The sequence below is a fragment of the Eschscholzia californica genome, unplaced genomic scaffold, assembly GCF_041429995.1.
Source record: "Eschscholzia californica isolate CP2 unplaced genomic scaffold, dmEscCali1.0.p SCAF_1, whole genome shotgun sequence".
NCBI lineage: Eukaryota > Viridiplantae > Streptophyta > Magnoliopsida > Ranunculales > Papaveraceae > Eschscholzia > Eschscholzia californica.
In genome coordinates, this window is record NW_028238198.1 from 85467901 (window position 1) to 85745410 (window position 277510).

Here is a 277510-nt window from a genome sequence, read left to right on the forward strand (position 1 = left end):
GGTGGAAGGGGCAAGTTCATTAAAAACTAGTTAAAGTGGAAAATAAAACTTCATGGAAGAGAAGCAAATGAAACGCTTTCATAAAAAAATCTAGAAGAATCAAGAATGGAATTTTCATTCTATATGTCACATCATGAATTAGTAACTGCATCGGATCTCCAAAAAAGTTTCAATAGTTTCAAATCTCCAATTAGCCCTTACCTACAGAGTTCAAGTTAGGGTAAGGAAATATTAAGTATTTGAAAAGCGCCTCATTTAAGTCCTACTGGCACCCCTTTCCCTCGCATTAGCTGACTACTTTCTAAAGTTTGCCTTTAGGGAGGCACCATTAACACTTTGAGAGGTGGCCTTTAAGGTCGCTCTTTTAGTTTACCCCTCTCCACCACTCTCCCACCCTACAGTCCTACTAAAGTGGTGGTTGGAGTTAGTGGTCGGCAGTGAGGAACAAGTCGTTTCCCTACAAAAATTTGTTTCTCACAAAAATCTTTCAAAATCTCACAATTTCCTTTAAAGGTTTTCTACCCCGAAAAAACTTCTTGTTTGGAGCCAAAAGAAAAAGAAAAGAAATTACCCATAAGGCCATAATCCAAATTCGACCAAAATACCCCCTCCTTGTCAAACTTGAGATATTCACGTTACTTGTAGGGATGAAAAAGTAGTAATTTGTTTCTTACCTTAGACTAGCAGAGCCCCTCAGTAGTGAGACCTTGTATTGAAGGACAAAACTTTTCCTATAAATAATCTCTTCTTGAGTTCCTCTCTTATTCAGAGGGGGGTTTTGTTAAGATGGCAAACAACAACATAGCATTACCCGTTTACATGAAAAGCATACCAGACGATGATTGTGTATATATGTCATATTGGGAGTCACCTTCCCATGAGGGGTGGCTGGTTGTACTCTGTCAAGACGATGAAGATATTACCGAGTTAAATTTAAACTCACGTACGTGGACAGAAGGTGATTGCTTTCTTTGGAATCCTGCAACGTTTCAGACAATTGTGTTGCCTTCTCTTTCCTATTGGGTTAAAGAATTACAATACACTGTTTTTGGAGACAGTTGTGTTTTATCGTCCCCTCCAACCAAACCTAATTCTATGGTTTTTTTCTTCATGTGGGGTTCGCAAATAGAAACTCCTTATATCGTATTTTGCAGTCCCGGAGAGAAACAATGGAGATCACAAGAAGTGTCACCAAATGCTTATTATCTTTTTTGGTTAAAAGTAAGTAATAAGTTATATATAGCTAATACATACCAAGATGAGATCCATGAAATCCAAAGACTGGAACCTAAGCTATCTATAAAGTCATTCACCATTACTAACAATAATCACCATCCAATTCAAGGAGAATTAACTTATCCTAAAATGCATTATGTTGAATGTGGTAATGAACTCTTTAAGGTTGTTAGAGAGTACCATTTTAATGCTCGTCACGACAGAATGCTTTATATAAAAGTTTCTAAACTTAGTTTAGCTTCAACTGCTTCATGGGAAGAAGTGAAAAGTATGGATGATAGTGTGCTCTTCATAGGGTATGGCACTATTGCTTCTTCCTCAGCAACCAAGTTAGGTCTAGAAAAGGGTTGTGTCTATTACACTCAGCCTGACGACGAAGGCCTCTACAAATTCGACCTTGAGGACAATTCTATTTCTGTTTCTTTGGCTCTAACTTCCAGTCCACTAATGCAATCTAGTAGTGTATGGCTTGATATGGTTAGGGTAGCCAACGGAAGAAGAGAACATAAATGTAGTAGAAACATAGAGGAAAAGTTTATGCTCAAAGTTATGGAAGAAAAAACTAGTAGTATCGTACAACCAACACTTGTATCTCCATGTTTTATTTTCTTAAGAAAAGAGGACCCTGCCTGGAATTTCGTAGATGTAATGCATAATAACGACAAGTATCACATGAAACTTTCCGAGTTTTTATCAGATGCTGAAATTCGGTTCTCAAAGAGTGGTTGGTTACTAATGTCAAAAGGCAAGAACACAGTATTCTTTTTCAACCCCTTCACGGAAGCAGTGATTCAACTTCCGGACTTGCATGATATATTTAAGATATCCACTTTCTCTTTCTCATCTTTACCTACTTCTTCAGACTGTGTGCTTATTGCTATTGAAGAACAGTATCGACATTTATGTATCTACTACATCTCACAAGGAGATAAGAAGTGGAGCTTTGATTCGTTCAACAACACCATAATAGATTCTGACAAAAGCCGCAGGGAGTTCATCCCATGGCTTAATAATCCAGTTTTCTTCAACGGAGTTTTCTATTGCTTAGATCGTCACGGGACTTTGGGTGTATTTGACAAAAACAAAGAGTGCAAGTGGGAAGTTCTTGTGAAGCCTGAAAAACCCACTGATAGTTCTGTTCGGACAAGTTTTTTGGTGGAGTGTGAAGGAGATTTGATATCGGTGTTTTTAGGGCATCAAGGTAAAAATCTTCAGATATTTAGACTAGACTCCTCTAAGAATTGGGTTAGGGTTGAAAGTCTTCAAAAGCATATGTTATTCATCAGTGAAACCTCCAGTATGTCGGCAATTGCTCCAAATAGTCTGATGGAGAATAAAATCTACTTCGATAGATTTCATGGTCACGAGATATTATATTATTGTCTTGATAGACGTCAATATTACTCTCCTGAGAGTCAACATTCTGCTGGGGATTTCTATGGTACAAAGAAACACTTAAATTGCACCTGGATTGAACCTAATTGGTCACATAACACAGATAAAGAGCTTGACTGGCGTAGATCTTAGAATTAGTTATTTTCTGAAATGTCTATTTGACCTTCTATGTTTTGACCAATATATACACATAATATGAACTTTGTGTTTCATTTATTCTCTTTTTTTTTAACGATATATCATTTATTCTCTAGTTACTATTTTTGGTAAAATTCCTCTATACCACCCATTAAAGAGTGAAAAATAAGAAAGGAGCGAACTACAAAAGAGCTATTGTATAAGGAGGCCAGACAAGCCGTAAAGATAAAGGCGCTACTAGTACTAGCTAGATAAATATATGAAAAGCATAAAAAGTTATGTAGCATAAGATATTACTTTGGAGTTGAATGGCATATTAGTGTCACAACAGCTTCCCGTTGTCTATATCCTCCATCACTTCGATGTCCTTGCGTGCTGTGATCTTGTGAACATACCCTGGAATGAAGAAATCAAGTACTTGATCAGATGCCAATTTCCTGTAATAACTAAGAGGTGAAATTGTGAAAGCAGGGGCCTTGAACATACAAGCAAATTTAACAGCTAGGAAGAAAGAAAAGTGTACTGTCCTGGTCGACTTCCGTATGGATTCTAGTTCCTAAGGCAGTTTGCCTAGTATCAATTAAGAATATTTGCTTTTTGTCGAAATCAATGTCTAACCTTCTTTGGTTTCTTTGAGAGAAATATTATTCTACAAATACTATATGAATCTCATATGTTGAGTTTGTTAACTTAAGAAATGAAAATTGACAACTACCTAGAAGGAAATTGCATCTTTGCTTTCTTATTGGCTAGCCCCCTGATCCCGATCCCCTTGAAGAGTCTGGCTCAGGATCAACAACCTCTGCATGTGATCAACCTCTCTCTCTTCTCTTTCTTGAGATATTTCTACACTAAGTGGGAAATCATTGACTCGGGGGATCAGCAAATGATCAGCTCGGTCTACCCCTATTACAATCCGATCCACAGGTTACTCAGGTGGATCAGCTGATCCCAATTACTTAGCTTAGACATTTCGATGCATGGATGCTCTTGTTGGACATGCAGCAGTCAAGTCAATGTGTACTGAAATTTTGCTTCCACATTTTTTATATGCTTTTTATAATCATGAAATAACCAAATTCGCAAGACCAAATTTCACTTTTTTGCATGTGTTCAACAAGATCTGGGAAATGTCAAAATTCATTTGGCCAAAATTCAACATTTCAAGAGTAGAAAGCTATAACCAACATGGGTATACAACAAAAGTTCAACATTACAGTATGAACATCTTGCATTAGAAAATGGGAGCTAATGTGCGGAGAACTAAAAACTGCCGAGAGAAAGGTCATCCTACAAATTCTGATCACTATATGAATCTGTTATGTTAAGCTTGTTATAACTTATTCTTTTTGGAAACTTTAAATGAATATATTAGATGAAAAGGATCACCACAAAGGAGATTGATTCTAGCACAGCCTAGAGTCGTCAAAAGTAGAAGAAAATTTGATCAACACGAAAGATAACAGAAGAAAAAACTCTATGACAACAAATCTAAGAGTACATGGTATCTATAGAAGCCTCCAAAGAAGTTGCCCACTTTTTCATAGTAAAATGCTTTGGACATTCCACATATCATGACCAAGCAAAAATTAATATTTGCACCAAATGGATTATATTCTCCTTAACTTTTCTTTAACAAATATTCTCCTTAGATTCTTTCAACATTAGAAATGACAAAACCCTAGAACCAAATTGCAACTTTGCTTAGTTATATATTCTCCTAAGCATTTCGGTGCACGTTTCGGATACTCTTGTAAGATGTGTAGTAGTCAAGCTAACGGATACAATATGAGATTTTTCATCTGCATTTAATATTTAATTAAACACAATAATGTAAGGACCCAATTCGCGAGACCAATTCCTTTCTTCTTATTTATGTGTTCGATAAGGTCTTAGAAATATCGAAATCCCTTCAAATATAAGTTCAACATTTCTATAGGTGAAAGCAACAATATCAACATGGGTATCTAAGAAAACTAATTATCCGATAAATTTAACAGAATCAGAAGTCAGAACAATAACTTGAAGATGAAGAGAGGAAGAAGATTACCAATTCCTTGACAAGGGATACATTTACAGATAGTCTCCTTCCCCTTTTTGCTATAATAGCTAACCAATCCAGAACCTTGGCAACTCCTACATTTCCCAGTCCATTCATAAACAACCTCCTTACAATCCTAAACAGATACCCACAAAATCAACAACCCAAAAGAAATAAAAATTGAAACTTTATTCAATAAAATCAAAAAATAAAGTGTGGGGGTAAAAGAAAGGGTTTACCTCAGTAATGGGATCACACTGTAATCTCTGATCGATAACATCAGGAGAAACAGGAGAACAATCAGGGTAAGTCATAGGAAGAGGAAGGGCATCTTCATCATCTTTCAAATAACTTTCTCTATTACGTGACCATCTTTCTTTAGCATTTGCCCTAGTTTTTCTAATAGTAACTCCATCGACATTGGTAGTTGTTGTTCCGTCTGAGGAGGAGGAGTCTTGTGAGGAGGATAGTGGGATACGAACAGTAGTAGTACTAGTGGCTTGGAATAGTGTTGGAAAATGAAACAAGCGAGGAATAGTGAGTCTAATTGGAAGTTCAGAAGCTTGGCAAGTAATGAAAGAAGAGGACGATGATAGTTTGATAGGAGAAGAAGAAGGGGGTTGTGGTTGTGGTGATTTAGAAGGGAAGGGGAAGATGAAGAATTTAGGGTTTGTTGTTAGCAACATTTAGTTAAAGAATTTTTTTTTTATGAGTATTGAGAAATGAAGTGAATGAACATCGTCTTCTTCTTCTCTCTCTCTATCTCGTTTGCTGTTCAATCAAATGAACATATCGTCTGGTTTGATTTTCAACCAAAAAAGCAGATAAAATTGGGGGGGGGGAGAGAGAGAGTGGTGGGAAAATTATATTAGTATATAAAGAAAAAAAAAAGATGGAGCGCGCCAGGTAGGGGTCGAACCTACGACTTTCTGCTTAGGAAACAGACGCTCTATCCACTGAGCTACAGGCGCTTCTTGAATTTCTCAGTCATAAGTTAAATAAATTTCTTTGACCTCAAGTTTAACAACCGGTAGCCCATTAGGTTGGACATCTAGGTGTAATATGTAGGTCTCAGTTTCGATTCCATAGAAGTGTAAATCCAGAATTTATTAAATTTGGATATAAATAAAGTAGTTAGATAGGTTTTAGGTCAGTAGTTAAGGTTTGATTTTAAGTACGTTTCTGTAATAGTTTAAGTATTTCTAGTGATGGGGTTTAAGTATGTGTACATGAACTAAATTTGAGTAGTTTTTTATATCTCTCTTTTGTATCACATGTGATTTCTAACTTATCTTTACAAAACACTAAAATATCTAACAAACAACTCTTTTTTAAGCAAACAAAAAAGAAGTAGTTAAGAGACAAAAATCGTACTTTCTTTTTTTGCTACAACATATACACACACTTGGTCTCTCATGGTCCATAAGAAGTTTAGGGACTTGTCCTTGAGGGATTCACACATCTCTGTCTGTACATCTACCATTTTAGTTGCAGCCATATATATTATGAGAATTGAGAAGGAAGGGCCTATATTTTTTTTTTAAGATAAAATATGAGAAGGGCATTGTAGTAATTGTACACACATCAATAGGGCTGGGAAAACGGTCCGAAAATCCGAAATCCGGCCTTAACCGCCCGATCCGAGGCAGCCCGCAGTCCGAAGAGAGCCCGACTCGGGCTTACCCGACCCGAAATTTCGGGCGGACGCGGGCGGGACTCGGGCATAGCTCTTTGCCCGATAAGCCCGCCCGAGAGACCGCCCGATAAGCCCGCCCGAGAGACCGCCCGATAAGCCCGCCCGATAATTTCTATGTTTATGTATATTTTTTGTGTAAATCTAATTTGATGTATTTTTTGTCTTATGTAAATGAACTTTAGGAAATTTAGAATGATATTTTTAATTGGATATAAGTTATTGAGTCGTGAATGAATTGCAAACAATAATGATATTTTTAATTAAGTTTTTTTATATTATTTTTTCTTGAAAAAACCCGTAACCCGCCCGCCCGAGCCCGTTAGAGCCCGATCGGGCACTCGGGCATAGTCGGGCCGCGGGCTTCAAAGAGGCTCATGTTTACCCGCCCGAACCCGCCCGATATCCCGATTGGGTAGCTTACTACCCCGCCCGAACCCGCCCGTGCCCGACATTTATGAGCCCGAACCCGCCCGAACCCGCCCGATTCCCACCCCCAGACATCAAACTAGGCAAACCGTTGGGAGTTTGGGCGGTTATCTTTGCCTCTTTAAAGAGAGGTTGGGAAAAAAAGCTGAGGGTTTATGATGAGGTGGCTCATTCTCATCTTCTCCCTCTAAATTCTCTATTTTTCTCTCTAAAACTAGGAATGACAGGAGGGTTTTAGTCTGTCATGAGATGGACGCTCCCACATTTCTTCCTTATAATCAAACCCCCTCTCTCTCTCTCTTTCCCCTCTTCCTTTTCGTACTATCTTTTCACATTTTTCCAATTCATCCATTATTTTCTGGGGAAGCTCCATAATCAATTATTTGACCTAGTTTGTTCAGTAAGTTCTTCTTTCTTTCTCTCTTTATCTTTCAATTTCAAGAATGGGTAGTTCCCAAATTCTGCTTACATTGTTTGTCTTAATGTTCTCCTGAAAAAAATGAACTTGAATGAGTCCAAAATGAAGTATTTAATAGTTCAATTGATATTTTGGTTACCCATGCCTCCAAAATTTCCTGATTTTATTCTAAGATTGCAGACATTGTTGTTTAGCCCCTAATTTTCAGTGTAATTAGCTTGTAAGTTAGGGAATAGTAATGGGTTGGCTTGAATGATTCAATCCCACCTCTAGATATAGAAATAGGGTTTCACATTCACACATGGAGGAAGAAAAGTTATTCCAGCAAATATTTTTGAAGTTCATTGTTATTTATGTTCACGGCACTTCTTATATAGACCTAAATTAGTCAAAACTATCGTAGAAATCAAGTCGATGATGTAAATATGGGCATCAAACTTCATAGAGCTAGTGGGTTTTCTTCCTCTGAATGTCAATGATCATATTTCTTACTATATGTTTTGATTTTATACAGCATTTGATACACCACTGAGCATATATTTGCGGCCGAGTGGGACAGATGAATACTCTTGATGTACATTCTCCTTCTGAATCCTTCTCTCCATCTGCTCCATTAGAAGTTTCTACAAATGGCGCTCACTCTAATCTAGAATCATCAGCTGTTACAGCTGATAGTTCTGGTACCATGAAGATGACCCAGCATGAGCTTCTTCCAACTATAGAAGCCGCAAAGTTGACACCCAAGGTCAATGGATTTGTAACCGAGTCCTCAGAAGCTCATGCTATCCTATCACCTCATTCATTGGAAACTGCAGAAAAACTGGAGTCATCGAATCATTCTAAACATGGAAGTCAGGTTAACGTGCACAAAGGACTGATTGATACGGCAGCACCATTCGAGTCTGTTAAAGAATTTGTTACGAAGTTTGGCGGAATCACTAGTTGGAAAGCTCATAAAATTCAGATGGAAGAGGTAAAATTCTGTTTACCGGTTTGTAACCTAATGTCTATCATGATAAACATATTACCATTTCCTGTGTTGTTTATCAAATACTGTTATTAAACTCAATTGAAAAGAACCCAACTTTGCTATGATCTTGATGTTCATCTTCATTTTTTGGCGTGAATGCAGAGACGTAAGTTTATTGAACAAGAGCTAGAGAATGCTCAAGAAGAAATTCCCAAATATAAGAAACAATTCGAGGTTGCAAAGGACTCCAAGGAACAAGTGATAAGAAATCTAGATAACACAAAGAGACTCATAGAAGAACTAAAACTGAACTTAGAGAGGGCACAGTTAGAAGAGCAGCAGGCGAAACAGGATGCCGAGTTTGCCATACTAAGGGTGGAAGTGATAGAAAATGGCATCGCTTCCGATGAGGTTAGTGCTGCAGCAAGGGCACAGCTTGAGGTTACGCAAATGAGGCATGCTTCTGTACTCAAAGAACTGGAAGCTACAAAAGACGAGTTGGAGAAATTGCGGGCCGAATATGAGTTACTAGTTGCAGAGAAAGATATGGCCGCGAAGAGGGCAGAGGAAGTTGCAGCTGCATCGATAGAAGTAGATAATACAGTTGAGGAACTGACACTCGAGCTCATCGAAACAAGGCAATCCCTTGAGGTTGCACAAGTAGCACATCTCGAAGCCGAGGAGAAAACAATCAGAGAAGTTGTTGCTAAAGAACAAGATTCTTTCAATTGGGAGAATGAGCTTGAGCAATCAGAAGTCGCGTTAGATACTCTGAACCAGCAACGCCTATCAGAAAAGGATCTCAAATTGAAACTAGATTCTGCGTCAGCGTTGCTACTCAATCTAAAAGCTGAAGTAGCAACATATATGGAAGCCAAATTGGATCGCAGAAGTGTCGATGAAGTGATCCTAAAGTCTCCTCAAGACGTATCAACGGAGAAAACCGATATAGATTTACAAGCAATAGTTGCTTCCAGCAGAAAAGAGCTTGAAAATGTAAGGGTGAGTTCCGAGAAAGCAACAGAAGAAGCAAATTGTTTAAAAATGGCAGCATTGTCACTTAACTCGGAGCTTGACACTAAAAGAACCGAACTTGCCACAGTGAGCCAAAGAGATGAAATTGTGACTATAGCGGTTGCATCTCTTGAAACTGATCTGAATCGGATTAGTACAGAGTTAGGGTTAGTCCAGATGAAGGAGAAGGAAGTGAGAGAAAATATGGTGGATCTACCGAAGAAACTACAGGAACTGTCTCGAAAAGCAGATAAGGCAAAATCACTTGCTCAGCTTGCTCATGAAGAGCTAAAGAAGACCCAGAAAGAAGCGGAAGAAGTGAGAGCTCGTGCAAATACCATGAGTAAAAAATTATATGCAGTTCAGAAGGAGATAGAGGCAGCTAGGGAATCAGAGAGGTTAGCTCTAGATGCATTCAGGGCATTGCAGGAAAGTGCATTGATAACAATCTCCGGCGACGATGATTCCAATACCCGTGTGACACTTTCTATGGACGAGTATAACGAACTAAGCCAGCAGAGTTTCAAGGCTGAGGAACGAGCAAGGGTGAAGGTCGAAGCTGCCATCTCCAAAATAAAAGTAGCTAAGGAGTCTGAGCTCAAAAGCTTGGAAAAATTAGACGAGACATATCGGGAGATTACTGCAAAGAAGGAAGAACTGACAATGGCGATAGAGAAGGCTGAAGTAGCTGAGGGAGGGAAGCTGGGTATGGAGCAAGAGTTGACAAAGTTGAAGGCTAAACATGAGCGGGAAGGAAGTAACAGCGACACTGAAGAACAAGAAGAAGTGAACTTCATGACTAGTCTCAAGAAGAAAGAAGAAAATGATACAGACACAGGTTCTTCCCCAGAAGTGAAAGATGGAAAGAAGAAAAAGGCGAAACTGTTCCCACGAGTTATCATGTTTTTCGCCAAAAAGAACAAGCAAACGTCAAAGTGACCATAACAATCATGTATCTTTGTCGTTTTTTTATCTCTTCTTCGGCATTCTTAAAAAGAAGAATGACGAACCAGAAGTCGTCTCAATTCTTTCATGTGAGCATGTTAATTAGAGCTCACTGTGTAAATCATGTTATGTTTCTTTCAAAATATACACACTTGAAAGAATGTGAAAGTTGTAAAGGTTTAGTTGGGATAATTAGTTGATATGAAATTGATTATTCCTGCTAGCTTTCATGTCTGACATTGATTTGATCTCATGGACAACTAGTGTGTTCCTCCAGACCTTAAAAATGTGAGACAGAATTCATTGATCCGAGATTGTTAATCCACGTTGAGTTAAGTTCCATCAGCAACCCATACGGAAAATAGAGACGAATAATAGGAGAATATAAAGAACCAAAAAGACAATGTAAGTGTTAGCTTGGCCTCACGACTTTAAAACACATCACTAGGAAAGAGTATTTAATCTCTCCTTCCAGGCGTCACATTTGTTCTCCAACCCATGCGAAAATAACTTGTTATAAAATTTTATGGATCAGGTTTTGAACTGCTAGAGATATTGTCTACTGTGGCACGTTAAGGTCAGGACTTTAAAACAAATCAGTAGAAAATGATAATTATAACCCTTTATAAGAGGTCTTCATCCTTCCTTAATGTGGGATTGGCTTAAAACATCAACAATCCAGGAAGAAATTGTCAATTCAAGTATTAACCTATTTTTCTTCAACAACAAAAAAAAAAAAAAGTAGTAACCTATTTACCTCCCTCCAGCATTGATAATAAGATTACTTGAAATATTTTGACAAAGCAAATAACACAAACCGACTTTAGCTCAGTTGGTAGAGCGGAGGACTGTAGTAGTTGCTGAAATCCTTAGGTCGCTGGTTCGAATCCGGCAAGTCGGATTTTTATTTTTCTTCCTTCCAGCACCAGATGGAATTTTTTTAACAAGCATCCTCTCAGAATGAAGAAGATTATTAGTATTTGTTTATTCTTATCAAATCTCACTCTTTTGAGTTTTAATCGACTAAGCTTATTTCAACAACAACAAAAAAATCGACTAGCTTACTTTACTCAAAATTCAGTCATTCAGATGACCCCAACGGTCGAGAGAGGACGTAAACAAATACATCTGAAATCTGACTCAAGTTAATTCGAACCTCGGGACAGATTAATTTAGAAGAAAATACACACTACCGAAGTATAGTTGTCCCACGATTCTAGTTGGATTGAAAAACAAACAACTTGTAGAAGTCCTATGTTTATGAAAGATGAAACAAACATAAAATAACTTACATAAATATATGTTTATAACTGTAAAATCCATCAGAACTCGAAACTCCACAACTACAATAGGAATGATCTTTCGAAAACGACCAACACACAACTACAATAGGAACGATCTTTCGAAAAAAGACCAACTTAAATTAACCTCCAAGTCTGATACCAGATTCTATTACATGGTAAGGAACTAACAGGACAAAAGACTTCTCACGAAGCTCCGGTGTCCTTCATGACTGAAAATCTAGCAGAGAGCTAATGCCCATAAGTTGTTTTCCTCATTGTCCTGACAAACTCATCGAAGTTAACTTCTCCATCATCTGCACATTTAAAACATACCAGACCCATATCATTGTACTGAGAAAACCCGAGAATTGCTAGTTGTGAAACGAAGATAAAACCTATCATTGATGCTAAAAATTGATTCGATATATATCGAAGGGTGGGTATGAGGTTGTGTTTTTTTTTGTACGAAAGTAAAACGAAAATTCGCAAGGGCTTTTTAAAGCAGATTCTAGGGAGCGGATCAGTAACGCTCTTAAAAGCTGTTCTCTTCCCGAAGGCGATTGCCAGAAAAGCAAAGTTAGAAGTAATTCATACAAAAAAAAAATCACGGCAGTACCAAAACGATGGCCAAATAAATGAATTATGTCAAATAGTGGAATTGAAATGGCTTACTATCACGGTCTGCTTCCTCGACCATCTCCTGAATCTCACGGTCGGTAAAGTTAACCCCTAAATCCTTTGCAATTTTCTGAATGTCCGAAGCAGATATCTTTCCCTGCAGTAAGGGGAAAAAAGAGTTAGTGACAAAGAAAAACTAGATAAGATCAAGATGAAGGAAGATGTACATTATTATCTTGGTCAATGATGTGAAAAGCTTTCGTGAGCTCTTCTTTTGAATCTCTTTCACCAATCTTGGCAGTCATCATATGCACAAATTCATCAAAATCAATGGCACCACTCCCATCCTTGTCTACGTCTGCAATCATTTGAGTGATTTGCTGGAAGAAAAAAATTTGAACATATCAGTGTGACAATCAATACAAATTAGCATAAAGAAGGATAATCTGTTAAATGAGTAACAAGAAGGAGGTGAATCAGCACTCGGATCTATCCGTCTCATAAGTCTTTGCTCATATTGGCAAAATATATATTTGTTTAGATCAGATGAATACATTGAAGATAGAAAAAGGATGTATATGCAGAATACACTTCATCAACTTCTTATGAAAAACCGACTACATCAAGGCACGGAGAAAAAACTTACGAATATAGAACCATTGCTCCAATCCAATCTTGGCAAAATATCACTCTTTATTCGATATTTCTATGTGCTATCATCGTTCTGTGTCTTTCTTTAATATTGTATTGTTTTTTATTCCTATACTACCCATTATCAACTATTACATTTTAACTATTATTAAAATAAATTTTATCTTAACCACCAGAACTTAAGCACACTAACTAAAACAGGACACCAAAGAAATACCTCTTCTGTCATTTCGAAACCCAATGCCCTGCAGAAAAATTATTGTAGTATTCACAGATTAGCAAGACTTATTGAGTTCAGAGGTGTTTACTTTATAGTATGAGAGGGAAAGACTAGCTTACCTCATGGCAACATTTAGCTCTTTAGCATCAATTGTACCTTCAGAAAGTGGGACAAACAATTACAATAACGTGTAAAATATTATCTACTAAACGGACGGCGGAAGAGAAATCTTATACATACCTGATCCATCTGTATCAAATAGCTCAAATGCTTCCTTAATCTCCTGCCTCTTTTGCTGAGATAACCCATGATGCCGTCCTCTAGGTTTTTCCTTCCTTGATGGTGCTCTATAAAGGGTTGACTGCTTAGCAAGAAAAACAAAGAATCGTGAACAACCTTTTAGAGCACCTTCAACCAGAATACGTTACAGCACTGTTTTTGATTTCTAACGTTATGCATAAAAAAAAAAGTACAACCTTGATATGTCAAGCAGATGTATGTGTACCAAGTTAGTAACAACAACCATCAATTTTCACTTAAAATAAAAGTATCCAACCCTGATACTATCCACGATTCACGAACAAAATGAGGTATTCAAGCATTGTGGTTTACGAAGCGAATGGTGAAACAAGAGGCAAAACATTTTCGTGTTGTAACTAAGGACCACCTCATGAAGTATGAAAAATCTTATAGTACTAGTATATAAACTGAACCAACCCATGATTTCCAGTTTATTAACCAAAAATGTCTTGAAAGTTTCAATTTTTTACAACATTAACAAGTTAAACTTGTTGTTCATGAATCTCATATTGTCAAGTAAACCCTAGAAAGGCCAATTTTTTTTGAAGGAGATACAAGGAATGAACTAGGGCAAGTTTGTTTCATCACCGTTTCAAATTGCAACAACATAAAAGAAAAAAATCTAATCGCAATTAACAGAATCAACTTGGGAATTTATAAATGTACCACATGAGATTCACAAGATTGAAAACAAGTTATAATACTCAATTGAATCGACCATATATATATATTTCAAAATAAAATTCAATTTCAATCGGAATAATTTAGTTGGTAAACGGGAATAGTGTTAGATCGAGACGCACCATGAGTTTTAGGTTGAAATTGCCTCCTCCTCGACGGCCACCGGTTTCACGCTGTTTCTCTCTCTCTCTCAGTGGGTTTCCTGAATTCTGACCGTTTTCTGAGTGGGCACCCCAATCGGAGTATTAACAAGTTAGAGTAAGTCGAGTGATGGCCTCAGCCCCACCCTCCAACCACAGTCCTAGGGGTGGCAATTTGGTCCGAACCGGTGGGTTTTTTCCCGAACCCGCCCCTAATGGAACGGGTTTTACCGCCCCGTTTATTAAATGGGACGGTAATAGTATGAAGATAAAATTATTTATCGGGGTCGGAGCGGGTTTGGGATTAGGTAGTAAAACCCGCCCCGCCCCGATTAAATATTATGTGTTATATATACAATAGGTTTCTAAAACTTTTTATCATATATCATCAATTTAACTATTTTATATTTTATATTATGTAATAAGTTGTAGTGTTTATAGTTGATAAAACCAAAATGTTATAAAATTTTGTTTATAATATTTATATTAATTTGATTAATCTAACTTATTTGAAATAAAAATATGAAATTTATGTTTAAATCCGACCCGCCCCACACCGTTTCATGTTATACGGGGCGGGGCGGGTCGGTAATGGTTAAGTAATTTCTAATCGGAACGGGTATGGTAATTAAATACCTACCCCGATTAACTATTGGGGCGGGAATGGTAAAACCCGTTTACTAACGGGGCGGACTTGGGAAAGAGGTAACCCGTCCCAAACCCGCCCCGTTGACATCCCTACACAGTCCCCAGCCGACTGCTTCAGTCGCTTAGGGGCGACTAAAGGTACCCAACATAACCGTTGGGGACTCCCAACGTTCATGTTGGGGATGATCTTGGCCATTGGAAAAAATCTAACAGCCAAAATCTTCTCTTATTTCTTTTTTTTTCGTTTTTTTAATGTAATTAGTTTTAACTTTTTTGAACTCTAAAAAAAACTTTCACATTAATAATTAAAATACATTGAACGAAAGTGTAGGTCCCCGAATAATTTTTCAAACACGTGTTTTGTATATACACAAAACCACACACGTTTCTCGCACACCAACAAAAACGCCACACGCGCATTTCCCACATAAACAAATTTTCGGTCTCAAGAGAGGCTGGGGTTGGAGCTGAATTTTTGAGGCTGAGCTGAGGCCAAAAATTTTGGGTGAAAAAACGGTTTTTTCGGCCTAAGACAGACTGCCATTGGACTTGCTCTTAGAAATAAGATAGTGATATGTCCACCAAGAATCTTGATTGTTTGTGACTTGCTGACTCACTTCCGTAATTCCAAAACAATTTTTTTGCCTTCTAAAGTGGAAGACTCTTAGCCCCAATAGACTTTGACGGTTGAATGAGATTTAGAAGTGAATTAAAACAGTTTTAGGTTTTTCACGTATATAATCTAGCAAACGTAATAAGAAATGGTTAATGAAATAATTGAAATGGTTTGTCCAAATTACCTTTTATCTTATTGGCATGTTGCACGATAATCTCGATCATTAACGAACCAATCGCCACCATTGTCTCCTACCACGTCCCTCTCTCCTTCTACTCAAATCTCTCTTCCTTCCGCTTTTTTGTCAATGACAGACAGACAAAAAGGTGGGTTAAGAAAAGAGAAACGGTTGTGGTAGAAAAACTACTCTAGTACCAATTTATCTTATTGGCATGTTGCACGATAATCTTGATCATCAACGAACCAATCGCCACCATTGTCTCCTACCACGTCCCTCTCTCCTTCTACTCAAATCTATCTTCCTTCCGCTTTTTTGTCAATGACAGACAGACAAAAGGTGGGTTAAGAAAAGAGAAACGGTTGTGGTAGAAAAACTACTCTAGTACCAATTTATCTTATTGGCATGTTGCACGATAATCTCGATCATCAACGAACCAATCGCCACCATTGTCTCCTACCACGTCCCTCTCTCCTTCTACTCAGATCTCTCTTCCTTCCGCTTTTTTGTCAATGACAGACAGACAAAAAGGTGGGTTGAGAAAAGAGAAACAGTTGTGGTAGAAAAACTACTCTAGTACCAAACGTGGTAACAAAAGAGAGATAAGCAGTGATAGAGGGTAGCAATTAACGTGATGCAATTTTATACTTAAATTTAAAATATTTTCATTTTCAGAAATCAGTTGATAAAAGTATATGACCACTAAAATTGAGTAGAGTGCAAGTGGCATTTCCCTTTTCTGGATCCTTTGTTGTTTAACATTTCATTTGGTCCATTTACATGGACAAAGTCAAGGAGTAATATAGGGTGTGGGCATGGTAGAAACGATGTGTGCTTATATAACTTCCCCACCCACAAGACAACTCAAGGCAGCAAACTGAGTGATAGATTACAGAGACCGTTAAACCATTGATTTTCATTTCTTCATCACTCTACTCTACTACAGGAACAAAAAAAAAAAAAGACAAGGGGAAAAGATTGAAAAGTCGAACTCAGAGCAAAAAAAAAAACACTGAAATTTGATGATTTGATATGAAGCAAAAGAGCTTAAATCATCGCTAGTTGAACAAAAGAAGAAAAACCCTTTCTTCCATGGCTTCCATTATCATATCTAATTACAATTCACCTCAATTTCTCTTCCAAACAAACCCTAATTCTCCTCTTTCTTCTTCCTCTTCTTCTGTACTTCACTACCCTCCTTACAGAACTTATCTTAATTTACAGCATCGTACCCATTTAAGAACTGGTTATGCTGGAGGTAAGATTGGATGCGAGGATGAAACATATGGACCTGAAACCCTTAGAAAACCAATTATTTCTCCTGTTGAAGAAGTTGTAAAAAAGGGTTCTTTTGAACTACCATCAGATGGTAAGAATGAAGATAGGAGAGTGGGGAAGAGAGATGAAGATGAATGGGTTGATTGGGAGGATCAGATTTTGGAAGATACTGTTCCACTTGTTGGATTTGTTAGGATGATTCTTCATTCTGGGAAGTAAGAGTTTCTTATCTTAATACTCAAACTGTTAGTAATACTATTTGAATTTTAGCTAATCATATAATCTAACTTAGAGCTATACTCACTACATCGTATCGAAGATGAAGCCTTTACATGTATGGGGTAGAGAAGGAGTTAGTGATAGAACAAATTTTCATTTCAGAGTTGTTCACTTTCATGAATTGGTCATGAGCTTGTTGCTAGCTTAACCTCTTGACTTAAAATGGTTAATGTACCATATTGCACTTACATGACTACTAGTTGTTTAACCTTCTTTCAATGGACAAATGTTACGTCTTTCAACAACGGAAAGACTCTGAAACTTTTGATTACTGTGGGTACTGATATTGGGGAGAATTTGTGAACTATTTTGACCACCCTTTGTCTTCATATTTGTTATACATGGCTCATTTGAGAAAAGTCTCTTGAAGATGTATTCTAGTGAGAGTTCCCATCCTGAAATAACTTGTTTAGTTGAACCGATAGTCATATACTTCCTATAGGCATGTCAATACTAATTGTTCTCTGTACTAGTGTGCTTATAATTCAGGAACATTACCATCTTTCTATTTTTTAACCTCACCTCATAAGCCAACTCTAAGGGCAAGGGAGGCCCAAGACCACTTGGGGGTAAGGAGGACCCAAGACCACACCCACAAATGGTATCGGAGCCCAGGTTTACCAAAATCTAAGTCTGTTGTAGAGGGGACTGACAGTCTTCCAAGCCCAACATCTGAAGGGAAAAATTGTTGGAGTCCAGATTGGTTGTGGGAGGCGCTGGTGGTCAGTTTATAGTGAGGGAAAGCCTAACCTCCTGAGCTAGCTTTTGGGGTGAGAGAGGCCAGGACGGCAAGACCACTTGGGGGCAAGGAAGGCCGAAGACTGCACCCACAAATAGTTCTTACCAGTGTAAAAATTGATTTTGGGAACCTCAATCCGTGTCTTTCGATTTTTTGTACTTACCGATTGGCATCCTATATCTAACTTAAGGCATCAGAACCTTGGTATTCTGACAGTGACTTTCAAGTAATTCGTTGATCTAACACACCTGTGTGCTTGAGTGAATGGACATGTAATAACTTATCTTGGGACTGTGATGCTCTTAGTTTCTCGTATCCTTTCTCAGAATAGGAAGTATCTGATTTTCTGTGGCATTTCTCTCCTTCTATCAGCTAATATAATACGTTAGCATCGCTCTCTAGTTTTTTATTACCAATAGCATTACTCTCAATCTGATTTTCTCATTGAAGGTACCAAGGTGGTGATAGACTGACCACCGAGCACGAAAAAGCAATCGTGGAGAGATTACTTCCATATCATCCGGAGTGCGAGAAGAAAATTGGATCTGGAATTGACTATATCAAGGTAGGCTATCTATTGGGTTCCAACCTGTATTTATCAAATTAGCTTCATATTCCTGGACTTGTGTTTAGCAATAAGCAGTATAATTTGCTGTTTGCTTATGCTGATAACCTTGTATTATGCTAAGAGTCTCTTAGCTTCTATTCTTACCTAATAATATAAATTGATAAAGCAGCTCGTGCCTCACCAAACAATACCTAGATGACTAAATCCCTAGGCATCTGATATGCGGACCCCAGCTGTAGGATTCAGAGTCTCACCCATACACGAATATACACAAATACTCATGAAAACACGAGTGTCTTCATACATTGAGTGATTAACTTTAGAAACTTACTTCAAGTAATCTGCTTATTGGAAATTCGCCTTTTAATTTCGGGTTGCTATTATCTGAACCCACTAAAAGCTTTGCCAAAACTTTAAGAAACAAGGGTTAATATAAATTTCTCCAGTCTGTCCTCCTCTAGCGTTTAGCTAGATTTTGAAAATGTCTTCATTAAATTCTTGAGGTATCATAAGATCAGATGGATAGGGAGAAGTTGTAACTAGGACGAGATAAAATGGGAACTGAATATATATGAAGGTTCATGGTCATTCACATACCCATGGTTGTCCAACATCTAAAGAGTCATTTTCACAGTTTTTTACTCGCTGCACATCCACCATTTAATTGTTGAACTTTCATGCTTGTTAATTAAAATTGATTTATTTGACTGCAATATCTCGAAATATCCTTGGTACTTATAAGATCAGTGCGATATCCTTGACTGAAATGTGGCTCAAAATCGACTTGAATAGCGAAATAGGATCCATATTGATGACCCGATAACAGGAATAGATGATAAATATCGGTATAGGTTTGCTCATAGTTTTTAATAAGCTTTTTGTTCTTTTGTTTATAGTTTTATTTGGATTACCTAGAGAATGAACTTTGTTTATATGGACAGGTTGGGTATCATCAAGAGTTCGAGAGCTCTCGTTGCTTGTTCATAGTCCGGAAGGATGGGGAATCAGTTGATTTTTCATATTGGAAATGCGTAAAAGGTTTGATACGAAAGAATTATCCTTTATATGCAGATACCTTCATTCATAGACATATTCGACGACCTAAACGTAGGGAATAAGAAAAAGGAATTGAATATCCGGCTAGCATTTTTACCATTGTATTATAGAGAATGGGAAACCTTCAAATTTCTTCGAATTGAATGAGTATAATTATATATTGTAATGAGTTAGACGTAGAAATTTAACATCATTGAACAAGCAAGACTATAGTTGGAGAAATGGAAAAGTTTAAAAGTCAGTTCGATCTTATTTTCAGCATTTGCTTAATGTTTATAACAATTCAATAACTTCTGCTTTTTTTGTTATATCTGGAATGATCAAAATATATCCATTTTCATGCCAGGCTGAAATTTGGACCTAAACAAAAATTAAATGAGTTTTTTTTTTCTTTTATTAGCATAATGAATCATTTTGCAAGCACTATTTGTCATTTTTTTGTACAAATTATTAAAATAAAAAGTGCAATATAATAATTATTCACTAGAAATAAAATCTCAAACCAACCAACCAACTCATGTTAATGTCTTATTAGTGCATCAAATCATACCCCACAACTAACATGTAAAATTAGTTCTTTTTTTTTGCTTTCTATTTGAATTTTCTTTCAATTATTTCACTTTTATCTGTATAAGCTTTTAAAGATAGAATGAATACATTAACTTATCCCATCTCATATGGATAGATAGATTTTTGTCAGAACATACACTGAACTTTGGGTGGGGGGAAAGCACTAAATTGGGTGCTCAAATCCTTTTTTTTTATATTTCTCTAAGGCCCCCACCTATATGGGATGTTGGGATCTAAGTGGGTTCTCCCACATGGGGTTTGGGACATTTTTCCTTTGACCATTTTCCTTTCTAGGTCATTTTATTAGATTTGGATCTAAAATTTATGAATAAATTTTATTTGAAGAACCATCCTATCATTAAATTCGTGTCTCGTTTTTATTATTTCTAAATCTAATTCGCCTGAGTCTAATTCAATTTTTAGTCTGAACTCCGAAGCGTAATTGTCAAATTATTTCAGGTAATATTGTCGTTTTCTTTTTGTTGAAATAGATGCGACTATCTTATTCGACATAAAAAACAACATGAGCTTAACAAGTTGCCAATTTGGGACAAAAAAGTGGTGTAATCTTAGAATACTAGATCTATATTCTTGGTAAGCAACACACATGACACATCTTCCTTTTTTAAGGAACATTTGATTAATCTTGAAAACAAGATTTAGATTCTTTAATGACAATAGGAATTCATCATTTTAAACTAAGGGCCCAAACCCTAGCTCAATTGGATTGGTGTCTCAAATTGCTACTACTGTCGGTTTGATCCCAGCTTACCAACTTTGAAATTTTATGGTATAAAACAATCATGTTATCTCAACCATATAAAATAAAGAAAACAAAGAAGAAATATATTAGACAAATATAAATTATATGTCATATCATGATTGAAATTCACAAAACTGAGATAGGAAAAGAAATATTAGCCCTACTAAAACCACCGAAAAACTATTAAGAGATTCACGTGGAGGTTCAGATGGACGTACATTCCCTATAGAAACATAATCACCTCGTGTGCAATGGCCCGACAATGACCTAATATGTCAAATTTTGGAAAGTTAGATTTGATTGAGTTGATGCATTTTACAACAACTATCATTAACCTATTATAAATAGGTTTTATTTAATTCGATAACACATATAGACTTTTTATTGTCTAAATGACAATAATATTCGTCTTCTTACTACCGTACTACTATTTGACTTCAATGATTTTTCATGCCAGAGTATACACGGGCGCTTATTTTCATTTTTTTTTTTGTTGGGTTTCCTCTGGTTATGGGTTCGAAAAAAAGTTATTATAACCATAATCTTTCTGTAATTTAAACATTCCTTAATAGTAGATTCATAGAAATAATATTTCTTTTGTTGAAACAACTTAAAGAAATAGCATCGATAAACAAAACCTCCAAATGGGAATAACTTGAAATTACATGTTAAGAAAATCAAACTCCACTCTCCCTTTAATTACAAACCCTAGAATTTATTAAAACACAATAACATGCATGCAAATACATAAATATATAGGGTTCTTGATTAACTTCCTTAATTATTCACTTTGTACTTCATTGAAGTAACTAATTAAGCATCTGGGTAGGGCTAAATAGTTGATGATGAACAGGTAAGTATTGGTAAGTTCTTGGTAAAGAAGAATGATTAGCATTAGATATTATCCCATTAAACCCGACCGCAGAAGATCCAGAAGGACTAGTCGATGCAGCTCGTTCCAAAGATTGAACTTGATTTTTCAAGAACTTCACATAATGAATAGCTTCATCTAACATAGAAGCTGTATCCATTTTAGTACCTCCTGGAACTAGTCTTTGAAGAATTCTTATTCTTTCACTTATCCTTTCTCTTCTATGTCTTGCTGCTATACTTTGTGGGTCTTTCGATATCTTCACATTTCGCCTTTTGGGTGGTTTTACTGATTCAGGATCGATATGAATAGGTTGCATCGACGCTATTCGAAAGATCATTTCTCTCATTGCTGCCATTGAGTTTTGCTTGTTTTGATAAGATGGAGAAGAAAGTTCATCTCCATTAGAATTGTTATGAGTTAACCTAGTCATGGCTGCAATATTGGATAATGCAGATGGTAGAACTTGTTGTTCTTGATGATGAAATGATAATGGAGGAGATGGGTTAAGTAATGAAGATGAAGATGAGAGATTTGGGTTGTCAAAATTGTGTTGGGTGGTTAATGAGTTAGTAGTTCCATGATCAGAGAATTGAAGAGATTGTGATTCAGTAAGTTCAGATGGGAGTTTATCCATTTGCATCATCATTATCATCATCTCCATTTGTTCTTCTGTTGCAGACTTTAGAATGTCTACATCCATTAGAGACTTTCTCTCTCTCTTTATCTCTATCTCTCTGTAGAAAGTTGCAGGGGAGAAAAGGAAGGGCAAGTAATGTGGTGACAGAGGGATGGGAAAGGGGGGTAAGGAAAAGAGAGAAGTAGTGGAGCTGTGAGTTTTATCAGACAATGAAACAGAGATGAGAAGAGATGGGAGAAGAAATAGAGTAAGAAGAATAGGAGAAAAGAATAAAGTACATATAGAAGAGATAATCAACTAGCAAATCTAGTAGGAGACCATATATATATATATATATATATATATAATGCATTTGATGTAATATTATTGTATTTCTTTCTTTACATTTTCATCTATTTTATTGCTATAAAGTTGCTGGTCTTTTGTTTTTTTTTTCCCAATTTTACGGTGACAATATTTTCTCTTATTTATTAGTTAATATAGAGGAAGAAAATCCAATACAAAAAGACGGTTAATTACCGTCTAAACACCGCTTACTTTATAAGTTCGAATCTATAGGCCTATTACTCCTCTTATATTTCTTTCACATATAACATGTAGGTATCATTTTCCTCTTCCTATTAGATAAATTATGAGTACAGGCTCTGTGCCGAGAATTCAACTTGTCTTTTCATCATATGTCTACTAATTCCGAGTAGTACTAAGTTGATCGAAATAACAGTTTTAGGTAGCCAATTTTCCTTAATGTGTGGGCTTTCTAGACGAGTATCATGCTCTCGGGCTAACTTTTAAACTCTAATATACAGTGGAGTAAATGAACAAGAAGAATCATAACTTTGCAAGTAGGTTACTATGATATTAATTTTTAAATTAAAAAAAAAATGAAATCTGATACTCACATGCCATGTGTCAGAAGATAACCCTAATTCAGAAGCTTCACCAGACCCCTTTAAATGAGTATTCTTCCCCAACCTGATCTGACTGTATCTGGCTCATCCAATGATAGGAGTAATGACACGTGTACGGAGATTAGATGAGCAGAGGGGGTGGTGGGGGCTACACTATGCATTATTCTAGCTCTCTCTCCCCCGGTGATCATGGTGTACCCTGCAACTTTGGTCTCCTCATCTCTGTAAAGAAAAAACGCATTTCGAGATGAATTTAGATCTCATCGGACTTGCTATTTTCGGGAAGATTCGAAATTTAATCTCTGCACTAGAAAGAGATACATGTCACTATCCAACTATAAGACCCTTATACAATCGAAAGTATAAGTACGGGAATGTAAAAGAACAAGACAAGGAAAGGCAAATTTTGAATCCCAACCTTGATCTTGTGAGATATGAGACATACAAAATTCAGCCAACTACCTGCCTGTTAAATCATACAAGTAAATCTGCAATTTGTCTAACTGATTGTACTGATTTTAATGTTTCGCAGTTAAAAGTAGAATTTTTTAACGAATTAGTAATATAAGGGCACTTGTCGAAAGAAATAAAGACCACATTATGGCTCATAAATCTATAAAACTTATTAGGCTACAAGTACCCAAGTACAATGACATATTTGTGTCTTAGACTCTTCTTGCATACCTGCAGACTTATAGTTCAGGAATGTCCAATGCTTACAAACTTCACTCTGACCAAAGATGGTGTTCCAAAAACAGGAAATTGTGTAAAAATTTATTGTCTGTTTGATTTTTCATCAACATATAACAAATGACAGTCCAAGATCCTTTTTTTACTGCAACAGAGTGAGAATTACAGAGATTAAAAGAGAGAGTTATGATTAGCTAGGTGAGGGTAGGTCTTATGAGTGCAACTATCAGGGGGATCAAGTAACCACCCTATCTTCTCTCTTACTTCCTCTGTCTGCCCATAATGAAAGATTATAAACCATCCTTGCCAACATTAACCCCCTCAACCTTCTTGGGAAGTTTCTCTCCATGGGGACCCTTCTCCAACCAGGCCCTCCCATTTCTATGTCAACTCACTGTTCCTAACTATTAACTGGCAGTTGGCATCTTTACTTTTCACTTTTCAGAAAAGCTCTATTTCATATTTCAATAAATTATCTTTCTAATTTAGCACCAGAGTGGCGATAATGCCATATAAACTTTAGTCTGTAAAAAGATTTCAATTTTGAGATGATGTTATACGCTTACAGCTATATCTTTATCGTATATAACGAAAACCCTAATTTTTTTCTCAAGCAGAATAACCAATGGTGAAACTTAACGCTACCAAAGAGATTATACATACACAATCTTTTTCAGCCGTTCTTGTTGCGGAAGTGTCTGGGCTAGCATTTTCACCGTGTACTAGCTCGTTTATGCAGAAGAGATGTAGATCGGCTTTCATCTTCTTCCATTCCTTAGCCACCTGCAAAGATCTTTTGCTCTCTACCCTTACTAGTTACAATTCTAGTTCTGAAGCAGCAGAAGAACCTCTTGATGAAATACAAGGGCAAAAGAAAAGTTTGAGAAGAAGTACAAAGAAACAAAGATGAACTGCAGTTCACTAAGAAGTTCAAAGAAATGCAAGAGAAAATTTAGTTTGTAAAACATAAACGTAGGCAAACTTAGTTCATATCTACCAATTTTTTGTGTTTCGTTATGTTAATATTTTAAACTAATTAAATTCGATTCTTAAATTGTTTTATCAAATAGTCCTTTGCGTCGACACTCTGAATTAGATCATTTTAGTGGTTAAACTAACGCACTTGGGCTGTTCTCTTGAAAGTTAGTATTACACAGCACTAGACTTCTGTTAACTATTATTAAGGGTGGGCATCCTAAAATGAGGTGAGACGAGTCAAAACCAAGCGCTTCAGATTTGCTCTTGGTATTCTGACATTAAACGACACATTCAAAAGATATCAAAATATCCACCTAAATGTGGGACCGGAGGAAAAGGGCATTAAAAATCTAAAACATGTCAATATATATATATCGATGGTGAAGTAGAAATGTGTAGGGGACCAGGGCTACCACAAAGAATATAGCAAAAGCATGAACGATAAAATCAGTTGGCAAGGAAATACCTAAAGTTTTTTATTTGATTTTCCGTCACATGATTACTGCAGGAGAAAGCATCAAACATTCCAATGATAGGAACCGGGAACCCTGAGAGCAGTAACAGCCGCTCTTGAGGTCATATGATTCGAACGCGACAGAACAGCTCTGAAAGGCTTTAGTTATATTATGGCACCTCGTTTCTTTGATTCAACGCCTTTTTGACGAATGTAGAATGTTGGTGTTTGGCGATTCAAAATACCAATTTCAATAATATAATGAGATGTAATACAACCGTCGTTATTTTGAAATTGTGGGTTTTCCTACTTCTACCGCAGCCGTACTACTAGTTGTAGACGTCTATCCCCAGCCCCATTTTGACAGTTTAAATATCTCAAAACCTTACTACTAGGTGCAAAAAGTAAATAATGAAATTGATCAATCTAAGTAAGATCAAACCTGAAATCAACATGGATATATGAATACGTTTAGGAGTATATATAAGAAAAAAATTAGGGCAAAGTGAAGAGAAGGGGAAAAATTAACCTTGACCAAATAGAGAAGGGAACACCTTGGAGAGGATTTGATGCAGTTGGTTGGAGTATCTCCTCCATTAATTCAAACTTAAAAAACATCGTCGAGAGAGAAAGATTGTATCGGAGACGACAGAGTTCGATAAAAGAAAGTTAAACATTCAGAATTCGATAGAACAGAATATTGTTTTGTAAAACCCTAATAACTCGCCTTTCTAATCAAAACGCCGGGAGACAGAAATGGCGGGAAAAGGAATTAAATATTAATAAATATGGCTAGTATTAAACAGGTAAACAAAAGAGCACCCGTGGCCTAATGGATAAGGCGTCTGACTTCTAATCAGGCGATTGTGGGTTCGATTCCCACCAGGTGTGTTTCTTGTTTATAATTTTTTTATTCACTCATATATGGTTTTTTTTTTTTTTTTCTGCGATTTCATTTTCGAACCAGTGCTACAGTTGTTTACTGTTTTACTTAAAGAGTAGTATTCAAAACTTTTTCTTTTTTTTGTTAAGGAGTTCAAAACTTTGATTCCTTTTCTTTCTTGTTGATTTGATTCTTTGGATTCCTTTTCTAAGAATGATAGAAGAAAAAAATAATCTAAGGGTCTGATTGCCTCAACACACTCCCCCAGTCTCATCACTTCATGTCTCCATAAGAAACGGGAAACAGAAAGCATCTGCACTTTTCTTTAAGACACATCTCTGATCTATCTTCTTGCTTCTTCTTGGCTAAACACTACTTCTTACTAGCAATGGTATCATCACTAAAGCTTATCTTTATCCTTCTCCCCCTCCTTTGTTTCTTCTTCTTCTCTCTTCGTGCCAACGATACAGATGATAAACAGAAGCTACTCACGAGCGAGACTATGATGTGGTCAATGCCGAAGACTTCATCTCTTCTTGTAGACGATGGAGAAGAGTTCATTGGCAGTGGGGATGGTGGTGGTGGTGGTGGAAGGAGGTCACTAGTAGCGTGGAATACAATGCATTACTACATATCATATGGAGTACTATCAGCAAACAGAGTACCATGTCCACCTCGATCGGGAAGATCTTATTACACCAACAACTGTTACACTTCGGCTACACCTGCTCAACCTTACTCCAGAGATTGCTCCAGAATCACTCTTTGCAGAAGATAATAGCAATACAAACTCCCATGGTTCATGCTGATTTAGACCTTTTTTTTTCGTTCTTTTTGGGTACTTTTACAAACATTAGTATTCAACACCATTAAGATCTATTTTATATGACTAATGCAGATGCTAGAATAGAGTAAGGACATCAATCATAAATATAGAGCTCTAAAAGGTCACTCATATTTCTTAAAAACATTTCGTACTCGTTTTCCTTTTCTCATTCCATTGACATCCACCAAGAAAATTACATAATGAAACTAGGAAAACAACTACAAAGTACAAAGTAAGTAGTTGTCACAGCTCGCGTGCTAAAAGCAAAGAAATTAGAAAAAAAAAAAACTCGAGAAAACAATGCAGATAAAATTATCGTGGAAGGGAATAGCGAATTTCCTTTGAATGCAAAATAGCTTAACGATCTCCTCTGTCATTAAGGAAATAGACCGAGGAAGTTCCCATACAACCAAGGTCTGAAGCGATGTAGTTAAAGACGAAATGTCTTTACAAAATTGAGTTTCAGTCTTATCTGTCGTTGAATCTTATCACCGACCTACTGCAGCCACATTCGTGCCTGTTAAATTGGACAAACCAATATAAATTTTAACAACTCGATCATACTTAACGAGAAATTTCTCAGGAATCCCGAAAATTGATTGACTTGAAATAGAGTAAGTAGTTACCTTTTTAATGTGCACAGTCTTGCCATTTCTTCATTGTCCAGAGAGAATTGGATATTGGAAGTAGATTCTTCGTAAGTTCTTATTTTCTTCACTTAACTTAGTTACTATCCTTGATTGGTATTATCATCCACTCTTTATCTCTCTAATGAGAGGTTATAAGTAATAACTTTAGCCAAATCATGAAATTCAGGATCTCAGTTTGTTGCTTCATAGAAGTTGTTGATGTTCTGTTTTAACCTGAAGAATCGATGCCCACAAGAGGCAAAAGCAAATCATCTAACTCTATGAAATCACCTTCTAGAATAGTTGAATTTGTTAGTAGATCATCATCCATGATAAGTCCATCGGATAAATTAACCTGCACATCATTCATCATCAGATTATGAGACAAATGAAATATTTAATCTGGTTTGTATGGAATTTAACGGAAAATTGGGAGAAATCTTACCACTTGATCTGATTGTAGAAAACCCATGGATGACAATAAACCGCCGTCGGAAACTTGCTGGCTTATAGCAACATCATCTGCCTCATGAGTCCCTTTTGATGGAAGTTTCTCAACTTCATTTTCTTTGTCGACCAATATATCTTCATGTGCAATAACTTCGCCAATTCCTAATATCGAAGGTGCATCAAGCTGTTGATAACTGGCGTTAATAGAAGTTTTGTGCAATTTGGCGATGCTTTCTTTTTCATAAGAATGTGAGTCGTTGTCTTCCATTCTTTTTTTGTCAGATTTCAGAAAAACTCGACATACAACATAGGAATCCTGCACATAAAGGACAATCTAAGCTCGAAAGACACCATAAGAGAAATCTTAATATACACTCTGTAGATGGAAACAAGGAGGGAAAAGATGTCAACAAGGTTAGTATGTGGTTAATGGCCAAACCTAGTTAGACCATGATGACATAGTCAACAACTATCATATGCCCCAGAAGCGTTGGCATATCCCATGAATGAAAATGGCGTTTATCGAAAAAGAATTACCAAACAGAAAAAGCCAAATCGTAATAAACAAATTAAGAAATGATTCATCTCCTTCGACATACTTCCTCGACCAAGTAACTTGTTATGAGAGTATCGAAACGGAATTTGGAATTCAAACAAATACTAACTCCATTCCACATTATCAAATCTTTGACCTATTGATACTAAAGTAAGCACTAAGCATAACAAATAGGACTGCTACAAACTAGTAAATTTCTACTCGATTCAGTATTATAACCTAGGGAAACATCTTATGGAAAGAGATCACATTAGCCGGTTGATCCGACAAACTCCCCACCCCAAGACATGAACAAGAAAAATTACAGGTTTACTTGATTATGGTTCCAAACAGATCATGATTAGAACCGACCCTCGAATTCGGTGTGATGAAGATGAACTAAAAGCAACCTAACTAATCCATATGAACTAGTACTAAACCTGCTAACAACTACAGGGAGCTTTGAGCAATCTTGAGTGATAACCAATGTGTTTAACAATGATCAATTACTTAATTAGTCACAAACTACTAATACTACCAATGTGATTACCAAAATTAACAAACTACTACATTCTCGTTCAAATATTCAATACTTCAAAGTGAAATCAAAATTAGTTTCAATCAAAATAAACCCAAAATTTCTTGTTCTTACCTTTTGATGGTCAACTAGGGCATACTCATTCATCATCCAATCAGTCTTATCTGATGAATGTGAAGAATTTCTTTTGTAAAAAACAAAATTCCGTTTAATACCCAGAATTGCTGCTCCTGTTTCAGTTTCATCCATCACATTTCGATTTCTACCCTTCAATTTCCAAAACCCACCTTCAGTTTTCCTTTTGGAATTCTTACTACTACTCATTCCATTCAAAGTGAAAAAATACCAGTGTTTTTTACTCCCGCCATGACCGAATGAAAAAGAAGAAATAATCTCAGATAAATCGTAAGGGTTGTGGTTATATGAATCAATTTCTTGAATCAAATCAAAATCTGAAAGTGGGTTTAAAGATGAAGAAGGGAGGGAAAGATAATTAGGGTTTTTTGATTGTTTGGTCTTGTTGAATAGATAGAAAGATAAGAGTTGTTGTTCTGTTGGGTGGAATAGAATGCCGGGTGCGAATGAAAGTTGGGTTTTCTTCTTCTTCTTCAGATCCTCCATGAATCGAAGAAGAGAGAAATAGAAGAGAGAGAGAAAGAGTAGGGAGAGAGAGAAAATTATTGACTGTATTTATAAGTCTCCCAAGGACAGAAGTTTGAAACGTCAAATAGAAGCTAACTCTGTTTAGTGGTTTGATGATGAAAATCTTGACCTTTTTTTTCTACTTTTATTTCTTTCTCCCAGCCTTAAATTTCTAGGTTTTCTGTTAGAGAAATGGACTAGGATCTAGAAATCGACTACAATCTACGTTAGTCATTATTATATTTCTATATTGAATTTTTGGATGTATGGCCCAAAAAATAGGCCCTAATAGGATTTTTAGTCCTCTCTAATCCCATAAAGGGTATAAAAACCAAAATAATATTACAAATAGATATCTGGTCCATTTGGTTCAATCTAGAGAGAAAACACAAATCTCGAGAATAACTATTAAATATTAATACCTATACTAACCTTTCTTAAATATAAAAACAGTTATAAGATCAAAATCACCAAATATATTTTCCATTTTTATCTCCCTGTTTCTCTCTCCAATCACGTTTTTATATTAAGAAACCGTGATCTTCTCATAATCAGTAAGTTTTCTAACCGAAACCTTATTGTCTCTGCACTCTCTCTTCATCTGATTCGAAAGTAAATCCTCCATTAAATCAGACACCTTGATTCATATTCTTTTGATTTGGTGAAATCAAATCACCATTGTTAATCAGGTAAAACATTAATCAAGTTATTAGTTTTTGTGATTTTGTTTTATTTTATAATAATTGATTATCTCTCTACACCTTAATCTACTGAAAATCTTCCATTAAAGCAAAGAAATTTGTGTTTAATATTCATTAGAGATATTCAAAAACAGTTTCTTAATATTGTTAAACAGGTTAACAATCATCTTCTTAAATGATTCTGTTTCAAATGAATATGAAATTCTTGTCTTTCTCTCTCTAAAAATTTATTGAATGATATATATTTTGATGAGACAATCCTTCATGATTGATTCTTACAAATTCAGTATCGAATTTCTCTCTGTATCATCTAATCAAATCTTCATCATTATTCAGGATTTTCTCTCTCTAAGATTCATAACCGATTTTATTATGTTAATGTTAAATCCGTCTTTACTGAAAATAATGCGATTAAGAAGTGTTTGTATCTATGTATTTTGTTACTTTTTAGTAGTTTTAGGTTACAGATTTTTAGATCATTTCTTCAAATCTTCATCAAGGTTTCCGTACAATTTTTGATGCAGAGAAGATCTCGTAAGATTTGTTATAACTGAATGCAAACGATATATAATTTAACATAAATTACGGATCGTTTACAATAAATTACATATCATTTTTTATCCAGAGTAGATCTAGTACGATTTGGTTGTAACAGAATGTAAACGATATATAATTTACACGACATTACATGATGTTTACTGAACATAACACATACATAACGCAGACGTCTTTTGTACAATGTTTTTATAACAGAATGTAAAATATATGTATTTTGTTACAAATTATACATACTTTATAAATAATATCAAAAACATCTTATAAATCTGCATAAATTAAATATAATTTATTCAACATTACGCGTACTTTTTTCACAAAACAGTTGCCGTTTATAGTACAATAAATGTTCCAAAAATTATATGTAATTTATTGCACATTATACATATTTTTTCACATAACAGTGACCTTGTGATTCGAACTAACGTTATGTTTGTCTCCTAACACATTATGAAGTTTAACAAACAGTATGCATAATTTATTCCATTATACATGTCGTTTCTAGTAAATTGTTTGTTTTGTTAACAAATGTATATGTTTTCTTTTTGCAGTTTTGTTGTTACTTATGGAATTTGCTACTGAAGTTGGTCATTTGTTTCCTGGTGGTGCAAAATCATTTGGATATGCTCTTCGACAATATAGTGTAAATGTTGTTTGTCCTGCTCAAGACTACATATGCTCTTCGACAATATAGTGTAAACGATTTTTTGGTAACAGAATGTAAACGATGTGTAATGTAAAAGAAATTATGTGTTATGTAATAGAAATTATGTGTAATTTACTGAACAAGACCCAAATACATTTGATAAATTACGTTGTATACTTGACTAATGATGGTTTATTCGTCATAAATAATACATAATTTACGTATTTGTTTCATAATTTGTATTCGATTCGATTTGAATTTATGTATGAGTAAAAACGAAAACAAATGCTACTTTAATGTTCCCAGAAAAATATACTATTTCCAAAACTGAAAGTTAAATGAGAGAAAGTGATATATATGTTTTGTATATTAACCCCCAAATCATGCTAAATTGATCCTAGATTGATTCAGATAATAGAAAAGAGAAAATTTGATTTCCAAATCTGTTTAGAGGAGAGAGAAATTATGATTTGTTTCTATCTTTTTTTTTTCTAATAAATCTCCATATTTTTGGCTAATAAATCTCCATATTAAATCTGTAAAGAAGAGAGAGAAAATTGATTTGGGAAAGTTTAGATTTTGTTTCTAAACAGATTATAGAAGAGAGAGAAATTTTCGTGAGAATCTAACCGTTTTTTCCTAAATTTATCCTAAAATCAAGGTACATTAAACCGCTTAAAATTTTTGTGCGGCCCCACACATTAAAATCCCGTGAAAAACGACTGAGACATGGAAGGAATTATGTAATATATATTAAGGGTTTTTAGTCCCAAGAGCAAAAGGACTAAAAATCCATTTTTGGGGAAGATTGGACCCTAAACCCTTTTTGAACATTATTTTGGGCCATATACCCACGGACCCGGATTATAACCTAATAAAACAACAATGATGATAGGGGGACTCCCTGGACATACTCTCCCCTCACAATGACAAGGTCATTTTGGTCTTTTCACAATTTTATCAGATTGAAAAGACTAAAACGACCTTGTCTTGTTAGCGGGAGTACATTTGGGAGTATGTTTGAGGGAGTCCTCCATTCATTTTCCATAAAACATTTTGGTTTTGAAAATTTATTTCTTCTATGAACAAAAGATGATTGTTTACCTGATCACAAGTTTGATATTATGTTACTAGTCAGACTTAGACAATCTCGAATTAGAGAGATGTAAACTAAATTTATGTTATACCTGTAGTCAAACATAAACAGTAGAAATTTAGAGAAAGACGTACTTATTTGTAGCTCAAAATGGTGTTTGTATACGCATAGTTGTAGTCTTGTAGATGCAAAGACGGATATGGCACCATGGTAATGCTGAATCCAAATTAGAGATACAAAATACAATTTGAGGAGAAGCTTCAAAGGCGTCCTTTTATAGCACCAAACTTTGGCAGTCCTCAATAGTCTGTTCGATCTTTGTTGAAATACGATACTTGAAAAATTATTAGGCTAAATGTATTGTTGTTCAAAGTGTCAGAAAAAAAAAAAGTGTTTAGTGAAGCAGAAAACCGTTACCATAAATCTATATTGTTTAAGGGATTGAACCCAAAGAAATATGTCTAAGGTGCCCTCACATCTTTCAGCAAAATATGACTTTTACGGTGGAATTAATAACCTCTTTTGAAATTAATACAAAAGGGACGTAAAATATGTATTTTACACATTTATTCTGCAAATGAATTAGGGATACAGGAAATGGGAAGTTATCGAGCTTCGTTTTTATGTAGCTTGATGTCTATTGAAATCACGAAACAAATGCATCTTCAAGTATGTTATACCAAACTTTTGTCTAATTAATATTAAAGGAAGCTATTACGTTACAAAAGGAGTACTCAGGTTATCTCCTGTATACTTAACACACAACCTTCGAAGCAATGAGTCATAGCTTCTATTGGTTTCCACATGGAGAAATAGAATTTAAGCCAAATTGCCATGCAGTGTTTGCTGTTGGAAGGGTGTCGGCAGCAGTGTGCCAGAATGCGAAAGGGAAATTCGTTACAGTTTTTGTCAGAAATGCTCCCTCTCGGCAACAGTTGAAACGTAAGCTCAAGCAGTTAAGTTAGCCAGTGATAGGATACCAGAATATGTGTATACAATTGAAGGAGATTCACAAACGGTCATAAGTGCTTGTTTGAAGAATTTAGCAAAAATTCCTTGGCGAATTCGAACTACCACATAAGAGAAAGGAAAAACTTCGGGATATCAAGTTCAATCATTGTGATAGGAGTGCAACCTCTGTAGCCAACTTATTGGCGAATTAATTCAAATTTAGAGAAGACTTTGGAGATCTATGAATCTCCTCATTGTCTTGTAAGCCAGTTAGCGGCAGTTGTAGCTAACATGTTTTCTTGTTCAAGTAGCTAATAAATTTAGACATCTGTCTCGTTTCATCAAAAATAAATTCCTACCTGAGACTGTCAAATAAAAGTGAAATACACAACCTGCAACTCAAATATTCGGACAAATTTCTATAAACATTGCACCAACATGTACCACTTCTAAACTACATAAAGGTTATATTGACTTGATTGCTTATACGAGACCGATAGGCTTGAGCACCACCTTCCTCCCCACCAGCACCACCTTAACACCAGCAATGCCTTCATCACCACCTGCACCAACATTGTCTCTACAGATATTATACTGTGGAGGTAATTGAGGTAGTGCTGGTGGTAATGAATGTAATGTTGGTGGTTATGAAGGTGGTGCTGGTGGTGAGAGTGGCACTGAAGGTGGTGCTGATGGTAAGTGAAGGTAGTGTTGGTGGTGATGAAAGAATCACCTTTCCCACCTTAATCAATAGGTAAGACACCCACTAGCCCGCAAAATAAAGCTTATCCTACTTCTTACTTCTCTTTTCCTTCTAGAAGTACAAATTAACAGACAACGCGAACAAACTTGTCTGAGAAAACAATATTTAGATTATTCAAAACATTCCTGAAAGACTTGGCCAGTTCAACTCTCTTTGCCCTTTTGTAGTTTTATTTGATCAAGGAAAAGAATTTACAAAATAAGATTTTCGAAGAGCAAATGAACTTTCTAACACCATGGTCACAAACAAATTATAAAATCATTGTGTTATTCTCTTTCACGAAAGCATGTTTTAATTCAACTTGAATTGTTGTGATTGTTGTTTTTTTTCTTTAAAAATCTCAGTGAATCAAAATAATGAAAACATATTTGTAATTGTGACGCAGCGAAAATTCCGAAAAAGAATTAGATCTTCGTCTAAAACTTATAAACCAAAAAATTAAAAAACTTTTAGATCTCCGTCTTAAGACTTATAAAACCTGAAACTAACAAGATTTTACTAAATACTAACTGAATTTTTATTGATTAAACTGGATGAATAAAACAACTCCTAACCCCCCCCCCCTACATAACCTTTAGGGTTTCCTTAACCTTGTCAAACTCATAACAACTTCTAAAAAATAAAATACTAGTTTCCTGAAAATTATAGAACTACTAAAATAACTAGATTATTAAGATATCTAAGATTCTCGAGTTTTTTTCCTGAAAATCTCCCTGCATCAAATTGTTATAGCTCAAGGTCCATTTTATTTTAATTATTCATACCAAAGAAAGATCTTCGATCCTCCAAGAGATTGGAGATACTGAAAACACAAAAAGATAGAGAATGCTAATCTACCAAAGGTGAAACTGTGACAAACTCCATGAACTCAACATCATTCTCCATTGCCTTCAGTATCTCTAAAAGATAGCAAACTTCGATATCAATACTTTCATCAACTGCGCCAGGAGACAATGTAGTCGTCCCATTGTACTTGTCCGACATCCCCGTTTTCACCGCTACAGGCCGTCCCCAACCGAAATCATTCCCATACATGTTGAACCTGGGAGAAACCCTAGCAGTCAATGAGTTACCTATCTCATTATCACCAGGATTTATCAAATGAGGGTTCCCCATAAACCATTCTAAAAAAACTCTAATTGATGCATCATTATGGGACATAACCAATTTGTTCAATAATAATGATCCACAACCAAGTCCATTTTCTAGCAACTCACCCACCTTAGCCCTTGCAAACTCGAAACCAATCGAGTTGCCAAAGTACTCTTCGGGCAATGTCGGATTCAGCCTTGACCTATCCCCCATTAGTAACATACAGTGAGTTTCTTCATCTGTCTCAGAATAATGGGTGGTGATAAGCCCAAAATGGGTGTATACCCCGCCAGTATAGGGAGTCAAGTGTAACATCTAGATGTTTGAGTTATAAATTTGCGAAATAACCCAACCCAAATTCAATCGACCAAACAAAAACACAACAAAGCAAGCAACAAAATTTATATCCAATACAGATTAAATTGATATTGAATTGAAGCCCCAAAATGAAAGATGACTCAAATTCTATTTAATTTAAAAGTAACTTAATAGGATTTCCACATAAAAGGAATCAACTTTCCCCCAAAATCCCACAAAATGATAATCAAAATCTCCCAAAAACATTCATACCTAACAGATAAACTATTCGAAAGGTAAAGAAATAACAGTAATCCATAAAAACAAAAGAAACAAAAAAGACCTCTTTTGATTTCGTCTTCTTTTAACGGTAAGATTTCTGGAAACGAGAACGAGCTCCACGACCACCAAACTTCTTTGGTTCACATCGTCTAGGATCAGCAACAAGTAAAGTTCGATCATACCTAACAAGAATATCTTTGATTTCCTTCTTTGATTGTTCATCAACGTATTTCTGATAGTAAGCAACTAAAGCTTTAGCTATGCTTTGACGAATAGCATAGATCTGAGAAGTGTGACCACCACCTTTAACCCTAATTCTCATGTCTACACCAGCAAAACGATGACGACCTAGAAGAAGAATCGGTTCGTATGCTTTGAATCGGAGGATCTCTGGTTCGATAAGTTCGATTGGACATCCATTGATCTTGATTAAACCTCTACCTCTCTTGCAGTGAGTTACAGCTACTGCTGTTTTTTTACGTCCGAAACATTGAACCGATTCAACGCCCGCCATGATTTCTCTCTACTCCCCTCCTTCCTTCCTTCAAACCCCTGATTCTAGACAGAGAAACAAATTATGCGAAAATGGAATCAAAAGAGTTCTGCATTTTTTAGTTGGATATATATATATAAGTCCATCTAGGGTTTTGGTGGAGAACAATACAGGGAGCGCTTGAATCTGATTTTTCTCTGGTTAAACGCACACCTTGCCCGATATGGTTTACTGGGCCAAACTCTGCTTATAAATGCACTTAGAATTTCTTGGGCACCCTCAATCTTCTCATTTTTCATTGGTTAATTTCAATTGGGCCCTCAATTTGTGAAAACTTTCGAACTCCACCTCATATTTGCCAGACCATTACCCCATCAGTCAATAATTTTTTTCATTTTTTTTTTCCGGTTATTTCCAAGGGTCTCTTTTTGTCCTTTCTCTTTCTTATCACCGGAAAGGGTGTCCGAAAATATCTCCCACAACAAATCTCAACACAACTTAAAAATAAAATCGTCTCTATCTCTAAGTTTCTCTAACACCACCATTATCATCTCTCACTCTCTCCTTATCTCAAACGTAAAGTGGGCGGACTTCACAATATAAATGTCTTAGAAGTTAATAAAAGTTACATTTGTACTTATAATTACATCAGACAATACAAAATAGTAATTATCGTCAGGAACCGGCTACGCTATATCTCGGATTTGTTCTTTTCAGAAGAAAAAAATGATGATGTATGGACCGATAAGTTGAGGTGACGCTAAAATAACGATTTTCATGATCAGTCTAATAATACATGTAGGTATGATGTGTCTGATCACACCTCAACACAACTTGACACGACATTGCCAACAACCCTTGGTTGGAGTGGTAAGAGGTATAATCTTCCTCCTAGAGTTCAAGGGTTCGAGGCAAACGCTGAACAATTCAAAAAAAAAAAAAAAATCTTGACACGACATAACGTTTAGTATACCAATGGTCGACATCACACCTTAGCCACCACAAACACAAACTTGAGGGTAATGATAGAAATTGGAGTTTTCATGATACAAGTCAATCGTGACGTCCCATTTGGTTACACCAATACACCATCAATGTTTGACTACCTACACGAAAATAATAGATGGCGTGCTTTAAATTTCTTTCTTTATTCTCATCAACGTTTCCCTATTTTAACCCATTCATTTCTTTTTCTACAGAATATTTTCTCATCATTCCCTTTCTTCCCCAAACTCTCTCTCTCTCTCTCTCTCTCTCTCTCTCTCTCTCTCTCTCTCTCTCTTTCATTCACAGAAGATATGGAAGAAGAAGAACCAGTTACACCAGCAGGAAGATTATTCCTCCGAGAAGATTCATATCAAGTGATAAACTGTGCAGTGGGTCTTAAAAACAGAATCAACATCGACTCCATTAAAGATGAAATCAACAACTCAATCATTCTTCAACACCCAAGATTTCAAAGTATATTAGTCAAAGACAATCAAGGAAAAGAACACTGGAAAAAAACCCAAGTTAACTTAGACAACCACATCATAATCATAAAACCCAATTCCTCTGCTGATTTCAGTTTGAATAATTATTTAGCAGATCTTTCAGTTTCATCACCACTTAGTATTGATAAACCTTTATGGGAATTTCATTTACTAATGGATTATAATTATGTAGTATTAAGAGTTCATCATGCTTTGGGTGATGGGATTTCTTTGATGTCATTGATTCTTGCTGTTTGTAGGAAAGTTGATTATCCTAATCAATTACCCATTATTCCTTCTTCAACTTCGTCATCGTCTACCAACAACATCATCGAAAATAAGTGGCTTAAATTAGTGATGGTAATTTGGTATAGTTTGATTTTTGGGATAGAATTGTTGGTTAGAATTTTGTGGTTGAAAGATTCAAAAACAGAGATAAGTGGTGGTGAAGGAGTTGAGAATTGGCCTAGAAAATTAGCTACTGCAAAATTTAACTTGGATCATATGAAGTTGGTTAAGAAGGCTATACCTCATGGGGTACATTTTTCTCTTCTTTTTCTACTCAACTTTTTTTTTTTGTTACTCCTAATTTTAATGCCCGAAAACAGGGGCGAACTCTAAGGTAGACGGCTTGAATTCAACCCTTTATCTGTCTCTAGGAAACAGTGTAAAATTCGGCCGTCTAAATCGGTTCTGCCTTTTTCTCAAACATTATACTGTAAATTTATTATAGTAGCGAATACTTTTTACATGAATGTCTGTATGATTTTTACCATTATTCAAAAATTATTTTTATCGTTTGTATTTTAGTTTTGTGGACTGAATTTTATAAAAATAAGTTTATTTGTGGCTCATTAATTATTGAGGTAGAAGAAAACAAAAGGTCTATTAAGAAGTAATAGAATAGGTTTGTACCGATATGTTTTGTACCACTCCTTAAGGAAAGAATCTAATGCTTTCCCTTTCAATCCTTCACCCTAGTTGAGTGTTGTCTAGTTACTTCAAGAAAATGATAAGGCTTTAGTCATTTGTTAGTCTGCAACGTTAGAGTCGTTGTGTACACTTACACCTTCAAAAAACAATGTGGGTTCGAGTATTGGAACGGGTCAGGTTCAGCCAACAACCCCCGAACCCAAAACCTCAAGTAAGGGTGTAGCTTTGTAAGATTATACCCAAGTAAAGTTGCTTTGCTAATGAAACATGCCTACAAATGTAACATATATATCACATGGTTTTTATCAACTAATGAATGTTTTCGAAATGCAGACTATCAATGATGTTCTATTTGGAGTGATTTCGTGTGGACTATCACGATACTTAGATCATCGCTCAAGTTCAAGTACTTTTACTTACACTATAATTAACATTTCAATTATATATCATATCTAATAATCTTAATGTGATTAGTTTTCAATCATATTTGCTAGAACAACAAGAGGGTCTTCGAATAACAGGATTAGCAATGGTTAACACAAGGAAACAACCTGGATTACAGGTTCAATTTCTAACTTTTCAAACTCAGCCTTTTCTTGGGTATGTTATGACTAATGGGTTATATTGTTCTATTCATGGAGCAGGACCTGTCGAAATTGATGAAGAACAAGTCCATGTCAAGTTGGTGGGGAAACAAATTTGGGTTCATGTTATTTCCTATTTATCATCGTAAAAAAGTCGATAATCCACTACAATACGTGAAGAGTGCTAAAGCTATGCTTGATAAGAAAAAGCTTTCGTTAGAAGCTCATATTTCTTACAGGATTGGAGCTATAGTAATGTCGATTTTAGGTCCAAGGGTAAAGACTGAATCAAATCTGTCAAAATTTAACCTAACAAATGAAACATATCTTTGTGTTAACCATTATTTTCGGGTTTTTGTTTTCGTGTAGTTTGCAGCACTACTCAATTACAGAATTATTTGTAATTCAACATTCACGATATCAAACGTAGTTGGTCCACAAGAAGAGATTATGTTTGCAGGAAATCCAATAACTTCACTTAGAGTGACTTCAACTAGCTTAGCTCACGTAAGTTTCTTTTCATTGATCTTGTTTTTTTTTTCGGTGTTCAAGATGCGTTCATGCTGATTTTCTTTTTTGTTTTTCTCTTTGTGTTGCGATTTTGTTATTAGCACAGGCATTGACGATGCATATGGTGAGTTACGCTGGAAAAGCAGAAATGCAAATTCTTGTGGCAAAAGATGTAATACCCGATCCTGAATTCCTCGCTAAGTGTTTTGAAGATGCACTGCTTGAAATGAAGGATGTTGCTACGAACTAAGAGCTAAGTTGCCTGTAATAATTCATGCCGATAAAATGAGATTAGATTCATATAAAACAGTATGGAAAATAAACAAAAATCGCCTAAAATAGGATAGCAATATTTTGTCAATGTGTTTACATGTTTAAATACATAAGAAGTTTTGTTGCTTACAAGTTATAGACTCAGTAAATTCTTGCAGCACTTCCAATTTGAAAGGCACGGTTATTGCTTAACGCATGAACTGCCAAGGCCCAAAGCAGCTAAAGCTGTTGGTTTAGAAAATTAGAATTCCGGCTAATGCAAAAGACATTTCTCAGGCCAAAAAATGGGTCTAAAGTGCTAATTGAGATACTTTTTCCTAACGACACTATTGAGATCCTTCCAATAGGCGTTTAATGCAAGAATCTGAAAACTTAAAGTGTCATTTTCTAGATGGGTGGTTTTACTTTTGTTATTGAGTGGGCAATTAAGATCTTTAAAAGAAATATTAAATATTGAGTTTTTTTCTAGAATTATATGTTGTCACATCATCGCACAGACCGAATTTTGCATAAATCACAACCACTGGGAATTTTTTAACTTGAGTCCTGCACTGGAGATGCTCTTAGTCATGCAACTCATAGAAGCTCCATTAATTGACAAGATGACTTTTTTGTTAATAGAGCTCTTAAACTTCAAAAAGATGACAAAGAAGCAAGAGGTGAGCAAAACATTTTCCAATCAAACAAACAATTCTTAACCCCAAACTAGTCATAAATCTATTATCCATATATAATCTTAACCATCTACCAAAAATGAAGATGCATCATCCCAACTCAATCATCAGTTGCAATATCTAAAATATTTCTCTTCAAAATATAGTTTTAAAAAAGGAATAGAGCTTCATTGTTAACTGGATGACTCTGAAGAGACTTAAGAAGAGAGAGAATCATTCAGCGAGAGTGAAGCTAGTTGATCGGTTGGGCTACCGTCTCCTTGTTGATGAGTAACACTTCTCAAAACTTCCATGGCTTCCGCCACTTTCGCTTTTAAAGCTTCAGGAGATTCCAGCAAGTGCAGAACTTCAGTTTGATCCATCTCAAGTAGCATGCCTGTGACCTTAGCTGCCATTTCGTGCTCCAATTGATCAACCAGTGGGTACAGATTTTCACCCAACATCTGTCCAAACAAACAAAAACAAGAAACACAGCATCAGCAAATTTTTCCTTTTTCAATTCAGCAACATCTAACTCAATATATGAATTGAGTCAGTCAAATTTCCAAATGTTTGATCTTTGTCCAACTCTTGTTGCCAACTCGTCGTGTGGAATGTAGATGGTGGACTCAGACTGAATTTAGGTCATAAAATGACTAGTTTTGAGTTAACACCACAAGTAACTAAAGTGACTATTACACCTCCAACCAAAACAAGATAAGACTCTCACGACTGAGATTCACATTAACACCTCAACATAAAGCTCGAGTTTATTCTTATACCGTTCTCTGCTCATCAGGTGTTGCATTTGCAAGAGAAGTAGCCAAGGCTCCCATTGGGATAGACTGAGAAGCAGCACTAGAGTCTCCTCCCACTGGCAACACGTCATATGGATCAGAAAGCACGCCTCCAGGTCCAGGCATTGGAACATCGGGCATGTTGCGGCCAAGAGGGTAGCGATACATACGCCCCCTTGGAATCATCTGCAATTTGAAGAATCAGAAAAGAACCCCACTAGTTTATCAAACAATTGGAAATTTAGCTGCAAAATATAACGATCATATACCTGCTGTTGCATTAGCGGAAGTGGCTGCTGGGGTTGTTGACCGGGTGCTTGCCCACCACGTCTACCGCCTGGACGTTGACCTTGTTGGCCCCCCTGTTGAACCATTGGTACAAAGAAGTTGGGAATTGCACCTCCACCGGGTCTCATCCCTGGGACCAATTGTTGCTGGTATCCAAATCCTGGCTGGAAATCATATCATAAATGAATAAAAGTAGGATGCATGACAACTTTCCAAAGGTAAACCGATATTTTTACCTATGTATATTGATACGAATGGGTCTCCGTATCCGACACCATAGCGAGGTGTCTATTGTTATAATCATAAAATATGTCTTAAAGAACTTCAGAAATTGATTTGTTCGAAATCATGAGTTAATAGATTGCCTTATTGAACGCATTAGTAAAGGTGCCAGAGGCACAGTCCTGAGCCACATTAGGTTCCAAATCTTTCAGCTAAGCTACGGTTCGTAAAACCAAGTGGAGGAGAACAAATATATCTTGTGCAAAAGCTATAGAGAGCATGATAGACTAGATCGCACCACTGACAAGCCATAAACTTCCAACAACCCATCAGGAACTCATCTTGAGGTGATAAAGTGAGCAAGTGAATACCAAGTAGGACCCTACAAATTCTGAAATTAAGACCTACCCAAACTTTTCATAACAACCTATTTTCACAATTTATTTTAAGCTATAACTGTGAATATTACGGAAGTCTCTACAATATAGATATTCACAGTTACAGAATTTTTCAACAGAAAGATGACAAAGTCTAATAGGAAACCAGATAATACCTGGGGAATAATCGCTGGGGGGCCTTGACCATAAAATATTTGTTGACCCAGACCTGGACCAGCAGGTGGATACATTGGCATCCGAGAACCAACAGAAGGTGCCATTGCTATTGGGCGCATTTGTGAAAATTGCGCCTATGTAAGCAATTGAAGAAGCATAAATATACAGTTGAGACTACCTAGAATAAAGCACGAAAAACTAGAATAAAAGTTATATGCGGGAATAAGGTTATCATTTTAGAAGCTTTACCTGCAACCTTGCTTTTCTGTCCTCTTTCCGTTGTGCAACTGCAACATATAGAGGTTTACCGCCAATCATTTTTCCATTCAATTGCGCGAGCTACAAGGGAAGAAGTATTTTTTGTTTTAGAATTAAGTACTAATAACACCGAGCTACAGGAAACTTTGAATTTTACAGAAGCAAATAATACTTACAGCTCGAGATGCTTCTTCAGGTGTCGAAAAGGCAACAAATCCTGAGCCTCTACTAATTCCATTAGGGTCTTGCATAACCTAGAAAATTTCAAAACTAGATAAATATTAGTGAACAAATGAAAATAAAGAAAATTACATTAGTTGCACTGTCTACAAACCTTGCATGAAGTAATTGTTCCAAACTCGGAGAACAAATCCCTCAGCTTCTCATCATCTACACTATCATCCAAATTCTTCACATATAAGTTCAATCCTTGAAATATATCTACTGTTTCCTTCGTACTGTCAAATCGTTCTTTCAGTTCATTCTCCCTTTCAGTTTTTTTCTGTGCTTTTCCTACATACCACTCCTTCTCATCAATGGTCTTCCCATTAAGGGCCTCAACAGCTTGAGCAGCATCATCTGGACTCTCAAAATTAACAAATCCAAAACATTTGGATTTTCCATCGTCGTCCCTCATTACTACAACACTAGTAATAGTACCATATTCGCCAAAAGTTTCCTTTAGATCTTCATCGGTTATCGATTCAGAGAGATTTTTTACAAATACATTATTGAACTTCACCTTGTCTGTACCACTGTCTCTTTCCTGCTTACGAAGGAAAGGTCCAACAAAAACTGGCTTGTCGTTCAGTAGCATGCCGTTTAGATTATCAATTGCAGTTTGGGCAGATTCCTCGTTATCATACTGAACAAATCCATAACCTTTTGACTGGCCAGAAGCATCTATAGCTATTTTGCAAGAAAGAATGTTTCCAAATGCGGAAAATGTTTCATGTAGTCCTTTGTTGTCAATTGCTTTGTCCAAATTCTGGGGAAAAAACATTATTAAATTAATAAAACATATTCCCTAAGAATGAAAAATTCAGAATTAATTTGTGGATGTGTGGAACCTGTAAGAGTACCTTGATAAATATATTAGCATTCCCACTTCTACGAACACTAGGGTCGCGATTAGAATACATTATCCTAATAGGCTTGCCATTCAATACGTTAAAGTTCAACATGTCCAGTGCCCTTGCCGCTGATATGAGAAGACATACAGATTCAGAATAGAAAAGGTACAAAATAAGCAAGTATGTGTATGTTATATCTTTTGCCCAATGAAAATCGGATCTCAAATATCTTTTTGTACCACGATAAACGTGTTAGTTACGGAGTTGGTCTCCGTATAGCAAAAACTGTGGTACATTGACATACAACGTAACAAACATATCAGTATTCAATGGTCTATATATTAACAACAGAAAGTCCATTTGGTAGAGTAATAAATGAACCAAATTATAGGAACGACACATTGAGAACCGGGGAAGATCCTAAGTACTAGAGTTCAAGCCACACTAAGAGCATCTCCGATGCAACACTCAAGAAAAACTCTAAGAATTCAAGGTGTCAAGTGTGAAAAATGGATCTCGAAAATTTTATCTTTCCTACTTGGTCATTTAGAGTTACTCTTCAGAAAGGCTTTCTCCAAAAAAAACTCTAAAACCTATATTTTGACTATGAAATTAATTGAACTACTTAGGTGGCACTTAGAGATCGTTAAGTTGAGTTTTGCATTGGAGATGGTTTCTAAAGATAAATTTCAAAAAAATTCTTATGTGTCACTCTAAGTTTTAGAGTTTGAGTATTCCATTAAAGATTCTCTAAGACTCGCAAAAAGTCTCTTGATATGGTGGAGTTCAGAAAGGGCATTCCACTTTCAGCCGTAACTTTTTTACCTTTTCCATTCATCAAATACTCGAACCATATAGGATACGGTTGAAATCAATTACAACGTTTGAATCTTCTAAGGTCAAAAGAATCCATAATGCATTTATTATGACCCAATACTAAGAAATTATTTTCGTACAAAAACCATGAAAGTTCATAAATAAATCTAATACTAATCATGAAAGTGTTTTCTTTTCAACTCAAAATCTATGATTCGACGATAATAATACAACGCAAACCATTCCAGCAATTTAAAAATGACAATTTTGGAGGAAAGATGAAAAGAAAACAGATAGTTTAGACAAATTACCATCTTGGGGATTAGTATAGTTGACATAACCATAACCAAGGGATTTTCGAGTGGTCAAATCCCTACAAACCCTAACTGATACAAGTGCTCCAAGTTGGCTGAACATATCGTAAAGTTGAGCATCAGTTACATTCAATTCAAGATCACCCACATACAAAGATGTAGCCTGAAACTGGTTTCCTCCATTATTTGCCACTCCATTTGAACCAGTAACTGGTGGTTGAGGTTGAACTTGAACTTGGGCCATCTCAAAAATACCTAAAAATCGATCTAAAAAGATACCCTCAATTCAATTTTCTCTTCTAATCCTCCTGCCCTTTCTTTTTTTTTTGGATTTTTGGCTTCCCTCTCCTCTTCTTATTGTGTAATTAAACCCTAATAAGAACAGAAAATAAAACCCAAATCTTATTTGTAATAACACAACAACTGAAGCTGATAAATAAGAACAGAATCCAATCAAGATATTATTTTATTTTTTTGGTAGGAGGAGAGGGAAGGATGGAAAGGTAAGAAATGGGATAACCGAAAGCAAGATGAACAGGCGAGGTAGAGAGAGAAAGAGATGAATAACGGTTAGCAGACCAACTCAACCGTTCTGTCTACGATTGAACTGTGAGGATTATATACAGGGGTAGAGTGACTGAAACCCTAATCTACAAATACGGATTCTTTGGAATCCTCAATTTTTAGACATAAAACAGTAATATCCGTTGGATCATTTGGCTTCTTTAACTGGCCGGGCTATTTGATAAGGAATCAACGGTTGGCCATTTCAGATAAGGTTTTTGCAATTTATCGCCTTCATCTCTTTTTTTTTTTTTTTTTTTGTTTTTTTTCGATGACTAGATGAGATGCCTTCTTCTCCTTGACAATGGTACATTTTCTGTTTTTTTTCGCCTTCTTCTCTTTTTTCTCTTTTTTCTGTTTTTTTACTTTTTATTACTGTTTTTTACTGTTTTTTACTTTTGTAATTGTAATTATTTCTGCTATTATATTTCATTTTATTTTTCAGTGATTAGTTTATCATATAAGATGAGTTTATCATATAAGATGGTGCGTTTGGATCAATCTTCCAGACAGCTAGCGATATTGTCCGCTTTATAGCTCGCGACTTTAAAATAAGTCTAATGTGTTTGCTCTCTTAAAAGGGTGCACATTTCGTCTCCCTCTAACATAAGATTGCCATACAGTATATCTTCTCGAGATCACATTATATTGTAATAACGTGTTATATTTATTTTTATTTTATTTTTTGAAAACCTATTCAATAAAATGTAAAATTACAGTTTGTCCCAATAAAGTAAGCTTCAGTTACAAGGAGGACTAAATTGTAACAAAAGTTACAAGAATAGTAGTTTCAGGATAATTTGAAACTCTCAAGAAGCTAACGCTGAGAAGCCAAAGTACGAGCAGCTAAATTGCAATGTCGTCAGCAATATTGAACTGTGACGTGGCGAGCTTGCACGGTTTCACGCATCGTTAACGTCTCCGTATATAGACGTCAAGCAATCGGTTGAGATGGATAGAGGAGATATCAAACGATTGACAATGAGTCTCCTTCTATTATACTAGGTTTCCGCCGCGTCCTACGGACGCGTCAGATCCCTCTTGGCTAACGCCTTTAAGGAGGAGAAAAATAAATTTAAACTACAATTTAAAATGAAGTACTTACCTCTAACATTCTCAAATTCTTCCATGTAAATTACATTTCAAAATTAATAGAGAAGAGAGAGAGAGAGTTGCAGAGGAGGGAGAGAGATTAGAGAGATATAACCTTATGTTTATGGATAGAACATAGGAGTGAGATTTCTAAACTAAATTAGAAGTAACCGAGTTACTAATAGAGAAGATTTGAGGGAAGATTTGTTGGAGAAACCATGAGAAAAGTAGAATGAGAAGAAAGTGGGAAAAGTAGTTACAATAACTAATTTCAGGGAAATGTAGAATGACACTATTACCTTTCCATTTTAAGTCGATTTACACGAAAATGATTTTACATCATCCGTCGGATGTGATCTCTGTCAAAATCCCAACAAAAATGAACGGTCAGACTTATACCTCACGTAACCGACTGAGTTGTTTTTATATGTAGGATATTGGCCTAATGCTATAGAAGACGCCAATACTATTCTCAACTAGAAACCGACAACTTCACTTTTGAGATGAGATTTTGGGCGAAAACTTCTTTGTGGGGTTGGGTTCCAATCGGGTTATAAGATTGTGCAAACCAGCCTTATGGCCTACTAGCAATACTGTAAAGTCTTCGTAGTTTTAAAACGTGTCACAAAACCTACAGAAGATGCTTAGTTCGTTATAAGGGACACTACAATCTTCTTTCATCGATGTAGGATTATATTTCAAAGTGGCTCCTCTTTCCTCATATCTGTTTTGTCTATTTTTTTTTTTAGCCTTCCAGGTCATCGAAAACGGAAAAGAAGACAATAAAGGAAAAAAGTAGAATAAGGGTAGTTTTGGAAATCGAATTTAGTAATAATTAACCCTCAATGGATGGACAGTTACAAAATGTGATCAAATTTTCAATTTAGAGAAACCAAAGGACCAAAAATGTCAACTAACCGTAAACTAAGGATCAAATATTTGTCTTCTTTCACTACCGTCACTTTGTGCTGACATTTCTTCTCTTCCTCTGTTTCTTGAACAAGTCTCAAGTCCACTCCTTCCCTTTGCCGGCTCCTGTATATTATTTGATTCTGCTTCAAACCCACGTTTTCTTCTCACAAATTGATCAAAAAGTTGTATCCTTTTTTTGATTCCAGTGAGATAAAGGGAGAAATCAAAATACCCATAACAGAAAATAAAAACCAGAAAAAGGGGATGCAGAAATGGAAGAAAGTTGTCTCAGCAGGATTGCCAGGATTATTTCTTCTAATACTTCTTATTGTATTTCTCAGAAGATGTTATTTATCGAGAAAAGGTAGAAATTTTAAAGAAACAACTAAAAGACACACAGAGGGTTTACAATCTGGGATTTTGAAGCTTCATCTTCAATATGATAATAAGAAATTTTCAAGTTTTCATCAAATTCAAGACTTTGACAAGAAGAGAAGATCAAATTATTATGGTTTTAGACTTGGGTTATCTTCAAAATCATTGTTTAATTGGTCTAATAATCCATTACTTATTTCAGAAGCAGTCGAAAATGGTTGGTCTGGATTTGGTTTTACAAGTCAAGGAAGAGAAAGTGAAGTTGAAATTAGCTGGGTAGTTCATCAAGGATCATCAGATTTCATGCAGAAAATCAAATTCAAATCAGGATTGAAGAAAGGCATTGTGGGTAGTAGTAATTCTTCTTCTTTCAATGGTTCTTCTGTAATTAAGACTGATCTTCCATTACCAGGTCCTTACTTGGGGAATTACTCTTTCCCTCAAGAAGCTTATTTTGAAATCACAATCTTATCATTTCAAGATGATGATGATGATGATTATGGTGATGGGGTTGAATCTGTTCGACCAAATGCCAAACAAGGTAATAAGAAGAAGGAAGGTGGAAAAAGTAAGCTCATAGAAGGACCCCAAGATGTCGAATCTCCATCGGATTCATTAGCACATATTGCTAGTAGCAAAAAAGGTCATAGGTTTGAAGAAGTAAAAGTGGTGAACAAGGAAGAAGGTAAGGATGAAGGAATGATGATGTCTTTAGGGCTTACACTTGGAGGTATTTTTCCTAATAAACTACCTGGAAGCTATCCTGGTTCAATTGGATTCAATTCTAAGGGTTCTGTTTATCTTGAGGGTAACTTCTCTTCTCATTTATCTATTCAATATCAAACTATGGTTTCTATAAATCCATCTCCTAAACCGAATAATTCGATTACTTGACGATATTAATCATCGCTATAATTGATTGACTATATTATCGAGTGAATGATCTTCCAAAGGTTTATGTCATATGAACATTTGAGTATTGCGAGATCTCCCCTTTAGGGTTTATTTTTTTGCTTGTCTCTATATTACATTTTCAACCATCATTCCTTTAGATCATCATAAGACTCAGTTTGATTGTCATGAACGTAATCTGACCTTGAATATATCCCGACGAGCCAACTCTTAGTCGCTACCAATAGTGTCCATTCTTTTGCTGCACAGACCCTAGCCTAAGGACCAGGTGTTTTTGTTTCTAATGAAGGCTCCATGAGCCGCACAAATGGTCACCCGACTCACTAAGCTTGAGCTTGCACCAGTCCTCAGACGCTCTAGGACTATCTCGTTGTTAATGAAATCTCTCTCGGGTTTACTTTGAATACTAAATTCGTAATCTTCAGTAATCAGTTCTGGTTTCTTCGTAAAGGTTCGAATTATAGTTCTGATGACCTTGTTTCTTCGTAATCTTGGCAATAACACTTTTTTGTCTCCTTCCTTTGTTAGGTAAGGATCTTATGTTTGAAGCTGTAAAAGCAAAATGGGAAATGAAAAATAAGGTAATTGGTTGTGGGTTTGATCCAAATAAGAAGAAAGTATACTTCACAGTGGATTCAGAGTTGGTTCATGTAGTAAATTGCACATCCGAAGAGTTCACAACTCCGCTTTACCCGACTTTAGCTGCGAACACCGAAGCTACTATTTTGGTTAATTTGGGACAAAATTCATTCAATTATGCACCAGCAAATGTTCAAAGAACTCCGAACCCATGCTTCCTTGGGTCTCTCTCTCTTGGATTTGAAGACAGTAGAGAACTCTTTTCAATAGGAATGGCTGATTCTCAATCGAGCAATCGAAGTACAACCATTTATAGCAGCAACCAAAATAACAACAATGGTGGTAGAGTATTAGCCTTCGACGTCGATGGTGATTCTGAAACAGATTTTTATGATATAATCTTGGATAATCGGAACAGACATCCTAACACATTTAAAAGTGAAGTTTAATAGACTTCTTATTCAGAAACGTTTGGGGAATCAGTTGTAAGTATTACTACTAATACCATACATAGAAAATACAGCCTTCTAAGGCATACTTGTCTATAGGTTGAAATGTATAAATAAAAATGTGACAGATCCACAATCGTTCGTCCTCCCCGGAGTACAGAGGAAAAGGGGGTAACATAGGAAACATACTTGCATAAATTTGTGTATTACTTTGACACAACGAATAGCACTTCTCTTTTGTGTCATTTTCTTCTTGCACAGGTAACTTCTTTGGTTTTGTGTATATTTTGCAGTTTAACTTCTTCGAACAGTTTATCTTCGGCTAGTATTTACATTTTTTCCCTTTACCTAGGGACTAACAAAGCTAATAGCGTGGTGTTTGTTTTTTGAAATTTAGACCCGACTCGTTTTGAATTGTCTGAATCAGATTGAGTTCAGAATTCTTAGATTACGTTGTTGTTTGTTTTCTAAAGGTCTAAAATCTGAATCAAATATGTGTGTTAACTTTTTAGTTTCTATTCTAGTATACAATAGCTCCTCTGATGATGTTTCATCGTCAAGTCCGATCTGCAGGGTTTGAAATCTGACTCAGGACTTAACCCAGTCAGAGTTTAAATCTGATAGATATTTTGAAAGAAGAAAGAATCATCCAACTGTAAGGTAGGCATTAGGGCTTTCAACAACAAAAAAAAAAGTAGGCATTAGGGAAAGACGGTGATGATGGATAACAAGGAATGGATTGGAAAGCAAGAGATTCAATTTGTTGCACTGATAGGGTAATCTTGTAGCATCTTAACAAAAACTAAGCTATGGGTAAACTAAAAAGATAATAGTTGTTTCAGAATAGAATAGAGCTATGCGAACAAGAAACAAATTAAGCATCAGGCTATTGACGATATATGAAAACATTGTCAAGCTCTAAGTATTAGCTAATGTATCTAACATATAAGTTTTTCGATAAATAATACGTACTTAAAGAGATGTTGAAGAGAGTCATCCACCATAAAGAGTTCTCTTTTCACCTTCGACAGGCAACTTTCTTGTTTTATAGTCCTCAGACAGTGTACTTCCTTCATCGAACGCCTCCGTCGACATGTAAGTACCAGAATTAAGAGAAACTGTGCTTCTCGCGTAAGTCCCTTCAGGATATATTTTATGAATAATAGGAACCTTCAGTAACCAAAGTCTTTCTTGGTCAGAGTCATAAACTAAACTGTTAATCTCACCGTCTAGAATAATGAGTACGGTTCGCATACCCCTAGAAAATTGAATCGGAATTGGGCGATGAATGCCTATTCCTGGCATATATTCAAGGGTCAGTTCAATCCAAGACTCGACCACTCCACACTTCTTTATCAATAAAAAACTAATCGTATCGTTTATCATGGTACGACTTAGGCAAGGGCATTCTCCAATTACACCCAAGACGCAACCACTCCATTCAGGAGGTAATGGTAGTTTATTGAATTTCTCATTAGAAACGTTGAAAGAGTATACAAATTCTTCAGTAATCCAATACAAATTTCCATAAACAAACACCCCACGGAATCGGTACCACTCCAAAATAAGATTAGACAAAATATCGAATTTTATGGTTCGCCATGAATTTGATCCCAAGGTATAGACTTGTACTTTAGAATCATAGAGTGAAGGAAACCTTACTACACTTACCAATAAGTAGTCATCCGTGAGAGGATCATAACTAAACCAAGATTCTTGGGGAAATTGTTCTTCATCTTGAAATTTTGTACGTGAAGGAATTTCTTTGAATTCAGTTGTAGATGGATTCAAAATCACAAAATCATGGAAATAAGTTTCTATGCAAAGCAAACCATTACAAGAACCAATAATATCAAATCTATTATCAAGGGTTTGGGAAGAAAATTTAATAGGCTTATCATATGAAGATGGTAATGAAGATGGATTATAAGCAATTGAGAAAATGTGTGTATTATTGCTAAGGATAAAATTTAAGTTGTTGTGTTGGAAAGAGTATTGCATTCTAAGAAAATTAGGGTTTGTTATTAGATTGGACCAGGAATTGCTTACACACCTAAATCGGATTAGAGATTTCAAAGGAACCTTCAAAAGGATGTTGAAGATGATATCATCTTTAATACCATCTGGAAGTAAGATCTCCATAGCTCCAGGGTTTATCCTCCCCCAAGCAGGAAGGGAAGATGGGAAAAAAAACTAGGGTTTGTTAAAGCCGAATCTTTTATAGCCGTGTGTAGATAGATATATTATTACCCTACTATCATCATATCTAATAAGTAGTCTATAATAAAATAGAAGATAAAATGTTGATTAGGACAAACACCCTTGTTATAAAAGATATTGTGTGGAAGCCCTCCATTATTTACAATGGAGTCCATTTCTATTTCAAAGATTCACACTTAAATGCAAACGTAATATCATTAACACAAAAAAGTGAGGAAGGAATAAGAACATGTAAAATCATTAACCTTGTACGAAGAATTTTAAAATCAAATACTAGTATACTACTTGGAAAGAATTCTAAACAAATGGGATAATTTTGCAGAATGTTATTAGAACACAAGATTCATACAGTCCTATCTATAATGCATCTATTACGATCTCCTACGCATTCCCATTCGTGATTTTGCATATCTGTGTGGTGTTAAGTGAAATCAGTATTGAAATTCCGCTCAGATCGGAATACCCTATAAAAAACTCTTTAACATATGAAAAATATTAACTAAATTCAAAAGGATACTCTAAACGCATTCCCTCGCCGATGGATGAGTGTAGAATAGTATCCTGTAAATTGTTTAGGGCCGCTGTTGAAGAGGCGATATCCTGCATATTTCACCGCTCATTTATTTGACAGTGACTCAGTGAGCATAGAAAATATGATGACTAGACAAACTAACTAATAAAGATCACGAATCTTGGTTTAGGTTTTACTGTTAAGAGTTCTTTTTGGCTTTATACACCAATGCTCAAGAAGTTTCATATCTTAGCACTAACCAGGAACATGCTAAGTACCTGAAAGTCTATGAAAGCGACTGGGGCTCCATTTTTATTTTGCACCTTCAACTTCAAAAATCCTGGGCACCTGTCCATAATAGTGTCAAGTCAAACTTTTGTTTCACTAAGAACAAGAATTAACGATAATATGAAATAAATTAATATTTCCAAACCTTGAAAACACTTGATTTAGCTCTTGCTCTGAACAAGTTGGGCCCAAGTTAGCCACAAAAAGTGTTGGACAAGGAGTAGTATTTGGTGGACCACGAAACCCCCCTGAGTTCTGCAAACGCAAGAAACCATAAACTGAATATGTATTCTATGTGCTTTTATAGTCCGTAATCTATGAAAAAATATCACCACCAAACAACCCTTCAAATGTTTGTTTTGGTTATGTTATTAGAGCTGATTCACATCTACGATAGGAATGACTTTGGTGGTTAGGAGTTTATCTCAAAGAGAGAGTTAGAGGTTAGAGACTATAAGTAAATTAATTAATCCCTTGAAAAATGTAACAACTGTATGTTTTAGTTTGATGAGGGTAAGATTATCAACGTGCAATGTGGGCATTGATTCAGATCCTCTCATAAACCCATGAGGTGTAGGTTTTCAGAACGGGGAGGCCAATTTCGGGTTTGATGTGGAAGACAATTGGAGACATTAACATAAAAAAGGAGGATAAGATGACCTTAGTAGAGTATCACACCCATATCAATTTTTATGTCATGCAGAGCCTTTTAAACTACTAAAGAAAAAAAATTACTTAATATCCAATATTTTGCATCGAGGATGAATAAATTGGCTCACCAATCTCTTATCATCAGCATTGTTGCCTGCCCAAATATCAAATGCGTGACTGGAAACATAATCAGAAGAAATATGAAATTAGATAAAAGGAAGAGATCTGATTATTGAAAAATTTAAGGGTAGTGTAAAATCCAACTCCATTTTTAGTGTTTCTACAAGACCCTGGACCTGTGAGCTAGAAATCTTCAGCAACATTAGGCAACGATTAGACTGTCAATTCATAAATTAAGATTAAGAAAGTTGTGCATAGATAGTGCAAAAAGACCTTTGTGTAGTTGGATAACTGGTGGTGTCGAGAGCAGAATTACCCATTCCAGGCATGTGATTATTGCTGCCAAAACCTGTTAGTGCCCAAGCGTGCGAAAAATGTGTAATGTGAGCTTTTAGAAGGAAGTGTTCTCCTTGTGACTAAATTACCTAAATTGTATTCCTCATGAACTAAGATCAGTAAAACAACTTCGATTTTAAGAAGTTAATAAAATGGAATCGAGATTATCTAACAGTGTAGATGTACGAGACCCAAGATAAACTATAGAGGAAGTGCTTATTTGATATCGAATAGGTTTCCAACAAACACTAATTCCATGACTGAACTATCTTACCACCATCAGGAGGGCCTCTAGGAAATGATGTAGATCCTCTAACCTTCTTGTCAACAAACCCAAACCTCTCATCATCTGATTCACGAAATTACCAACTTCAATTGTATTTTTAAGAGATCAAAAGTCTATTCTAGCCTACAAGAAGGTAAAGCAGACAGCTATCACAAACCTGTTCGTGAGCGCTTGGACCTAGAGTTTGATTTTGCGAAATCAATATATAAAGTCGACTGCTTCTCAAGGTCAAACACCATTCCCTGTAAAAACGGTGTACATTAAAGGTATACAAATACACGAATAACAACATAACCCTTTCAAATGATCAAAATCAGCAACAAAAAAAGAGATTTGTTTCTTCCCGTTAGAGTCTTAATGAAAACTCGACTTTGAAGTTGATCTGACATCTTCCTGGCGGCATACTTTCATCGGCCGTTTGTTTTAAATGTCGATGATTTAAAATTACAGGTGCACATTATGCCATCAAGTATGACTCCGAGTAGAACTCGTAAGTGATTGTAGCAGTTAGTCCCCATAAGCAAAAGACGAAGACTCGATTAAGAAATGATAATTAGTCGAGTAATGAACCAGCAAATTAAATCAACCCGTATCACTATCATATGGTTTTACAACTATGCTGTTAAAGGCGTGCTTAGGCGACCAAAGTGCAGGGTTCCTAGACCAATCGACTCGCTTCAAATTCATTTCCCTTTGTTTCCCATTGGCCCCTTGCTTCGCCTCTCGCGTAATACAATAGTTTTACAGTAATCAATATGTTCAAGTTCCAACAATTTACATGTGTAATAGTAAGTTCTTACATTCAATGCCTGGAGAGCAACAAGTGCTGATTGTTTATCTGCAAATACTGCAAACCCGAACGGCTATTACAACAATCAAGTAAAACAAATCAGCAATTTAGTAACCCTAATTCAAAAACAGTTTGTTTGATTGTGAAACAGATAAAAAAAAAAACAAATCTTTTGCCATAAGAATAAACTCATGGCACTTGAGGAGGAGAAAATGATTAGTAACTCAAAACAAGAAAGCAGTTATAATTGGGATAAAGAAGAAGTAATTGAGTTTTGAATATTAGGGTTTTGAAAGAGGGGAAGGGGAATTAGAAGAGAAAATTAAAAAAAGAAATGGAAACCTGAGATTTTTGGGAAGCATTTCGGAGCTTGGAAGATTGGTAACCAGGGAATTCACGGAAGAGATTGTAAATCTCGCGAGACTTGACGTCTTCAGGAAGACCAGCAATGAATAAGGTTCTAACATCTTCTTCTGAACCGTAATAATAGTCAGAAGGAGGAGCACCACCACCAACGTGTGGAGGGTAGGATGAAAATGGTGGTGGTTGGTGGTGGGGGTGATGGTAATCTTGGTGGTGCCATTGAGGGATATGAGGTTGATGAAGTGACTGATGAGGTGGTGGAAGAGGGTAAGGAGGAGGGTGGTGGTGGTGGTAGGGAGGAGGAGGAGGGTTTTGGTGGAGGTAGAGATCAGAAGAAGATGGAGGAGGAGGAGGAGGGTAATACCCGGCCATATCATCCATGAAATTGCTGATATCTAGGCTTAGTGTTTAGGAGAAAGAACTGCAAATTAGTAGCCTTTAACCGGACACTTCTGGATCGAAGATAAATTAATAGTCGGCAATAAGAAAAACTAAACAGATTCTAAACAAAATTTATAGTACGTGACATGACTTGTTTAGCAGTTTAGTTTTTACTCCTTTCTAGAATTTTTCCTCAAATATTTGTATCTCGAAATTAACTTCTTGAGAAATAATGTATCACTACTCCCATATTTAGTATTCAACTCAATGGCAGATTATATGGAAGTTTTAGGGGCACTAGGGGACTTCGACAAGGATGCCCATTGTCCCCTTACCTTTTTATACTAACATCTCAGGCCCTCTCCCTGCTTATCTATTATTATGAGTCACATTGTTTGTTCACAGGATATAAGATAAATTCTTCCTGTCCATCAATCTCACACCTTTTGTTTGCAGATGATTTAATTATATTTGGTAAGGCAACATCTACTAACCTCATTGCTATAATAGAATTTATGGAAATATATTCAAGTTTTTCAGGTCAAGCAGTGAATTATGATAAATCATCCATCTATTTTAGCTCTGGAGTCACCCCTGATATTAAACAACAGTTTGTCAATACATTAAAGGCACCCATTATGACAGACCAAGCAAAGTATCTTGGAGCTCTAATCCTAAAACCAGGTAATAGAATAAAGAGTTTTGATTGGCTACAGGATAAATTCAAGAAAACTCTAGCAGGATGGAAACAAAAATTGGTATCACAGGCAGGTAGGACAGTGCTCATAAAATCAGTATTAAGTCCTTTATGTGTGTACCCATTTAGCTATCAACTATTACCACAAGGTGTACTTAACAAATTAGAGAGAGAAGAAAGAGCATTTTGGTGGGGACATGGTATACAGGAAAGGAAGATGCATTTTATCAATTGGGACATAATAACAAGCTCTAAAAAGCATGGTGGCCTAGGCATAAGGTCTTTAAAAGAGGTCAATGAATCTCTTATAGCCAAAATGGCTTGGAGATTTCTTACTAACAAACAGGCAATATGGGTTAAATTACTTAGAGCTAAATATCTCCAGAAGGAAGACTATTGGAGTGTAGAAATGAATTCACCTGCATCACCATTTTGGAAATCACTACTCCAAGTTCGAACTACTCTACAACACAATACCATATGGATGATTGGAGATGGGTCGGATACAAGAATATTGGAGGATAGATGGATCCCTGAAATGAGAGATCATATTCCAACATTAATTCAGCAATTACCACAGAACATAACATGGGTTGCAGACTTGATAGATTCAAACTCAAAAACATGGAAAATTCATCTACTCCAACAATTTTTCACCACAGAATCAATCATTGCAATAACCAACATAACAATCTCAATAACAGGTGAAAGGGACACACTAATTTGGAAGAATACAGAGCAAGGGCGATTCACAACTAAATCATATTATTCAACCATCAAAATTAACCCAACATTACCAATGGAAATAGGTGATTTCCCCTGGTCGAAATTTTGGAAAAAGAAAGAGATGGATCCGAAAGTCCAACTGTTTATATGGAGGTTAATCCATAATGGGATTGCAACAATATCAAATATGAATCATAGACCCCAACAGACAAACCAAAATTGCAAGATGTGTTCCGAGGATGCGATTGAATCACATACCCACCTATTTGGGACATGCAAGACATTCAAAACTTTTATTATTTCCTTGCAGGATGTCGATTTCCAGAATCTAACAGAGGATCCGATACAAAATCTAAAAGACATTCTTAACAAAGGGAAGGATTTGAATGAGTTTTGGTACAAATATACTTATCTGTTGTGGCATTGGTGGAAAGCCAGGAACGAGAAGTACTTTCAAAACCAAGATTTTGATTTGAACCGAACTTGGCATAATATCTCTCTTGATCTCAAAAGATTTCCTTCTTTATCTGTTTTCCCTTCTTTTTCGAACATTTTACAGGACAAAGCATGGAATCCACCACCACAAGGACGAATCAAGATCAATGTCGATGGAGCATTCAGGAGGGATAAAGCAGCAGCAGCAGCAATTGCAAAAGATTGGAGAGGGGAGACGATAGATTCAGAAGTGCATAACTTCCCACCAATTTCATCTCTCCACAGTGAACTAAGGGGAATGGAGCTAGGTTTCCAAGTAGCTGAGAGATTAGGGCTTAATAGTTTCGAGATGGAGACGGACTCTTTAGTTCTGGTAAACCTAATAACGGATGGACGAGATGCATCCCCGTGGAGATTGATAAACGATCTGGACCGTCTACGTGGCTATCTAACGGGTAGAGATGTGGTAATCAGGCACTGTCCGAGAGAAGCCAACTTAGCCCCACATGAACTGGCGAAATCTCTTATGAATCCATAACTTTGTCTGTATGTTCTGTTTGACCCTTTTTGGGACTTATAAGCTTGTACTCATTGTATCCTTTGGATATTATCTATGAAATTAGCTTTTCCGTCAAAAAAAAAAAGAGAAATAATAAATTGGTCAAAACACAATTCGCACATGCGAAGAAGATTGACTAAGGGTCAATCTCTTTTTATCCCACCTTCAAACTTGTCCCAGGGCCCACCAGTCGCAAGGTATTTTAAAGGTGGTTTAGAATTTTCAATTGGGAGAAGAGAAACAAGATTATGGTCTGGAATCAAAGATTCTTTCTCTTTCTAACTCCTCGTCGTGATCAAAGTTATGATTTTACTCTCTTTCTCACTCTAAAACAAAGTTATTTCTCTCTCAAAGTTATGATTTTGCTTTCTTTCTCACTTTAAAACAAAGTCATGAAATCAAGGTTGTTTTCATGATGGCGTGATGGTGATGATACAAAGGAGGAGTGATACAAAGGAGGAGGAGAAGAGACTAAGAAGAAGAAGAATTAGGGCAGTCAATGCCCATCTTACTTCTTTTCGGGCAACAACTTAACATTTACTTTAGTGTTTAGATCGGTAAATTTAAGGACTGTATACGCCAATTTCTAATTTGTAACTTCTAAAAGAAATTGGGAGATGAGATAAGGGTTTGGATACATAAATTTTGGATCCTCACAACTAGCAACTACAAACAGAAATATTTAAGAAGGGTAATGTTGGACCACGATTACCCCTCAGGTCAGTTTACTCCACCATCTCATCATTTACTTCCACCATGAAAAGCAAATGTATACAAACGGAAACATTTAGTCATAATTCAAAGCTTTCAAAAAAAAGTTGGAACTCTTACAGAATTAATTTCATGACTAAAGTATTTGATCTCCCATAATGGTACTCAGGATCAATATATAACTAAAATCTTTTTCATTCTCACACTTTATTAATCACTTGCCATAAAATAAATGTGACAAAGATGAGTTAGACCTTCCTACGTTAAAAGTGATTGTTTTATTTTATTTTTGTCCGATATTTCAAATTGGATGGAATTTGTACGATATAAATTCTGAAAAGAGCTATTTATCTAAAATGGTGTATGGGAATGTAATTAGCTCCATTGATGAAGTAATTGTTGAGGTTGTGGTGGTAGAGAGTTTGAGAATAATATACAAACATTTCGTCAATATATTTGCTAACTGAACAATGAACTGCCCTTCCAGCAGTTACCATTTATTCATTTGCTACCAGATGTTACCATTTATTCATTTTGAGATCGATGCCTATATAGGCACAATTTGTATGCGCTTACCATTTCTACTTGTCACAATCATATCTCATTTGACTCCAATAAAAAATACCTACTCATCTCTCATTTGACTCCCATAAGAAATATTTTAGATGTGAGTGTATATAAAGAAAATGGTGAGTGCATTTAAATTTTTTTGGATTTTGTAACTAGGTATGAGTCCTTTGTTGGAGGCACGCATAATTCAATTCTTTCTTTCTTTTAATAATTCGACCACTATCTACCTTAGTCGTTACAAGGAATTACTCTCTTGGTCATAGGCCGATTCCGGTCCACCCAAGATAGTTTAAAGTTTTCTTAACATAAAAGTGTGACAACGAGTGTATATGTGTGGTTTTAATATATTATGGTTTTAATATATTATGGTTTTAATATATTTTCGTAGAGTGGTGGTCTTTCATGCCTCAACAGTTCTACGATCAAATTATAATAGATTGTATAATGTTACACCAGTTAAAGATTTCTAACAAAGCAAACACTTGGCAAACGAAATTGTTTATCAGAATCTCTAAATCCAATTCCAGAGTTACTTATAAACTATATATTGTAAAGCGAACCTGACACCGCAAGAGTAAGTTGTAGTCATACAACCGACCTTGATAAGCTCATGTCAAATTAGTAAAGCTGGTTATTGTTCACCCTTTTTTCTACTCATTATATCGATACCACCATCTATAATTTGGTTCGTAAAATAATACCGGCCTCGTAAACAAAAACTAAATTCCAAACCTCTCTTGATTAGGGAGACACTATTGATTCTTCGAAGTGATATGATATTAAGGTTCTTGCATCTTCTTCTGAACCATAATATTTAGATATGAAAATTGCATCTTCTTCTGAACCATAATATTTAGATATGAAAATTAACTTTTTCACATCATAATAGAAAAAAAATTCCAATGTGAAAATTAAGTGTAAGTGATAGGGAGAGATACAAGATGTTAGAGAGTTAAATGTTTGTTCTTTGTTTGAAATACTTCAAACCAGGGCTCATGTTATTTTATAGATATTTCAATCATCAAACCAAAAATTCAAAAATAGTTCTTTTTACGAAGAACGAGATTTTAGTAAAGGTTTAAAAACTTTAATTAATTAGATTGGTCACAAAGTCCCCTAAAGAGAATTACCCCTTTTAGAGGTTTTCTAGTGGGATGTGATAAATGTATTCAAGCACTTGGAGTTCTATGTGTGACCATTACCCCTCAATTCAATTTACTCCACCATCTCAAACATTTGCTCACACAATCACAAACCATGGAAACAAAGCTAAATATTGAAATTGGCTCAAAAAGAGAGAGCTTTATAATGACTAAAATATTTGGTCACTCTTCACTTGATATTGGTACTGGGAGTGGGAGTCAGTAAAGTTGGTTTTTATTCTCACACTATATTAAGGGGTTGTCATGAAATAAATGTGAGAATGGTGAGATGGCGAGTTTGGACCTTCGCACATTAAATGTAACTATTCTTTAATTTTAGGGCAATCTCGAAAAGTTAAAATCTGAGGAAAATACAAAAGGAGACCCTCTCAGCATTTCTCATAAGTCAGGGGGTCATGCAGACATCTGGTCACACAAGAATCTCGGTTATTTCCCGATTGACCCCCTAAAGTGTGACCGGATTCCTGCGTGGCTCCCTAAAGTAGGAGAAATATCGAGATGGTCCAATTGTATTTTTCAAAACATTGACTAAAAAATTCAAATTTTCCGATTTTGCACTTCTTAAAGTGTGAACGGATTCCTGCGTGGCTCCCTAAAGTAGGAGAAATATCGAGATGGCCTAATTGTATTTTTCAAAACATTGACTAAAAAATCCGAATTTTCCGATTTTGCACTTCCTTTCTTTTATTTTTGGGTTCATTATTTTTGTTTATCCCTTTTTGCCTTCCTTTTCATCTTGGTTAGTTCCATCAAACATGGTATTTTAGATGGTTCCTCACTTTTGCTTATATAGATCTTGGACGAGGGAAGATGAGGCAAAAAGATCATTAGTTCCATCACATTTCAGATGGTAGGCAAGGACCTTATAAAGTTATAATCTCAACCCCAGAATAACCAAGCTAGATCAAAGCTCAGATAACATAATAGAGCCTGAACCTCGGGATTTCGCCAAGAGAGCTATACTTAATAGAGCCTGAACCTAATGTGTGCAAATCAAATCTCACTATAAAGTAATAGAATCAATCTTAGCATCTGAAGCTGAAGATGACAATCAAGATCTTTTAAAGGACAATCAAACTGAAAAGACTCATGGTAATTAAGTCAAGGTGACCTCTTCATTCTTATATAAATATATTTTGAAATGAACAGTAGTATAGGATTCAATATTAAATCTAAGGATCTCCTTGAATGTTGCTTCCTAGAAGTGCAAGAATTAGATGGATTTTCTAAGCTAGTCATTTAGGTGAAGTTGACTCTTGATCCTTGGTGAAGAAGCAGGAATCATGTTAACGACTGAAATCGCTCATTACTTGCAGTTCAAATACAGGAAATCTGATTTATAAATAATAATTATTATTTTTTTGAAATTTTTATTTGAGAACTTTTTGTTTTGATTTCTTTTAGAGACAGAGGAGGCTTAGAATTTATCTTATTATTTAAAAAAGATTTAGAAAACATCCATTAATGAAGCTATTTTTTTAAGAGAGAGAAATAGAAGAAGAAGAATATGAAAAGTTACAAAGAAAAAAAAAAAAAGGAGTAAATCAGGAATAAAAAGACACAAAAGGGCAGAATTATAAGTTTAGATCTGTCACACTTTAGGGGGTCAATCGAAAAAAAAAAGGATTTTTGAGGGAGAGGACCAAAAAAAGGGGTGCTTATGTGGGTAAGATCCAGGGTTATCCGGATATAAGGTTTAGGTCCAAATATTAATGGTTTTGGTGGGCCCGAGATAAAGGTACAGCAGGGAATTGTGCCTAACTAGTTTAATACCCCTAATACCCTTTTTATCTTTATCTTCTTTACATCTCTCTTTCTCCAAAAAATTTATACAGCTCTAATTTATTTTAAAAGATCTCTCTCTCTCTCTAAAAATCTCCTTTTCTCTCTATCTCTCTCTCTCTCTCGAAATTTATACATCTCTCTCTCTAAAACATTTCTACACACTTTTTTTTTGGATCTTTCCTATCTCGGTAGAAACCCTAAATCCAGCAGAGATCTGGAAGCAACAAATCTGGATTTAGGGTTTAAAATACAAAATGTTGGCTCTCTTTTCTACAAGGATATAGTGAAGAATGATGTTTTTGAAAGAAAAAATTAACGGTGAAGAAATCAGACCTAAGGTTATTGTTTCTGGAATACTTTGATTTTTTGGACAGGTTTTGGTGAAAGCTTAATGGTGAAGAAATATTGAAAAAAATCTGACGGTGAATTTTTTTGGAAAAGTCAGATTCAGTGAAAATTTAATGAGGAATAAATCATTTTCTTGAACAGGGATTCATGGGTTTGGGAGAAATTCATCTTTGGGTTCAGAAACAAAGCTTCTAGTGAATATAGTGAACAATGAAGATTTGATTTACATTTAATGGTGAAGAAATCAGATCTGGAGTTATCCTTAACTTGATCTGCTTTAACTATATTTGCTTTTTTACTTCACATATTTGTTCTAGGAATATTAAAATGTTGAGTGCATAAAATGGTGCACTGAACATCTCCAGGTTCTCTTAGATATTGTCCCAATTTTTGTTATATTTAACGTCATAGATATACGTTTACGTGTTGGAATGTATTGTAAATTCCTCAGTTCCCGTCACATTTTACCGTTCGTAATCCGTTCCCACGATTCGTTGTTATGTGGAAGTTCACTGTACTTTTTTTAGTTTCATTCGTCTTATATTTCTATCTTTTTCCTTATTTTGTGAAGGTTGCAACGTGAAATATTTTTCTTGAACAGAGATTCATGGGTTTTAGCGAAATTTCAAATTTAGGTTTAGAAACATAGCTTATAGTGAAGAATGAAGATTTGATAAACATTTAATAGTGAAGAAATCAGATCTGGAGTTATCCTTAACTTGATCTGCTTTGACTATTTTATTTTTCTAGTGTCTAGTACATAACCAAATATCCCGTACTTTCGAACATGTCCCGTACATTCACAAATGTCCTGTACATTTAAAAATTCCTGGTTCATGTTAAGAAGGCAGAGTACATAAAAAGTTATACTATGCCCAGTACATAAAAATCAGATTCAGTGAAAATTTAATGTACAGTACAAAGAAAAATGTCCCATAAATTTCCTTTGAAAGTAATTTACGTTTTGGAAGGAATGTCTTATAAACTCTTCATCATATAAGGAGAAAATGTTTGAGAGAAGGAAAGAAGTTAAGATTGGAGAGAGAAAATATATTTAAAAAAAAATATAGAGATAGAATCAAATCAATGGGAAACTACCAAAAAATATATGGAAACAAACTAATGAAAAACTACCAAGAATGAGAAAAAATTCTCTTTGTACAGTTTGTTATCAAGACGTAATTGTTACTAAACCAGAAAAAAAATTTAGAAGTAATATCTATTACATATTTCCAAAAAAGAAAAGAACTTTTAGATTTTAAGAAAAAACTATCCTTAAAGTTTCCCGGTGGACAAGAAAATTTTCGGTACACAAGAAAATTCCCGGTATCTAACATCTTAAAGTTTCCTTCGAATATTTTTCTAGTGTCTAGTACATAACCAAATGTCCCGTACATTCGAACATGTCTAGTACATTCACAAATGTCCTGTACATTTAAAAATTCCTGGTTCATGTTAAGAAGGCAGAGTACATAAAAAGTTATACTATGCCCAGTACATAAAATAATTTCCGGTACACAAGAAAATTTCTAGTACAAAAAGTGTCTAATACATAACTAAATGAGTGGTACATAAAACAATTCCTGGAGCACAAAAATATTCCAAGAACAAAAGTTTCTCGTACATAACCATATGCCTAGTACAGGAAAAAAATTCCTAGTACACAAGAAAAATCCCAATACAAAGTGTCTAGTACATAACCAGATGGTCATTACATAAAATAATTCCCGCTAAACAAGAAAATTCCGTTACAAAAGACAATTCCTGGTACAAAAGTGTCCAGTAAATAAAAAAATGTATAGTACAAAGAAAAATGTCCCATAAATTTTCTTTGAAAGTAATTTACGTTTTGGAAGGAATGTCCTATAAACTCTCCATCATATAAGGATAAAATGTTTGAAAGAAGGAAAGAAGTTAAGATTGGAGAGAGAAAATATATTTTTAAAAAATATAGAGATAGAATCAAATCAATGGGAAACTACCAAAAATATATGAAAACAAACTAATGAAAAACTACCAAGAATGAGAAAAATTTCTCTTTGTACAGTTTGTTATCAAAACGTAATTGTTACTAAACCAGAAAAAAATTTAGAAGTAATATCTATTACATATTTCCAAAAAAGAAAAGAACTTTCAGATTTTAAGAAAAAACTATACTTAAAACAAAAGAAAAAAAATCACAAAGATATAAAGTATTTGAAGAGGAAGAGAAAATATTTGTAGAAAGAGAAAAAAATTAGTTTAGATTTGTGAGAGAGAGAGATGGAGAGGACGGCATTAATGTAGAGAGAGAAAGTGGAGGACATAGTGTAGAGAGAGAAACGTGAAACACGGGATTTATTAATGGCATTTCTGTAATTTCGGGTGGCAATCTATGTAAATAAGAATAAAATTTTGGTTATTGTTGTAATTTCCTCCAATGGTGTGACTAGTGGACCTGCCCCTCATTCTTTGTGGGCAGTGGGCCTGCTTCTTGTTTGGGAGAAACAAACGGACCTTTTGCCCAACCCCTCAAAAAAAAAACTCAAATTAATTTATTATTTTTATTCTTCATTTGAAATACATCCAACTAAGGTTAGAGCATGTTATTGTATTTATTTGCTTTATTTTTTTTATTTTTACTTTTTCTGTTCAAAGCATGTTGAAGGCATGTTATTGTCTTGATATTCCAATTTAGAAGTTTGAATACGTCATTTTAAATGGGTTATTTCGCGATTGGCCCCTAAAATATGAACACCTTTTCGCTTGATCATCTAAGTTGTTTAAATGTTGAGATTTCCTCTATTGTATTTTTCTATGCACTTACTTATTCGTCAAACTTACACTTTCTGAAATTATCCTTCTTTATTTTTTTTAGTATGTAGGTTTTTATATGTTTCTCTCTCTTTACCTTTACTCCATTGTCTTCATATTCACCATCTTCCATTATTTATCTTTACCATTGAAGAAATATAAAAGAATTAACTAAATCCACCATATACAAAATGATGATAAATAACATTTTCGTTTATATCACTACAACCTCTTCTTCAGGTAGCATTCTCTGTGATGTTACACGACCATTACCCTTAATTCAATTCACTCCACCATCTCAGCATGAATCACTAACCATGCAAATAAAGGAAATATGAAATCCCCCGACGACAAGCTTCATAATGACTAAAATATTTGATCTCTCTTTATTTCATAATATTGATACTTTGGAGTTAATATATAAGCAAATTAATTTTCATTATCACACTTTATTAATCAGTTGCCATAAAATAAACGTGAGAAAGATGAATTGGACCTTCACGAATTAAAAGTGACCTTTTTTATTTTATTATTTGTGATTTTTTAAGTTGAATGGAATTTGTATATACGGTGACGGTGACTTCTCAAATGAGGCATGTAAATCACGTTATATGAATTGGGGATGTAACAAGACCGGATGTGATTGTTAAGCTTGTTGTGGTGGTGGTGGTGGTGGTTGTGGTGGCGGCAGAGTAAGATATGTGGTTTGGAGGAGGCTTGTGTGGTTGTAATTTGTAAAGACAGAAGATGAAAGAGGAGGTGGAAGAGGATAATATACAACCATTAATGAAGGAAATTGAACAATGAGCTCACCTTAGTCCTTAATGAAGGGATCAATCATCTACATACTCAATTGTAATTCCATAGCTTTTCAAATTTCAATAGTATGAAACACCTAAACAATAACAGTCCAAGCATTCAATAAGAAAACTATTCTAGCCATGACAAATATTTATGTAGATCGAGCGAAGCCACAATTTTTAGAACACCAGTAGAAACAATATTTTGATAAACGAATTCAAATATTTTTAAGCAACAGTCAACAAAACCTAGAGATATTTATACAATTCTAGGATCAAATCATAATAGATGATATAAGATTACATTAGTTAAAAATTTCCACAATATGAACACTTTACCAAACAGAATTCTCTATCCGAATCTTTAAATCCAATTTCGGAGTTACTTCCAAACTATCTATTGGTAATGCTAAGTTGCTAACCTGACACGGCAAGAGTGAGTGATAGTCATACCACCCCAATGAGACAAAAGCTCGTGTCACATTAGTAAAGTTGTGTATTGCTTAGCTTGCTGCTTCACCCTTTTTTTTTATTCTGTTAGGTACTAGACATATCAAAATTAAGTAAGAGAAAGTTATAATGATGCTACCAACAATAATTCAATCTTGGTTCCTAAAATTGTGCCCAATAAACGAAAACTAAGTTGCAAAACTCCAACGATTAGGGAGGCACAATTGGTTGTGCATTGGCCAAACCTAGATTTGGTTCACCAGATCTTCTAGATTTGGGGAACCAGACCTCCGGCGAAGGGGTGTTTAGAGAGAGAGAGATGAAATAATTTTTTTTACATTTGAAGGTAGTCGGTTGGCAACATTCCTCGGAGAAGAGAGACGTAAAGTGGAGAGAGAGATTTTTTTTAAGTATTAAGGTCGCCGGAGATTTTGACTGGCCGACGACCTTATCAGAGAAGATGATGAGGTGGCGAGAGAGATGACGTGACAGAGAGAGGTTATGAGATGGAGGAGAGAAAATTAAGTGCTATCTGGAGATTTTTTAATGTTGGTAGCTACGCGAAAAACTGATCACAAAGTATGGAGCCTTTTGGGAAATAAATCTATTTTAAAATAGGATACGTCAAGCTAAGTTAGTGATACATCAAGTTAGAGTTTTTTTTTTTTTGAAAGACATCAAGTTAGAGTTGTTCAACAAAAAAAAAAAAGTTGGAGTGTAGATAATAAATACTATAAAGTTTCTATACATCAGTTTCTAGTTTAAAGCTTCTCAAAATTTGAGGGTTGGGGTATGGTATTTAAAATCATAGTTTGGATTCTCATAGTTACACATGTCTAAATTGAAAAATATATTTCATATGGGTGATGTTGCACCATGATTAGGCCTCAGTTCAATTTATTCACCATCTCATTTTTTTTTTTTTTTTGAAATCAAGGAAACAAATTCCATTAATAAGTGATTGAATCACAATGTTTACACGGATGAATTCTTATTTCTCTCCTCTGAAAACTTCACGAGAGTTACATACCTTTAAATGCAAAGTGCCTCGTAAAGAGAAAGAAATTGGACTAGACACAGACACTGTTGGGATCCTAAAGATCCGAGAAAAAAGACCCTAAAGGTCTGACAAAAGGATCCTAAAGATCCGTGAAAGGAGACCCTAAAGGTCTGACTAAAAGCAAATTACAACAATAATAATTGAAAATACAAATTAAGAAAATACTAAATTTACATCCCCTTCGTTTTCGCCGGAAAACTGCCATTGTCGCCGGAAAACCGCCGCCGGAAAACCACCGTAGGAAAACCGCCGTCATCACCGGAAATAATCAACTCAGTTCCCTGTGATTCTGTTAAGATCTTCTCCATAAAATCTTCATTTTTTCTTTGCTAGAGAGAGAAATTAACAACTTCGGCCACATCCTTTACCGACTCCAACAAATCTATTATTATTTCCTCCATCAGTTAAGATCTTCCCATCAGACATGGAAACCCTAACACAAACAGTATCATTGATGGAAGGCAAAGACTATTTCACTTCAATTGATACCTAGGAAACCATAATGCAGAGAATATAACTAATGGGAGAGTTGTTGCTAAGCAAATCAATAACGATTTCACTTTAATTCATACCCTGAAAACTCTAACACGAAGAGTATAACTGATCGGAAGGTTGTTTCTAAGCAAATGAAAACCGATTTCACTCCAATTCCTACCTTGGCACCCCTCTCTTCACTGCTATTAAAGTTATTTTTTTTTTTGAGAAGAAGTGATTTCTGCTTGATTGCCTTGGATTACAAAAAGAGAAATTGATGGAGAAAGTAGTGGTGATGGTGTTGGAGGAAATAGGAATAATGCTTACAGTGAAGAGAGTAAACAATAAACAAATTAAAAAGAGGAAAATCCTTCCTTATTCACCATCTCATTGTTTACCCAAATGTTGGAAGTCTTAGGGAAAAGTATATGGTTTCACGTAATGGTACTCATCATCAATATATAACCAAATTCTTTTCCATTCTCACACTTTATTAATTAGTTGTCCTAGAATAAATGTGACAAGGATGAGTTGGACCTTCATTTGTTAAAAATTACTATTTTTATTTTATTTTATTTTTAGATTTTCAAATTGGCTGCAATTTTATACACGTTAATGTGACTTCTCAAATGAGCCATGTGTTGGAAAAATTGGCATTTAAGTTGAAATGGATGGTGGAGAAAACTAATCGATGAATAAAATCACGTTGATCACTAGACTTCAAAGCTCGATAAATCAATTCTTTTAGACAGTAATTCGCCCCCTTCTGGTATGAAACCACGAGTACACAACGGGTCAGGAATTATGCCTTCAGGATACGATGAAGCCCTTCAACAACTGCTTGGTTCAAAGTATGTACGCTTTGACCAAGACCAAGAACACTCTGTATTAATAAACTGATAATGCCAAAAATCGACTCTGAAGATTGCCAAATGACTTTATAGATAAACCCAAAATAAAACTTCACATTTAATACAAAGTAAAAGACGAGAGCAAGACAGAGAGAGAATTCCTTTGGATGTTCTGTGTGTATCAAGTGGAGAGGGTGTTGCTTATTTATAACCAACCAATAGGTGCTATATGGATCGGTTCATCCATACCATGGGATGTGCCCATTAAATTAAGTGCATGGCTACTGGTGGTGAGGGGTTATACCCATTCACATTTCAATTACAATTTGAAAATCTCCAACATTCCCCCACTATTTTCAAAATTTAAAAGCGCAACGAAAACAAGACATTAAAGACAAAATAAAAACAAAACAAACAACTTTGGAATAAAAGACGATTTTGGCATTATCGTAGAAACTTGTACATAAATGATAGGTATCTTATGGATTTGAACCTTCACTTAGTGCAAACAACTCAAAGCTTTATCAGAATGCTATGGTGAACATATCTTGACCCAAGAATCCTTAAATGATAAAACCGGAATCATCGCACATACTCGTTTCAGAGGACAGGGTGTTCATACTCCGCACATTGATGGCCATGTGCAATATCCTTTTCATGAGTCTTCTTCAGAAAACGGTCTTATTTTCTTAGGAAACGGCCTGATCTCTACACTCATTTAGGTAAGTCCACTTGAGGTGTTTCAGCGACACACCAATTTAAAATTAGGACTTATTAAGGATTTATCATCCATCCTTTGTCTTGCAGAAAACCAATACTAGCTTAGAAATGGGAAATATAAAATACTAGTATTCCATAATCGCGAAAGCTTTAACTTGTTGGTACCCGTTGAACTTTGCCTATCTATTTCAAGACATAAGTTGGGTTTCCGTTAAAGGCGATCAACCTTCATTCACAGACCTGATCCCATTTCTTTTTCTTTAGAGGTAAGTTCTCTAGATAATTCTGAAATCATTAGAGAATATTTGTCTAGATAACAACATTAGAAAATATTTCTCTAGAAACAAAATTGACTTAATACATCCAATCATAACTTTACATGAACGACAATTGACGGCACCGGTTTTGGCCAAAACATTTTATGAGCAATAGTTTCTCAACCGTCTACTATTTGTCTCATGTAGCTTACCCAAAATATTCATCACTGAGCTTCTTTCTAGCGCACATGACTAGAGAAATCAAATAAGTCAATTTAGTGAAATTATATCACCACTTGTTTCTCGGATGCCCAAGACAACAACATCTCACAACATGAGGATTTATGTATGGACCCCAAAATGAATCCACCAACTTGTGTAATTGTCTACTCTTAATACAATGGGATATTTTTTTGAACCAAAAAATATCATGTCACTTGAAAGTAAATATTCCAAAGGAACTATATTGTACTCTTACGCAATACAATTTCCATTCATTATATTCTTCACTCAAGAATATGATTATTCATTTCTTAGAGTTTTAATTCTAAGATCACCATTAACTTTTTCATCATGTCAAAGACTCAAAGTTAGAAGTTACCATTCATTTCTTCCACGAAAATGAATTATAGTTTGACGAACATTGTTAACCACTTGTTAAATATCTTATGCTACAAAATAATATCCGTTATTTCGTAAACATGAATTTCTCAAATTCATATCATCTTCTAAATCTTAATTAGAAGGTTTCACATGTTCATAGATAACAAAATGATGTACCCATAACATGAAGTAAAATACTTTTGTCTTCCGAAATTGAGCAACTATACCTCACACATGAAATATATCTCGTGTACCAAAAAATCATATTTCACTCTCTCGTAAATGGCTAAAGTGCACTTTCACCAAACACAAAGAATAGTGTGACCAGAATCACTATTTTCTTAGGCTCATAAATACCTCCTCAAGTGGGTAACCACTTGGATTCCGCAACAAAATAACTTTCACGAACTATATAATAGACCAACACTAATGTTAAGGGTCTCATGGTAACAAAAAAAATCACAACCAACCTTAACAATGTATTATGGTCAAAAGATATTTTAACATAGAATGATTAATAAAAGATATCAAATCTACTTCATTTTATCACATAAAATCATGCATCAAATTTAACTGAAATACTTACAGGTGTTGTGCTTATTTTCTCACTCGGTTCGCGTGATCATATGGATAGATGTTACTGAAATAACTTCCATTTCAACTACAGAAATTACTGTCTAAAAATTGTTGGAAAAATTGGCATTTAAGTTGAAATGGATGGTGGAGAAAACTAATCGATGAATAAAATCACGTTGATCACTAGACTTCAAAGCTCGATAAATCGATTCTTTTAGACAGTAATTCGCCCCCTTCTGGAATGAAACCACGAGTACACAACGGGTCAAGAATTATGCCTTCAGGATACGATGAAGCCCTTCAACAACTGCTTGGTTCAAAGTATGTACGCTTTGACCAAGACCAAGAACACTCTGTATTAATAAACTGATAATGCCAAAAATCGACTCCGAAGATTGCCAAATGACTTTATAGATAAACCCAAAATAAAACTTCACATTTAATACAAAGTAAAAGACGAGAGCAAGACAGAGAGAGAATTCCTTTGGATGTTCTGTGTGTATCAAGTGGAGAGGGTGTTGCTTATTTATAACCAACCAATAGGTGCTATATGGATCGGTTCATCCATACCATGGGATGTGCCCATTAAATTAAGTGCATGGCTACTGGTGGTGAGGGGTTATACCCATTCACATTTCAATTACAATTTGAAAATCTCCAACACCATGTAAATCACTTTATTATCTGAATGGGGTATGGTTATGTGAAAAGAAGAGGCTTATGTGGTGTAGAGACTAAAAAAAGATGGAGCTAGAACATAATATACAAATTTTTGGTCAAAATATTTGCTAACAACCAAGGAGACTGAACAATGAACTGGGTCTCTCGCGCCCAAGGGCGGATCTAGGTAGGGACTGCCCTTGGCTGCAGCCAGGGTCCATAAAAAAATCCAATAAGGCGCTGTAATTCCAACATATTCCATTTGTAGCCAGGGTGGTATGCTTCACTGACTAACGCACTCTACATTGAGGGTTCGACTCCCTTCTCACACAAATCTGAGTTTTTTTTCCCTCTTTTGAATTAATTCTGTATTGGACCTTTACATTATGCATTTTTCACTCCTGGTCCCATTTTTATGCCCCTATTTCTGACCCACATTCTATGTTAACTCTTTTTTTTTTTTTTGTAACCAAGTCAAAATTTACCCCTTCTTTTTAGGTCCCATCCAATAATCTAATGTGAAATTTTGGAACCACTTCTTTTGAATTCTACAAATTCTTTACTTTTGAAATACTACTTACGAGTACATATATATCGGAAATGAAAATTTTGCTCTTTAGTATTTTTAGGCTAGTACAGGCTAACTTAAATCCTAGCTCCGCCCTTGCTCGAGGCTGCCATTTATTTATTCACATATTCTATATTCACAATATTCTTATGCAAATTATTATTCTCTTAAAAAAAGGTTTGTTAAACGTTTGTAACTAGCTAGCCATTTCTTGAAGGCACACAATATTTAATTCTAAATATATTACAAAATGATCATAGTTTCTCATGATACGAAGGCAGCCAAGCTGTTCCTCTTACCATAAACTCAGTAACTAATCACTCTCTTGGTCATGGACGGATTCAGATCCACCCAAGATAATCAAAAGTTTTCTGGTTAACCTAAAAGTGTGACAAAGAGTGTGGTTTATTATATTGTTGTAGATTGGCGTTCTCGTCATGACAACTTTTTTTTTAAGTTTGTGGTCATCCAACTCTAAATCAATTGACACTGAATGGAGTGGACCTGGATATTATATTTTAGGTTGTTAGATAGCTCTTCTCCCATGTGGGACTATTCTCACACGCCTCCTCACGGGTGGCGTGGTTAGTCTAACACGTGTTCTTTTTTCGGGTGGCGTGGAGCACATGTGACTTTTTAGGCTATCACGTGTGGTCCTAGCTCTGATACCATGTTAAGTTTGTGGTCATCCAACTCAAAACCAATTGACATTGAGTGGAGAGGACCTATACATTACATTCTTGGTTGTTAGATAGCCCTTCTACTACTATTCTCACACTTTTACATAGAAAGTTATTTCAAAAGATCAATCTCTCGATCATCTTTCACAGAGCCATACCCTCAAATGCATTTATGTGGTTTGTGTAAAATCACAATTTTCAGAATACCAGTGGAACCAATATTTGAGACATGAATTGGAACATTTTTAACCAACCATCAGCAAAACCCATAGATATTTATATAGTTTACGGTCAAGTCATAATAGATGATATACACAAGTTAAAAATTTCCAAAAAATGAACATTTTTTTTGTTGAGAAGGCAAGAGTGAGTAATGCTAACTATAATTCACTCTTGGTTGGAGGAGGAGAAAGTAGAGGGGGAAAAAGATCAATGGTTGTCGATTGAACTTTCCGAAAATTAAAATCCATTGTTGTTGTTTTTAAACATTTAGATTTAGGTAGATTAATTTAAATTTAGAGAAAAAAGAGGAGGAAAAAAGATCGATGGTTGTGCATTACCGATGCCACCAACTTTTCATCAACTTAACTTTTGGATACATAAATTTAAATTTAGAGTTTAGGTAGATTAATTTAAGTTCCTTATACATCAATTTCTAAGTTAAACCTTCTCAAAATGGGGTTAGGGCCTTAGGGGTATTTTTGTAATAGAAATAGACGGTTCATGCATTTTTTTTTGTTGACAGGGACAAGCCAAAAGACAAATCCGGTCGTTGGTTGTGAATTTGATACGATTCACACCCTAATTTTTACAAATTTATTGACCCACTAAATTCTAGGAAGTAAACAAAGCCCTTAATCTGGTTCGTATGAGAAAAATTTGGACATGCTTTGTCATCTCCACCATTAGATTTGTTTGTTTTCACATGTTACAATCTTTTCAACTCCCTTACAATCTTCATTTACATAATGTTGCTCTCTTAAATGGTGAATTGATTGTTGGACTTTAAATTTTTTGTCAGCTCTGATTCTCATTGTTAATGCAAAACGCCTAATTGAATTAACCCTCCATAGCTCATTCTCTCCCCCACATTCTCTTGATCTTGTGTTGGTCTCTCTCCCTTCATTAAAGGCAGAGAATATTTAGCCATGGTGATGTCTGAAGGTAACAATTCCTTCTGTTTTCATTTTATAATTAGGATTCATCCTCTTCCTTTGATAATAATTTGGATTCTTTTATTTTACGATTTAGGGTTTATGATTTAGGATTTTATTTGGATGGGTTGTCAGCATTTGGATTTCTTTGATGGATGTTTTTGAAACTTCACCTGCTCTTTTCTCATGCTTTAGAATTAGCAAAGAAAGGTTGCAATTTTATTTGTTGATTATTAGTCTATTTTAGTTTAAATTTATGTGATCATCTAAGTACCTCTCTCTTAAATTTCTTATGCAATCAAATAATGGAATCAAAAACAATTTCTTTAGCATGGGTGTCACATATCCGGTAGCATACTTGGTTTTTTTTTTTTTTTTTTTTTTTTTTTTTTTTTTTTTTTTTTTGTTGAACTAGCTTTCATAGATTAAATAACAGCAATAATAACAGTAATCACAACCCTAACAACCAGAACTGGAATTTCATCTGGTCTCTCCCGTCTGTTCCGCGCATCAAAATGTTCATCTGGAAAATCTGCAACAAAGCTCTCCCCGTTAGGGAAAGAATCGGTAATAAACTTTTTATTTTGGTTTCCTTTTTAGTTCCTATTCATATTATTATCCTACTTGGGGTATTGGTAATAAACTTTTTTAGGGAAGAATTCAATTCAAAATTATGATTTCATGTTAGGTCTTTTCTATTTCATGTTCATTTTGCTATCTTCTTGGGGTATTGGTGATCTATTGTTTTTAGGTTATTTTCGGGTGACTTTGATACAAAGAAAAAGTGTATTTAGAGTATAACGCCTTGAATTACATTCTGGTTTCTTTTTTAGTTCCGATTAAATTCAAGATACTTTAGTTCTTCATTCAGAATTCATTTTTGTTTCAGCTTGTACGTGTTTTTGTTAATCTTTGAAGTTTATTACTTTATTTTATTATTCAATAGAAAATTATCTTCAGTTTCATGAATTTGATTAAAATTTTATGGAATTTATTTTTACAGGTGATGATTGCGATAGCTCATTGAATTCAAAGGGTTTCCAAATTATTGACTTCGACTCATTTTATTGTAGTATCACATTAGTTTCTTTACCTTGAAGAAATGAAACTAAGTATTTCTCCCGTAGAATTTTTACGGTAATAGGTTTTGGGATGCACAATTTTACATTCTTCAAATCTTATATTTTTAACGGATTTTTATGTAAATTTTATATTATTTTTCTCAATATCGGAACACCGGATTTATTAATTGTTATTGATGTAATACAGAATATAGCGACTCCAGCTTCACCATGAGTGAGCAGAATGCTGACGAGAAGCTCCACAACGCTTTGTTCAAGCTCCATGAAGGTTCAGGGCTCTTAAGGGATTCGGACTGAAGGATCTCTTCTATCGACCTGCCTTCATTGTCAATCTGAACATGTTCATGCTCGTGTTCCCTTGTTCTTAGGTCTCCTTTCTGTTGGTATTCGATGAATGATGAGTCATTCACCTTTTGAATTTCGTAACGATATTTTAGTTTTTCAGGTAATTTGTGATGGGAAAACGGATAACAACATTGGGAATAGGAAGAAAGATGTTGATGCTGGAGAGAATCAACAATTTACGGTGAGATATAATGGTTTACTGCAATAATACAGACTGAAGAATCCTAATTTCTGTCTTTCACTTCGTCACAATTTTTTACCCTTCAGATAGAACTGATAAAATGTTTACTTTTATGTATTGAGTTTCTTCTTTTGAACAGTTTCGCTTCTTAATGGGTTGGTGAAAGTTTTAAAATTCACTAATATATTATTTTGTACTCATCATCTCTGCCCCCTGCCCAACCTCAAGAATGTTGTACAATGGAGATTTGTCGAATTGACCTAAATTATTTTGGAGACGATATATGGTTTGAATTATTATGCATTATATCTTATGGAAGAAAGACGAGGGGACATCAATGTTTGCGTCGTAGGAGATCTATATCTTGTGGACAGATTTTTGTATCTAAATATCATTTAGATTTATTATATGCCAATGAATAAAAAATATATCGAACTTCAAGATTTCATATTTTAAAATCTTTAATGCATAGTTTTAATTTTTCACTTATGGTACAAGAGTAATAATTCGGCTATACACAACATTATATTATGTTTGTGATTGATACACATGGGGGTTTGGTTCATTTTTACCATGTATTTTATTACTCGAGCCTTGCCAAAATTTCGAAAATAAGTATTGGTTATTCCTTTTGTAATTTTTTTTCCTGATCTTTTGTTAATCCTAAACACGAAGTGAGATTCTTATCTTTCGTTTTCTTTCTCATCTTTGAATGTTTTTTTAACTTTACCACTTATTTACACACGTAATTTACTTATGTATAGTGCATAAGTCGAATAATCTAGACCGTTTCATCCCTTTTCATCTATTACCCACGGTTGTGGATGATTCAAAGAGCAGATTAATGAGAATGGGTGGGATAGCCCAAACACCATTTATACAGTTATGGATGATTCAAAGGCCAGATTAATGAGAATGGGTGGGGCAGCCCACATCACTTAATACCTACATAACTTCCTTCTAAGAATAACGCCTATTGGAATTGGTGGGCAGCCCCATTTCTTCCTCTTTCACGTTACAAACTTTTCACCACTAATGAGAATCGTTTTCTTCCCCCTAATATCAATTTTCTTCACCAGAGATAGGCCAATAGAAGCACCTTACAATTTTCGTCAATCTTCTTCTTCAAACTCTATTCGACGGAGAACCAATTGGACTACTTCTCTCGCTTCATCGTTTAACTCGACCAAAGTACTCTCCAGTAAGAAGAAATTATGGTTTCTGATTTTCTTTTACAATTTTGCTATCTTCCTATTAGTATTATCTCACTAATTTGGTGGGTTGTTCATAATCATTTTGCATAAATTAGTGTTGATATTCATATGTTGTGAATTTTGTCATGTTAGAAAGTATGTTAATGTCAATCTCCTAACATTAAGTCCAACAGGAAATACTATTGGGGAGTTTAATGGAATATTGATCTAACATATATTTTCTTTGTGTTGGGATAGTATTTACAGAATCTCTGGTTCACATATATGGCCATGAAACACTTAACAATCTTTGGCCAAATTTAGAGTTCTGGCATGTTATTTTTATCTTTTAATAGCTATCTAAAAATTGAAACTTTAGTTTGAAGAGAGTGTTGTTCTTTTTCATTAATGTTCTCATATATGTTCTAATGGATATAATTTATCATTTTGAAGCATTACTCTCCACATTAGTAACTTGTGGAGATGATAAACTGATAAAGGTGAAAGGAACAAAAGTAGAGTCTTTTCTGTTTAAATATGGCAAGACTTTCCTCTTAATCCTCTTCCCTGTATGTTAAAGGCATATGTATACACAAAGTGTGGTACTTCGGTGGAATCAACAACTGCACCTTTAAAGGTCATTAAGTACATGTTTATTCCAAAAACTCCCCTTACAAAAAGAATATTGACTTCATCAATTTTACACCACTGATGGTCTCTGTGTTTGTGTATAAGATGCAGTAAATTTTCTCAGTTGGTGTTGATGAGAGAATTAATCCCTGGAAGCATATCAAAGTGTCTGTTTTACTTGATGGCGATGGTCCGGACACAGGGGAAACTTTGATTCTTTGTAGTGCTCATGCGAGCAGGTAAAAGATGATATAGGTAAGTGGGTTGCGGTCAATTTTACTATCATTTTCGAAAGAAATACATTGTTTCTGGTGATGCTTATTAGAGCTCTGAGGTTGTTCTCCTGTGGGACAGATAATGAGGGAGAGAGTTCATAGGTGAATGGAATGAGAGAAGGATCATGAGGTATTGTGGTCTTACAAAGAAATTAGTGGGGTTTAATTTGTTAGAGCAGGGAATGGTTTTCGGGTTACTGGTGAAGATAGAGTATAAATTTTGGTACATGTACCATATAATATTATTGCCAACAGATGGTGACACTATATTTTCATTGAGATTTCCTTCCTTTCCTTGATTCATATGAACACATATATTTTTTGGAGTGGCTTATATATTCCCTGATTTCCTTGAGAATTCACTAATGTTATTGCAGTGGCTTAGGCATTCCTTGAACTATTCTAGCTAGGCGGGTCCAAAGCAATCAATTGTACTTTTTATCTTAAGGATAGCCACAATGACACCCTCATGCCTCATCTATCAATGTCCTTTTAGTAAGTGAAAATTTTGTTCTTCAAATGTCTTTTTATTTTAGATGGTTTGCAGAATAAAATAAATTAGTTGTGTCCACAGTGTTGAATGAACATTTTAATATAACATTAGGTTAAAATTAAATTTCTATTGATATTGTTGATTTCGACATTATGGCCTATATACATAGGGTTAGGTAAATGAACTATCTAGCATGAAACAAATATTTTTTCACATATTAAAATGATTCCATTATTTATGTACCATAGCTTCCCCATACCGACTTATGCAATAATAATTATTATTTTTTAGAGTTAATTCCTATATGGCCCCCTACTTTGTGACCAGCTTCCTTTATGGCCCACTTTTTTTCGTTAATTCAAATATGACCCCCTATTTTCATGGAAATGTCCTAACTACCCTTCCTTTAAATCTTTTTTCAAAATAAAATAAAAAAAACAAACATAATTCCACCTCACTTCCCTCTCCACCACTTATCTCTCTCCACCTCACCTCTCTTCCCAAATCATCTTTCTCTCTCTCCAACTCACCCCTCTCTCTCTCCACCTCATCTCTCCCTACACCTCTCCGCTCTCTCTCTCTCCAATTCACCTCTCTCTCTCTCTAACTCCTCTCTCTCTCCAACTCACCCCTTTCTTCTCCGGCAAGGTGGCCGGCCAGAAAATTTTCATGAATGCTCAACAAGAGTGCCCGTGCCAGAGGCACGGGTTATACCTAGTTTATCTATAAGATACAATCAAATCAATGAAGGCTCTCCTTAAGGAATAGAAGTTTATAATAACTCCATACTTGTTTGAAGATTACAACGGTTTCTTTAGACCTACCAAAACATCATTCATGTTACCTGCATAAATGACTCGATCACAAGGCAAACATTCCACAAACAAAAGAGTGCAAATGAAAATGTGTATAAATCTATTTCATCCCTGTCTTCTATGTTTGGCACCCTTCCATGTACTTTTTCCCTTGTTCTTCCATTTGTCTCTCCCACCAACATTCCTCTTCTCCTCCTCAATTTCTCGTACCTTGCGCTTCCTGCAGAAATATAAGAGTCAAATCAAAGTGAGGCCCCCAAAATGTATTACTACAAAATCGGAAAATAGAACAAACTTAATCCACTAATGGATCTATTATCGTAATGTGAGCCAATACGATCTAAAGCTCTCAACCACATGTGCGTATAAGTTCCGAGTTAGACACCGCAGACGAGCCAATACGATCCAAAGCAAAAATCAGTTTTTGAGAGAGTTGGGGAGAGTTGTCTAGGCCTCTAGGGTTTGAGGATATGAGGTATCCCTTGATCTCTCAGGTACCAACAAGTCTCTGCGAATGGGGTTCAACTACTTGATTAGACAACTACATTTATGTGTTCATCTCTTTTTTCTTACCTGTATCTCACGAGAGTGACATCTGCAAGTATTTCCTCTGTCAATGTTCGCCTCTTCTCCTTCCTGGTTAGATTGCTTGAGTAGTGATCTGCTGGAGAAACGACAACTTCACCAACCTGATTGATTAAATTACTCACGCTAATCAGACAAATAGGAAGACGAAACATTGATACAATACATAATTGAAAGGGATTTATTAGATTCATTGGAAATGGCGAATCGACTATTAGAATAAGAATTGACTTGCCTGGAAATGTTTGGGTTCCTCCTTTGACTTCCGGTCACCTTTCTTGTAGTGCCTTTTTGGATCAAGCACTGCCCTCAACTGCAACCAACCCACATTCAAATGTTAATAACCATAGAATCCCCTCTGTCAAAAACTCAAAATATAAGGAAAAAACCCGAAAGTGGTTTCTTCTTTACCTTCCCATCTTAACCCTCAAAGAAAAACAAGAGACCAAAATCCATGAATATAAGGAGAGCTCTAGTACAACCAACACATTATGAGTAGTATTGACACCAATAAGTCTTAAAAGCCATGAGGAGCTAGAGGAGCCTTGCAATCTTTATAGAAATTAACTTTGAACGAAACCGAAATCGAACATATTTAGTGACACAAGGTTATTCGAAGGCAAAAAATAACTTCTCAAGTATACCCAAGTTAGTCGCGAATTCAATCTCACAAACATGTTATTACATCTTTCATAGAAGTGAACTCAAAGACATAGTAAAGGAAATCGCATAATGGGTACCTTTAACATTTGTAAGTCTTTCTTTATCTCTGGTGTGATGGTTTTAGCCGGCATATCAAACCTATAAACAAACATATATAGATATTCAAAACGAACCCGCATTATGAGAAATTAGACACTAACCCTAGAACTAGAAATCAAAAATCAACAAGTGATCTTACCATTTTTTACCAGCAGTATCTTTGAGGTTTTTCCTTGCTAACTTGTTTAGCTTCCTTGGGTCAGCAGGTGGAACAAAGAGTCCATCAACAAGTTCATATTGTGGTTTCCATATTGTATTTTGAGGCAAATTATCAACTGGTTTATTAGATGAAGTTGTTTTGGTTATTGAGGATATGAAATTAGGCAACTTGGGTTCCCATTTAAGACCAATTATTGGCTTGATTTCTGCCATTATCAACTGAAAAAACAACAATAAAGAGAAGAACCAAAAAAAAAAAAAAAAAAGAACAGAGTTAGAAAGAGAAAACCCTCGACTATGGAGTGAAAAGAAAAAACAAACAGAAAGAGAGAGAGAGAGAGAGCTCGAAACAGAAAGAGAGGAAGACAGAAGAAAACAGAGAGAAAGTTTGTAACTTCAAAGAGCTTCAATGGTGATTGGTGGATGAGGAAGAGAGAGAGATGGTCTTCTTCAGTTGAGAGTCGATAGAAGGAACGCCCCTTCCCTAAATTTGGTTCCAAAATGTTGCCCTAAATTTGGTCCTAAATCTAAGATTTAGTAGTTTGGGTTGTACCGGACCCATACCTGAGTACCCGAATAATACATCTGCTGGAGGTAGGGGTGGGAATCGGGCGGGCTCGGTCGGGCTCGGGCTACCAAGTGCCGGGCTCGGGCGGATCGGGCTCGGGCGGATCGGGCTCGGATAAGTCGAGCCCGAGGTAATGAGCCGGGCGGATCGGGCCGGGCGAATCAAAGACTTGAAGTGCCCGTAGCCCGTCCGAGCCCGACTACCCGAACGGGTTCCAACGGGCTCGGGTCGGGCGGGCTCGGGTTTATTGAATTATTAAATTTCCGGCAACAAGATCCCAACTTTTTACCATTTCCGGCGGCCATTGAACATCAACTGTTTCGATAAAATGACCAAAATTGATCAATCTAGACCATTTCGGAGCAAAATCTCTATCCTCTTGAAGAACAGGATGAACCATAGCAATGGCTTTCATGAAAGCATAAACAAACCTAAGTTCTTGAAGTGTTGGATTCCTAAATTGAAGTTCACCAATTGGAGTACAACGAGCAACATCAATTACAGGAAATTGATCAGTACCTGAAACTTCTAATGATAAACTTCTAATCATTCTTCGATTAGAAGGAAACGTTAATGATTCTTTCTCAAAAGTAACTCTTAAAAGTTCAGTATTAGGAACCCTAATTGTTTCTCTAGAACTAGTCATTTTGTGTGCATCATTTTCAGATCTAAACATTTGAAACCCTAAATCACCACCTTCACCACCAATGAATTGTGCACAAGGAAAAGGTTGTTTCTTGTTTGTCCAATCAGAGTCTTTACCAACCCTAATTCCAAATAAATGATCAGATCTTAATCTCTTCCATGGATCTGTTCTATATAAAGATGCTGAAGCTTTATAAAGAGAACTAATAAAAACTGGAGAAATTCCATCTACTTTCATTAAACAAGTTCCTGATCCAGGTCCAAGTCCTGGACCAGTTCCAAATTGTTCATTGAATTTTTTGAACAAATCCTTTAAATGTAAATCCATATCTCTCTAAATTTTCAAGCTTTAAACTGTTTAAAGTTCTCTCTTTTCCTGAAGATATATGTAAACCCTAAATTTCTCAAACAAAATGCTAAAAGAATTGGATTGTTAAGAGAGAGAGAGAGTGAGATTTTGTGCTAGTGGGTTTCAGAACTTACAGTGAACAGTTGAAGTAGTTGATCTGGATCGATTTTTGCTGTAATTGCTATAGATTTGTAGAGATATTGAGAACTAATTGCTATAGATTTGTAGAGAGAGTGGGATTTTGTGCTAGTTGATCGGGCTTCGGTCGTCGGGCTCGGTCGTCGGGCTATGCATCGGGCCGGGACTCGGACGGGCTTAACGGGCCGGGACTCGGAATTGAGAACCTGTCCGAGCCCGGCCCTATTAGCCCGTTATATCGGGCCGGGCTAGCCCGGCTCGGGGCTGCTTCGGTCATCGGTCTCTCACGGTTCGGGCCGAACGGGCCGGATCGTGGGTTTCCGGACCGTTTTCCCAGCCCTAGCTGGAGGGCGGGCTTTGGACAAGTGACTTTAGATTTTGCCCAACCAGGGCGTGGCTGAGATTTGGAGGGACCTGTGCCAAATTTCAAAGAAGTCTCTTATACGATAAATAATACTAAGAAAATCTTATTAAATAAGCAAAAATGATATTAAATTGATGATCCGTCCAAATCAAATATATATTGAACTAAAAAAATAAAAATTAATAGAAAATAAATAAAATTGGGAATCCAAATGAGCAGAAAACATTACCGAGAGGTTGAAAATTTGGGAAATGATGTTGTCTTCCTTTAATTTCTCTCAGAATTTTGCAAGCTTAGATTTGGTAAAAATTGTAACCAGTACTACTAAAGATAAAAACTAAAAAAAAAAAAGAAAAAAAAAAGAAGTCCTGATATTTGAAATGGAAGTTTTTTTTAATTAAAAGTTTGAAATGGAAGTTAGAAGATAGTGTTTATTTATAAAGTGAATTTAGATTGGATAGGGAGTTAGAGAGAGTAAGTAAAAAAAGAACCTTTAAACCTATTAGGGCAAGTCCAATGTGGGGCTCGGGCTCCCAATTTTGGAAGCCCTTGATTTTTAGGAGCCCTGGAGCTTTTTTCAATTCCAACGTCGGGCTCCTAACAGGGGCTCCCAAATCAAAATTATGCACGTGTGTAATGTACGTGTGCGGACTTTTAATTTCAATTTTCAACTATAAATTATTAATTTTAAATATAAAATTGAAATTTAATATTATGTTAGAGAGAGAGAAGGAATTTTGAAAATATAAAAAAATTCAAAAAAGAAAAAATTAGAGAAATGATTGGAAAAACAAATTTAAAACAATTTATATTTTTTGAAAAAAAAAATTAGTTTAAAAAAAAAAATTAAAAAGAAGTGGGGTGGATCCCCTTTTTAGGGGATCCACCAAGGGCCGGCCCTGAACTTTTGGTGGCCCGAAGCGAGGTTACAAAATGAGGCCCCTTCAATTATAGCGAATTGTACATTTTCATAGAAAAAACTTATAAGTATCGTAAATATTTCCATTATATTTATGTAACAAAAAGTGTTGATAATTACAATAACTTGAACAGTGTTCTTCTTAAATTGTCGAATGTAAAATCGCTAATTTGTTGAATAATCAAGTGTGTCGGCTATATCTTTTTCAACAGACAATCTAGCCAATTCATTAAACCTTTCTAGTGATATTGTAGACTGAATATAAGATTTAATCAACTTCAACTTTGATAAACTTCTTGCGAAAGCAACGTGACAGGTATGGTTAACAAAATTCTGTAAGCAACACATCCATTTGGGTAACACCCCTTTACATCCTTCAAATAATTTAGCGCTTCAATTGGTTTCTAACCTCCTTTGGTATAAGACGCCTCAACAATTTCAATTCCGAAAATAAGTTTATTCCATCAATATCATACGACTCATCTTGTTTTAGAAAACTTTCAAGACAAGCACATGAGCCTCTCAAATGACCATCATCCTTGGTATTTTCGATAAACTAGAGGGTTACGTTAGAAGCTGGTCATAAAATACTGGATCATTTCGAAAATAACCCATAAAGTTATGAAGATAAAGATTCTGACAATGTTTATTACTTGATTGGTTGTTGTTGTTGCTGCTTAAGGTTGAGTAAGAAAATGGACTTTAATTGTAGTAATTTGGATATAAAAATCATACTCTGGAATATAAAATTTGGATAAGATTCAAGATTAATTTAACATTTGAAATTATACTTATGTCTTTTTGTCTTGTTGAATCTTAGGATGGAAGAAAGAACAAAACAGAAATTCGAAAATTAGGACTTCTTTTGTGGAAATGTAGAACTCACAAGTAATTTGGGTGAAAGGGTATTAGGTTAATTAAATTATTTAGATTTAGAGAAACAATTTTGAGTTGAAGGGTGTTAGGTTAATTGAATTATTTAGATTTAGAGTGGGAGTTGTACTAGTGTACTTTGTAGGAAAGAATAAAAAGTAAAATTTCATTAATTAACTTTTTCTTTGTTTTTAAAAGTCAAACTTACGTGGGAATTTGAGAAAGTGGAGACTGGAGTCCCGTGTGGACCGTTTTGGTGCTGGGCGTTGGAATTTCCTTGTTGGGTTTGATGGCCGCCCATTTTCTTGTTTCTACAGGTGCCTCTAAATTTTCTCTTTAAACAAAGTTTAACAATTTGGTGGCCCCCAAAAATTGGTGGCCCAAAGCGAGGCTTTGCTCGCTTTGGGTCAGGGCCGGGCCTGGATCCACCCCAAATATGGCCGTTGGGAGACCCCCAACGGCCATATTTGGGGCTGGGAGCCCCCAGTCCGGGCTCCCATTTGGGAGCCAGGGAGCATGGGGCTCCCAGCCCCACCGGGAGCCCAGCCCCGGGGCTCCCGGGTTGGAGCATGTGGGCTGGGGTTGGGGCTCCCAAATTCCCCAACATTGGAGTTGCTCTTAATAGGCTTGTCATTACCTAAGTTTGATATTTCAATTGTCTTTTCATGTCTCCAGTAGAGAGATATGAAAAAGTAACTTTCAAGTCTTCAACAATAGCTTGTCATTTCCAAAGCTTAAAATATCTTATTCCTTCCATTACCTAGGGTCCCACCGTACAAAACAACTGTTTTCTTTGTTTGAGAAAGTGTAAAGCTTGTTGGGTGGGTCAGTCGATAGTAGTTACTAATTTAGTTATTTTTTTCTTTTGACTGTTGGATCAAGGAATGGGCCCCTGGGTAAAGGTGGGTCCTGTGCCACCGCACCGATGGGTCCTGTGCCACCGTACCGGTGGCACCCCTTTACCTACGGCTCTGGCCCAACCCGTACCGGATCGGAAAACCAATCGGACATCATGATGTTGAGCCCGGACCGCCCGAGTCCGACGATATATATCTACGAGTAAGTCCGACCGGACCGATTCCCATCCCTAGTTAGAATTAAAAGTTGACTGCGCTAACAAGTGGGAGACTTGATTTGCTCCACAAATTCATGTTGGTACAAAAAGGAAGGATATAAGATTAGTAAGGTTGCACCATGATTACACTTCAATTCAATTTACTCCACCATCTCATCATTTACTCCCACCCTCAAACCAAATAAAGCAAATGCAGGAAAACTTACCTAATTAGTTTTATGAATTTATGACTAAAGTATTTGAGCTTGGATCAATATATAACCATTCTTTGTCACATTTTATTAATCAGTTGTCATTAAAGAATGTGACAAGAATAAGTTGAATGTTCATGTATTAACTTTGGTGGTTTTTTGAGGGGTTTCAAGCCTCTTTCCTGTTGTTGGGCTTTAGGAATTTTTCATTAATAGTTTAACTTAAGCGGTTATCGTGCTTATCATGAAGATATGATGTATCAATGTCTTGTAGCGACTAACGTAAATCGTAGTCGATTTCTAAAAAAAAATGACTTTTCAAATGGGCCAAGTAAATCACTTTATTTCTCAAAAAAAAAAAAGTAAATCACTTTATTATCTTAAATGTGTATGAGTATGCAACAAGACCTGTTAATGACGTGATTGTTGAAGTTGTGGTGGTAGAGCAAGAAGCTTGGTACAGAGGGAGAGGTTTATATGATGTAGAGACCAGAAGAAGCTCGAGTTTGAAGATAGTACACAAATACTTCATCAAAATATTTGATGACCAGAGACGAGGCTGAATAATGAACTGGCCCTCCCACCTGTTACCATTTATTCATTCACATATTCATTTTGGAGTTAATTCATATATGGCCCCCTACTTTGTGACCAGCTTTCTTTTCGGCCCCTTTTTTTTCATAAATTCAAATATAACCCCCTATTTTCAAGTAAATGTCCTAATTGTCCTTCCTATTCATAATTTTTCAAAATAAAATTAAATACATTCCACCTCACCTCTATCTCCACCTTTCTTTCTCTCTCTCTCCACTTTTCTTTCTCTCTCTCTCTCTCTCTTTCCACCTCTCTCTCTCCACCTTTCTTTCTCTCTCTCTCTCTTTCTAGTTTCCACCTCTCCCTCTTTGTCTTCTCCGGCAAGGTCGCCGGAGAAGACAAAGAGGGATGAGATTTTTTTTCTTAAGGTCGCGGCCGGAAAATTTTCCGGCCGGCGAACTTAATCGGAGAAGATAGAGTGAGGTGGAGAGAGGGGTGAGATGGAGAGAGATAGAGAGAGGTGAGGTGGAGAGAGAGAGGGGTGAGGTGAGGTGGAGAGAGAGAGGTGAGGTGAGGTGGAGAGAGAGAGAGAGGTGAGGTGGAAATAATTATGCTTTTAATATTTTATTTAGAAATTAGGAAGGGTATTTACGTCATTTACATAAAAAATAAGGGGCCATATTTGAATTTACGAAAAAAAGAGGGCCAAAAAGGAAGTTGGTCACAAAGTAGGGGGCCATATCGAAATTAACTCTTCATTTTGAAATCCCTATATCTGCACTATTTCTATGCACTTGCCATTTCTTGGATTTTGTCATTTTGTAATTAGGTATGTGCCGTTTCTCCAAGGCACGCAAAATTACAAAATGATGGAAGGCAGACAAGTTGTTCCCTTTACCATAAACTGAGTAAACACTTTCAACAAAAAAAAAACTCAGTAAACAAGGAATCACTCTCTTGGTCATATTCGGATCCACCCAAGATAATCTAGAGTTTTCCCGTTAACTCATTTTTAATGGAATTTGTTCCTTTGGTTTCAAAAAATAAATAAATAATATTAACTAGAAAGATCATTACAAAAGCATTTATTTATACCTTTAATAAATACGATAACTGTCGAATTACTACAGACATAAAGTCCGACCAAATTAATGACCCAAAGTCCATCTAAATAGATTATTTATATCTTTAATAAACCAAGTCCAATAAACCATGGATTCGTCACCACTTGGTTGCTCAAGTGGTTTAAAGTGTTGACATATACTCCAAAAGTCCCTGAAAGTTCCGGATTCGATCCTCAGAAGGTAGAATCTTTAAGTTATTATTAGGTTATAAATAATATAGTTGGACTTTATGCATTAGTTTAGTTGGGCTTTAGGCGGAACCCTCCAAAGTTTTAGAGTTCATACCATCACAAGAATTACAACTTGTTCCTCCTACCATAGACTCACCCGTGACTGTCAAGGAAACACTCCCTTGGGCAACTTCCATGGTCACGAGCAGATACAGGTCCACCGGCTTTTTCACGACCCACAAGGGCCTGCAACCCCAACCTTTTCCATTATACCAAACCACTTGAGCGGGTAAATTGTTTTTTTTTTTTTTTTTTTTTTTTTTTTTTTTAATCCAAGGGAAACATATCCATTAATAGTGATAAAATCACAATGATACAAGGATAATAATTGTTATTTCTCTCTGTCGGATACGTCATGCTATTTACATACCTGTAAATGCAAATGCCTCCTAAAGGGGGAGAAATTGGACTAGACACAGACACTATTGGGATCCTAAAGATCCGAGAAAAGAGACCCTAAAGATCTGACAAAAGGATCCTAAAGATCCGACAAAATAACTGAAAAAAACTAAAATAACCATCGCCGGTAAAAGCCTTCAATGCCGCCGGAAAACCGCCACCGACATCGAAAAACCGCCGCTCCCTGGTCTTCACCGTTGTTGTCGAAAGATCATCAATGTCGCCTCCATTGTCGCCGGAAACTGTCTATGTCGCCACCATCACACCACCACCACGCCACCAACACGAAACACCACCAGATCTTGCCGTAAAAACGAATCTCTCCACCACCACCACCTACCATCTTCATTAAAACACCACCACAAAACAAACCCACAACCCTCTTCTCCACCACCACCCACCCCCACCATAAAAAACACCACCACCACCCACCATCTTCATTAAAACACCACCACAAAACTTACCCGCAACCCTCTTCTCAACCACCGCCCACCCCATAAAAACACTCCCACCATTTCTTCACCACCATCCCACCATTAAACCAATCGCTCCACCAACAGATCCGAAACTGACGCCACCATTAACCTAACCTACACAACCAGATTTTGGCAAGAACCTCTCACCACTGCAAAGATTTACAGTAAAAGAGAGAAAGAGAGAGAGGAAAACATAAATTAGGGTTTTTTATGGTCCCTAAATACCATTAAAGGAGGGAAAACAAAACTACATAGAAAGGAAAACGGATTCCGGCAAAGGGATGACCCTTTGCCGGAAGGAAAAAACTAAGAACACAACCGGTTGAAGAGAGAGAGAAGAGGGAGAGAGAAGTTCCAAAGCCGTTGTTGATTTCCTTCAAGTTAGTTCTAATGGAATTGAATGTGGAATGGAGCGGGTAAATTGTTGTTGTAAAATTTGGTGACATAATTGATAATATCAGAGAAATTCTTCGGTATCCTCCAAGCAGACAATTTAACCGAAAATAATCTAATTCTTGTAGTAATTTTTAGCATTAACATAAAAACAAAAAGTGTGGTTTTCATATACTTATATAGATTGTAGTTTTAGTACACTCAAGGGATCCATGGAAAGGATAGAAATAAATTTCCATAAAATTTTTTTACTTATCAAACACACCTACAAGATAAACAATTCATGCATTCAATAAGAAAATTATTATAGCCATGAGTCCATGACAAACATTTATGTAGATCGAGCGAAGCAACGATTTCCAGAACACCAGTACAACCAATATTTTAGAAATGAATTCAAACATTTCTAAGCGACAATCAGCAAAACCCAAGGACATTTATACAGTTTTATGGTCAAATCATAATAGATGATATAAGATTACAAAAGTTAAAATTTCCACAAACGAAACACTTAGCAAACGGAATTGTTTATCTGAATCTCTCAATCCAATTTCAGAGTTACTTCCAAACTATCTATGGTAATGCGAACATGACACGGCAAGAGTGAATGGTAGTCATACCACCCACCCTGATAAAAGCTCGTGTCACATAAGTAAAGCTGGGTATTGCTTAGCTTGCTGCTTCACCCTTTTTTTGTACTCCGTCGGGTCCTAAAAATATCAAAATCAAGTTAGAAAAATTATATTGCCGCCACCATTTCTGATTTAATCTTGGTTCGTAAAATAGTGGCCTGTAAACAAAAACCAAGTTCCAAAACTCGCAAGAATAGGGAGGCACAATTGATTCCTTGAGAGTGATAAATATGAACAACACCTTATCGAATTATGAGAACTTTCAGCATTTTCAGATAAAGATACAGCTAAAGGTGTAGTACAGAAATGAGAAGAACTAAAGAATGTTGGAAATTATGAGCCAATTACCTGGATGAAGAGATGATATCCATCGGTTTGAGCAGGATCAGCAGGATTTGGCTGGTCCAATAAATCCTGTATGCCAACGAGAATTTGCTTCACAGTAATGGCTGGTCTCCACCCCTAGAAAGAAAATTTTGTGGGGTTCACTTGATTACTGTGTACCTCAAATCACTGGTTTATATGTGCAGTTGCAAGAGTTTGATACTTACACTGTCCTCGTTGAGTATTGATAAGCAAACAGTTCCAGAAGGGTAAACGTTTGGGTGGAAAAAACCAGGAGGAAACTTGCATTTTGGTGGTTTGCTAGGGTAGTCTTCACTGAAGAGGAGAGTAAGTGGAAAGAAGCCACCTTCCCAGTCGGTCTGCAAACTTATAAATTAATTGCTGAATGATAATCTTCAAGAAAGCCAAATACTTCTATGCACTTTAGTATTCAGAGAATTTTTATGATCATAGTTAACGAGCGAATAGACAATCACTACTACTACCATACTACTTGTTCCTGTACACAATATGAATGGACTCGTATCCAATTCCCCAAGAATTTAGAAAGAAACTCGGTCACAGCTTTAGCCATACAGATAATAGGTCAAGGACAACACTGCATTGTATTGGTTCTGAACTACCTCAAACAACTAATGAATGAAGGGCAGTGAATAATTCTCACAGATCAATACGTTGCGTAAAAACTAAAGGGCATGCAAGTAAATATAAAAAAGAAAAAATTTATAAGCTAAGGATATTTTACCATATAAACTGTAGGGCAGTAAGCAATGTCATTAATAGGTTAAATTTGATAAATACCGGGGAGAAGATAGGCAAAGCAAAGAAGATACAGCTGATATTGTCGACACAATGCCAATATCGACGATATATGACGATCAGATGATATACAGATATCATTATTTCGTCATATGAGCGTTAGACTATAGGAAATATTGGGGTCATGTTTGCTGAGTTCCATCAAAGAACTCATACACAGTATTCGTGTTTGTATGATATCTGTCCTTGTACAAAGGAATTTCAACTAATTTACCACAACAAAAGCCCTCTGTAGTTCCTTTTCTCCTTCGCAAGGTTGTTTTGTGCATGATATTCTTACATGAACACCAAATGAATCCAGTGTTGCGTGATCATGTCTGATATCTTTTACATATGACTTGTGAGAGGGCTAAACCAAGTAAATGACAGAAAATTCACAAAAGGGCAATCCTAACCAGAGCAATTAACAGTTACAAGAACTCATCACAATTTTATACTAATCCAAGTTAAACTCTAAACAACAAGCTTTTACCACAAACACATTAATGATTCCAACATCTATTGTATCAGAATTCAACACATAAATAACTTCATACAACAAAAACCCTAAAATTTAAACTTGAAATTTGCAATTGTAAAGTTAGACCATCAGCAAGGCAAACACATAATCCAAAATTAAAATCTCACAAAAAAAAAAAAAAGATGAACCCTAACTACCAACTTCTAAAAAACAAGACAAAAGAAATCAAAAAATAAGAATGCAAGATTAACCAATGGAATATATTAGGAAGAAGAAGAAGACTTACCGCAGGCTTACCAGGGATAGTGCACTGCCATATCATTAAATTGACAGAACCATCAGGAGCAGTCTCTGGTTTAGCAACAAAACCCTAAAAAACGGAAAATGGAACAAGAATTGTAACTACTACATTTTTTTCATCAATAACAAAAAAAAAAAACAGAAAGATTGTTAAGAAGAAAAGTACGGACATGAGGATGATTCTTACGCCAGGCTTTCCGTTCCTCTGCTAATCGACCTCGCGCTATACCTCCAGACATATTCTTCTTCTCTTCCTTCTCCTTAGTTTCTCTCTCTACTCTACTCTCTTCCTCAGAGCTCGCGCTAAACCCTCAACAAGTTCCCTTCTGATGAAAGTCCGTCCCTAGAAATAACAACAACTAGTAGTAGTAAAAGGGAAACGGAAGAAAAGTCAGAAGAATCCCAACGTTACGCGTGAGAATCACGCTACGCTCCAATGCTGTCCCCACTACTACTACTACTACCGTAACCCCACCCGCAGCCCCCGTCGCTTACCTCTTTATAAAGCCTGGCTTTCGGTCATAAAGATTTTGGTAAAGACTTAAGTCAGCATCTTTGGGTGTTTCCTTCGTTTGCAGCCGTCTTCGTGAAGGGTTTCTTGGTCGTTCAAGTACGAGATTTATTGTTTACATGTCATGGTCATTCCGCCACGAAGTTTGAAACCCTCTTCGAAGTCTTCTGATGAGGGTTTTTGACAGAGAGATTTAAAGAAAAAGAAACACAATGTGAGATAGAGAGAATATACAACGAAAGAAATAACGAGAGAGAGAGAGATAATGAAAGAGAGACGATCAGTGAGAGAGAAAGAGACAGTGAACAGTGGTAGACCCAAAAAATGTATTTTGTGGGGGCACAATTACATTAAATTGCAACAAAGAATACCATCATCAATGACGAATCGCGAAACTTCATTACGAACCTTTACCAAAGCTAGTTATAAATGTGAATTGCTAAAAAGATATTATGTGCCGTTCAAACCGATGACTTTTATATGTTGAGCATCACTCTGAACTAATAAGTACAAATTATATGTTAAAAAAATTAAGATGATTTTTATCTTGCAAAAAATCCTCATAATCCATATTTTGTAAAGAAGTTGTAAGTTTTCCTAAGAACTCTGATTTTATTATCTCAATTACATTTTGTTTATATAGAGTTAGAATAGAGAAGAATAGAACAACTGACTAACTAACTCTTAACTACTAACAGAATTAACAAACTCAGTTCATAACTGACTTTGTTATTCTTGATTATTCAGGTACAAGAGGTGCTTCTATAGTTGGACTGGAGAGCTTGGACTTGCGTGGCTTCACAAAGACTATTTTACCCTTTGTATGAATAGAAAGCTAAAACCCTAGAGAACCTGTTTCCATCTTCTATCTCTTTCGGAACCCTAACTCTTACAGAAGTTAAGGAATGGGCGAAAGAGAGATAAAAGTGACTTTAAAATAATATTGTTAGAAAATATACATAAAAATGAAGGAGAAGGCATAAGCGAAATATAGAGATGCAAATAACTCTACCGGAGGTTAGATGAATTTTAGCAAAAAAAAATGTCAAACTCGAACTTACAAAAGAATATGAGATAATTTTCGGAATATAGGAGTTAAAAAGAAAATTTAAGTTGCCAAGTAGATAACGACAAAAAAACTAAGGATAACAACAAATGGGGAATTTTGAAACCCCCTTTGTAAGTGCTAATGGCGCCTCCTCTTGAGAGGAAGTGTGAAGGAACGAGACACTTTTAACACTAAATAGAAGTGCCTTTAAACTTTCCAAAACTAATTAGTCCAAAAACCCCTTGAGAGAAAGTTTGTGAAGGAATGAGGTGCTTTTAACACTGAATAAAGTGTCTTTAAACTTCCCAAAACTAATTAGTCAAAAAAACAAAAAATTGTAGGGTTGGGGGAGTCAAACCCATGTCACATACAGTGAACAACTATGCCTCCAACCATTGAGCTAATTATATATTTACAATTAAATTTAGCAATTACTTTTATATACACAAGAAAAATATCCGGAATTTTAGATCAATGTAGATGTTTAAGTCGGGGCAGTGGGGGCACATAAGAGGTAAAGATGAAGATTAGGATACAAAAAAACCACCTTATTAAAGTTGTAGGCTCAAGGAGAAAACCTTGGCAAAGTTTGACCTACCAAGAGTTGGGCACATATTTACAACTTAAAACAGACACTAAAATCAGATTCATTAGGTATACCCTTATCATTTTTATCCCACCGATACACTCATAGTTATTCACACTCAAACTTGTATGTTTACTCTAACTCAATGACGAGGCCAAAAATTTTTATGTGTAGGGACATATTTTAGTTATAACTAATGAAAGAATTCCACAGTATACGATCAGGTAAGAATCAAAAAGCAAGTTCTCAATAAAATTTTAAATTTTAGTTATAGTTCAGACATTCAATAGTAATTTTGACGTATAACAAGCTAACTCTTTAATTTTCTCACCAATATGGTTTGGAGATCCATTCCCAACTAGATTTTCAAATCTTCAAAAAAACACTAGATTCTCAAATAATATTAAAATAGAAAACAAATAGAGAAATGAAGATTGGTGAAGAATAAGATGAAGCGATGGTTGGGGTGATGAAGAGGAAGTGATCGTAATGAGAGAAAATATGAAAATAAAATTTCTTTCTAATAACATGTTTACTGTGAAAAATCTGACAAACGCGTAGAAAAGACAAATTTGCATTTCAAAATACAAGTCACCGAAAAATATTTAGAGAATTTATCATCTTTACATTTTAATAAGTTGGTCATTTTAATTAGGTACATCCTTATCGTTTTTACCCAATACACTCACAGTTATTTACACTCACATTTGTATTTTTACCCTAACACACTCACTTATCCAATACATACATGTTGCTCAAATGATTGCTCAATTTGTTTTCCCTTTCCCTCTAAAACTTCTATTACTGGATGTTTCCCTCTATTTCTCTCTCGTTCTCGGTTTCTTCTCAATCGTTCTCAAGTTCATCATTTTTATTTTCATCTATCCATCTCCTCGTGAGCAACATTTGAGAGAATTTTAATAGGTTTTTCGTCGCTAAGATAAAACCGATGTTATACTCAGTTTGTCAGAAAGATGGAACTGATGTGTAACATAAGACATTAGTTGAGTCCTACCTATAGATAACAAAAAACAACATTTGAAGAGAATTTAGATAAGTTTTATGTCGGTAACATGAAATCGATATTATCTATGAATTTTATGTCTCTTTCATTATTGGTTTACTGGCGGCTATCGTGCTCATCACATCTTCATGATGCATCATTGCCTTGTAATGAGTAACGTAATAGATCGTAGTCGATTTCTCAAAAAAAAAATGCAAAAACTTAATGGTATGTCAAAAGTGATTATGTTATATCCTTATTTCAAATCAGTACTTTTGGGTCAGATTTTGAGTAGGTGTTGAGATTAAAATGGTACCATGATATGATAATTAATTTTTGGGTTACTAGTCCAAAAATCTAAAGCTCAACACACATTTAGTTCATCCTAATATTAATATAATAATATAGGATTTTAAGTCAAAATAATAGTGATAATGGGTAATTAGTCCAAATTGGCCCATCTCTATAGAAAAAACAGATCTCTATCATTTCTATTTAATTCTAATACCCATTATAACCTTTTATATAAGAAAAAAACCCACTTTTGAAAATCAAACCCCAAATTCTCTTTCTTTTTTTCTCAGATTTTTCGATTGATTTCAAACTTACTATCTGTTTCGCAATATACACGTTATTTAGTATCAATTACTTATATTTCTACAACAAAACACATTTAATGTATTTAAAGTATGTTTAGATGTCAAAGTTACAGTGTTTTTCTGTTTATCGATTCTTGTTTTGTTTCATAAATAACGTGTTATTTATTGTTAAAGTTTCATACTTTATTTCATTTTTTTTTATATGTGTCATGCATAACACATTATGTATCAACAATGTTTCTTCTAAACACACATTATGTATCAACAACGTTTCTTCTAAAACAAAAAAGATTAAAATCCTATTTTCTGGGAAGATTGAACCTTAAACTCGTGGACCCTATGATAATAGTTCGTGTGGCCCTAAAATGTGAGTAGCCACTTTTAATACATGAAGGCGTTTCTCATCTTTATCACATTTATTTTTTTTATGACAACTCACTAGTAAAATGTGATGTTGAAAAATAATTTTCTTATATACTGATCCCAGTATCAAGGTAGGATAGATAAATTATTGTTTGTCACTGTAATCGATTTCCGAATGACTCTATTGACATGGTTTGAGCAAATTGTGAGATGGGGGAGCAAATTGAATTAGGCCAATTATGGTAACCAACATATTTTCTATGGGGCTATAAAGTTCTTTTAATAGATTAGGTAATTTGATAAAGTTTGGAGGAACATAATTTCCAATAGTGTCTAGCTTGATGTATTAAATAAGTTAATTTTTCGGACGAATATATTTTTCGAACGAGTATATTAAATAAGTTTAATTTTTGCAATTGTATCTAGCTTGATAGAAACTATTCTAATCAAGATCAAGAATGAAACTTTATAATTGTACTCTCTCGTATTGTGTTAGAGAATCGAATCAAGTAGCGCGTATGTTAGCGCATTCAATCTTTAATTTGAATTCAGTGTCTAATGAGGAATCGATCATGTATTATGGGTGAAGTGGCTATTGATAAAACTTGATTAGACCTTGAAATTCAAAATTAAATAAAAATTGGCAATGTCTGGTTTCACAAATAAACACAAAGATGTTCAAACCAAAAAATGAGTAAGTTTTTCCAACTTCCATATACAACCATAAGATTTGAACACACCAATTATTAACAATACATACATGTATTTTTACCGTAATACACTCAATTATCCAATACATACATGTTGCTCAAATCATTGACCAATTTCTTTTCCCTTTACCTCTAAAACTTCTCCTACCGGATCGTTTCCTTTATTTCTCTCTCCTTCTTGGTTTCTTCTCAATCATTATCAAGTTCATCATTTTATTTTCATCTCTCAATTTCCTTGTGAGCAACATTAATTGAGAGAATTTTAATAGGTTCTCCATCGCTAAGATGAAGCCGATGTTATACTCAGTCTGTCTGAAAGATGGAACTGATGTGTAACATAAGACATTAGTTGAGTCCTACCAATAAATAACAAAAAACAACATTTAAAGAGAATTTAGATAAGTTTTATGTCGGTAACATGAAACCGATGCTATCTATGAATTTTATGTGTCTTTCATTATTGGTTTAACTTAGGCGGCTATCGTGCTCATCACATCTTCACGATTGCCTTGTAATGAGTAACGTAGTAGATCGTAGTTGATTTCTCAAAATAAAAAAAGCAAAAAATGGTATGTTGGTTATGTTAAAGCCTTATTTCTTATTTTCTTGAGAATTGTTATATCCTTGTTTCAATATGATAATAGTTCAGCTCAACAAAAAAAAAAAAAAATATGGGTACAAGGTCGAGGAGTTTTTCAGGAGAGAGAGAGTGTCGCGTGACGTCATCAGGCGATCCCCTTCCCCTCTCCTTTTTCTCCTAAAACAAACCCTAACAAACCCTAGATTTCATTTTTTCTCCGTGAACAAGAGTCATTAAAGGCTGCATGCAAGCTTTTAGTTCAACCTAGGATCTAATACAAACTTTACCTAGCTTAATCTACACAAAGAACTTATTTCCAGCCGTTTAGATTAGGCATAATTTCTGATAGTCGTCAAAAGGGATAGAAGAAGAGGAAGAGGCTCTTAGGGAAGATCAAAACTCAACTTACGAGGAAATAGGGCAGAACGAGGTACACTCATACAAGTAAGTTCTCTTATCTTCTCTCTAGCTTTTATTAGTGTATTTAGTGCATGATTTACATGTGTAAAAAATAATTAAGCTCTAGACTAGGTTGTTCATTACCTGATGCGAGCATGCGCCGGACGCTCGGCTTCTTCTACCTTTGGTTGTTATCGATTGGTCTCCCCTTATGTTGTGTTACAAGTGTTAGAAAGTTGGTGAAGATCGACATCATTTCTCGGGATTTTCTGGGTATTATCCTCCATAGGCAGAAGATGACATCACAACCTTTATGGTTGCATGCATTGAAGCAGAGACTTATCTCATGCACCAATAACACAGTCAAGTTCTTAGCCTATATAAATACCTTTCTTATCTCTTATCAGGAACAATTCTACTTTCTCTTACCTCTTCTTCTATTCCTGTTCATGTCGACCCCCCCACTAGATCTCAGTATCAACAAATTAGCAAACCAAATGGCCATCCAAATGAATATTTCTGAGTATGGAAAACTTACAATCAATTACCCTAAGCCCTCTGTCAGCAAGGAACTTCAAGAGATCTCGTCTGGTTTCTTAGCAAGGTTAGTCTGTCTTTATGATTTTGGAATTGGTTTTATAAGAAAGCATATGTTGGCGCAATCTTAATTCTTTAGAGAATGTGCCATCAACAAGGCAGACTCAGGCCCAAACCATTTCGTGATTAAACCGAGAAGTCAAATTGTCATGAATGAGATCAATCAAGGCATGCCGTGGATTTTAAGAGGCTGGATGGTGGTAATGCAGGAGGTAGATTTTCCCCTTGGAGAAGAGGTTCATGAACTAATGAATGAGCCGATGTAGTGCAGTTTCTCAGGTCTTCCTTCAGCAATACAGAATAGGCAGGACCTTGATGTCATCTTTTCTTGTATGGGATACATTATGCAAGTTCAACCGAAAAATTTCAGTATGGTCCCAAACACTCTGATTCGCATACAATTTATGTATGATGTGCGTACTCCCTTGTTGGCTACCCTGAATTCAATATTCACTGATGGAGGTAAGCCGGTAAATTTTAGTTACTTGAGGTTTCCTAAAGCTATCTGTCACCTATGTCGCATTGTTCAACATCCTGTTACCCCTTGTATCAAGCCAAATAGTAGACGTTTGAATACCCCAATGGATACTAGTTCTCCTTCTCAGACCATACCCAATGAGTGGGCAATCCAAGTGGTTAAATCTCCTAGCCAAAATGAGGGGTCATCTCAAACTCGAAATTTGCAGAGACAGAAGGGAAAAAGAAAGGAGACAGAGTTGCTTATGGAAGTCAAGGTAGAAGAAGGAGAAGCATATCAGTCGTTTTACAAGAAGCAGAGGGAGAAGGTTCAGATAGGAAATGTAATTCCAGAAGGTTATAGTGAGGCAGCTCTTAGAGGAAGAGCTTTGGTGGCTTATGATAGAGAGAATGGCATTCCAGCTAGTTGGTATATCTCACCCCCCGAGTCCATTGATAGTATTGAAGAAAGAAGGCGTCACTTATTTGCTGATTCACTGCTTGAATCACCTGGACAAACCTCTGATGCTCGTGATGAAGGAAAAGAATGAACAGCCTGGTCTAGTCGTTTTAAGTTTAGTGTTTCAAGTGGTTGTTTTATGTGTTTTTTCTCCCTGTTGTCTTGCTATGTTTGGTAGTATCCTTTATCTGTTTAGGTGTGTTTTTCTGTTAGGTTGGTTGGTTAGTTTTTTGTGATTACTTCAGTTGTTTTCATCCAGTATAAGTTAGATGGAAAGAAAATGAAGTAATCTAGTAGTTATGCTTAATGGATATATGTTGAATGTATGTTCTCTTTTAGTTTTTTATCTATAGTGTTGCTGTTTTTTGTTCTTTTCGTTCTTCTGTCTTTGTTATTCTATAGCTGCTCTTCTGTAGATTCCTTCCCTGTACTCTTTGTTCTTGGGTTTGGTCTCCTTCTTCCTCGATTTCTGGTTGGGAGGTGTTTTTACAGGTGTGGGTGGATTAGGTTGGGCCTTTAGATTTGGAGCTGAGGTTTAGTTTGGTGGGCCTTTTGGGGATTCCAGCCTTAGCTTCTTCTATGGCTATTAGCACTCCCACTTCAGTTAGTCCGTCCATTTTAAGCTGGAATGTCTGAGGTATTTCGTCGTACATTACAAAGAAACATCTTTGTAATCTTATTAAGAAGCATAACCCGGATGTTATTTTCATCTCAGAAACGAAAAATAAATCTAGTCAAATCAATAAGCATATCCGTATCGGAAAAACTTATAATAGTCATTTCGTAGAACCAAACAATCAAGCAGGAGGATTAGTGATGTATTGGAAACATAATTTGAACGCAAAAATTATGTACTCGGATAATTATATTATCCACATAGAAATTCAGGACAATTTTGTTGCGAATAACCTCCTCATTACGGGATTTTATGAAAGCCCATACCAGAAAAATAAGATGAAACCGTGGAAAAAAAATGAAAGAAATTAATCCGGGCCCAGACATTCCATGGGTTGTTATTGGTGATCTGAATATCATCCTAGACCCCCAGGAGAAAAGGGGATGAACAAACTCCACTAATTCTCTGACGCCGAAAATCACCAAAATCATCAACGAACTAGAACTCATGGATATGGGTTTTAAAGGAAACCCATTTACTTGGAGTAACAGGCAGTCGGGAGACAAGCTTATTCAGGAAAGGTTAGATAGAGCCATATCTAATCATCCCTGGCTTCAGAAATACAGATCATGTGGCATTAATCACCTGGATTCGGTAGGATCTGACCACCTGCCTATCCTCCTTTCGATGCAGGAAAATAAGGATTCAAAGGCTAAGCCGTTTAAATTTGCGCGCACATGGATGTCGCATCCAGACTGCCATGAGTTTATAGCGGAAAAATGGGACAGTACTAGACAAAACTATACGAATGAAAATATTCAATCTAATCTTAAACGTTTAAGCATTCACCTAACGAACTGGAACAAAAAGGTCTTTGGTAACATTGACAATAATATTACTCAAACGATCAAAGCCATACAAAACTGTAAAAACAAAGAGGAAGAGTATAAACTCATCTCAAAATTGGAAGAGATGTACGAGTTACAGGAGAGCCTGTGGAAAGAAAAATCCAGAAATAATTTTATCAACCTAGGGGACAAAAACACTAAATATTTTCACTCGCAGGCCATTCAGAGAGGAAGAAATAATAAAATTTTAGCAATAAAAGATGAAAATGGTGAATGGCATGAAGATATAAATGACATTCAGGAAATTTTTTCTACTCACATTCAGAACAATAGCTCGTCTACTAACAATATTGGTAACCCGGAAATTCTTAATTTCTTCAAAGAAACCATTACGAACGAGCAGAATATAACTCTTACTAAAACCCCAGATCAGGAAGAAATTAATAGAGCCATTAATTGGCTGAAGAAGGATTCAGATCCTGGCCCGGATGGATACCCTCACTTCTTTTTCCAATCGAATTGGGATACTATTAGCAACGACATTTACCTACTGGTTCACTCTTTTTTTGAGACTGCGGAGCTACCGCAAGATACCAACCATACTCATATTTGTCTCATACCAAAAACCCCCACCCCGAACTCCCCAGCAGACTACATGCCCATTAGTCTGCTGAATACCACTTATAAGATAATCACCAAAATTTTAGCGGATCGAATGAAACATACTCTGAACTCGATTATCTCCCCATTTCAGGTAGCGTATGTCCCGGGGAGACAGATTTCGGTAATATTATCATTGGTCAGGAAATTATCCACTCTTATAAAAAGATGAAAGGGCCCAAAGGATATTTTGGCCTTAAGCTTGACATGTCGAAAGCCTTTGACAAACTGGAGTGGAATTTCCTCATAGACATTATGAAGCAATTAGGATACTCGGATCACTGGATTAAAATGATCAAGAACTGTATCTCGTCCTCCTCTATGGCAGTTCTTGTAAACGGGCGACCTGGGCAAATTTTCTCCCCGTCGAGAGGAATTAGACAGGGAGATCCTTTGTCGCCTTTTCTGTTCACTCTGGCTATGGAGGGGCTTAGCCGCCTTATTAACACAGAAATGGGGGATGCTAAATTCCAAGGTTTTCCGAGTAATAGGAATAATTTTGAGATTAATCACTTACTTTTTGCAGATGACTGTATTATTTTTGGGCGAAACTCTTTGGAGAATGTATCGACTCTTAAACGGATTCTGAACACCTTCTGTGAGGCATCAGGACAAATGATAAACTATGCTAAATCGAACATTTTTTACTCAAAGAACTCCCACCCTAAATTCAAACGGATGATTATGAGGGCACTCAAAGTCAAATACGCTTCCACCTCGGAAAAGTACCTAGGAGCCCAATTATTTATAGGTACTCATAAGACTAGAGTATTCAAAGAAATTCCGGATCAAATAAATGGAAAACTTACAAAATGGAACAATTCCTTTCTTTCTCAAGCAGGTCGAACGGTGGTCATTTCGGCAGTCGCAGCGGTCGTACCCCGATATCAGATGCAATGCTTCGCAATTCCAAAAAGTGTAAGCAAAAGCATGAAGACTATCCAAAAGTCTTTCTGGTGGGGTAAGTCTAAAGGCATATACACGAAAGCGTGGAACTCTATTTGTCTTCCTAAGGATCTGGGAGGCCTTGGCATTCATCTCCCAGATCTGGATAACAAAGCCATGTTAAGTAAACAGGCATGGCGTATCATCACGGACCCTAAAGCGGTATGGGTGAAATTTATGAAGGCAAAATACTATCCGAACTCAAATTATCCAGGTCCGGTGAGACAAAATCACTCATAGATATGGAAAAACATAAACAAAAACTTAGATCAAATCAAGAACCTATCCATTTGGGAAGTCCACTCGGGAGAAGATATAAATATATGGCAAGACATATGGATTCCCAACATTAATGAACCTATCATAAACCTTAATCACTCTAATCTAACCAAAGTATCACAATTAATTGAAAATAATGAATGGAATGAAAATTTGCTAAACCAGAATTTTGACGAGAATACTAAAAATCTAATAAAATCCATCCCCATTCATATGAATGGAAAAGATGAAATGAAATGGAGACTCACAGAATCTGGAAAATACTCAGTTAAGTCTATGTATAATCATCTCAGACGAGAACATATAACAACAATCCCGAGCAACTACAACTGGAAATTTATATGGAACCTACCAATAATACCAAGAATACAGCTATTCATTTGGAAAATTTGCAACAATGCCTTACCAATTAAAGAACGCATAGGAAAATACATAGGCAACATATTTCAGTGTCATATATGCACGAAAACTGAATCTATGGAGCATGCATTACTTCACTGCACAATAGCCAAAAAAGTATGGTTTCACTTTAATATTATCTCAGAGAATATTACCTCCATACAGGAATGGATATTCTCTTGGCAACAATCGCAGCACAGGTGTAATACGAAAACAAATACACATTTCGCAACGATTCTGTGGATAATTTGGAAGAATAGATGTGAGGGGTGTTTTCAAAAAATTACAAATGACACAAACTCAATTATCAATAGGATACATCAATTTCCGGAAAAACAAGAAAAAATCTCAAGAAACAGCAGCCAGAAAGTAGAAAAATAGAAACCTCCAGATAACCCGTATATCAAAATCAATGTAGACGCGTCGTTTACTACAGCAGAAACAAGTATAGGCATAGGATTAATAGCTCATAGTGCAGAAGCAAAATTTATACAAGCAGAAGCAGATTTCTCCAGAGCCAGAACCAGTGAAGAGAGTGAAGCAATTGCTATTCTAAGAGGATTAACATGGGCGAAGGACAATGAATACAAAAACATTGTCATCGAAAGTGATAACTACAATCTTATAAAGCACCTCCAAGATAACACGCACAGAATCCAGTGGCAGTCAACAGCTTATATCTATAAAATTCAGGATATAGGGAATTATTTTGACAGTGTCATTTACAAGTATGCCAATAGGAGCCTTAACTCTCAAGCTGACCAGCTGGCGAAATGGGCCAGGAAGAAGATCAAGCGACAAACTTGGAAGAATGTTCCTTTCTTTTTATATAAACATTATTGTAATAGTTTTTTAGTTTGAGCAATATAATGCACTATTCAACAAAAAAAAAAACAAAAAAAAAATGATAATAGTTCATGGGGCCCTAGTAGCCACTTTTAATACATGAAAGTGTTTCTCATATTTATCACATTTATTTTTTATGACAACTCACTAGTAAAGTGTGATGTTGAAAAATAATTTCCTTATATACTGATCCCAGTATCAAACTAAGATAGATAAATATTGTTAGTCACTGTAAATTTAATTTATTTTTCAAATTTTGATCTTCTAATGTAAATTTAATTTATTTTTCAAATTTTGATCTTCTAATGACTCTATTGACATGGTTTGAGCAAATTGTGAGATGGGGGAACAAATTGAATAAGGAGCAAATTGAATTAAGCCTATTATGGTAACCAACATATTTTTCTATGGGGTTATAAAGTTCTAAACAAACCAACACATTTTAGGAAAAAAAAAAAAAAAAAGCCTTTGGTATAAGCTAATTAGGGATAAGAGAACTCCCATGTATCAAAATATGTTCTTTTAACAGATTAGATAATTTGATAATGTTTTGGAAGAACATAATCTCCAATAATGTCTAGCTTGATAGATTAAATAATTTTAATTTTACGGACGAGTATATTTTTCGAAGAAGTATGTTAAGTTTAATTTTTTCAATATTGTCTAGCTTGATAGTAGCTATTCTTTATAATTGTACTCTCTCGTAGTATGTTAGAGAATCGAATCACAGCGCACATGTTAACGCATTCGATCTTTAATTTGAATTCAGTATCTAATGAGGAATCGATCATGTATTATAGGTGAAGCGGCTATTGATTAGACCTAGAAATTCAAAATTAAATAAAAATTGGCATTGTCTAGTTTCATAAATAAACAAAAAAAAGTTTCAAACCAAAAATGAGTTAGTTTTTCCAACTTTCATATACAACCATAAGATTTGAACACACCAATTATTAACAAAGGTTATTTCTCAAATGACCCCCAATTTTGTGACCAGCTTCCTGCCTAGTCCTCAACTTTAGCAAATATTCTTATGTATGCCCGAAATGTTTAACCTAAAATTTGTACTGACGAAGGCTAGTTGTTGAATGCTACTTTAATGGGCAGAGTAACCTGGATTACTTATGTATGCTCGAAATGTTTAACCTAGTCGACTATCACTAAAGAGAACCAATATTAGGCTAACCAGTCTACAAAGTACCACTGTGGAGCCAATCGGCTTTTCCGCCCCTGGACACATATTTTGTAAACATATTAGACACAGGCTCACGGACTCACGGGCCAAAGGCTCCTAAGCCCAAATAGCCTAAATAGCCCAAATAGCCAAAGAGTCCAAATTGGTTAAAAGCCCAAATGCATCACATGTGTGCGCGCGCGTGTGGGAGCCTTCTCTACACCACCATGTGCTTTACAATAAGTTGTCAAGCAACTTATTATAAGACACCTTTAGTTTCACTAGTTGAGAGATGTGGGACATTAATTGTCTAGAGAAAGAAAGCTTTGAATGTCATCTTCCTTCTAGAGGTGGAGCCCACCCATGTGCTAACTAGAAGACAAATAGTCTTGACTAGTAGTGAGTGGGTGAGGCTCACTCTCAATTAATTATTAGATGGTAATGGACCCAACCATGGAATCACCCAAATGAGCCCAACCATTGTATAAACCCAACAAATCTTATCTCTGTTATACTAATCTTGTTTGTTTCTCAATCCAATAATTTAGTTAGATTTCATGCTTAGTAATGTGGGGCACTTCGGTGAGCTATTTGCTGTGACGTTTGTATGCAAATAACACAAATTTTTGTGTATGTTTATCAGTAATTTGTTACTAGAAATTGATTCATGTCACATTTCTCTCATTTGCAGATATCGTTAGGCAGTGCTTTAACATGAATTACAGACAATCATGCAAAGGTTTAAACACGAGATTCTCCCAAGCTATTCGATAATTTTGAAGGTTTTACTGAATCTCCGACACACAAATCTTATTAGAGATGAAATTATTCACAAACCATTTCTTTATTTTGGTGTTCATGACGAAGTAACAATTAGAATTTTTTATATATGCTTGCCTTCGTTTTCTTTTCCTTGCATGTTTTCTTCTGAATGTCATATTTTGTGGGCGTAGCTCTCGTTTTCTTTTAGGCACGACTGGCAAGTATACCCCATGTCGTGATGGATGTGAATTGAGTTTCTAATATTGATGGATATTTGCGAGTAAAATATTTGAGAAGAATCCTACTTATCTTATCTTGGATACTCTTATCTGTGAAGTGCGAATAGCTACTTCCTCGTTCCAATAAAAAGCCCTCCCCATCAGGATTCAATAGGGTTTATTCCATCGTCTAGAGAATATAAGAAGAAAATTGTATAAAAATTTCACATTATCGAGTCAGAAAGCATTATGCCTATAAAAATAAGTGTCAAAAAACGACTACAAATTGAATTAGGTGTAATGAAATATTGTGTTTTACCAATCGAAAGCAAACTCAGCTGGTCGTTTAACCTAAGCGACGATCCATATTCTCTCCGCTTGCAACCTTTCTCTAAAATCCATTACTCTCACTAAAACCTTTCGTTGAACAGTTCGGGGCTTATCTAGGGTTTACATCCACAACTTGTGTCTTACATATCCTCTCCTTGGACTCCTACAAAACCACCAGGTCCACCAACATCTCAAAATGCCAACGAACCTCGCGAGAACTCAGCCTCACTAGGTTTCCCGTACCGAGGTATCGCCTGCCCGCAGATCCCTGACCATACATGCAAATATTTATGTGACTCAATTCTCAGTTGAGAACGTGGTTCTGATCATTCACCAGAGCATGAAAAAGATGAAAATTTCATAATGGATAGAAAAAGAACTGCATAATATATGAATTGAGGAAAAAAATATTTTACACAATTTGAGACTTTGAGAAATATTGTAGTTCCTCCATTGCAATTTCATGCGACCACAAGAAGAAAACGAAGAAAGTGGGGTGACGAACTTTGGACTAATCTAACAGTTCAACTGGAATCTTGTGACTGTAGCACTCTTCACTATCTGATCATACCTGGAGAAAAAAATTGCAGGTTTTTCAGAAAGAAGGTTTATCATAAAAAATATTGGTCCCAGTTACGTGCTTCTAGTTATGCTCAAAAGAACATACCTGTTGTTTTTTCTTCTTTGGTCTCCTTTTTCTTTTAGGTTTATGAACCTCAGAGTTTGAACTTTGATTATTATGTCCTGCCCCAGCATCTGAATATTCACGATTCCTGGAAGAAGATGGTATCTTGCTATCCGATTTGTTAAAAGATGACGACAGTGGAATTCTCTCTTTGAATGGTTTCTTGACCGAGGAAAATCCAACTCTGGGATGAATTACTTGAGACTGGTGTTTTGAGTCTCGGAATGAATTATTTGACGACCAAGGAGGAGAGATTACAGCTTCAGCAGCCTTGTGCTTCTAAGAAATGAAAGAAAGTAATGTAAAGTAAGCGAAGACAAATAACAGCTTTGTTTTAAAGCAATCTAAGAACACGTAAAAAAAAAAAACCTGTTTCTTGTCGGAAAAAGATGGCTGGTATGCAGGTTTTACAGATGCAGGTGTCGAGGCTTTCCTTTTAGGAATTCCAGATGCAGCTTTTCCAGAACCACGAAGGGACGTAGGGACTTTTTCTTTAGATATGCTAGATGCTGCTTTTCCGAAGGCACTGGAAGCTCGTTCGCTGAGATTTATGGTGCCAAAAATATTTTTATCAACAGTTTAAGTTGAAAACTATAGTTTGTGTATCGGAAGCAAGTTTTGAGTGGTTGAACTCTGCCTCCTTCCTCTCAACAAGTGCTTGATTTTGTTACAATATTGGGTAATATGCAGAAAGAAAAGACATGAGGAGATCCCTTGTTCTCTTCCGCTTATGAACTCAAACTCTCTATTTTACGGTTTCCACTACTTATTATACCAGATACATCAAAATGGGTGTTACTTAGAGACCTTCCTATTTTATTGGACTTGAAATTTCCGAATGCCCAGCTCCTATCGAGGGCATCCTCACCAAAGATTAGGCCTTAACAGATCTACGTGTGGTTTTGTTAGCCAGAAGCCTTGTGATTTTAGGCCTCAATTTATCCTTTCATACATCTAATTTAGTTATAGTACTCAATCCGAGTTTCTTAGATAAACATCATTGGATGTCATACCTCGTACATTCATCGGCAGCATCGTCTTCATCACTTGAGCTTCCGTTCATAAAGAAATCATCACCTTCCAGATCTGCAAAAGCATATTAATGCAAGTCTTCTTTCACATTTTGAAAATTAGTTGGAATTTAGTGTTGCCAAACAGCAAAAGAAAGAGAAGAAAGTGTCTGTAAAAGACGAAGCTACCAAGTAGCCAGACGTATACTAAAATGAAACCAGCTTATCCAATCAATTTTTTAAAACCTCCATCTCTCTGTTTTGGGTTACAATGAAACAAATAAAAAGTAATGAAATTGCAGATGTAAGTGAATTTTGATATTATCTGATAAATGTTCTCTTAGAGTCTTAGACGGAGGATATGCATGGAAAATTTACATACAATTAAAGAAATTATTTTAGTTCTTTTGTTGGACTTGAACCCTCTCTCAATGTATCGAATTCGAAAAAATGTAACAAGCAGTTTCGAACATTTCAAGTTATTCAGTGCCATTTGCAATGCAAAGTTTTCTCATTTTCGTGATAAATCTAAAGTGAATGTGAGGCTTGGTGGTTACTTTCACCAACATTTGATCATTGAGCTGTCCAGTTAACAACATGCAACTGCCCTGACCCCATTAGTAACCAACTACAAGAAAGCTTGCATAAAAAACAAATTACCTTGACCTTCTAGATCCTTTCCATTAGCCGCTGCGTCTATGATATCGGCTTTAATCTGCTGGCGCCATTTGTTCCGCTTTTCAACCACATTGGCATCATCGCCTCCAATAAACAAAGAAACATACTCCTCGGGTGTCGGAAAGAACTGTTTCAAAGAACACAACTATCAACTTCGTCTCTGACTAGCAAACAATCCTTCCTGTAGCTAGACAGCTAATGGAATATTTGACGTATGTCGCACATCTATGAGAAACTATGGATCGCATAAGTAAATACAGTTCCAAATATTCAGAAGCAAAACGTATTTTGCTCAATCCAAAATCACTATGACATTAACACCCAAGGTATCTCTGAAAAAAGAGCACCAAAGACAATAACCTATACAGCTTACCTTAACATATTCGAGATCTTCCTTCAGTTTAGCTAGCTGATCTTTAATATCTGCCTCCTGGGTTGGATCTGTTGAAGTAAGTTGCAGTTTTTCCAGACGTTTTATGCTCCTACCTATCTTTATTCCCTCTAATTGGCACAATGTTTCACTGTATAAGTTAGTAATAATTCCAATGAAAACAAAAGCATTTCATCACTCAAACACAATGAAACATGAAAAAGTAGACATACCAAGAAAATGTCTCTTCTTGTTTCTCTTGGAAATTTTAAGCTCTATTGCCAAGCAAGCTTGACGATCAATCTCGTTTTTAAGATCTTTTAACTTCTTCTCTAGAGCTTCTTTGACTTCAGCAGGCAAATTCTTGAAGAAAACAAAAAACGTTAAGATGCTGTCATCGTATAAATATAAAGCCAGAAACATAACATGATTGAGAAACTTACTTAGCAAAACTGAGTAAAACCACAAAATCGAAAAGTATGCAGCTCCACAACAAAAATATCTTGAAACTATGTCCAGAATTAAATCTATCAAAAAGCTTTTATTTCTGATTCCCATGAGATCATAAAATACGGTAAAAAGTTTAACAGTGTTGTACATTGTACTACATAAGTACATATAAGGTCAAAAGCTTCTAGCAAGGCGAAAGAAGGTGAATCAAAAGCTCAAACAAATTACTTTCCAAGAGAACTTGTTTTAACCCTCAAATTTTGATGCCCATGAGATCTACACAAACTAGAAAACCCAAAAATAGTTAAGTGTTGCGGTGTTTTTTTTCGTAGCAGGATCTTTCTAACTCCTAAACATTAAAGAAGGGGATTTTTCTTTCATTTTTCAAGAAATATGAGTTTTTACTCACTTTCCCATAACAAAAGAACTCACTAAACTTATCGAACTAACGTCTCATTGATATATAAGTACTCCCAAATAAATTTCCGTGATAAGATCTGTCTTATCAAAATCTATATTCTATAGTGGAACATAAACCCAAAACTGGGAGAAACTTCAACGATAAAACATGCCCGCATCCTGTATAGTCTCTTACCAATATCACAAGTTTATGAAAAAGAAATACGACTATGCAGCAGTTTTATTTATTCAATCTCGAAACCCTAGTGTTTCATCTCTGAAGTGTACAGGAGCATAGTCAATTAACAAATTGAACTTACAAACAGCTTAAACCATGATTCATCCAAATTACATTTGATACAATATATACTCTCTTAACCCTAAAAACTCAATCTGTTTTATAACCCCAGAAATAATAATGCTCAATAAAACCTAAATGTTAAATCCATGTTCCAGATATGTGACCTAAAACCCTAAAAATATCAAACCTTGCTCCTATTATATAAACTCTTCAACCACTATTACAAAATAAGAGTGAAATACATTAAAAAATGGCTTCAACTAGAAAACATATTGAGTCCAAACCTATAAATCAGTAAACCCTAGCAATAAAAAGATGAACTTTTTGAGGTACCTTTTTGAGCATTCGTTCTGTTGATCGAATCTGGTTTTTGAGTGTAGCTGATCTAGGTTTTTTCTGGTTGTTGGGATTAGTTGTTGTTGTTCGCGTTGATTTCATCGGCCATTTCTGGATATTGGGAGTAGTTGTTGCTCCTACTGATTTCATTGGATTTTTCTGGTTCTTGAGAGTTGGTCCAACTGATTTCATCGGCTTCTTCACCACTCCTAAAGATTTGTTTCGATTATTCATGGAGGCTTTTTTGCCTTCTTTAGCGGCGCCGGCGTGCCCCATCTTTCCTCTCTGAAAATCACAGAAGGAACACAATCTCGCGCTTCAAAATTGAAAGAGGTGAAGCGATTTGTTAGGTTTCCGATATAAAAAATGACGCTTTCCCGGGTTTGTCTCCCGGGTGAATTAAGAGCTCGGTCCAACCCTAGCTTCTTTAAGGTCTTAAAAAAAGGGTTAATTCTGTTTTGGCCCCCATATTGTGACCAACTCACCGTTTTGGCCCCCAATTGTGTCCGGCAGTTTGTTTTGGCCTCAAGTGGCCAAATTTTTTACCAAATTATCCTCGGGGGCCAAAATTGAATTATTTCTGGAAAAAAAAAATGATAAAGACACAAACACCAACATTTTCAACCCAAAATTCTAGGCCTCACTTCAGTCTAAAAATTGTGCATTTGGAAAACGCGTGTGTGGCTTTTTTGTGGCTCTGTGAAAACGTCGGTTATCTTGTCTATATGCAAAACACGTGTTTAAATCATTTTCGAAATAATTTATTTATTTTTAAGTTGAGAATTACTCAATGAACGACACGTCGGTGAGATGTACTTTAATTACTAATGTGTGAGTTTTTGTTAGAGTTAAAAAAAGAAGTAAAAATAATCAAAGTTTAAAAAAACTAAAAGTAATTACGTTTTAAAAAAAATACATTTTCACCGTTAAGTGCTTCAAAGTTATTTCTGAGTTTTTGCTGTCATCTTCAGTTTAGTTTGTGAGACACGTTTACAGAATCACTCATTCAGTTTAGCAAATACTAGTATATTGCTGATGCCACTATGATAAGAAATCATTAAGTTGAAATATGATATCTAAGTAGAGCTAGAGAAGAGCGATTTTAGATTAACACTCTAGTACTACACTTCGATGTATAAATGTTTTCTAAGTTTCATGGTATTTTGCTATTTTTCAGAGAACTTGTTAAATCTCACACAAAATCTGCAAAGTCGACGTTTGAGCCTCAATCAAAGATCAATTGTCTTGGAACGAATACAATAGTTGGTTCTCCTTGTGAAATTCTATCTTGAAGAAGGTTCAATGTTCTTTCTAAGCTTAATTGAGCATACATTGAGGTTACCTACTAATCTCCTCAGGCTTCCACTTCCAGAAGCAATAAAGGGAGAGCTTGAGACTTTGTTTTTGGATAAAGTAAGAACTATTTATTTGATTGTTATTCTTAGAATTATATTGTCTTATTGATTGATCGGATTTTGCAATGTTTAATGAACAATTAATTATGTCAATGAAGGTTATTCCAAATTTGGGGCTATGCATCTCTGTCTACGACATTAGATCCATTAAAAGTGGTTTCATCTTTGCTGGAGATGGTGGTTCGACTTACACGGTATCTTAAATATGCTTTAGATAAATATGATGTTATACTTAACTTTTTAATGAACTCTTATATTATCGATGTCTATTTATTTGACAATCGAAGATTATTAGGACCTCTTCAAATTACAATATTTATGGTTGGGATGGATATCTAGAAAGATGAGAGTTGTTTTTAGTGTCATAGCTTATCAAAGTCTATGGTATTGCAAGTTTTATCATGTTTTTGGTATAAGAATTCATTTTTTTTTTTTTTGCAGGTAAATTTTCGGTTAATCATGTTTCGTCCTTTCGTAGGAGAGGTTCTTTCTGGGAAGGTTCAAGGATCAGATGCTAATGGTTTAAGATGTATGTTGCTGACTATTTTTCCGCATTCTTGAGAATGCAAGTTCATTCATTACAGTCATCTTTATCATATTGTCTCGAGCTCGAGACTGGCTATACTTAAAAGTAGTCATTTGGCCCGATTGGCCAGATGACAAGGTTGACTGATTTAAATCAACCTTAAGCAAAGCACACCTATCATTGTGCCTGCGAAAGTGAGTTGTTCCATTGTCAGTTTTGGCATCTTTAATGTCTCCGCAATATTTGCATTTAGCCATTCTCTTTTTTTTGTTCTCAGGGTCATTTGGGATGGGAACATCAAAAAGATCCCAATGAACCCATACATTAGATGTTCTCTTTTTCTTTTTTCCTTTCTTTGAGCCATCTTGAACTGTAGTATCAACAGTAGAAGAAGGCACAATAACTGGAACAGCAGTATCTGCTGAGGTACTTGTACCAACACCCGGTCCAGATGAAACCAGATTTACGGTACTCAGACCAGAAGCTGATGAAGCTCCAAGGTCCATGACCTACAACAATCACTACTATTTCAGTTGTAGTAATACAACAACCAAATTAAGCAATCAACATTCATATCAAACCAAGTTGCTAACTCTAGATCAGCCATCATAAACAGGAAGCGACTCAACTTCACCAATAAATTGGCCTAAGGAATCATATCGAGTTATTAGGCTAATCCAAGAGTTTACCTTCATGGCTTCATAAGTTATACAATCTTTCATTGAAAACTCAAAAGCCATCAGATAAAATCATGAAACATCAAACCAGTCGACATACATATCAATAAAGCTACAACATTTGTCATCATTTGGTCTAAAAAATAAATCAGACATGTTGCTGAACTCAACTTGACCAAGAAATAGCCAGAATCAGAGTTAACCTTCATTATTCTGATTTAACTCTAACCATCAGATTCTACTAACCATCACACATATATCATATAAAATCATGAAACATCAAACCATTCGACATACATATCAATAAAGCTATAACATTTGTCATCATTTGGTCTAAAAAATAAATCAGACATGTTGCTAAACTCAACTTGACCAAGAAATAGCCAGAATCAGAGTTAACCTTCATTATTCTAATTTAACTCTAACCATCAGAATCTACTGACCATCACACAGATATCATATAGACTGCAAGAAATATAGACATACTTACAGAGCTTGCAATTCTTAGATGAAAGATAAAACAGAACTAAGCCAAGAAAGACAGAAACCAAGTGGATAATATGGTTGTCTCTTAGACTCTTCACCTGCAAAATATGAAATTAGTTAGAAACCTAACACAAAACAAATATCATACAGTAACTAATACAAGTACCAAATAGATCACAAAAACAAAACCCTTATTAAGAACACACCAAAAACATGTAAAATTTCAATTCCAGATTCTACTAATAAATGTACCAAACAAAATCAGAAAAAAAATGACAACCCAAGTCAAAAGCTATCTAAACCCTAATCAGTTCACAACCCAGAACTCAAATCAAATATTTAACCTAATAATAAGCTTAAAGGAGTTTTACCCTAAAATTTCAGTTATGGGTAGTCAAAGTTAGGGTTTTGCTTAAGCTTAGTAAATAATACTGAAATCATATTGAATGAAGAATAAAATGGGTAAAAAATGATAATTTGGGTAGCTTAAAAAAAAAAGAAATTAGGGTTTGAGAGAGGATGTGAAATCCTTATTCACCTGATGAAGATCTGCTGGATAAATTTCTAGGTTTTTCAGATTCTATGGTTTCAACTTTCAATACAAAGGAGAGGGACGAGAGAGAGTTTAGTGAGGTCGGCTGAGATTTTTTTTTTTCGTTAAGGAAGGTCGGCTGAGATTGAGAGAGGGAGAGGCAAAATTATGTCACCGGGCGGGTATAACGGGTAGGGTAATTGGGCGGGTATGATCGGGCGGACAAAACAAACGGGCAGACTCGGTCGGACCACCGGGCAGGGACTTTTGCCCGCGTCTGTCCGGTTAGGATCTTTCGGAACGGTCTGCTTCGGTCATCGGACGGTCACGGACTCTTCGGACTTGGACGATCGTGGGCAGATTTCGGGTTTCCGGGCCAAAATCCCACCCCTATATCCAAGTGATGATTCTATTAGTTTGGGGGTTGAAATTGAATTTCTTAGAATAGGGTTCTAAAGGTGAGTTGGTCACAACATGAAAGCAAAATGGAAATTAAACATTTTTATTTTATTACGCATATTGTAATTATTTCTTATTACTTATAATATTTTTTAATTGTAAATTTATGAAATAGTAAAATATTGGAGATTATTCACTTTACTCAAAAAGATTTATAGATGATTTCATACTATCCTCATTTTACTGGTAAATGGTCGTCTATTGGCGTTAGATAAATTTGTATTGCTTGACCCAAAAGAACACTTATTTGTAGACTATAATTTAAGGAAATTTGGTCGAAGACTCTATTTGTGTTTTTCTTTTTGTTGAAAGCTCAAATATTTGCATTCAGTTTGGTTACAAAATCAATATTCGTTTCTGCATATTACCCAATATTGCCCAATATTGTAACAAAATCAAGCACTTGTTGAGAGGAAGGAGGCAGAGTTCAACCACTCAAAACTTGCTTCCGATACACAAACTATAGTTTTCAACTTAAACTGTTGATAAAAATATTTTTGGCACCATAAATCTCAACGAACGAGCTCCCAGTGCCTTCGGAAAAGCAGCATCTAGCATATCTAAAGAAAAGTCCCTACGTCCCTTCGTGGTTCTGGAAAAGCTGCATCTGGAATTCCTAAAAGGAAAGCCTCGACACTTGCATCTGTAAAACCTGCATACCAGCCATCTTTTCCGACAAGAAACAGGTTTTTTTTTACGTGTTCTTAGATTGCTTTAAAACAGAGCTGTTATTTGTCTTCTCTTACTTTACATTACTTTCTTTCATTCTTAGAAGCACAAGGCTGCTGAAGCTGTAATCTCTCCTCCTTGGTCGTCAAATAATTCATTCCGAGACTCAAAACACCAGTCTCAAGTAATTCATCCCAGAGTTGGATTTTCCTTCTGTCAAGAAACCATTCAAAGAGAGAATTCCACTGTCGTCATCTTTTAACAAATCGGATAGCAAGATACCATCTTCTTTCAGGAATCGTGAATATTCAGATGTTGGGGCAGGACATAATAATCAAAGTTCAAACTCTGAGGTTCATAAACCTAAAAGAAAAAGGAGACCAAAGAAGAAAAAACAACAGGTATGTTTTTTTGAGCATAACTAGAAGCACGTAACTGGGACCAATTTGTTTTATGATAAACCTTCTTTCTGAAAAACCTGCAATTTTTTTCTCCAGGTATGATCAGATAGTAAAGAGTGCTACAGTCACAAGATTCCAGTTGAACTGTTAGATTAGTCCAAAGTTCGTCGCCCCCCTTTCTTCGTTTTCTTCTTGTGGTCGCATGAAATTGCAATGGAGGAACTACAATATTTCGCAAAGTCTCAAATTGTGTAAAATATTTTTTTTCCTCAATTCATATATTATGCAGTTCTTTTTATATCCATTATGAAATTTTCATCTTTTTCATGCTCTGGTGAATTATCAGATTATCTTTGGTCTCTAGACTCATTGATCATGCCATTTTGGACTTAAATCCCCCGCATTGTTAATAGGTTATTTCCCAAACGGCCCCCAACTTTGTGACCAGCTTCCTGTCTGACCCCCTACTTTAACAAATAGTTTCATATGGCCCCTTTTTCCGTTATCTTTAATTGTCTGTTACTCTCACTCCTCCACCTCATTTCCTCTCTTTGTCAAGTCACCTAAAACGCCACATCATCATCTTCTCCGGCAGGGGTCGTCGACCGACTAAATTTCTGGCCAGCGACCTTCAAACCTAAAAAAAATTCTCTTCTTCTTCCTCTCTCTCCTGTTTTCTCTCTCTTCTTCTTCTTCCTCTATCTCTCTCTCTTATCCTCTCTTATCCTCTCTTCTCACTCTCTCTCTCTCTCTAAAATGGTCGGCGAAGGGGGGAACCCTTCGCCAGTCGTCGGTCTGGTTATCCCAGACCGACGACCATTTTAGAGAGAGTGAGAAGAGAGAGAGAGGAAGAAGAGAGGGAGGAAGAAGAAGAGAGAGAAAATAGGAGAGAGAGGAAGAAGAAAAGAATTTTTTTTTTAGGTTTGAAGGTCGCCGACCGAAAATTTGGCCGGCCGGCGACCCCTGCCGTAGAAGATGATGATGTGGCGTTTTAGGTGACTTGACAGAGAGAGGAAATGAGGTGGAGGAGTGATCGTAACAGACAATTAAAGATAACGGAAAAAGGGGACACATAAAAATATTTGCTAAAGTATGGGTCAGACAGGAAGCTGGTCACAAAGTTGGGGGCCGTTTGGGAAATAACCCTATTAACAATGCGGGGGATGTGTTTTAAGTCCAAAATCGCATGATCAATGAGTCTAGAGACCAAAGATAATCTGAAACAAAAAATAAATCCACTCAAAGTAAATTACATGTATATCCTCTCATTCTCTTTTACTACCTAACCTATCCTAAGTTTAAAAAAATAACCAAAAATAAATTATACCATAATATTTAGAAATTCATTAAATGATTTCCTCAAAAACAAACTTTCCTTCCGGAGAAATAGTTGCCTTTTCCGTTTAGAAGAATGCTTTGTTTTATATTTCTATTAGAATTGGGCAAAAGCAAACCGAAGAGAGAGAGAAAGAGCATTGTCACTTTCTAATATATGAACTAGGTTTTGATTTCATTCATCATCGACGCCAAATTAAACCGAGTGAAAAAGGTGAAAGCATCGAGTGGGAGAGAGAAAGAGAATCGATTGCTGATTTCATTCATCATCTACAGTATTGAAGTGTAAGAAAAAACAAACGTTAAAATAAAATGTTAAAAATGTTGTTAGACTCGATAAGGTTCTACCAGCATAGAATTTTATTAGAATCAACCTATTGTAACAAATTCATATCAGATGGTAACAGAATCAAGAAAATGCTAGTAAAATACTAAAAATGTAACAAAAAAATTTCACATAATATATTTTAATTACTAAAAAGTATTTGTTAACCTACTGTAAAAAATTCATAAGATGCTAGCAAAATATTCTTGCTTTTTAATCTACTAGGGTATAACCCGTGCCTTTGGCACGGACATTTTTCAGTAAATATATTTCATATTTGAAAAAAAAAATTAATCTAAAAAATAAAAACACTGTATAGCGGAAACAGTAAGTCAGTAATTATATATTAACCAATATAAACATAGAAACCCCTTCCCTAAAAGTACCAACTAAAACAATCAAATTTGTTTTAAGGTAGAAATTAATCTTCTTCTGTAATAATTTGTTGATATATTTACCCGCAATCCATTTCTATATGGGTTTTGATAGTAACCAAGTTATTTCTCATAACTCCATTATTGGCGTAAGAAAGAGTAGTTATGCAAGAAGAGTAGAACAAATTAATTGTCAACACTAACTTCGATAGAAACCCAATCAATCATCCGTAGAGAAACCCATCGTTCAAGTCAAATTTATGGACATTACAAAAAAAATTAATAAATAGGTTATCATTAGAAGACTTGTACTTAAAATCGTCAACAATCCTGAAAAAAATTATTTAAAAACATTAGAAGGCCGCTTTGTACCATAACTCTGCATAGATATACAATGAAGAAAACAATGAAAAATTTTAACAAACAACCTAAAATAATAAATAGTAAGAACTGTATAATAGTGACCACCAGAAGGAGCCAAATAAAATTTGTAATAAGCACAAGTTAAACACAAGCAAAGAAGGAATAACATGAAAATAAAATAAAAATTACCCAAAACATCGACTATTTGTATGAAACTCGCTAAAAATATGGCCAGCGCTTTGGGGAAAGCTAAATAGTTTCCGGGGTGAGGTGAGGTGAGGTGGAGAGATAGTGAGGTGAGGTGGAGATAGAGTGAGGTGAGGTGGAGATAGATTGAGGTGAGGTGGAGTGTTTTTTATTTTATTTCCCCTTAAAATTTATTTCCCCGGACAATCTCTAAAATTCTACATATTCTCATTAAAATTTCACACCCCGGAAACTATTTAACTTTCCCCAAAGCGCTGGCCAATATAAAATGACATAAATTGTTAAAATAGTCTATTTAATTTGATTGGTTTAGGAGCTCCATACATCCTTTGATAATTTATATTCACATTATGCCGGTAGTTCAATAAATTCTAATGGAGGAAGAAGAAGGGCTTGTTACATATTTAGCAGACGAACTTATTGTATATTTTTTTAATTTGTTTGATGCCGGTGACATTTTAACAAACACTATGTGGCCAATACATAACAAAGACTATTAAAACACTAAACCAAGAGCAAGGGTCCAAAACTAATATTAGCTAAGATAGATTATCTTATAAACTAAATTTGTATGGAAGTCAAATACAGAGGAATATCTTCCTTGAAACTTAACCATTAAAATTGGTGACGTATGGGGAGAGAAAACGTGGTATGATATTACAAGGAGAAATAGTGAAATAACAAACTAACCCTATTTGAATTGGTAAAGATCATACGAAGAAAGAAATCGATTGGGTACGGAAAGAAATTTAACTTAATTTTGACCGTGAACCGAAGATTAATTTTCCTACTATTTTAACTTAAAAAAAGACTATATTTTAAATTTTTGAGAAGGGCTTCTAGGGTATACCCCGTGTCACGAACAGTTGTATCAATTAAATTTGACGACTTTCAATATTTATTATTGCTATATAGTGGATACCATAATTTTTTGGTATTCTACTTATTATTTATTTTCTTTTCTTTTATTTTTTCTTAAATTAGTTATTTTATGAGAGAGATTTCAATTTCTTTTTTTAACCCTTGCAATATCTTTTGTTTCTTTTTTTCTCAAATTAGATATTTTATTTCTAAGAAAGATTTTTTAAATAGGTAACTTTATTTCTACGAAGGACTATATTTTAAATTTTGAGAGGGACTCCTAGACAACATCTATTATACAAAACAGATCCTTGTGACTAGGACAAAATTAATGTACCTAGATGATGATTGGACAGCCACGTAGACATATGACATGGACATTCATTCTCTTTTAATCAGATCCGTTCAAACAATCTTCAAATTTAATAAGATTGACTCCGTTTTAATCAGAGCCCTTCAACCAATCGTCTCTCAACGGGTGATTCATACCCAAAACACTCCTACACGCTCAGTGTCTCCTCATTCCCCTTCAGTTTCTTTCCAACTTCTGAACCTTCCATTGCCCTCACCATCTCTCTTTCCTACCAAGCATCTTCCTTCCGAATTGTTGTAATCTCTCTCTGGTTTAGCTTCAAAATCAACATCTTCCAGCAAATCCAATTGAATACATCGACTTTGTTTCTATTTGTGTTCTCTGAAAGAAAATACTCAGAGGAGAAGATATCAAACAGAATGAGTCAGAACACTATTAAGAATGAAAATGAAGACAAATAGCTAGAGCGAGAGAGAGGTAGAATGAAGGCTGAGGACAGAAGAGAGAAGAAAAACTACCATTACCAAACTATGGTGTCTTACAGAACAAAGCAGGAGAACAAATTGAAGTAGTTCGTAGTCACAAATTGAAGCAGGAGAACAAACTCACAAAATTCCTAATAAAATTAGTAAGTTTTTTTCTCGATCATTTCTTAGTCCCTTTTATGATTCCTGCTTCAAAAAATTTCTTGGTTAATTGTTATCTGCGGATAGTTTTGGTCATACTTAATTTTAAGTGTTTTAGATACAATGTTCCCTTTCATCTTGCTTAATCTTGGTCATTCTTGGTTCATAATGAACCATGTTATTAAATTGTTCACGTTTACATGGAAATTCATACATCTTCTGGTAAAACATGCATATACCAAAAGGTGTTTGATGAAATGCCTGAAAGAGTTGTTGGTTTATGGACGATTATTAATATGGTAATATAAAGCTGCCAATTTGATGGAGATTTGTTTATTGTTGAACATAAGCTAATTTAAGGGTTGAACCTAACCAGTTAACAATTTTATTTAGGTTTATCTCATTTTGAGTATTTTGATCTTCATGGTTGTTTCAATTTAGCTTGCGTATATTTTATCCAGTTTCCTAACTTTAATGTGTAGGGTGGATTAATAAAACCTGAAACACCAACAATCGGTTTTACAAGTCAATCCGATCAACATCTTGTGGGTATCTCAGTCTTTTATGGTTAAACGCTTAATTATCTTCCTCTTTAGCTATGAAAAAACTGCACAGGTAATATTTCAATATAGGGTTATTTTGTCTATCTGTATACATAACATGAACAACGATAGAAAAATATCAAACAATATTTGAAAAAAGGTAAAAAAAATACTACCACTGTCAGCCATCTTGTAGGGGTTCAAGTACATAGAAATCAACTACAACTTCTATTCCTTTTAGCTTGTCAGAATGCTAATTCACATGAACAATAATTGGATTCATCTTTCTCAATTTCCCATTTTCCTTCCTATTTTCAACAACACTTCAATACCCACAAAGTTATAAATATTTATGATTCTTTTAGATGCATGAATTCCATTATAACCAGTACATGAAGGATAAAATAGTTCTTCAATAAGAACTTGTTTTTTCCCATTTCTCTTAATTCTTAGAATCCTTTTATGTACCTGGAGATGTAATCGTTGCTCTTGTTTAAGCTACCCATGTATTATAAACCAAAATTCTAAAGTAAATAACAAATTTAGAGGAACCCCTTATAGGATCATTCAGACATAATGCATCTGGACATTTTCCTTGCATTGGTGGTTTTCTCTAATATTGTCTCCTCCATATCAGACTAATATTTGAAATTAATATAGTATTCTTTTAGTACTATTTGAAAATCAACGGGAAAAACCGTCTTCACTGCTTCTAACCACTTCTAAAACAACTACATTTCTTACAATATATGGAGTTATAAGTCCATACATAACAATACTTTCAGCGTCTGGAACATTATTGATTTATTCTCAGCAGTCAACTATTACAAATAAGTTTACGTTCTATTGAAATATGAACCAGTTCTTGCTTCATATATTCAAAATTCTTTTCGCCTTACTTTCCTCCTCTGGTTTGCAGGTGTCCGGAAATTGCGTTAGACAAACCCTAATTCAAGCTAGGTGCACGTCAATTCATTGATAATTTATATTATAATTATTTGCATTTCCGTTCTTTATTTCCAACTATCTAGCACTTACATAATCAAGCTAAGCTCGTTCTTAACTTGTTTGAATTTATATTATAATTATTCTCGTAAGTTACTGACTACGGTTGTGGTGTGTACTTGAATGTTCGATAGCTAGATGGTTTTCCATCTTCCCTCTTTCGAATTAGTTATATTAGCTATCCACACATTTTACTGATCCATGGTGTAATGTAGTTTGATATTTCTTTCTTCATTTTATAATTTCTTCTTTTGGTATCCCTTTGATTATAAAATAGATACAATGCTACCACCCCTAGATACTAAGACAAGGTTGGAAAAAACCGTGACGGAAGTGCGATCTTACTTGAAGAAGGTCAGGTACTTCTACCTTTTCATGTGTTCTGAGTGTTTATACCTCCCACCATTTGAAGTACCTCCTCCGTTTTTCTATTTTTTGGTTTATGAAGTCTCATATGAATCTTTAATAGACTTTCAGATTTTATTTTTTCGACGATCTATAAGATATGTTATTCTGTGTTTATACTTGAATATGAGATGAACTAAGGGTTGCAAAATTTAGATTAAATAGGTTGCAAGTAATAAGTTTCAACTTATTGACTGGGACAAAATTTTTGTTGATGGCTATGTGGGAGAAGTGATACGGACTCGTCCAGTATATGTTACACCAGTGTGTATTTGTCTTGTTAAGTTTTGACTACGGATACTTAGTTGTTTAAGTCTGTAATTCTTATTCATATGTTCTTTTAGATGGTGATGAATCTATATTTTTCTATATGAATTTAGTAGCTTTGCCCTAAAACGGTGATAAGAATTTCACGAATAGAATATATTTCATTGATTACTTCATATAATATTCAATGTTTCCGAATAATAGATGTGGAGGGTTCATGTTTGTGGCACGCATGGAATATATTTCATTGATCACTTTATATAATATTCAATGTCTCCGAGTAATAAATGTGGAGGGTTCATGTTTCTGGCAACAATCTGATCTCATCTAATTACTTCTAATTAGAAATAGAGTTGTTCGTTTAGTCAAAATAGAGAAGTTTTATATCACATAAGTTAATTTCTTGAACTTGTATGCAGCTTTCGAAGAACTTTTGAAACTTGGACAGAGTGCTCTATTAGCATCATTAAAAGGTAAGTCGGTTATCTTGAAAAAGTGATATTGTATATATATATATATATATATACACTTTCACTATTTGAGTTATATGCTAAGAAAGATGAACATTTTCTTAATTTGATTTGAAAAACTGACAAGTTTTTCACCAAAATCGTTATTACTTCAAATAGTTTTGTAAGATGTTCAAGGAATCAAGGGCCTATACCATTTCTTAACTTCAACTCAGGTATTATTGGTTTGCTGCCTCTCTAAAGATTAATGAATATGTTTGAATTTCATTTCCGCTTTCTTTTCATTTTGTATTTTTTATGTTTTCTTTTTTGGTTTTAGCTATGGTTGGTATTTCGCCTTTGCTCATGGATTTGTGCATTTGATACTCATTCACGTACAAAGGCTTACCACAAAACAAATGGTGAATCCATTATCCATGGAAGACATTGGAAGCTCTCCAATTTTCTTATGGGTTTCAATGGATTGACAAAAGGATCTTTTTCTTATTTGAGTTTAAAGTCAGTTTCTACATGATCTGTCCCAGAAGTATTTTTGACAGGTAATATTTAGTTGTTTGCTTGCTTCATTTCACTCTTTATAATTGATTGTAGTCATTCTATTTAATGAACTTCTGCAGTTATGCTTACAAAAACAAGATAAAATAACTAATACATTCAAATCAGATAAAGGGAGACAGAAGTTGCATAAAACATAGCAATGGTCTCGGACTGAACTCTTCTAACAATGTTGTCAGATTAGAAGACCACAGACCTAAGACCCCCCTCAATTACTACAACAACCAAGTATAGGCAAAACAAGATCTTTAGCTGTTCTCAGGGCAGGTGATAAATATTCACAATAGGATAACTCCCTTCAAGGACATAGTATTACCAGATACAAATGATTCTATATACACATATATGTAGAATGATGATACAGAAGTCAGGACATGCAACACCCCTAGAGGAAAAACAAAATAAGTCAACTTCGATACAAAACTATATAATCTAGAACCTACATTACCAGATACAAATGATTTTATATACACATATATGTAGAATGATGATACAAAAGTCAGGACATGCAACACCCCTAGAGGAAAAACAAAATAAGTCAACTTCGATACAAAATTATATAATCTATAACCTACATCTTCCCAATTTGGTATCTAAATAAGTCTTGAGGAAATGCTAGAAGGGAAGGTGAGCCAGTTTGCCCTGCTTCTTTTCACCAAGGTGAAAGACAGATAGATAAATGTGCTTTCATGGAGAGCTTGGAAGGCACACGAGAGCTTGGAAGGCACACAACTGTGAAATAACAAAAGTATCTCTTAAGATGCGGCAGAGCCATAATAATATTTCACTCCACACTTTCCGCAGTTTTATTTGTGTTGGCCCATTAGACCATTAGTAATGCCGAAATGGTAAATATAACACACAATCTAACTGCTATTATTTGCCAAATCGATCCAATATCATAAAAGGGTTTTCGCCTCTCTTTTCATGTCAGTCAGCCGGGTTATAGTAATGATCAATGACACTGGTGCCACATCATGTTGCTTAATTTAGACCGTCATGGCCACCAAAAGATCTATTCTTCGAGATTTACATCACAAATCAATATTCAGGTCCGCTGCATTTATGAGTAACTCTAGATTGCTAATGACAGACATGACAGAGCACGAAAAGAACAAGAACCAGTCCCCGCCTCTTGTGACTTGAAATTGAGCTTCTATTCCTTTTGACCTTTTTTAGTAAATGATCAATATTTCTATTTTATTTTTGCTTTAGAATTAGTCGTTATAAATACTCTACAAGAGCAGATTTAGCTTGTCCTAGCCATTTCACCCTTCGTTGCTTTACTGCTTGATTTTAGTGAATTACTATGTTGCTTTACTTGGTAGTTCTAAGTGATTTTGGATTTAACTAATGGTGTCGGAAAATGAGTTACTTCTACGTGCTGCCAGAATCCAAGCTACCTTGCGTTTATAAAATCTCCAGACAGGATCTTCGCGTTCCTTAGTTAAAAAAACCCAATTATAGACTATTCATTTTACCTCAACTTGATTTCTAGATAGATAATTGATGACTATATCTTCACATGAAACTAACCTTTAAATTATTTTTCACGTCTCTATATATTTTGTATGACATTTATATAAAATGCAAGCTTCCTAGCTTAGGATGGTTGTCTGACCGATGAGAGTCTCTTTCGCAGCAGAGGAACATGAGAGTTTCGCTTGAAATGCTACTACGTCTGGTAGTGGGGTTGCTTATGAAGAAGATGAAGAGGATGATGAGATGTTAACTGTAAGCGCTACTCACTTCAACATCTGCTGATATTTGACTGACATGTACAATCTTTTTATTGTTTGTATGTTCATGTTACTTGTATATAAACATTTTTGAGTTTTAGTCATGAACTATAATGAAACTATAGAGAAAAAAATTAGGAAAAAGCTCAGTATTTGACGACATTAGGATGTCCATTCTTGATCTACTCTTCTTTTTCAGCAAACATTACAATTATCTGTCTTTACGGGCTTTACCCTTAATTAATAGGCCAGGTTTCCGAATTCCAACAATGTAGTAACTTAGTATTCTGATGTCTAGGTCTTTTGTTGTTTCATATTTTTACATTCTCTCATTCTTTTACAAACACTCGTTCTCTTGTTAAGAAATAATTAGGACGAGATATGGATGTACTTTGTGTCTGGTACGGCGGGTAGGGATTCTTTAGATGGTACTTTGTGTCGGTTAGGGGTTCTTTAGATGGTAATGGTTAAAATTGTTTAGCAGGTTGCGTGGGTACAAATTTAAATTTTGTTCTATTGTACTACAAGCACCATGCTTTATTACCTCATCAATAAACAAAAGTTTCATTGATATGATTAAGTGGACTTGAGTTAGATATACATTCCAGTTGATATTGCGGCAATACGATGCATGAAAAAGTAGAGCGATCTATAATGGGTTCTTCGCCTCATATATGCGACTTCATCGTCTTGTTCAAGTAAGCCTTCTGACATTGGTAGCACTTGCATCTCTTATTTCTACATTCTCTCCACCTATGTCTTTGTTAAACAATAATGTTCTTATTTATAGATGAGAGAAGGATTGATGGCTGAAAATAAGAAGTAACAGAAAGTGAAGTTGGAATCTTTTACATAATTTTGTCTTCTGAATCTCTTTTTTATACGGATTTACTTTGTGATCTTTTTCATCCATCATATTAAGTATCTCTGTTGAGTGGTTTTGAAGCAGTTTTTTGTAATAGTTACCTATAACAAATACCCATAAGTTATTTTTGTAAATCCAATTATGTTTCTTCAAGTTTCTATTAGTAATATGAACCTTAACTAAATCTTTGATAATTTTCTATCTTTTAACTTGGTAAATGTCAGGTCTTCAGTTGGGCCGATTGATGCACATATAAGTGGATATAAATGCATCTTCGACAATTTTCTATCTCTTAACTTGTAAATGTGAAGACTTCGATAATTTTCTATCGTCTTAGTTGTAAAGGTCTGGTTTCTATTTATCGGTTGTCATTCTCCATTGTCTCCCAGACTCCCACTGTGCTTAATTAGAATACTCTTTTTATTTTGGACTATAAATTGGACATCACAAACTTACTGGTCGTTGTCGCTTTATGCCCAAGTCCCTACAAAATTTTGTGAGTTATAAACACAAATTTATCTAGGAATTATTACTTTCCATCTAGAGGTAGATGAGCTGCAGAGGATATCAATATTTGTTTCTTTGTTTTGTCAGAGTAGTAAAGCTCTTCGATTTCAAATTTGTGTTTTTGTCAATATTCAGCCATCTATAATCTTTGCACAATATGACTAAATATCATTAGGTTGGCTCTAAAAGCCCTTTTCCCATCGCTATATACTAATTTAACCTCCCCTATATTATTACGTTCAACGCTTGATTGAGTTGTACTAACATGTTTTATTTCTGGCTTGAGATCATTTGATCTTAAGACAACACATTCCCGCCTAATAATATTTCAAGGGAATCATCACATTTTGGTCATTTTTCTTTCGTGAAATTGTGTGCGTTTTTGTTTGTGTGCCAACACGGAGGCATCTCACACCACTTTTTTTTCGTACGGTTGAGCTATATGAACCTGACCATACTCTACACAATAATGTTCTTTTTGCGTTTCTCCATTTCCATATCTCTACCATTGTAACTTTAAGTAGATAGTAACATACTCTACAAGATATCTTCTTTTTTTTCGCATTTCAAAAATTTCACAACCCTACCATTGTAACTATAACTAGATAGTAACATAGATGACTAAAAGAGATAAAAAGAACAAAGAGCTAAAACTAATTGTTTATTTTGAGTTGTTTGAAAAACATAAAATGAGAATAGATGGTACAAGGATTGAGAGAGTTAAGAGAGTTAAAAAACATAAAATGAGAAGAAAGTTGAACGAGTTGAAAAGAACACAACAATGTGGGGTGTTCAATTATAGAAGTGTGTCATAGTCGTCTATAGTAATAACAAATGTCACTCTTGATCTTAGTAACTGGTCGAACGATCTAATTAATCCTTGAGTTGTAGATGGAGAAACACTAAAACGGCATGGAAGGATTTGTCAAAAGTTTGTCGTTCTCAATCAAAACAATAACAATAACAACAACAATAAGGAGAGATTTATTAAAGGTTAGATAAATGTCACTCTCAATCAAAACAATAACAACAACGAGGAGGAAGAAGAGTCTAACTTAGTATTTTTTTTCCAGATTTCATTTGATTAAAACATTCTTCATTTTTGTTGTATTCTTAGTGAGGATTTTCATGAAATTTGCAGATAGTTTTAGGAGCTCAGGAAAAAGACCATGACAATTTTGATTTATTACTCTCTGCATAGTCAGTCCATTTTTGGCGATAAAGTAAATTTTAATTTTGTTGAGTTAAATTGAGTATATATTCTTAGTGAGTAACATAGGAAGCTAATTGTTAGTCCTATGTTACTCCCATCTGTAATAGGGTTTTAGTTTTATTAACTTCATTGTATTCACATTAGCCTTATTGGCAATTAATGAAGCTTTTTTTTCAAAAAAAAAAAACTTCCAAGTTCAATTAAAAGTAAAAACACTAATTTTCTCAAATTTGAATTCAGACATTCTCTTTTGCTTACTGACTTTGTTTCATGTGTGGGTAAATCTTAGAGTGAGATGAATGAGAATGAAGAGAGAGAGACATATACAAGCTACCCATTTCTTCAACCACCTATTTTATTGAATAAGCATAGCATTGATGCCAATAAACATCCCCTCCCACCCATTTATGTTCATATAGAAAGAAAGACAAACTAAAATAAAAAAAAAGAGATTTACATCAAGAACACCTCCAAACAAAAATAAAAAAACCCTAGATAATCATAACATCTAAATGAAACCCTAGACTACAATTTTATGAAAACTTTGGTTAGCCAAAGATTTAAAAGATTCAAACAGATTGATGTTACAAGAGATATACAAGTCTATTGCCAAAAAAAAACTACATGATATACAACTATACAAGTCTCTTGCCTCTCTGAAATAGATCTGACTCAATATAGTAGATCTATTTTAGAGAGTTTACAACTTTCTACAATTTTGAAAAAAATATAAGATAACGAATTTGATGTTCAAAGGCTTCAACTGCTTCCTCTGATCTGTAGATCATCAGCGTACAACCAACCGAACATATTAAACTTTTCATCCAATCAAGTTGTAAATGGTTAAGATTTATCTGAGATTTGATGCGATTAATAGATAGAGGAGATGGGATGAAGTGGTAAATGGTTAGGGATTTAGGTTAGTCTTTAGGGTTCATTACTTCAGTGTGTTTGTTTGAGTTAGAGAGAGAGAGAGGCGGCGAGAGAGGCGGAGAGAGGGAGAGAGAGAGAGGCAGAGAGAGTTTTAGGGTTTCATTTCTCAAACAAAAAAGAATTCTAAGATTTCTGTTTGGAGGAGGTTAATTATAGAGATGAAGAGGTAATGTGTTCACATCCAACGGCTGAGAAGAGACACCCTATCTCAGCCGTTGGATCTAAAGAATTTCACGCGGATCGCGGGATCTCGAGCTCGGGTAGCAAACGGACTCTACCGGCGGGTAGCGGACGGGTTTTTCGGGTCGGGACTCGGATTTGAGAGCCTGTCCAAGTCCCGACCCTATAAGCCCGAGCCATCGGGCCGGGTAAGCCCTGCTCGGGTTGGCTTCGGTCATCAATCTCTCACGGTTTGGGCCAAACGGGCCGGACTTCGGGGTTTCAGACCGTTTTCCCAACCCTAAATTGGTGCTTCACAAGATGCTACATATGGCATTCCCCTCAATTGTTGTATAATAAGTTAAATTGTTTCTGTCTTTTTTTACCCTTATGCACCCTCAGGCAATCATTTATTATATCCTTGCAGATAATTATTTATGTGAAGCAAGAGGGCTACGGAGAGTATTGTGGCCGATCTTAACTGATAACGCAATTTTATTATGTTTACAAGTGAATGTAAAGCTAAGGTTTGTATTTTATTCTTAGTATTTAATTTTTCACTTTTGTAGTTGTGGCTTATTGGAGATAAACAAATTTATCGAATTTCTCATGCATACGAAGATTGGAGTTCACTTTTAGCATTTGAATGTCATTACAAACTATAGATATTCTTGCATTTTTGCTCAAGTTGTATTTGTTTTATCCTACTCATCACACAAACAACTTTGTCGATATTTTTTTGAAACACAACACTAATCATTTTTAACTCGTATATAATGTGTTGTATCGGTAAATACATACGATGCGTTAGGTAAGTAAAATTGTATCCAGTTGTACCAATTTCAATACTCTACAACTCACATTTGGTAAATGGCATAGCCCCCGCACGTAGTGCGGGGGTTATGCCTAGTACATAATTAAATAAGGATGTTTGTCCCAGTCATCGTTTTCCCTTCTGTTTTATATAATAGATTGTATTCAAATTCATTCAACAGATGCTAATAGAATGTAAAAATTGCTATTAGAACCAATAAGATGCTAGCGAAATAGTATTTGCTTTTTAAACTACTTTATCAAATTTATTCATCAGATGCTAGTAGAATGTAAAATATGTTAGTAGAATCAGTAAGATGCTAGCAAAATAGTTTGCATTTTAACCTCACAAACGAATTTGTAGATGTCTAATTGGATCGAGGTAGAAATAAAAAGCAAATCACAAATTCATACTTTCTTGAAGTTCAAAGAACATAGAGTTACAGAGAGAGAAAATCGTTTTTGGGAGAGAGCATCTCGTTTTAGGTAAATATCCATTGAATTGGTAGGTTAATTTAGACAAATATCAGTTTTGAAAATAATATATTTTCTTGAATTCAAAGAACATATAATTACAGAAACTCGTTTTGGGAGAGAGAAACTAGTTTTAGGTAAATATCCATTGATTTTGTAGGTTACTTTAGAAAAATAGTATAAGTTTTGGAATAAAGATTAACATTAAATATCCACCATAAATATTCTTTCATAAAATTTATGGAAAGAATTATTGTATTAACTCAACCATTATAAACATTTGGTTTACCAATGGTTAAAAAATATTTATTAAAGGGCAAAAGTGAGAGAAAATTAAAGGATTGATGCATGAGGCCCACCAAATAATGAATTTTTGGACTTATTTTACATTTTCAGTTTATTTAAGTTTTATTTTATTTATTGATTTAGAGCATCTCCAATGCAAAACTCAAAAAAAACTCCAATTGACTTATGTGTTGAGTCTCAATTGAGATTCTCTTTCCTATGTGGCTAACTTGAGTGTCTCTAATCCAAGTTATTCTCCAATGCAACACTCTAAAAAACTCTAATAGATACACATGTCACACATACATTTAATAGGAAAAAGTGGTTGAGAAAGAAAGACTTTCTATTGGTCCAAAAATTCAATTTGATGACTAGGACACTTAAGACTCTCAAAAGAGATCTCAAAAATAGAGTTTCTAGTTGAGACATCTTAAAACTTAATGCTTCCACATCATCTTTTAAGATCTCAATTGAGTTTTGCATTGGAGAGGTTTTTTCTCAAAAAAAACTCTAAAGTCCTAGGTGGCACTTAAGATTTTAAGATTGAGTCTTGCATTGGAGATGCTCTTAGGATTGAATATATGACTAATTACCCCCTGACCTTAAACTCAAAAATTCTTAACAATGAGGGAGATATTGACCAATAAGTAAAATGGCGACACAGTGAAACAAATTCCCGATGCGACAAACCTCCCCCATCAAATGAAATATACTAGTTAAACTGATGAACTTCTCCCACGCATCAAACCTGAAACCCTAGAAAAAAGAAAAACTCCCAAATCTCTCGAATTAACGTTCCTACTTATCTCTGTAAGTAAACATATTCTCGTAGATCTGATCTTTCTGAAACCGGTTTTATTTTCTAACCTTATTTTTATCTTAAGTTCTTTCTGGTTTCGTCTTTGGATCTTAAATATTATATCTGGAATTGCATTGTGACAAGAACATGTATGTTCCTTTTTTGGTAATCTGATTTCTGATATTTGATTTTCTCTCTATCTTTTTTCTTATATCTTTATTATATTGTATTATAATTTGTTCTTAATTGATTCAAAGAATGAATTGGATCATGAATTGGGTTATAACAAATTTAGGGTTTAGATAATTACAGTGATACTATGTCAGCAGGATAAATCGGTATTGCATTGTAATACGTTCTTCCAGAACAATTCTTTTTTAGTGGAGTGCTATTTAGCTTCTTGAATAAGATAAGAGAGCTGATCCAAATGAAAATATTTGCGCTTTTCATTTCAAGTTTTAATGCAATTTGGGGTACATTTGAAATTAGAAGACAAACCTTTATCCAAATATCCAATGTGATTGGTTCAAATTCAGCTAGCTGTTATTGAAATTTCATATTTATTTTTTTGGTAATTGATTTAGATTTCTCTTGTTTTCTATTAAACTTAGTTTTGTAGTGTTCTATAGATCTGTTATGTGGTGACGTAGTCTGCTAGTACTAATTGACATTACCCATGTCACAACTAGTCAGTAAGTGTAGTTAGAAGACCATGACATGTAAAACCGAATTTTTGCTCATTTTCGTTTTAGGGCCGCCTGTACAGAACTTATTATAGTTCTTCCTTAGTTAGTTCAGACAGTATTGGTGATCACGGACTTCGTCTAACTTCTGATGATTGCACTAAGTTGGAAAATGTAGCTTATTAACTGCATATTTTCTAACAAGTTTAATTAAATTGTACTGGTGATGATAACTTCATATGATTTACAATGTCACAATTGTCTTTTTGAGGGCATAGTTAAACCTGGAGCTGTAGCTGACTAGCTGTATATGTTATCCGGGCCATTACTTTTTCGGTGAAGAATGGACTCAGAATCTTCTGATTCATCGTCTAAACTACCTGCTAAAGCCCCGGTCACTCAAACTCCTGCTATTTCTGGAGAAGATGTTTCTGTACACGATACACCATCATTTTTATCTGCCTCTGGCATATCATCCTGGGCTAGGAGTCTGAAAATTCCGCAACCGCTAGATACAGGGGCTGAAAATGCTGGCAAGTCAACCTTTTCACGTTTAACCAGTGGGTTTGGATTGCTGTCTCCGAAAGATCCCGTGGCAGGTGAAAGTGTTGAGGGCACCTCAAGTACCACAGAATCTGGTGTGTTAGGATCCTTGACGAAAGGGTTAGTTGACTCATCAAAAAATGCAGTAAAAGCTGTGCAAGTCAAGGCTCGACATATGGTATCACAAAATAAAAGAAGATATCAGGTAACATAGTAAAGTTAACCCACTTCGTTGTCTTTTCAAATTTGAATGTCAATCGTGTTGCAAGAAAGTGATGATTTCCCCCCTTAGGTTATTTGGTAATTATTTTTTATGGTAAAGGGCCTCATAGTTCTTCTGCAATAGAAAAAAACAAAAACTTTAAATCCAATGTTCAAAAAAATGCTTCCTACCCTGCCTCGAGGTGTTTTGCTCCAAAAAAGCGAAGCACCGCCTTGAGATGTATGCCTTGATGCACAGGCGCACTCTAATTCGTTTAGGAAAAAAATATACCACATTTATGTAGAAAGATAAGATAATAGTCTTTTTCATAATATGACAATATCTACACTCAAGTGTTCAATAGACAAGAATTATAAATGTTATTACTTCTTATGTTGCAAAAACTTAAACGATGTTTGTAAGTTTTGTTTTCTCTGTAGCTGCGTACCCATCTACCAAACTTTAAAACATGGTTCACAGGTGATTTCACCCAGGCTTTTGTCTAATTTCTACCCACTTGTGCCACTTGATCCTGTACGTCTTTCCCGAATCTGATGTTTCTGTAGTGTTACAGAAACAATCACCTTGTGTGGGAATCGGATTCCAAGTTGCATCTTTCGAGTAAATTGGTGATTTGACCCTCAAAATGTGGCATACAAAATTTTAGCTTTGATTTGTTTTTCTAAAAAAATTTAAAATAAATAAAGAGAAATCTATGATTTTTAAGTTTTACGCAGATGGAATTTTTAAGTGTAAATGTAACTATCTACATGCATCGATTTGTTCAAAAAATTGAATATCCATCCTATAAGATATATATCTTTTGTTTAGGAAAAAGGGTCAATTATCTTACCTACTGAAATCGTTTTAGTTACATATTCAGTTTCCGACTTCTCTCCCTTTGTGCGTCACTGCATCCTCATTGTTCGACGGATATTAATCATGAATATTTTTCACAGGAAGGAGGATTTGATTTGGATATGACATATATCACCGAGAATATAATTGCGATGGGGTTCCCAGCAGGTGATATGAGCTCTGGCTTTTTTGGATATGTTGAGGTAAATACTACAATCCAGAGTTTTCCTATAAAGTCTAACTCATATCGAGAATACTGAACAAATGTTATTCAGGGATTCTACCGCAACCACATGGAAGAAGTGATAAAGTTTTTTGAAACACATCACAAGGTAACCATATTTTTATTTCTTCTTGCAATTATTACTGTTTTCTAAATAGTTAATGATATTATACATTAGAAAGAGAAGGAAAAATCCACTCTACAGCTACATGAGCCTTTGGCTCTAATTCAACTAGGTGGCCAATACGTGGACAACCGATTTTCTTATATGGACAACTATTTTCGGGTCCGGTACTAGTCAATTATGCTTGACTTCGTTGACTTTGATTTAATAGGGGGACAACTTCACAAGGCCTTAAATATTAACCGTTATTAAATTGTGGACCATTAAGAAAAACAATAATTAAAAACCTAATTGTCATCTCCATCATCTTCTTCTTCTATTGCCCGGTTGTTATGATGGAGAATGTGAGTTATCTATTTTGGCAAGTAAAGCCAATAAACCTTCATGTGAGATTGGCTCATCATTTTCCATCAAGAAAACAACCACGAGTTTACCCAAGGTACAAATTGATGATCATTTGGATCTTATTAATGAAGATAATCTATTAACAGAAGATCAATAATCTGATCATCATCAACTTCTTCATAAAATTCCTTACACCAACTTCTTCATAAACTACTTTGATTTGGATCTTATCAAATTGATGATAATTTGACCTTACCAAACCCAAGCAATTTTCACTCTCAGGTTGGAGAAAGAGAGATGGCGTCGTCTGCGTCTTCTATTCTCTCTCATCTCAACTTCTTCATAAAATTCCAAAAGACTTAAAGGAACATATATATTCCAAAAGACATTTGATTAGACGGTTCTTCCCCAGGCTAGTAAACATGTAACTGTGTGTTCCCGAAAGACTCATAGATAGATAGATCCAGTCTTGGAATTGTCCGTTACACCAAAAAATCATTCTTCTTCTACCAAACATGTTCTTCGTATATCAACTTCTCATTTCAATTTTTTGACCAAATTTTGGGCGAAGGGAATATCTCACCGGAGTCTCCTCAGTTTTTTGAACAGGAGAACATGTTCAAGGAGGAATAAGTACGAAGCAGGAACATGTAGTCTTTGATCACTGCTCAACTACCCTTACCGATTTGAACATATATGTTCTTATTCTCTTTGGGAAGATCCTTAAACAAGTTCCTTCCCTTTTTTTGATGCCATAATCAACAATATTGCTCAAAAGATTTTCTCTCTCTAAAAATTTGTTGGTGGTGATGAAGAAGTAGTAGAAGAAGACTAAAGTTAGGGTTTATGGAAAAATGAGAGAGGAGTAAAAATAAAGTTCTAATTCTTGGACGACTTGAGTGAAAAATTATAGAGCGTTGTCCCCTTAAAAACTGTCGTCCATATAAAATTTTTAATTTTTCTAGTTGTTCACATAAAATAGTTGTCCATATAAGAAAATTGGTTGTCCACGTATTGCCCACCTTCAACTAACAGGATGATAATACACTATAATAAGACCCTCAGCTACAAAACTCTTTGGTAGCCAAGTTTTATACCCATTTTTGCATGCAATAATAGTAGCGTTCCGTTGCTCTGGCTTTGTCATTACTCTCTTTATACGCTACCATTTGTAAGAATCTTTGTACTGTTGTTTATTTGACATCTGAGAGTGACATTATAATGTGGAGTTGTGTATGGTCTTCTAACCAATCATATCTTTGTAGGGGAAGTACAAAGTATACAATCTTTGCTCAGAGAGGCTTTATGATGCAGCACTATTTCAGGGGAAGGTGCATTATGAATTCCTTTTTCTTTCCATGGCATAATGACAGTCAAGTTGACTGCTCATCTTTTTGTATATTTACGTCTGATCCATTTAAAATCATAGTCATCCATTTGTTGAGTGTCTGTAATGGTAATCTCTACACATTCTTTGTTATTGAGATATCAGAACGATATGATTGTTGGTAGTCTTATCAATAATGTTCTCATGTGTGTTCAAAACTTCAAATGATCCTTTACTTTAACATCTTTTCTTTCAATTTTCTTCTGTTTTTTTGCCAATAAAATAATTGCTTGGCTTTATCCTACTTATTCCTAGGTTGCGTGTTTCCCATTTGATGACCATAACTGCCCTCCGATCCAACTCATAACATTATTTTGTCAAAGTGCATACTCGTGGTTGAAGGAGGATATTGAGAATGTGGTTGTTGTGCACTGTAAAGCTGGTATGGCAAGGACAGGGCTAATGATTTCTAGTCTTCTTCTATACTTGAAGGTGCAACTTTCATCATTAGTAGTTAACTCCAGATGATTTTTTTATACTTCATACCTACTTAATACGATTGCTTTTACTCTCTTGCAGTTTTTTCCGACTGCTGAGGAGTCCATTGACTATTACAATCAGAAAAGATGTTTCGATGGCAAGGGGCTTGTGCTTCCAAGTCAGATTGTAAAGTCTATTTCTAATACAGAGTAATGTTGACTTGTTGGGATCAAATATGGCCAATTTCTGATTAGAAAATTTTCTCTCTTTCTGCAGAGGTATGTCAAATATTTTGAACGCGTCCTAACATACTTCAATGGTGAAAATCAGCCTGGGCGTAGGTATATTATCTCACGATACTACAATTAACGTTCCACTCTTTCTGTTTATATTTTAAACTTCATCTTCATTAGATCATTTTATCTATTGAGGCTATATTTTTGCCAGATGCATGCTTCGGGGATTTCGACTTCATAGGTGTCCGTACTGGATTAGGCCCTCTATAACCATCTCCAATCACAATGGTATATGCCGCTTCACTTTTACTTTCTTCGTGACAGTAATCAAATTGTTAATGATAACCCACATCCTTCCATAAGTTCATTAGTTTTGTCCTTGGAATCTGAGTAGCTTGTTCTTTAAGGAGACCTCATTTAGGTATAAGTATAAAAACTATTGTCATGCTTGCTAGAAGCCTAGAACTAAATGGCGTTACTCCGTCTTTGTTGTTCGTAGTGTACTATTGTCTTACATATTTGTGACTGGGAACATTTTGTCAATGAACAGGAGTTCTATTTTCTACAAAATCACATCCAAGGACTAAAGATCTAATGGTAAATATTTTAATTGCCAATATATTTTACTCTTCGGTGTCAAAAGTTTCAATGCAGCATTCCGATTATCACATGACATACTATTATTTGATTAACTATGTACGAGTTTTTGATATTTGAAGTACTGGACTTTGTAGCAGCTTATTATTGCTTACTTATTGTTTGATAAAAGCATAAGATTATGTGAACTCACAAATATATAACTGACCGTGTAAGACGGCGAGGTTGTACAGTAGTTATTTGGTCATGTAATAGTATACATGGGAAACTATGTATGAGTTGTACTTTTAGCATTTTCTTTTGCCGCGTCAGATTCTAGGATAATGTACTCCAGTTACTTCAACGGGCTATCATTCGAAAATTACTACGCACGTCTTGTTGGAAATTTCACCAAATAGTGTTGACTTAGGATCATAAAATGCCGCTTTATGTTAGCATCCTTCTGTATAATGTCATTACTTAACAATGTTTGATTTACTCCTCAAAAAAAAAAAAATTTGTTTAATTCAGAAGGAAACATGAAAAAATGTGGAAGACATTATTTCCTAATTGGGCCTTCTCCAACGTGTCATATCTGACGTCATACCGCTGTCTGATATTGTTAGCCATAGACATGTTGGCTACCAGCACCTTTGTGGTTGTTCATGATACAATCTACATAGATGGAGTATGGAGAAGTACTTTACCTGATCGTGTTTTATACTTCAATTTTCTTTCGCCGTAGAGCGCTGGAGCAGCAAGCCACGGCTGAAATAAAAAGCCGTAGCTTGCTGCTCGCTTGCTGCTCGCTTGCTGTCTACTGAACGAGCTCCCTATCTTACTTAAGGTCGCCCGACCCCTATCTTTAATCTAAAGTGAAGTCAAATGACTCAAATCAATGAAGTGAACCACCCAAGTTGCCCAACCTCTTTGTTTGAAGCTTTGCCAGGAAGCTTCTACTTGCTTGTTGAAGCTTTGCTTCCCCTAATTCCGAAACACAAAAATAGACTTGCAACAACTATAGTATAGGAAAAAGCTTCTCTTTGATAGCGGTCATAGGGGGTTCAGAAAGGATCTGATCGTAGTTAGAGACTTAAACCTGTGCGGGGCTTTGTTTAGCGGAATTTCGGGAGAGACCTAGGAATGCATATATGAATTAGCAAACCCCGTGATAGATGACAAAATGCAAATTGCTTGATACCGTCAGATGGACATTTTGGACCAATCTATTTGCTGCAGTTTTTTTGTATACACTGTTTTTGTTATGTTAAATCAAGCATGGTAGAGAATATTGTGCTGCTTGCATAGATGTGTTTGCTTACACATCATACTTTTTTTTCTTAATTTCTTACGCAGCCAGAAGATTTTTGGTTTAGTTCTCCAAAGAAAGGGATCATGGTCTTTGCCTTGCCAGGGGAGCCTGGTCTGACAGAGTTGTCTGGCGATTTCAAAATCCAATTTCATGATCGCCAAGGAGATTTCTACTGGTTCGTGCATATGTTTTTCTATTTTGATGGTTATCTTCGTCATCATCAGCTTCTGATCATATGTCATGTCAATCGGATCTCTTTTATCTGTTACAGGAGAAGCTAGTTTCTCTTTATTTATTCAAGTTTTCCCTCAAAAAAGGATTTCCTCATCTGGTATTAGTTCAGAGTTTCTGTATATGTACTGAGGTCTTTTTGTTATTGTCCACTGTTTTTAGCCGATGCCGTATTCCTTGAATCAGCCATAATTTCGAAAGTAATTTTTTTTCCTTCTTTTTCGCCGAAAGATTGTGAACGGAGATCTTGTTGTGTATATACTTTGGGTCTTTTGTCTTGCTAAAATTAGTACCGGTGAATGACTGTATAGACTATATATCTCCAATCTTGGGTCAATAGATTGAATTATTTAATTGTTGCTCGTGATAGTGTTAGCGATCCTTCTGAAGGTTCTAATATTTTCTTTCAGTTGGTTGAATACGACAATGACAGAAAACAGGAAAGTCTTGACCACTTCTGATCTGGATGGGTTTGACAAGGTTTGACAGCGCACACTTGATCTTCTCTCTCTATTTCTCTCAGACCATTCTTCTGCTTCTATGTTGGTTCATTTCTAATTTTATCTCTTCTATATATCTATGTTTTATAGAGAAAACTACCTTCACCAGGATTTCAAGTTGAAGTTGTGATGATAGACTACGATGGCACGATTCCAGTGAAGTCCAAAACTGAAGCTGCCACTAAAGAATCCACTACTACCCCTACCCCTGGTCCTTCGACTGCGGATCATCAGAGTGAACCCACTTCCAAACCTAATAAAGACTCGGAAAATCAGGACAAGGATGATGTTTTCTCAGATGAAGACGCAGAAGAAAGCGGGTCTTCAAAGGGCAGGCGGAGTCAAATAGCTTCTAGTGTCGAACCTGCTAATTCAACCTCCCCAGACCCCAAAACTGGCGTGAAATCGGAAGAAGTAGCAGGTGTAACTCGAGCAACTGAACATCTTTCAATAAGAAACGATGAACCGAAACAAATTGAAGAAAAAAACTCTGCTGCAACATCAGCAGGGCACGAGGTTCCTAAGTTAGACTCTGTTGGTTCAAGTGATTTCAAGGCGATTGGTGCAGATGCTTCTGTTTTCTCTTTCGGAGACGATGAAGATTATGAAAGTGAGTGAGTTTTAATCAAAATGTACCTTGACTAAATGGTTCCATCATGGAATCATGATTGTTGTCTACTCTGTCATCTTTGTCTGTTTTCTTTTGTAACCTTAATACGGACTTGTTATCAGTTCTTGTTATTTGGAGTTGGAAAATAAGTTAATTTATATTTATTGTCAAGATCTATTTGACTTTTTTTAGTGGAGTAACTAACCAGGGAAGATGATCTAAAATATTTCTACCCACTCCATTTACACTAGGTTTCCATTGTCTCGTAAAATAAAAATGTTATTACTCCCCAAAAATTGGGTTGGGATCCAAGATAGATGATTAGATTTCCCCAAAAATAGGTGAAGTTATGCATCTATGTTGGATTTTGATCATATTTGGACCTGCTTTTTGAGCATTGTACTATCTCTACTAGACAAGATTAGTAGGTTATATCTTCGCACTAGAATTGGCTCCACGACTCAACGATATAAATCTTCTGTGTCTGTTATCAGCTTCAGACCTACCTATACATCACATTCTTAGTTATCCTATCTTTTACCTAGACTCTCACAACATGTCCCTCTATCTATTAACCAAACAACCAACCGTGATACACATCCCGGAACGAAACCCGACCGAAATCCGGCGGGATGGATGTGTCGGGTTGTGTCTAGAGAGAACCCGGTGGGGTGACGTGTTGGGCTGTGATCTAGAGAGAGAAACCTCGCCCAACACGTCACCCAGCCCAACACGTCACCCAGCCAGGTTTCGGGCAGGGTTTTCCTTCACCAAGATCTATACGAAAGGGAAAACAATCAATCTTTAATACTGCCACGTGGAGGTTAAGGTAAAAGTAGGTTAGTACTCAGTAGATAGAGTAGCTACCAACGGTCTGAAGAGTTAAAAAGGAGAAAAGGAAAAGACACAACAAAAACAAACAGTATTTCTCAGTAGTAGTGACTGAGTATTTAATAAAGGTATAGAGGCGTGATCAGCCATCACCCCACTCCCAAAAACTCATCCCCTTCCTCCTTCCCCCCCTCCTCCTCTCTGTAGTATAACCAAACCTAGAGAGAGAAACAAATCTAGAGAGAGAAACAAAAAAAATATGTATTCCTTTCATGTTTTGAGCTCAACCCCCCTATAATGACCAAAACCCTAAACCTCTTCTTCACAGAAGAAGATGGCTCCTCCTCCTCCTCCTTCTCCCCTTCCTCCTCAACATTCAAACTCTACCTTCCATTTAGATGCTCTTTACTGTCAAGAAGACCATTGCTGGGAGGAGGAGGAAGAAGAACAACAACAACAACAACAAGATTCATCAGATAATGGGTCAAGCTCATTATCATTTTTACCATTTCTTTTAAATGAAGAAGATCTATATTGGGAAAATGATGAACTTATTACTCTCTTCTCCAAAGAAACTGAGTTAATAAACCCATATCAGTCTCTTATTAAAAAACTTAAATCTGATGATCCAAATCTTTTAATAGCTCGTCGTGATTCTATTGAATGGATGTTAAGGGTTAATACCCATTATGGGTTTTCTTCTCTTACTTCTATTCTTTCTGTTAATTTCTTTGATAGATTCATATCAAATGTTCATCATTTTCATAAAGATAAACCATGGATGACTCAACTTGTTTCTGTTGCTTGTGTTTCTTTAGCTGCTAAAGTTGAAGAAACCCAAGTTCCACTTCTCTTAGATTTACAAGTAGGTTATCATTTTTCTCATGATTTAATCAATAATCTGATTTTTTTGAAAAATGGGTTTTTTAGTTTATCTTACTAATCGATCTGGGTTTGTTTGATTTTGTAGATTGAAGAGACAAAATATGTTTTTGAGGCAAAAACAATACAAAAAATGGAACTTTTGATTCTTTCTAGTCTTGATTGGAAAATGAATCCTGTGACTCCACTTTCATTTCTTGATCATATCATAAGAAGGCTAGGTTTGAAGAATCATCTTCATTGGATGTTTATGAAGAGATGTGAACATCTACTTCTCTCTCTAATTGCAGGTAAGTACACCAACCATTAATGTCTTCATAAAGTTTCAGATTTAGAAACAGAACAAGTTATTAGATTCTAAAAATTCTACCTTTTTTCAATTTCAGATTTCAAATTCCTCTGTTATCTTCCATCTATATTAGCTTCTGCAACAATGCTGTATATTATCAATCAATTTGAGCTATCTAATCCAATGAAATACCAAAATCAACTCATGGGTGTTCTCAAAATCAACAAGGTTTGTTTGGATTTAAAATCATCTTCATTTGAAACCCATTCATTAATGAACATTACTGATTAGTTTAAGATAATTTAACAGGAAAAAGTGGATGAATGTTATCAACTGATTCTGGATTCAACATTGAAGAACCCAACTCGAAAACGCAAGTATGAATCAATACCAAGTAGTCCAAATGCCATAATTGATTCATCTTTCAGTTGTGATGATAGTTCAAATGATTCATGGACTGTAACTGAATCGATTTTAGCAAATCAGAATCCATTGTTGAAGAAGAAGAACAAAAGAATTCAAGTTCATCAATTGGGTTTACCTCCGTTCAACCGTGTAGCTGTGGAAGTTCTTACTAGTCCTCGTTAAATTGTTTGTTTGTCTGCTTTTATTATCAATGTATGTTGTTTAGTTACTTGTTTATGATCATGACCTTGATCTGAATTGCATTTCATCTCTGCATTTCTTGTAAACCTCTGTTCATGACCCAAGTTCAAAACAGGGGAAAAGAGTTCTTTTTGTAGTGAGAGAGAAAACAGGGGAATTGGAAAACAGAGATGAGAAGCAAAATCCCAAGAAAAAAAAATGTAAGAAGACTAGTTGGTACTTAAGTATGATTGGTAATCTAAATCTTGTTACTCTTTCTCTCTCTAGATTATGATAAGCTACTATATGGTACTATATTTTGAATTGATTAGTAGATAATGTTGTGATTAAATTATTGTGGAACTTTATTATAGACAAACTTTATTTATGATTTTGTCTTAGGAAAGAATTAGGAAAGAATTGGGTCAAGCTGGAATTTGGAAGAAAGTGGAGTAAAAGGATAGGAAAATGATTTCCCATTAGTTGGTTTCCTTTCGTAGAAAGGAAATGTTAGATTCACAAAAACATTTGACAGATTTTATGATCAAATGATCTAGCAAGTTCTCTTTGAATGTTTGACTGAATCTAGACCACTCTTTTTAAGGGTTGTTCATCTTTTAGCCATTGAGATTCGGTCAAATTCTCAAAGGGAATTTGTCACATTATGTTGGCATAAAATTTGTCAAATTTCTTTGTGAACCTACTATTATGGTTGCTTCAATCTTGTTTACAAATCGTCCGGTCACCCTAATTTGTTTTTGGTGACTTTTTAGTTTTCCTTCTACCTCTTAAGAGTCTTTTGAGTATGATATAATGTGAGAATTCCCCTCTTCATTTTGGAATTTGCAAAAGAATAAACGAAAACTAGCCTTGCTTTAAGCTAACTAGTGAGTTTTGCCTATTAGACATGAACGTTATTATTATATTTTAAACTTAATTCATATTCAAGTGTATGTATGTAAATCCATGATAAAAAAAAAAACAAGAGGCAAATAAATGTGAGAATTCCCCTTCTCAAGAATTTTAAGATTGATTTATGATTTTAAGTTTTATTTTCTCTTCTCGAGTACTTTTTCTTTGCCCATTGTTTTCTTTTCTCTTTCACTTTTTTTTTAGTCAAAGCATTCAAATCCAAATGGGTCCCAATATTTCTTTTTGTTTTTCAACTTCTTGGATGTTATAGCAGTAATTGGCAGCAGTACTTCCATGTTGAAACGTGAAGCATACTTGTCTCTTTTTCATAATTATGAATATATCATGTTTGTTGATTTAGTTTAGTCTTTGGGACCACTTCTCATTTTTTTGGTAAGTATATAATTTCTTACTCTTTGTGGCCTATTTGTAGTTTTATGATCGACGTCAAACTTATTGGAAGCCACTTTTTTTTTTTTGCAATTATTGGAAACACTTAAATATTCATACTCGAGCATCAGAGTCGAGGGTAGATAATGGCCTTGCAGGCCTTATATATCTCACACACTTTGGATTAGAGATGGATGGAGTGAATAGAAGAGGAATTAACACATGTTAGACTTGATACTACATGCGTGACGTGGCATGCTTGATCTAGCAATCTTGGATAATTTGTTTGATGAAGTGTCACTCAACTCTAAAAGAAATAGAGTGACAAAAGCTTATAATGGGAAAAAAAGACATATTTGGGTATTGTGGGTTGGTGAGCCTGAGAAAAAGTTTTAGGGATTAATTACCACTAGGTAGAACTATAAGTACATATGAGATGATTATTAAGCTAAATTAAGAAGAGAAAGGGAACTTAATTTTTTCAACAAAAAAAATGAAGAAAGTAGAAGAGTTTGACCCCACAATAGATAGAAAAAGATGCGAGTTTTTGAGTCCAGTGCCCCCACGGCCCCACCCAATAAATATGAAATAATAGTGTAGAATGATGGATGAAATATGATTAATCTCTTTTGACTTAGTCATCTATCTCCTTACCTCATGGAACCAACTGGCATCTGACATTACTTATTATTTTCCCTCCCAAAATATTTAATCTCTTACAGCTAGCTAGCTGTAAATAATAGTACTCATTCATGGAAACCTATCAAATTTGCACCTTGTTTCATTATTTTTAAGTAGGGTGCAGATGAATGAATAAAACAAGACAAACAAAGTATGACTCAATTCTAATGTATCGATACTATTTTGAGACCTATGTCCAATAAGAAGCATGTACAGGCCTCGTGCCAAATATTTATAATTGCAAGAAATTAATGACGTTTTCATTACGTTAGATATGTTCTCAATTGCTGAAATCATTTGAACTTATACAGTATCTAGTATGTATGCGCCTCAATTGGAACGTTTTGTAAAGAACCGTGTAAAAAAATAAAAATAATCTCCACTAGTATATAAATATAAGAATGCCGACTAATTTTTCTTCTTCTTATCCTTACATAAACTTCATTTCAAAAATTAACACAAAGGGGGTTAAAACCTAATAATCCAAAAAAAGTAAGAGTGAAACCCAAAATCTCTATGGTCATATATTCATTCAACGGAGATGGGATGACCATACAACAACCAACACAATCTGTGAGGTCTAATCGACTATCAGATGATTGAAATCCCCTCTCTTTTTTGTTCATTGAATTCTCTCTGTCTCATTTATAAGTTTTTTTTTTTTTTTTTTTTTTGTTGAAATCTCATTTATAAGTTGGTAAAAAGAAAAAAAACACCACACTCTATGCGTGAGACTATTAAATTCTGAATTAATCCTTCTGTTTGTGTTTGTTTTTCTTGGATGAACCAACCAACATATTAGGTCTGGTCTGAGGACCTATCCTCCTCAGTCCTCACCCACCAAATAATATTTTTAAACTTGTTCCACTCAAACCCAACTTCTTAATTACTCCTACTCAACCACTTTTCAAATTCACTAAATTATACCCTACTACTATATTACATATTTGCTACTAGTATTTTGAAATGTTTTCAATTTATGATCATTAATTTTGGATTGAATAATGTCTAAAAAGTGCAAGAAAAATAATATAAAAGTAATCCCACACCGATAAGGTTGTTAGTTCATAACAATGTGGGACAAAATTACCCAACGTGGAAATATCGGACTACTATACGTACAATTCTCTTCACAAATTTTTGGTGGATTTAAATACCATCATACACAAAAAGGACTGCCTCAAGAAAATAATATATAGAAAATTCATCTTCAATTGAGAGACATTAGTACAAATGAGGTGCTTATAATATTTAGTGATTATCCGGATGCCCATAGAGTTTTATTGTATAAAGCACTAAAATGAGGTGCTTTCAGAACATCCGAAATGAAAAGCACAGAAAATCCGATCGCTTGTCCGCTAATTCTCGTCATCCAAGTTGCGGGAAGACAATCTCCTCCTCATCAGTTCACAGTCCTATAGAGAGAGAGAGAGAGAAGAGTTTTAGAGAGAGAAAGTAAGAAACCCGGTCGGAAGGAAGGTAATTGATTGATTTTTCCGGTGCATCGCCCGGCGACGATAATTAGATCTCAAAGGGGAAGTTGAGTAGAAGGTGGTGGGGGTTACTATTTTGCAAATCCTCCGATCGAGATCGGAAGAGATATGCTTCCCACCGTCTCCAAAGGGCGCACGCCTTCTAACGTGCGCCAAAATCCCGTCTTCCCTCAATACCTTCGAAGAATCGTCAAGGTTTGATCTCTCTCACCTTAATTTCAATTTCCCAAGTCCCATGCCAATTTCGATTCATTTTTGTTCTCAACTTAGCATATCACACACAGTATAGAAAACCTTACCAGATGTTGAACCAATACTGAATTAGGGTTAAGAAGCACCTCCCCAGACTTATTCTTCTAGCAGATGTCTATATGATTTTGAGGCAATTATGTATATGTTTGTGTATATCATCATGCATTAGCGTGTCTCTTATGGGGATCTGAAGCTTTTTACTGAAAACGCCTCTGTTGATTGATTGGAAAGATAAGAGATTTCTGATCGAGGTTGGACTGAGCCGTAAAGGGTCTGGGAAGGACTATATACCTGACCTGAGTGAGGGTGCCCACTTATATAGATTATCATATGGTTAGATTACATGGCGTATTTGTATGCTTTAGCTAATAAATCTTTGTAAAAATACTTATCCGAAACGTAATGCAATTGAGAATGGTGTATAAAAGAAGTATACCCTTAGCGTACTCGATACTCACATGGTAGTGACGGAGATAGAGGTGCTATAGTGGGTTATGCCGTTATTGCTTTTGAGTTTTTATATGTTTTCTGTTCCTTGGAGTTTATGGAACATTAAAAGCATCGACAAATTTATTTGCTAAACTAACGACTTTATTATTGTAGTGAAGTAAATAAACTATGGCATGTTTTCTTTCTATACAAATATGTTTTTTCGAAAGCAATTTGCCTTCAAACGAGAACCTGTTTGTTATGTATTGTCTTGGATCCTTTTTTTTTTCAAATAGTCTTATTGACTGTAGTAAAGGAGTGAAGGTCCATTTTGACTTTGAACTTCTAATTGACTTCCATCCGATGATTGTCTTCAGCTCTTCTGAGTGAATTCTAACTATGAAATATGAATGTATTGAGCTTCATTACGTAGATAAAGGCGGCTTGCTTCATTTTCAGTTATATCTATATCACACACACACACATTCGTACTTCTACATATTTCATGCGGAAATCTTACCTTTTTCACCTTCTCTCATTATTTTTCTTTGAGTGATCATTTTAGTGGCAACAAATGGACATCGAATATACTTTCTGGCAAATGCTTCATCTCTGCACATCACCGAAAGTTGTGTATGTATCTTCCTTCTTCATTCTCATTCCTACTTTTGTCATTTATATATGCATTAATTGCATCGTCAAATCAAGCCAATATTGTTTCCCGAACATATCTATATATACTACTATCTTTTATAGTACACATAGTGAAATTGGAAATAGAGGTAGCGTGTGATAAGAAGTTATTCATGGCCTCTCGGTGAACTTGATGTCATAATTGAAATATTGAATAGCAATATTTTGTGAATCACTTACGGTTTTTTTTTGTCATCCTGAAGCTTGGACAACATGTACCTTATCCTAATGAGTTTCAAGTTTACTTTTGCATATTCTTAATCTTATTTTCTAGATTTTCTTTTACCTTTTCACGTGGGAACAAACGCTGGACTGCAGTTATCAGCACACTAAATATCACAAGCGTAAGTTCTCACGCCAATCTTTAAGCTTTGTTTTTTTTAGCTATGATTAGATAGATATTTAAGCAGTTTGTGGACAAGGATGGATATTGTTACCTCGGTCCATCCTTAGTTGTTTGATCTGTTGAATTTTTTTATTAAATCCAAATTTTATTTGACAAGGTTGAAGTTGACCTCACTGTCGGAGTACACGTACTTCCAAAAAAAGCTCCTGGTTGAAAAGTTGAACCTGTACATATAAGAATTTTCACCACTTCTATTTGTACAAAAGTTTGTTAATTAAGTTTCCGTAATCTGTATTGCTTGGCCTCAGAAACAAAGAACCAGTGGGCAAGAGATGATCCAGCATTTATTGTAATATGCAGCCTTCTCTTGGTAGTTGCAACATCGGCATACTGTGCTGCGTAACTCTCTTCCTTTTATATTTTTCTCCTCTCCAGATAATAAAGAATCTGAACCTATGGCTTCAATAAGATACCCATCTTTTTTCTCTTACTTATTTCAGGTACTCACATAGCGTGGGACATGCCATTTTCACAGTTTTTTCCGTACTGGTTTTTCATTTCTTATTAACCGGAGCAATTCTAGCTACATGTTGTTGGTAAGTTTCCGATAGCGAGATTATATTGTGCTTGCTCTTTTCTCCTTCTGTGAATGAGCCTTCCTCAGTTTCTCTACTTCTGAAATTGTCTCATATCACTATTCTGGTTTAGACTCAGAAGATTTCATCTGCCGTTCATAGTCATACTTTGCTCAATATGCCGACTCAATCTTTTTGCTATAAGTGTTGCATAATTTTTTTTTTTCATAATACTTCTTTAGATTCAGGAAAAGTAATTTGGAAATTTGAAAACTAAAGTGAAACAAAACCACATTAATTATCTATTAGTGACTGTGCAGGTTCCTTACAAATTCATATCTCCGTGAGGAGGTTCCCAGTAGTCATGTGGTTGAACAACGTGTTGAATGGTAAGTCATTAAACGCTCTCACTACCATGCTATTCAGTTTAAGTCAAAAGATGTATTCAAAGTCTAGCAGAAGAAATGTTCATAAATCATAACCTCTTTCGAGTCGGGGTTCAACAAAACCACTCAAGTCCTTTCAATTGTTCTTCAACCATATTTTGTGTGATCTTCTCATCTCAGAATGTTCAACTTGCACTTAAGCATTAATTATGTATCAAGTAAGTGGTTTGTATACGACCCTGGTTGCTGTATAGGGGCACCAACTCTGTAGGACACCATGTCTTTGGATAAGTAGACAACTTCTTATATGTCAGGTCATAAAACTTTTATCTCACTTTTAAGGACATATTTTTTTTCTTTCCATTTGACCCCCGGACTCCATTGAAACCGTAGAATATCTTTCCTTTCCCTCTCATCTATTTTCTCCTCCCTATTCTTCCGACGGCAGAGGTCTCCTATGTTGTTGTGGCGGCAACGACGGTGGTGATGGTGAAGAAGAGGTCGAGGGGTGTTTCTGGGAAGAAAAAAAAATGAGGGGGCTGCTGTTGGAGACGTCCCTCTGCCAATTGGTGTAGGACATCAATTGTGTTCGGATCTTTATTCAAATATAGGGCCCATTTATTTCCTTCAACCTTGAGATAAAAGTCTTCTTGGAGAAGTTTTATGTATGAACCTTAAGAAATGAACTTGGGAGCTGAGTGATCTTATATAGAGCTGCAGTTTGGTCTTTGCTGACACTCATTTTTTGTTGAAGGCTTTACGCATTTGATGTACACTGCAACTCTTTCTTCCCGATGTTCGTATTGCTATATGGTAATCATGAACCTCACTTTTTCCAAGAAGCTTCATTTTCAACTTTTGAACGATAATTATACTGATGTCTTCTTTTCCTGTGTAGTGATTCACTATTTTGTATCACCTCTTCTGGTTGCACATAGTTTCATCCCGGCTCTGCTTTCGAATTTGCTTTTCATGGTTGCTATCTCTTACTACCATTACCTCAACTTTCTAGGATATGACGGTAAGTAATGACTCTACTCTTAAATAATGAACCCAACATGATGCCTTTTCTTCCAAAAACAGAAAAAATCAAATCAAATTGAATAGGTTTCTACTGTTAAACGGGATTCACTTACCTTTGTCCGCATCATGATTTCAAGAATTTCTCGTGGATCTCATTAAGAACAAGAAGAGAATGAGAGAGTTTACTTTATAGTTTTATACTAATATTACTTCCATATGCAAGTATCTTGACTATTTTTGAACTTCAAACCTTTGCAGTACTACCCTTTTTAGAGAGGACAACATTTTTCTTGTATCCAATTGGTTTTGTTATCATCCTTACCCCTCTCTGTAAGTACAAATCTAACTCTTGACTTTATAAATGCATACTGTTTTCTTTTCGGAATAGGAACCATATATTCAATTTACGTCTCTCTCTGTGCAGTGATTTTAAGCGGATTCAACCCTACAAGATACATTATGAGCATTTACTTCAGTTAACATCCCTGAAGCTAACGAAGGAAAGAACAAGCGAGAAGAAACTTGACGAACATTCCGATATATAGCGAAGGCGAGAAGGACTGAATTCTCGATTAGATTTTTGTATTTAGACAAATGAAATGTAAGATTTCTATAAAGATTTACTTGAAAATTCATCAAGTTATTTGTAGTATTGATTTGTCCTCTTGGGTTCTAGTTTTAGACAGAGGCTTTGGTCCGCAGAAGTGTTGTTATTAGTTATTAGTATTACTTTGGAATTGAGTGAACTTTCAAGGGAATTTACTGTTTAATTTCTTCATTTTCCCAAATTATAAGAACCTCCTTTAAACTAACTGGATCTTGCAGATATGAGGGGACCCGTGTGGATCTATGGGTCAAAGTATATTAGATGGTGCATAGTGGCTACATTATTCTTGCCCTAATAATTTAGATTATTAGGTTGGGGTTTTAGGAGTCTAACTATTAGTTAAGGAGATCCAAGTAACTACAACAATACTGCTTGGCTCGATAAAAAGTCATTTGACAAGGCCAAATTTATAGATGACATCTGCAATTTGCGCTTGAGCCGCCATTTGCTATCGACGAAATAACATTTATATATAGGTCTAGATCTTCAATAGCAAACCTTAAATTTTCTTCTTCGTTAGGGTATCTAACACATTTATAGATTGAAGATTTTCTTGGCATTTTGAAAGAGATCAAACTATTCCTACAAGTTTAATACTAAGGAAGGAAATATTCGAAAGGTTAGAGAATTTTGTTTGAAAAAGTATTCGTTATTATCTCCTAATTAATGAGAATACCAAATTGAGTTCTCAAATATTTTGAACTTTCAATTTACCTACATACATTAATGTTTGCTCGTTAGACACGTGTCAAGAACACCTCTTTTCGTTAAGTAAGATCCTACTAGAGACGGAACAAAATCAAGAAAAGTATTCGAATGACTAGAATTTAACTTTATCCTTATAATTTGGACATGACAAATTCTGTAGGATTATAAACCTCAATGATTAGCTGGAGAGACATTTAGTTTCTATTTCATTAATATATAGTAAATCTTTAAAGATTGTCTCAAAATACAAACATAATGAATCCCTAAAATATAGGGATTTACTTGTAGATTGTTTTGGTAAGATATTAAATATGACTTTAGCTAGGGCATGTGAAAATTTATAAATTGGACATTTTCTCTGCATTTTGGAGGAGATAGCAATTAGCAACCATCCCAACAAGTAGAAGGAACTACTTTAAGAGGTAATCTATATCTTAGGGTTTATTTTTTTAATTATTTTTTTTTTGCTATTGTTGTAGTAGAATGTTAAAAAATATGCTTATTCTTAACTATTCATTTTGCTAGACAAAGATGGATTCCATTGAGAAGGTAAAATCTCAAACTCATCATGTACTATTGGTGGCATTATCTGCTCAAGGACACCTAAATCCTATGCTAAGGTTGGGCAAACTTCTTGCTTCAAAAGGTATTCATGTTACACTAGCTACTAATGAAATTGCTAAGAAACAATTCATTTTCAACTCCACCAACTCCAACTCTTTCGAAGACATGGATATAGAGTTTTTCTCCGACGGGTTATCCCTTGAAGACGACCGCAAGAGCAACCTTGACACTTATCTGTCATCGATGCTTAAGTTCGGACCTCCAAATCTCTCCAAACTAATCGAAAACTACTCTCTCAAAAATGGGTTGAAATTCTCTTGCATAATTAACAACATGTTTGTTCCATGGGTAGCCGATGTTGCATCCGAACATAATATTCCTTGTGCCATGCTTTGGATCCAACCGTCTTCGCTCTATTCTATCTACTATCACTTCTTTAACAAACTGAGTCAATTCCCGACCTCATCCGATCCAAATATAACTGTAAGTTTACCAGGACTTCCATCTCTTGAACATCAAGACCTACCTTCTTTTGTTCTTCCTTCAAACCCTCTTGGTGTCCTTTCTAAGATGTTCTCTCAAATGTTTCAAAACATGGAAAAGCTGAAATGGGTGTTAGTTAACTCCTTCTATGAGTTAGAAAAAGATGCAATTGAATCCATGAAAGAACTCAGTCCATTACTACCCATTGGCCCACTCGTACCGAACTTAAACGAGGAACAATCAAAAGGAATGGAAATGGACATGTGGAAACCAGAAGAAACCTGTATCGAATGGCTCGACAAAAAACCAGTTTCATCAGTTGTATATATCTCATTTGGTAGTTTTCTTGTTATATCAGCCGAAGAAATGAAGAACATAGCCATGGCTCTGAAGTACAGCAAAAAGTCATTCCTTTGGGTGATAAAACCAATTGAAACTTCAGATTCCAATGGAGAAAGAGAATTCCCACCAGGGTTTTTAGAAGAAACTAAAGAACAAGGTTTAGTAGTTCCTTGGTGTAATCAAACTAAAGTTCTAATGCATCCATCAATATCTTGTTTTTTGACTCATTGTGGATGGAATTCGATGTTAGAATCGTTAGTAGCAGGAGTTCCGATAATCGGGTATCCAAAATGGACTGATCAACCAACAAACAGCAAACTCGTTACCGATGTATTTAAAAATGGATTGAGATTAAGAACTACTACTGATGCTAATGATGGAGATAAATTTGTTGTTAGTGCTGAAGAAATTGAGAGGTGTATTGAAGAAGTCATGAATGGGGAAAAAGGAGAAGAATTCAAAAAGAAAGCAAATGAATGGAAGGAAGAAGCCAAAAAGGCAGTAGCTTTGGGTGGTTCATCTGATAAAACCATTCAACTTTTCATCAATGAGATTATTGGAATTTAGGTTTCAAATGGTCTTTTTCATATATTGACATGATGCTAGCAATAAATTTAAAAATGTTGTTCAGATTTATGCAGTACTTTAGTTTTGTTTTAGTCAGGAGTATAATAGTCATTTTAAGATATTTTTCGGTGAAGGACTAGTTCATATTATTTTACGCCAGACTCAAAATGACTTAAAATCAATACAAATTAGTCATTTGAACGAGTCCGGACACACAAATTAGACAAAAAAGCAACCGCTCTGAAATCAACCTTGAGTCATATTTTTAGATCATTCAGACGAGTTAGATTTTACTTGAAAAAGAATAAATTAGACGTTACATCAAAGCAAAATGAAGATCAACAAGAAAAGATATTCAAGCCCCAAAAGGATATATCAGAATACAAAGAGAAGTTCTCAAATTCATACTAGATTTGAATCATTCCCAAAATCAAGACGTTATCAAATGCAAGTATGCATCATGAAGAGGAGATCTAATTTAATCTATAGTTTCTCTCCATACGTTGGACCTAGATCTATGTAATTATGTCCTAATTATTGAGAATACCAAATTGAGTTTTAAATCATTTAAAACCTTAAATTTGCCCAAATACATATAAAGTTAGAACTTAGAACATTAATGTTTCTACAATAGAGGAAACGAAAAAACCAAGAAAAAGAATTCAAAAGAGAATTCATCGGTCATAACTAAAGTTGGATTTTCCGAGGTGGTTTGAATGGTTTGACTATTTAAAGTCCTGCCCGAAAGCGTCAACTTTATCACTATTTGTAATTTGGACATGAAACTATTGCTAATGACTATTAATAATATTGAGCGTACGCCATACTACTATGCACTACTATATCTTGTAAAATTCTATGGCATGATTGTTTTGAGAATATTGACATTGAATTTTTAGATCATTACATCATGAGTCTTTAAAGATTGTCTACAAATACATAATTTATTCCTAATACATAGATCTACTTCACCCATGGTTATAGTAAGGTGATTCATGTAATCTAAACTTTCTTTCTATACATGGTAACTAGATATTTCATGACAGCATCCTAAAATGTTGGTCTTAAACTAGGGCATGTAAAAATTTATAAATTGAACATTTCCTCTGCATTTTGGAGAACACAACAACTATTTCAACTAGCAACATTTTCAGTGATATTGATTAGGTAAGTAATTTGGATCTTTTGTTCTTTTTCGCCATGGAATGTTTCGAATAAGTAAATTCTTGCAGTTTTATAGGGTTAGCTACTATACTAAAGCACAAGCATGGAATTTTATTTGATTTGAATTCATGTCATAACGTAATCTCAACTGCTGACACATGCTAAAAATGTTGATGTTTGTCTTCTTTCATGTATAGTTTGTTTTTCAACTATAGTTTTATGATTTCGGTTGATTGCTTAAAGTTTTTTTTTTCATAGTTAATATATTCTCGAGAAAAGTAGTCAAAAGTTCATGTCATAACATAATCTCAACTGCTGATACAGTTTAGAATTTTTGACGTTTTATCCTCATTCTTTTATTGTTTGTTTTTCAACTATAGTTTTATCGTTTCTGTTGATTGCTTAAAGTATTTTTCATAGTTAGTATTTTCTCGAAAACATTAGTCAAAACTTCATAAGCCAGTTCTTTTTTTAAAGAACATCTCATTTTAGATTGATTCCTTATGTAAGGTCTGCAAGGATTTGCACATGTTAAGGTAGTAAGGCGCACCCCAATTCATCTGTATTATATGAGATTTGCACATAGTTTGTATTGTATACGAGTTTGCACATAGAGCTCAAAAAATTAAAACAACCGTTAAATATGCTTATTTTTTTTTGTTGTTTATTTTGCCAGACAAAGATGGACCCTATTGAGAAGGTAAAACCTCATAATCATCATGTACTATTGGTAGCATTATCTGCTCAAGGGCACCTAAATCCTATGCTAAGGTTGGGCAAACTTCTTGCTTCAAAAGGTCTTCATGTTACATTAGCTACAAATGAAATTGCTAGGAACAAATTCATCTTCAACTCCACCCTAAATACCTCCAAATCAAACTCTCTTGAAGACATCCGTATAGAGTTTTTCTCCGACGGGATATCCCCTGAAGAGGACAAGGAGGAAAACTTCGACAGTAATATGAAATTGCTGGTTAAATTCGGACCTCCAAGTCTCTCTGAACTCATTGATAATTACTCCCTCAAAAATGGTTCAAAATTTTCTTGCATAATCAACAACATGTTTGTTCCATGGGTAGCCGATGTTGCATCGCAACATGATATTCCTTGTGCCATGTTGTGGATTCAACCGGCTTCGCTCTATTCTATCTACTATCATTTCTATAACACACTGAACCCTTTCCCGACTTTATCCGATCCGAACAGGATTGTAAGTTTACCAGGACTTCCATTACTTGAACTCCAAGATCTACCTTCTTTTGTTCTTCCTTCAAACCCTTTTGGTATGTTTCCAAAGATGTTCTCTGAAATGTTTCAAAATATGAAAAAGCTGAAATGGGTGTTAGTTAACTCCTTCTATGAGTTAGAAAAAGATGTAGTTGAATCCATGAAAGAACTCAGTCCATTACTACCCATTGGCCCGTTCGTTTCAAACCCAAGTGAGGAACAATCAAATCAATCAAACGGTATGGAAATCAACATGTGGAAACCAGAAGAAACCTGCATCCAATGGCTCGACAACAGACCAGTTTCGTCAGTTGTTTATATCTCATTTGGTAGTTTTCTTGTTTTATCAAAGGAAGAAATGAAGAACTTAGCCACAGGTCTGAAGAACAGCAAAAGGTCATTCCTTTGGGTGATAAAACCATCTGAAACTACTTCAGATTCTAATGGAGAAAGAGAATTCCCACCAGGGTTTTTAGAAGAAACTAAAGAACAAGGTTTAGTAGTTCCTTGGTGTAATCAAACTAAAGTTCTAATGCATCCATCAATATCTTGTTTTTTGACTCATTGTGGATGGAACTCGACGTTAGAATCGATAGTGGCAGGAGTTCCGATTATTGGGTACCCTAAATGGACTGATCAACCAACAAACAGCAAACTCGTTACCGATGTATTTAAAAATGGATTGAGATTAAGAACTACTACTGATGCTAATGATGGAGATAAATTTGTTGTTAGTGCTGAAGAAATTGAGAGGTGTATTGAAGAAGTCATGAATGGGGAAAAAGGAGAAGAATTCAAGAAGAAAGCAAATGAATGGAAGGAAGAAGCGAAAAAGGCGGCAGCTTTAGGTGGTTCATCTGATCAAAACATTCAACATTTCATCAACGAGATTATTGGAATTTAAGTTTCAAATGATTTGTTCTTTCTTACACAATACTAGTAATAAGTTCGCTAATGAATGGTGTTCGTTTTTTTTTTGTCTGAATCTGATTTGTTTTCGAATATTTGGCAGAATATTTCCAACAATATTTATGGGATGGGTCAGGGAAGATGTCGTCGATCCATGTCATCTCTCGTGTCAATTTTGCATATATTATTTTACGTCGGTCTGACTCAAAACGAACTCTTATATATTTAACCAAGGCTGACAGACACAAGAGTGAAACAACTTAATACATTATGATATCAACATAAGTCAGATTATTCAGACGAGTCAGATCTGATCCCATTCAGACAAGTCAGGTAACAAAAATTCTATCATATAATAGCAAAATGAAGATCAACAGAAGAAGATATTCAAAACCCTAAAAAGAGAAAACTATCAAATTCATACTATTATTATTATCAAATGCATCATCAAGAAATCTGTTCAAATTTTTACCAAATAATAATAATACAGGCCGCAGATCTCAAATATAACAAGACAGAAACCCTAGATCTAAGTAGATTCTTCAATAGAAGAAGAAGAGACAACATCCTCACTCACTGATAACTGGGGGAGGAGCAACAGTTCCTGGATTCTGAGTTTCATTCTCTGATTTTGCAGATCCTTTAGATTTAACAACTTCTAGCATTCTCTTACTGATCTCTTTTGAGTAAATCTGAAGGATCTCCATTCCGTCATCTTCAGCGGTGCCGGAATTAGTATTATCATCGCCGGTAGATGCTGAAGAAGCGGCGGAGAAAGCTTCCTCTTCAATTACGCGAGCAATCGAAGAAGCTTCTTCCGGAGTGACAGATCCGTACCTTTTAGAAAGAACAGATGGAGTTGTTAGGGTTTCGATCAAACGATTGATAACAGCATCTCGAGTTCTCTGTGAAGGAGGCCAGATGCTGAATGAGATACCCATTTTTTGAAATTTCTTTGAGATCTCATCATCAGGTTGTTGGTTTTGAAGAGGGTTTTCTTCTGTTTCCGCCATTGTTGTTCCTCTGATTCTTCTTCTGCTTCTTCTGAAACTGATATTACTCGGTTATTATATTCTTTAGAGGGGGCGCCGTTAGTGAAATTTCACCAAACTGGCCAACCGATCCATACCCGAAAGCCCGTTTATCAGAAACCTCAAAACTTGCTTCCCTTCTTTCAATGAAAGGGATCATCATCTGTTTCAAGTAATGCCACTCATTATTGTGATAGTGCACCAAGGGACCCGACCCTAAAGATGTACGCTCAAGTTTAGTAAGCAGTAACCGTCAAAGACTTTTGGACATGTTTATTGAAGTTTCGTCAAGAACATGATTTTTTTTCTTTTTTTTGTTGAAAGAACGTAAGATTTCTTATCAGTTGGGTTTGGATTTGGGTGTCAAAAGTGGAGACGATGTTCTTATTTGTTTTAAAACTTGCATCTTTGCACACAAATTTGGTGGTTTAGTTATATTATGTAATTTTCAACTTTTTGTCCTCCCACTTTCTCTCCTTCGGTAGAATTACGGTGACACTAGGACTCGAGTTGTTATCTCAGGAGAAGCTAACCAGAAGTTGGAATTTGTTATGCTACCACCTTGCGATTTTACACCATTTAGATTCATATTTTTCAAATATTATTGTTGTGCCTAGATTGTCATATGTCACCAAAATCTTCAAGAAAAGAAAAAAAGAAGGAAACTTATAGGGCAATTGGACCAGAGTCTTATTTATATTTTTTAGGAAAATATCCCAAAAATTAAGAATCATCATAGCTTGATCACTCTTCATCAAAAAAAAATCATAGCTTGATCACTTTCTTTGATATCAGCAGGAGGAAGAAAACAATCCATAGATAAACCCCAAATATTAAAATCAACTTCTTCAATCAACCATGTCTCTTCCATCTTTCTCTTATGACTCCCAGCTCCGGCTCCATGTCGAAACAACGTTACGATTGTTCTACCACCATGAGCAATATTAATTCCCTCTACATATCGATAATCTTCGATTAATGATTCCATACTTGTTTCCCAAAAAACACTATCTTTTCCTTTACCAACATTCATTCTTAGTAAATGTGAGTCCTCAAATTGAATCAATAGACCAGTCCTTTGGCTAAAGTAACCCCATAAAGTATGGTGAATGATCTCAAAACTATCACTACTTCTTGCTTTTAGAGTCATTGGATTTGCTTCTAACTTTAGTATGAAGCAATCTTCATTGTTTATTATCTTCTGTCCTATGCACATTGCATCGAAAAATAAGTTTGCTGTCAATCTTGGGTCTAATCCCTAATACACAAATAAACCAAAGGATGAGTTAGTAACAAGAAAAAGTAGTCAAAATTCTAATGTTGCTTGTCGTGATTCGTAGTTCAGTATATTTGCATCATAAGAAGCACGAATCACAACGAACTACATAAATTTTCTGCTAGAGTCTGTTATAAAAAAAATGTTTATTTTTAGAATTAAAATATAATTTGTATACCTGAAGAAATCGACGTAAAGGTCTAGGAGGTCCATTAGAGACATGAGATTGTTGAGTAGCAAATTGCCTCCATGCCAACTTACCATTACTACCAGCACTCAATTTACAACCAGACACAACAAGCTCTAAGTACCAAATATCTGGATTCTTTTGCCATACCACAAACCCTCCTATCTCACCTTTGCCTTTGGCCTTGACACTCTCATCCCCTGTATGGAAGTCCGACGCGCACATCTTCACTTGTCTTATTGCGTACATACTGTGAACTGAGTTTAATGCTTGGTGTCCTCCTGTTGCTGTAGTATATTGGTGTACAATATATTTTGCCGTAGAAGATTGCTGTCAATAATTTAAAAATTCTCATCAAATTAATAAAACAAAGAGATGCCTCATCATAATAACATAAATACTATAAAGAAACAAAAAAGACCATATTTATCTTACAATGTGACAATCTTTCATGCGTCGTCCAATGAATTGAGAAGATGGAATCTGAAGAGGAATGAGAGGCGATCCGAAGAGGAATGAGAGGCGATCCGACGACATTGAGTAAAAGTTGTAGCTCAGAATGTCGGCCGGCAACAGAGGGAGAAGAAGAAGACCTGACTTGTTATTAGATTTCATTAAAGAAAGCATATTTTGGCAACGAAGGCCAGCATTGCTCCCCTTTCTTGTGAACATCTGGATTTCAAGAACTGTATCAAGCCCATCTTCTTGATCAAAATTAGGACACAATTTCCTCATAAAAAACAAACAAAGAAAACAAAAAACAGAGAAATTAGAGAGGGAGGGATTTTGTGAACGAGGCCAGATTCTGAATGAGATACCCATTTTTTGAAATTTCTTCGAGATCTCATCATCAGGTTGTTGGTTTTTAGTGTTTTCTTCTGTTTCCACCATTGTTGTTCCTCTGATTGTTCTTCTGATGAAACTGCTACTCATATATTATTACCTTCTTTAGATCTTAATAGCTACTCGTTTATATAGAGGGTGCTGTTAGTGAAATTTCACCAATGGGCCAACCGATTCATACCCGAGAATCCGTTAGTTTTGATATTATTACTTCAACAACAATCAAAAGGATTGTAGGGTTTTGATAGAGTCCATTTTGAACGGCCAAGATGAAGGCCCTTGGAGGATCCGGCCCCAGAATTTCGAAGCCAGAAACTCTCCAGCCCAAATTTAAAAGCACTCCTCTACTGTCCAAGAGTAGCTAACTCAGAAGCCCATGATTTGGCTCAATCGGCACTCCGGCCCCTACAAACCGATTCTAATTAGTCTTTCTTTTAGTGTTTATTCGTGGACTTTGTTTTCTTACTTCATTTTGTATTTCCCATTAGGCGTCAATATATGAAGTTTGATTCCAAAAAATAAAATAAAACAAGAACAATCAAAAGGATTACAAGCTCTCATTATATAGAGTTTTAGAGAGAGAGAGAGAATAACAGAATTAAGAGTTCGGTTTTTGAGTGACAAAGTTAGGTTAGTTGTTAGTTAAGTATAACTAACAACTAATCTGACTGTTAATAACAGGGCCGGTCCTGAGATATTGGAGGCCCGAAACGAATTTTAAGAATGTGGCCTACACGCGTTTTACAAGGAAAAAATTTGTAAGTTGGAACTTTCTACGTTTTCTTTGCATATAATGTGAGGTTTAAACATGAAACTGGTAGTCATAACTTGCACTCTGAATCGAACGATCTGGTTGAGTTACTCGAAAATTGGCATCGGTTCGGGGAGAGCCCTCGTCGGTCCATGTACGACCTCATAATTAAGTAGTTCAGCAAATTCAGAATTCGTGAATTCAGTATCTTGTTTGGTATTTTTTTAACCAAAAAAATATATATATTAGAAAATGATTCTCCGAGAAAAGAGCTTAATAAGTTTCAACCTTCTTTATTTATGTGTTTATGGTAATAGTGTTGATTGTGGTTTGATTGTGATTGTGTCGCTGGAAGTTTTATAATGGTGGTAGTTGTGGTGTTGAGGTTTAGTAATTGTCGTGGTAGTAGAAGTGTCAACCAAAATAATTTTGTAAAACAATGTACAGTTCCACGGTGGTGGTGATTGCGGTGGTGGTAGAGGTTTAGTAATCGTGGTTGTAGTAGTGGAGGTACAATGTGGAGGTTTAGTAGTCGTGGTGGTGATAGAATTGTCAACTAAAGTAGTAAAAGGAAATACGATGTAATAAGGAAAAAATGCTAATGCTTGAGTTCAAACTTGGGTTGTTTTGGTCCTCAACATGGTCTCTACCAATTAAGCTATTGTAGAATTCTTGTCACTTTTGATCATCTTTTTTATAAAGATATAAAAGATCGGGGCCCCTTTAACTCTCCATTTGGTGCCTTTCCGGGAGACCCCTTGGCCCTGGGGGCCCGAAGCGAGGCATTGCTCGCTTGCCCCTCAGGTCCGACCCTGGTTAATAAGAGAGACGCGAGCGAACTAAGCGTGTGATGTGAGTGCCCATAGAAACTGACTATTCTCACTTTCATCTATTCTTTAACTGTTTATATTACACTTAAACCCTCTTCTATCTTTAGTCTTCAGCATCAGTCCCTTCTGTATCTTCTCTCTTACATCTCCCCTCAAACATATGTTACAATGAAGGAACAAACATAAGTTTGCTTTTGAGAAACTCAAAAGAGTACATCTTTCGTAAAGATATCAACCAAATTCACATCAGAAAAGACAAATTTGACTTCCAATTGATGCAGCTGAACCAAATCTCGAACAAAATGTATATCAATTTCCACATTCTTTGTTCGAGAATGGAACATAGGATTAGAAGCTAAGTACTTGGCTCCCATGTTATCACAGTATAGGACCATTGGTGAGGAAAGACTGATTTGAAGTTCCTTCAGCAGATAAGACACCCAAAGTAGCTCAGATGTGGCCAATGACAATGCTCTATACTCTGCTTCAGTTAATGAGCGAGAGACTGTATTTTTCTTCTTGGAGGACCATGAAATCAGAGAAGAACCCAAAAAGATACAGTACCCACTAGTAGATCTCCTTGAATCTGGACAACTTCCCCAATCTGAATCTGAATATCCTGATAGAGAAGAGACATCTCCTGAGGCTATGGTAATACCAGCCCCAATGGTTCCTTTCAAATACCTGAGAACCTTCTTGAGCAGTACCAAATGAACTGCTCGAGGTTGGTGCATAAATAGAGAGAGGTAGTTGACAATATATGTCACATTTGGTCGAGTCATAATGGCATATTGTAATCCACCAACAATGCTCCTATAAAATAGTGGATCATCAAGTAGAGTGCCATCCATCTTAGACACTCTTTTGCCATGAGACGCAGGAACAATGTTGGGTTTACAATCCACCAACTCTGCCTTCTGGAGGAGTTCAATTATATATTTTGTCTGAGTAAGTTGGAGAGAGGAGGAGGCAGAACATCTATGAACCTCAATGCCCAAGAAATAGTGAAGAATACCCAATTCCTTCATAGCAAATTCTGTTCCCAAATCATGCACCAGACTCTTAATGAGTTTCTGACTTGAACCATTCAAAACTATATCATCCACATAGTGGCTTTAATGCAAGATTTGACAGAACTGTCATTTTTTCATCATTGAAGATAGGTTGGATTAACAACACCTCTTCCCCAAAAACAATTAGTTTTGGGGGTTCTTCATTTGTGCCATCAATATAAGAAATTAGATCATTTTCAGTTAGGGCATTCTCAATTTGATCCTTCCACACAAAGAAATTTGAACCATATAAACAAGCAGAGATTAAACTTGTAATATTTGCATTATGAGAAGACTGACCTGAATTAGGATTTTGGTTAGTAGCCATTTCGTGAAGAGTTTGAGTCTCTGATTTTGAATGTGTATTGTTGAAGTTTCATCAAGTGGGTTTAGGAGTCAAAAATAGAGACCGTATCGTTATGTTTTTTTTTTTTTTTTTTATGAAACGACTATATGGTTATGTGCTTCAAGCTAGGATCGTTACTAAAAGTTAAGCAATTTATTTCTATTATGAAACTTTTAATTCTTTTCCTCCATGTTTCCCTCCTCCGGTAGAATTACTGTGACACGAAGACTCGACTTGTTATATCAGAAGAAGCTACGGGAAGTTGGAATTGGTTAGGCTACCACATTGCGATGTTAAACCAGTTAAACCCATATTTTCAAATATTGTTGTTGTGCGTAGATTGTCATGTGTCGCCAAAATATTCACAAAAAAAAAATTATAGGGTAATTAGACCAGAGTCTTATTTATTTGATAGGAAAAGATCCCAAAAATCATAATCTTAGTAGTTACAACATGTTAACCTAATAACAAGTGAAATGTAAAAAAAAAAGTCCTAGAGAAAATTGTCCTTGTAGCTTAAAGGACAAAAACAAAGAAGCATTCATAATTTACATTACTTTCTCTTTATATATGAAAAGAATGAATTATGACTTCCAAGTCTATGAACAAAGTAATTAGTTGTTCTCTCTCTCTCTCTCTAAACAAACTAGTAGTACACTATTGTTTGTAATAATCATCCAATAGCTTGATCACTTTCTTTAAGATCAGCAGGAGGAAGAAAACAATCCATTGATAAACCCCATATATTAAAATCAACTTCTTCAATCAACCATGTCTCTTCCATCTTTCTCTTATGACTCGCCGCTCCTGCTCCATACCGATACAACGTTACGATTGTTCTACCACCATGAGCAATATTAATTCCATCTACATATCGATAATCTTCGATTAGTGATTCCATACTTGTTTCCCAAAAAACACTATCTTTTCCTTTACCAGCATTCATTCTTAGTAAATGTGAGTCCTCAAATTGAATCAATAGACCAGTCCTTTGACTAAAGTAACCCCATAAAGTATGGTGAATGATCTCAAAACTATCACTACTTCTTGCTTTTAGAGTCATTGGATTTGCTTCTAACTTTAGTATGAAACAATCTTCATTGTTTATTATCTTCTCTCCTATGCACATTGCATCGAAAAATAAGTTGGCTGTCGATCTTGGGTCTAATCCCTAATACACAAAAACACCAAATGAGTTAGTGATTTTTTTTGAAAGGCTATATTAATATTACCAATGTTATAAAAATGGGTGATCTTTTTTATACCTGAAGAAATCGACGTAAAGGTCTAGGAGGTCCTTTAGAGGCATGAGATTGTTGAGTAGCAAATTGCCTCCATGCCAACTTACCATTACTACCAGCACTCAATTTACAACCAGACACAACAAGCTCTAAGTACCAAAGATCTGGATTCTTTTGCCATACCACAAACCCTCCTATCTCACCTTTGCCTTTGGCCTTGACACTCTCATCCCCTGTATGGAATTCCGACGCGCACATCTTCACTTGTCCTATCGCATACATACTGTGAACCGAGTTTAATGCTTGGTGTCCTCCTGTTGCTGCAATATATTGTTGTACTATATATTTTGCCGTAGAAGATTGCTGTCAATAATTTAAAAATTCTCATCAAATTAACATTTATCACAAAATTAAAGAAAAAAGACATAGCTCATGACCTAAATCTATAGCATTTGATGTGTTATATTGGCAAAAATAAAGCAAGACCATATTTATCTTACAATGGAACAATCTTTCATGGGTCGGCTAATCGATTGAGAAGATGGAATCTGAAGAGGAATGAGAGGCGATCCGACGACATTGAGTAAAAGTTGTAGCTCTGAATGTCGGCCGGCGACAGAAGGAGAAGAAGAAGACTTGTTATTAGATTTCATTAAAGCAAGCATATTTTGCCAACGAAGGGCAGCATTGCTACCCATTCTTGTGAACATCTCTTCTGGAATAGGGATTTCAAGAACTGTATCAAGCCCATCTTCTTGATCAAAATTAGGACACAATTTCCTCATCAAAAACACACAAAGAAAACAAAAAAACAGAGAAATTAGAGAGGGAGGGATTTTGTATCAAAAATCTGTTTTTCTAATGAGAGAGGTTAGTTTTCTTGACCAAGAAATTCGTTTTGTTGGTGCCATGTGGTGGTGGTATAATTAACTGTCTGTCTAATTTGACTCATTAATCACAACTTTGGGCCTTAATAAGGTTGTTAGTTTAATTAGTTATTAGTTGAATTAGAAAGAAATGAGAAGACAACAATTTGCATATTTCTTCATCCTCTTGACTCGGGCTAATAATCCATTTATTATTACAAATTATCCGTGAATTTCTCTTGTCTTCTAATATGCATTTTTTTTTTTTTTTGCAATGGTAAGACTCGAAAAGAAAAAGTCACTCTTCCATTAGGTATTTAGATTGTTAAATAATAAATTATGATCAAAGTCGCGAAATAACCATTGAGACTTGCCCTTCTTAATCTTTTTCTTTTTATTTACAATATAAATGCGGGTAATCTACATAACCATGAATGAAAACAAAATAACTTGTCATAACCATGAATACATATTTGTTTTATTTGTAAGCATAATTTTCTTGATACTAAAACATCAAGCGAATCACTCAAACTCTAAAAAGAAATAGAGACATTGATATTGTTGGTCATGCATGAAGTGGTCAGCATGGCCTACGCTTGGTGGAGAAGAAGATGTCAAATCGGATAAGATTTTACCTAATCAAATATGAATATATTTGTTTAATAATGGGATTAAATTACAAATAGAATCCAAATTTGGTTATTGATATTATTTTTTCTATGTTGTTGTGTATAACGTGCAAACCTCTAAGTTGGATGCTTAATTATGTGAACATATCTCATACTTGATATGAATATAGGATCATATATGAAGAAGATGCCTATACCCAATGTGAATATCACACTAATTATCATAAAATGGACCCATGGAGGCATGGACTATACTTGTTTGTCATGTATCTATAAAAGGTCACTCGAATAAGCAACAACTTCGAAGTTAGATGGAATTAAATACGGAATAAGACAATGTGGATGGTTTCATCCAGTGTTGGCGTTTTTTTGTGTACATTATTATCTATCAACAATTTAAGCATTTGAGCATAATTGACCTAATCACGCATTCACGCTATTACTATTATACACTCTTTGTTCTTCTGCGGTTCTGCACTTCTGCCTTAGTTTGGGATTTTGATGGCGATGTAGTTTTGATGACCTAACCGTGAGCCCCTTGCCTTTGATGGTGATGTAGTTTTGATGACCTAACCCTGAGGCCCTTGCCTTTGCTTTAGCTTGCATAGGCGAGCGCCTCTTATCATGGAGAAGACACCCTAGGCTTAGATGTCTTCTTCTTTTCATCCATCTACTTAGTTCCATGTTAACTCGTATCCATTCATGATATTCTATACTACAAACTCTGAACTACTCAAACAAAAACATCGCTATGGGTCACCAAGGTCGTCTGTTTCTTTTATAGCTACTTGGATGCCTTCGGTCTGTCTGTTTGTTAGCTCTTTTATAGTTTATATATATATAGTAAATGTAAACAAAAGAAGAAAAAGAAAAGGAAAGGGCAGTCTACAGAGAAAGGGGTATTAGACTTAAATATATAGTATCATTTGATTAGAAAATTCATTGTAAGCTTACTCTAAAGAGTCTAGCTTGGGACTAAAACAAATTGGTAAACTGATAGCCTCTCTGGAGGCAGCAATCTATCACCAGTATAACTGTAAGGATTTAAAGGGCATAATCAAAATGAATATCTGGTATATCCGTGCCAAAAAGAACCACTACCATTCTTTAAGCCACCTTGTTTCTACTTCTAGTTCGACTTGAAGATCCTTTCACTTCCATGCTTGTGTTTCTGCTGCTTCTACGAGGTGTTTGCACTTTGTCCGAATCTTTTGGCTCACTTGTTTTTGGTGTCTTCGGTGTCTTCTCAATCGCCTTATTGTTTCTTTTGTTTCTTAACATGGGTCCAGCTGATTTCTGTGGAGTGCTTTCCTCAGCTATGTCTTCTACTGCTTTTCTTTTTCTTCCCTCACTCAATTTGGGTTTGGTTGATTTCTGCAGACTACCTCCTTCAGCTACGCTGCCTTCTACTGCAACAGCACGAGCATTTCCTTTACGGTTTCTTCCAGTTATCAATTTTGGCGCGGTTAATTTCTTGGGAGTGCTTTCCTTGGCCTGAGCATCACCTGCTTCACCCGATTCTCTGCTGCTTTGTACTTTTTTGCTATTATCTTCAGGAAGTATCTTTTGCTCGGGTTCAAGAGTCTTTCCTTCCGTTTCTACTAGCATATTCTCCTTTTTAGCAGAGGAGTGTTGGCTTCTGCTACCTGGATGTCTCAAACTCCAGCGAGTATTGATAAACCATTTGTTTACCTAAATGTACATTGAACAAAGAGTCATAAAAGAATGTGATTTTCCTAATTGAATGGACATAAAGAAAGATATGAGACCTGTTGAACAGTGATTCCAAGTTCTTCCGCCAATTGTTCCTTTTTCTCACGGTTAGGGTACTCATTTTCCTTCAACGATTCGTGGAGTTTCTACATGTACACAATTGCCACCAAATTTCATTCAGCGAAAAATTAATTAAAGGAATGCTCGATATTAGTGTCAGCTAGAAAAATACCTCGGTCACAGCTTTTCCAAGAACTTTATGTCCTGATACGTTGGCACTTTTCTCGGCAGTACCCGGTTCCAGACTCTCTTTATTTGAATGAGTCGGTGTTTTATTTTTACCTGACATATCCATTTTCTGACGAACTCTTCTCTTCTGGGCATTTTCTGTCTTCTCTAAATTGCCTGTAGTCTCACTGGTAGTTGCTCCACTCCTTGTTGTCCTAGAACTTCCTTTCGAAGCCGAAACAGACTCTTTTGCCGCACTACCCTTCTTCCTTTTCCCCTGTCCATCTGCATCTTTCCAGTCTTCATCATCACTTGAATCGGAAGAAGCGTTTCCATATGTCTCCTGTATAGATGAGCATTAAAAAAAGGAACTAGGCAAAACTTTTAATGTTATGCATCTAAACTTGGAGTGGATTTTGCAAGATGGTAACACTAGAAGCTATTACGAGGCACTACGCACGCTTCCGGAGCTTCTTTCACACAAAAGGGTTTTGCAATATGAAAGAAATCAGTTGCCTTCAGTTGACGTCACCCATGATCCAACCTAATTGCGAAAAGGAGCAAACCTAACCTCACCAAATATTCCTTATACTCATACTAGAGCAAGGTACGAGTTCATATAAGTTTCTCACTGATCAACGATTGAACCACTATAGGAGTTAAGCTGGAGTTTCCAGGGATTAAGCAACATTAGCAATAAGCTGCATTTTGCATAGGATGAGTTACAGATTCGAGTGCAAGAAGAAACTTACGTCATGCAACTTTTTGTAATCCAGCTGTTCGCGGTGCCTTTTTCCAGACACAGGAGAAATATTTCCTGTTTCCTGTATTGATAACAGCTCGGAGTTTACAACCCCTTTTCTCCTTTTAGCCCCATTAGATCTTCCCAAAGCAGGACCATTTACTGTCTCGTCTCCAGGAATCTCATCTTTACCTAAAAATTCACTATCATCACCCAGAGGACCTGAGTCGCCAGAGTCGGATGTAAAATCAGAACTAGAGCTTTCCCTCTTAACATTTTCCTCAACATCTGGAGCATCAGGATCAAAATCGTCATCTTCTGAATCATCAGAAGGAAGTCCCATCAAAGGATCTTCATGTGGTAAATCCTCTGAGTCATCAGACGCAGAAGTGAAATCAGACTCATCCGAACTTGAGCCTTCTTCTTCTTCTACCTTTTCATCCACCACTGGACTATTCGGATCATAATCAATGTCCTCAGAGTCGTCTGATGGATAATCAAAGTTGTCGTCCAGCTTGTTTCCAGCTGCCGTAGCAGCTGCTTCAGGAAAAACTTTCTGTGTAGGGAGAAAAGGAAAATAAAAAAAAGATGAACAGATTAGGTGACGTTCATGAGCAACACCAACAGATAAGAAATATGCACTTTTTAATTCACCTCCCAGTTATCCTCGATCGACAGATCCGTTCCCAGATGGTCATTAAGCAAATCAATACAATCTACTTTGCAATCACATCCAGGACATAACCAGCCTTCATCTCCTTGGGGAACTGTCAACGAAGAAAAAGGCATGAACTTCAAACTATCATTTAGACGTTGCACTGACTGTTACAGGAGTGGTCTGAGACTTACTTTGTTCTTTTAACAATGGGGGATTCAAACACATCTGGTGAAAGCCACGGTTGCAGATACCATCACAGAGAATAATATCATTTTCAAGAGACAAGTCTTCTGACCTGCATTTGGCACAAAATATCTGCCACATTGAAATAAGTAATGAGCAGTTTGATAAAGTATGGAACAAAAATCAATGAGATCAAAGATTTCCCCTACATCTTCACTGTCAATCTCCCCATTGGAATCAAACACAGATTCTTCAAACCTTCCTTCAGCACATGAAATATCAATATTTTGAAATAAATCACGTAATCTCAGTTTGCAGCGTAATATTTCAGAAGTGGCCCGTTCAAGCTCCTTCTCCAGTTTAATTTTTTCACCACTGCAAATTCAAGTAAACACGCCAAATTAACAAGCTACTGTCTTAATTTAATAGTCTCCCAAAGAATTTATGAAGTTTGATGGAGCAGTAAGGGATGTTGCAAGAGAAGATAACTGAGACAATTCCTTCAAGAAAACAAAATAATTGAAACAATATTTCATCATCGATACATCAAAATGAGAAAATACAAAAAACAAAAATCTGATCCATTGTCTCTTAAGGATCACGTGAACAATTGTGTGCCAGAAAACTTTTTAAGTATTCATATAAACTCAATGACAAATAATGTAAAAACAAATGGAGCCTTGAAGAAGTACAAAGCAGTCTTAGCATATCTCCATAATAGTCTTTTTGAAATTTCACAGCTAGAAAACTTTCTGCATACTTGGACCATAAAAACTTAAATTCACTATTCACTTGACTGCAACTGGAAATAAATAATGTCATCATAACACTGAACAGATATAATTCAAGTTCCAAGAGTATCAAAGATTAAATTTGGACACCAATAAGAAACCTCGGACAGTTCTCTTAGCAAAACTAAATGGCCAGATAGATCATCCAACCAAAAAAGTTACAAAACAAACAAATTCAATGATACAGGTAGAACAAACAGAACATATGACAACAATATGCTTCACAAATTATGAGCAACTAAATACAAACCTTTGTCCTTTCCAGCCTTCACCTGCATATGCTTCTATCAGGCTGTGTTCATAGTTCATCCGGTTCAATATGTATCTTACACGTTTTCTAGTTCTTGCAAATTCATCGTTCGATGTACTTTTTGTTATTTTCCTCTTTTTTCTCTTTTTTTCTCTTTCAGTATTGACATTTGCTGAGCTATTACTTGGTTCAGGAGCTTTTGGTGTCACACTTTCTCTTGATCGAAGAACTCTAGAACTTCCAAGAGATCTTGGACTATTGCTTTTTCTCTTTGATTTTGAAGAAACCCCGGTTCTCTTACTCACAGACCTACTAGAATTCTTCGGTGTATCCTTAGGTATCTCCAATGCTTCAGCATCAATAGAGCTGCATCCTGCACTTCTAGTTTTTGGAGGTTCATTTTGTACATTTTCAGAGTCAGGTTCATGTTTTTCTACTGAAATGTTTTGATTAGGGCTTGCAGTCTCTGTTGTCAGACCATTTTCCTGAGTCGGAGAAGTTACATTGATTTCTGCACTTTGTCCACCCCCAAAGCCACATTCAAGTTCTTGTTCCACAACGATTTGGCTAGGGCACAAACTCTCCGTTGTACAATGTATTGAAGAAGCAATTTCCATAGCTTCATTTTGTATGTTTCCGAAACCAGATTCACGTTTTTGGTTCAGAATGTTCTGTTCAGGGATTGAAATATCTATTCTAAGACTATCTCCCTGTGTTGTAGAAGTGATGCCAATAGCTTCACTCTGTACATCATCAGTGCCAGGTTCATGTTTTTGTTCCAGAGTGTTCTGTTCAGGGTTTGAAGTTTTCGATGTAATACCATTTTCCTTAGTTCGAGAGCCAATATATCTGAGTTGTACATCCCCCACGCCAGACTCATGTTTCTCGTCCACAATCTTCTGTTTGGAACTTGGACTCTTAGTCATAAAACTAGTTTCCTCCGTGATGTCCACAGCTTCAGTTTGCCCATACTCAGATTCATGTTTATGTTCTATATTGTTCACTATAGGGCTTAAACTATTTGTCTTCAAACCATTTTCATGTGAAGGAGAAGAGACACCTATAGTTTCACGTTCTACATCTCCACTACCACGACGGGGATCTTGCTCCTTAATGATCTGTCCTAGACTTGGATTATTTATCTCCTCGCTGTTTTTAGGTGTGACTTCCACTGCTTCTCTTTGCAAATCTTCAGCTCTCGGTTCATGAATATTCTTCTTAGGGCTTGAAGATTTTTCTATAAAACCATTTTCCGGTGTCCGAGAACCCATAGGTTCACTTTGTACATCTTCCAAGCCAGGATCACTTTCTTGATCCATAATGTTATATTTGGGACTTGGAATCTTTGTTTTAAGACTATTTTCCGGTGTCATAGGAGTGGCATCCATAGCTTCAGTTTGTATGTCCTGAAGTCCAGATTCATGGTTATGTTCCATACTGTTTTCTATAGGGCTTAAATTATCTGTCTTAACGCTATTTTCCGGTGCTAGAGAAGAAATACATGTTGGTACACTTGGTACGTCTGACATTCCAGATTTGTGTAGTTGTTCCGAAGTATTCTGTTCTAGACTCTGGCTATTTATCTTCAGGTTATTTTCCTGTCTCAAGGCAGTAACATCCATGGATTGACTCTGTACATATCCAAGACCCAATTCATCTTTTTGTTCCTCACTTTGTTGTCCAAGGCTTGGACAATTCCTAGGAGTATTTTCTGCTGCCGGAGAAGATACTTCCATAACTTAAGCAAAAGATATATCCGAACTTCCGAAAGCTAACAACTTTATGTGATTATCCAACTAATCTTCAAATCAATGTGCATAGAAGTGTTTCATACTGAAGTAGTTAGTGATAATGCATAGAAAACTATGCTGCTTACTTGTCTAATAGAAGAGATGATCAAATCTGCACGTGTTTAGGAAATTGAAATTCCTGAGACAGAAATGAGCAAAATAATTAATCATCGGTAGAAAAGAGTATGGAACATAACCATGAATCTACGAAGTATGACTGATCCATACAAGCAAAAGATAAGTTTGCCTCTCAAGAAAATTTATGATTGTGAGTCTTAAACCCTAATTAAATCATTCTAGCATATAGTGCTCTTATGAAGGTACCAAACTAAGGGTGATTAATCCAAAAACTAAAAAACATCCAGCAAGAGATCGTCGACGAATATACTAGAAATAAGTAACATGTAGAGGAGATGCACCCTTCGGGCTCAGCTCAATATTTTTTGGCTGTTAAGAAGGCAATCACTATAATTTTCCATGTTCTACGACAAAATGGAACTTCCTCCTATTTTGAGAACCTTTTATGGTTAAGTATAGAAAAGAAAAAATCAGGGAAGATAATAACGAAATTAAATGCTGCAGAAGAAGAATGTCATCAATGTCTTTTTTCTAAAAAGAGAAAAAACACAGAAATATAAAGCAAAATTAAGAAACCAAGAGAAAAAAGTATAACGTTATAATGTCGAGAATATATCCTTCCAACTTAAAGTAAAATTGGTATACGGGGTTGACAACGTTAAATTCTTTCCAAAAGTAAACTAATTTGTGAATCGCTGCGTTGGAAATCATTCAAGAAATTTAATGATGAAACCTCATATCTCAAGCTGACACTTATGGAGATTAATACCTTCCTGACTTACCATAACAAAAACAGAAAAGTAGAATGAAAGACTGAAATGGGGTATCGGCATTACTAGGTATAGGTTCATAAAAAAAGAAACAAAGATTAAACACTGAACTTAGAGAGCATGATAGAATAATCGACAAAACTAATCTGGGCTAATTGGTTCAGATGGATGCAAAATGCGCCCAATTATCAAAATACAATGTGGGTTGTGAACATCTTTTTTCGCCCAACCAACATTCAGGCATCCGCGTTTAAACCTAAAACTAGGTTTTGCTTCCTATATATATATATATTTATATATATATATATATATATATATATATATATATATATATATATATATATATATAAAAGATACCTAATTCAATGATATATATAGAGAGAGAGAGAGAGTATAAATTCATAAGTTCCCTATAAAATTGCTGAATGGGTTGATATTCATAATTTGTTTAGCAGCATTTTGTAGAAATGAGCATTTTTACAAGTAAACAAGGTGAACATTTTCATGAACTGGTAGGGGATAAAGAAATCAAACGTCCTATCTATTAAACCCTCTCGCCCCAAACTAACGACTAAAAACACGACGAAGAACCAGCACCAAATAAAGAAAGAGAGAGAGAGAGAGAGAGAGAAAAGAAGAACGGCTTTGCAAAGAAACAGAGATAGAGAGAGAGAGAGAGGTTCACCTTACAACGACGACGGTACTGTTGAATCCTTGTTTACTCCGGCAAACATGCAACAACATAAAGAGAGAGAGAGAGAGAGAAGCAGAAGAGGGTGAGAGAGAAGGGGGTTTGAAGATGAGATTAGGTTAGATTGATTGTTGTTTTCCCGCTTTTAAAATCTCAAAGTATAATAGATCTACCTATCTTAGTATCTACCTCCCAGAGAGAGAGAAGACAACAATGCTTTTTTACTCTCTCTCTCTCTCTAATATTGTTCTCGAACTTGGGCGAACAGAAAGCATCCTCGGTTTCTCTCTCTCTCTATAAATTGTCGATCTCATCGTCAGCACCGCATTATTCTCCATGCCACCCCCCCAAACATCTCAGCTTCTCGACCCCCAAAGCAACCCACTACGAGGATTAACGGGCCGCCTCACTGCCCATTGTCTAACATTTTATACGCACCCTATTTTTTTTTTTCAAAGGGAGATTTTATATGCAATGTCATTTATTGTTAAAGGCAAGCAATGTATTTTATAGGCAATGTCCATTTTCAATAAAAAATTATATGTACATACTGTGACATTTTATACACATACCACATTCTTCTCTTAATTTACCAGCAATTTCTTCCCCAAATTAAAATCCATGTTCGCCATTCTCTCTAACAACAATTCTATGTTGCGAAAGTTTTGTATGTATTCATGATTTTTACATGCCTACACATTTTGGTCAAATGTCTTTTCACCAAGAAATTTCATTAGTAGGAAGGGTACTGATAAAATATTTTATAGATCCATCATAGGCATAGCCATTAGTAACTGTCCGACTGACAGGTAGCTGAGAACAACATTTATCAAGAGATTTAAGAAGTACCTTTCTCGAAAAGAAGAGTGTCGATAGAGTATTTTACGGATGGAAAAGATGTCACTAATATGTAATGTATGGCTACTAGTGATCGTCTTGTTGACTGCTAACCGTGAGAAGCGTTTGTTCAAAATTTTGAAAAGTTATTTTTCGGTAAAAATAACATCGATAGATGATTTTTATTTGAAGATGGCACATTCATGTTTCAAAGATGTCCCATTTTTATTTACGAAGGTAGGCATTTGCAATCCTGGGAAGAAATTCAGGTCTATGTTGATGTACTTATCAACTTTCTCATTCCAATATTCTTTAGTACCACCCAGGGCCGGCCCTGACTTTTTGGTGGCCAGAAGCGAAGTCCAAAAATGAGGCCCCTCGTATTATATAGAAGCCGAACATCTTTCCCACCATTTAAAAATGTTTGCACAATATAATTTCTATCCATTTAATCTAGGTTGAGATCTCATATTAAATCAGAATGAGATGCCCCCCCCCCCCTAACAAAGATGATCATTTAGATTAATCTATGGTAAAATAAAGTTTATCTAACTTGTATAATTCTGAATTTTTGTTAACTACATTACGTATAAAAATTATTTTATGTTTTACACACTAAAGAGAAGACCACAAAGTAACATGCCACGGGGCCAAACTTCTCGACCTCTCATGACGAGAATAATCTGATTTGGTTATAAGGAAGTGTACTATTTGGAACAGTTGAAAAACCTTAATTTTTCACCAACTCGCGTTTGATGTAATTTTAGCAGGACAAAAAATATGAAAGCCGTTCGATAACGGTACCTAAATTATTTTACTCTACAAGTATGACGAAATTAATAAGTGAAACTCATACTATGATAACCTTAATATATTATAACTATATCCAACACTGATGAGAAGGTAAAGCTACATATCTACTAAAAAATTATATTTTTTGTATAAATTTCGAAACTCGATAACCAATTCTAGAATAGATAATAAAAATTTTCAACAAATAAAAAAAAGAGACTAGAAAATAAGATAACTAATAAACACATACATATAAAAATTGAGAGATGAAGATGGGATAGGATGAGAAATAGTGACACAGGTTATCTCGTTCAAAAAGTTTGAAATTTTGGTGGGGCCCATTTTTGAAAATGAAACAAAGAGGCCAGCCGCCAAGGCATCTTGAATGGGCGCCTTTATTTTAGCTACGGGCTGGACCTGGAAAGCTGGTTGAAAACATTTAATTGATAAAGGTTATATATACACCGTCTCAAATGTGGCCCCCAAAATTTGGTGGCCCAAAGCGAGGCATTGCTCGCTTTGGGCCAGGGCCGGGCCCACCAAAATTCCAACAATGCATAGAAAAAAGTGAGTAAAATTATATCGGGCTAAAAACCTTTTTTTTTTTTTGTTGAACTAGATCGGGCTAAAAACCTGCCAACCAAAACTGGATGTCCCAAATCACCAACCCCAAATTTGAAGTCTTTATCTAATTAACTGGATCATATTGTCACATATAACCATCAAAACATTATCTCATGACAACCTTGAAATAATTTTTCTTTTGAAAGTTAATTGCAAAAGATTACAAATGTGTTAATACGTCAGCAAGATGTGATAAACACGATGACCTTTTGAATTTAGACATTCTAAATTTCTGGATCTAAAGCTCATCTAAACTAGATGCCTAAAGTCCATCAAACTATTTCATTTATACCTTTAATAACCTGATTCCAATAAACTGCATATTTTCCTTCCGCTGGGAATCAAACGTGGAACATCGAGAGTTTCGGAGTACGTACCATACCAAACCAAATCTACAAACCACTCGACTATAACTCGATATCCCAAACCACCCACCCTAAATATAAAGTCTTTATGCAAATAACTAGATCATATTGTCACCCATGTAACCATTAAAATATCATTCCATGACAGTGTTCAATCTAACAACTATACATATGACTAATTTTATTTAAAAATTAAATTTCATTCTCGATAATCAAGTTAGGGAAGCCTCGTACATCTTCGTTTTCCCCTTGTGTTTGTTTGTCTTCTCAAAGATTTTACTCACCTCTGAGAAGAATAATCGTCTCAGTGAACATTTGATTATGGAATGATATGTAAATGATCATATATGTTCATGTGTGTTTATTAAGAAATCATATACTGGATTTGCTATCATTATGATATACGTTGATGATATAAATCTAATTGGTACAGTTGCAGATGTCTTAAAAGTTAAATGAATATTTGAGATGAAAGATCTTGGAAAAATAAAATTTTGCATTGGCTTACAAATTGAGAGAAATAGAAGTGAAATTCTTCTCCATCTAGATTTATATACTGAAAAAGGTTTGAAAAGATTTTTCATTGACACTACATACCCTCTTAGTAGTCCAATGGTTGTCAGATCTTTAGGTACTAGAAAAGATCTTTATCGTCCTAAAGAAGATAATGAAACACTACTTTGTCATGAAGTACCATATTTAAGTGTTGTAGGTGTTTTATTATACTTGGAGATGTTACATTTCTTTTGAAGTAAATTTATTAGCCAGGTTCAGTTCAGCACCAACAAAACAACAATGGATGGGAGTAAAGCATATTCTTCGATATCTTCGATGAACTACTGACTGGGGTTATTTTATTCGAAGAATTCATCCAATGGTTCACAACTAATAGAATACACCGATGCAAAATATCTCTCTGACCCAAATAAAGGAGTTTCATAAACATGTTATGTTTTTATTAGTGGTGGTACAACTTTCTCCTGACGATCAAGTAAGCAAAACATGCCCGCTACCAGAAATTCAACAAGTCTTCTAATCATTCAGAGATTATTGTCCTTCATGAAGCTATCAGAAAATGTGTATGGCAAAGGTTTATGTCAGTCATATTAAAATTTTATGTGATCGCCATGAAATTACAAAGTAACCTACCATTATTTATGAAGACAATGCGGCTCACATTGCTCAAATCAAGGAAAGATATATTAAAGGTGACAGAACGAACACATTTCACCTAAGTATTTTTCTCGCACCATCTACAAAAGAATGGTAAAATTGATGTTTTGTAGATACAATTATGTGAGAATTATGTTGAACTGTTTACTAAGTCGGTGTCTACTGTCTACTACAACGTTCAGAAAACTAGCATAAGACATTTGAATGCAATGCTTGAATAATCTTACGATGTAAGACTACATCAGTCTAATATATGATATTCATTAGGGGGCCTATTACCATATGAAGTTTCTTACATTGCTAGTACTAGATATCTACGCTCTGTACTCTTTTTTCTTCGTCCAATTTTTGTCAAATGGGGTTTTCAAGCAAGGTTTTAACGACACAGTATTTTGTGTATCCAACATCGATCAAAATCTCTACTATTATACTCCTCTTCTTTCATTAGATTTTGTCCCTCATGATTTTTCTGATAATATTTTAATAAGACAATTATTTCAAGTGGTGGTCATTTAAGGGAGAGTGTTATATTATTGGTTGACCATTAAAATAGTGTCATATCATATGTTGTAACTTTGGTATCCTGCTAATAGATATATACAAAGATCACACGAGGATCACATTGAGATTGTATATAGACTAAGCATAAGCCTTAGTCTTAGGGTCTAAACGTGACAAGGCATGGTAGTTTAGGTCCATGCATTAATTTCTATTAATAGCAATTTTCTTTCTTTACAGTGGGATGAGAAAAACTATTAATATAACATGAGTGTTATATTATTGGTTGATCATTAAAATAGTGTTACATTATTGGTTTTTTTTTTTGTTAAAGAGTGTTATATTAGAAATCGTTATATTATTGGTTGATCTTGATATGTATATAAAATATATATATATATATATATATATATATATATATATATATATATATATATATATATATATATATATATTCTAGGTGTCAGGCCATGATAGATCTTTTTTGGCTAAGGGCTTCATGGATGTAAGACAGTCTAAATTGAAACTCAAAAAGAAAGCAAGAAAAATGTAATAAAAAAATAACAAGAAACCTAAAATAACCAAGAAGAAGAAGAGATTTTAGTGTGGTTTGTTCATAAAAGATGAGAGAAGTATCAGAAGTTAAAATAACTAAATTTTTAAGTAATTTGAACCATCGGATAAAAATACAACAGATTATAATCAGACGGACGCGAATATCCGAAGATAAATCGACGGCCGAATTCAGAAAAGGCTATTGCGTTTTGTATAATAAATTTGAACCATCAGATAAAAATACAACAGATTATAATCAGACGGACGTAAATATTCGAAGATAAATCAACGGCCGAATTCAAAAACGGCCAGATATATAATGTATTATCTAATTATTTAAAAGTCAAACTAGCATATAATACTAGCGACTATATACTCCAAAGGTCATACTCAATAATCAAGGCCATGGGGACCTTGTATATCTTCATTTTCCTCTTGCCTTTGTTTGCCCTCTCAAAGGTCTTACTCGACCAAATCCAAAAGAAGAAGAATAACCACCCACCAAGCCCTCCCGAGCTGCCCATAATCGGTTGCCTCCACCTCCTCACTAAACCACTCAATCGTTGTTTCACTAAATTATCGAATCAATATGGGCCCATAATTTCCCTTCGTTTGGGTTCACGCTCCGTCATTATCGTCTCCTCTCCATCTCTAGCCGAAGAATGTTTCACGAAAAATGATTTAGTCTTCGCCAACCGTCCCCGCCTAGTTATAGGTAAGCATTTAGGATACAATTTCACCTCCTTAGCATGGGCACCCTATGGTCATAATTGGCGTATCCTTAGGAAAATCACCAACCTTGAGATCTTCTCATCTAACCGTCTCGAGATGTTCTCTAATATTCGTTCCCATGAAGTCAACTCCATGATCCAGCGGTTAATGTTACCTCAACCGTGGTGTTTAGACGAGTATCGGTTAGTGAATATGAATTCAACATTTTACGACTTGACTATTAACATAATGACGAGGATGATGGCCGGGAAGAGATATTATGGTGAGGATGTGGAAGAGAAGGAGTTTGAAAAGGCGAGGGAGTTTAAAGAGATTATGGAAGAGGTTTTCGATTTGGTTGGATCACCTAATGGAGTTGATTTCTTACCTTGGTTAAAGTGGGTGAGTTATTTTACTAGGATAGAGAAAAATATAGTGAGGGTAAAGGAAAAAAGAGAAGATTTCTTGCAGAAACTGATCGATGAGCGACGTCGAGACAACCAGAGTAAAAGTTTCTCTGCCATGGAAGAAAAAGATACGAGAAAAAACATGACGATGATTGATGTTTTGTTGTTGCGACAATACAAAGAACCCGAGTACCATACAGATCAAATGATTCGCGGAGTTATTGGGGTAAAAATTCAATCCTTAATCTTACAATTACTTTTTAGCTATATATATTAGATTAAGGGGGTTTGGGTCATGAACTTCGGTTTAATACTAAGTTTGACAATTATTTTAGGGTTAAGGTGGGTGTCTACCACCCCACGTTAAAAAAAAAAGATCCTATCACCTCAAGCCTATCACGTTTTTAGATTAGAGAAAATTGGTTAGAGAAAATTGGTCAAAACTCTATCTTTCATTTTATTGAGAATTTGTCACTCAATTTGTTTAAATCTTCAGTTTTCTAAGTATTTTCATAATTTATAACTGATTAAAAGAGATTTGCAACTGATTGCAAGATAGTGATAACAAGTTTGCAAAAGGGTTGAAAATATAATTTTTTTTTTAATTCCAAAAATTAAAATTGAATCTTGGGCTAGTTTCCTCTTTAGATTTATGGTTATCTTTTATTGCCCCTCAAAGTGTAATTAGCTTCCTGCACGGTCCCTTGTCCCTTGACCTATCTCGAGATGGTCAATTATTTTGTTTATTGAAGCATTACATAAAAAGTCAATTCTAACTATCCAGTACAACATTTTTGTCATTTTCTTCTTACATTTTAATTTAGTCCCTTAGTTTATCTCTTTTCACTTGTGATCTTCTTCATCATCATCTTTCTCTTTTTTCCTCTCTAGGAGCACCTCCTACAAAACATTTTTTAAATCGAAATTAAATTAAATTATGGGTGTCTTCTATCTCAAAATAAAAAATTTATTCAATAAAATTTTCGAAATATAAAAAACATTCAATTAAGAAAATTCAATCTTTTTTATAAAGAAGGACCTCCATTAGTAGAGTTCTCTTCTCCATTAATGGAGGTCTGCTTGTGAAGAACATATATGGTCTGTTGGTAAAACAACTCCAATGGTTGAAGTAATTTTGATTCCATCCTGAAAATCCTAACAATCCTGATAATCGTTGCTTATGTTGACCACTTGACCCATAGTTTAGACCACTTAATATGGCTTCAGTTGGTCCATTCTCAGCTACAAATACTAGAATATTTGGTAAACCCATCTTCTTTATTGCAAATTCTGAGTTAAGACCCCGTTGATGGGAGTATTCTTAGAGAGAAAAAATGTCGATGAAAACCAAAAGTAAGAAGAGATAAACTAAAGGACTAACAAAGAAAAGGATAAATGAAACAACCTGAAAAGTTTACATTTGACATTTTAGTATATGCTTGTAAATACACAAAATTAGACCATCTTGACATTTATAGTAACTTAACGGGCCACGCAGGGAGGTAATCATACTTTAGGGGGCTAAACAGAAAATAACTCTAGATTTATGTGTCCCACTTTAACCTTTTCTCTCCTTTTCAGTTATTATTATCAGCTGGAACAGACCCCCCAGCAGGAACCATGGAATGGGCACTGTCATTATTGTTGAACAATCCACAAGTGCTTAAGAAGGCCCAGGTAGAGATTGATTCACAAGTTGGAAAAGATCGGTTGGTCAATGAATCTGATCTTATTAAACTTCCTTACCTTCGTGCTATAATCGTCGAGACACTTCGAATGTATCCACCTGGACCATTACTAGTACCACATGAATCGTCAGAAGACTGCATGGTCGGAGGTTACAACATTCCACGCGGCACAATGCTATTCGTGAATATGTGGGCCATACAGAATGATCCGAAGTTATGGGACGAGCCCAACAAGTTTAAACCAGAGAGGTTTGAGGAGATGGAACAAACAAGTGTAAGAGAAGGATTCAAGTTGATGCCATTTGGGTCTGGAAGGAGAGGTTGCCCCGGTGAAGAAATGGCTATGCGTTTGATGGGATTGGCTTTAGGGTGTCTGATTCAATGTTTCGAGTGGGAGAGGGTCAATGTGGAAGAAATGGTGGACATGACAGAAGGAAACGGGCTCACCATGCCAAAGGTCCGACCCTTAGAATCTAAGTTTAGGCCCCGCCAAACCATGTCCGATCTCCTATCTCATCTCTGAACATATCAATTATGTTTGTACTTTGTTTATGTTTGGACTATTTTGTATAATATATGCTGAAGGTTGTGTTTCGAATACTACGGACTTTTCATTCATAACATACTAAAAGGTAAGAAAATGCAGCAGAAGTATTGACATATACCATTCTCATAGAGATAGTATAGAAAGTTGGCACCAAAAATTGCGCAACTTTTGACTACTCTGTACATTTACAAGATCTTGCAGCTAATGTTACAGAAGTTCTATCATCTTCTAAATTCACTTGGTTATGCCTGAAATGTTATTCTACAAGGAGAAAAGATTTTACCTCCCGGATATGCTCATACCGAGAAATGTGGCGAAAATCAGAGTCTTTGTTGGTACGATGAGAATGAAAATATCCATTCTAGATCAGACAAATGCACGTCCAACTCCGAGATGCCTCTTGTGGAGAGGAGTAGATGACCTGTTGCATAACCATTTTTACATTTCAACTGTTAGTTTATAGTGGATGTGTTTCTTTCTTTTTTGAAGTCTGAATCTGACTCAACTTGCTTCTTGTTCGTTTAAATTTGACTCATCAGCAGCATCTATGTTTGATGACAAATACTAAGTTCAACCAAGTCAGATGTTTTATATTTATCCCCAAAATGGTCCAGCATAGCTCAAACAAGTGTTTTCAACTGAATCAGATTTGACAAGTCAGATATCGAAAACAAGAAAAGCAAACAATGAGAAATCTGACCTGGGTTGAGCCAGACATCGAGTCAGCTTCCAGCAGTTGGCAGCATCAGAGTACAACACGATTCTAATCTTCTTACTTGATTGAACAAGAGATATGTTTTACTGCTCAGTTTTCAGTGCCTCTGAATAACTTGGCCCATATTGTGCTCATCCATGTCGGAAGGACATCACTTCGTGCAACAAGATAGATAATAAATGACGCATAAGCACACGTGATAATCAATACTATTAAACCAAACAATAGCCCGGTCACTTCAGAACGGAAGAAATCCAGTAACAAGTAACCATTTATCACTATTACCAAACCAGCCACAGACCACGCAGCCATCTGCAGCAAAAAAACACCAAAAATTCGCATAATGAGAAACTAAACAGGGTATAAACGATTATCAGTTAAGCCTGGAGCAAATTTTAACTCCGAATCTTTTAAAGCAAACTCATAAGAGAATAAAAAATTTACACATTTCTTTGGAAATCTTGTTTCTTCTGAGCCAAGGTCAGTCATGGAAAACGCGAAAAGATAATGTGATATACATATGTATAAATGAAGAAATAAAGAAACCTAACACACAGACGGACAGAAATTAGAGCTTACCTTAAGATTAGGGCCAATTTTGAAGACACCCATAATGTGCTCCTTAGAAACCAAGCAAAGTAATGGAATGACTGCAAATGGAATCTGAATAGACTGAAGAATATTAAGCCATTCATTTAAAACATCCAATGATTCTTCCGAGGTATCAAAAACAAGAGCAACAATTACAGTTGGGATTATTGCACAACTTCTTGTGATCAAAGCCCTCATCCATTTCTTCAAACGAAGATTCAGAAAACCACCCATGATGAATTGTCCCGCGTAAGTACCCGTGATTGTACTACTTTGTCCAGCTGCTAATAACCCAATGCCCCATATATAGAGAATTGGAAGAATTCCGCCCCCAAATTTCTCTTCTAGATATTGACCCGCATTTACTAGACCAATGTTTTTCGCTTTTTCAGTACCATAAAATCCTTTCGCAAACACAGTAGTTACACATAAATTAATCATAAAAGAGATGAAGAGGGCAATAGATGACTCGATAGTATAGTAATTAAGGGCCTCTTGAACCCGTCCTATCTTTTGGGTATCGACCTTCCTCGACTGCACCAGAGCTGAATGCAAGAAGACATTATGGGGCATAATAACACAACCCACTACGCCCACCGCTTGTCTTATAGTTCTAGAACTAAGTTTCGGAACCAATACACCTACAAAAGAGAACCGAATTCGGAAATGCTTCAAATTTAACCACAAACAGTATCCTCAAGAGTGATTAAGTTATAAGTTTAATATAAATATACTATATGAATACCTATAAGAAGCTCATGGCCACTAGGTTTGGTTTCACCAAACATCCAAGCAAATGAGATTCCCATTGTTGCAATCAGAACAGCAAAAACAGCTTCTAATTTCCTTACCCCATAGTTTTCAAGAAATAAAAATACGAAGCTGTTCATAATAAAAACTGAGTGAGGTCATCAGATATGCAACTTCATTACATATAAACTAACCTAAAAATGAAGAATAAAAAGATAAGTGATTGAATTGAATTCTCTTTTTCTCTCTTTGAAAAGAAAAAAAAAACTTAATTTCATCCAGAAAACTCAACCTACTTGAATTGATCAAAGCTGAATTTAAGAACTAAGGAAAAAATTAGGGTTTTTTTTATGTACTTTACCAATCAATTGCAGTGATAAGAACACCACCCCAAAGGGGCAAAATCCCATGACTAAGAATCTGAATAGCAATAGCACTACCAATAACCTCTTGAATATCAGCTCCAATTAGAGCCAATTCAGCCATTAACCACAACAAAAAGCTTGCCCATTTAGGGTATTCTTCTCTACAAAGCTCAGCCAAATGCCTACCCGTAGCAACACCAAGTCTAGCTGATAACAATTGAATCAAAAGACCCATAATAGTAGACCACATCAATAACCATAAAAGAGAATAACCAGCAATTGCTCCTGATTGAAGATCCCCTTCTAAATTTCCTGGATCTAGAAACGCAATACTCATTAGAAATCCAGGTCCTGTAAATAACCAAAGTTTTTTCCATGAAAAAGGTGGTGTTATAGATGAATTATCTTCTAAATCAAGAGATGATGATGATGATATTCCTTTTTCATCAATACCCACAATCTGAATCTTTTCAGTTGAATTATAAGCTGTTTCTTCTTCTTCTTCTTCGTCTGATTCAAGAGATCTAGTCGTTAATAATACTCTGTCTTGTTCAAATTTAGGAGATCTAGTAGTTAATAGTACCTTATTTTCTTCTTCTTCAGAAGAGGAAGAAGTAGAAGAAGAAGATCTAGTGGGTAACAATTCACGGTTTTCTTCATGTTTCAGTGGATGATCCATTGCTTCACTGCAATTTCCCCCCTCTCTCTCTCTCTCTCTCTCTCTCTATATATATATATATATATAAACACTTCCTCTCTCTATTGTATTTGTGGGGTCTGACGATGGAAGCACTCACGATCTTCCTCGTAATAGACACAAAATGTTAACATCTCTAGATATCTTGATTTCATAGACATTGGTGGACACTTTATTTTCAATGTCTATTGATATTCAGATGTCCATGAAATTAAAAAAAAAATATATATATATATATATATATATATATATTTATTTATTTATTTGAAATAGCAGTAAACATATATTATTTCGTACGATAAGATAATAATAATAATATTATCTAAATAACAAATTTCTACTAACTATCCACCAATGCCCACCAATATCCAAATGACCACGTATGTCTAAAAGTATATTTTTGAAATATTAATAAAATATGTTATTGAATATGACTACAGAATAATAAGAATAAATTTTCGCCAGTTATCAATAAAAAAAGAACAAAATATTCACAACATATTTTATTTATAGACTCGATATCTTGAAATGTCTATTGAAACATTTTATCCATGGATTTAATGTTATTAAAAATTTGTGTGGGAGAGTGAGTTTCCATTGTTCTTTTTTGTTGAAAGACTATCTTGAAATTGAAGAGTTAAAAGAATAATAAAACTATTGGGGTATTGAGTATTGACTATATAAGGTGCAGGAGTTTGGTTAAACGAAGTAATATTTTGTTCTGAATTGAGAACAAAATAGTTCAGCAAAAAACTTCAGTCTTCACTTAGAAATGGGTGAATCTGATCATCCACTATATAGATGGGTGGTGCAATATGACATGGTTTTGTTAAATGGAAACCTAACAAAGCAAGTCTTGGTTTCATTGACATGTGATAGCTACATAATGTCATCATTCTCAACTGATTTCCTTAGTTGAGAATCTTTGAGAAAATCAAATCTTTTTTTAGATATTTCTCAAATCGCCCCCAACTTTGTGACCCGCTTCCTGCCTGACCTCCTACTTTAGCAAAAATACTTATATGACCCTCCTTTTTCAGTTATCTTTAACTTTCTGTTACTCTCTCTCCTCCATCTCATTACTGCCACATCATTGATCACGCCACATCATCATCTTCACCGGTCACATCATTGATCACGCCACATCATCGTCTTCACCGACCGGCGACCTTCAAATTTTTTATTTTTTTCTCTCTTCTCTCTCTCTCTCTAATTTTTTTTTTATTTCCTCTCTTCTCTCTCTCTCTAAACTCCGGCGAAGGGGGTTTTCCTTCGCCGGAGGTCTGTCGAACAGACCATTGAAGGTATGTTCGACATACCTTGGTTTGTTCATCACGAACATACCAGATCAGGGTTTGTTCGTGAGGAACAAACCCAGATCTGGGTCTGTTCGTGAGGAACAAACCCAGATCTGGGTCTGTTCGTGATGAACAAACCCAGATCTGGGTCTGTTCGTGATGAACAGACCTCCGGCGAAGGGAAGCCCCCTTCGCCTGAGGTTAGAGAGAGAGAGGAGAGAGGAAATAAATAAATAATTTAAAGAGAGAGAGAAAAAAAAAATTGAAGGTCGCCGGCCGGCGATCCTTGACGGTGAAGACGATGATGTAGCGTGAATAATGACGTGGCAGAGAGAGGAAATGAGATGGAGGAGAGAGAGTAACAGAAAGTTAAAGATAACTGAAAAAGGGGGCAATATGGGTATTTTTGTTAGAGTAGGGGTCATGCAGGAAGCTGGTCATAAAGTTGGGGGCCATTTGAGAAATAAACCATCTTCTTTTCCCTCACTTTTTAATCCCACTGTCGCCTTAGATCACAACTGTCATTTTTCAACGAGATAGACTTTTCCTTTCGATGAAACACATAAGAAGGGATGAGGATAGAGATAGAGAAATTAGGGCGGTAGTCCGGTCGAATAAATATGACAGTGGGTGGTGAGAGGAGATGAGGTGGGTGGTGGGTGGTGGGAGGAGATGAGGAAGAATAAAACTTAGGATTGTTAGCAGCGATAATACATCGGCAATGCGACAACCCTTGTTGTCGTGGAGATGAGAAGTGGTGGTAAGAGTTGGAGGAAACAAAATTTTCACTCTAAAAATTTCTTTTTTTCCCCATATTTTTCTTTTTACGGCCGAACTTCTACAATAACAATATTTTTTTCATAATAATAGCAGTATTCATAATAACAATAATTTCCATTACATACTTTGTCTATAGACATTCTTGAACGGATTAAGTTAAGACACTTATAAAATGTTTTGAAATTTCAAGACATTAAAATCCTTATGTGTCTTTTTATTCGATGAGAAATCCTTATGTGTCTTGATGTACAAGACACTTAAACTACGGAGTTAATGTCTTGAAATTTCAAAAAAACAAAAAAATTGTCATGAATACTCGTCAATATATCTACCCATTGTCACCCGTTAACGTGACGTCGTTGTCACCGTCCTCTTCTAATTCAATTGCTACAATTGTTAACAAGGAGTGAGCGATTGAGATAGATTTGGTGTCTCTAACCCTAACTTCAAAAACTACCAAGGATTGAAGAATGTTTGGATTTTTCATAGATTTGAGCATTTCTAACTGCCCCAACCTTTTACTGTTGGCGCCCCTTTATGGTAAAAAGATGGTGTCGACAGTATTACTTTTAGGTGCCTTTAGAAGTTCCTATCATATTTTCTTTTGCCATATCGAGCACCAAAATTTGTATTTTTGTAAGAAAATTTTGCTTTTCTTTCCTATCAGAAAAAAAGTATCAATTCAGAAATTAATTATCTTAATATCACATGATAAATTTATATTTTGCCTTTATTTTTTAGGTCAATTTAACATAGACTTGTGAGTCTAAAGCCGCAATCAAAATACTAGAAAGTCATCATTGGTTACTAGAATTTGTTGATTTATTCGTTTTATTAATAAACAACATACAAACTGCGACCCAAAGTAAAAAACTGCAAGGTCTAAAAACCTTCGTGAACAAAATTTAGTTGAAAAAACGGTGAAATAACTGTGCAATCTACAAATGTCATAGTAAAATTCAGAAATTAATATCTTATTATCACATAATAAATTTATATTTATATTTTACTTTTACTTTTAGTTTAGGCGTCGTTTGGCAACTAAAAGTAGGAGTACTTTTGCTTTTAGTAGAAGTTCTTTTATTTAAAAAAAAAAGTAAAAGAACATTATTGGTGAGTCCAAATGACCTAAGATGAGTTTAATTATATTTTATATTTTACTTTTATTTTAGTGTTGCCAAACGACATCTTAATTCTACTTTTACTTCTTAAGTCAATCTAACCTAGACTTAGTGAGTCCAAATCAGCAATCAAAAATACCACCAGGACATTATTTTTATTTATTTATTTATTTTGAGCAGAAATATCCAGTAATAGATAAGGAGTCAGGGGCGGAACCAGGATTTTTAGGTAGCCTGGGCAAGCCTAAATATGATGTATTAAAGAAAAAAAATTTAAAAGTTATTTTAGGGTCAATTGTAGAAGATGGTAAAATTTGGAGGTCTTTTTTGTAACTTATTCATATTGCAAGGGCAAAACGAGAATTAGTCTCACGAAGTCTTAAAAACGCCCCCAAAAAACTGTAAAGACACCTCTTCCCTATACAAACTTTGACTTAATGGAGGCGCCTTTCTTAAGTATTGTGAGCGTCTTTAACCTTTACCAAAGAGGAGCCAAAAAAACAAATTTTTTTGTAGATTATGTGAGTCAAACAAACGACCTCTGGGGCGCAAGTTAGAGTCTTACCCACTGAGCTACTTGCCCAACTCTGTCTATAACATTAATAGAAAACTATAAATACCAGCCTAGGCTGGTCTTCACATAGGTCCGCCCCTCTAAGGAGTTATAATATAGAGTTTCTAGTTCTTCTCTTAACTCAACAAGAAAAAACAGTAGAAGGATTAAAAAGTAATTAAAGTTAACCAGAATGGTACTGAAACCGCGAGGTGCGATTCGTAACAAACAACGCACAAATCGCGACTCAAAGCAACCCCATAAAAGTTGGAAGATCTAAAAAAAAAAAACAATAGGTGGACAAATTTTAGTCGAGAAATCACATTTGATTGTGTAATCTACAAATGTCATAGTAAAATTTTGAAATTAATTATCTTAATTTCATATAATAAATTTATATTTTATTTTTTAGGTCAATTTAACCTAGACTTGTGAGTCTAAAGCCGCAATCAAAATACGAGGAGGGCATTATGCCATTATTGGTTAGTACTAGATTTTGTGACTTGAACAAACCTTTTTTTTTAAAAAAAAAAAAAAACCTAAAAAATCGCCACTTAGAAGAAGAGGTGAACAAATTTTTTGTGACTTGAACCACGTGGCATATTATGATTGGTTAAATCTAATACAAACGAATCTCTTTGGTTTTCATGCAAAATAGAAACAGAGAGTTCCTAAATTTCATGACTTTCTCTCTCTAAAAGATAGTGATAGAAAAGATTTTCTGTTAAAAAAAACTTCCCAAAACCTCTTCAAACCTTTTACTTGACTGATTCTAAAATCTTTTTTTATATCTATCCAAAATCTCAATCTTCCCTTTTTTAAAAACCCTAAACCCCTTTCCTTCTATTTTTGAAAACTCATTAAAAACCCTTCCTAATTCCTTCCTTCTCTTTGTTTCAGTCGAAAAAAAAAAGACAAAGCTTTCTCTGTTTTCACCTCCACCCCATTAACAATGGTGAATCGTTCTCCTTTTCCATCAATGGTGGATTCTTCTCTTGATCCACCACTGAACAGAGAAGATGATCAAGAAGATACAATTGATTATCTGCTGGGTAATCATCAATTTGATTATGGGTTCTTTCCTTCTCATCAAACCCTAACCAATAATCATAGTCTTCCTGAAGATGCTTTTAGTCGACTGAGTCTTTCTTCCGCAACTCAATCTCCTTATCGTTCTTTTTACCCAAATCAACAAAATCAAGTTTTTCCCTCTGCTCCTCAATTACCTGTTGCTAATGATTTTTTTGATCTTGGAAATCCATCAACAATGGCGGTTAATCAAGAATTTAATCCCCAACTTTTGGCTGAATTGAGATACCTAAGGTATCAACAAGCTCTTGCAGCTAGAATGGCGGCATCATCAACAATGGGTAATTTGAATTTTCCATCTGTAAGTCCAAATCCTCTAGGGTTTGTGGACTCACCCTTTTCTCGATTATACCGTCAATCGTGGCTTTCTGATGAATCTATTCCTCTACCCATTACTGGTCAATGTCCATTGTTTAATCCACAATGCTATTACCATCTGAACAGACAATGCTTACCTAGGCCAATAGAAGATACCACTAATCATCTATTTCGACCTGAGAATCGATTCAGAAGGAGATCACTTGATTTGAGTTCTTTTAAACCCCCAACTTTTGATCGAAATCTTCATCGTTTCACTTCAAACACATTGTTGCAGATGAGAGGTCAATTTTATGCCCTAGCAAAAGATCAACATGGGTGTAAAATATTACAGAATAAACTTAAAGAAGGAACAGAGGAAGAAATCAATATGATTTTCTTGGAATTGAAAGTTCATATAACTAAACTAATGGCAGATCAATTTGGGAATTATCTTGTTCAAGAACTTTTAGCTGTTTGTGATGAAGAAAAGATTACTGAAATTCTTCACTTTGTTACCAGAGATCAATATGAACTTATTGATATTTGTTGTGATACTCATGGGTAAGTATGATTTTCACTCTTTTGTTTGAAAATTTGAAATCTTGATTAGGTTTAATTTTAGGGTTTATAAATTCTAATGGTTGTTTGTTTATGTTATTTTGTTGCAGAACAAGATGTGTTCAGAAAATGTTGACTTATTTGAAGACACCACAACAGATTAATCGATTCCTTTCGGCTTTGAGGGTTGGTGTTGTTTCATTAAGCAAAGATGCTAATGGACATCATGTCATTCAACATTGTATGAAGCATTTCTCAATGGAAGACAACAAGGTATAATTCTTAAAACTATGTATATATATGTCGATTTTCGAATTCTATCAGTTTTTTTTGCTTTTCATAAGGTTTAATTCTATTAGTTTATATATTCATATTATGATTGTGGGATATTCTATATCGAAAAGATGCGTTGTTTTCCGGGTTTCTACTATTTTATCTGATAATTCAATCTCTTTTTTCAGTATCTTTACAAAGAAATAACGGATCATTGCGTAGAGATTTCAGTAGAACAGAGTGGGTGTTGTGTACTGCAGAATTGTCTTTCGGCAGCAGAAGGAGAACTCAGAGACCGTCTTGTCAATGAAATAACGGATAATGCAATGGTTTTATCACAAGATAAGTTTGGGTATGTAACCCTATTATCCCATTTCAATTCACATATCAAATGCAATTCGAATTTCAAAAGCTTATTTTGTTATTGTTTTTTTTGTCGTTTTAGGAACTACGTCATTCAATTTTTGGTTCAGATGAAGATACCGAACGTAACAAAGGGTCTAATGAGACAAATCAAAGGGAATTTCGAGTCTCTTTCGGTGCAAAAGTTTAGCAGCAATGTGGTTCAGAAGTTCTTAATCGTAACGGAAGAAGAAGAATCGACAGAAGTTATAAGGGAACTTCTCAATTCGAATTTCCTGATGATTATTCAAGATCAATTTGGAAACTATGTTGCTCAATCTGTTCTAAATGTAGCAAAGGTCAGAGGAGTACCTTGCCGTTACTTCATGAGTTCAATTGTTTTTATTAGTTTTTACGAATTAGTTTGACAACTTTCTAACTTTTTTCTTTTATCTTGTTTATGAATTAACAGGGGTCTTTGTTCAATGCTGTAATTGGGATAATCGACTTGCATTTGCAGTCTCTAAGAAACCATCCTTATGGGAAAAGAGTCGTAGAGGAGATGAATAAGATAATCGGACACCGTCAGCAGCAACAACAACATTTTTTCCAACACCGAAGACGTATATAAACATGTACAACGATATGTTGTTGCTCTAGAATGGGGATACTGGGACATATATTAGTAGTTGTTTTTTTGTTTAGTTTGAGTGTTTTTAGGATTTTTGTTATTGTTGTTTTGAAGTTTTGAGTGGTTAGGTTTGAAAAAGACCCATGGATGAAATCCTCCATTGAAGATGGTAGTAGTTGACGTAGTCGTAGTAGTAGTAATTGTCGTTGTCGTTTTCGTTGTAGTAGTAGTACTACTAGTAGGTCGTGGAGAACAAGCGTACCGACGAGGGATTTTAGAAGATGAAGCTAAACTTTGTAAAAATTCCTCTTAAGTTTGCTTTTTTTTTTTTTTTTGTGTTGCTTGTTATAACATTAGTCTATTATAATATTAGTTTGTTTCCGGTACATTTTGTTCATGGGTTTCTATTGCTTCTTCCTCTGTCATTATTTTAGGATTTTTCACCGATTCGGTTGATTTTGTTTGTTCTCCTACTATTGAATGACTCTTGTTTATATACATTATACACGATAATTTAGGTGGTGGCTGTTTTTTCTAAGTCTGATCATTAATAGAGAAATATATAAGAGAGAAACAAAAGATGGGAGGAGAGATGAAGAAAGTATATGCAGTTTTTCTATTTCTAACTCTTCTCTTAAGTTATTCTTCCTATATTAGATCAACAGTGGGAGGAGGTACTACTAATTCAGGTACAAAAAGTGTTTTTGAGTAATGGGTTTGATGGTTTTTCTCTGTTAATTGATATTTAATTAACTCTTAATGATGATTTGGGTGTTGGTTAATTTTCTTGTGTGGAAAAATAAAAACAGGGTTTTGTGATAAAAAGTGTGGAGAGAGGTGTGCATTAGCAGGGGTGAAAGAAGGTGCTTGAAGTAACGGGGGATATTATTTCATCGAAAAGAAAGAAGTACTGTGGGATATGCTGTTTGGAATGTTCTTTCAAATGGATATTTTGATATATGGAAGAACTGCAATATTCACCGAACAGATAGAGACAAAGTTTTATGCATCAATATAAAGTTCAATACAATAAGTCTTGGCCAGCGCTTTGGGGAAAGCTAAATAGTTTCCGGGGTGTGAAATTTTAAAGGGAATGTGTAGAATTGTAGAAATTTTCCGGGGAAATAAATTTTAAGAGGAAATAAAAAAAACACTCCACCTCACTCTATCTCCACCTCGCCTCACTCTATCTCCACCTCACTCTTTCCGGCCGGCGACCATTGAGACAAAAAAAATAAAAAAATTTCGCGACACACACACAAACAAAAGATCTTCATTTCGTCTCTTCCTCGCCTTCAAGGAAAGTGGTGTGCATCAGAATGAGCAAGAGGATATGACTGTCATTAAAGATAGTTCTTCTTTCTTGCGAGAATAAGAGCTACTAGCACTCTTTCCGCGACTACGTGTTCTTTTCTTCATCTTGCACGGAGACAACATTGTACAACTTGTTCTTCATTAAGCTAAAACTGACCTATTTCGATTTCTACTAAATTATGTGAGGAATAGTTCTGTTGCATGCTCAACCAGAATATGGCAAGCCACTAACCAACATGTTTTCTGGCAGAAATTAAGAACCAATCCAGCTTCACTACAACGACTAGTTTCAATAGCAGAAAACCTGAACCAAATTGCTAGAAAACTTACCGAACTCCTCCAGAAAGCGCAGAGCTTTCTCTAGGAAGGATGGTCCACCATCAATATCTTCTAATGCAAGTAAAATTGGCCTTGTAACTACGATTGAGTTGGCACGGTGCTTGTCTATCCCTGAATGAAATAGACAAGACAATTGCATACAAAGCACATAACTATTTCAGTTACAGGGCGAGGTTATGGACAACTCATAGTAATACTCTGTACAGATACAAACATCGTTGAAAAGATCCATCAGTTGTATTATCTGCCTCATTCTGAAAAATCCCATTATGTCCCATGACAAGTGCAGCACTTGGTGCTTGTGCAAGAGCATGTTCCAGTGCTGTCTTCCACTCAAACAAATCCTCCGATGACTCCACCTTCAAAATCAAAAACAATAGAAACATAAGCGTTGGCTTAAGAACGATAACAATTTGGAAGAACGTGACAAGTATTTCATACATCAAAACATGATATTGGTTGACATGAATCAAGGGCACGCACCTTAAGAGTGAAAGCTCTCCTATCACGCCCGTCAGGAAACAACACAGTCAACAGCTTTTATCTTCCCTGACCACGACACTACGATAACCATTCCATATATCAGCCAGCAGCACAAGAAAATGCCAATAACATCGACACGCATTGAAATCAGGAAAGATTTATTGCAATTTGGAAAATTTCAAACGAAAATCAGAAATCAGCTGCTGACCAGTTATTACACATCCGGTTAAGACAAATCTGGCAAGTTCTTTTTTGGAGGGAAAGATTGTAGAAAACAGGTATTGCAAAATACAATACAAGAGAAACATAAACCCCAACTAGCACAGGATCCATGTGGGGAGATTTGCTGTTTGGACCCCCTTTCATATAATTGACTTGCTGTTTGGACTCCCTTTTTCCAGTGTTGCAATTTGGACTCCCTTTTTTGAAAAAGAAGTTAAATATAACTTTTTAAGAGAGAAAAGTACTATTTTACCCTCTACTTAACCTAACTCTTGATAACCCACAACTTAACTAAACACACGGGTTAACTTTCAGGTGCCATCACCATTAAAGGTCCTTTTTGAAGCATTAGAGAGAGAAAGGGGGATCCGAGATCCTGTGTGTGACCATGAAGGTCCTATCTGAAAATAGCTCATCAATAAACACCAATTGCCCATTTAGCCTTTGTGAAACTTCAAATTAGGTCAAATGACTTTATTTGCTCAAATCATCCAGTATCCTTGGTGTCAATTTATCATTTTTAAATCCTAAATTAATTAGGACACTTCTTCTGTACATGACTCTAATTTCTTACTCCCAAGAGCCGATCTTCATCACAGGAATTATATAAGACCCGTAACAAATTCGTCTCAATGAAATCCATACATAGATCTAAGTAACAAATTGATTCATATAATAGATCAGTAAGGTCCTCATCAATTAACTTACTTGGCAAGTTAAAGAAGATATATATCAGAATCATAAGAGGTTCCTGTTATGAATCAAGGCGGGCCATGAATCAAAGATGTTAGAGAGAGAATGATCTTGTCATCTAGAGAGAGAGAGGATCGTGGATCCTATATAACAGAGAAATAAGCGAACCATATTGAAGGAAAGTGGTGACGAAACCGTGGCCTCCAAGCTTGATGGCATCGCTGACGAGCTATTAAGCAACAATTCGAAACTCATTCATATCAGAATTAATAAATTTTAATTGGTGATTTGTTGTAAGAATCAATCAATTTTGAAGGAAACAGAGTGATTGATTCATGGATGATTTTAACAATAGCATGGTTACACTTTTTTTTCTCTATCTAGAAAGAAGGTGTCCTTATTATAACAATATGTTTACTCCCTCTCAAGAAGAAAGATAATTGGGTGATTAAGGTTTTGTGAGGAAGTAGATGGTTAAAGATAGAAGAAAAAGATTAATTAAGTAAACTAAGGAGTCCAAAGTGCAATATTCATTATATAAGGGTAAATTGGGAATTATTTAAAGTATAACTTTAGAGATGGAATATTCCCGAGTTATTCCGTCAAAAGGGAGTCCAAAGTGCAACACTGGGAAAAGAGAGTCCAAACAGCAAGTCAATTATAGGAAAGGAGTCCAAACAGCAAATCTCCCATTCATGTGACATTAAAGTTTCATGTAACACCAATCCTACTTAATTCTAGACTATCAATTTTAAACATCTCAGCCAGAATAAAATTGGATGTACTGAGACAACTTTATGTTGCATTGTCCAGGAACTTCTGCAACTAGGGTTCGGTTTCCTACTTCAGGTTAAGTTACCACGTCGTTATCAAGGTATAAACCCACAGGAAGCGGACCCAGGGTACAGATTACCTCTAGTTGTTATCAATGTTAAAAACAGTTTTCTGCCTCAAGCTGTTTTGCTCTGAAAAAACAAGGCTTCGCCTAAAACGCCAACACCGATTTCGAAACGTAAAGAGAACCACATATATAGAAAGAAATCATGTCGTAGCTTTTTTACTTTGCCACATTAATATTATGTATTGAGTGACTGACACACAAAAACCATTAATGTTTTTGTGTTGTATAAACTCCAAGTCCTAAAAATTAACATACTGACACTCAAAAGTAAGTCTAGTGCTTGTACACCATCCCCTTCTATATTATAAAATTTTAATGTTTTTCTCTAATGAGTAGACAAAATTACTAATATCGGTATATTGCTCAAAGGAAGAATAAGCATTTCTTCATCAAACAATTGCATTTTACATTCAAACGTAGTCGTCGGGTAGATATCTTAAGAGAACTAAGAAATTACTATTGTAACTACTCTGAACAAATCCTCAACCCGAATCAATCATTAAAATTGAACATTTCTAAATTCAATATGCACATTATAAAGCAATTCACCATTGATTTACAGACAGACAAATTTTGGATAAAAGTTTCCACTTGGAACAATAGAAAATTCATAAAGTAAGCTCTTGATGATATGAAAAGTGGACCAATCTTGAAAATTTATACAACAAAAAGTTACAAATTTCCAAATCATACGGCTTAAAACAGCCATTAAATAGGGTATTAAACTGTAAATGTTCAATGTGTTCATGAATATATATATATATATATATATATATATATATATATATATATATATATATATAGTAAGTGAATATGAAGGAACTAGAAAGGAGCTTGAAGCTAAAGATCAAAGAGTGATTGATCTGGAAAATGAAATGCAAGTGAAATTCAGTGACTATGAACGAATTAGAACTGAGTTGAATCTAAAGATCAACGAGTGATCCATCTGGAAAAGGAATTGCAACTGAAATTCAGTGAATATGAACAGAATCAGAGAGAGCTTCAAGCCAAGGATCAACTGCTGATTGTGAAAGCTGCTGAATATGAACAGATTCGAAAAGAGCTTCAAGTCAAGGATCAACTGCTGATTGTGAAAGCGGAGAACCATGGTGAAGATAACAATGCTGAAACAACAATTGATTACATGATTATAGATTCTGATAAATAACCGGTGAGAACTATCATCATATCCATATCCCTAATAAGAATTCGTTTGGAATTGTTTTAATTCTCTAGTCTTTTACTTCCTACGTTTGTGCCCTAAATTGGGAATTCTAGTTAGTTTTAATTGTTAGTCTTTTACTTCCTATGTTTGTGCCGTAAGTGGGGGTTATTCACTCTAAACTTTTCTTTAAAGTAACAACTTAGGAATCTCTATTTCCACAATTATTTAAAGTTTTAATCTTAAAATAAATAATTTTCGTTTTAAATTTAAATATAATTTTCTTTTTAATTATTTAAAGTTTTAATCTTAAAAGTGTTAAAATTTAAAGTTTTAATCTTAAAAATTTTAAAATTTAAAGTTTTAAACATAAAAGTTTTAATCTTAACAGTTTTAATATTTAAATTTAATCCTAAAAGGTTTAATATTTAAAGTTTTAATCAAGTTTTAATATTTAATGTTTTAATCTTAAAAGTTTTAATATTTAAAATTTTAATCTTAAAAGTTTTAAAATTTAAAGTTTTAATCTTAAAAACTTTAAATTTTAAAGTTTTAAGCATAACAGTTTTAATATTTAAATTTAATCATAAAATGTTTAATATTTGAAGTTGTAATCTTAAACGTTTTAATATTTAATATTTTAATCTTAAAAGTTTTAATATTTAAAATTTTAATATTTAAAGTTTTAATATTTGAAGTTTTAATATTTGAAGTTTTAATCTTAAAAATTTTAACATTTTAATCCTAAATTGGGAATTCTAGTCAGTTTTAACTGATTAGCAATTGTAAATTTGATGATTAAAAATGATCAGTAGTTCATGAATAAAAATATAGTGTTTAAGAAGTTCTTGAATGTTTCTATTTCAGTCAGAAATTCTGCTGCTGTTTAGTTGATGATTTGAATTGGTACCTTGAGTTGGAAAAATCAGGTTTTTTTAAACAAGGACAAGAATGATATACTACTATAGATGATAACATAAAACTAGGGTTTCAGTTTATGTGGTTTGAGTTGCATTACAAGGTATGAGCTTTTTTAGATGGATGGATCTTTGATGATGCTGCATAGTTTCACAGAAAGACGCATCTTTTCAGATCAATTCGAGTAAGTTGTTTTTACGATTGACTACTCCACAGATTTATCGATTAACGAAGAGCTTTGATTCATTCGCATAATCGCATCAACAGTATCTCTCCTATTTGTTAGAGAATAGTAGTCAAATGAGTTATCTTAGATAGTCCCACATTGGATGGGCTATTGTTAGTGTTGGTTTCTTAAGCCTTTATAAAGGCTTCATATGTAATAGCTAATCATCCAACTATCAATACAACTCTTCTCTCTCTCTCATATTTATTTTCTCTTACATGGTATCAAGAGCGTATAAACTCTAAAGAGTTAGATCCTTGGGTTTCCGATTAACCGGCGGCGGTAGTCCGTCAATGGCTACCGTCCGCCGGAGTATTGCCGGAATATTATCTAGTTTTCTTTTTCTATGAAATAAATTAGTTTTTTTTTTAGTAGTCAATTTTAATTTCAAAGAATGTTGATTCTTCATGTAAGTCTTCAACAATATATGGTTTTCACCATTAAAAGTTTGAAGGTTTGAAGACAACCTCTAACTCTTAGATCTATTTATCCCTACTTATTAATAGTAGGAGATGATGATTTAAAAGAGTATAAAGCAAACAACTATATTTGTTCAACTTTCATGGTGGCCTTCCTTTCAAACCCACAATCTTAAAAATCAATCTCTGCCCATGACCATGAACATCTTCTTCTTGGTAGTTGTTTTCCCAAATGTTGTTCTTCTTCTTAAAACTCAAAATAAAACAATGTTCAAACTCATGTTGGCTTCTTTCTCTTTCATTCTCTACTTTAAATTTCTAAACCCTTTTTCCCTCTAAAACCCCCATTCTAAAGTTCTTCTCCATGTTCATTCCATTAAAATCAAGTTCTAAGAAAAGATTGTATTCAGTTTTCTCACACTTGAATAGTTCTTGTTCTTAGTAAGGCTTTCTTCTATAACAGTATTTGTTTATCATCAGCAAATAGAAATGGTTTCATATTTCATTTCTCCATAGTCTCATCTATTTCTTAACTTTTCATTTCTCTCATCTTTTCTTATAATCTCTCTTGTCTCTCTTTTTATCAATCTAAACATCACACTTGCTTTCCTTAACCTAAATCATCTCTTTCTTCATAATGAACTACTCTTTTAATGTTCAGATTTCTTCTTAACTTGTTTTGTTTTACAATCGAACTTCATAGATTCGAAGTTAGAAAATCCATAGATTCGAAACTCTACAATCGTTAGATCAAGAGATGTTGTGGAGGAATGAAGAACTTGTGTTCATTTTTACTCAAAAACCGGTTTGAAATATACTTGCAAGAAAACCGGTTTGAAATTGTCGGATTGGTTAGAACATGAAGCCATGATTTTATTGAGTTTTTAGATAGAGAAAGTGAGGGTAGAAGAAGGCTCTCCTTGAACCAGGGAAAAAAAAAAAAAAAAGAATGGGGGAGGAGATTTAGGGTTTCAACTTCTAATTACGTGGGTGCCTATAAAATCTCGGTTGACTAAGTTTCAAATTGTTTGGCCTCTTCCCCGGTGTGCTCTCAAGAATTATGCTAGAACTTTTTGGTGCTTTCAAAAAAAAAAAAAAGACCAAAAGTATTGTGGTGCCTATATGTGTCTTGTTGTGCGGTTATGTCTTCAAGTGTGCCTCTAAAATCCATTTTCATACTTTACTTTTCTCACATATCTTTCTTCTTCGAGCCCAAGTGGGTCAACCATTCAATGTTTTTTGTTCTCCATTTCTCCTGCCCAAGTGGGCTAAGCTATTTAGCTTTTCTTTTCTCTATCAAACCCAAATGGGCCAAGCTTTTAAGCTTCTCTCTTTCAACTATTTCTCTTTCAAGCCCAAGTGGGCCAATCTATTATGTTTTTCTCTTTTCTCTTTTAAGCCCTAGTAAGCTAAGCTTTTCTCTCTTTTCATCTTTCTTTCTCATTCTCAAGTGGGCCTAGCTATCATGCTTCTTCTTTCTTGTTTAAAGTCCAAGTTGGTCAAAACTACCACTACTCTACATCTTATTTCTCTCAAGCACACACATCAAAAGCTACACCAACATTAGTAGTACGAATTTGAAGCATCATCAAGGAAAATCTACTCAAACTCATGGTCTTCCACACTTGCAAGTCCCATTAGTTTGAGGGGGAGTATTATGGAGGAAGCCTATGGAGGAAGCCAAATCACCATTGATTCAAGAGAAGAACAAAAGTTGTTTTGCCTTTTTTATTAAATGTTAATGTAATGAGTGAAGTTTTATTGTATCAAACCATTGCACTTATCAATCTTGATAAGTACATTGGTTTGAGGGGGAGTGTTAGAGAATAGTAGTCAAATGAGTTATCTTAGATAGTCCCACATTGGATGGGCTATTGTTAGTGTTGGTTTCTTAAGCCTTTATAAAGGCTTCATATGTAATAGCTAATCATCCAACTATCAATACAACTCTTCTCTCTCTCTCATATTTATTTTCTCTTACACTATTTTGTTGGGTTAGATATGAATATATGAATATGATAGTTTTCATTTTGGTTTACTAGATCGGGTTCGATTTTTATTGCAGATTTTGTGGTTTTGAGTCTCAGATTTACAGAAAACGCGGTGATGTTCTGCTCGATCTTTCTGGTGGTGCTGGACCGTCGAGTGATGTTGGTGATGCGGTCATGACGCGGTGGCTTCAGCCTGCTGGGTTACAGCATCTGGCATCTCCCTTGGCTTCTAATGGTATCGATCATCGGCTTGTACTAAACCTACTGAAGCAGGTACTGGAAACAACCTAGTCTTATCGCTTTGTACTATTTTAGTTAGATCTTTGTTTGATTATCTATTTACCGAACTAGCATTAATATTTAGGTTCACCCATGACATGATTTGGCCCAGGGTTGAATTTGCACTGGAAATTTAGTAAATAAGCCCCATATGTTGCTAATTCTCGCCTCGATACACAGTTTTGTGCTGTTTGCAACTCCAGCTAATGGGTCCTATTACACATGCAGCATGAGTTCTTAGTGGGATGGGTTTTCACATTTTCATATTATTTGTTTATTGGTTGTGCTTACCTTTATGCGAGTTGAACGTTTCTTTATTATTTCAAAATTTGCAATCTTGTAGTCCGGTTTATGTCTTCCTCGCGTTTATCATCTAAGATAGCCCTTCAATGTCACTTGGATTTTGGACTATGCTGAAATATTGTGCTCGGGAAACAATTTTTAAATAGAGTAGGGATAAATGGATTGGCATCTTTGCCGTTAAAAAGATATACATATACATTTTATTTTCTTTTTGTAGGTTGTTATTTTTGTACTTCAGGCATCTTGTACTGTTTTACATGTTAAATATTTTTGAGTTTGTTATGATATATTTATATGTACCTTCAATTCAGAGCATGGTTCTTACATTGTAATGCTAGAGCTTTGATATTATTGAAGGGTTATGGAGCACAGACTGCTGAAGAAAACCAAAAACTTTTTAAACTATTGAAGAACCTTAATTTTAATGGAGACTCTGGTTCAGAACCATACACGCCAACTGCCCAAAGCTCAGGAGCGGTGCCTACAACAGAAGGCTTCTACTCCCCTGAACTCAGAGGTGAATTTGGTGCTGGGGTTTTGGATCTTCATGCTCTGGATGACACCGAGCTCCTTTCACAAGTAATATACTTTGTGGTGTGGAATTATCTTTCTTTTTGTATATGTTTTTCTTCTCAATCTATTTGCATCATCCAATTGTCCAGGCTGCTGAACTGCTTGCGCACCCACATCTCCAGCCTTATGTTCTTAAGATCCACCTACAATATGAAAACCCTGTAAGATGGGCTTATACATTTTAAGTGTGCTCTATGCAAAATAGAGCAAGTACAAGGCCCATACCTAAATGTCCCATACAATCAAGGCCCATAAAGGAGTGGGCTTAAGAAAACTCAATCCAAGATAATCTATAAGCTTGAGAGGACACTTGTCTTGTGTCTACACCTAATGGCTTGTTGTTTGATACATAAGAAGACACTTGTCTTGTGTCTACACCTAATGGCTTGTTGGTTGACACATAAGAGGACACTTGTCTTGTGTCTACACCAAATGGCTTGTTGTTTGGCACATAAGAGGACACTTGTCTTGTGTCTACACCAAGTGGCTTCTTGTTTGACACATTAAGGGACACTTGCCACCCATGTAGCTTCTTATACAAACTCTATGATGGATTAGAGACTTGTATAAATAGAGATGGAGTTTAGAGAAAGAAGGCTAGGGGCTCTTGCTCTAGAAAGTCTAGTTCTTGTCCATCACTTAGAGAGCTAGAGAAGAGAAAGAGAAAAGAGTCTTCTTCATCTCTACTTACTTTACTCCATCTCATATAGAAGCAAGAAGGTTAAAGATTGAAAGAAGAGAAGAAAGTTGAAGATAAAGATTAAATAAACCATCTACTACAATGGAGAAAGGTACATATATTTTTATCTTGATTTTCTTTATTCCTACTCATGTATCTTGTAACAAGCATGAGATTCAAAGATCAAGGGATTAGTGTTTCTATTGGTTGGTGTGATGAAACCAACATGAAAGTGCTAACATGTGGTATCAGAGCCCATGGTTGATGAATCTCATGTTTGTTCTTGAAAGGAGAGTAGTTATTTATATAGATTTATAGTCTCATGCATGATTTAGATATGATCTTATTTAGAGAGATGTTAGTATACAAGTATGAGTTACTATTATGTATAAGAAGTTCATGCATGTGTATATTATTGTTATTTATGGAAAATACATCTCTATAATTTTTCTGGTGATCGGAGAAAGGTTTTCCGGTAGACCCTTAATTGCTTGTAGAGATTTGCAATTAATTGTTAATATGTGTATTCATGTATTATTTTCTTCATTGGAGAAAGGTAGAGGCAAGTTATGTCATAGTAGTTCATTATTTTATTACTTTGAAATTAAGTAATATGATAAAATTTGTGAAGATATGAATAAGGTTAAACCAATATTTGGTAATTATTGGTTGCATGGTGAGAACTAATTAATGGTCATAGTTCTTACATACTTGCTACTAATCCTATGCACATGAATACATAATTAAAGAAACATGAGTATGTGTGATTAATTAAATACCTTAGTGCTTGTATTTAGTGTGACTCATGATTTATTTAAATAAAATGAGATCTTAGTGAACAATAAATTATATGTTTAACCATTATAAAATATTGCCAAAGCAATTTATGGAGTAGAGAAACACATATGTTATAGTTCATTATAGTCTTATGCATGAAATGTTGTGACATCATTAATTAATTAGTCGATTATTATTGTCTTATGATTTGTCCAAAGATGAATTACAATAATTAATCGGTGTATTGTATGACTTAACCAACTTGGTTTGTGTTGCCCAAAGGTGACAAACCTTTTTGTGGTTAGATGATACAATAAATGAATGATTAATGATGATCACTTGTGTTGTTTGCACGTATGTCATAATTTAGTCCCAAAGGATAAATTATGATGGTGCCATTTTTGTTTATAGGATAATTTGCTATCGATCCTAATATTTTTTATTAGTTGCTTATAATATAATGTGATGGTTGATGTTTGCAGTTTCAGCTCCTATATCACTTCATTCGCAAGCTGCATCTGTTCCCATGCTCACAGGCTCAAACTTTTTTGAATGGAGTGAACATGTCAGATTCACCTTAGGTGTTCTTGACTTGGATCGCTCATTATTATATGATAAACCCACTGCTCTTACTGTCTCTAGTAGTGTGGATGAAAAGAACTTGTTTGAGGCCTGGGAGAGATCGAACAGATTAAGCCTAATGTTTATGCGAATGACAATTGCGAGCAACATAAAGTCTTCTCTTCCTCAAATTGATGATGCTAAGGAATTCATCAAGGCAATTGAGGAAAGATTTCGTGCTGCTGATAAGTCTTTAGCGGGCACATTAATGGCTCAACTAACTACCATGAAGTTTAATGGTACTAAGGGAATGCAAGAGCATATTATAGAAATGACAAGCATTGCAGCAAAGTTGAAAGGACTTGGTATGAACGTGGATGAACCTTTCATTGTTCGCTTTATTTTGAACTCCTTGCCTCCTCAGTATGGTACATTCCAAATGAATTATAATTCACTGAAAGAACAATGGAATGTAAATGAACTCTCAAGTATGTTAGTTCAAGAGGAGACAAGGCTTAAGCAACAAGAAAGTTTTTCAGTTCATATGGTCTCTCAAGAAGTAAAGAAAAATAAATGGAAGCCAAAGAAAGGAAAGAAAATTAATTCACCAAAGTATGATGGACCTGCTCAAGTATCTCAGGGCCATATTCAGAAGAAGGTTAAATGGAAATGTCATTTCTGTAGAAAGAAAGGACATTTTCTAGCTGACTGTCCAAAACGTAAGGCTTGGTTTGAAAAGAAAGGTGAGCTTTTAGCTCTAACAAATTTCGAATCAAACCTTATTGAAGTTCCTTCTAATACTTGGTGGATTGATACTGGCGCTAATATTCATATTTCCAAAATAATGCAGGGATTCCTTACAAGCAGAACCCCAAGTCCGACTGAGCGTTTTATTTTAATGGGAAACGAGTCCCCTTCTGAAGTTTTTGCTATAGGCACTTATCATTTGGTTTTAAAAACTGGTTACATTTTGGACTTGGCTGATACTCTTTTTGTTCCTTCGATGTCTCGAAATTTGATATCTATGTTTCAATTAGATCTTTTGGGGTACTTTTTGAATTTAGGTAACCAGCGTTTTGATCTTGTTAAAAACTCTTCGGTTGTGGGTTCTGGTATTGTAAGTGGTAAACTTTATAAAATAAGTCTTGATGATCAGTTTGCAAAAACTCTTTTAACCCTGCATTATAATGTTAATTTTGGAATTAAACGTAACAGGATTAAAGAAAATTCTGCTAACTTGTGGCATAAAAGATTGGGACATGTCTCGAAAGAAAGAATGGAAAGATTAGTGAAGGATGGGATTCTTACGAACCTAGACTTCACTGATTTTGGGACATGTGTTGATTGTATAAAAGGAAAAACAACAACACACACCAAGAAAGGAGCCACAAGAAGCAGAAATCTTCTTGAAATCATTCATACTGATATTTGTGGACCTTTCTCCACTTCTTCTATTGGTGGAGAGAAATATTTTATCACCTTTATAGATGATTTTTCACGTTATGGATACATATATTTGTTGCATGATAAATCTCAAGCGGTAAGTGTAGCTGAGGTATTTATCACTGAAGTTGAACGGCAACTAGAAAGAAAAGTGAAAATCATCAGATCGGATAGGGGTGGTGAATATTATGGCAGATACGATGAATCGGGTCAACATCCCGGTCCATTTGCCAAACTCCTTGAAAAGCTTGGCATTTGTGCACAATATTCAATGCCTGGAACGCCGCAGCAGAATGGTGTTGCTGAAAGGCGTAATCGAACCTTAATGGATATGGTTAGGAGCATGATATCTAGTTCCACTCTACCCGTTATGTTGTGGGGAGATGCTCTTAAGACGGCTGTATATGTCTTAAACCGAGTTCCTAGTAAGTCAGTTCCCAAAACTCCATTTGAGTTGTGGACTGGAAGGAAACCCAGTTTGAGACATTTACATGTTTGGGGTTGCGCAGCGGAAGCTAGGATTTATAACCCAAATGAAAAGAAGTTGGATTCAAGAACAGTCAGTGGATTCTTTATTGGATACCCTGATAAATCCAAAGGGTATAGATTTTATTGTCCTAACCATACAACTCGAATTGTTGAAACTAGTAATGCTAAATTCCTGGAGGATTTTGAGACTAGTGGGAGTCCTGAACCACGAAATGTGGTTATTGAAGAAGTAAGGGTAGCAGTTCCTATTCCCTTACACTCTGAGAAGATTGTTGTTCCTATTGGGAGTCATCACACTGATGATGCTGAACAACAAATGACTGATCCACAACCTCATAATCCATTAGAGCTACGCAGGTCTCAGAGAATAAGAAAGCCTGCTATCTCACCTGATTATTTGGTGTACCTTCAGGAATCTGAATACGACATAGGAACGAGTAAAGAAGACCCAGTTTCATTTTCACAAGCAATTGAAAGTGATGATTCTTCTAAGTGGATTGATGCAATAAATGAAGAGTTGAAATCTATGAAACAGAATAAAGTTTGGGATCTAGTTCAATTGCCTGAAGGGTGTAAGAAAATCGGGTGTAAATGGGTCTTTAAGACTAAACTCGACTCTAAGGGCAAAATTGAACGATATAAGGCCAGACTTGTTGCAAAGGGTTTCACTCAGAAAGAGGGCATCGATTATCATGATACATTTTCACCTGTATCTAGAAAGGACTCACTTAGAATCATTATGGCTTTGGTGGCTCATTATGATCTAGAGCTTCATCAAATGGATGTGAAAACAGCTTTTCTGAATGGGAGTTTAGATGAAGAGGTCTACATGGAGCAGCCAGAAGGCTACTCAGAAGCAGGGATGGAACATATGGTGTGTAAGCTTAATAAATCAATATATGGACTTAAGCAAGCCTCCCGACAATGGTTCCTTAAGTTTAATGATACCATTACAGCTTTTGGATTTAAAGAAAACATTGTTGACCAATGTATATACCAGAAGGCTAGTGGGAGTAAGTTCATATATTTGGTTTTATACGTGGATGATATTCTTCTTGCCACTAATGATCTTGGTTTATTGTATGACACCAAGAAATTTCTCTCTATGAACTTTGAAATGAAAGACATGGATGAGGCAAACTTTGTTATCGGAATTGAAATTTTCCGAGATCGCAAACAAGGTTTATTAGGATTGTATCAGAAGAAGTATATCGAAAGAGTTCTAGAGAGATTTGGCATGAAAGAGTGTTCACCAATCGAAACACCAATAATGAAAGGGGATAAGTTCAATCTCATGCAATGCCCACAAAATGATCTTGAAAAGAAAGGAATGGGAAATATTCCTTATGCCTCTGCCGTAGGGAGCCTTATGTATGCTCAGATTTGTACCCGTCCTGATATTAGCTTTATAGTGGGTATGCTTGGACGTTACCAAAGTAACCCAGGAATGGCTCACTGGAAAGCTGCAAAGAGGGTGATGCGGTACTTGCAAGGAACCAAATATTATAAGCTTATTTTCAGAAGAACTGATAATCTGGAAGTAAAGGGTTACTCAGACTCTGATTTTGCTGGATGTGCTGATAGCAGAAAGTCTACTTCAGGATATGTGTTTCTTTTAGCAGGTGGAGCCATATCTTGGAGAAGCATTAAGCAAAGCATATATGCGTCGTGCACGATGGAGGCTGAGTTCGTGGCATGTTATGAAGCCACGATTCATGCTTTATGGCTGCGGAATTTTATCTCAGGGCTTGGAACCGTCGACTCTATAGACAAGCCGCTGAGAATTTATTGTGATAACAACGCCGCAGTATACTTCTCTAAGAATGATAAGTATTCGAGCTCAAGGGGAAGCAAACACCTCGAACTCAAATATCTTATCGTTAAAGAGGAGGTTCGGAAACATACAGTGATTATAGAACATGTTAGTACTATGCTTATGGTAGCTGATCCATTAACTAAGGGTTTGAACACTAAGACATTTAAGGAACATGTTGCAACAATGGGTCTTAGTAATCCTTATAATGATATGGATTGAATAAGCATGAAGTTTCTATAAACACTTTTGAGATCTCGTGATATTATGTTTCTATATTCTTGTTTACTCATATATGCACATAATTGAAAATGAGTTGAAAAGCAACAAGAATAGTCTTAGCAAGATAGAAATTGTCTTGATAAGATTTCTAGCTGAATTGAAGCAAATCTAGTTATGTATATAGATTTGTAACTATACTCCTAATGATGATCATGATAGGTGGGTTGTTGTGTTGTGGTACATGGAAGGAAACGTGTCGTTTTAAGACGTGTAACCGCCATGACTCGCATTAGCAACTTTCTTATTGATGATATTATGATGTACTAGATATGGATTGAGATGTTTGTTAAAAATGCGCGCATGTCTGTTTTCTTAGTCTTAAGCCCTTAATCGAGTCTTTCGAAAAACCAATTTTATTAAAAATAAATCTATTTTTGTTTTGCCTTAGATTGTATGGGCCAAGTGGGAGAATGTAAGATGGGCTTATACATTTTAAGTGTGCTCTATGCAAAATAGAGCAAGTACAAGGCCCATACCTAAATGTCCCATACAATCAAGGCCCATAAAGGAGTGGGCTTAAGAAAACTCAATCCAAGATAATCTATAAGCTTGAGAGGACACTTGTCTTGTGTCTACACCTAATGGCTTGTTGTTTGATACATAAGAAGACACTTGTCTTGTGTCTACACCTAATGGCTTGTTGGTTGACACATAAGAGGACACTTGTCTTGTGTCTACACCAAATGGCTTGTTGTTTGGCACATAAGAGGACACTTGTCTTGTGTCTACACCAAGTGGCTTCTTGTTTGACACATTAAGGGACACTTGCCACCCATGTAGCTTCTTATACAAACTCTATGATGGATTAGAGACTTGTATAAATAGAGATGGAGTTTAGAGAAAGAAGGCTAGGGGCTCTTGCTCTAGAAAGTCTAGTTCTTGTCCATCACTTAGAGAGCTAGAGAAGAGAAAGAGAAAAGAGTCTTCTTCATCTCTACTTACTTTACTCCATCTCATATAGAAGCAAGAAGGTTAAAGATTGAAAGAAGAGAAGAAAGTTGAAGATAAAGATTAAATAAACCATCTACTACAATGGAGAAAGGTACATATATTTTTATCTTGATTTTCTTTATTCCTACTCATGTATCTTGTAACAAGCATGAGATTCAAAGATCAAGGGATTAGTGTTTCTATTGGTTGGTGTGATGAAACCAACATGAAAGTGCTAACATGTGGTATCAGAGCCCATGGTTGATGAATCTCATGTTTGTTCTTGAAAGGAGAGTAGTTATTTATATAGATTTATATTCTCATGCATGATTTAGATATGATCTTATTTAGAGAGATGTTAGTATACAAGTATGAGTTACTATTATGTATAAGAAGTTCATGCATGTGTATATTATGGTTATTTATGGAAAATACATCTCTATAATTTTTCCGGTGATCGGAGAAAGGTTTTCCGGTAGACCCTTAATTGCTTGTAGAGATTTGCAATTAAGTGTTAATATGTGTATTCATGTATTATTTTCTTCATTGGAGAAAGGTAGAGGCAAGTTATGTCATAGTAGTTCATTATTTTATTACTTTGAAATTAAGTAATATGATAAAATTTGTGAAGATATGAATAAGGTTAAACCAATATTTGGTAATTATTGGTTGCATGGTGAGAACTAATTAATGGTCATAGTTCTTACATACTTGCTACTAATCCTATGCACATGAATACATAATTAAAGAAACATGAGTATGTGTGATTAATTAAATACCTTAGTGCTTGTATTTAGTGTGACTCATGATTTATTTAAATAAAATGAGATCTTAGTGAACAATAAATTATATGTTTAACCATTATAAAATATTGCCAAAGCAATTTATGGAGTAGAGAAACACATATGTTATAGTTCATTATAGTCTTATGCATGAAATGTTGTGACATCATTAATTAATTAGTCGATTATTATTGTCTTATGATTTGTCCAAAGATGAATTACAATAATTAATCGGTGTATTGTATGACTTAACCAACTTGGTTTGTGTTGCCCAAAGGTGACAAACCTTTTTGTGGTTAGATGATACAATAAATGAATGATTAATGATGATCACTTGTGTTGTTTGCACGTATGTCATAATTTAGTCCCAAAGGATAAATTATGATGGTGCCATTTTTGTTTATAGGATAATTTGCTATCGATCCTAATATTTTTTATTAGTTGCTTATAATATAATGTGATGGTTGATGTTTGCAGTTTCAGCTCCTATATCACTTCATTCGCAAGCTGCATCTGTTCCCATGCTCACAGGCTCAAACTTTTTTGAATGGAGTGAACATGTCAGATTCACCTTAGGTGTTCTTGACTTGGATCGCTCATTATTATATGATAAACCCACTGCTCTTACTGTCTCTAGTAGTGTGGATGAAAAGAACTTGTTTGAGGCCTGGGAGAGATCGAACAGATTAAGCCTAATGTTTATGCGAATGACAATTGCGAGCAACATAAAGTCTTCTCTTCCTCAAATTGATGATGCTAAGGAATTCATCAAGGCAATTGAGGAAAGATTTCGTGCTGCTGATAAGTCTTTAGCGGGCACATTAATGGCTCAACTAACTACCATGAAGTTTAATGGTACTAAGGGAATGCAAGAGCATATTATAGAAATGACAAGCATTGCAGCAAAGTTGAAAGGACTTGGTATGAACGTGGATGAACCTTTCATTGTTCGCTTTATTTTGAACTCCTTGCCTCCTCAGTATGGTACATTCCAAATGAATTATAATTCACTGAAAGAACAATGGAATGTAAATGAACTCTCAAGTATGTTAGTTCAAGAGGAGACAAGGCTTAAGCAACAAGAAAGTTTTTCAGTTCATATGGTCTCTCAAGAAGTAAAGAAAAATAAATGGAAGCCAAAGAAAGGAAAGAAAATTAATTCACCAAAGTATGATGGACCTGCTCAAGTATCTCAGGGCCATATTCAGAAGAAGGTTAAATGGAAATGTCATTTCTGTAGAAAGAAAGGACATTTTCTAGCTGACTGTCCAAAACGTAAGGCTTGGTTTGAAAAGAAAGGTGAGCTTTTAGCTCTAACAAATTTCGAATCAAACCTTATTGAAGTTCCTTCTAATACTTGGTGGATTGATACTGGCGCTAATATTCATATTTCCAAAATAATGCAGGGATTCCTTACAAGCAGAACCCCAAGTCCGACTGAGCGTTTTATTTTAATGGGAAACGAGTCCCCTTCTGAAGTTTTTGCTATAGGCACTTATCATTTGGTTTTAAAAACTGGTTACATTTTGGACTTGGCTGATACTCTTTTTGTTCCTTCGATGTCTCGAAATTTGATATCTATGTTTCAATTAGATCTTTTGGGGTACTTTTTGAATTTAGGTAACCAGCGTTTTGATCTTGTTAAAAACTCTTCGGTTGTGGGTTCTGGTATTGTAAGTGGTAAACTTTATAAAATAAGTCTTGATGATCAGTTTGCAAAAACTCTTTTAACCCTGCATTATAATGTTAATTTTGGAATTAAACGTAACAGGATTAAAGAAAATTCTGCTAACTTGTGGCATAAAAGATTGGGACATGTCTCGAAAGAAAGAATGGAAAGATTAGTGAAGGATGGGATTCTTACGAACCTAGACTTCACTGATTTTGGGACATGTGTTGATTGTATAAAAGGAAAAACAACAACACACACCAAGAAAGGAGCCACAAGAAGCAGAAATCTTCTTGAAATCATTCATACTGATATTTGTGGACCTTTCTCCACTTCTTCTATTGGTGGAGAGAAATATTTTATCACCTTTATAGATGATTTTTCACGTTATGGATACATATATTTGTTGCATGATAAATCTCAAGCGGTAAGTGTAGCTGAGGTATTTATCACTGAAGTTGAACGGCAACTAGAAAGAAAAGTGAAAATCATCAGATCGGATAGGGGTGGTGAATATTATGGCAGATACGATGAATCGGGTCAACATCCCGGTCCATTTGCCAAACTCCTTGAAAAGCTTGGCATTTGTGCACAATATTCAATGCCTGGAACGCCGCAGCAGAATGGTGTTGCTGAAAGGCGTAATCGAACCTTAATGGATATGGTTAGGAGCATGATATCTAGTTCCACTCTACCCGTTATGTTGTGGGGAGATGCTCTTAAGACGGCTGTATATGTCTTAAACCGAGTTCCTAGTAAGTCAGTTCCCAAAACTCCATTTGAGTTGTGGACTGGAAGGAAACCCAGTTTGAGACATTTACATGTTTGGGGTTGCGCAGCGGAAGCTAGGATTTATAACCCAAATGAAAAGAAGTTGGATTCAAGAACAGTCAGTGGATTCTTTATTGGATACCCTGATAAATCCAAAGGGTATAGATTTTATTGTCCTAACCATACAACTCGAATTGTTGAAACTGGTAATGCTAAATTCCTGGAGGATTTTGAGACTAGTGGGAGTCCTGAACCACGAAATGTGGTTATTGAAGAAGTAAGGGTAGCAGTTCCTATTCCCTTACACTCTGAGAAGATTGTTGTTCCTATTGGGAGTCATCACACTGATGATGCTGAACAACAAATGACTGATCCACAACCTCATAATCCATTAGAGCTACGCAGGTCTCAGAGAATAAGAAAGCCTGCTATCTCACCTGATTATTTGGTGTACCTTCAGGAATCTGAATACGACATAGGAACGAGTAAAGAAGACCCAGTTTCATTTTCACAAGCAATTGAAAGTGATGATTCTTCTAAGTGGATTGATGCAATAAATGAAGAGTTGAAATCGATGAAACAGAATAAAGTTTGGGATCTAGTTCAATTGCCTGAAGGGTGTAAGAAAATCGGGTGTAAATGGGTCTTTAAGACTAAACTCGACTCTAAGGGCAAAATTGAACGATATAAGGCCAGACTTGTTGCAAAGGGTTTCACTCAGAAAGAGGGCATCGATTATCATGATACATTTTCACCTGTATCTAGAAAGGACTCACTTAGAATCATTATGGCTTTGGTGGCTCATTATGATCTAGAGCTTCATCAAATGGATGTGAAAACAGCTTTTCTGAATGGGAGTTTAGATGAAGAGGTCTACATGGAGCAGCCAGAAGGCTACATGAGATCTTGTTCCATAGGCACATGAGATCTTGTGTTCGAAACCACCCACAGTTTGGTTTTTAAATGTTTTTTCAGCTCAGGTCTTGGAAAGGAATAATTCTGTTTTAGGCCCCAATTGATAACAGAGTTCCGATTTGGCCCTTGACTCGTATGTAACTCTCATTTTGACACTCAATTTCGTCGAAAAATTCTTTTTTGGCCCTCATATCTTTTTGTGTTTATTCTTTTGTATTTAACTTTTTTTCTTCTTTTATTTTTATTTTCTTTTATCTTTCTTTCACTTCATTTTTATCTCTAGTATACTATATTTCTCTCTCATATACTTTGTCTTTATCTCTTCTTCTTCGACTTCCTTCGCTTTTCTTTTTTCTCTTAATTGCTACGATGAAATGAAGAGTCTCTTTTTTCGGACTTTTCCTCTTTGTATACGAGTAGCTTAGTATGTTTACCATATTTTGTTTCATTTACTTGGTAAGACAAAATATTTTATGTCCTACTTTTATGTTTATCTCAAATCTAACTTGCAAAAAGAAAATTCTACTTCTAAAATTTGAAGTATGTCTACTAGTAGAAAAACCAGAAAATATTATCATAAAATGAATAAACGTATAAAGCAATTGTAATTGAATAATAAACGTCGTATCTTTTGCAAGCACTAATACCTTCGAATACAAATTCAATAAGCAATTGTAATTGAAAATATTAAGTTAGCCCTACCTAGAGCTAAATCCTGGCTCCGCCCCTGTGTGCAGATGATCAAGATTGGCAGTGTTCTAATCGTAGAATACTGGAGGTCTCAGGTTATGTGAATCAAAGGCTAGCTGGATTATCCGTTAACAGCAGCCATGAAGTGATACGAGCTGATAAACCAAGTGTGAAGACTGTTAAGACACCAAGAATGACTCCGGCAAAAGCTTCTGCAACAGCAGCAACACCCAGGAGACGAACAGAGGCATTCAAAAAAGGTTCATTTTGGTTCAAACCGTGAGTTGGTAAGCCTGTATGAAAGTCATATAGTCCGAAGTTCTTTCTCATAAAAATGTTAAATTGTAATGTCTCTTTCAAGACACAATTATGAACCGACTATTTAGTTATGTTCATGAATATAGCTCCCATCATCGCTCACTCCAGCAAATAAATATGTTCGGACATCCTGTCGAGCCTCTCTGCCATTACCAACTCCAACAAGAAATGGAGCACTAGAATCCCCTTGCAGACCCACCAGCACTCTCCTGTACCGTACGAATTCACCAGATGTCTTTGTAAATGCTCCCAAAATTGACAGGATGGCTGAATTCTCTTGTGGCTTTGTCAGAGGAACCTATTTTTACCATCTGCAGAACTTTATCATCTGCACAAGGCTCTTCTACTTCACCACGCTATGGGGATCGATCAATCACCAAAGGCAAATGTATGATTCATTTTAACGACAAAGGTTTTGGCAGGCCAAGCTTCTTCTCTGATGCATTTGACAAGAATAATTGGGAGGATGGAAGTGAATGCTCGGCTAAGGGATCCAACAGACTTCAATGCATTAGATTTATACAACGAGGCAGTACGATACCTCATCGTATCGACAAAGAGCAGAGGCCTTGGAAAGGGTATATGAGTTTAGTGCTCGGCTTCTACAACAGGAGAGATTTGAAGATCTTGGAGTATTCCTGAAGCCCTTTGGTCCCGGGAAGGTCTCAACGAGAGAAACTGCTATTTGGTTGAGTAAGAGCTTTAAAGAGACTGCAACCAAGCAAGCGCGATGAGCCTTTCAGACTGAATGATGTAGAGAGACCACGATGAACTAACATGTGAAGATGACTGCTGCACGTCGAGGTACTTTTTTTTTTCTTCAATTGATAGTTACTGTTTTGCTTAGTTGCCTCCCACATGAGTTATTAAGTCTTTGTTAGAGCATCTCCAATGGGACACTCTACCAAACACTCTAAAAGTCCTAGTTGTCAAGTGTCAATAGAGATACTCTTTCCTAAATGTCAATATAGAGACACTCTAAATTTTGTTTGTCTCCAATGGAGATCTCTAAAGTCTCTATACTTTAATACACATGTCCCTCTTCAATCCAATAGATAAAAAGTAGTTGAAAAGCAAAGTTTTCTATTGGTTGGAATTAAAAAGCAACACTTAGAGAGTCTCAAGTAGACACTCTCATTTTAGAGTTTCTCTCTCTAAACACTCTATAATAAATGTGTCCACCTCATATTAGAGTGTCTAACAAAGTGTTCCATTGGAGATGGTTTTTTAACAAAAGCTCAAAAAAATCATGTGTGGCACTCAAAGTGTTAGAGATTGAGTGTCCCATTGGAGATGCTCTTATCCTTGACACTGATGGTCAACTTTTTTCGTTTTTGTCTTTTTTCAATTTTGGGTTTTATATTACAGTCTTCTTTTCTTCTTAATTTCATGTCAGGGTCTTTTTTATAATTATTTCCTGTTAGGTCCTTATATTTCGGAGAGCATGAGTAACAAGAAGGGGGAATATATTTGGGCTCATAGGGTAGGGGAAGGTAACAACAGTAAATATTCAATTTGCTTTCCGGCGGGAAGAAGTGCAACGGTTGGATTCAGATGGCGGCTCAGTTGGAGAATCTGAGAAAAGGGAGGCCTGAAAAGCAAAATATCAATGGCGCGCCGAAATCTAACGCTTGGCAAGGAGGAACAAAAGCTTCTAATTTATTTCGCAACTCCCAAAAGTATCTAATATATATATATATATATGTGTATGTGTGTAATAGGAATTACCGATCACCATATTTGGGACAAAAAAATTCCTCATTGTTCTCAAAATAGCTTCCTGAACTAACCCTCTGTACTGCAGGTGTGATTTTGGTTTGGCCAAAGTGCTGAATTCTGATGATCTTGCTTCTCCTATGAATGTCATGCATGGCTGACAAAATGACTTTTTTTTGTTCAAATTATAATTTTTGACGAATATCACTAATTAGGCTTGTTGGCTCAACACAGGTTCTCGATACTCCAACCCATAAGTGGCCGGAGCTTCTTGCTGATATTACTTATGGTTCAGAGTCAGATATTTGGTCCTTAGGTACTCAGTCCGGTTATATTTCTTTTTATCCTTTTCAATTCTGCTCAAAATTATAAACACAGACCTTGATCAGCTGTTCTTCTTTTTTTCCAGGATGTTGTATATTATATGAAATGGCTGCTCATAGGGCTACCTTTCAAGCGTTCGTAAGTGTTTGAGACCCTCTATTAAGTACCACTTGCTTAAATACTTGTTGCCATTTGATGATTTGATCACTGCATAAGCACCAAATGCTAGTTATATGTTGTAGAAATGCAGAAGCAGAGAATCAGACCTACCTTACGCAAAACTTCAGGTCGTTAGTTTTCAAGGTAATGGAGTAATTGGTGGTTCTGGCTTCAGGTAGTAGATTGTAGATTCATCTTGCAAAATTGACAGGATGGCTGAATTGGATTTGGAAAAAGACTAGTTTTCTGTTTGGCATTTCTTAGTGATACCCATGTAACGCCCCAAGCCTTAGCAGTTGCCGATATTGTCCCCGCTTTAACCACCCAGGCCCAAGCCCACACGGGTACGGGGTTTTGTCCTTGGCGAAGGCACCACAAGCCCAGCCAAAAGGCCTCGGTACTTAATAAGCTTGAGCTTACACATATAGCCCAGTCTCTGGACACTCTTGTGAGCAATATGGGACTATTACAATCCCCCACCCTCAGCGAAGAGTCGTCTTCGGCTCTGATACCACTTTGTAACGCCCCAAGCGCAGTTGCCGATATTGTCCCCATAGAAGTTTGGAAACTCTTCCAAAACCGTGAAGTAAAGGACGAATCTCTGTCTGAAACAATAGACACCGGAACTCCGTGTAACCTGACAATCTCCTTAATGTAAAACTGTGTCAGTCGGTCCCCACTATCTGTCGTCTTCACTGGTAAGAAGTGAGCCGACTTAGTCAACCTGTCAACTATCACCCAAATAGTGTCAAAGCCTCTACTAGATCGCGGTAAACCCGTGATGAAGTCCATTGATATATTCTCCCATTTCCACTCCGGAATGGGCAACGGTTCCAAGAGTCCGGATGGATGTCGATTTTCCGCTTTCACCATCTGACACACATTACACTTCCTCACATACTCCGCAACATCTTTCTTCATCCCTGACCACCAGTACTGCCTCTTCAAGTCTTTGTACATCTTGTTACCCCCGGGGTGAACTGTGTACTTACTTTGGTGTGCTTCATAAAATATATCCCGTCTCAAGACCGGATCTGCCGGTACATATAATCTCCCTCGAAATCTCAATACGTCGTCCTGCCCGGTACTGAACTCAGTCTCAGTCTCTTGCATTAACGAAACCTGTTTCTGGCACCACTCATCATCAATTTGGGCATCCACAATACGATTCAACAAAGATGGTCTAACAACCATACTACCCAGAAATAACGAGTCAATTCCTGACCCAACCACGTCAATGTCGTATGTTGCTACATCTTCCAACATCTTCCACTGGTTCATCATCAATGTTGCCAAGATACCCCTCGGTTGTCGGCTTAGTGCATCGGCTACCACATTTGCCTTACCCGGGTGGTATTGCAACGTGAAGTTATAATCCTTCATCAACTCCAACCACCTGCGCTGACGCATGTTCAACTCCTTTTGTGAGAAGAGATACTTGAGGCTCTTATGATCGGTAAAGAGATCAAACTTCTCACCATACAGATAGTGCCTCCAAATCTTCAAAGCAAACACTATAGCTGCCAACTCTAAGTCATGAGTTGGATAGTTTTGCTCATGTGGCCTCAACTGCCTAGAAGCATAAGCAACCACTTTATCTTTTTGCATCAATACACACCCTAAACCCTGAATAGAAGCATCTGTATAAATCACAAATCTGGTGCCGCTCTCTGGAATGACCAACACCGGTGCCGTAGTCAACTTCGTTTTAAGTTCTTTGAAAGCTCATCACACTTCGTATCCCATGAGAATGTCACTCCTTTCTTTGTAAAATTCGTCAAAGGTCCTGCAATACTTGAGAACCCCTTGATGAACCGTCGATAATACCCAACCAATCCCAGAAAACTGCGAATCTCAGTAACCGAGGTAGGCTGCTTCTAATTAAGCATAGCTTCAACCTTAGAAGGATCAACCAATACTCCGTCCTTAGAAATAACATGGCCTAGGAATTTTACTTCCTCTTGCCAAAAATCACATTTCTCGAACTTCGCATATAACTGATGTTCCATCAGTCTCTCTAACACCAATCTCAAGTGGTCTTCATGATCCTCCTTAGTCTTGGAGTAGATAAGAATGTCATCAATAAAGACAATGACAAATTTATCCAAGAAGTCCCTGAACACCCGATTCATGAGGTCCATAAACACTGCAGGTGCGTTAGTCAAACCGAAGGACATAACAAGAAACTCATATGAACCATAACGTGTCACAAATGCCGTCTTAGGAATGTCCTCCTCTCGGACTCGTAACTGATGGTACCCTGATCTCAAGTCAATCTTAGAGAACCACTTGGCCCCTCTCAGTTGATCGAACAGATCGTCAATCCTTGGTAAAGGATATTTATTCTTCACAGTAACCTTATTGAGCTCTCTATAATCAATACACAACCTCATTGACCCATCTTTCTTTTTAACAAAAAGAATGGGTGCACCCCAAGGAGAACTACTCTGACGTATGAACCCCTGATCTAGTAATTTCTGAATCTGGTCCTTAAGCTCTCGCAGTTCTATCGGAGCCATTCGATAAGGAGTTCGGGCTATAGGTTTAGTACCCGGTTCCAACTGAATGCAGAAGTCAACCTCTCTGCGTGGTGGCAACCCTGGTACATCTCTGAACACATCGTGGTACTCACTAACCACATCAATACTATCAAGCCCCTCACTCATTACCGGATGCTCTTCTAGCTCTACGTGATTCAGGTGAACCTCTCTCATCTGACAAGTCAACGCTGACACTGTAAACACTTCTTCCCCTGGAAGAGAAAATGTGACTGTCTTGGCATAACAGTCCACAAGTGCATGGTATGAGGCAAGCCAATCCATGCCTAAAATCACATCATACCGCACCAACTCAAGCACAAAAAGGTCTGCAGCGAAGTCTCGCTCACCCAATCTAATGATACACCCCTTACAGATGTGGTCTATCACAATCAAACCACCCCAAGCAGAAGACACCGAAAAAGATCTCCCACATCGATCTAACTCTATGGGTAACTTACGAACAAAAGAAACAGAGATAAATGTGCCCATGGCACCAGGATCAAATAAAATTTTACCCATTCTAGTATGAATAAGGAATGTACCTTCCACCACATCAGTAGGTGCGCGGTCATCTCTAGGAAGGATGGCATTCAACTGTGGTTGTTGCCCACGTCCCTGTGGTCTGCCCTGCGGGTTACGCTCATGATGACGCCCCTGATTTCCTGTCTGAGCTCTAGTCCTCCTCGGACAATCAAAAGACCTGTGTCCTACTTCCTGACAATTAAAACAAACTCCTCTAAATGGTCTCTGTTCCACACCATCAACATTAGTCACTGGCGGTTGCCTACCTGTAGTCACCACTGTCATATCCCTGTTGCCTCCCTCGATCCGAGGCCTCTTACCATCCCGTTGACCATTATAGTTGTTGCGCTGATTCCAACCAACCTTCCCATAATTGTTACTGTTCCCCTTTTGTTCACCCTTGCTTTGCACTTTGATTCCTCTCTGCTTCTTTGCCTCCTGTATCCGAGCATCGTGAACCTTAACACAAGAAACCACCTTCTGATAGGTGTCGAAACTAGGTTGCCCAGCAATGTACCTAGCAATGTTGTCACGCAACCCATTGACAAACCTCTCAATCTTTTCCTCCTCTGTGGGAATCAGTTGAGTAGCGAAGAGGGAGAGTCTGTGAAACTCATTCTCATACTCCAAAACTGATTGATTCTCCCCTTCCTTCAATTCCTGAAATTCCCTCTTAAGTGTTTGTTGTGCCGAGAAAGGAATAAAGTTTTCCATGAAAACCTTCTTAAATTCTTCCCAGGTGAACCTCAACGGATCCACTAGCCTAGACTGAGTGTCCCACCAAGTAGCTGCATTCTTCTTCAACTGGAACACTGCCATCCGTTGCTTATATTCCTCGGAGCAATCAAATGCCACGAACATCCTCTCTATCTCCTTACACCATTCATATGCCTCTACCGGTCCTCCAGTCCCATCAAATATTGGCGGTTTCATTTTCATAAACTCATGGTAGTACTTCAACCAGGTCATCTCAGTCGGTGGCCTCAGATTCACAGCAGGACCTCCCGTCTCTAGTGTCGGATTCTGCGTCCGAGTTTGTTCCCTTGTTTGAGCCTCTGCTGCAATGTTAATCAAATTTTGTAATGCGGCTGCATCAATTGTCACTGTATTTCCTTCGTTCAGATTAGGATTTGTGGTCTCATGACCCTCTGACTGTTCATGTGTACCCTCTGGTGCTGTAGAACCCCTTTCCTCAGGTAGGACACCTCGACCTCGACCTCTACCACCCCCTCGGGTGCGAGCACTGCGACGACCTCTGCCACGACCAGTAGCTCCTTCGCTAACCATAACTCTATTCAAATCCAAAAGGGAAATCAAGTCAAAACTTAGACAGTCAAGAGCTCCGTACAAAATTAACTACGTACTATGCGCTTAGAGGGGTTGAACCCTACACACTGATCCTAGGATTTATTAACCTAGAGCTCTAATACCACTTTGTAACGCCCCAAGCCTTAGCAGTTGCCGATATTGTCCCCGCTTTAACCACCAGGCCCAAGCCCACACGGGTACGGGGTTTTGTCCTTGGCGAAGGCACCACAAGCCCACCCAAAAGGCCTCGGTACTTAATAAGCTTGAGCTTACACATATAGCCCAGTCTCTGGACACTCTTGTGAGCAATATGGGACTATTACAATCCCCCACCCTCAGCGAAGAGTCGTCTTCGGCTCTGATACCACTTTGTAACGCCCCAAATCTAGATTTCCACGTCGGCCGCCATGAAAACCTAAACTCAAAACATTTCTCCGCAGAACAGTAAACATAGTCGATATATCCATCAAAAGAGACAAATAATATCAAATGTGAAGCTCATAAGAATCAATAAATCATCTAAAAGAAATCCATTAAACCGTCTTAACTCAAACAATGGTTCTGAATCATCGACACGTAGGTCGGACAATAACGAATGAAACAAATAACTATCTAGAAAGTGAAACTCCAAATAACTACCTAATCTCGAAAGCGAAAACTAAGAAAGAAACTCTGAGCTGACGAACTGGGATCAAGCTGGTGGCGCTCCCCGATCTCTATCACCTGAAAAATAGTAGGCTGGGTCAGAACCCAACTAGTAGATTTCTAATTACCTAAGGTCTAAATAGACCAATTCAACACAAAACCAAGTATCGAACAACAGAACAATAATAACAGTCCATTATGTTACACCTTTCGTGCTAACACAATTGAAGTCAACCTGTTACACGGTTGAAGAGATTCATACAGTACAACTTCCCTTTTGGAGGGGCATAACCAATTTTGAGGCCCACGAGATAGCGTCACTTACCATTCGTGTTTGCATCGTCTTAAACCTCTCAATAGACAAAGGATACCACCCAAAAAGGGGATCCGTGCAACACGAGCACAGTGCAACACGAGCACTTTACATATGAGCAGGAGGCGAGCCAACCTCTAGTTGGTAATTACTTCTCAACCTAGAAGTATGTGGTCCACAAGAATGATCTTGTGTTTGCATCGACTTAGACCTCTTCATAAACTATGGATACCTCCCAAAAAAAGGGATCCGTGCAACACGAGCACATATGAGCAGGAAGCGAGCCAACCACCGATTACTTATGGATTACAATCGTCAATCCATATTTGAACTCAAACCCCTGGTCCACTGGGTTGTCCAATATCACATTGACAAACCCGTGTTTGCAATCGATCCACATGTCTAGCCAACCAGTCTTAGTTCATTCCACTAACGAAACTCAAGATCATGGTCCACCAAGTTATCCAATATCGTAATGGTAACTAGTGTTTGCAATCGACCCACATGTCGAGCCAACCATTCTTGGTTCCGACTAGCCTATGCTTTCTAGGTTAACAACCTAAAGCAATATATCACACACAACTATTGATAGCACTTATGCTCCAATATCATACACATCATCTCATACAATCAATTATCAACATAAATAACATAAACACAAACAATTCTTAATATCTAGGCTGATGTCCGGGTGTATATATATACCATATTTATATAACCTAAGTAACCTAGGTTGCTGTCCGGGTATATGTATACTCCATTAATATAACTATAATGATCTAGGGTTACTATGTTGTTGTTGTAATTAGTTTCTAATCATAATATATATCTATGGTATCACTAATTAGTTCTAAGTTGATGATAACCTAGTAAACAACAATGGTTGAAAGCTATTATAGTATTACTATCCAAAACTAGGTTAAAAATTAAAGAGGGCTATATAAACCCTAGGGAAGAAGAAACCTACTTGATTTTTGTAGCACCAAGAAGAAGAAACCAAACCCTTTAGTAACCCTTTGAAGCTCCCTCACTTTCCCACACTTCTTCTCTCTAGAAATCACTTTCTCTCTCTAGGTTGTATTACCTTCTTTCAAGAGAGAAGAAGTGTGGGAAAGTGAGGGAGCTTCAAAGGGTTACTAAAGGGTTTGGTTTCTTCTTCTTGGTGCTACAAAAATCAAGTAGGTTTCTTCTTCCCTAGGGTTTATATAGCCCTCTTTAATTTTTAACCTAGTTTTGGATAGTAGTACTATAATAGCTTTGAACCATTGTTGTTTACTAGGTTATCATCAACTTAGAACTAATTAGTGATACCATAGATATATATTATGATTAGAAACTAATTACAACAACAACATAGTAACCCTAGATCATTATAGTTATATTAATGGAGTATACATATACCCGGACAGCAACCTAGGTTACTTAGGTTATATAAATATGGTATATATATACACCCGGACATCAGCCTAGATATTAAGAATTGTTTGTGTTTATGTTATTTATGTTGATAATTGATTGTATGAGATGATGTGTATGATATTGGAGCATAAGTGCTATCAATAGTTGTGTGTGATATATTGCTTTAGGTTGTTAACCTAGAAAGCATAGGCTAGTCGGAACCAAGAATGGTTGGCTCGACATGTGGGTCGATTGCAAACACTAGTTACCATTACGATATTGGATAACTTGGTGGACCATGATCTTGAGTTTCTTTAATGGAATGAACTAAGACTGGTTGGCTCGACATGTGGATCGATTGCAAACACGGGTTTGTCAATGTGATATTGGACAACCCAGTGGACCAGGGGTTTGAGTTCAAATATGGATTGACGATTGTAAGCCATAAGTAATCGGTGGTTGGCTCGCTTCCTGCTCATATGTGCTCGTGTTGCACGGATCCCTTTTTTTGGGAGGTATCCATAGTTTATGAAGAGGTCTAAGTCGATGCAAACACAAGATCATTCTTGTGGACCACATACTTCTAGGTTGAGAAGTAATTACCAACTAGAGGTTGGCTCGCCTCCTGCTCATATGTAAAGTGCTCGTGTTGCACTGTGCTCGTGTTGCACGGATCCCCTTTTTGGGTGGTATCCTTTGTCTATTGAGAGGTTTAAGACGATGCAAACACGAATGGTAAGTGACGCTATCTCGTGGGCCTCAAAATTGGTTATGCCCCTCCAAAAGGGAAGTTGTACTGTATGAATCTCTTCAACCGTGTAACAGGTTGACTTCAATTGTGTTAGCACGAAAGGTGTAACATAATGGACTGTTATTATTGTTCTGTTGTTCGATACTTGGTTTTGTGTTGAATTGGTCTATTTAGACCTTAGGTAATTAGAAATCTACTAGCTGGGTTCTGACACAGCCTACTATTTTTCAGGTGATAGAGATCGGGGAGCGCCACCAGCTTGATCCCAGTTCGTCAGCTCAGAGTTTCTTTCTTAGTTTTCGCTTTCGAGATTAGGTAGTTATTTGGAGTTTCACTTTCTAGATAGTTATTTGTTTCATTCGTTATTGTCCGACCTACGTGTCGATGATTCAGAACCATTGTTTGAGTTAAGACGGTTTAATGGATTTCTTTTAGATGATTTATTGATTCTTATGAGCTTCACATTTGATATTATTTGTCTCTTTTGATGGATATATCGACTATGTTTACTGTTCAGCGGAGAAATGTTTTGAGTTTCGGTTTTCATGGCGGCCGACGTGGAAATCTAGATTTGGGGCGTTACAACCCATATGGCTGATTTTTTTTGCAGGAAACTTCGTCGGCGCAGTACATACTGCAGCAATATACAGCTGCATGTGGAGGGCAAAGATTACAAAGCTCAATCTGAAATGCATATGCAATGGGGAAGGTGAAAATGTTAGCCTCTGAGCATGAAACAGCCATAAAGGTTTTTGCTTTTGATAAGGTTTAATTAATCTATTAGTTTATAGTTTCTATATCGAAAAGATGTGCTGTTTTTCCGAGTTTCGGCTATTTTATCTGATTCAATCTCTTTTTTCAGTTTCTTTACAAAGAAATAACGGATCATTGCGTAGAGATTTCAGTAGAACAGAGTGGATGTTGTGTATTACAGAATTGTCTTTCGGCAGCAGAAGGAGAACTCAGAGACCGTCTTGTCAATGAAATAACGGATAATGCAATGGCTTTATCACAAGATAAGTTTTGGTATGTAACCCTAATATCCCATTTCAATTTGCATATCAAATGCAATTCGAATTTCAAAAGCTTATTTTGTTATCGTTTTTTTTTTCGTTTTAGGAATTGCGTCATTCAATTCTTGGTTCAGATGAAGATACCGAACGTAACAACGGGTCTAATGAGACAACTCAAAGGAAATTTCGAGTCTCTCTCGATTCAAAAGTTTACCAGCAATGTGGTTCAGAAGTTCTTAATCGTAACGGAAGAAGAAGAATCGACAGAAGTTATAAGGGAACTTCTGAATTCGAATTTGCTGATGATAATATTAAGATCAATTTGGAAACTATGTTGCTCAATCTGTTCTAATTATAGCAAAGGTCAGAGGAGTACCTTGCCGTTACTTCATGAGTTCAATTCTTTTATTAGCTCTTATGAATTAGTCGACAAGTTTCTAACTTTTTTCTTTTATCTTGTTTATGAATGAAGAGGGGTCTTTGTTCAATGTTGTAATTGGGATAATCGACATGCATTTTGCAGTCTCTAAGAAACCATCCTTATGGGAAAAGAGTCGTAGAGGAGATGAATAAGATAATCGGACACCGTCAGCAGCAACAACAACATTTTTTCCAACACCGAAGACGTATATAAACATGTACAACGATATGTTGGTGCTCTAGAATGGGGATATTGGGAGATATATTAGTAGTTGTTATTTTGTTTAGTTTGAGTGTTCTTAGGATTTTTGTTATTGTTGTTTTGAAGTTTTGATTGGTTAGGTTTGAAAAACACCCATGGATGAAATCCTCCATTGAAGATGGTAGTAGTTGACGTAGTCGTAGTAGTAGTAATAGTCGTTGTCGTTTTCGTCGTTGCAGTAGAAGTAGTACTAGTAGGTCGTGGAGAACAAGTGTCAAGATGAAGCTAAAACTTGTAAAAATTTCTACTAGGTTTGCTACTTTTTTTTGCCTGTTGCTTGTATTTGTCTATTATTAGTACTATTAGTTTGTTTTCGGTACATTTTGTTCATGGGTTTCTATTGCTTCTTCCTCTGTCATGATTTTTACGATTTTGTCACCGATTAGGTTGATTTTGTTTGTTCTTCTACTTACCGAACGACTCTTGTTTATATACATTATACGCAATAATTTAGGTGGTTTCTGTTTTTTTTGAGTCAGATCTTTTATTTGACTCGTGGTATGAATTGACTCAATCGAGCACTTGTTCGTTGAGATAGGTCATAAAACACCATGCGTGGGGATGATCATAAAACAGGTGAACTCATATAGACACTTCTAGAGAAAGAGAAAAAAAAAAAGACCTCTTTTACTTTCACTAGAAACTGCTAAAGCGTTACCCACACCTTTTGTAACTCAAGTGGAATGTAGTTGGTAGACACTCTTTTCTCTTTGTACACTATATATCTTTAGTCCCACATTAACCACTCACTATAAAATCCCCCCAATATGTAGCTACCCATTTTCTGTAAGAGAAACAAGAGATTGGGAGGAGAGATGAAGAAAGTATATGCTGTTTTTCTATTTCTAACTCTTCTCATAAGTTGTTCTTCCTATATTAGATCAACAATGGGAGGAGCTACTACTAATTCAGGTACAAAAAGTGTGTTTTGATTAATGGGTTATGATGGTTTTTCTCTGTTAATTGATATTTAATTAATTTTTAATGATGATTTGGGTGTTGGTTAATTTTCTTGTGTGGGAAAAATAAAAACAGGGTTTTGTGATAAAAAGTGTGGAGAGAGGTGTGCAGTAGCAGGGGTGAAAGATAGGTGCTTGAAGTACTGTGGGATATGCTGTTTGGAATGCAAATGTGTGCCTTCTGGTACTTATGGACATAAAGATGAGTGCCCTTGCTACCGAGACAAAAAGAACTCCAAGGGCAAACCCAAGTGCCCTTAATTATTCGAGAGAGAGAGAGAGTACTGGAGATAGAAGAAAATAAGTTATTGTTATATGCAATCTGTGACATTATGATGCACCATTTGTATTAGAATATACTGAGGTAATATTATTGAGAAAGGTATTATTTAAAGTTATAGCATGTCAACAATTGTTTAGCTAGTTAATTGTGCGTATACTGTAACAATTCAGAGGTCAAAACTCATGTGGTTTCAGTCGAGAATCATGAATGAAACCTTATTGGTCTTGAGGTTAACCGAAAGCCATGAGATTTTAATTGTGACTTACGAGTGGAACCACACGGGTTCCAATCGGGTAAGAGAGAAAAAGATTCGAAAGACATCCGCAAGAGATTGGATAGAGAGAGAGAGAGAGAGAGAGAGAGAGAGAGAGAGAGAGGTGGTCGGAAGTGGTAATGGTCAAAGGAGGAGGAGAGAGAGAGAGAGAGAGAGAGAGAGAGAGAGATCTGGAAAAAAAAATTAAAAAAGTCGTGAACTGCGCTTACCACCATCAAGAAAATGATGGTGGGGAGTTTGGTTGTGGAGCGTTTTGGGAAGAAAAAAGAGTATGCCTAGCCCAATTCAGGTTGGGGTACTTGTGCGGTCGGTCTGGATTCGGCTGCGATATTGGTCGGACATACTATCACGACTGTATGGGCGAGAACAAAATAAAAAAAGAAATAAAAAGTTTATATCAGGGAAAGTTTTGTTGCTCCCCTGCACTGTCTTAATTAATGTGGGGGAGAAATAATGTGAGAGACAACTAATTCTAATCAATAGTGCTCTGAAATAGTTCAACAAAAAAAAAATAGTGCTCTGAAATCTTAACAAATTAAGGCTGAAAACAATGATTTTGGAGTGTGTGAGTATTGTATGAATAACAAAACATGGGGATGCCTGTAAAACTTCCCCACTCAACTGAATCCCAAACAAGGCTCCTATTTTTATTTTTATTTTTTGGAAGACGACTATGATCCACGTAAGTCGTGATATTTGGCATTTGATACATCATAGATGTGATAAGCTCGAGAACCGCTCACTCAAACACTAACAAGACCGGGCCTATAGCCCAACAAGACAATGGCCTGAAGCCCAACAACATTATTTATACCTTAATAATCGCAATTCAAATAACCAAAGATTCCACATTTTCTGGGATTCGAACCTGGGACCTTCAGGGCTTTCTGGGTTTTATGTCAACACCTTAGAACCACTTGGGCTACCAACGGTTGACCAAACAAGGCTCCTATTAGCTAGCCATTTCTATACTTCAGGTGTGCCTGTTGTTAGCCTGCCTATAACCAATCATAAAGTGCCTACAGAATTTTGTAATGTTTAAAGGTCCAATATATATGCTACTACTATAGTTAAGGTTTGGTTTTTGTGAGTAATTTTGGTCGGTAGTAGTTAGGTGCAAGTTTCCAGCAAAACAGGGCACCAACCATATCACTTTGAAATTCGGTTGTCAATTTCCGACCCAACCACAAATCCATCTATTTATCGTTCACATTCAATGGTCATTCCGATTCAGATATTTTACTGGTACAATAAATAATTATACTATAGCGTGTTTTGAGTTGGTCTTCCTTTACTTTTAGTATCTTCTACCATAATAAACAATAACAAATACAATTATCAAAACGTACTTAGCCAAATATCATCTAAATTGTTGTGATTTTGTTTATTTTAAGTTGAAAGATATATTACTACTCAATCGTTTTTAATGACAGATTAATAAAAAGCAAAAAAGATTAGGTTTGAGTATTTTTATCAAGTGTTCTTAAGGTGAGAGTGTTAGTTAAGTACAAACACAATATTAAAGACTCCTTAGACATTCTTGATTGTTTGAAAGTTGGCATAATCATCCAACTATTTCTAGGTTAACTTAAAGCTCAAGTTATGTTTAACAAAGGAAAAGTAACAAAACAAGTAGCTAGCTTACTGTCCTTTAAGACACCAAAATTTAACCTAATTAGTTTGGTGGGTGATAGATAGAGACAGTACATCAAATTCTCCCATAAGAACCACTTGGGATTTTTTCTAGATAACAAATCATGGTGATGTTTGTTTTCCTGCTTACCTCAAGTCTGAATTGTTTTAGCCAAGGGTATAATAGTCATCTCAAAATATAGATGATTAACTAAATATAGTCTAATGGTCCGACACAAATGGATCCAAACCTAATTCGAAGCAGCTATTCAGACGAATTAGACTAAAAATATTGATACATACATTCGAAGCAGCTATTCAGACGAATCAACTCAAATTGTACATAATTTGGATATATAGAGATGAATTTTCCGATTAATTCCGTTTTGGCCCCCGATTTGTGACCAACTGGCCGTTTTAGCCCCCATAAGTGTCCGGCAGTTCGTTTTGGCCCCAAGGGTCAAATTTTTGACGAAATTATCCTCGGGGGCCAAAACAGAATTATTTCTGAAAAAGGATAAAAACAAAAAAAAAGCCACATCACCCCTTTCTTTATCATCCACTTCACCTTATCTCTCCTCCATCTCACCACCTCCTCTCCACCTCACCCTTCTTCTCCGGCGAAAGGTTACCGGCCGGCCACCTTTAAAAAAAAAAAAAAATTATCTTTCTCTCTCTTCTTCTTCTTTCTCTCTCTTACTCTTCTTCTTCTTCTTCTTTCTCTCTCTTTTCTTCTTCTTCTTCTTTCTCTCTCCCTTCCTCTTCTTTACTCTCTCCCTCTCTCTTTACAAGTCCGGCGAAGGGGGTCCTCCCCTTCGCCGGACTTGTAAAGAGAGAGGGAGAGAGTAAAGAAGAGGAAGAGAGAGAGAAAGAAGAAGAAGAAGAAGAAGAAGAAGAAAAGAGAGAGAAAGAAGAAGAAGAAGAAGAAGAAGAAGAGTAAGAGAGAGAAAGAAAGAGAAAATTTTTTTTTTTTTTAAAGGTGGCCGGCCGGAATTTTTATTCCGGCCGGCCACCTTTCGCCGGAGAAGAAGGGTGAGGTGGACAGAGGTGATGTAATAATTGTTATATGAGGTGGACAAAGAAAAAGAAAAAAAATAAATTACAGAAATGCCATGGGGGTAGAATTGGGAGGTTGAAAAAAATTTGGGGCCAATTAGGAAATTTTTGGGACCAAAACGAACTGCCGGACACTTATAGGGGCTAAAACGGCCAGTTGGTCACAAATCGGGGGCCAAAACGGAATTAACCCTTCTTTTTTTGATGAACATCTGGTAAACAAGTTGGACCCGATGTAAAATAATATCTGAAGTCTCTCATTTTTATATCATAATTCAAAATAGGAGTTCCCATGCTCTAAGGGGCCCCTTGGTCTTTCAAACACAAAAATTAACCATCAGCTTTTAGTCCCACCCTTTAGAATAAGGCAGTAGGTTTGGGGATGGGACAACTACAAAATAAAAGTAAACATCTCCTAATTCATTCATGAAAAAAAAAAAATGTGTGATACCTACAATAGTTTTGTACCTTCTTAGAAAATAATTACAATCATAATGTCCGCATATGTACTCTTTAAAAAACAATAATACTAGTTGCTTCGGTAAAATTAACAACATCTTTTATAAATTATAATTTCCACTTTTTGATGTTAACTTGTAATAGGTCAACTCTTCAAAAAAAATAGAAGCTTATATTGCACTTTTCTTAAACTATATTTCTATTTAATGAGAAAATCTTTGTCTTGGACCATGTTACCTATCATGTTTGAATATAATGGGTGCATAATATTAGACTATGCATTTCATTGTCCATATAGTCTTTTAACAAAACGACAATAAAAAATACACCATCAATGGAGGTAAATGAAATTATATACTAAAAGAAAGGAAGTTAATATATTAAAGAAGAGGAAATAATTAAATACAGGAACATTTTCAACAAAAAAAACTTAAATTAAATACAGGAACATTTAGCTAGGGTAGGAAATAAGTTTGTGACTATTTACGGACGGAATCGTTAGAGCCACTCCAGTCCCAGCCGGGTGGAGGTCATAAATTCAAATTTATGGCCTCCGCCCGGTGCTTCAAGGCGAGTCGGCTGGGGCGGAGGCTGGGGCCGATCTTTTAGTCGCCCCTAACACTAGGGGCGACTGAAGGCTCCCCAACATGATCGTTGGGGTGATCCTAACCGTTGGATAAATCCAACGGCTAGGATCCATTTTTTTTTTAATGTAAATAATAATTTTGTAATTTTAATTAGTTTTAATTCTTTTTAAAATTTTAGAAAAACTTAAATATTAATAATTAAAATACATCCCACCAAATGTCGGTCCCCGAATAATTTTTCAACTTTGGGAAAAAAATATTATTTCGAAAATAGTTCAAACACGTGTTTTATATATACATAAAATCACACACGTTTTTCGCACACCAACTAAAAGTCCACACACGTGTTTCCCACATGAACAAATTTTCGGCCTCAAGAGAGACTGGGGCTGGAGCTGAATTTTAGAGGTTGAGCTGAGGGCAAAAATTTTGGGTGAAAAAGTGTTTTTTTTTTGCCTAAGACAGACTGGGGTTGGAGATGCTGTTAATGTGAAAGGCCATGTGCATTTGTTCGACTAATTGTAGGAGGTTAAACTTGAGGCCCTTTCAGATGTTTTCTCAGGTACAGTAGTTCCAATATAGTGGACCTACCACTTGAGAATGACTCAAAAATAATTAACAAACCTAAGTCCAGATCAGACAATAGGGGCCCTTAATTGGGACTTGGGGCCCTAATGAGTTCCGCCAGGCGAGCCGTAATGCATATTTTTGAATTTTTCTCCGAGTTCAAATTTTAGCCGAACAATTTTATAATGAAAACTTATTGAGACTGAAAAGTTCCATTAAACCATGACATGACAATGAAACAAATCAAAGCATGTTTATTTGACTCTCCAGCAAGCACCCCCAACAAAAATTCAAAGTATTGGACACTTTCTTTTAGACTATGAGTTGAAATATAATATAAAAATAGTGTTATTGTGGGACAAATTTTTCCTTCTTTTTGGGTTGGTTGGTGTTCTAAATTAGGGTTTGTATTATAGATCAATCAAATGGGGCCATGATAATCATCACTAACTAAACTTGAATTTCTATTCATACTTAAGAACAAGTGATCAAGAATTATAAGTTTAGCTTGGACCACTTCTACTCTTCTGTACAGGACCTACAGGTGAACACGTTTTTAGTGAAATTATATTTTGACTCAAACGATACTAGTACTTATCATTCAATTATCATAATTAACAAATCCAATTTGTAGGTATTCAATAAATGTTGATGTCTATAATCGTACTTAGAATCATTTAATTTTAAAAGAAATTTACTTGTACTTGAGGGTGGAACGATCTGAGTGATAAAATACAAATTACTGAAATAAAAAAAATATTCTGTTGTGTATGTCTGTATAATTAACTTTAAAAATGACGACTTAGTTTTTACGTAGTTACGAAATAAATCTTAGCTAGTATTAACAAATCATTCCCACTTGAGATGTGAATCAATTGAGGTTGCTCTAATACTATCTATCTAGTGAGTGTTAGGTTACAAGATTTAGACTAAACCAGGTAGGTATTCCTATCTTCAACAAAAAAAAAAAAGGTAGGTATTCCTATATTGAGCCAATCACGCTATAAAGTCATGTGTAATGGAATATGAATCAGCATTTTATATCCATCCATCTTATTTCAATATGACAATTTTCAAAATGTTTTGGTACACAGTTCACATTGTATTGTGTCAAAAAGTGAATTTGAAACAGTTTTATGAAACTCATTCATATTATGCATGACAATAAACACATTATTTTAAATCATATCAAATTAAAAAAGATCGAGTTTTATTTATAACAATTCTTTTCAAAAACAAGTCATTACATTCGTGACATTAATTACGTCTTAAAGACAAAATATTGCAAATATAAAATGAGAGTAGAAGGATTACATACACTACCATAACACATGAAACTTAGACCTTTTCTAAGGAGTTGTAAAGATACTTAAGAGTCGTTCTAAAGAGTCTAGCCATCTACACAAACATAATCAATCTGGGACTACCTTTTCTAGAGTCGAACAGAGATAAAATATTTGTTAAAACCCACCAGACAATTTAGATCTAGTCCTCTACTGCAACAACAATAATACAGGGGGCGTTCGAAACTTACACATTGCAAAATGTGGTTAGAGCAGTAAACGAAGAATACAAAATACTACTAGAAAAAAGGTAGTGAAGACGAGGGTGGTGGTGTGGTGTAGTGGATGGGTCACATTGACCAATGTCCTCTTTAAATAAAAAAGAAAAAGGTACTCACTCTAGTAGTCTAACTTCCACTAATAAAAACAGAAAAAAGTTAACGCGTTTTCAGTTTTGCTCTGTCACCCAACGTATTTCCACCTCAACAACACCGCGTCGTATTCCCCTCCTTTTAACCCTTCATTTTTATTCCCGATTTCATCTTGTCCGTTATTTACTTTTATTTTTTATTTTTTTATGTCCGTTATTTACTCAAAACCGATTCAAAAGGGGGAGGAGTGGTCCCAAACAAACAACTTGCCCATGTGGCTATTCACGTCGTTTAACTTAACGGCGCCTTTTTAGCTTTTCTCGTCTTCACTATTGTTACTACAAAGGTGGGTCTTCCAACGAAACAAAGGGTTATTTCCAAATGCCCCCTATTTTATGACCAGCTTCCAACGTGACCCCCTACTTTACCGATGGTCCTCTTTTTCTCGTTACCGTCAAATATCCGTTAACTCTCTCTCATCCATCTCATCGCCTCCATCTGCCACCTCATCATCTTCTCTAATAAGGTCGCCAACTAGTCAAAATTTACGACGACCTTTATACTTAAAAAAAGAATTTTTTTTTTCTCTCTCTCTCTCTCTCTCTTCATTAGGGGTTTGGGTTAATCTGTTGAAGCTTTAACAGATCTATCTGGTTTGGGTCTCCCCAAATCCTAGTGGAGGAGAGAGTTTTTTTGAATGACGTCGGAAATTTTGACCCGTCGGCGACTTTATCGGAGAAGATGATGAGATGGCGAGAGAGATGACGTGGCAGAGAGAGGTGATGAGATGGAAGAGAGAGAGTTAACGGACATTTGACGGTAACGAAAAAAAAAGACCATCTGGATATTTTTGATAAAGTAGGGAGTTACGCGGGAAGCTGTTCATAAAGTGGGGGCCATTTGGGAAATGATCTAAAAAAATACAAACACGGGTGATTTGGAGAAATAAAAGAAGTATCCGATGTGCAGAATTTTGAAGAGTGAAAAACAAAAAAAATATTACCAAATACAATCTCCCATGTTGCCAGCACAGAGTCGCGCCCTGACTCTTAGCACGATAACCGCCAAATTGAGATCGATAGCCATTACAATGACATTAGTACATCAATAAGATATTGATAAGCACGATAACCGCCAAAATTAAAACCTTTATAGAAAGGGTCTAAAGCTCAACTAAACTACTACCTAAATCTAACTAAATTATTTTATTGATACCTTACCAACCCAAGCCCAATAAACCATTGATTTTAACTCCGTTGGCAATTTTTATATATTTGAGCCATATGATTATAGATCGTAGTGAAATGATGAATCCAAAAGTTAATAAGAAATAGACTAATGGAGGTTCGTAAAGGCCGCCACTTTGAGGAAATAAGAATATTTTTCGGGGCAGAAAATTTTAAAAGGAAGATCTGAATTTTGACAAATTTTTCAAGGTGCAAATTTTCAAAGAGAAGCAAGTATCTTCTTTCCCATTTCCTGTCACCAATACCAAATCTACCCACCACCACCATTTTCCCCTTTTTTTTTCCATCTTCTTTTCGTCCACCATCACCTTCTTTCTCTCTCTCTCTCTCTCTCTCTCTCTCTCTCTCTCTCTCTCTCTCTCTCTCTCTCTCTCTCTCTCTCTCTCTCTCTTTCTTCAATCTTCTCTCTTTATTTAAAAAATTTGACGAAGGAGAGGATCCCCTTCGGCGAAAATCGATTTGATTTCGGGAAACCCCTAAATCACAGATTTTTGGGATTTCTACGAACCAGTAGGCAGGTTGAGAATTCCTTCACCAGTATGAAATGGTCGGGGGATCCCAAACCAGTCCGATTTTAGAAGATCCCAAACCAGTGTCATTTTCCAGCTATTCCTTCATCGGGAAACGACGGGAAGAGATTGAAAGAGGAAAAAGAAGAGATATGAGGAGATGAGGGAAGAAAGAAAAGCAATGACGTTGATAGCGGTCTAAGGTTCTAAAGTTAGCCCGTAATGGTCGTTTGTCGGCGACATAGTCGGAGAAGATAAAAGATAATATTTGAGTCGTGAAAAATAAAAAAGAAAGCAAAAATATTTTACTAAAAATGATTTCTCTCTAACAATAAAAAAAAAAAATGGGTGAAGTAATGCCAGCTTTGTAATACTCAGCAGAACAGAATATTTCTTATTACTCTTCTAATTTCTAAATTTGTTATACTCTGTTTGTTTTCCATCCGAGTGTGGGAAGATCACGACACAATTATCTCTCACACTTTTTTTCTCTATCTTCTGCTTTCTCTTTGTATTGTGTCTCTTCGGTCGCTTTCTGTTTTAGTCTCACTCTTCACCACTTCACTCTCTCTCTCTCTCTCTCTCTCTCTCTCTCTCTAGAAAAGTACTAGAGCTCCATTAACAAACTATTTCTATTGATTCATCTTCTCTCCCACCCTGCTTTATTCTTCAAATTCATCATCCATGAAGAAATCTGTCTTTACCATTTCTTCTTTCTCCTTGACTTCAATCTGAAAGGAAGAGATAAAGAAGGGTTTTTTTTTTTGGTTTGTTCAAGATTTGGTTCTTAATTGATTCTAAACCTAGGGTTAGAGTTAAATAGATTAGCAAGAAGGAGAAGAAAATGGAAAGGAAACAAGGGTTTTTCTCAGCTTTAAGAGAAGATGTAGTGAGAGCATTATCACCGGCGAGGTTAAGAACAAGGAATCAGTCTAGAAGTGCTTCTCCGATGTCTGGACTTCTTCGGAGAAAGAAGCAACAAATGGGTGGAAATCATCATCAACCTGAGCCGTTGATCTCGAGATCTGGTAGTTTAAGGCCAGTTGGAGAGACATTAACGCCATTAATGGAAGGTCCTGATCCAGATGGGAGTGAAAATGGAGATTCAAAAAGGGAAGGATGGGGACATTGGATGAAAGGACAGCTTTCACGAGCTCCATCTGTTTCTTCTGCTGCTTATAATAATAAGAGGTCCGATCTGAGGCTTCTTCTTGGTGTCATGGGAGCTCCTCTTGCTCCTTTACATGTTAGCACTATTGATCCTCTTCCCCATCTTAGTATCAAAGATACTCCCATTGTAAGTCTCTCTCTCTCTCTCTCTCCCTTTCTCTGGTTGTTCTTCATTTTGGGTTTTCCTGTGTGGGTGTGATTCTGATGCCTCTTTTTCATTCAGTTCTATCATTCTGGGTGTTCTTCATTTTTTTTTTTTGCGTGGGTTTGGGTTGAAGCTTTGATTTCTTGAGGATTCATAGTGATTGAAAAATGGGATTTTCACAGGGAATAGTTATCTCTAATTTGCAGGTCTACTCTTTGAGTAATAATTGGTGGTTTCATTGATACTCTTTGGGTATCTCTTTTGCTTTGATTTTTAGGGGAACAAAAAAAATGAGATTTTGATTTCTGTAATAAGTTGTCACTGTTGAACAGTGAATTTTAGTTTTATTAATTTTTGAGTAAGATGTTGATGGTTTGAGTATTTGATATATACATGGATGGTTAACTGTTCTAGCAAATAGTAAGATGGAGATTTAATCTCTCTAGAATTGGATTGGGTAAAAAAAGACTGGTTTTCTGTTTGGGATTTCTTACTGATATGGACAATTTTTTGCAGGAAACTTCGTCGGCCCAGTACATACTGCAGCAATATACAGCTGCATCTGGAGGGCAAAGATTACAAAGCTCAATCCGAAATGCATATGCAATGGGGAAGGTGAAAATGTTAGCCTCTGAGCATGAAACAGCCACAAAGGTCACGAGAAACCGAAATGCGTCTAGAGCAGCTGAATCTGGTGGGTTTGTTCTCTGGCAGATGAACCCTGATATGTGGTATGTAGAATTAGCTGTGGGTGGTAGCAAGGTTCATGCTGGTTGTAATGGCAAGCTTGTTTGGAGGCATACACCGTGGCTTGGTGCTCATGCTGCTAAAGGACCTGTTAGACCTTTACGTCGTGCTCTTCAGGTAAAGCTTGTGTTTGTTTTTCGTTTCCTCGCCTCAAATTATAGCTTATCTCATTCATTTTCGGGTTCTAAAAAGTTCATTTAATGATCTTCTAGGGTCTTGATCCGAGGACCACTGCTACTATGTTTGCTGATGCAAGATGCATAGGAGAGAAGAAGATTAATGGAGAGGATTGTTTTATCCTCAAGCTTTGTGCAGATCCACAAACATTGAAGGCTAGAAGTGAAGGACCAGCAGAGATTATAAGACATGTCCTATTTGGTTTCTTCAGCCAGAGAACTGGTCTTCTTGTTCACATGGAGGATTCCCACTTAACTCGAATCCAATCAAACGGAGGCGATGCTGTTTACTGGGAAACCACCATTAATTCCTTTCTCGACGATTACAGACCTGTCGAAGGAATCATGATTGCTCACTCGGGTCGTTCTGTAGTTACCCTTTTCAGGTTTGGAGAGATGGCAATGAGTCACACCAAGACAAGGATGGAAGAAGCATGGACAATCGAAGAAGTTGCTTTCAATGTCCCTGGACTTTCAATGGATTGTTTCATACCCCCAGCTGACATTAGATGTGGATCAATCAGTGAAACTTCCGAACTTCCTCGTGCTGACAGAGGGAAAGGGACAACTGCAGCAGCATCAGCAGCTCATCGAGCCAAAGTTGCCGCTCTGGAGAAATCACACAACGGTAACCTTGATAACATGGGTTGGAAGGTGGAGCTCTAGAAATCGTTCGAATTGTTCATATTTTAGCTAGTTTTAATCGATTAACACAATAGATGAAGGGTAAAAGTAGGAAGTAATGACAGGATTTAGACAAGGAGTATGAATTCAAATCTGTGTATAGAGCATAATCATTCACAGGTTAATCACTAGACCTAGTTGAAAATTATACTCTCAAAGCAGAAGCCATTACATAGTTTGTGGGAGATCTGTTTTTTTTCGACGGTTGATGGAGCAGATGGAGGTTTGTTTTTTTCAGTTTACCTTCGACAACTCTACTACTACTAATTTTTTTTTTTGTCTTTAAACCCTCCTCTCGAGGAACGATGGTAGTAAGAACTCAACTTCCATTAAACCTTGGTTGGTTCTAATACTTGATGTTTTTGTTTTCAGGCTTTGGTTTCTAATGTGTCTGTGTGTTTTTGCTTGATTTAGATGTTCGTTTTCGGGTAAAATGATATAACAAAAAATCATAGTCTGAACTTCTTTTGTGTTAGTAGTTTGGTTGTTTGGAAGTGTAAACAAGAACAAAAAATTGTTGACATTTGATATTGAATGCTTATAAATATAGTTATAATTGTGAGTTCTTTCTCATATTCCTCCTTTTTTTTATCTTTTTCTTTTGGGGTCATATGAATTTGTTCTTTTTAATCAATCTTTAGATGTTGTAACTAATTCATCCTTTGTTTTTCTCTATACCCTCTAAATGGTACTTCATCTTTAACTCAAGTTTTCCAAGAACTGGTAATAATTAATGGGGATGATGGATATTTGGACCACACCATCTCTTTTGATATTGACCCCCCACATTAATGGTAATAGTTGGATAACACCCCCCTTTTCTTAATGGATTGATATAGACTGGTCTTTGGAGAAAAACTGTCAAAGCTAATGTGTGTGGTAATGAAAGATGACAAACCCTAAAAGAGTGCCCACCAATTACTTTCTTTCTCTTCATTTTCCCTACTTGTACCCTCAAAATATGGTACTAATTGTCTTCTATGGGTATCGAACATAAACTTATAGTTTGAACTCAACATAGGTCTGAAGTTATTACTGTAGAGTGATCTCTCAAGCTTGGGTCCATACTTCGGTTCTCTTGGGTAGGGATCGATACTTCGGCTAGGGACAATCTAGCAACTAAGAATATAATGTCTAGGTCATCTTCAGTTACAACCAATTGGTTTTGAATTGGATGACTACAAACTTAACCGATATTTGGGCTGAGAGAGAAGAAGTAAGCATTTTTCTATTGAATAAAAGGTTGAGCTATTTGACCAACCCAACCATGGTATTCTGAAGACTATGCCAGTACAGTGATTAGGGTTTTAGTATTTTTTTTTTTTTTATGTGGAAGGAGACATTGGGAAAGGTTACTTGCATCGTTTGGAGTAAAGGAGGGTTATGTGAGAGGAGAATTCATTACAGTTGTGGCACGAGGTTAAAGGCAAAAAACCCTAACCCCATCTCTCTTTCTCTCTGTTCAAACACCTGCCCACGTGATCTCCCTTACTCTTTAAGTCATTCATCATCTTCTTCTTCTTCTTCTTCTTCCCTTCTTCTTTCATCTTTGAATGAATATATATAAACTTTATTTTTGCAGTTATTGTCTTTCCCTTTCTTTCTTTCTTTATTTACTCTCTCATATACTAGTAGTAGTATAGTATTTATTAGAAGGAAGCCAGGAAGTTTCAACACATAATGATGGGTGTCTCCTTTACTATTTTTCCAATGGAAGGAAGATTTGTGAGTCAGGTGGTTTCTCCTTGGATTAAGGATTCTCCATTCCATGTCATACATTTATGGGTCATCTTATTATAAAAAAGTATATTCCTATCTACCAAATCTGGCTACGGGTCATGTATTTTACATCAGAAATACTAGATTCATAAAGAATTTTGACAAAAGAAGTTGCCTAGCTGATGTTGCGATTGTGATTTGCATCTCTCGACGGCCAAGATTTAGTCAAGATTTCAAATTACAACCGACCACATCAGCTAGACAACTTCTTTCGTCAAAATCTTTTGTGATTCTAGCATTTTCGATTTTATATACCCCAACAACCCATTTAAATGTTTTTCGTTGTGACAGGGTTATGGGGTAGTAGTTCTATTTTGTTCCAACATATTAATGTGACATGAAAACAATGTGGCTATCAGAAAAGACCAACATTGCAACAAAAAAAAGGGAAAAGACCAACCAGTCTAAAGGACCCAAATTAATGACGATGGACGAGATCTTCCCCTGTAAAAGTCTATCACGACCCATTTAAATGGGCAAATGATTATAGAAAATAATTTTGGGACCATTATATTATTCCGAAATCAAAAAATTAATAAATTTATTTATTAAAAAGAATAATTAAATGAAGAAACTATATAAATTAAAGAAAAGAGCTTCAGAAGAGAAGAGTGAGGAGACCCCAAGCAAATATCAAGCTTCCAGCTACATTCTTCATGCACCACTTCTTCTCTATCCCACTCTGAAATCAATCAAAATAAATAAAATTATAGTAATAATAATTTACTTTTCCATTTTTAATGTGCCAAATACTGGTATAAGAGGTTACTTGTGAATCAGGCCCAAGTCCAAGAAACTCTGTTACGTATAACAAAATTTTATACGAACCGCTAGAGTTGATTACTAGGTGCGACTCTATCATAAAGAGTGGAAAGAGTAATGCTAGAGAACAAAAATAACTAGGTAGACTCTCAGCAAAAATCTTATGTGTTTTGTTAACACTCATTGTATAGTGGATCAGAATCACTGAATGCACGAATCACGACATTCAATATAAGATTTCTGTTTAGAGTCAAAATCGAAAAGAGCGTTGAAGTATGTACCGTGTCGGATTCAGATGGGGCAGGGGAAACAGCATCTTGAGATGATGGTCCAGGTGCTTGAGCGGGTGGTGCAGGAGGACTATCAGGAATTGGTGATGGTGCAGGAGCTGCTTTACCTTTCTTAGTCTTCTTCTTCTTTTTCTTGTTCTTGCTTGGGGCAGGTGCTGGTACTTGAGCAGCTGGTGGAGGAGATGTAGGAGCAGGAACTGGTGGTGGTAATGTTGGTGGAGGAGATGGTGGTGAACTTACTGGTGCTGGCGGAGGAGCACTAATTGGCAATGGTGTTGGTGCTGGTGGAGGAGCACTAATTGGTACTGGTGCTGGTGCTGGTGAAGCAACTAGTGCTGGAGCTGAAATAGGTGCTGTAGATGGTGGAGTTGAAATTGGTGGTGATTTAGGTTTTGTTGTTGGTGAAGGTGCATTGATAAGTGGTGGTGATGAGATTGGTGTTAATGGAGTAGTAGGTATGGGTGCCATTGATGGAGCTTGACCATTGACACAAGCAATAGAAATGCAAACTAGTATAGAGAAAATGGAATTCCTCCTCCTCCTTTGATGATCCATTTTTTCTGTCTGTCTGTCTGTCTACTAGTTTCTTCAGTTCCTCTTCTCTGCACAGAAATCGAGTGGATGGAAAGACAATGTTGGAGAGATAAGCAGCAGCAATAAATAGGGTTTCAGTGTCTCTCTAGGGAGGGAGGGACCAAGGAAGGTTCTTAAGAAGACCCACCAAACAAACAAACAATACAATACTACTTCCTCTATTGGCCAAGTTGATAGTTTCTATAGCTAATAAATATGGAGCCAGTTGCCACTTGGTCCTACCTCCATGTGAACATTAATAATCCACATCAGATATTAGACAAACCCACACCCAAAGGATTCTAAACCGATTCTGTATTCTTCTCATAAATTGTTTTTTGAAAATGCCAAAAACAAAAAATCACACGAAATCCTATTTGGATGGTGGGGCTTGATTTGGTGGTTATATTGTGGTTGATTGTTTTATGCTAAATAAAAATGTGGGAGACAAAGGGGGTTTAATACGTAATCATTGAGCTTGTGAACTTGCTATAAATTTCACCACAGTTCTATTAATTGTAAGATACGATTGTCTGTTGGAATAAGAGTCAATTTTGGCTCGATCCTACTCGTAAAATTCAGAAACGGAATGACCAATTGCGTTTGTCTCGTTGAGCTTTCGAATTTAGACCCAAGATTCACTCAAATATGGTCCCTGGTGAATGAGAAATTCAAGTTTAAAGTTTGGACGAAAATCGGTTAAGTTAGGGACGAAAACATCAAATAGGACAAGTTAATTTGGGGCCATTTTGGCGAAGCGAGCTCGTCCAGAACTGGACGGCTCGCGCTCAACCCGCCAGGTTGCTTTAGATCCGATGGTTGCACGTTTAGGATCGTCGGGCTAGTTTCAAGCGTCGATCATAAGCGCTGGATAACCCCGCGTCGGGCAGGAAGTGAGACAACCTCGATCCTTCATCCAACGGTTGTTTTTCTCATCTGTTGGGCAGATTTCGGTACATCTATAATGCCATCTAACGGTGGGCGCTTCCGAGTTTTTAGCCAAATCCGACGTGCCAAAAGCCTGCAGACATAACCAGTCATTTAACCACCTTTTTTTCAAGTGTTGTGTCCAAACAAATCAAGGTATATATCCCAAAAGAACCAAGAGATGTGTCCCAAATGAAAGTGTTATTCGATTTCTATATAAACAACCCAAATTCATTTCAAACATCATTGAATTCATCATCTTCTTCTCTTCTCTTTTGAGATTAGTATTCTGGTGGTTGGAATATAATTCTGATCTTAGAAATATTCTAGTATATCTAGAATCCTGAAGAAAAAAAGTTTTCGAGTGAATTCTGTTTATTCTCTTCTTCTCTTCTCTTCTCTTCTGAAATCAGTATTTCTGGTGCGTTTGGAATATAATTCTGATTTTAGAAATATTTTAGTGTATCTGGAATGCCTAAGAGAGAATTATCCGAAAAAAGTTATAACATTGAAGTGACTGGAAGATCCATTAACATCAGTCTAAGAGCTCATAGCATTTAAAAGATTCGCCCGCTTTCAGAACATAGAAGTACCATCTAAAATTCTGAAATGATAGTCGTTTTATCTCGAAGGCATGCACCTGAACTGTTGGTACTGTCACGGAGGTGTAAACTGTCTTAAAGAAAGAGAATTTTATTCTCGCCTCGACTCCATCTCTACCAAATATAACATTGTGCCTTCAAGCAAAACAATTCTTAGGACATGCTGAAAGTCCATGCGGAGTAGCTTGACGGGCATTAACATATTTCAATAAACCGTGCTTAGGACATGCAACAAGCCCCGGGCAGGCTATATAAATAAAATAACCGTTATAACCGTGGAAACAATTATAAGCATTCTACATTTTGTTTAATATAACTTTCATTTAACAATAGAAAAAATGCGCCCAAAAGTAGTTTAGCAACATCAATCCAGATCTTGAGAAATATATTAGACAGCTTAAAAATGTCTAAGAATCCCATTTGAAATCATATTTATCTAAAAGCCACCCATTAATATTCAGACAGTTTTGTCTCATTCATGGTGAGGATTGGTTTTTCATTTTAACCTTTTAGGTCAATTTGATTCCAAAAGGGCACCCTATAAAATTTGATAGTTTAACAAGGGGTGAGCAAAAACCGAATGAATCGACGAAACCAAACCAAGTCGAATCGCACCGATCGGTTTTTGGACCGAACCGATCACCGTTCGACTCGGTTCGGCCGAACAACCCAAATCGACTTGGTTTGGCCTCGGCTTGGGTTTCTAGAAACCGCCCAAACCGAACCGACCGAACTCTTTGGAAAGAGGAAATAATAATTTTGTTAAGTTAATAAGACAAAAAATTAGGAAAACCGTAATCAAATCTTTCAAGTCTAAATTTGTCCTCCTTCCTATTTGTTGTTGTCGACTTTGCAACTCATTCTTAGTTAGTAACTTAAGAATATAGATTATGCATTCGCACTTCTACTTCTTCTTCTGTTTGTAATGGCGGAAAAGTACGATGAATTTTTAATTTTTATTTTCCGTATATGTAATGGTGGAAAAGTACGATGGACTCTTAATTTTTATTTTCTGTATATCCAATTAAATTAATAACATTAGTTTGTCATTTTCTCTAAATTGTATTCGGTTAAACCGATCAACCGAACTCAACCGAGCCGAACCAAACCGAGTCGAACCATGTCGGTCGGCCGAATGATCGGCTCGACTTCGACCGATGATTTAGTAAAACTGCCACTTCCGGAAAAAACCGACCGATGCTCACCCCAAAACCAAAGATTGAGTTAGAACTTCACTTATGAAGTCTATTGCATAGAAAAAACCCACTGTGATATTTCTTCCTATTATAATTGACGGGTATCACTAAATACCCACTGTGATATTTCTTCCTATTATAATTGACGGGTATCACTAAATACCCCAAGAAAGAAAGAGGGAAACGAGAAATCATGGAGGCAGAAAGCTGGAGGAAAAGAAAAAACGTGGAGGCAAACTTGGAAGAAGAAGATAACAGTCTATGCGAGAAAAAGGAAGAAGAAAGTATCCAGGAAGAGTTTGACAAATTAACCAGAAAGCTTCTGCTTAATTTAAAGAAATCCAGGTATGGGTTTCTTCGATCTCTCCAGTGATTATATATGTCCAAACTCTCTTACGCGGTGGTGATGATGATTTAAGGTCTTAGTTTGATACTATTTATAAGGCTGTTTGTATTTGATACTAGATTTTACTACTATAATTTGTGATGTTCATAAATTTGTCTCCCTAAAAATCTTTTTTTCATTATTTACTGCCTATGGTGACTTATAGGTTTCAAATAAAGCTTAAAAATCTTTATTAACCAAACCCTAACTTTGGAATTTTCTTCTTATAGGGAAAGAGCCATTGAGCATGTGTCTCTTTGGAAGATGAACAAGAGAGATGGGATTGATGGTGGCTCTCTTTTAGAATGTCTGGACCTAACTTTGTATGAAGTGGATAACTATTTGGATCTAAAAGGTGACTACTGTCGTGGTTTTGTACAATTGGATCCAACTACTGCTAAAGAAGAGATAGAAAAGGAGATTAAGTTATGGGAGGAGGTAATCTTCTTTTTTCCATCTAATAGAATACTAGTTTATATGGCTTATTTTATTTTTCTGAGAGTAAATTTGATGTCGTAATATGGTGCCTTGTTTTTAGAAATTCGGTGATCTATGCACAACTGAAAGCAATGCCTACAAGGAATTCATTGACACGGTTATTTATCCTAAAACTATTGCGTGTTTTCGTAAATTAAAAAAGGTATTGTAAAACCTCAACTCTAACTTCAGCCAATCTAGGTCTTAAAGTATTTGGCATTTTCTTCTTGCTGAATTTTTTTGTTCTATGAACAGATTGAAGGTGTTATTGATAAGGTAAAGAATGATCCCAGGCTTGGAGACCCTTGGACACTGGATGAGATAGATGAGCGTTTAATGGCTATATGGGATGGTATTGTGTGGTAACACACTGTTTTTGTTTTTCATCTAAACACTTATCAATCCTTTTTCTATTAATATTAATTCGAAGCTTAAAAAAAAAAATCCCACGCTTGGCGACAGGGACGAAGGGTCAAGATTTAAAATCGTGAGGCGTCTAATCAACTTTGAAAGGTGGTACGGCCAGGAAGACGCAAGTGCCGCAACTGCAGAGTACACTGTAGAGAAGTACGAGGTAATATCTATCTTTGTTCTTAAGTTTTGTTTACTAGTGATTGATTTTTAGTGTTTTTGGTGTCGAAGATTGATAGCGAGATGTTGTCTAGAGACAATACTAGTGTTTCCCGTTACCTTTCGAAGTAGAAGGTCCATAAGGTTCTTGTGTTTGTAGTTATATCTGAGTATTCTTATTGATAAGGAGAAACTGATATATTAGTTTTTGCAATCGTAGTATAAAAGTTAGTTTGAAATGTTAACGTTTTATTAATCTAGATTAGAAGAAAAAAAAAGGGGGACCCAAGACGAAGAAGTACATCCGTTGATAAAGAGAAGGACAAATGAAGAGATTGTTGTGTTTCCATTGAAATCCTATGAAAGAATAATGTGAAATGATTTGGTGTTTGTGTATATCTTGATGTCTTTCTTACCTTAGATTAGTTATAGAGTTGTATACAAAATGTTTGATTATAGTATTGTTTTTTTTTATAAGAAGAAACTCATCATATTAGTTGTTGCAATTGTAGGATCTGATAAGAGAGGTGGTGGAGCTGTCGTCGTACGATAATGGGTATGCTATTGTTAAGCTCTTGACAGATTTCTCGACCTATGCAAGTTTTATAGCATCAGCTTTGAGAGAGGTCTTGCTGAAGATGATGAAGTAGGGCAGCATTGGAAGATGGATGATATCCTGTGGAGACAGACTATATATATATATATATATGTTAGTTTACTTGCTACATGTGGTATCTCTTAGTGGTTAGCATTGGCAATCATATGAGAAAATACAACACAAAAATACTTTGGAGATGAAAATACGATTTTATCCAAAGCATATGAGAAAAATACTATTCTCTACCCACTACTTAATCTAACCTGATCTATATTTTAACTCACAAGTTAACCAAACCTAAATATATGACCCGCGAACTGACCCTAGCATAGAGAACCCCATATTCAAAGTCTTCTTTACCTTTTTTTGTTGAAGAGAAGACTTCTTTACCTTAGCAATTAAAAAGAACAGTAAACATAACTACCTGAGTTACAATCTTCAACAATAGAATTACAGCACTACTGAGAGAAATTTCATGCTTTAGATCTTTAACAAACATTTAGACTGAGAGAAAGAGAGTATTCGTGTTAGAATTAGAGCAAATTGAGAATAGTCCCACATGGGAGAATGGGTAACTAGCAACCAAGAATATAAAGTATAGGTCCTCTCCACTCATTGCCAATTGGTTTTGAGTTGGATGGCCACAAACTTAACATGGTATCAGAGCTAGGCCCACACGTGATAGGCTTAAAAGCCACACGTGCTCCACGTCACCCGTAAAGAAAAAAAAAACACGTGTCAGGCTCAAAGAACGCCACACGTGAGGGGGCGTGTGAGAATAGTCCCACATGGGAGAATGGGTAACTAGCAACCAAGAATATAAAGTATAGGTCCTCTCCACTCATTGCTAATTGGTTTTGAGTTGGATGGCCACAAACTTAACACACATATGCGTGATGATTTGTGATTTCACTAACACTTGATGGACAATCTTCAGTCATCCTTTTGCCTTGGTTCTTTTAGGGTTTGTGTGGTAAAATGGTGGATGAACCTGGTTTGTGGATAGAAGAAGTAGGGTTAAAATTGAAGATGACCCTACTTGAGTCGGTCCAAACGGGTCACAACAGTCTTATGGACTGAATATTCTTGACCTTTAATCTCCGTACACGTGGCGCCCATCATTTTATTGAGTTGAATAAACTAGGGGGTCGAAAGTGCCATATTGATTATATAAGGGTAAACTGGTATTTTTTTCACTTGTAATTTTAGAGACAGAATATTCCTTTTAGATTCTGTCGAAAGGGAGTCCAAAGTGCAACTCTGAAAAAAGGGAGTTCAAACAGCAAGTCAATTATACGAAAGGGGGTCCAAACAACAAATCTCCCATAAAAGAAAGAGATACCAGAGATGGAGAACATCTCTTGAGGGAAGAAAAGAAAGAAGAGACGGAGACATAGAGAGATTAGAGAGAGAGAGAGAGAGGAGGCGCAAGTATTATGGGCATTAAGGGGCGTACTAGGGTATTTAAACTGACGCCCCTTCTAATCCAACGACTGAGGTCTCTCCCAATTCCTCAGCCGTTGGATCTATCAAATATTCTAGGGTTACAACATGCTGGACTATATCGGGCGGGCGGGCGGACGTGAAACGGGCGGGCATATTGGGCCGGGACTCGGGCAGAGGGTCTTGCCCGAGTCCCGTCCACGCCCGCCCGAAATAACGGGCTGGCTATACCGGACTCGGGTTCAATTCGGACTTCGGGTCCTAACAGTCCGGGCGGATTGGACCGGATCTCGGGTTCCCGGACCGTTTTCCCGCCCTTACACGGGGGTGTAAACTGTCTTAAAGAAAAAGAATTTTATTCTTGTCCGGACTCCATCTCTACCAAATATAACATTGTGCCTTCAAACAAAACAACTCTTAGGACATGGTGCAAGTCCAGGGGGAGTAGCTTGACCAACATTAACATATTTCAATGAACCGTGCTTAGGACATGAAACAAGCCCCAGGCTATATAAATAAACTAACCCTTATAACAGTGGAAACAATTATAAGCATTTTTTTTTGTTGAAGGAACAATTATAAGCATTTTACATGTTGTTTAATAATATGGTAGTTTAGCAACACCAATCATATTTATCATCTAGTTCAACAAAAAAAAAATCATATTTATCATCTAAAGCCACCCATTAAAATTCAGATAGTTTTCTGATTAATCCCTGAGGATTGATTTTTCATTTTAACCTTTTAAGGTCAATTTGATTCAAATGAGTATATGATTCAAGCCATGACAAAATGAAACACTATAAAATTTGATATTTCAGCAACACTACCTAAACCAAAAATTGAGTTACAACTTCACTAATGAAGTCTATTGCATAGAAAAACAATGACCAAGAACATCACTGTGATATTTCTTCTCATATTATATCTTTGATAAATTTTACTTAAAAGCAACATCAAACCCCTCATTTTGTAATTTTCATATGTACACTATACCTCTATAATACTCTTAATCACATGGTAGTCAATGTATACATGTACTAAACCAGTCTTCTTCACGTCTGAATGTTTAGCGGATCTTCCGACTCATCCAAATTAAGAGAGTAGATATCTACTGGAGCAATAGTGCAGTCGACCTTGTTATGCCCCTTATTTCTGTTCCTTCGGGAGCCTTGGTCATGATCAAGATAGATGACAACCACACTGATATCGTCGTGGTAACGGCGCCTAGTACCCTTCTCAATCTTCTTTATATTGTCGTAACTCATCTCATTCTTCTTTGCAGCTCCTTCTAGAGCAGCTCTCACCAATCTCTTTGCTATACCCTGTTCAAAAACACAGTACCAGAAAACAACATTTAATCAGGAACAATGTCATAAATGAAACTAGCGAAATTATTTTATTTTGTACAGGATAGACAGAAATTTAGACACTAGGTGAAGTTTTCGAACTTACCTGTCTTGGGTTTTTGCATACAATGTCGACCGCTTCTTCATCACTTAATTGCTCCCAAAGTCCATCTGTAGCAAATATCAAGAACAGATCTTGTGGTTTTATCTTTCTTGTCACAATTGAGGGTTCTGCTGTCATAACTGGTCGTTTTAAAGGAATAGCAGGTCCAAATTGCTGGAATAGAGGATCTCGATTGAATTCGGGTTCCTTCAAATACATATCTCCGATTGATCTTGATACCTACAAAGAAAGTAAATGTTTAAAACTTTAATCAGCACTATCTGTCGGACGTTATTCACTAGAGATAGACAAATTGATATTGAAGGGTAGCACCGAATATTTTCTGACCAAGTTGTGTAAAGTTTAAGGTAGTTCTAACTTATTCGACTCTAAGGACAAGTCAGATGTGTGTGTGTGTGCCTATATATATATATATATATATATATTATTTGATATCAAGCATATAAGCCTCTTGTATTATCTAATGGAAGCCAATATGCAAGTAGTCCAGAGAATTATTCCTTTGACATAAACCTCATGTACTAAAATGAATCATACTTTTGATTTTCTGCACCAAAAGTGAGGTCAAGAGGCACTCCACTGATTCTTGAAAGGGTATCGATGGAAAAAGAGGGGTGACCCAGAAGAAGATTGTCGTTGGGACAGTCATAAGAATAAAGAAAGATAGTATAATCCTACTTCACGGAAACAAAGCTAAAGAGGAAAGAGAATGAGAAAGCATAGACCACATAAAATAGGACTAACGCTTGTCTTGGTTCTCCTTAAAAAAAAGAACCTCGTAACTGTTTGATATCCTCCTGACCTAATATATGTACGGACTTCACAATATCATAAAGCCCTATTTCAATTGTATTTTGATATCCTCCTGACCTAATATATGTACGGACTTCACAATATCATAAAGCCCTATTTCAATTGTATTATTGTAATTAGTAAAATCAAAAGACATCGTTCATTAACACTAAGAATGCTTCTTTTTATGTTATTATAGTACCAAGAGATAAAGTTGTATTTAACTTTATATTGAAGGAATATGTTCTTATTTTCTTCCTATAATTAGATATTAGCATCAATGGTCAAAAACCCAATCACATCAGTGAAAACTAATTGAGCACTGACAAAGTAACAAGTGAAGATGGAACCATGACAACGTCACCGGAAAGACAAGACAAGACAACATAATGGCGGAGTGCAGAAATTAATCTCTTAAAACACTACAGCTTGATACTAATAATTCCCCCTTGACAATTAAAAAAAAAACTCGTTCCAGTTTCCCGAAGTAGAAGAGGGCGAAAGAGTTCGACATCTACCCTCAGTTTCCTAGAAACTATTTATTGGTAGTGCCACTCTGCCGACCCAATTCCATCCCCTCTAATTATCCAACATTACATGTTTTACGTATCACCTTAGATACCATGGCAAAAATAAAGTTTCAAATCTCAAACCATTGGACCAGAGAGACAGGATTGGGCCGATATAATGATATGACGTTGCCGTTAGCACTTCGATCTATGAACGGAAACTGATTGACAAGATGAACTAGACAAATCTATGACAAGAAGCACAGACGAAAAAACCAAAAATCGAAATTATATTAGCCTTTCAATATATCACAGAAGCAGAGGTAACACAACCGAACCTAGTCGCAAACTAAACTTGGTACAAAATTCGAGCTAAACAGTCTCATTTCTTCCTAAACAAATTACCCTAATCAAACTTCAAGCCCACAGACTAAATAATCAAATTTCAATACTGAACTAGAAATGAATGGATTGAACTAATCTAACAAGAAACCAATAGAATGAAGAAATTATACCTGAATTATGCCCTTAATTCGCCAAACTCCTCGTGTATGAACAACAATATGATTATCATCAGGATGAAGAGCTTCAACTTCTTTTCTAATTTTCTCAACTCCAACATTATGATCAGTTGATAATCTTTCAGATATAAAACAAGATTTTGTTCCTATTGAAAGTCTCTTTCCAAGAACAGCTCTTGAATCCCCAAGATTTGCTACATATAAAACACCATCATCAGTAATTATTCCAAATAAACAACAAGATCCAACAGAAGCCATCTGAGGGTTTGCCACCCATGATTGTTTTACAAGTCTCAGAAATTCATCTTCAGTTGCATTAAAAGCTCTCTTAATAACATCACAAGACAACCCTCCTTGTTCAGTAGCCAATCCTACATAAACAAACAAGAAAAACAAAATTAGGGTTTAATAATTCAGAGCAATTCAGAGTACTAGAGTTAGGGGTTTTAAAGAAATGGGTATGTGTCGATTGAATTAGTTTATTACTATGAATGTTAGAATAGAGATGGGTATTGACAAAACGAGAAGCTTCAGGACCACCATGACCATCATAAACCCCTATATAAGTAGCAGAAGGAGAAGTTAAAACTTGGGTTTGATCTTCAAGAGTTGAATTTGCTTGAACTACTGCAATTGAAAATTCACCAAAACTGTGTGGTTTTAAATCAATATTCCATAAAAGTTCATCTTCTCTTCTTATTATATGTCCAAAACATTGCTCCAATGGTTTGTAACACTTTCTCAACATTTTCTCTTTCTCTCTCTAAAAATCTCTGTAAATCACTCTCTGAGAAAAGGGTTTGATGGGTTTTGTTGTAATTGTGATGGATAACAAGAACAATAAGATGATCGGAGGAGGAGGAATAAGTTGCAGAGGTTTAGAGAGAGAAAAGGGTAGAGAGAGAGAGAGAATTGAAGAAGAAGAAGAAGAAATGTCAGAAAAGTAATAGCGCGTTGGAGAAAAAGGAGATTTTGTTACCGAAAGAGTGTATTTCTATTCGTACCGACACACCAATACCTCAATTATACCGCATAACTAATTTTACAAGTTCATTGGCCTATCCATAAATGATTCAATATTGATGTACGGGTGCTTCTAATGACACCGGGCCAAAAGGCTGTTAGCATCCGGAAATTTTATTGACTTAGGTCAATAGCCATTGACCCGAGTTCTCTATAAACACCGGTTTTTAATGTGGGTGACATTTACCTTCATTTGCTTCTTCCATCTTCTTCTTCCAAAATAAAAAGAATACCAATTCATTTTTTATCCAAAACAAAAATCATGTGTGCTCATCTAGATAGTGTAAGTAAAAAAAATTCATTTTTTCTTGTTTACTTTCTATTCCTGTTAGTAAATACACAAAATTGAAAAGAATGAGTCCACTCTCTTCTTCCTTCTTCACCAAATTTCATCCACAAAATAAACTCATTTTCTCTTCTCTTCCTTCTCATGTTCATATTCATCCATTCTATATCCCCTTTGTAAATGTAGAAGAAAGATTGCAAGATTCAGAAAGGTAGAGAGAGAGAGATGAGAATAAGGGTTTTTAGAGAGAGAAAGATGAAGAAAACCTTGCGAGAAATAGCAGAGGAGCTGGTCATGGTCGAGTTCACGAGAAAGAGAGTGAGGATTGGGATGTTTTTCAAGCCCCGGATCAGCTGATCCGTTTGGCCCTCTTACGTCCCGGATCAGCTATTCCGTTTGGTCCTCCTAAGTCCCGGATCAGCTGATCCGTTTGGTCCTCCTAGGTCCCGGATCAGCTGATCCGTTTGGTCCTCTTAAGTCCCGGATCAACTGATCCGTTTGGTCCTCTTAAGGCTCGGTCTGGTTCAGTCCGTCCGATAGATTTTGTTTGATTTTGTGATAAACGGATGGAGGTGTTAGGGTTAAGTTGGCTTTGACTGGTGCCTACATAGTTGAACGGTAATGAACAGTTGAGCCTGGTGCTAATAAAGATGGATGCTAACAGCCTTTTGGCTTGGTGCCTTTAGAAGCACCCTTGATGTACATAGCCCAGTTAACAATGGAATCTACTTCACAGTAAAAGGTCTCGGATTCAGCCCGTGAAGTTAGATGGACTTTAGTATCTGTAATTTAGTTGCGTTTTAGACTCAATTTCCGTAAAGTTTCGATTGTTAATGTGATCAAGCAAATTTCTTAAGCATCTTCTCTACCTCTACATAATAAAATATTGTTAGCATCACTAAAATTGTTAGTATTTATTTTGGCCAAACAAACTACTTTCAGTCTCTCTTAACAAAAAAAAAGGGTTATTTCCCTAATGGCCCCAAACTTTGTGACCAGCTTCCCGCCTGGCTCCCTACTTTACGAGAAATACCCATATGGCCCCCTTCCGTTATAACACCGTTACTCTCTCTCTTCCATTTCTTTTCTCTCTCCTCCAACATGTTTTCTCTCTCTGCCACCTCGTTAAAACCTGCCAACTCATCATCTTCTCCGGGAAGGTCGCCGGCCGACCAATTTTCCGGCCGGCGACCTTCAAACCTAAAATTTTTTATTTTTTTTTTCATCTCTCCTCTCTCTCTAAAAAAAAAAAATATTTTTTTTTCACTTCCCTCTCTCTCTCTCTCTAAACTCCGGCGAAGGGGGTTACCCTTCGCCGGAGTTTAGAGAGAGAGAGAGGGGGGTGAAATTTTTTTTTTAGAGAGAGAGAGAGAGAGGAGAGATGAAAAAAAAAAAATAAAATTTTAGGTTTGAAGGTCGCCGGCCGGAAAATTGGTCAGCCGGCGACCTTCCCGGAGAAGATGATGAGTTGGCAGGTTTTAACGAGGTGGCAGAGAGAGAAAACATGTTGGAGGAGAGAGAAAAGAAATGGAAGAGAGAGAGCAACGGTGTTATAACGGAAGGGGGCCATATGGACATTTCTCGTAAAGTAGGGAGCCAGACAGGAAGCTGGTCACAAAGTTAGGGGCCATTAGGGAAATATCCCAAAAAAAAACTACTTTCATTCTTTTTACCCTTCGTTTTTTCTTTTCTTACTTTAATTATTTACAACTTATATGTTTAAATAGTTTGTCTTTTTCTACCTTTTCTTTAACCTTTATTTCAATTCATTGAAAAAAGAATGACCATAATAAAAACAATAATTTCTTCGGCTTTAAGGAAACAAAAACCTAACAAATAGAATGATATGTTTGTTGGTCTTCCAGTGTACTTTTATGATAATAATATTTTTGAATGAAATTAAATTTATTTTCAAATTTAACTATGACAACAACAAGAAAAATAAATATCATAAAATACCAGCACGAAGATGTCGCATAAGTCCATAATAAATAATGTTTTCATTGAAAGGGTCCATATTAAATGTTGAAAATTGAGAATCGGCAAGTATGACCGAAAGCAGTAAAATAGAAGTAAAATCCGTATGTTTTTTTTTTTTGTTACAGATCCATATGTTTTTCTTGCCAAACCAAGCCCTATTTCGTGTCCTGAATTAAGTCAACAAGACTCGAACTTAAAGTGAGTCAAAAGGGGACCCTTTATTCTCAACTTCACGCGAAGGGTTAATCTACTTGACCTCAGCTTTAGGGCATAAAGAAAAAATTTTGGATCATAAAGGAAAAATTATGAGGATTTTTGAGTTTAAGGTCCAAAAATAGGGGGGTAATTAGTCATGTATCCATTCCTAAATCAATAAATAAAATAAAACCAAAATAAACCGAAAATGTAAAATAAGTCCAAAAATTCACTATTTGGTGGGCCCCATGCATCAATCCTTTAATTTTCTCTCAATTTTGCCCTTTCATATATATTTTTTAACCATTGGTAAACCAAAGGTTTATAATGGTTGAGTTAATACAATTATTCTTTCCATAAATTTTATGAAAGAATATTTATGGTGGATATTTGATGTTAATCTTTATTTCCAAAACTTATATTTTTCTAAAGTAACCTACCAAATCAATGGATATTTACCTAAAACTAGTTTCTCTCTCCCAAACACGAGTTTCTCTTTCTGTAACTATATGTTCTTTGAATTCAAGAAAATATATTATTTCCAAAACTGATATTTGTCTAAATTAACCTACCAATTCAATGAATATTTACCTAAAACGAGATGCTCTCTCAAAAACAATTTTCTCTCTCTGTAACTCTATGTTCTTTGAACTTCAAGAAAGTATGAATTTGTGATTTGTTTTTTTATCTCTACCTCGATCCAATTAAACATCTACAAATTCTTTTGTGAGGTTAAAAAGCAAACTATTTTGCTAGCATCTTACTGATTCTACTAGCATATTTTACATTCTACTAGCATCTGATGAATGAATTGGACAAAGTAGTTTAAAAAGCAAATACTATTTAGCTAGCATCTTATTGATTCTAATAGCAATTTTTACATTCTATTAGCAATTTTTACATTCTATTAGCATCGGTTGAATAAATTTGAACACAGTAGTTTAAAAAGCAAGAATATTTTGCTAGCATCTTATGAATTTGTTACAATAGGTTAACAAATACTTTTTAGTAATTTTATGAAAGAATATTTATGGTGGATATTTAATGTTAATCTTTATTTCCAAAACTTATATTTTTCTAAAGTAACCTACCAAATCAATGGATATTTACCTAAAATTAGTTCTCTCTCTCCCAAACACGTAACTACATATTCTTTGAATTCAAGAAAATATATTATTTCCAAAACTGATATTTGTCTAAATTAACCTACCAATTCAACCAATATTTACCTAAAACGAGATGCTCTCTCCCAAAAACGATTTTCTCTCTTTGTAACTCTATGTTCTTTGAATTTCAAGAAAGTATGAATTTGTGATTTGCTTTTTATCTCTACCTCGATCCAATTAAACATCTACAAATTCTTTTGTTAGGTTAAAAAGCAAACTATTTTGCTAACATCTTACTGATTCTACTAGCATATTTTACATTCTACTAGCATCTGAAGAATGAATTTGATAAAGTAGTTTAGAAAGCAAATACTATTTAGCTAGCATCTTATTGATTCTAATAGCAACTTTTACATTCTATTAGCATCGGTTGAATAAATTTGAATACAGTAGTTTAAAAAACAAGAATATTTTGCTAGCATCTTATGAACTTGTTACAATAAGTTAACAAATACTTTTTAGTAATTAAAATATATTATGCGAAATTATTTTTGTTACATTTTCAGTATTTTACTAGCATTTTCTTGATTCTGTTACCATCTGATATGAATTTGTTAGAATAGATTGATTCTAATAAAATTTGATGCTGGTAGAATCTTATCGAGTCTAACAACATTTTTAACATTATATTTTAACGTTTGTTTTTTCTTACTCTTCACTACTGTAGATGATGAATGAAACCATCAATCGATTTTCTCTCTCTCCCACTCGATGCTTTCACCTTTTTCACTCGGTTTAATTTGGGCGTCGATGATGAATGAAATCAAAACCTAGTTCATATATTAGAAAGTGATGCTCTCTCTCTCTTCGGTTTTCTTTTGCCCAATTCTAATAGAAATATAAAAGAAAGTATTCTGCTAAACGGTAAAGGCAACTATTTTTCCGGAAGGAAAGTTTGTTTTTGAAGAAATCATTTAATGAATCTCTAAATATTATGGTATATATTATTTTAGCTTATTTTTTTTAACTTAGGATAGGTTAGGCAGTAAAAGAGAATGAGAGGATAGACATGTAATTTACTTTGAGTGGATTTATTTTCTATTTCAGATTATCTTTGGTCTCTAGACTCATTGATCATGCGATTTTGGACTTAAAACACATCCCCCGAAATTATGAGCCATAGAGACTTGGTCACTCAAAATTGATTTAGAGAATATTTATTTTTTAATCTAAAAAAATTTGATTACTCTTTAGCTCTCGGTGTTCATCTTCAAGTCACTTTCACTCACAAATCCGACCACCACCACCTTTTGGAGAATATTAACTTGCAAACGAGAAATCTGATTAGAGAGAGATGAAAATGGAGAGAAATAAAGGGAGGAAGAAAGAGCGAGGAAAAAGAGAATAAAATAATGGTCGAGAAATTGTTGGAATTCCATGAAAGAGCACTGGAAGCCAGGATGCATGTCAATTTCATACGACCAAGTGGAGTAGCACAAAATCGACTAAAATTTATGATGGCAGTGGCCGAAAATTATGTCGGTGGTGGTCGGAATTTGTGAATAAAAGTTGAAGATGAAGACTAGATGCCAAAATAATCGAATGTATTTTTGGGTCAATAAAAGTAAGTTGAAGATGAAGACTAAAATAATCGAATGTATTTTTGGGTCAAAAAAATAAAAGTCTCCTAAGTCAATCTTGATTTGCAAAGTCTTTGTCTTGCGGACTTTTCTTTATGCCCCAATCCCTCAAAATGAAAAGTTAAGATCAGAGGATCGTATTTGCAAAACCACGAGACTTGGAGGAGTGAACTCAGAGATCTCTCCAGTGGTGTAGAGTCCCCCCTTGCTTGGGTTATTCCAGGTTAAATCCATTACTTTGGTATACTAACTACTGAGTGAGTGATATGATTTGAGTTTTGACCCAAATATGGAAATGGAAACAATCAAACGTATGATTAAAAAACACATAAATAGACAAACTAAATTCAATAGCAATTGAAAATTTAAGATCAACCAAACAAACTGTGGACTAAAAGATTTGACTAAAAGATTATTCTAATGAATCAATGTTTAGTACACTGAACTCATTCAATTTACTTTCAACACTAAAAAATAAAAACAATATAATCAAACATCATTATCTATCCAATTCTACCAAATGTAATCATAATTAATTGTTACTTCTAGATGCACCAAAAAGTCAAGAAACCCTATAAACCAGACGCAACTGATATTAAAAACAACCGGAGTATCGTGTATAGATAGGCCTGCTATAGTCCGTGCATGCATACCTATTTAGTTGGCATGACTTCGTTGAAGTTCAATCTCATTACAAATTTCGATGAAAATTCTAACACAGATCACACACTAACAAACGTAGATCTCTCATAATCTGCAATAAACTTACATACTAGACGGTCTCTACATCTGCAATTTTTGTGTGCACATTAAATTTACAAATTGAAAATGTTCAAATTGATAGTATGTTATTTTAGGTTAAACCGTTCCTGCAGTCTAAAATGGGTTAAGAAGTCTCCATCTAATTATAATGTCTCAGTAATGAGAACAGACTTTTTCTTCCCACACTTTTCTAATAAGATGTCCCATTGGACTTGTCAATCCTTTACCTAATTTCGCCCACGAAGTACCTAACAATTGTTATCACCAATTGCCTTAAAGTTTAATTTGACTAATAATACTATGAGATTTTGGGAACTAAAACGATACTAGAAAGTATGAAATCAAAGCCAAAAATGGACTACCACTGATGAGAGAGTCGAAGTTCTTACTCTACGTCTACGACAAATTTCGGTCTATCCTTCATTCCTTTGTATCTTTTCCGATTTTTAAGTAATTGATGGTTTACTACCTTACTCAAAGTCAAAAATCCATAAACCACCCTAGAATAGTAGGTCAGAATACTTTAGTCAAGGTCAAAATCAATAAACCTAGACTAGTAGGTAAGAAAACGGCACCGTTTTGAATGACACAGGGCAGCCTTTATAGTTAATACGACATGGTGGGTCAGTATAAGACACGAGAAAAATAACACATCAAAATTTTACATTACTTTGAACACCAAGAAAGGTAAAAGTACAGTTACTAGAGTATTATCGGCAATACAGAGTTCTGACCGATTTACCATATTGGGCATACAACCCTATCTATGGCCAAATCTATTTATGTGCGAGTGATCCCGACCAATTTATCATACGAACTCACCTGCGACGGAACCTCTTTCTGACTCGAATGGACGCCACAGGCTCGCAGATGCCGCCCCTTTCTTTGCCTCAGACACCATTTGTGTACTAAAACATCGGCTTCCTACCAGATGCGGGGACTTGACAACTTTTAACTCCGTCTAAATTGCACGAGACACAAATAATACTGTAGATGAAAGAATTAGTGAGATACGGAAGCAGAATAGATGGAAAAAAAAAGCATTCAAATTTTTAAGCGAAAAAATTGATGGATCAAGGTAAAGACCTCGTTATATAGCGAACAGGATAGTATTCATTTTGTAAACTAACAAGAAACAACTTGAGAAGACTCGAAATATATCTTAATCCAGGCAGGTAAAATCAAACCAGAGTTCGCATGAAGATACAGAAACACAACCACGATTACAAGCTTTAGCTAAAAGGAAAAGAATTTAGGCCCCTATGAGCAAACAAACACACAGCTATGCCGTTAAAATCCCAGCCTAAGCCCGAAACTACCTCGCCAAGGATTGCGTCTCGAGTGCTTAAGACCAACTAAGTCCAGAAAGTAAAATTCATCAACTACTTCAATTTGATACTCAAAAAAGATATATACTCTTATTGCTAAATGATTTCTATTAACGCCTCTTTCTACACTTTTGGATCTTCTAAAGTTCCCCTCCTTCAATAAAGCGAAGTTCAGTTCCTCAACATGTGTACTCTCTTTTAAATTTTTCTTTGACATATTGGCACTGAGATACGCGTATGGTAGTACAGTCACTTTCATAGATATATGAGATTTTGTATGTGCTTCTTGTGAGAAGTTGGACACAACCATGTGGAGGGCCTAAAACATCACTCTAAGTTAACGTCTTTTAAGTATAATGTAATAAATGATGGTCCAAAAGTAGAGAAATTATAAATTAAAATGAAAAAGTACAGCTACGAACACAACTGTTGCAACATCTCCCTCTATTACGCTACTCTTATCCGACACCTCACACTGATGCCGGATACATAAACCCGTATGTACATCTATGTTGCATAATACACTACAATACCATATCATTCCAAAACTTAGGGAACATCAAAAAAAATAAAAAAATAATAACAAAGACTAGTTCGCAATTTTAGCTTAAAAACATAATCTTTTTTTGCATCTCCATTACTATCAAAACCATCCTCAATGAAAGCCAGATAGGCAAATAAGAGACACTAATTATGGGGTTTGGGTGAAGATTAACTTACCGATCAAGCAAAGTACTAACACAATCCATATTGCAACCTGAACAGTACGACTATACTGGATTTGATACTGAGACCTCTGAAGTTGTCGCTGAACAACCCCCAACCATCCATAAAGCTGCTTATCATAAGAATCGTCGCAGCTGTCAAGACAACTCTTATTTCTCTCGTAACATACATCAATGCCCTATAAATAGTCAAGAAACAGGAAAGTGCTCATATAACACAACATAATCAAGCATAACAATGCCAATTTTAAGCCATAATAAGATGAAAGAACGAAATTTTTTTAAAATTTCTCACCCTAGTTAATTGATTATCGCGCAATGGAATGACATCTTCTGCTTGGTGGGAATCCCCAGCCTTCCATTTTCTGCCATTCTTTGCCCATGTAACCTTGGATACAAGTTCGACATTGTTAAGCAACCCAGAAAAACTGAGTATTCTTGGAGGAGGTCGATTAGGCTGCACACTGAGAGAATCAAGCTTGAAATCCTCATCAACAATTCCAATTTTCCAGGAACCAATGTCAGCACTAGCACTAGCAGTTCTCCTATGCCCATGTAATCTCTCCTCCTTGTTTTCTTGCTTATCTGCCTCATTTGACCGAGAGCACTCAGGCATCGGCATTCCTTGTGACACCGACGAGTTCGCTTGTTCTTCATCTTTACAATTACTAATTACAGGCATTGTATTTCCATCTATTCTCGGTCCAGACAAAAACAATGCAAGCTCGTCTCTTTCTCCTTCATCCAAACGAACCCAAGGAAGTCTCGTATTTCCTTCTGCAAGGGTCGATTCCTTCAAAGAATTCTCAACTTTCTTAATTTGGTTCCCTATTGCAATTATAAATTGTCTATGCCTAGTTTTTGAATCCTTTGCCGAATTATCTACATAGCTCGAACCAACAGCACGTTCGAACTCATCAAGCTGCGTTTTTTATCCCGAAAAAGTAAATCAAAACCCAAAAAAAAACCCAAATTATAACCTTAATTTAAAAGAAAGAAAAAACACAACTTTAAAAGAACCCTAATTTCCATCATAGAGAAGAGTAAATAAATGTCACCTGCCATTTTGCAGTGCCAAGGGTTGTCTGAAGATCCCTAAGAAGCTCAATTGGATCATAAATACTTTTAGAATCTTTAGTCTCGTGAACCCATGTTCTATATGCAGATTCCATCCTTCAAAATCATAAAAGCAAATAAAAACCCTAAAAAAAAACTGAATGAAAATCAACAACGAAACCCTAAAATAAAATCAAAGAATTATACAAGTACCTATCAGCGGAATCTTGTACTTCTTCAGCAGCAGAGAAAAATGGATCTTTCTCCCATCGATCAAAATTCGTAGCCATAATAAAGTATATTATTAAATCTTTCACTTCAATTTACAACAAAAATACAAGACCAAATAACAATTTATGAAAAAAACCCTAAACCAGAGATCTAGAGATAAAAGGGTAAGTGCCGATCTCGATCTGGCACGCACCAAAACTATCAGGAAAATGAGAGGTGAAAATCGTTGAATTAGGATATGAAATTAACATCTTAACCACCAGAATTCTCAACTAGACACCATAATTTGGGTGGGAATTAATTTCCACGGTTCTTTTCTTGAGATCCCGATTTTTTTTTTCTTTTTTTTAAGCGATAACAATGTGAACCCTAGGGCCCTAAATTCCCTGATATTTCGGGGGAGACAATGACTGGTCCGATTACATACCCCACGCACGCACTAAACGAAGGGGTTGTGCCTGGTGCTGGTTAGGGTTGGGAATTTGTTCCGAAAACCCGGATCCGCCCGCGTCCGCCCATGTCCGCAAAGGACCGTGACCGCCCGTGACCGAATCGGGTAAAGCCCGTCCGACCGAGAAGGTTCTAGCGGACGGTCACGGACAAAAGGGCTTACCCGGAGGTCCGCCCGTGACCGACCGCTTTAGCTAAAGACCGACCGCCCGACCATATACCCGGAAGAAGATTGACCATTAGATTTTGTAGGGTATTATTTGAGTTGTTGGATTTCCTTGAGTATATAACCAAAAAAAAACCCTAAACCTACAATCCTTTCATTTTTTCTTCATTTCTTCTTCTCACTTCTTAAACGGCTGGAATCCCTAAAACTTCTAAAATCCCAAACCCTAAAATCTAACTTCTAAGTACTCTAAAACCCTAATCATCAACGTTCAACCCTCATTAGTCATTAGTCTTCACTCTTCAACGAAGAATCAGTTGGTTTATGTTTTTGGGTTGTAGTCTTGAAGATTCGGTTGAAGATTCAACCCTCTTTAGTTTCAACCCTCAACTCTCATTGAATCAAAGGTACGAAACTACGAATTAATCATCTAAATATTTCATTCATTTTCTCTGTTTTAGATAATTTTTTGTTAGAATAATATTTTATTCCTTTTTTTTCGATCTATTTCATTGTTTAGGTTAGGCCTTAAGGTTTACTTATGCTATGTTTCTAAAAATCTTACTGAATCTTCAAATGATTTTTTGTTTACTTATTATCTGTTTCGAAAAATCTAGAAATCGTTTTTTGTTTCTAAGATCTAGAAATAATAGTGTTTAGTGATTCTTTAAATTGTTTTTTGTTTCCATTATCTAGAAAAAAAAAGTGTACTGTTTTAATATCTAGAAATCATTTTTTTTTCTAAGATCTACAAATAATAGTGTGTACTGATTCTTTGAATCGTTTTTCGTTCCAAATATCTAGAAAACATTTTTTGTTTCTAAGATCTACAAATTATAGTGTTTACTGATTAATTATTTTCTCTGTTTACTAAATCATTCTTCTTCTTCATCTTACACTGGCTGTGATAATTTTGCAATATAAGATCTACAAGATCCAAAGGTAAAGCTCATAACCTTGTTATTATGTTTTCTGATATTGTATGATCTTTTATTATATTATGTTTTTTGACATTTTTGTATGAACATGTTTGGTCTGTTTTGTGTGTACGTTGTTGTTGTATACTGTTTGAATGGTTTCTGCTTATATCTTATTTGTTATTTCAGGACACAACAACAACAACATGAGGAAGAAGACTGTCAAAATCTGGAAAATTTGGTACATCGTCATTTTGAAACAGTCTTAGAATGCAATGTGAAAGCCAAATGATAATATTATCGATTAAATTTTTGTTTTGCATTAAGTTGTAATAGTGTAAAGTTTTTTTTTTGGAAGTAATAGTGTAAAGTTGTAACTTATGTAAATTTCATTTTAGCATTTTTTGGGCCTTTTCGTGCTATATACCCGATACCCGACCGCCCGTTGCCCGGCAGGTCCGGAAGCCTTAAACGGACACGGGCGGACATTTTGAAGAAAAAATCCCGTTTAGTCCGCCCGTTTAGTCCGCCAGTCCGAACGGTCATAGTAGAGTTTTGTCCGGACCGTCCGAACCCGGAGCAAGTCTGTCCGCGGACTGCCCGTCCGGACCGATTCCCAACCCTAGTGCTGGTACGGGAAGAAAGCCCGTGGGTCCAAAACGCTCGAGTCCGTGGTCTTTGTAAACAATTCTGGTGGGAGAGAAAGCGGTGCTCCTCTTTAGAGATTAAACACCTTTCTCTAGTGAAGGTTTTTTAAACCGCTATCAGAAAAAGTGTCAAAGTAGACAATATCAGTAGTAGTCTAGAAGACTGGTATATACGATCATATATCACATATGATCCTGACAAGATGGGTGTGTTATAAACAATTCGCGTTGATGGTGAAAGAGAGTGTGGTGCTTCTCTTAAGAGGTTAAGCACCCTTCTTTAGTGAGACCGCTAAAACCCCTTACACAAAATATGTCAAAACAAACAGTATCATTGACAACTCAGAAGGTCGGTCCACACCATCTTGTAACATACATTTGATTTTTCATACCTTTTGCTTTTCTTTTTATCATTATACATCTATAAAAGAGTAAAACCCATTTCATTATCCATCTTAAAGCTTAAGCCAAGTCTTGAACTAACCAGTCCGAAAGGTTAGGACAGGTCTCAGATTGACTTGTCCGAAATTAGTCGAAGAGGACTTTTAATGGTGGTTTTAGATCAAGTGTTTGGAACCAAAGTTTTTTCGCTCCAACTCCTCGTCATTGATCAAGTTTGGTTTGGAATTAAGATCCTTTTCATGGTCGTTTTACAGTCTTTCCCTATCTAAAACAAGGCATTTTCTCTCCCAAACTACTCATTATAGATTGACGGTTATGGGTTTCGAAACAAGGTTGCTTCCATGATAACATGATGACGATACAAAGTAGAAGAGATTAAGAAGACGGAGAAGAAAAAGAAGAAGAAGAAAAAATGGTTGAGGCGGACCGGGTGGTAACAGACACCCGACGTGAACAACAGTTTCGTTGGGTGCCTTTAGTTGTTCCCGCTGAGACCACCCAACACCTAATCAACTAAGAGTTTGAGCCAGGCTGATAATTGCAAAAAAGAGAAAACAAATAAATAAGATCCACTAATTATTTTGGCTCTCACTTGATTAGTTCTTTCTTTTAGGTTCCTAACAATGAATTTCTTTGTTCTCATTACACACTAAAGATTCTAACTCACACCTAAAATAATCCCAATGAAAACAAAAAATTTTCTATAAGGAAAAAAAACAATCAAGAGAGAGAGAGACACTTGTAATTTAAGAAAGAAAACTAAACAGTAAAACTGAAACAATAAAAACTCTTTTACTACTCTTAATCAGATAAAAAATTAGTATCATGAATAAAGCTACCTATTCATAGATAGTTAAGAGTCAACTCAACACTAAGAAAACTCCTAATACAAACCAATAACTAAGACTCAATCCAACTGACTATTAAGTAAAATAACAGAATCAATGTGTGAAGAGCATAAAATCTTGACCTTAGAACATCTGGTGAGCCTTCCCATAATACCTATTAATGAATTTAGACTTCTTTCCAGATACATCAGGAGTATCTGGTGATGGAACAGGATAGAACTTGTAAAACCTCATGTTCTCATAAGCATTCTTCGTCTCCTCCGTCATCTCTTCCACGGCTTTTCTCCGAGCTTCTCTTGCGTCACGGTTAGCCTTTTTCGCCTCTCTAACCTTCTCCTTCACAAATTCCTTAAACTTTTCTTTTTGAGCTATTTTTATTACCTTTTTACTTATTTTATCATCAACAAACTCATCAAGCTCATCAAGTTCCCAATCAAAGTCACAGACAACCAGTGGCTTGTCTGACTCTGCTTCGAAGATGATATCAACAATAGTATTATTCTCGAGTTCATCTTCTTCTGTCAGTGGTTGGTAAAAATATGGTAGACAGTATTCGTATTCCTTAAGACGCTCTATCGTAAGCTGTTTCAAAGAAGCTCTTCTCTGTGTACAACTCAAGACAAAAATATGTTCGGACATAGACTTGAATCTTTCAATAACTTGATTACTTCTGTAGTGTAATGGGATATAAGGAACCCAATCCATCTTCATCTGCTTCATAGGAATTATTTCTTCTTCTCCACGTTGAACAGATGTTATACCAATCTTATCAGAAGGTGGGAATGGTGAAACAACAGCAACGACAGCAGGGATACAAACTCCAATAATTTCATCTTTGAATAAAATCAATTGGGGTTCTGTAACAGAAAATAGATAAACATTCTTCTTCACATTAAGAACTCCACCTTCTTTAAAAGCATCTTCTAAATTTGTAAAATTCCAATTGTATTTATAAACAGAGTCTAATTGATGCCACTCTGTACCAATTGGGAATGCTGATTTCCACAAATCTTCCATATTCCGTTTCTCTTCAAAGTATTCATCAGGTTCCTCCTTATCAACAACTTTAGCTCTTTTTGCCCTAGATGATTCAATTTGTTGTTTTTCTTCTTCCTTCTTATTACTGGTTGTTGTCGCTTTTCTCTTTGAACCTGCCATACCTTTCTTCCTGGTTGTTGTAAAACGTACGAGAAAGAGAAGAAGACTATAAATAGGGTTTTTTTTATGGCGTGAAAACGAAGCTAATAGAATCTTGAGATTTCTTACTGGTTTTAGGGCGTTAAAAAGAAGCTGAGTATTTTAATTAGTTTGGTTTTGGAAGTTGTTGATTAAGAAGTTTAGGGTGCGTCTATAAGCGCCTCCCAAAACTACTGTAGGGGCCTCCCCTCTGTAGGCGCCTCCCTAACCGACTATAGGGGCCTCCCGAGCACCTCCCTCTTCTCCTCCTCTTCTTCGTTTTTCTCTTCATCTCTCTCGACTTTCAATCTGAAAATTAATCCCAAATTTGAAAATCAACCAACTAAAACTCATTCATCTTCAAAAAGATTTAACACAAAAGATTAAACACAAAACGATAATCCATTTTCTATCTCCTTTGGCTTCTTTCTCTCTCTATCTTAAACCATCTTAAACACAAAACTGAAAACCCTAGATTGACCATTCAATTTCAAAAATTTGGTGCAAAAAAACCCTAGATATGTTGTCCAATTTCAAAAATGTGAAGATTTAAAACAAAAATTAAGCAAAAAAAGATCCATTAATCTATAAAAAATATCAAACCAAATCTCTATATTTGAAAGTGTCAAAAAAAAATGGATTTTGATTGATTTTAACCTAAACTGATTGGTGATGAATCAAAATGCTTTTTGATATTAGAAACAAGTTTTTGGAAGTTGACGACTGTCGGACTCTCCAGTCCGAGACAAAGTTGTGGGCCTCGGACTGGTCTGCCCAAATGGGGGGCGCCTATAGGTGTCGGGTGTTGACTGCTGGTCAAACAACTACGGGAGGCCCCTATAGCAATTCGGGGAGGCGCTATAGAGGCGCCCAGAAGTTTATGGCGTGAAAACGAAGCTATTAGAATCTTTCCTAATACAATACGTTGGGAGATTTGATTGAGAAGTTTAACGGGTCGGGTTTTTAATCCGCATTGATTAAAACTCCCAAGTCTATATAAGTGGGTCCCACCAGAACATAGAAAACTCCCGCCGGCCAGTGTTCGTACCGGGAAAATCACACTTAGAGAGAGAGAGAGAGGGAGAAAAAAAGAGAAAGAAAATATTAGTAGGAATGAAAGCGAGAAAGAGAGGAAATTGGGGATTGTCAACGAATCTAAGGTTTCCGATTGTCTTATTATTATGCTGCTCAATTTTCTTCCTAGCTGGTTTTTATGGATCCATTTTTTTTTCTCAGGTTTTCTTCATCTTCTAATTTTCACTCATTTTTTGGATTTTTTTTTTTTTCTGAGTTTGCTTTTATGAATTAACAGGATGTTAATGGAGGAAGCGGAGGAATTAGACCTAGGTCGAGAATACTTGAGTCGGTGAATGAAGATCAAGATTTTGAAGCAATTCCTCATGGAGATAGTGGAGATTCTTTTGTTTCTACGATCCCCTTTCAGGTTTTCTCTTTCATTTGTTCAAAATACAAATTTTGTTTTGATTAGAGTGTAATTTTGCATGCTTTTTTTTATGTGGGTTTTGTTAAATGATTAATTAGAAGGGAGTTTGGGTGGGGATCTCTAAGTAATTGATGGTGATAGTCCCACATCCCTCGCTCAAGAGAGTGTCCGAAGCCTGGGCGGGCTATAGGTGTAGCCTCAATTGCTTAGTAAGTGGGGAGGCCTTTTGGGAGGTTCGTGGAGCCCCGCCGATAACAAAACCCCGTAGGTACCTACGTGAGGTGATAAAAGTGGCGCTTAGGCTTGGGGCGTCGCATTGATGTAGGCTTTTTTGAGGTCTAAATTATGATATGTTGCAATTGATAATTACTTTTCAAGAATTGGGTTTAGGATGCCATAGGCTAAAAGCCAAATCAATAATTCAAACCAATGCAGGAATTTATTTGGAAAAGCCACTAGGTGATTCCCGTCGTTCCTTCTCAATTTTTAACTTGATATTTCCTGTATTGATCCTCTTTCGTATCTTGTCGGAAAAATGAAAAGTTTCAAACATACTTGAGAGGGAGGCACTGCCCCTTATGCATTCCAATGTATTAGTTGAAAGTGATGAATTTTTTAGCTGCTCTTACGTCATGGTGTGGAACGCTGAAAACTTTAAAGCCAGAGATGAAAAACTTAACAAGTACTAAGGTTTGTGTGGGATAATCTTAGTGTTCTTATCCTAGTTAAATCATCAATTTTATTTTTTTGTTAAATATACGAAGAATTATTTGCATTTGTTGATGCAAATCGCCTAGTGTTCTTTTTATGTTAAATATTATGAACTTTAGATTTGTTACTCTCAACTTATTACAGGTTCTAAGCTGGAAACCTCGCGCCGTGTACTTTCCAGGATTTGCAAGTGAGGAACAATGCAACCACATAATTAAAATGGCAAAGGCAAATCTTCGGCCTTCAACTTTGGCTTTGCGGAAGGGTGAAACTAGTGAGAACACCAAGGGGATAAGAACAAGGTAACTCTTTTTTCAGTTTATGTGGCAAAAGCTAGCTCTTTGTCTTGGTCGTGGCATAAGCTTTGTGATAGATAACGTTATGTCAAAGCTCCTCAGTCTTTATCTTTGATACCGTTTACCGGAAACACTCTATTAACTGCCAGGTCTAGGTCGTCAATTGTTTTGCTGTTTTCTTATACTCATTCATACCGTAGCTCGCAAGTTTCTTTTCAAATTTATCGAAGTGTTCTTAACATTTAAACAGTTCAATAGAGTAACTTCTATTACGAGATCTAAAATACAATTGCAATTGACAGCTTGATGACAGAATGTTGTTTAGTGTCCCAGGTTATGTTAGTTAGAGACCGATTTCTTGCATTTCTTTAATTAGTTTTTTGTAACATGTACATATTTCAACAGTTCAGGCACATTTCTCAGTGCATCAGAAGACAAAGCTGGAATCTTGGAACTTATTGAACAAAAAATTGCAAGGGCTACGTTGATTCCAAGGTCCCACGGGGAGGTACTTCTATATTCCTTTAATTATGTGGATCGATATTTCTAATTCCCTGGTTAAGTGTTTCAATTTAATCTTGCTTATGATCAAACAGAACCTTAAAGGCAAAGCACTCCTTCGACAAATTTTAAATGAGAATAAGTAAACAAGTGACTGAAGTATCAAAGTGCATTACCGCTTTAAACGTTAAGCTATGACAGTCAAGTTAGTTCTCTTGTCCTAGTTATTAGGTTTGGAGTTGATCTCGTCGAAGCAATTTGTAGCTTATGCCAGAGAGTCACAGTTTTTCAGTTTACTGTCATTTTCGACATTTTTTTTGTTATACATAATGTGTTTTCTTTCTGGTAGAATCTTCTCTATTTGAATTTAGTTACCTTTTATTTCAGGGAAATTCTAAAATAATGTGAGTAATTCGAGGATATCACCATGTTGCAGGCATTCAATATTCTGCGGTATGAGATTGGACAGAGATATTTGTCTCATCATGATGCGTTCAACCCAGCTGAGTATGGACCACAAAAGAGCCAACGGGTACTAATTTCTTATAGACTGATTGTCGGTGTATTCCGTAAAGTCACCTTGTGTTCAATTCTGGTTTGTCTAATTAGGACCTACTTAAAGTTCGTATCGAAATTCTTGGGTGCTAACACATAAGCTGCATCTGCAAATGGGTACAGATGTCGCAAATCTCTTTTTACAATTATGTTTTCTGTCAAAATCTATCTAACATGTATGAGGTGCCAAATACTGCAACATATATAACCCGAAAGCTGGATACAGACACAGTCACACAGAATAACGTGCCAATTTTCTTGTCTTAGTTATAGGCCCTTAATTTTAACTTGCAATGTCTTTTCCCTCTGAAATCAACCATATCTCTAAATCTTACAGAATTTTTATTTAACTAAAGTAGAAGTTATGGATCTAACACGATTTGGCCAACAGAAGATATATCCGTGAATATAAAGAAAAATCTCACTCTTTACCAGTTGAACTGATTATGAGTATCCAGGTATGGGTCAGTAGGTCACACAACATGTTAACAAAGAAACGTCCGTAATATATAATTTAAAATCATAATGTTCTTTTATGAAGAAAGTCTATATTATTATATTCTTGAGTTGTGAACAAGAGTAGTTTGCCATGATTTCTGTAAGTTTTTCTGGTATCATTAATTTGATAGCCAAATTCCGTGATTAGGTAGAATATGAAAATATATCTATTCTTATGTCCTGAGACATGTAGTTTCTTTTGGTTGTGACTTCGTTATTCAAACTTAATGCAGATAGCGTCATTCTTATTGTATCTATCTGATGTGGAAGAAGGTGGTGAAACCATGTTTCCTTTTGAGGTATGACAATCAGTAAACTTGTAATCCTTCTTTTATTTCTAATTCATGCCCTAATACTGCCTTTTTGTTTTGAAATACAGAACGGCTTAAACATGAATATTGGCTACGATTACGAGCAGTGTATCGGTTTGAAAGTGAAGCCTCGCCAAGGAGATGGACTATTGTTTTACTCGTTATACCCTAATGGTACAATTGATCAGGTAACCGAGTTAATGCTTTCATAAGAACAGGAGGTTACATAATAGTTGGTTGTTTTTTTCGCTTTCTTTAGTTCGTTAGACCCTTGTGTCGATGTTTTTTGCAGATATCACTTCATGGGAGCTGTGCAGTTATAGCAGGGCAGAAATGGGTAGCCACAAAATGGATTAGAGATCAAGAAACAGATGACTGAGGTTGTTTTGTTTTCTGATTTTATATGCTGTAGCTAGACTCATCACTCGAAAACATAAGTTATAAAAATGGTAAATTAATATTTTAAAGCGATCCTTATAGTTTAAACGATTGCCGTTTTTTTGACACCGTTTGGATGTTATAACAGTTGGTTCTTATATAAAAGGATAACAAACTGTTTCATTCTAATTGATTCCCGTTTTTTACATCCTAAACTACAAACCTCGAATGCATTTTCAGTAAGACTAGAAACTAACAAGTGAGTCTTCCGAATTCCCAGCACTCCCAAGCTGGAAAAGTCGTCACTACTACCACCACCACCAAATAGGTGCACCACCATCACCAAATAGGTGCACCACCATCACCAAATAACCACAACAAAGTAAGAGTGAAGTTTTGAATCGGGGATACTCTTTTGATAGAGAAAGCGAAAAGCTAGCAGAAGCCAAAAAGGAGATGAATGCGTATATATTATTTAGATAAACATCATATTTAGGAAATAAGTTAGCATATATACTGAAGACGTGTACATAGAGAGTCATACAAATACAAGGATAATTTCATATTTATATGAGAAATTAGAAGAACATAATAACTTCCAATTCTCTTCCACACTGAACATAAAAAACAGTGATTTGTCTGATTCCGCATTGTCCGGGTAGAATGCCTCCGGTATCTGCAGAAGATGAGATACAACCAACAGCATTTTGAGAAATAGCTATAATGCACCAAAAGTTATGTTAAGAACTTCAGTACATAATTTAACAGGAATAACAATGTCGCAGGGGCAAAAGGCGAGGTGGATTAGAGTAGCCTAAAAAAAATAGGGGACGATAAGAGGGGATGTCACGACCCAAGCCTCAACGGTTACCGATTGTTCTGCTTTTGCCACCCAGGCCTAAGCCCAACTGATGGCATGGAGCTTTGTTCATAGCGAAGGCCTCCAAAGCGCCTACTCAAAAGGTCTCTGCAATTAACACGCTTGAGCTCATATCTGTGATGTGAGAATTACAAGGGAGTTTGAGGAGGCGATGGGCCTTCAAATGTGTTTGTTTGGTATTAGTTGCCTGATAGTGATAAAATGGGCATATAACAAAAAGAGCAACAAGACTGAAAATTGTGCAAAATGACTACTACCACCATGGTACCAGATAATGGAAAGTTTTTATCGGCCGATCTTACTAGTCATCAAAATTATATTAGCTTGATATAAATTACTTTGTATGGATCATTACGAAAAAGTATTCAGCAAATAAAATATATTATATTTACCTAAACAAAGCATATCTCTATTTGTTCATGTCTCGTTGTTCTTCCTATGACATTTTTGACAGTGTTATCATCACCTTCGGAATGACAAGGGTTGGATTTGGCTATTATTTATGACCATACTAGCTATTATGTTATATCATGACAACGATGCAATAGGAACAAGGTAGATCCATACCAGAGAAGAAGAAAGGGAATCATTATACCTTCTCGACTTTTTACACCCTTAGCCCTTACTCAGATCCCCTAGTTTGCTGAAAGAAAGAGAAACTCTAAATTGGTTAATTTAAATTCATCAAAAAGTGAAAACATCTAATATCTACCTATCATCTTTGGAAATGGGTTGGCCGTGTAGATGTGAGCTTAAGTTCTGATCTTTTAGTTGCAATGCATCCTGTGGAGAGTCCTTGTGTTTAATATCTTCACTCACTTCCTGCAGCAAGCATTTCATCAAATAGAAAATGTAAATCTTCCAAAGTTATTAATGGAAGTTTCTGAAGAAAAATTAGCACTCAGTCTGATAAGTCAAAGACATACTTTAGAATCTCCCGTTACCCACCCAGGGATGTTATCTGAAAGAAGAGCTATATACTTCTCCATAGCCACATCCGGACTCATATTTCCTAGCCGTTGCCAAGCATGCCTTGCAAAAGGTGAACCGTATTTGGACTTAATCACAGTACACTCGGACAAATCATAATGACAAACTTCAGAACCATAATCCCAAAGCTTAACAATGTATTCTACCTACTATCTACGGGTTCATAGACGGACTAAGCATATCCATAGAGCATGCAAGTTCGCCCCTTATTCCGCCGTCTTGTTTGATGCAAGACAGTACAAGAAGGATAGGTCAAGAAAGTTCATTTGTTTCGTCTCAACCCTAACATAGGATACGAGTCCCCTTTGGACTTTTTTTCCATTTGCAGATTACTAACTTCATTTTCTTCTGGATTATAATACACATTATGTGATACGGGGATCGTGAAATCATTCTTTTTTTTCCTTGCTTCTTTCGATTAATTGCAATCTTAATTGTGGTTGATCTTCTTCCATTTTCTTTTCACGAGTCGATTACCAACTCAACACAATAAAATAAATTCTCCTAAACTCAGAAAAGTTCAAATCAACATCTGCATTTTAGTTATAGTCTCCCAACTATGTGCAGTAAGCAAGAAAACCCCTAATCTTGACATAAAACTAAAGTGAACATAAACAGAGGAAGAGAAATAAAGTACCAATTAGCACGGGAAGAAACCATTAACGCCAGTGGCTGCGGCTCACGACAAGGTCCTTCCATGGCTACTTTATGAAGTCCATAAAGCTGCATGTGAACATCACTACTAAACTTTGACAAGAGTTCACTATTTTCATCAGAACTAACAAATTTCGATGCGAGATTAAAGAGATTTTCAATTTCAGTTCTCTCAACACCTTCCCAATCATCTTCATCACTGAACAAGCATTCACTTCCACTTTTCTCTGCTTGAATCTCGATTTCATGGTTGTTTTCATGATCAATTACTTGAATTTGTTCATATTGGTGAGTATTTTGGTCTTCATTTGCTAATTCTAGTCCAATCTTATGAACATCTACTCTCTCAGGCATTTTTACAAACATATTTATCTCTCCTCCACCATCTCCGGCTGAAACACTAGTTTCCGCCTCCGCCGCCCCCACCACCACCGCCGCTTTATCAGAGTGACTTTCCTTGATAGATTTCTCTTCTGAGACAATAACATTGACTTGTTCTTCTTCTTCTTCTTTTTCCTTATGTTCAAATTCAGAATCCTCCTTCAAAACCTCTCCGCCGCCGCCGACGCCATGTACAATACTCGATGATGATCTTTCTGAAACCAAATCTCGTTCGATTTCTTCAACAATTAAAGGTTCTTCTACAAATTCAAATTTCTCTTCAATCTCTAAACTTGAATATCTAAATTCACCGACAAAACTCTTTTCCTTTTCCTCCTCCTCCTCTTTAACAATTACTTCTCGATCAAATTCGTTCACTTTCTCCTCTAATTTCTTGTCTGATCTTAATACTATCTCTTCTTTCTCTAGGTTTCCATTTGAAGTGACTGAAACAAGCTTTGCTATTAAGAAAGCTAAACTAAGAGAAATAATAACAGTTAGAAATAGTTCCTGAAAAATCTCCATTGATGATTGATTGCTTACTTTCTCTCTCTAAATATATAGGGCAGGTCGATCTAAAGTAGAAGGGAAAGTAGAAGAAGAAGAAGGTTAAAATTGGATAGGAAATTCAAAGATCAGAGCCAAAAGCATATTCTTCTTCTTCTTCTCCTTTCATCTATAATTTCTCAAGTCTCAACTAATATTGTAGGGTCCACCTCAGTGGCTAAGATCATAACTTAATTAAGGTGCCTTTGTATAGGGACACCTAAAGTTTTGTACGGCGACCCTTTTCTCCGCAAACAAAAATGATACTCTGCCCGACCAGTATCCCATCCGAAACCCGACCGGATACTTAACACTTTCTCTCACTAGATCCTGCCCGTCCAAGTACCCTGTTGGGATTCGATCAAGTTAGTTGTTGGGTATAGTATCAATGCTATCCTAAAACATCTGAATCTTCCCCTCTCTCCAACAAGTCCTCTGTCATTTTGCATTTATTCTGCGTTTTTGTGCACAAGACTATTTATTACCATATTTAACAATTTATTTTTATACTGTAGTTTTTAAAACACTAGAATTTCTTTGATGAGAAAAACAATTTTTTTTTATATCAATAGATGGAGGAAAATAAAGAGAGAGAAAAGTAAGAGTAGGCCTAAACATTTGGGAGGTTCCAAATAGAATTTAAAATTGAGGTCCTTATTTGTGAATGTTAGAAAAAGTAAATAAAATCCTTAATGGTTATCTCAGGAGGATCTGAACCCTTGACTCTTACAAGAGATTAAACATCTCAACCACTAAACTACAATCTAACTCATGTCATAGATTTGCTTATAATCTAATTATTATTTCGAAAATAATAGGCAAAATTTGAAATATGAAGCTCTTAATCACGTTGGATTCTAAATCGACCGCTTCGGTAGTTTCTCGTTTTGGACTCGGGGCACCCTTGGAGACGGACATGGCAAAGACAGTGACGGTGCTTGTGGTGGTGAGCTACGATGAATATAAGGGAGTGAAAAAGGAAAGAGAACACTAAAATGAGGACTGTTAAGTTTTTTTTTTGATGAGATGAGGACTGTAAAGTTGGAGATGTCTTCTTCAACAAAAAAAAAAGTTGGAGATGTCCCTATACCAAATCAGGTGCCCCATACACTAACCTGCGGTCCCTATAAAAGGACATGAATTGAAGTGGTCATAGAGGATAAATCTGTATATCTGTATACATACATAAGCGACGGTTTTAGACTCAATGTACTTATTACAACAGTTAACGGCTACCAACCAGCTGACCGCGGTCAGCTCGCTAACTTCGTTTTTGACGGTTCTCGCCTATTTTGGTGGTTTCTGCGTATAAGTCCAATTTGCTGTTTAAATGGGAGTAACAAACTTTGCCACGTCAATAAATTTTCAAACTTCCCCATCCATCCACATCTATATACTGCCAAATCAATGATGACATGTCATCCCAATCCGTTCTTTTATCTGATCTGTCAAACAATAAAAATTGTGAAGTGCTAGAGCCTAGACTTACAAACTTATATCCAATTTTAATAAAATAGTTATCTATTTTTCTAAAATCCCATCACATACAACTTTAAAGTAGTTTCGCTTTTTCAACAAAAAAAAAAAAAAAAAAAAAAAAAAAGTAGTTTCACTTATTAAAATCCTAATCTTACTAGCTTATTTCAACTTCAGAAAATTTACTTGAATACCTTTAATATCGATAACCTCCTTTACCAAAGTCTCGTCGCGCAAACAACCAAAGGTCCTGAAAGCAGGTTAGCAGGTCGCAATCCGGTTCAGATATAGACCCATATTCAAGACACTTTTAACAAAGTCTAAATTAGACAATCATTTGTAATAAGATGAACATACCTATGTCAACTAATTAATTAACTGGTGTCAACAACCCTTGATTGGAGTGGTAAGAGGTATAGTCTTCCATCCTAGAGGTCAAGGGTTCGAGACACGCTAAACAATTAAAAAAAAAACTAACTAATTAACTCAGGTAACAATTTTCGTATATTTGAATTCAACCTATTTATATTTAAGATGAATAAACAATTTTGACAAAATAAACTAGTATTTCAAATTTAGACTAAATCAATATCAACATTTTGGCTTTATTAATTGAATAATTAGACTAATTGAATTTCTCCTTAATAAAAGAAGAAGGGAATCTGGGAATATGAACTAATGTCCATCTACATAAACAATTTGCATATTAATGTAGTGATTATTTGTTCATCAACTTGTGTAGGTGACAAGGTTGATGAGATGATTGTTGTCCCTCTTATAAATTCTAAACCCTAAATCCCAAATACTATAATGCAGTGTTAATGAGAAGTCTAGTTTTTCTAAGCCAATAGCTTAATTTCGATCTAGAGATGTATATATTTGATAAAATCATATTAGTACACTTGACAACATGACATACTTATGTATGTGTTTCTAGTGTGGCACTATAGGACGCAGATTATGTCTTTCTTCAATTCTTTATAAAATTCTAGGTCATCAAAAATATTTACATAAATGGGAGGCTACATGGACTTGGCTCTCATTCCAGTCTTTTGACCCAGGAGGAGTTCAAAAGATTAAACAGCAACTACGTACCCTCAAAAGGGGCTGATATCATGAACAATCCTCACAATACAAAACGAGTCATCTACATATTTAAAGCATATACAGTATAATGGTCGATCTAGATAACACAAACACAAGACCAGTTGCTTGCGTCTGTCATTTTAACATCAACACATTGCTCTTCCTTCAATTGTCCATGGTTTATGGTCGCTTTCTAACTGGCTTAACTGAGTGTTTTCAACCGGATTTAGTCACCAACCCAAATTACCAGGTAACCTACCTTTTCTTATTTTATATGTGTTGGTGGGCCATTGTTCCTAGTGAATGTTGGTGGGCCATTGTTCCTAGAATTGATATAAAGAAATTGTCTTCAACCTTTGGAGATTTTAGTTTCTTTCACTTTCTTCCTCTATTTAATCTGGTGATGTAAGTGATGTTGTTAAACTGGGACTGCCTATTGTCTTTTCGGTGGAATCAATGCCTCATTATGATAGATTGGTATTCATCTCTAGTATTTTTTTTTTTTGGTTGAACTACTCTTGTATTCAGATTTGGATGTTCAGACTCGTATTCTGACGTATTAGTATAGAACGTTCTCCTCAGTTGTTAAGGTTACAAAATGGGTCTTTTTGTAATTTGTTTTGTATGGTGTAAACTCGTCAATTGTAACCACTCTATCCACTTTGTATACCCTTGTTTATTATCAATAAAGTTTACCTTTTCTTTTGGAGTCAAATTTCATTAACAAGCCAAAAGGCTAATGAGAATTACATCGTGAAGTTGAAAATAAAAAAGACACAACCGAAACAGACAGACAAGTCAAGTTATGCCCGCTTGGGGTGCCTCTAGAGTTGCCTGATCTAACTGGTGGGCTACTATCTGGTGTAGTCACCACTAACCATTGTGGGTAGTTTTATAACCGTTGCTTCTTGCCTTCTTCCCCTTTATTCTCTTCTCGCCGTCAACCGTCGGAGTGTAGATCGTCGGTCTGCGCCTCTTCTTTTTCCCTACATCGGTGGAGAGAGTTGTAAGTTGTTGAAGAAACTCCCAATGGTTGTCCTTGATCAAACACTCGATCCTGACTAAAAACGAAAATAACAAAAGGATCCTAAAGATCATCAAAAACAGGCCCTAAAGACCAACAAAGAAAATAACCTTTATTTAGCAACGAAGAAAAGAATCCGGCGAAATTGTTGATCACAACGACTTTTGTCGACAAGCATGTTATCAAACTCTCGGATCGAAATTGTTGATCACAACGACTTTTGTCGACAAGCATGTTACCAAATTTGAAGATCTTGTTTCTGATCTTGATCTCGATAGGGTTTGGTTGGATGCTATTGTCAATCTTTGGACTTTGAATCAACTTCTGACTTCTCTAAAATCTTTACACAAGATGAATACCAATATGAATCAAACTCTGTAGAATTATATAACCCAAATGTTTGTGTGTGACGTAAAACACACAATTTATATTATTATTACCACATAACTAAAGCGTTTCCTTGTCTGTACATTTATTTCCTTGTTCTATAAGTACGTATCTGTGTTTAAAATCTAATATTGGACTAAGTGAAGAAGAAGAAATATAGAGAAACAACAAAATGACTGTGAACGAGTGTTGATCGGATATAGCGTGTGCAGTGGCGAAGCCAGAAATTTTTATGTGGAGGCACTTTTTAGTTAAAGTTAATGAAATAATTTCATAATATACGATAAGTTAAGAATCAAAAAGCAAATTCTCGACAAAATTTTAGTTATAGTTAAGATATTCCATAATAATTTTAACGTATAACAAGCTATATCTTTAATTTTCTCACAAATATGGTTTCGGGTCTTTCTCCCAACTAGATTCACAGAAAATTATTAAAACAGAAACAAAGAAAAGAAGAGGAAGATGAAGAAATAGTGGCGAAGATTAAGATAAAAAACGATTGAAGAGACGATGAAGAGTAAGTGACAATGGAAGAAAAGATGAAAATAGAGTTTTCTTTCTAATAAAATGTTTACTAGGACAAATCTGACAAACGCATCCAAATACAAGTCAAAGAAAAATCCGACAAGATTAAAATGTTAGAGGGTAGTTAGAAAATTTATCATCTCTACTAGACTATTTTAATAAGTCAGATAATTTTGAGGAGGTCAAAATTGAATTAGC

The 277510-nt window shown here is 35.7% G+C and overlaps 39 protein-coding genes, 5 long non-coding RNA genes, 3 other non-coding genes and 2 pseudogenes across 69 annotated transcripts; 25 read left to right on the top strand and 24 right to left on the bottom strand.

The window, feature by feature from the left end:
- Positions 1-2852: 2852 nt before the first annotated feature.
- On the bottom strand, positions 2853-5804 carry SCO2 (protein disulfide isomerase). 2 transcript variants are annotated; one of them, XM_086656995.1, is made up of 4 exons: positions 5050-5804; positions 4820-4946; positions 3485-3675; positions 2853-3165 (listed from the first exon to the last, which is right to left on the bottom strand). In XM_086656995.1, exons 1-3 carry the CDS (start codon positions 5494-5496, stop codon positions 3512-3514), a joined length of 738 nt encoding a protein of 245 aa, XP_086513121.1. In that variant the 5' UTR covers positions 5497-5804; the 3' UTR covers positions 2853-3165; positions 3485-3511. The 2 variants fall into 2 exon arrangements, with proteins under 2 accessions (XP_086513121.1, XP_086513122.1); XM_086656996.1 differs by lacking the exon at positions 3485-3675.
- TRNAR-CCU (transfer RNA arginine (anticodon CCU)) lies at positions 5709-5781 on the bottom strand. Its single transcript has one exon. It is a non-coding gene; the product is annotated as a tRNA-Arg (tRNA).
- A 1199-nt stretch (positions 5805-7003) lies between the features above and the next one.
- LOC147570436 (protein WEAK CHLOROPLAST MOVEMENT UNDER BLUE LIGHT 1-like) lies at positions 7004-10502 on the top strand. Its single transcript, XM_086657000.1, has 3 exons — positions 7004-7332; positions 7865-8323; positions 8483-10502. The coding sequence occupies exons 2-3, from the start codon at positions 7910-7912 to the stop codon at positions 10271-10273; spliced, it is 2205 nt and encodes a 734-aa protein (XP_086513126.1). The 5' UTR covers positions 7004-7332; positions 7865-7909; the 3' UTR covers positions 10274-10502.
- Positions 10503-11096: 594 nt separating this feature from the next.
- Positions 11097-11180, top strand: TRNAY-GUA (transfer RNA tyrosine (anticodon GUA)). Its single transcript is given in 2 exon segments — positions 11097-11133; positions 11145-11180. It is a non-coding gene; the product is annotated as a tRNA-Tyr (tRNA).
- A 374-nt stretch (positions 11181-11554) lies between these two features.
- On the bottom strand, positions 11555-15014 carry LOC147570438 (putative calcium-binding protein CML13). Its single transcript, XM_086657008.1, has 8 exons — positions 14917-15014; positions 14155-14333; positions 13292-13412; positions 13171-13207; positions 13049-13076; positions 12408-12560; positions 12235-12337; positions 11555-11876 (listed from the first exon to the last, which is right to left on the bottom strand). The coding sequence occupies exons 2-8, from the start codon at positions 14155-14157 to the stop codon at positions 11812-11814; spliced, it is 510 nt and encodes a 169-aa protein (XP_086513134.1). The 5' UTR covers positions 14158-14333; positions 14917-15014; the 3' UTR covers positions 11555-11811.
- Positions 15015-16445: 1431 nt separating this feature from the next.
- Positions 16446-19786, top strand: LOC147570439 (protein DCL, chloroplastic-like). The gene is made up of 3 exons (XM_086657001.1): positions 16446-17107; positions 18361-18475; positions 19420-19786. The coding sequence occupies exons 1-3, from the start codon at positions 16707-16709 to the stop codon at positions 19594-19596; spliced, it is 693 nt and encodes a 230-aa protein (XP_086513127.1). The 5' UTR covers positions 16446-16706; the 3' UTR covers positions 19597-19786.
- Positions 19787-21443: 1657 nt separating this feature from the next.
- On the bottom strand, positions 21444-26153 carry LOC147570440 (uncharacterized). 3 transcript variants are annotated; one of them, XM_086657002.1, is made up of 5 exons: positions 25938-26153; positions 25421-25502; positions 24640-24826; positions 23705-23748; positions 21444-23508 (listed from the first exon to the last, which is right to left on the bottom strand). In XM_086657002.1, exon 5 carries the CDS (start codon positions 22439-22441, stop codon positions 21677-21679), a length of 765 nt encoding a protein of 254 aa, XP_086513128.1. In that variant the 5' UTR covers positions 22442-23508; positions 23705-23748; positions 24640-24826; positions 25421-25502; positions 25938-26153; the 3' UTR covers positions 21444-21676. The 3 variants fall into 3 exon arrangements, with proteins under 3 accessions (XP_086513128.1, XP_086513129.1, XP_086513130.1); XM_086657003.1 differs by lacking the exon at positions 25421-25502 and having other exon boundaries at positions 25938-26097; XM_086657004.1 differs by lacking the exons at positions 23705-23748; positions 24640-24826; positions 25421-25502; positions 25938-26153 and having other exon boundaries at positions 21444-22568; positions 23278-23508.
- A 73-nt stretch (positions 26154-26226) lies between these two features.
- TRNAR-UCU (transfer RNA arginine (anticodon UCU)) lies at positions 26227-26299 on the top strand. The gene has a single exon. It is a non-coding gene; the product is annotated as a tRNA-Arg (tRNA).
- Positions 26300-27218: 919 nt separating this feature from the next.
- Positions 27219-30135, bottom strand: LOC147570442 (uncharacterized). The gene is made up of 4 exons (XM_086657005.1): positions 29384-30135; positions 28192-28512; positions 27744-28101; positions 27219-27634 (listed from the first exon to the last, which is right to left on the bottom strand). Exons 1-3 carry the CDS (start codon positions 29888-29890, stop codon positions 27976-27978), a joined length of 954 nt encoding a protein of 317 aa, XP_086513131.1. The 5' UTR covers positions 29891-30135; the 3' UTR covers positions 27219-27634; positions 27744-27975.
- A 5316-nt stretch (positions 30136-35451) lies between these two features.
- Positions 35452-35928, bottom strand: LOC147570443 (uncharacterized). The gene has a single exon (XM_086664527.1). The coding sequence runs from the start codon at positions 35926-35928 to the stop codon at positions 35452-35454; it is 477 nt and encodes a 158-aa protein (XP_086520653.1).
- Positions 35929-36162: 234 nt separating this feature from the next.
- On the bottom strand, positions 36163-36900 carry LOC147570444 (small ribosomal subunit protein uS9-like). The gene has a single exon (XM_086657006.1). It carries the CDS (start codon positions 36806-36808, stop codon positions 36377-36379), a length of 432 nt encoding a protein of 143 aa, XP_086513132.1. The 5' UTR covers positions 36809-36900; the 3' UTR covers positions 36163-36376.
- Positions 36901-37852: 952 nt separating this feature from the next.
- Positions 37853-40627, top strand: LOC147570445 (wax ester synthase/diacylglycerol acyltransferase 5-like). Of its 2 annotated transcripts, none has more exons than XM_086657011.1 (6): positions 37853-38796; positions 39526-39598; positions 39687-39754; positions 39837-40052; positions 40146-40283; positions 40393-40627. In XM_086657011.1, the coding sequence occupies exons 1-6, from the start codon at positions 37882-37884 to the stop codon at positions 40534-40536; spliced, it is 1554 nt and encodes a 517-aa protein (XP_086513137.1). In that variant the 5' UTR covers positions 37853-37881; the 3' UTR covers positions 40537-40627. The 2 variants fall into 2 exon arrangements, with proteins under 2 accessions (XP_086513137.1, XP_086513138.1); XM_086657012.1 differs by lacking the exon at positions 37853-38796 and adding an exon at positions 39248-39403.
- Positions 40628-41219: 592 nt separating this feature from the next.
- Positions 41220-46125, bottom strand: LOC147570446 (polyadenylate-binding protein 2-like). 2 transcript variants are annotated; one of them, XM_086657009.1, is made up of 9 exons: positions 45532-46125; positions 44414-44532; positions 43666-44319; positions 43508-43585; positions 43323-43412; positions 43073-43207; positions 42279-42461; positions 41995-42195; positions 41220-41676 (listed from the first exon to the last, which is right to left on the bottom strand). In XM_086657009.1, exons 1-9 carry the CDS (start codon positions 45776-45778, stop codon positions 41431-41433), a joined length of 1953 nt encoding a protein of 650 aa, XP_086513135.1. In that variant the 5' UTR covers positions 45779-46125; the 3' UTR covers positions 41220-41430. The 2 variants fall into 2 exon arrangements, with proteins under 2 accessions (XP_086513135.1, XP_086513136.1); XM_086657010.1 differs by lacking the exon at positions 43073-43207.
- Positions 46126-48155: 2030 nt separating this feature from the next.
- Positions 48156-50662, top strand: LOC147570447 (uncharacterized). The gene is made up of 2 exons (XM_086672731.1): positions 48156-49285; positions 49918-50662. The coding sequence occupies exons 1-2, from the start codon at positions 48367-48369 to the stop codon at positions 50415-50417; spliced, it is 1419 nt and encodes a 472-aa protein (XP_086528857.1). The 5' UTR covers positions 48156-48366; the 3' UTR covers positions 50418-50662.
- Positions 50663-51285: 623 nt separating this feature from the next.
- On the bottom strand, positions 51286-52686 carry LOC147570448 (putative F-box protein At3g16210). Its single transcript, XM_086657013.1, has one exon. The coding sequence runs from the start codon at positions 52557-52559 to the stop codon at positions 51411-51413; it is 1149 nt and encodes a 382-aa protein (XP_086513139.1). The 5' UTR covers positions 52560-52686; the 3' UTR covers positions 51286-51410.
- A 71-nt stretch (positions 52687-52757) lies between these two features.
- On the bottom strand, positions 52758-59186 carry LOC147570449 (RNA-binding (RRM/RBD/RNP motifs) family protein). Its single transcript, XM_086657014.1, has 11 exons — positions 59106-59186; positions 55962-56603; positions 55630-55692; positions 54987-55071; positions 54818-54892; positions 54481-54556; positions 54216-54264; positions 53582-53691; positions 53427-53496; positions 53155-53237; positions 52758-53048 (listed from the first exon to the last, which is right to left on the bottom strand). Exons 2-11 carry the CDS (start codon positions 56361-56363, stop codon positions 53009-53011), a joined length of 1053 nt encoding a protein of 350 aa, XP_086513140.1. The 5' UTR covers positions 56364-56603; positions 59106-59186; the 3' UTR covers positions 52758-53008.
- Positions 59187-74865: 15679 nt separating this feature from the next.
- LOC147570450 (uncharacterized) lies at positions 74866-76449 on the top strand. The gene is made up of 3 exons (XR_015239263.1): positions 74866-75013; positions 76007-76140; positions 76273-76449. It is a non-coding gene; the product is annotated as an uncharacterized LOC147570450 (long non-coding RNA).
- A 3510-nt stretch (positions 76450-79959) lies between these two features.
- On the bottom strand, positions 79960-82031 carry LOC147570451 (rRNA-processing protein fcf2-like). The gene is made up of 6 exons (XM_086657007.1): positions 81919-82031; positions 81504-81742; positions 81343-81403; positions 80838-80915; positions 80591-80706; positions 79960-80237 (listed from the first exon to the last, which is right to left on the bottom strand). Exons 2-6 carry the CDS (start codon positions 81734-81736, stop codon positions 80123-80125), a joined length of 603 nt encoding a protein of 200 aa, XP_086513133.1. The 5' UTR covers positions 81737-81742; positions 81919-82031; the 3' UTR covers positions 79960-80122.
- A 304-nt stretch (positions 82032-82335) lies between these two features.
- Positions 82336-83084, bottom strand: LOC147570452 (uncharacterized). The gene has a single exon (XM_086664544.1). The coding sequence runs from the start codon at positions 83062-83064 to the stop codon at positions 82336-82338; it is 729 nt and encodes a 242-aa protein (XP_086520670.1). The 5' UTR covers positions 83065-83084.
- Positions 83085-90157: 7073 nt separating this feature from the next.
- On the bottom strand, positions 90158-92841 carry LOC147570453 (SUMO-conjugating enzyme SCE1). The gene is made up of 5 exons (XM_086657015.1): positions 92528-92841; positions 92344-92427; positions 90985-91137; positions 90782-90895; positions 90158-90511 (listed from the first exon to the last, which is right to left on the bottom strand). The coding sequence occupies exons 1-5, from the start codon at positions 92594-92596 to the stop codon at positions 90446-90448; spliced, it is 486 nt and encodes a 161-aa protein (XP_086513141.1). The 5' UTR covers positions 92597-92841; the 3' UTR covers positions 90158-90445.
- Positions 92842-107116: 14275 nt separating this feature from the next.
- Positions 107117-114791, bottom strand: LOC147570454 (uncharacterized). Of its 2 annotated transcripts, none has more exons than XM_086657016.1 (10): positions 114618-114791; positions 114084-114177; positions 110973-111260; positions 109723-109852; positions 109493-109620; positions 109102-109246; positions 108445-108517; positions 107801-107972; positions 107414-107710; positions 107117-107317 (listed from the first exon to the last, which is right to left on the bottom strand). In XM_086657016.1, the coding sequence occupies exons 3-10, from the start codon at positions 111249-111251 to the stop codon at positions 107312-107314; spliced, it is 1230 nt and encodes a 409-aa protein (XP_086513142.1). In that variant the 5' UTR covers positions 111252-111260; positions 114084-114177; positions 114618-114791; the 3' UTR covers positions 107117-107311. The 2 variants fall into 2 exon arrangements, with proteins under 2 accessions (XP_086513142.1, XP_086513143.1); XM_086657017.1 differs by having other exon boundaries at positions 114080-114177; positions 114618-114773.
- On the top strand, positions 112949-114776 carry LOC147570455 (uncharacterized). Its single transcript, XR_015231423.1, has 2 exons — positions 112949-114195; positions 114596-114776. It is a non-coding gene; the product is annotated as an uncharacterized LOC147570455 (long non-coding RNA).
- A 946-nt stretch (positions 114792-115737) lies between the features above and the next one.
- LOC147570456 (uncharacterized) lies at positions 115738-116437 on the top strand. Its single transcript, XR_015239266.1, has 3 exons — positions 115738-115756; positions 115843-116140; positions 116237-116437. It is a non-coding gene; the product is annotated as an uncharacterized LOC147570456 (long non-coding RNA).
- A 3461-nt stretch (positions 116438-119898) lies between these two features.
- Positions 119899-126837, top strand: LOC147570457 (uncharacterized). Of its 8 annotated transcripts, XR_015231426.1 has the most exons (9): positions 119899-120546; positions 121027-121159; positions 122006-122450; positions 123183-123236; positions 123393-123448; positions 123553-123772; positions 125431-125522; positions 126136-126225; positions 126318-126610. It is a non-coding gene; the product is annotated as an uncharacterized LOC147570457 (long non-coding RNA). The 8 variants fall into 8 exon arrangements; XR_015231431.1 differs by lacking the exon at positions 126318-126610 and adding an exon at positions 126617-126837 and having other exon boundaries at positions 121027-122450; XR_015231425.1 differs by having other exon boundaries at positions 121027-122450; positions 126109-126225.
- Positions 126838-131374: 4537 nt separating this feature from the next.
- On the top strand, positions 131375-139996 carry LOC147570458 (phosphatidylinositol 3,4,5-trisphosphate 3-phosphatase and protein-tyrosine-phosphatase PTEN2A-like). Of its 2 annotated transcripts, none has more exons than XM_086657019.1 (13): positions 131375-131586; positions 132537-133006; positions 133963-134064; positions 134137-134193; positions 135819-135884; positions 136196-136372; positions 136460-136546; positions 136637-136701; positions 136808-136884; positions 137147-137193; positions 138529-138659; positions 139126-139195; positions 139306-139996. In XM_086657019.1, exons 2-13 carry the CDS (start codon positions 132602-132604, stop codon positions 139831-139833), a joined length of 1812 nt encoding a protein of 603 aa, XP_086513145.1. In that variant the 5' UTR covers positions 131375-131586; positions 132537-132601; the 3' UTR covers positions 139834-139996. The 2 variants fall into 2 exon arrangements, with proteins under 2 accessions (XP_086513145.1, XP_086513146.1); XM_086657020.1 differs by having other exon boundaries at positions 131397-131586; positions 132530-133006.
- Positions 139325-142676, top strand: LOC147570459 (cyclin-D3-1-like). The gene is made up of 4 exons (XM_086657021.1): positions 139325-141521; positions 141627-141828; positions 141925-142055; positions 142137-142676. The coding sequence occupies exons 1-4, from the start codon at positions 140991-140993 to the stop codon at positions 142413-142415; spliced, it is 1143 nt and encodes a 380-aa protein (XP_086513147.1). The 5' UTR covers positions 139325-140990; the 3' UTR covers positions 142416-142676.
- A 3032-nt stretch (positions 142677-145708) lies between these two features.
- Positions 145709-150370, top strand: LOC147570460 (UNC-50 family protein). The gene is made up of 10 exons (XM_086657022.1): positions 145709-146083; positions 147135-147202; positions 147581-147606; positions 147917-148007; positions 148109-148204; positions 148504-148572; positions 149324-149382; positions 149468-149590; positions 149851-149922; positions 150017-150370. Exons 1-10 carry the CDS (start codon positions 145997-145999, stop codon positions 150070-150072), a joined length of 747 nt encoding a protein of 248 aa, XP_086513148.1. The 5' UTR covers positions 145709-145996; the 3' UTR covers positions 150073-150370.
- A 910-nt stretch (positions 150371-151280) lies between these two features.
- Positions 151281-152931, top strand: LOC147570461 (UDP-glycosyltransferase 84B2-like). Its single transcript, XM_086672732.1, has 2 exons — positions 151281-151329; positions 151433-152931. The coding sequence occupies exon 2, from the start codon at positions 151439-151441 to the stop codon at positions 152861-152863; it is 1425 nt and encodes a 474-aa protein (XP_086528858.1). The 5' UTR covers positions 151281-151329; positions 151433-151438; the 3' UTR covers positions 152864-152931.
- Positions 152932-154709: 1778 nt separating this feature from the next.
- LOC147570462 (UDP-glycosyltransferase 84B2 pseudogene) lies at positions 154710-156229 on the top strand (annotated as a pseudogene). Its single transcript, XR_015235454.1, has one exon. The product of XR_015235454.1 is annotated as a UDP-glycosyltransferase 84B2 pseudogene (transcript).
- Positions 156230-156561: 332 nt separating this feature from the next.
- On the bottom strand, positions 156562-157229 carry LOC147570463 (MFP1 attachment factor 1-like). The gene has a single exon (XM_086657023.1). It carries the CDS (start codon positions 157174-157176, stop codon positions 156733-156735), a length of 444 nt encoding a protein of 147 aa, XP_086513149.1. The 5' UTR covers positions 157177-157229; the 3' UTR covers positions 156562-156732.
- A 719-nt stretch (positions 157230-157948) lies between these two features.
- Positions 157949-159441, bottom strand: LOC147570464 (uncharacterized). Its single transcript, XM_086664565.1, has 3 exons — positions 159093-159441; positions 158649-158987; positions 157949-158452 (listed from the first exon to the last, which is right to left on the bottom strand). Exons 1-3 carry the CDS (start codon positions 159390-159392, stop codon positions 157949-157951), a joined length of 1143 nt encoding a protein of 380 aa, XP_086520691.1. The 5' UTR covers positions 159393-159441.
- Positions 159442-162858: 3417 nt separating this feature from the next.
- On the bottom strand, positions 162859-164717 carry LOC147570465 (spindle assembly abnormal protein (DUF620)). Its single transcript, XM_086657024.1, has 3 exons — positions 164221-164717; positions 163745-164083; positions 162859-163650 (listed from the first exon to the last, which is right to left on the bottom strand). The coding sequence occupies exons 1-3, from the start codon at positions 164503-164505 to the stop codon at positions 163153-163155; spliced, it is 1122 nt and encodes a 373-aa protein (XP_086513150.1). The 5' UTR covers positions 164506-164717; the 3' UTR covers positions 162859-163152.
- A 1384-nt stretch (positions 164718-166101) lies between these two features.
- LOC147570466 (uncharacterized) lies at positions 166102-173497 on the bottom strand. 2 transcript variants are annotated; one of them, XM_086657026.1, is made up of 9 exons: positions 173109-173497; positions 169781-171709; positions 168949-169114; positions 168748-168871; positions 168553-168665; positions 167909-168454; positions 167161-167499; positions 166985-167074; positions 166102-166907 (listed from the first exon to the last, which is right to left on the bottom strand). In XM_086657026.1, the coding sequence occupies exons 2-9, from the start codon at positions 171514-171516 to the stop codon at positions 166323-166325; spliced, it is 3699 nt and encodes a 1232-aa protein (XP_086513152.1). In that variant the 5' UTR covers positions 171517-171709; positions 173109-173497; the 3' UTR covers positions 166102-166322. The 2 variants fall into 2 exon arrangements, with proteins under 2 accessions (XP_086513152.1, XP_086513151.1); XM_086657025.1 differs by having other exon boundaries at positions 173104-173497.
- Positions 173498-178406: 4909 nt separating this feature from the next.
- LOC147570467 (cytochrome P450 81Q32-like) lies at positions 178407-181419 on the top strand. The gene is made up of 2 exons (XM_086657043.1): positions 178407-179297; positions 180653-181419. The coding sequence occupies exons 1-2, from the start codon at positions 178782-178784 to the stop codon at positions 181280-181282; spliced, it is 1146 nt and encodes a 381-aa protein (XP_086513169.1). The 5' UTR covers positions 178407-178781; the 3' UTR covers positions 181283-181419.
- On the bottom strand, positions 181349-184570 carry LOC147570468 (metal transporter Nramp2-like). Of its 2 annotated transcripts, XM_086657042.1 has the most exons (6): positions 184311-184534; positions 183724-184237; positions 183358-183494; positions 182601-183253; positions 182007-182333; positions 181349-181727 (listed from the first exon to the last, which is right to left on the bottom strand). In XM_086657042.1, the coding sequence occupies exons 2-5, from the start codon at positions 184062-184064 to the stop codon at positions 182112-182114; spliced, it is 1353 nt and encodes a 450-aa protein (XP_086513168.1). In that variant the 5' UTR covers positions 184065-184237; positions 184311-184534; the 3' UTR covers positions 181349-181727; positions 182007-182111. The 2 variants fall into 2 exon arrangements, with proteins under 2 accessions (XP_086513168.1, XP_086513167.1); XM_086657041.1 differs by having other exon boundaries at positions 183724-184570.
- Positions 184571-188823: 4253 nt separating this feature from the next.
- Positions 188824-191755, top strand: LOC147570469 (pumilio homolog 12-like). The gene is made up of 5 exons (XM_086657040.1): positions 188824-190126; positions 190234-190396; positions 190585-190748; positions 190842-191097; positions 191211-191755. The coding sequence occupies exons 1-5, from the start codon at positions 189129-189131 to the stop codon at positions 191367-191369; spliced, it is 1740 nt and encodes a 579-aa protein (XP_086513166.1). The 5' UTR covers positions 188824-189128; the 3' UTR covers positions 191370-191755.
- A 5548-nt stretch (positions 191756-197303) lies between these two features.
- On the top strand, positions 197304-213946 carry LOC147570470 (kinesin-like protein KIN-13A). 2 transcript variants are annotated; one of them, XM_086657045.1, is made up of 5 exons: positions 197304-197585; positions 200134-200310; positions 200977-201198; positions 201282-201451; positions 213010-213946. In XM_086657045.1, the coding sequence occupies exons 2-4, from the start codon at positions 200212-200214 to the stop codon at positions 201375-201377; spliced, it is 417 nt and encodes a 138-aa protein (XP_086513171.1). In that variant the 5' UTR covers positions 197304-197585; positions 200134-200211; the 3' UTR covers positions 201378-201451; positions 213010-213946. The 2 variants fall into 2 exon arrangements, with proteins under 2 accessions (XP_086513171.1, XP_086513172.1); XM_086657046.1 differs by lacking the exon at positions 201282-201451 and having other exon boundaries at positions 213041-213253.
- On the top strand, positions 207971-210659 carry LOC147570471 (uncharacterized). Its single transcript, XM_086657044.1, has 3 exons — positions 207971-208278; positions 209426-210247; positions 210355-210659. Exons 1-3 carry the CDS (start codon positions 208269-208271, stop codon positions 210387-210389), a joined length of 867 nt encoding a protein of 288 aa, XP_086513170.1. The 5' UTR covers positions 207971-208268; the 3' UTR covers positions 210390-210659.
- Positions 213187-224673, top strand: LOC147570472 (uncharacterized). Its single transcript, XM_086664588.1, has 9 exons — positions 213187-213253; positions 213574-213889; positions 215243-215343; positions 215437-215489; positions 215594-215654; positions 223598-223704; positions 223850-224013; positions 224107-224363; positions 224473-224673. Exons 1-9 carry the CDS (start codon positions 213187-213189, stop codon positions 224571-224573), a joined length of 1227 nt encoding a protein of 408 aa, XP_086520714.1. The 3' UTR covers positions 224574-224673.
- Positions 224674-225456: 783 nt separating this feature from the next.
- On the top strand, positions 225457-226035 carry LOC147570473 (peamaclein-like). Its single transcript, XM_086657047.1, has 2 exons — positions 225457-225594; positions 225718-226035. Exons 1-2 carry the CDS (start codon positions 225498-225500, stop codon positions 225900-225902), a joined length of 282 nt encoding a protein of 93 aa, XP_086513173.1. The 5' UTR covers positions 225457-225497; the 3' UTR covers positions 225903-226035.
- Positions 226036-233696: 7661 nt separating this feature from the next.
- LOC147570474 (uncharacterized) lies at positions 233697-237404 on the top strand. Its single transcript, XM_086657027.1, has 3 exons — positions 233697-235206; positions 235741-236088; positions 236184-237404. Exons 1-3 carry the CDS (start codon positions 234754-234756, stop codon positions 236811-236813), a joined length of 1431 nt encoding a protein of 476 aa, XP_086513153.1. The 5' UTR covers positions 233697-234753; the 3' UTR covers positions 236814-237404.
- A 1719-nt stretch (positions 237405-239123) lies between these two features.
- On the bottom strand, positions 239124-240299 carry LOC147570475 (uncharacterized). The gene is made up of 2 exons (XM_086657048.1): positions 239654-240299; positions 239124-239292 (listed from the first exon to the last, which is right to left on the bottom strand). Exons 1-2 carry the CDS (start codon positions 240215-240217, stop codon positions 239209-239211), a joined length of 648 nt encoding a protein of 215 aa, XP_086513174.1. The 5' UTR covers positions 240218-240299; the 3' UTR covers positions 239124-239208.
- Positions 240300-243080: 2781 nt separating this feature from the next.
- LOC147570476 (uncharacterized) lies at positions 243081-245239 on the top strand. Its single transcript, XM_086657028.1, has 6 exons — positions 243081-243305; positions 243576-243783; positions 243884-243985; positions 244078-244184; positions 244285-244396; positions 244905-245239. The coding sequence occupies exons 1-6, from the start codon at positions 243154-243156 to the stop codon at positions 245040-245042; spliced, it is 819 nt and encodes a 272-aa protein (XP_086513154.1). The 5' UTR covers positions 243081-243153; the 3' UTR covers positions 245043-245239.
- A 1979-nt stretch (positions 245240-247218) lies between these two features.
- Positions 247219-250684, bottom strand: LOC147570477 (putative protein phosphatase 2C 63). Its single transcript, XM_086657049.1, has 4 exons — positions 250215-250684; positions 249723-250099; positions 247889-248125; positions 247219-247758 (listed from the first exon to the last, which is right to left on the bottom strand). Exons 1-4 carry the CDS (start codon positions 250474-250476, stop codon positions 247489-247491), a joined length of 1146 nt encoding a protein of 381 aa, XP_086513175.1. The 5' UTR covers positions 250477-250684; the 3' UTR covers positions 247219-247488.
- A 6682-nt stretch (positions 250685-257366) lies between these two features.
- LOC147570478 (Syntaxin/t-SNARE family protein) lies at positions 257367-260529 on the bottom strand. The gene is made up of 5 exons (XM_086657050.1): positions 260043-260529; positions 259832-259946; positions 259069-259695; positions 258769-258952; positions 257367-257707 (listed from the first exon to the last, which is right to left on the bottom strand). Exons 1-5 carry the CDS (start codon positions 260117-260119, stop codon positions 257682-257684), a joined length of 1029 nt encoding a protein of 342 aa, XP_086513176.1. The 5' UTR covers positions 260120-260529; the 3' UTR covers positions 257367-257681.
- Positions 260530-260900: 371 nt separating this feature from the next.
- On the top strand, positions 260901-261974 carry LOC147570479 (uncharacterized). The gene is made up of 3 exons (XR_015239268.1): positions 260901-261083; positions 261602-261618; positions 261783-261974. It is a non-coding gene; the product is annotated as an uncharacterized LOC147570479 (long non-coding RNA).
- Positions 261975-263415: 1441 nt separating this feature from the next.
- Positions 263416-264735, bottom strand: LOC147570480 (protein HEAT INTOLERANT 4 pseudogene; annotated as a pseudogene). Its single transcript, XR_015231433.1, has one exon. The product of XR_015231433.1 is annotated as a protein HEAT INTOLERANT 4 pseudogene (transcript).
- A 963-nt stretch (positions 264736-265698) lies between these two features.
- LOC147570481 (putative prolyl 4-hydroxylase 9) lies at positions 265699-270641 on the top strand. Of its 2 annotated transcripts, XM_086657031.1 has the most exons (9): positions 265700-265902; positions 265979-266110; positions 266966-267123; positions 267523-267625; positions 268055-268150; positions 268905-268970; positions 269051-269170; positions 269275-269362; positions 270146-270641. In XM_086657031.1, exons 1-8 carry the CDS (start codon positions 265780-265782, stop codon positions 269359-269361), a joined length of 885 nt encoding a protein of 294 aa, XP_086513157.1. In that variant the 5' UTR covers positions 265700-265779; the 3' UTR covers position 269362; positions 270146-270641. The 2 variants fall into 2 exon arrangements, with proteins under 2 accessions (XP_086513158.1, XP_086513157.1); XM_086657032.1 differs by lacking the exon at positions 270146-270641 and having other exon boundaries at positions 265699-265902; positions 269275-269549.
- On the bottom strand, positions 269852-273013 carry LOC147570482 (uncharacterized). 3 transcript variants are annotated; one of them, XR_015231432.1, is made up of 5 exons: positions 271434-272985; positions 271167-271383; positions 270953-271062; positions 270836-270883; positions 269852-270036 (listed from the first exon to the last, which is right to left on the bottom strand). XR_015231432.1 is itself a non-coding variant. In XM_086657030.1 (5 exons), the coding sequence occupies exons 1-4, from the start codon at positions 272788-272790 to the stop codon at positions 270856-270858; spliced, it is 1167 nt and encodes a 388-aa protein (XP_086513156.1). In that variant the 5' UTR covers positions 272791-273013; the 3' UTR covers positions 269852-270036; positions 270836-270855. The 3 variants fall into 3 exon arrangements, 2 of the variants coding, with proteins under 2 accessions (XP_086513156.1, XP_086513155.1); XM_086657030.1 differs by having other exon boundaries at positions 271167-271272; positions 271868-273013; XM_086657029.1 differs by having other exon boundaries at positions 270836-270901; positions 271167-271272; positions 271868-272991.
- Between the last annotated feature and the right edge of the window lie 4497 nt (positions 273014-277510).

Excerpts from the sequence above, each read along its gene's own strand:
- LOC147570447 (XM_086672731.1), top strand. The coding sequence starts at position 48,367 with ATGCAGAAATGGAAGAAAGTTGTCTCAGCAGGATTGCCAGGATTATTT. Across the intron at positions 49,286-49,917 it reads GGGTTCTGTTTATCTTGAGG|GTAAGGATCTTATGTTTGAA; the intron begins GTAACTTCTCTT and ends TTCCTTTGTTAG.
- LOC147570449 (XM_086657014.1), bottom strand. The coding sequence starts at position 56,363 with ATGGATGATATGGCCGGGTATTACCCTCCTCCTCCTCCTCCATCTTCT. Across the intron at positions 53,692-54,215 it reads ATGCTGATGATAAGAGATTG|AACTCAGGGGGGTTTCGTGG; the intron begins GTGAGCCAATTT and ends TTGCGTTTGCAG. Across the intron at positions 53,238-53,426 it reads TCGCTTTCATAGACTTTCAG|GATATCGCCTCTTCAACAGC; the intron begins GTACTTAGCATG and ends TGAAATATGCAG.
- LOC147570452 (XM_086664544.1), bottom strand. The coding sequence starts at position 83,064 with ATGGATTTACATTTAAAGGATTTGTTCAAAAAATTCAATGAACAATTT.
- LOC147570473 (XM_086657047.1), top strand. The coding sequence starts at position 225,498 with ATGAAGAAAGTATATGCTGTTTTTCTATTTCTAACTCTTCTCATAAGT. Across the intron at positions 225,595-225,717 it reads AGGAGCTACTACTAATTCAG|GGTTTTGTGATAAAAAGTGT; the intron begins GTACAAAAAGTG and ends AAATAAAAACAG.
- LOC147570481 (XM_086657032.1), top strand. The coding sequence starts at position 265,780 with ATGAAAGCGAGAAAGAGAGGAAATTGGGGATTGTCAACGAATCTAAGG. Across the intron at positions 265,903-265,978 it reads GATCCATTTTTTTTTCTCAG|GATGTTAATGGAGGAAGCGG; the intron begins GTTTTCTTCATC and ends ATGAATTAACAG. Across the intron at positions 269,171-269,274 it reads CTAATGGTACAATTGATCAG|ATATCACTTCATGGGAGCTG; the intron begins GTAACCGAGTTA and ends TGTTTTTTGCAG.
- LOC147570476 (XM_086657028.1), top strand. The coding sequence starts at position 243,154 with ATGGAGGCAGAAAGCTGGAGGAAAAGAAAAAACGTGGAGGCAAACTTG. Across the intron at positions 243,306-243,575 it reads CTTAATTTAAAGAAATCCAG|GGAAAGAGCCATTGAGCATG; the intron begins GTATGGGTTTCT and ends TTCTTCTTATAG. Across the intron at positions 244,185-244,284 it reads ATATGGGATGGTATTGTGTG|GGACGAAGGGTCAAGATTTA; the intron begins GTAACACACTGT and ends GCTTGGCGACAG.
- LOC147570464 (XM_086664565.1), bottom strand. The coding sequence starts at position 159,392 with ATGAGGAAATTGTGTCCTAATTTTGATCAAGAAGATGGGCTTGATACA. Across the intron at positions 158,988-159,092 it reads GCATGAAAGATTGTCACATT|CAATCTTCTACGGCAAAATA; the intron begins GTAAGATAAATA and ends AATTATTGACAG. Across the intron at positions 158,453-158,648 it reads CTTTACGTCGATTTCTTCAG|GGATTAGACCCAAGATTGAC; the intron begins GTATACAAATTA and ends TTTGTGTATTAG.
- LOC147570443 (XM_086664527.1), bottom strand. The coding sequence starts at position 35,928 with ATGGGGGATAGGTCAAGGCTGAATCCGACATTGCCCGAAGAGTACTTT.
- LOC147570472 (XM_086664588.1), top strand. The coding sequence starts at position 213,187 with ATGACTCCGGCAAAAGCTTCTGCAACAGCAGCAACACCCAGGAGACGA. Across the intron at positions 215,655-223,597 it reads TCAGGTCGTTAGTTTTCAAG|GAAACTTCGTCGGCGCAGTA; the intron begins GTAATGGAGTAA and ends TTTTTTTTGCAG. Across the intron at positions 223,705-223,849 it reads GCAATGGGGAAGGTGAAAAT|TTTCTTTACAAAGAAATAAC; the intron begins GTTAGCCTCTGA and ends CTCTTTTTTCAG.
- LOC147570445 (XM_086657011.1), top strand. The coding sequence starts at position 37,882 with ATGTTTGACTACCTACACGAAAATAATAGATGGCGTGCTTTAAATTTC. Across the intron at positions 38,797-39,525 it reads AGAAGGCTATACCTCATGGG|ACTATCAATGATGTTCTATT; the intron begins GTACATTTTTCT and ends TTCGAAATGCAG. Across the intron at positions 39,599-39,686 it reads AGATCATCGCTCAAGTTCAA|AACAACAAGAGGGTCTTCGA; the intron begins GTACTTTTACTT and ends CATATTTGCTAG.
- LOC147570482 (XM_086657029.1), bottom strand. The coding sequence starts at position 272,790 with ATGGAGATTTTTCAGGAACTATTTCTAACTGTTATTATTTCTCTTAGT. Across the intron at positions 271,273-271,867 it reads GTTTCTTCCCGTGCTAATTG|GCATGCTTGGCAACGGCTAG; the intron begins GTACTTTATTTC and ends ACCTTTTGCAAG. Across the intron at positions 270,902-270,952 it reads CCCATTTCCAAAGATGATAG|AGTTTCTCTTTCTTTCAGCA; the intron begins GTAGATATTAGA and ends TAACCAATTTAG.
- LOC147570448 (XM_086657013.1), bottom strand. The coding sequence starts at position 52,559 with ATGGAGATCTTACTTCCAGATGGTATTAAAGATGATATCATCTTCAAC.
- LOC147570465 (XM_086657024.1), bottom strand. The coding sequence starts at position 164,505 with ATGAGGAAATTGTGTCCTAATTTTGATCAAGAAGATGGGCTTGATACA. Across the intron at positions 164,084-164,220 it reads CCATGAAAGATTGTTCCATT|CAATCTTCTACGGCAAAATA; the intron begins GTAAGATAAATA and ends AATTATTGACAG. Across the intron at positions 163,651-163,744 it reads CTTTACGTCGATTTCTTCAG|GGATTAGACCCAAGATCGAC; the intron begins GTATAAAAAAGA and ends TTTGTGTATTAG.
- SCO2 (XM_086656995.1), bottom strand. The coding sequence starts at position 5,496 with ATGTTGCTAACAACAAACCCTAAATTCTTCATCTTCCCCTTCCCTTCT. Across the intron at positions 4,947-5,049 it reads AGTGTGATCCCATTACTGAG|GATTGTAAGGAGGTTGTTTA; the intron begins GTAAACCCTTTC and ends GTATCTGTTTAG. Across the intron at positions 3,676-4,819 it reads TATCCCTTGTCAAGGAATTG|GGGTAGACCGAGCTGATCAT; the intron begins GTAATCTTCTTC and ends GGATTGTAATAG.
- LOC147570466 (XM_086657026.1), bottom strand. The coding sequence starts at position 171,516 with ATGGAAGTATCTTCTCCGGCAGCAGAAAATACTCCTAGGAATTGTCCA. Across the intron at positions 168,872-168,948 it reads GGGAGATTGACAGTGAAGAT|ATATTTTGTGCCAAATGCAG; the intron begins GTAGGGGAAATC and ends TCAATGTGGCAG. Across the intron at positions 167,075-167,160 it reads TTGGAAAAGCTGTGACCGAG|AAACTCCACGAATCGTTGAA; the intron begins GTATTTTTCTAG and ends GTGTACATGTAG.
- LOC147570469 (XM_086657040.1), top strand. The coding sequence starts at position 189,129 with ATGGTGAATCGTTCTCCTTTTCCATCAATGGTGGATTCTTCTCTTGAT. Across the intron at positions 190,397-190,584 it reads TCTCAATGGAAGACAACAAG|TATCTTTACAAAGAAATAAC; the intron begins GTATAATTCTTA and ends CTCTTTTTTCAG. Across the intron at positions 191,098-191,210 it reads CTGTTCTAAATGTAGCAAAG|GGGTCTTTGTTCAATGCTGT; the intron begins GTCAGAGGAGTA and ends ATGAATTAACAG.
- LOC147570461 (XM_086672732.1), top strand. The coding sequence starts at position 151,439 with ATGGATTCCATTGAGAAGGTAAAATCTCAAACTCATCATGTACTATTG.
- LOC147570438 (XM_086657008.1), bottom strand. Across the intron at positions 13,208-13,291 it reads ATTTGATACAGATGGATCAG|GTACAATTGATGCTAAAGAG; the intron begins GTATGTATAAGA and ends CACTTTCTGAAG. Across the intron at positions 12,338-12,407 it reads TCATTGACCAAGATAATAAT|GGAAAGATATCTGCTTCGGA; the intron begins GTACATCTTCCT and ends CCCTTACTGCAG.
- LOC147570471 (XM_086657044.1), top strand. Across the intron at positions 210,248-210,354 it reads GGCTTGGTTTGAAAAGAAAG|GGATTCCTTACAAGCAGAAC; the intron begins GTGAGCTTTTAG and ends AAAATAATGCAG.
- LOC147570477 (XM_086657049.1), bottom strand. The coding sequence starts at position 250,476 with ATGTTGAGAAAGTGTTACAAACCATTGGAGCAATGTTTTGGACATATA. Across the intron at positions 250,100-250,214 it reads TCTCTATTCTAACATTCATA|GATTGGCTACTGAACAAGGA; the intron begins GTAATAAACTAA and ends TTGTTTATGTAG. Across the intron at positions 247,759-247,888 it reads TATGCAAAAACCCAAGACAG|GGTATAGCAAAGAGATTGGT; the intron begins GTAAGTTCGAAA and ends GTTTTTGAACAG.
- LOC147570451 (XM_086657007.1), bottom strand. The coding sequence starts at position 81,736 with ATGGCAGAAATCAAGCCAATAATTGGTCTTAAATGGGAACCCAAGTTG. Across the intron at positions 80,916-81,342 it reads AAGACTTACAAATGTTAAAG|TTGAGGGCAGTGCTTGATCC; the intron begins GTACCCATTATG and ends GGTTGGTTGCAG. Across the intron at positions 80,707-80,837 it reads AGGAACCCAAACATTTCCAG|GTTGGTGAAGTTGTCGTTTC; the intron begins GCAAGTCAATTC and ends TTAATCAATCAG.
- LOC147570436 (XM_086657000.1), top strand. The coding sequence starts at position 7,910 with ATGAATACTCTTGATGTACATTCTCCTTCTGAATCCTTCTCTCCATCT. Across the intron at positions 8,324-8,482 it reads ATAAAATTCAGATGGAAGAG|AGACGTAAGTTTATTGAACA; the intron begins GTAAAATTCTGT and ends GCGTGAATGCAG.
- LOC147570460 (XM_086657022.1), top strand. The coding sequence starts at position 145,997 with ATGCTTCCCACCGTCTCCAAAGGGCGCACGCCTTCTAACGTGCGCCAA. Across the intron at positions 147,203-147,580 it reads TGCACATCACCGAAAGTTGT|TTATCAGCACACTAAATATC; the intron begins GTATGTATCTTC and ends GCTGGACTGCAG. Across the intron at positions 147,607-147,916 it reads GCACACTAAATATCACAAGC|AAACAAAGAACCAGTGGGCA; the intron begins GTAAGTTCTCAC and ends GCTTGGCCTCAG.
- LOC147570453 (XM_086657015.1), bottom strand. The coding sequence starts at position 92,596 with ATGTCTGGAGGTATAGCGCGAGGTCGATTAGCAGAGGAACGGAAAGCC. Across the intron at positions 91,138-92,343 it reads CTATCCCTGGTAAGCCTGCG|ACCGACTGGGAAGGTGGCTT; the intron begins GTAAGTCTTCTT and ends ATAAGTTTGCAG. Across the intron at positions 90,512-90,781 it reads GATATCATCTCTTCATCCAG|GACCCGACGGAGTACAAAAA; the intron begins GTAATTGGCTCA and ends TGATATTTTTAG.
- LOC147570463 (XM_086657023.1), bottom strand. The coding sequence starts at position 157,176 with ATGGCGGAAACAGAAGAAAACCCTCTTCAAAACCAACAACCTGATGAT.
- LOC147570478 (XM_086657050.1), bottom strand. The coding sequence starts at position 260,119 with ATGGCTACGAATTTTGATCGATGGGAGAAAGATCCATTTTTCTCTGCT. Across the intron at positions 259,947-260,042 it reads GTACAAGATTCCGCTGATAG|GATGGAATCTGCATATAGAA; the intron begins GTACTTGTATAA and ends ATGATTTTGAAG. Across the intron at positions 259,696-259,831 it reads TTGGCACTGCAAAATGGCAG|CTTGATGAGTTCGAACGTGC; the intron begins GTGACATTTATT and ends TAAAAAACGCAG.
- LOC147570458 (XM_086657019.1), top strand. The coding sequence starts at position 132,602 with ATGGACTCAGAATCTTCTGATTCATCGTCTAAACTACCTGCTAAAGCC. Across the intron at positions 133,007-133,962 it reads AAAATAAAAGAAGATATCAG|GAAGGAGGATTTGATTTGGA; the intron begins GTAACATAGTAA and ends TATTTTTCACAG. Across the intron at positions 138,660-139,125 it reads CGCCAAGGAGATTTCTACTG|TTGGTTGAATACGACAATGA; the intron begins GTTCGTGCATAT and ends ATTTTCTTTCAG.
- LOC147570459 (XM_086657021.1), top strand. The coding sequence starts at position 140,991 with ATGGCTCCTCCTCCTCCTCCTTCTCCCCTTCCTCCTCAACATTCAAAC. Across the intron at positions 141,522-141,626 it reads CACTTCTCTTAGATTTACAA|ATTGAAGAGACAAAATATGT; the intron begins GTAGGTTATCAT and ends TTGATTTTGTAG. Across the intron at positions 141,829-141,924 it reads ACTTCTCTCTCTAATTGCAG|ATTTCAAATTCCTCTGTTAT; the intron begins GTAAGTACACCA and ends TTTCAATTTCAG.
- LOC147570467 (XM_086657043.1), top strand. The coding sequence starts at position 178,782 with ATGTTCTCTAATATTCGTTCCCATGAAGTCAACTCCATGATCCAGCGG. Across the intron at positions 179,298-180,652 it reads TGATTCGCGGAGTTATTGGG|TTATTATTATCAGCTGGAAC; the intron begins GTAAAAATTCAA and ends TCTCCTTTTCAG.
- LOC147570468 (XM_086657041.1), bottom strand. The coding sequence starts at position 184,406 with ATGGATCATCCACTGAAACATGAAGAAAACCGTGAATTGTTACCCACT. Across the intron at positions 183,254-183,357 it reads TGGCCATGAGCTTCTTATAG|GTGTATTGGTTCCGAAACTT; the intron begins GTATTCATATAG and ends TCTCTTTTGTAG. Across the intron at positions 182,334-182,600 it reads AAATTGGCCCTAATCTTAAG|ATGGCTGCGTGGTCTGTGGC; the intron begins GTAAGCTCTAAT and ends TTTTTGCTGCAG.
- LOC147570439 (XM_086657001.1), top strand. The coding sequence starts at position 16,707 with ATGGCTTCCATTATCATATCTAATTACAATTCACCTCAATTTCTCTTC. Across the intron at positions 17,108-18,360 it reads ATGATTCTTCATTCTGGGAA|GTACCAAGGTGGTGATAGAC; the intron begins GTAAGAGTTTCT and ends TTCTCATTGAAG. Across the intron at positions 18,476-19,419 it reads CTGGAATTGACTATATCAAG|GTTGGGTATCATCAAGAGTT; the intron begins GTAGGCTATCTA and ends TTATATGGACAG.
- LOC147570446 (XM_086657009.1), bottom strand. The coding sequence starts at position 45,778 with ATGGCCCAAGTTCAAGTTCAACCTCAACCACCAGTTACTGGTTCAAAT. Across the intron at positions 43,208-43,322 it reads ACAGAAAAGCAAGGTTGCAG|GCGCAATTTTCACAAATGCG; the intron begins GTAAAGCTTCTA and ends TTGCTTACATAG. Across the intron at positions 41,677-41,994 it reads CACCTGATGAGCAGAGAACG|ATGTTGGGTGAAAATCTGTA; the intron begins GTATAAGAATAA and ends TTGTTTGGACAG.
- LOC147570442 (XM_086657005.1), bottom strand. The coding sequence starts at position 29,890 with ATGGAGGATCTGAAGAAGAAGAAGAAAACCCAACTTTCATTCGCACCC. Across the intron at positions 28,513-29,383 it reads CCCTAGTTGACCATCAAAAG|GATTCCTATGTTGTATGTCG; the intron begins GTAAGAACAAGA and ends CTTTATGTGCAG. Across the intron at positions 28,102-28,191 it reads TTCTACAATCAGATCAAGTG|GTTAATTTATCCGATGGACT; the intron begins GTAAGATTTCTC and ends AATGATGTGCAG.
- LOC147570454 (XM_086657016.1), bottom strand. The coding sequence starts at position 111,251 with ATGGGGCACGCCGGCGCCGCTAAAGAAGGCAAAAAAGCCTCCATGAAT. Across the intron at positions 109,621-109,722 it reads CAAGAAGAGACATTTTCTTG|AGGGAATAAAGATAGGTAGG; the intron begins GTATGTCTACTT and ends TGTGCCAATTAG. Across the intron at positions 107,711-107,800 it reads CTTTTTCCGACAAGAAACAG|AAGCACAAGGCTGCTGAAGC; the intron begins GTTTTTTTTTTT and ends TTCATTTCTTAG.
- LOC147570444 (XM_086657006.1), bottom strand. The coding sequence starts at position 36,808 with ATGGCGGGCGTTGAATCGGTTCAATGTTTCGGACGTAAAAAAACAGCA.
- LOC147570470 (XM_086657045.1), top strand. The coding sequence starts at position 200,212 with ATGACGCGGTGGCTTCAGCCTGCTGGGTTACAGCATCTGGCATCTCCC. Across the intron at positions 200,311-200,976 it reads TACTAAACCTACTGAAGCAG|GGTTATGGAGCACAGACTGC; the intron begins GTACTGGAAACA and ends ATATTATTGAAG. Across the intron at positions 201,199-201,281 it reads ACACCGAGCTCCTTTCACAA|GCTGCTGAACTGCTTGCGCA; the intron begins GTAATATACTTT and ends CCAATTGTCCAG.
- LOC147570474 (XM_086657027.1), top strand. The coding sequence starts at position 234,754 with ATGGAAAGGAAACAAGGGTTTTTCTCAGCTTTAAGAGAAGATGTAGTG. Across the intron at positions 235,207-235,740 it reads GTATCAAAGATACTCCCATT|GAAACTTCGTCGGCCCAGTA; the intron begins GTAAGTCTCTCT and ends AATTTTTTGCAG. Across the intron at positions 236,089-236,183 it reads CTTTACGTCGTGCTCTTCAG|GGTCTTGATCCGAGGACCAC; the intron begins GTAAAGCTTGTG and ends ATGATCTTCTAG.
- LOC147570440 (XM_086657002.1), bottom strand. The coding sequence starts at position 22,441 with ATGGATGTAGACATTCTAAAGTCTGCAACAGAAGAACAAATGGAGATG.
- LOC147570475 (XM_086657048.1), bottom strand. The coding sequence starts at position 240,217 with ATGGATCATCAAAGGAGGAGGAGGAATTCCATTTTCTCTATACTAGTT. Across the intron at positions 239,293-239,653 it reads CCCCATCTGAATCCGACACG|AGTGGGATAGAGAAGAAGTG; the intron begins GTACATACTTCA and ends GATTGATTTCAG.